The following is a 288358-nucleotide window of genomic DNA, read 5'->3' on the forward strand; positions in this document are numbered from 1 at the left end:
ACAGTTTCGGTAAAATTAAGTTAAAATACAAAATAAAATAAATTTAAAAGTTAAACATAAATCCAAAAAAACAAAAAAGTATCCTGGAAAATGCTCGAATTCAATTTTTTGTTAAATATAAATTTCAAATATAAAAATATATGAACACCATTCGTAAAATTTAAATTGGATCATCCAGAAAGAATATCTTAATAGAATGAAGATTATTATTTTCCTTCTCCCTGGAATCCCTATTCATTAAGTTTGAAATTAATGTAAAGCAAAATGAATTCAAAATGCTTGTTAAAATATTTTTTAATTAATATTTGAAAATTCGATGCTTTAAATTTGTTTGTAATTTTTTCATACTCAATTTATTTGGATCAAATAATAGACTGATATAAAACATGTATCTCAAGCATTGAATAACTGCATCGAATGGCTCGACTATCGATAGTTTGCCAGCTCTAGTACTTATAAAATTGTGAGTCAATGCCTACTTAATAAATAAATGTAAAAAATCAATGTCAGGAGCAGGATAGATTTTAGTCTCATTTCAGTAGAAATTCAGGCCAATACGGATAGTTTTGTGATTTCCGAAATTTTTTGAAGTTTTCGGAATATCATTATTTTTCATTAAATATCATTATTTTTCCTCTCATTTGTTATAATGGCAGATTTTTTAGTGGATTTATCTTCACTGATACGAGTTCGCTTATAATACGGATCGTTATTAAAATGGAAATTTTTGTAGATAAAACAAAGGTGCTGCAGTTCCTCAGGGAAAAGGTCGAGCCGCAAAATGTTGCAAAAAAAAAAAAAACAAGTTGACTAGTTCGTTTTCAAAAGTATAACCCAAAAACACTTTTAAAAATTATTTTTTGAAAGATACGGAAAACAATAAAGTAGCAAAGCACAAGAGCAAGTAATAACATCAATCAGTTTCGGTAAAATTGAGTCAAAAAAAGCCTTTGCCGAGTGCTGGACACTATTGTTATCAAAAAAATGATACTTAGATCCCGCAGTATTCAAAACCAGAATGCGAATTTAGTGGTAAAATTAGAATCAGAAGAGGTTCATGATGCAGGTTTGTGCATTGAACAAACTTAAAACAAGAACAAATCAAATGATCACTTTGAAGAACAGTTCCCCGTTTCCAAATGCCATCTTGACAACATTTTATTTTGTAGTTAAAGAAATTTTTTCAGAATACGTAAATCTGAAATGTATATAGAAAGGCTTGATGCAGTTTATGGAAGCGAATGAGCCACATAAAACACTTCAAAGTTGTTTCTTTAAGTGAAGATTTAAAAAGAAAAAAAATTTAATTTAATTGAAGTAATATCAAGATTCCATTAGACGGTTAAAGCCACCACGGATATAACCACAACAATACAGGACAAATTACAAAATAAGAAGTTATCCCGGCGAAGGCAAGCAAGTAATGAAGCACTTTAAAGTCTTGATGTAGTATTTATTCGAGCTGGCGAGACTATTGATGGCACAATCGATATATCGAATATTTACCTTCCAGCGATAGTCTATCGACTATCGATAGCGTAGAGCATTTTTGGTAAATATTTACTTAAGTTACTCGGGCCCAAAACCCGTTTAAACTACATAAATTTGGTACCAAAAATTCCACAACCACGACCTCAGGTGCGCCTTGGCGATTTGTTATGTAGTTTTTGTGTAATTAACAAAAGAAAAATTATGTTTTTAGCGGGACTATAGCTAAAAGTAGCTAATTCCGGCTAAAAGAAGCTGTCAAATTTTGGGATAGTGTTGCCAGATGCCAAATTTCGGATACTCGAACACGCGGGCTTTTTGAAACTTTTGATCGCACTATTCTCTTCTTTAAAATAAAACTCAAGAATAATATTTATTTTTGATTTTTATTTTTTCCCTCAACCCATAACTGTTATTATTGAAAAAAAAAAATCATTTGTGATTTATATAAAAAAAAAAAATTATAAAAATATAAATTTAATAATTTTTATTTTTAAGTAAAAATCATTGCTGACTCAATTTGAATTATTAATAGGATTATTATCAAACAATTGAAGTTGGAATTAGAAATTTTAAAAATTTTTTCAGATTGAATGTGTATTTTTGCAAAAAAAAAAAACTATTAATAACACAGGCCGACATTTTCGAGGTCACGAAAAAGTGTTGTAAGTTCAATGGGTTTTTATAGTGATTTGGGGGTGCCAATCACGGCCCTGTACTTATGTTTTGCCCATCACGTCAGGATTTCGAAAAAAATGCGATGGACTTATACATAATGGACTTATTTTCAATATTTTCTAGTATAATATAAACAAGTTATTATACTCAAAACGTTATTATTTCAACCTATTAATATATGTATTAGGTATGATTTAAACGCAATTTACACAAAATCAAAATCATACACTTTGAATATGGTTCGAAAATTAGTAAAATTCGAACCAAAAAGTTTGCTATAGGGATTTAAAGAATTTGCAACTTGTTAATTTTAAAGAATTATTGCAATTTTATGCATCTAACAAATTGTTTATAAGTAATGTTGGCAAACAACAGCTATTTTTCTTAAACGAGAAATTCTACAATTCGTTAAAAATGTAGAAAAACAATTTTAAACTTTATATAGTATACTCTTGGGTGCCTATTTTCCAACCCCAGATCCCTTAATTTCACAAAATTTGGACGTGATGAACAAAAACTGAGTATGCAGCCAGAATCAGCGTATCCGAATTTGTTAAAAACTCCTCTCAGGTTAACGTCACCAAAAATCATGTCGGCCTGTGTAATTCAAATTGAGTCAGCAATAATTTTTATTTTTTAAAAAAAGAAAAATAAAAATCATTAAATGATTTTTATAATTTTTTTTTTTTATGTAAATTACAAATGATTTTTATTTTATTTTTTTTTCAAAATAACAGTTATGGGTTATTTTCGAGTTGACAATTGGTATGTTGAGATTGCAGGATGACTCGGCAGATTTGAGATGTTGCCTTTGCAGAAGCATTGTTGCTAGATATATGTTGATAAGCCTGGCAGCGTGACAACATTAGAAATGTTGTCGAGTGAGGTTTGGTGTTAAGTCATTGGAGTCGGCATAAGCAGTCGAAAAATCAGACGTGCCGGAATAACACCTAAACTCGCTGCGCTAACAGTTTATTAATACAAAATTAGAGTGAACAGTAGAAAGTATTCAAAGTAAAGAAAATGGAAAATACTAAGAACAATAATGGATATTCGACATACATATGAACCTAGACTATATGAGCTGAAGGCTCAAATAAGAAATATAAGAAAAAGAAGCTAGCTTATAATTTTAATTGTAAATTAGCTCTTAATAAATAAATAAATGTAAAAAGTCAATGTCAGGAGCAGGATAGATTTTTAGTCTCATTTCAGTCGAAATTCAGGCCAATACGAATCATTTTCTGATTTCCGAAATTTTTTGAAGTTTTCGGAATATTATTATTTTTCTTCTCATTTGTTATAATGGCAGAGATTTCAGTGGATTTGTCTTCACTTTCAAATGCAGACCACGGATCCCATGAAGCGTGAAACGGTAGCACAGCAGCTGCTTGAAGTCTTGAAGACCTCCACCCAGTCTGGTGTTAAAATAATGAAGAAGAAGTATGAATATTACTGCGCCAGCACTTATGTGGAGGATGTCCAAAGGATCCTGATGGATGAAAGTAAATGGTTCACTCCCACTACCCAAGACGATGATTAGAAATTGGCTATCTACATTGTAAAGAATGCAGATCTGTTTTAAATACAGTTCAACTAAGACATCAAAAACAAAAAAGAAAAAGTTAAACATAAATCCCAAAAACAAAATTAAAAATATCCTGGAAAATGCTCGAACTCAATTTTTATATAAACGTCTCAGCTAATTTAAAAATTCAAATTGGACCATCCGGATACAATATTTTTATCGTTTGCATCTTGCTGACATCGACGACATATTTTTTCTTTTTGAAGAATCGAAAAATACAAAAATACTTTTAAAAATAGTTTTTGTTAGCTGAACTAAATTGTATCTAACCGATTCGAGTCCGATGCCAATTTGAGTTCGCCTACAATACGTATCGTTATCAAAATGGAAATTTTCTTAGATAAAACAAAAGTGCTGCAGTTCCTCAGGGAAAAGGCCGCAAAATGTAAACAAAAAAAAAAACAAGTTGACTAGTTTGTTTTAAAAAGTATAACCCAAAGACACTTTTCAAAATTATTTTTTGAAAGATACGGAAAACAATAAAGTAGCAAAGCACAAGAGCAAGTAATAACATCAATCAGTTTCGGTAAAATTGAGTCAAAAAAAGCCTTTGCCGAGTGCTGGCACACTATTGTTATCAAAAAAATGATACTTAGATCCCGCGGTATTCAAAACCAGAATGCGAATTTAGTGGTAAAATTAGAATCAGAAGAGGTTCATGATGCAGGTTTGTGCATTGAACAAACTTAAAACAAGAACAAATCAAATGATCACTTTGAAGAACAGTTCCCCGTTTCCAAATGCCATCTTGACAACATTTTATTTTGTAGTTAAAGAAATTTTTTCAGAATACGTAAATCTGAAATGTATATAGAAAGGCTTGATGCAGTTTATGGAAGCGAATGAGCCACATAAAACACTTCAAAGTTGTTTCTTTAAGTGAAGATTTAAAAAGAAAAAAATTTAATTTAATTGAAGTTATATCAAGAATCCATTAGACGTATATAACCACCACGGATATAACCACAACAATAAAGGACAATTTACAAAATAGGTAGTTATCCCGGCGGAGGCAAGCAAGTAATGAAGCACTTTAAAGTCTTGATGTAGTATTTATTCGAGCTGGCGAGACTATTGATGGCACAATCGATATATCGAATATTTACCTTCCAGCGATAGTCTATCGACTACCGATATCGTAGAGCATTTTTGGTAAATATTTACTTAAGTTACTCGGGCCCAAAACCCGTTTAAACTACATAAATTTGGTACCAAAAATTCCACAACCACGACCTCAGGTGCGCCTTGGCGATTTGTTATGTAGTTTTTGTGTAATTAACAAAAGAAAAATTATGTTTTTAGCGGGACTATAGCTAAAAGTAGCTAATTCCGGCTAAAAGAAGCTGTCAAATTTTGGGATAGTGTTGCCAGATGCCAAATTTCGGATACTCGAACACGCGGGCTTTTTGAAACTTTTGATCGCACTATTGTCTTCTTTAAAATAAAACTCAAGAATAATATTTATTTTTGATTTTTATTTTTTCCCTCAACCCATAACTGTTATTATTGAAAAAAAAAATCATTTGTGATTTATATAAAAAAAAAAATTATAAAAATATAAATTTAATAATTTTTATTTTTAAGTAAAAATCAATGCTGACTCAATTTGAATTATTAATAGGATTATTATCAAACAATTGAAGTTGGAATTAGAAATTTTAAAAATTTTTTCAGATTGAATGTGTATTTTTGCAAAAAAAAAAAACTATTAATAACACAGGCCGACATTTTCGAGGTCACGAAAAAGTGTTGTAAGTTCAATAGGTTTTTTATAGTGATTTGGGGGTGCCAATCACGGCCCTGTACTTATGTTTTGCCCATCACGTCAGGATTTCGAAAAAAATGCGATGGACTTATACAGTGGCGGTCACGTATTTAAAACGTTTTTTTTTTTTTTTTTTTTTTTTAGTTCCAATTTTCTCGGCTCCTAAATAACTTAATCGAATAATTTTTTCTGTAATTTGTTGGTTATTGTGTTCAGATTATGAACCGTAAAAATGGTCTTCATAGTTTAATCCGTTTTTTTCACAGGTGCATTTGAACAAAGAGAAGTCCTTTTTTCGGGGGGCATTTATTTAAGACGTTTTTTCCAAAATCTTAAATATTGAAGATAGACGTTTGAAATCTTCGAAGAAGTTGAAGATCTAGCAAAACTAAGATAAACTGCATACCACTAATTTTGGATTTAGCCCCAACTTTCAATTTGGGGCCAATTGAAAATCTGAATTTTGTATGAAAATTTTTGGTCCTTTGGGCGAGTCCATTTTACGACACTAATTCATACTAAAGTACTTTTTTTCTTGAACTACGAAAGAAAGTAAATTGAGACATTTTATGCAAAACTGCCCTTCTATTCTCCGTCTCTTTCTTTTTATGGGTATAGAAGGGTGGGAATAGAAGGGCAGTTTTGCATAAAATGTCTCATATTGATAGGCAAAAAAATCTATCTAATTTTTATTAGATTTTAATGAAAAATATGTCATTCGACGGGAAATTCAATTTACTTTCTTTCGTAGTTCAAGAAAAAAAGTACTTTAGTATGAATTAGTGTCGTAAAATGGACTCGCCCAAAGGACCAAAAATTTTCATACAAAATTCAGATTTTCAATTGGCCCCAAATTGAAAGTTGGGGCTAAATCCAAAATTAGTGGTATGCAGTTTATCTTAGTTTTGCTAGATCTTCAACTTCTTCGAAGATTTCAAACGTCTATCTTCAATATTTAAGATTTTGGAAAAAACGTCTTAAATAAATGCCCCCCAAAAAAAGGACTTCTCTTTGTTCAAATGCACCTGTGAAAAAAACGGATTAAACTATGAAGACCATTTTTACGGTTCATAATCTGAACACAATAACCAACAAATTACAGAAAAAATTATTCGAATAAGTTATTTAGGAGCCGAGAAAATTGGAACTAAAAAAAAAAAAAAAAAACGTTTTAAATACGTGACCGCCACTGTACATAATGGCCTTATTTTCAATATTTTCTAGTATAATATAAACAAGTTATTATACTCAAAACGTTATTATTTCAACCTATTAATATATGTATTAGGTATGATTTAAACGCAATTTACACAAAATCAAAATCATACACTTTGAATATGGTTCGAAAATTAGTAAAATTCGAACCAAAAAGTTTGCTATAGGGATTTAAAGAATTTGCAACTTGTTAATTTTAAAGAATTATTGCAATTTTATGCATCTAACAAATTGTTTATAAGTAATGTTGGCAAACAACAGCTATTTTTCTTAAACGAGAAAGTCTACAATTCGTTAAAAATGTAGAAAAACAATTTTAAACTTTATATAGTATACTCTTGGGTGCCTATTTTCCAACCCCAGATCCCTTCATTAAATGATTTTTATAATTTTTTTTTTTTTATGTAAATTACAAATGATTTTTATTTTATTTTTTTTTTCAAAATAACAGTTATGGGTTATTTTCGAGTTGACAATTGGTATGTTGAGATTGCAGGATGACTCGGCAGATTTGAGATGTTGCCTTTGCAGAAGCATTGTTGCTAGATATATGTTGATAAGCCTGGCAGCGTAACAACATTAGAAATGTTGTCGAGTGAGGTTTGGTGTTAAGTCATTGGAGTCGGCATAAGCAGTCGAAAAATCAGACGTGCCGGAATAACACCTAAACTCGCTGCGCTAACAGTTTATTAATACAAAATTAGAGTGAACAGTAGAAAGTATTCAAAGTAAAGAAAATGGAAAATACTAAGAACAATAATGGATATTCGACATACATATGAACCTAGACTATATGAGCTGAAGGCTCAAATAAGAAATATAAGATATATAAGAAAAAAAAGCTAGCTTATAATTTTAATTGTAAATTAGCTCTTAATAAATAAATAAATGTAAAAAGTCAATGTCAGGAGCAGGATAGATTTTTAGTCTCATTTCAGTCGAAATTCAGGCCAATACGAATCATTTTCTGATTTCCGAAATTTTTTGAAGTTTTCGGAATATTATTATTTTTCTTCTCATTTGTTATAATGGCAGAGATTTCAGTAGATTTGTCTTCACTTTCAAATGCAGACCACGGATCCCATGAAGCGTGAAACGGTAGCACAGCAGCTGCTTGAAGTCTTGAAGACCTCCACCCAGTCTGGTGTTCAAATAATGAAGAAGAAGTATGAATATTACTGCGCCAGCACTTATGTGGAGCATGTCCAAAGGATCCTGATGGATGAAAGTAAATGGTTCACTCCCACTATCCAAGACGATGATTAGAAATTGGCTATCTACATTGTAAAGAATGCAGATCTGTTTTAAATACAGTTCAACTAAAAGATCAAAAACAAAAAAAGTTAAACATAAATCCCAAAAACAAAATTAAAAATATCCTGGAAAATGCTCGAACTCAATTTTTATATAAACGTCTCAGCTAATTTAAAAATTCAAATTGGACCATCCGGATACAATATTTTTATCGTTTGCATCTTGCTGACATCGACGACATATTTTTTCTTTTTGAAGAATCGAAAAATACAAAAATACTTTTAAAAATAGTTTTTGTTAGCTGAACTAAATTGTATCTAACCGATTCGAGTCCGATGGCAATTTGAGTTCGCCTACAATACGTATCGTTATCAAAATGGAAATTTTCTTAGATAAAACAAAAGTGCTGCAGTTCCTCAGGGAAAAGGCCGCAAAATGTAAACAAAAAAAAAAACAAGTTGACTAGTTTGTTTTAAAAAGTATAACCCAAAGACACTTTTCAAAATTATTTTTTTAAAGATACGGAAAACAATAAAGTAGCAAAGCACAAGAGCAAGTAATAACATCAATCAGTTTCGGTAAAATTGAGTCAAAAAAAGCCTTTGCCGAGTGCTGGCACACTATTGTTATCAAAAAAATGATACTTAGATCCCGCGGTATTCAAAACCAGAATGCGAATTTAGTGGTAAAATTAGAATCAGAAGAGGTTCATGATGCAGGTTTGTGCATTGAACAAACTTAAAACAAGAACAAATCAAATGATCACTTTGAAGAACAGTTCCCCGTTTCCAAATGCCATCTTGACAACATTTTATTTTGTAGTTAAAGAAATTTTTTCAGAATAAGTAAATCTGAAATGTATGTAGAAAGGCTTGATGCAGTTTATGGAAGCGAATGAGCCACATAAAACACTTCAAAGTTGTTTCTTTAAGTGAAGATTTAAAAAGAAAAAAATTTAATTTAATTGAAGTTATATCAAGAATCCATTAGACGTATATAACCACCACGGATATAACCACAACAATAAAGGACAATTTACAAAATAGGTAGTTATCCCGGCGGAGGCAAGCAAGTAATGAAGCACTTTAAAGTCTTGATGTAGTATTTATTCGAGCTGGCGAGACTATTGATGGCACAATCGATATATCGAATATTTACCTTCCAGCGATAGTCTATCGACTATCGATAGCGTAGAGCATTTTTGGTAAATATTTACTTAAGTTACTCGGGCCCAAAACCCGTTTAAACTACATAAATTTGGTACGAAAAATTCCACAACCACGACCTCAGGTGCGCCTTGGCGATTTGTTATGTAGTTTTTGTGTAATTAACAAAAGAAAAATTATGTTTTTAGCGGGACTATAGCTAAAAGTAGCTAATTCCGGCTAAAAGAAGCTGTCAAATTTTGGGATAGTGTTGCCAGATGCCAAATTTCGGATACTCGAACACGCGGGCTTTTTGAAACTTTTGATCGCACTATTGTCTTCTTTAAAATAAAACTCAAGAATAATATTTATTTTTGATTTTTATTTTTTCCCTCAACCCATAACTGTTATTATTGAAAAAAAAAAATCATTTGTGATTTATATAAAAAAAAAAAATTATAAAAATATAAATTTAATAATTTTTATTTTTAAGTAAAAATCAATGCTGACTCAATTTGAATTATTAATAGGATTATTATCAAACAATTGAAGTTGGAATTAGAAATTTTAAAAATTTTTTCAGATTGAATGTGTATTTTTGCAAAAAAAAAAACTATTAATAACACAGGCCGACATTTTCGAGGTCACGAAAAAGTGTTGTAAGTTCAATAGGTTTTTTATAGTGATTTGGGGGTGCCAATCACGGCCCTGTACTTATGTTTTGCCCATCACGTCAGGATTTCGAAAAAAATGCGATGGACTTATACATAATGGCCTTATTTTCAATATTTTCTAGTATAATATAAACAAGTTATTATACTCAAAACGTTATTATTTCAACCTATTAATATATGTATTAGGTATGATTTAAACGCAATTTACACAAAATCAAAATCATACACTTTGAATATGGTTCGAAAATTAGTAAAATTCGAACCAAAAAGTTTGCTATAGGGATTTAAAGAATTTGCAACTTGTTAATTTTAAAGAATTATTGCAATTTTATGCATCTAACAAATTGTTTATAAGTAATGTTGGCAAACAACAGCTATTTTTCTTAAACGAGAAATTCTACAATTCGTTAAAAATGTAGAAAAACAATTTTAAACTTTATATAGTATACTCTTGGGTGCCTATTTTCCAACCCCAGATCCCTTAATTTCACAAAATTTGGACGTGATGAACAAAAACTGAGTATGCAGCCAGAATCAGCGTATCCGAATTTGTTAAAAACTCCTCTCAGGTTAACGTCACCAAAAATCATGTCGGCCTGTGTAATTCAAATTGAGTCAGCAATAATTTTTATTTTTTAAAAAAAGAAAAATAAAAATCATTAAATGATTTTTATAATTTTTTTTTTTTTTATGTAAATTACAAATGATTTTTATTTTATTTTTTTTTCAAAATAACAGTTATGGGTTATTTTCGAGTTGACAATTGGTATGTTGAGATTGCAGGATGACTCGGCAGATTTGAGATGTTGCCTTTGCAGAAGCATTGTTGCTAGATATATGTTGATAAGCCTGGCAGCGTGACAACATTAGAAATGTTGTCGAGTGAGGTTTGGTGTTAAGTCATTGGAGTCGGCATAAGCAGTCGAAAAATCAGACGTGCCGGAATAACACCTAAACTCGCTGCGCTAACAGTTTATTAATACAAAATTAGAGTGAACAGTAGAAAGTATTCAAAGTAAAGAAAATGGAAAATACTAAGAACAATAATGGATATTCGACATACATATGAACCTAGACTATATGAACTGAAGGCTCAAATAAGAAATATAAGATATATAAGAAAAAAAAGCTAGCTTATAATTTTAATTGTAAATTAGCTCTTAATAAATAAATAAATGTAAAAAGTCAATGTCAGGAGCAGGATAGATTTTTAGTCTCATTTCAGTCGAAATTCAGGCCAATACGAATCATTTTCTGATTTCCGAAATTTTTTGATAGTTTTCGGAATATTATTATTTTTCTTCTCATTTGTTATAATGGCAGAGATTTCAGTGGATTTGTCTTCACTTTCAAATGCAGACCACGGATCCCATGAAGCGTGAAACGGTAGCACAGCAGCTGCTTGAAGTCTTGAAGACCTCCACCCAGTCTGGTGTTAAAATAATGAAGAAGAAGTATGAATATTACTGCGCCAGCACTTATGTGGAGGATGTCCAAAGGATCCTGATGGATGAAAGTAAATTATTCACTCCCACTACCCAAGACGATGATTAGAAATTGGCTATCTACATTGTAAAGAATGCAGATCTGTTTTAAATACAGTTCAACTAATACATCAAAAACAAAAAAGAAAAAGTTAAACATAAATCCCAAAAACAAAATTAAAAATATCCTGGAAAATGCTCGAACTCAATTTTTATATAAACGTCTCAGCTAATTTAAAAATTCAAATTGGACCATCCGGATACAATATTTTTATCGTTTGCATCTTGCTGACATCGACGACATATTTTTTCTTTTTGAAGAATCGAAAAATACAAAAATACTTTTAAAAATAGTTTTTGTTAGCTGAACTAAATTGTATCTAACCGATTCGAGTCCGATGCCAATTTGAGTTCGCCTACAATACGTATCGTTATCAAAATGGAAATTTTCTTAGATAAAACAAAGGTGCTGCAGTTCCTCAAAGAGAAGGTCGAGCCGCAAAATGTTACAAAAAAAAAACAAGTTGACTAGTTTGTTTGATAAAGTATAACCCAAAGACACTTTTCAAAATTATTTTTTGAAAGATACGGATAACAATAAAGTAGCAAAGCACAAGAGCAAGTAATAACATCAATCAGTTTCGGTAAAATTGAGTCAAAAAAAGCCTTTGCCGAGTGCTGGCACACTATTGTTATCAAAAAAATGATACTTAGATCCCGCGGTATTCAAAACCAGAATGCGAATTTAGTGGTAAAATTAGAATCAGAAGAGGTTCATGATGCAGGTTTGTGCATTGAACAAACTTAAAACAAGAACAAATCAAATGATCACTTTGAAGAACAGTTCCCCGTTTCCAAATGCCATCTTGACAACATTTTATTTTGTAGTTAAAGAAATTTTTTCAGAATAAGTAAATCTGAAATGTATGTAGAAAGGCTTGATGCAGTTTATGGAAGCGAATGAGCCACATAAAACACTTCAAAGTTGTTTCTTTAAGTGAAGATTTAAAAAGAAAAAAATTTAATTTAATTGAAGTTATATCAAGAATCCATTAGACGTATATAACCACCACGGATATAACCACAACAATAAAGGACAATTTACAAAATAGGTAGTTATCCCGGCGGAGGCAAGCAAGTAATGAAGCACTTTAAAGTCTTGATGTAGTATTTATTCGAGCTGGCGAGACTATTGATGGCACAATCGATATATCGAATATTTACCTTCCAGCGATAGTCTATCGACTATCGATAGCGTAGAGCATTTTTGGTAAATATTTACTTAAGTAAATATTTGGGCCCGAGTGCCCAAAACCCGTTTAAACTACATAAATTTGGTACCAAAAATTCCACAACCACGACCTCAGGTGCGCCTTGGCGATTTGTTATGTAGTTTTTGTGTAATTAACAAAAGAAAAATTATGTTTTTAGCGGGACTATAGCTAAAAGTAGCTAATTCCGGCTAAAAGAAGCTGTCAAATTTTGGGATAGTGTTGCCAGATGCCAAATTTCGGATACTCGAACACGCGGGCTTTTTGAAACTTTTGTTCGCACTATTCTCTTCTTTAAAATAAAACTCAAGAATAATATTTATTTTTGATTTTTATTTTTTCCCTCAACCCATAACTGTTATTATTGAAAAAAAAAAAATCATTTGTGATTTATATAAAAAAAAAAAATTATAAAAATATAAATTTAATAATTTTTATTTTTAAGTAAAAATCATTGCTGACTCAATTTGAATTATTAATAGGATTATTATCAAACAATTGAAGTTGGAATTAGAAATTTTAAAAATTTTTTCAGATTGAATGTGTATTTTTGCAAAAAAGAAAAACTATTAATAACACAGGCCGACATTTTCGAGGTCACGAAAAAGTGTTGTAAGTTCAATGGGTTTTTATAGTGATTTGGGGGTGCCAATCACGGCCCTGTACTTATGTTTTGCCCATCACGTCAGGATTTCGAAAAAAATGCGATGGACTTATACATAATGGCCTTATTTTCAATATTTTCTAGTATAATATAAACAAGTTATTATACTCAAAACGTTATTATTTTAACCTATTAATATATGTATTAGGTATGATTTAAACGCAATTTACACAAAATCAAAATCATACACTTTGAATATGGTTCGAAAATTAGTAAAATTCGAACCAAAAAGTTTGCTATAGGGATTTAAAGAATTTGCAACTTGTTAATTTTAAAGAATTATTGCAATTTTATGCATCTAACAAATTGTTTATAAGTAATGTTGGCAAACAACAGCTATTTTTCTTAAACGAGAAATTCTACAATTCGTTAAAAATGTAGAAAAACAATTTTAAACTTTATATAGTATACTCTTGGGTGCCTATTTTCCAACCCCAGATCCCTTAATTTCACAAAATTTGGACGTGATGAACAAAAACTGAGTATGCAGCCAGAATCAGCGTATCCGAATTTGTTAAAAACTCCTCTCAGGTTAACGTCACCAAAAATCATGTCGGCCTGTGTAATTCAAATTGAGTCAGCAATAATTTTTATTTTTTAAAAAAAGAAAAATAAAAATCATTAAATGATTTTTATAATTTTTTTTTTTTTATGTAAATTACAAATGATTTTTATTTTATTTTTTTTTCAAAATAACAGTTATGGGTTATTTTCGAGTTGACAATTGGTATGTTGAGATTGCAGGATGACTCGGCAGATTTGAGATGTTGCCTTTGCAGAAGCATTGTTGCTAGATATATGTTGATAAGCCTGGCAGCGTGACAACATTAGAAATGTTGTCGAGTGAGGTTTGGTGTTAAGTCATTGGAGTCGGCATAAGCAGTCGAAAAATCAGACGTGCCGGAATAACACCTAAACTCGCTGCGCTAACAGTTTATTAATACAAAATGAGAGTGAACAGTAGAAAGTATTCAAAGTAAAGAAAATGGAAAATACTAAGAACAATAATGGATATTCGACATACATATGAACCTAGACTATATGAGCTGAAGGCTCATATAAGAAATATAAGATATATAAGAAAAAAATGCTAGCTTATAATTTTAATTGTAAATTAGCTCTTAATAAATAAATAAATGTAAAAAGTCAATGTCAGGAGCAGGATAGATTTTTAGTCTCATTTCAGTCGAAATTCAGGCCAATACGAATCATTTTCTGATTTCCGAAATTTTTTGAAGTTTTCGGAATATCATTATTTTTCTTCTCATTTGTTATAATGACAGAGATTTCAGTGGATTTGTCTGCACTTTCAAATGCAGACCACGGATCCCAAGAAGCGTGAAACGGTAGCACAGCAGCTGCTTGAAGTCTTAAAGACATCCACCCAGTCTGGTGTCATAAGAATGAAGAAGAAGAATGAATATTACTGCGCCAGCACTTATGTGGAGGATGTCCAAAGGATCTTGATGGATGATAGTAAATGGTTCACTCCCACTACCCAAGACGATGATTAAAAATTGGCTATGCAAATTGTAAAGAAAGAAGATCTGTTAATAAATATAGTTCAACTGTATGAAGTATTGAAAACCTCCACCCAGTCTGGTGTCATACAGAAGAAGAATGAATATTACTGCGCCAGCACCCATGTGGAAAATGTCCAAAGGATCCTGATGGATGAAAGTAAATGGTTCACTCCCACTACCCAAGACGATGATTAAAAATTGGCTATGCAAATTGTAATGAAAGAAGATCTGTTAATAAATATAGTTCAACTGTATGAAGTATTGAAAACCTCCACCCAGTCTGGTGTCATACAGAAGAAGAATGAATATTACGGCGCCAGCACCCATGTGGAAGATGTCCAAAGGATCCTGATGGATGAAAGTAAATGGTTCACTCCCACTACCCAAGACGATGATTAAAAATTGGCTATGCAAATTGTAATGAAAGAAGATCTGTTAATAAATATAGTTCAACTGTATGAAGTATTGAAAACCTCCACCCAGTCTGGTGTCATACAGAAGAAGAATGAATATTACGGCGCCAGCACCCATGTGGAAGATGTCCAAAGGATCCTGATGGATGAAAGTAAATGGTTCACTCCCACTATCCAAGACGATGATTAGAAATTGGCTATCTACATTGTAAAGAATGCAGATCTGTTTTAAATACAGTTCAACTAAAAGATCAAAAACAAAAAAAGTTAAACATAAATCCCAAAAACAAAATTAAAAATATCCTGGAAAATGCTCGAACTCAATTTTTATATAAACGTCTCAGCTAATTTAAAAATTCAAATTGGACCATCCGGATACAATATTTTTATCGTTTGCATCTTGCTGACATCGACGACATATTTTTTCTTTTTGAAGAATCGAAAAATACAAAAATACTTTTAAAAATAGTTTTTGTTAGCTGAACTAAATTGTATCTAACCGATTCGAGTCCGATGGCAATTTGAGTTCGCCTACAATACGTATCGTTATCAAAATGGAAATTTTCTTAGATAAAACAAAAGTGCTGCAGTTCCTCAGGGAAAAGGCCGCAAAATGTAAACAAAAAAAAAAACAAGTTGACTAGTTTGTTTGATAAAGTATAACCCAAAGACACTTTTCAAAATTATTTTTTGAAAGATACGGAAAACAATAAAGTAGCAAAGCACAAGAGCAAGTAATAACATCAATCAGTTTCGGTAAAATTGAGTCAAAAAAAGCCTTTGCCGAGTGCTGGCACACTATTGTTATCAAAAAAATGATACTTAGATCCCGCGGTATTCAAAACCAGAATGCGAATTTAGTGGTAAAATTAGAATCAGAAGAGGTTCATGATGCAGGTTTGTGCATTGAACAAACTTAAAACAAGAACAAATCAAATGATCACTTTGAAGAACAGTTCCCCGTTTCCAAATGCCATCTTGACAACATTTTATTTTGTAGTTAAAGAAATTTTTTCAGAATAAGTAAATCTGAAATGTATGTAGAAAGGCTTGATGCAGTTTATGGAAGCGAATGAGCCACATAAAACAGTTTAAAGATGTTTCTTTAAGTGGCGATTTAAAAAGAAAAAAGTTTAATTTAATTGAAGTTATATCAAGAATCCATTAGACGGATAAAGCCACCACGGATATAACCACAACAATAAAGGACAAATTACAAAATAAGAAGTTATCCCGGCGGAGGCAAGCAAGTAATGAAGCACTTTAAAGTCTTGATGTAGTATTTATTCGAGCTGGCGAGACTATTGATGGCACAATCGATATATCGAATATTTACCTTCCAGCGATAGTCTATCGACTATCGATAGCGTAGAGCATTTTTGGTAAATATTTACTTAAGTTACTCGGGCCCAAAACCCGTTTAAACTACATAAATTTGGTACCAAAAATTCCACAACCACGACCTCAGGTGCGCCTTGGCGATTTGTTATGTAGTTTTTGTGTAATTAACAAAAGAAAAATTATGTTTTTAGCGGGACTATAGCTAAAAGTAGCTAATTCCGGCTAAAAGAAGCTGTCAAATTTTGGGATAGTGTTGCCAGATGCCAAATTTCGGATACTCGAACACGCGGGCTTTTTGAAACTTTTGTTCGCACTATTCTCGACAAACGAAAATATTGTTGAGTTTACATTATTTCTTGATTTTAGAGAACAAATATAGTTCAGAATACAATATTCGGCAGCCAGAGCAGTCGAATATTCCATAATTGAATAAATCAGAGTAAAATATTTGGCTGCCACACAACGCGCCAAATTAAAAAATTGCATTAGCCAACACTGAAATCTAGCTTAAGCCGATTTTTTCACTTTTCAATACTGAAATCTCGAGTAGCTTAAGTAAATATTTACCATCGATAGTCCCAATCGGTGGATTTGCAACCCTACAAACCAGTGCCCTTATAAGGCCATCAGTTAAGTTTTTCCTTTTCGTCTCGTACATTAATTGCTCGATGGGAGCTGAAGACGACAAGTTTGAAGAAGGAAAACCATTAAATATCTGGGGCATTCTTTAGATGCGTATAGTTATTTGAGACTTTAAATACCTCCAATATTAATAGACGCTTCCATCCTTTTCGGGGCAGTAATACGCATTGTACCCAAGAGTATCACCTTGATGCTTCGGCAAGAAATTAAATTTGGGAGCAATTTTAATGACGTCCTTGAAGCGGACGAGTGCTTCTCTGACTTCTCGCAATAGCAAAACAAGAGTTCCCCTTTTGGCTGAATTGTCTTCCATTTTACTTTTAATGTGATCAGCGCAAATAAATCCGTAGAACATCGTTTTTTCTTTTTGGTCGTATTTTTCACCATTTTCGTTAGGTTGTTTCCATCCGAAAAGGCGACAAAAGATGGACGGTCACCTATTGACAAGGACGAAAATGTGTCATTTCCTTTTTGGTCCACTTCTCCACTGCTTGGTCATAAGCAGTCTGATGCTTTTCTCTTCAAAATTACTTTGATTGAACCTCGAATTTTTTTTTTTAATTTTGGCAATTGGCCATTTGTATCTTTTTGATGCCACATGTTATGTTTTCTTACTGTGCTCGAAAAATTGTTGTTCTAAAAATTCTGAAAAAGACTTTGTCTTGATCAAAAAGTGCTTTGCAATGGGACAAATTACACTTCACGTGTTCAAACCAGTCTAAAGAAATTAGCTGCATTTTGTAAAGTTACCTTTTTGAGAATATTTAAGCCACAACAAATTTTTCCTTTGAAAAAACTGTTGCCAATTGGTTTTTCATTTACTATAGTCGAATGCCCGACCGGAATTGAAGGTGTTATGGTACTTTTACATCGTTTTTTTTCCCCGAGGCATCAAAAACGACATTCACATTTTGAACTTTTTCGTCGTAGTATTCATCATGGTTGATACTGGAATCCTTCTGGTGGGTCTCGTTTATGATGATGAGGAGAATATTTGTTCAACAGAAGTAACAATTAGTCATTTCATCAATCAGGTCAACTTTTGCACCCGTAAAACTTCTACCTTGGTCAGCCAAAAGGCGCAGTCGAAGGGGGATCGAACTTTTTGTTTTTGTGGCTTTCAAATATTTCTGCTGAGCTCTTCTTAGAAAGAAATGAGCTTGAAATGATCGTAGCGGATCATATTTTACCATACAAATTGGGTAAAGTTGAAAGTGGTCCCGGTAAAGCTACGTATGTAATTGCCTATCTTTCGAGGGAATGTCGTGGAAGAAGATATTACCAATTAATTTTTGTCCAATTTAAACTAAATTGATTCCTGCGGCGGTTCGGATGAAATGCTACAGTGCTAAAATAAATACGAATCCCATATTGCCATTTCGTGAGACGATGCGAACGCTGCATATACATATATCAATAAAACCAAATTCATTTGAGGTTGAGTGATTGTGAATACAATTGAACTTCATCTTAATCCGTAATGTGAATAGCGAAAAATTTCATCTAAGAAACGAAGATAATTTTTTTGTTGGTTTTGTTCTTTTTTTCATTGTGTTTATTTTCCGCTATGTTTTTTATTGAATAAACTTAATCCGTGCGAAGAAGTCTTTGAACTTTAATAAATCAAAAAGAAAGTAAAGCCGTATGTTGTGTAAAAAGAAGAGTTAAGACATTATCTAAACTGAAAAACTAGTCGAAAAGTGAAAGCTAATACTATCCTTGCAAAATTATATATTAATATTGGTCAGATGTGTGCTACGCATAGAATATAAAATATATTCTTGATCAGCACCACGAGACGAGTTTATATAGCCTTGTTCGTCCGTCAGTCCGTCTGGTCCTAGACCGTAAGACCTACAGAGTCGAAAATTTGCATGTCCATATGTGTGCTTGTATATACTGCACAGGTCAGGTTTAGCCAGATCGAACCACTATATCAAATAATGACTTTTCTCAATAACTTCGTTATATTTTGTATATAAATATATATATTTGTTTAAACCCTTGCAGAGGGTATTATAAAATTGGTCAGATGTTTGTAACGCACAGAAGGAGACGTTTCCGACCCCATAAAGTATATATATTTTTGATCAGCATGAGAAGCTGAGTCGATATAGCCATGTCCGTCTGTCCGTCCGTCTGTGCGTATGCGTTTTACTCAGCCGTCTTAAGAGCTATCGGTCTGAAATTTTGTTTCGAGTTTTTTTATTACCCGGGAAAAATAAAGTATGAAATTCATAAGGATCGGACCACTATATCATATAGCTCTAGAAGAACTAGAAGAAACATTTTCATAAAAATCGGAGTATGCTATGAAATTTACATATGTGATATAAAACCCCAGATCCCAAAATTTGAATGTGATCGGATAAATATAACACAAGTTACAGTCAATATAATAATCGGCTCTGCTCCCAGCTCTGCCGGCAGCGCTGCTTCCTGTCTACTACGTCTTTCGTCATCAACAGAGTACATGCATACACACACAGACGCAACGCTACATAAAGTGTATGTGTATGGGTGCGTTGCTTTGCTTTGGGAATAAGGGAAGAAGAAGAACAAATTGTAAAATAGAGAGTAAAATTGTTGTTGTTATTGTTACTAAAGTGTAGGATATAGTTGTAAACTATCAACCTAACTATATTTTACAAGCACTGGCAACTAAGGCCTTCGGCTTAGACGAAAACTACACCCATGCACTAGCCTGGGATTCGAACCCGGATCCTCGTTGTTCAGTTGACTAAATGACTGGGCCACTTAGACAAACTCATCTACCAAGGACTGCTGAGAGAGTAAAATTGTTTTGTTTGTATATTGATGAATTGAGTTGCCAAAAACAAACATGTAAAATTATTATTACCTAGGACTGCAAGGGTATATAAACTTCGGCATAGCCGATGTTAGCTTCTTCGATATTTTTTTTGTTGTTTTCATATATATTATTGGCTGTGCCAAATTTGATCAAAATCGGATGACTATATCATATAGCTCGCATAGGAACGATCGGTCGAAAACAGAGACTTTTATCAATAATTTCGTCACTTTTGACACGATTTTCAAAAAAATTATTATTTGTCAGCTTAATGTACAAATTAGTGCCGAATTTTATCCAAGTCGGATAACATAATTATACAAGCTGTCATACAAGCAAACGATAAAATGTCACGCTCATGCGCCGGATTTTGACAGCGTAAGGAAGGCTGTTCTTTTGCGAACATTCGAATTTTTAAATAAAACTTACCTAAGTAAGTAAGCAATACCTAAGCTGTTTGATAAAATTATTACGTCTTCCCTTCAACCCCTATCGAGTCCACTATTTCTCCTCGTCAGCACGGCTTCATAAAAGGTCGTTCGTCGCTTACCAACCTTTTAGAATTGACTACCCTTGTACACCATGGCTTCCGTAAGAAGTGTCAAACGGATGTTATTTGTACTGACTTTAGTAAGGCTTTCGATACTGTAATCTTCCTTAACTTTACAACCGTAGACTTGTATTTGGCATTATTTTTCTCCATAGAATAGTCAACTGTGGTCATTTTTATACCCTTGCAAAAAGGGTATATTAATTTTGGTCAGAAGTGTGCAACGCATAGAAGGAAGCATCTCCGACCATACAAAGTATATATATTCTTGATCAGCATGACGAGACGAGTTCATATAGCCATGTCCGTCCGTCCGTCCGTCTGTCCGTCCGTCTGGATCAACGCAAACTCCTCCTAGACCGTTAGAGCTACAGAGTTCAAATTTTGCATGTAGGCTTGTATATACTGCAGGGGTTGTATATCTCGGATTCAGCCGGATCGGACCACTATATCATATAGCTCCCATACAAACGCCAAAGTCACGAACAGTGACTTTTCTCAATAACTTCGTTATTTTCTGAGCTATTGTCGTGAAATTTAATATTGATGAGTTTATTATACATATAAACGACTATGCCAAATTTGATCAAGATCGGGTGACTATATCATATAGCTCCCATAGGAACAATCGGTCGAAAACATTGACTTTTTTCAATAACTTCGTTATTTTTGACGCGATTGCTTTCAAATTAAACATTTGTTAGTTAAATATATCTGTTAATGACTGTGCCGAATTTGATAAAGATCGGGTAACTATATCATATAGCTCCCATATGAAAGATCGGTGGAAAACAGTGACTTTGATCAATATCGTCGTTATTTGCTATGCTAAGATTGTAGGCCGTTGTTTCGGAAACAGCTTTTTTAGATAAAACGTTTTTCCACCTTATAGGTAAGGAAAGTGTTACCAGAAAAGTTGCAAGGGTATACAAACTTTGACGCGGTCCAAGTTAGCCCCGGCCCTCTGGTTTCTAATTTACTATATTTTTGTGTTCCCTCACGTCGGAGCAGAAACTTTTTCCTATTCACCTTAGTAGATGTCTGACTAACTACTCTCTTCACGAACCTTTTCGTGTTTTTTGCCAATCTTTTAACAAGCTTTCTCACCTTATCTATCCTCATGTTTCTGTCACTTCTCTTCGCGCTATACTTTTCAATCATCTACAACGAAACCGCTGAATATGTTTTAAACCTGGATTGCTTGCAACTCATCCCTGACCACATTGGCTGTGAATCGGGGCATAGCTGGCACCTTGTGCAAATAAAATACTTCCACCGGGTTGGGGGTGTTTGGTTGTGTATAAAGCTAAGTAACTTGCTTGGTTAGTTGACGTAAATAAGTCAAGAACTATTTGACTTAGACTCGGTCACACAAAAATCACCCACAAATCAAATTTCGACCGCACCCCCAGTGTATGCCCTTACTCGTCACCCGCACCTTCTTGAAAACACAAAGACACACAATATTCCAAAATACTAACCCACTGCAATGCCTCTCAAACCCCATACCGCCTAACATACTGAAAATTCTAGAATATTTAAAAAACACAAACCTGTACATTCATATTTAAGACAATGGCAAAATACACACATTATATAAATATGTACATATGAACCTAGACTATATGAGCTGAAGGCCTACGTTGCCATTGCCAAAAAAAAAGAAAAAAAAGCTAGCTTATAATTTAAATTGTAAATTAGCTCTTAATAAATAAATAAATGTGAAAAGTCAATGTCAGGAGCAGGATAGATCATTTCAGTCGAAATTGATTGAAGTTTTCGGAATATCATTAGTTTTTTTCTCATTTGTTATAATGACAGAGATTTCAGTGGATTTGTCTTCACTTTCAAATGCAGACCACGGATCCCATGAAGCGTGAAACGGTAGCACAGCAGCTGCTTGAAGTCTTAAAGACATCCACCCAGTCTGGTGTCATAAGAATGAAGAAGAAGAATGAATATTACTGCGCCAGCACTTATGTGGAGGATGTCCAAAGGATCTTGATGGATGATAGTAAATGGTTCACTCCCACTACCCAAGACGATGATTAGAAATTGGCTATCTACATTGTAAAGAATGCAGATCTGTTTTAAATACAGTTCAACTAATACATCAAAAACAAAAAAGAAAAAGTTAAACATAAATTCCAAAAACAAAATTAAAAATATCCTGGAAAATGCTCGAACTCAATTTTTATATAAACGTCTCAGCTAATTTAAAAATTCAAATTGGACCATCCGGATACAATATTTTTATCGTTTGCATCTTGCTGACATCGACGACATATTTTTTCTTTTTGAAGAATCGAAAAATACAAAAATACTTTTAAAAATAGTTTTTGTTAGCTGAACTAAATTGTATCTAACCGATTCGAGTTCGATGCCAATTTGAGTTCGCCTACAATACGTATCGTTATCAAAATGGAAATTTTCTTAGATAAAACAAAGGTGCTGCGGTTCCTCAGAGAGAAGGTCGAGCCGCAAAATGTTATCAAAAAAAAACAATGTTGACTAATGTAAGCCCAAAGCAGCTAAACGGCCTTTCACTTGGAAAAGTATAACTCAAAAATACTTTTTATTAATAGTTTTTGGTCAGGTGAATCCAATTGTATCTAACCGATACGAGTTCGCTTATAATACTGATTGTTATTAAAATGCAAATTTTTGTAGATAAAACAAAAGTGCTGCAGTTCCTCAAGGAAAAAGCCGCAAAATGTAAACCAAAAAAAAACAAGTTGACTAGTTTGTTTTAAAAAGTATAACCCAAAGACACTTTTCAAAATTATTTTTTGAAAGATACGGAAAACAATAAAGTTGCAAAGCACAAGAGCAAGTAATAACATCAATCAGTTTCGGTAAAATTGAGTAAAAAAAAGCCTTTGCCGAATGCTGGCAAACTATTGTTATCAAAAAAATGATACTTAGACCTCGCGGTACTCAAAACCCGAATGCGAATTTAGTGGTAGAATTAGAGTCGGAAGAGGCTCATGATGCAGGTTTGTGCATTGAACAAACTTAGAACAAGAACAAATCAAATGATCATTTTGAAGAACGGTTCCCCGTTTCCAAAAGCCATCTTGACATTTGATTTTGTAGTTAAAGAAATTTTTTCAGAATAAGTAAATCTGAAATATGTGTAGAAAGGCTTGATGAAATTTATGGAAACGAATGAGCCACATAAAACAGTTTAAAGATGTTTCTTTAAGTGCCGATTTAAAAAGAAAAAGATTGAATTTAATTGAAGTTTGAAAGCAAGATTCCATTAGACGGATATAACCACAATATATTATACGAACAATAAAGGACAAATTACAAAATAAGAAGTTATTCCGGCGGAGGCAAGCAAGTTTAATTCATTCAAATTTAATTCATTGTACCATATTGCCCGCTGCTATCACTTTTTCGGAGCACATGTTGAGTGTTGTCATTCGGCCAAATCAGTCGAATATTTGTGCAAGTACGTCACAAAAGGCAGCGACATGGCTGTGTTTGGTATTGCGTCGGAAAATGCGAATGACGAAATCAGCAACTTCCAAATGGGCAGATACGTCAGTACTAATGAAGCAATGTGGCGATTATTCTCATTTAAAATTCATGAAAGATATCCCACAATTGTACATTTAGCAGTGCATTTGGAAAATGGACAAAGAGTTTACTTTACTGAGGATAATGCGTCACAACGAGCTGAGAGACCACCATCGACAACATTGACTATGTAGCTTCTTTGCAGTGTGTGAAGCAGATCCATTCGCAGCGACGCGTCGCGACGCTGATGTACGTTGAAATGCCCAAGTATTACACTTGGAATCAATCAACAAAGAAATTCCAACGTCGCAAACAAGGTTGGTAAATGTACGTGGACCAAAATCATTTGCGCATTTGAAAACTGTGAATGGCCACCAATGCCAAACATATCGAGAAGCATGCCAAATGCTGGAAAACAATCCATATGGAGACCTAACACTTGCGGATTCAGTTGTTTTATCAAAAGCGCACCAAATACGAACCCTGTTCGCAATTATCATCACCACATGTTTCCCTTCACAACCAATTCAGTTATGGAATAAATACATACAAACACGACATATGTAAAGATACATATCTTGCATCACTGGCGTATTCGAACAAATAATCCCGACATGCAAATAACCGATGAAATCTACAATGAAGGATTGATTGTGATTGAGGATCAATGCTTGAATTCCGACTGATCTTCCGTTTGACTTCAAACGTTTGCAATTTCCGGTTCCCCCTGGGTTCGCAATGACAATTAACAAGTCGCAAGGCCAATCGCTTAGTGTTTGCGGGATAAATTTAGAAAATCATTGTTTTTCATATGGGCAGCTATACGTTGCGTGTTCATGAGTTGGGAAACCATCCGCTTTGTTTGTGTTAACGTCAGATCAAAAAACAAAAAATGTGGTTTACCAAAGAGCACTTCAATGTAGTATTCAGTATTTACTTTGGATTCACTTTCATTTTTTAATTAGAGAAGTTCAACTAAATTACATTTTTGTAATCGAAATGAATTCATTACTGTTGTGAAATGAAATAAAATTTTTCCTTTTCAAATATCAAACAAAAATATAATTTGTCTTCATCTTTTAATCCCCAAACGAAATGTTACAAGAAACGAATCCATCTGGTGGCAAAACGGAGTTCGCCGGGTTTGCTAGTTAATTATATTTGTTCATTTTCTTCAACAGTTCTTACTTATCCAGCTCTCTATGAATGGATAAGTTATATCCTTTTGCCATTAGTTTTTATTTGCAGCAAAAGTATAAAATTTTACCATCGGTTTCCTTATTGACACAGTTCTAATAACTTATGTATAATATTACCTCTATTCATTTATTAAAATCATTCGTGTTTAAAATGTTTAAATGTTTATCCTCTTAATCATGCCTATTATTTTTTCGCCTCAGTTTTTAGCCCTCTCGCTTTTTGCTTTTTCGCGGTAGCTTTTTGCCGTAAATTTTCACCTCATTTTCTTGTAACTTCCCACTAAAAACAGCTTTTTTTGCTCAACAAAAGTCGTCAACTGACGAAACCAATTTCCCAATTACACTCAAATACAGTTATTTGGGATGTGATGAAATATCATATGCCAAAATTTCAATAAGATCAGATAAATAGAACAGTTATAGTTCATATAAATCGACTCCACTAAAACCCTGCCCGGCTTAACTTCTCATGTTGATCAAGAATAAATAAAAAATCTTCTTCTATGCGTTACAAACATCTGACACATCTTATAAAACTCTCTGCAAAAGTATAAAAATTGGGCTACAGACTACAAGGGTCTTCATGTTTATCTTCCAATTTTTGTTTTTTTTTTTGTAATTTTTTTTACTTTTACATCTCGCTGCCCACGAATCCTCACCACGCCTGATTTCCGAACTTTTAAAAATTCGGCAAATACCGCTTGTCTAATTCAATTCCTTTTCAAATGCCCGGGTTAATTAAAAAAATCCCGCTATTATTTTTCTCTTACCCAACACTGCTATCGTATTCTACCTAACCCCATTTGCCCCTATTTAGGTAAATATGGCGTTGCCAGACGCCATACTTTGGCGCCTAGTTTGAACTGTATTTATTTCGACGCGTAAATTTTGAATGCTGTTTAGTTTAATCTGGATTGGCATATATTTGCCAGTTTATTATTTACACCGTTACTAAAACAATAACTCCTGTTTATTCTATGACTTCTTTAAGTTTTATCTATGTAAACTATGAAATTGTGTAGAACTAACCGTGTAAAATTGGAATAAATCTCAGGACTAAATCAAGTACTGCAAAGGTATATAAACTCCACCATAGCCGAAGTTAGTTCTTTCATATTTTATTAGTCAAAAACCTGTATTTATGGTAATATAGCAAGTTAAAAACTTTGAAAGATGGGCAGCTCATTGGTACGGCTCTGTTAACCCAATGTTAATATCTCTGTTAACGTGTTCCGTTATAATAAACAAAAAAAAATATCGGAACAAGTGAAAAATTAAATATGGAGGTAACGAACACAAGATATAATTACCTAGTAGGTCTTCTCAAGGATGCGGGCATCTATGAAGATGGCATGAAGTTGGATGAGATGCGCCAACTAGCCAAGGCAATGAAAATGTCGGTGGACTCCCTTCGCGAATCTGAAGACACCGATCTTCAACATGCTCTCAAGGTGGTTTAACTTGCACTTCTAATTGGAATTCTTGATCAAGGTATCCTTTAATTTTTTCCCCCCATGTTTTAGGAAAGCGAAGTGGACTTTTTGGTAGCCGCCCATCCAAATGATCTCCTCTCCTCGACCATGATAGGAGCTCCAGCCTTAGCTATGGACTCAAGGTCATTGTCAGTAGAAGAACGGGGCAGTTTTGAGTGGAGCTGTGACAGTCCACCCTCTGGTCCCATTGTAATAAGAGTTCAGGCGACGGTGCACCACCCGCATAATTGGAGTCCCGATTCGGAGGGACGATCCATACGCAAGCGTATAGCCAACGATTCAGATCATCATATTTCCAACGAATTCTTGGCCAAGCGACCGCTTGCTGAGCAGCAGCCGAATGCGGAGCTTAATGCCTCTCCTATACCACTCACCCATGGTGACTCTGGCTTCACTGGCGAAGAATTTAGCTCACTATCCAGCATAAGCGACTCCAGCTCAGTGCCTTCCATTGGCGAAATGCCCAGTCGTTTGTTGATCAGCACCAGCAGCGCCGCTGTTTCGGACTTTTCAAGCAGCCAAATAATAGAAATGGATTAACAAAGTATACATCAACATAATTAAAATTTGTAATAAAATCATACAGAATTTAAATAATTATTTGTGTAGGGATACAATATATAAAAATTAATTTGATCTTTTGCACCACATTCTTCTGGCTTATGATTCTTGAAGCCGTGTTACAGCATCAAATATTATGATAAACTATTTTCCTCTTCCACAAATCCGGAGTCATCCTGTTCCAGTTTATCACGGTAATGCTTTGGCTTAGATTCCTTATCAGTTAGCAACTCATCACGGTTATTAGGTGAAGGACTCCAATCGAGAGGATGGTGGACCACAGCCTTCACGATCATTTTAATGGGTTTCGTGGGAGGACTGTTGCAAAACGAAATGCTTGAATCATCTTCACTATCTTCATCTGATGCAGAATGTTCAAGAGTAGATTTCAAGGTGGCATTCGTCCTGTTGCCACTTTCGCCCTGGTGAAACATAATCACAATTAAAGGATCCAATTAAAAATTAACTAGAACATTTTACTTCAAGTGCAGATTCAACAATTTGTAGCAATTCCACCGATGATTCCTTGTCTTCGTCAATGCCAAAGATTAAAAGGTTCTGCTGCTCCATTGTTTGCTTTTAAACAGAAACAAACTCAAAAATTTAAAGTTATTTTTTTAAAAGCATTCAACAGAAGTGCAAATTAGTTAACAGGCGCAAAATATGAGTTAACATTTTGGCAAACAGGGCTGCATAATATGAAAACTTTGACAGTTTGTTTGCCGCATCACATGTTGGAACTAAACAATTTGTGGGTGGATTAATTTTTAAGAGTAATATCTAAAAAGAAATCATATTGTTATTGAATTTATATATTGTATTTTGGATTTTAGGGAATACCCTTATTTTCTTTGTAGAACAGAAAATTAACAGATCTGCAAGCTGAGTTAAAAGAATAGCTGCAGTTAGTTTTCAAAATTTCATGATTTGTTTATATAAGTAAAGAAATAAATTCAATTATTTTATTAATATCCTTCATTCTATATTAAGGCAATACATTTTAGTTCATGGCCTGTTCAACCAAACTGTCAATGTTATTACGAAGTCCGAGAAAAGCCATCAGCTTTACACGAGATTTGACTAATTTAGCCGATAACTCTTGAAAGTACATTGTTACATCCAGAGGCTTGGCTAACATATTCTCCAATTCGCTCTTCAGGGGCGGATTTAAGATAGTGCCACGTCGACCTCTTTTGGCCACTCGGCCAGCAATGGTGGGTGGGGTTGAGTAATCGGCCGCAGAGAGGACACGCGTGCGTGGCAGTAGCAGTTTACCAATGGCTATAGGCGAGGACGTCGATGATGTTGGTAATTTCTTCTTTTCTAATTCAGCATTTTCTCCAATGGTTGCATCAGAATCAGAATTACTTGAAGATATTTGCAAATCCGAGTCCAAAGTGCCTTTCTGATCCTGCTGATCACTATTATCAGAGAAATCACCGGTACTTTGTTCCATATCAATGTCTGGCGGTGTACCAGGGTCCATGTTCTTAGGCGAATCAACCATTAAAGAAGTCTTTTCCGTCACTTGATTATTTAATGCCGAAGTTGTGTCAGATTCCGAATCACTGCTTTCATTGTTTGCATTGTTCCTAGCATCTTCGACTTCCATGTCTGTATCATTAGAATTTGCTTCAATATCTGGTGATTCGACTAACCGATGGCGTTCACTAGTTAATATTATAGAATAAGTATGGTGTTTAAATAAATGACACAGCAGGACTTACGGTGTACGAGCAATATGGGTAACGTCCATTGACCAATCATTCGAGCTGCTATCACTTTCGTCCACTCTAGAGGCAATGAAAACAACTATTATTTACTCAATGATTTCTATATAACTTAATTCTGCAAATATGTGTTGTTTATAAGAGACAAAGTTTTACTAAACATTATCATATCATTTTAGTCAGAAAATTGGGAATAAATTATATACTAAAGAATATTTTCTCACTCGTCATCCGTCTCGTCCTCTCCACTCGTTTCAGATGAATCAGATTCAGATCGCTGGTTAGCAATTGGATTTTGCGCAATGTTGCCCTCAGTTATTCTGTTAAACAAAAAAAAAACGGTTTCCATTAATTCTTACAATTATACACCACAATTGCAATTTACACTGGCAACACTTCCGAATTTTCTTCATCTGCTTCGTCACTTTCATCGCCAACGATATGCGGAACTTTTGGTGCAAACGGCCTGCAAAACAGTTCTTTTATTTTTTACACTGATTTAAATATATATACTCACATTTTAAAACTTTTAAGATTTTTAAAATCGTTAAGGATTAAGCTTTTTTTTATACACAGCGCGAATATAAAATGCTCTAACGATATGTTTCAATGTTGTCTGGCGCAATGCGACTAAATGGTGTTACTCAACACTTTCAAACATAGGGATGGGAGGCAAAACACCAAAATCATCGCAGCGAAATTAAATGTGAACTTTTTCCCTCTGTTTCTTAATATTGATGAATATTAAATACTTAAAGGACATCGGCCATACTAATTATAAAACCTCAGCTCTTAAAAATAAAAACATACGAATTGTGAACCCACTTAGCAAGGTGTTTTCGTTTTATTTAATATTTATTTAAATAGTCAAATAAATTTTCATCTAAAATTCATGCATTAAGAGGGGAAAAAAGAAACAAATTAAATTGTTAAAATATTACTAGCAAAAACAACAAAGAAATAAATAAAAAATATATAACGCATCATTAACTTAGGGTTCATAATGTTGACAAGAATCCTCAAGGCTTTGCTCGCAATTGCAATAATTAATATCCGGTGCCATATCAGAAGCGAGATCTTCCTCTCCAATGGTAATGCATCGAACATTGCATGGATATTTCTAATAATATATTAAATTTAGAAGTGTTCGAAGGAGAAATTTCCGTTACATTTGAAACATACCACAATGACGAGTGGACGACCATCGTTATCGGTGAGTCCGCCATTATCGCAACCATCGCCCACATTTTGCCGTTGGATTATGTACTTGGTGAAGCAGCAGAGTAGGATCTAAACGAAATAAAATTTATTTTTAATAAACACTTAAAACTATCGTTTACTCACTAGAAACTTCAGTGAAAGAGCAGCTAGGGCCAGAAGTATGTAAAGGAACCTCCACAAGGCAGATGAGAAAATAGGCAGGCAGCCGTTTGTATTGATTGAATCCACGGTGAGCGTGGGAAACGGTTGTCGGCTATGCCCCCCCTCCGAACTATCAACCGAACCCGGTCCTGGTATCTGACTTGCAAAACAATTCTCACAGCTGCGTTTGCAGCAGGCAAAAGGCGCTAGCACCGCTTGGCTTTGACTGTAGTTGTTTTCCGGTCTGGGCATCCACTCAGCACACATCCAATCCTTATAGCTATGCACCCCACAACACTCTTTATGGAGCTGCAGGCTGTCCCACGCCAATTTCCACTCCGGACACGTATAGTACATATCAATGCCCCGCGTGAGAGATGTTTCTGCGGCATTCTCAAGGACACCGACGCTCCTGTAAAGATTCCACATGGTGGCGAAACCAGATGTTATTATAACGCAGGAGTAAAATAGCCAGATGGTTAGTAGTAAACGTATATTTGGCGTACAACGCCTCATCCAGAGTCGATTCCACATGCAGATACTACAGAGGAATGTCACCATCAATTGGACACCAAAAATATAAATGCTGAAAAGATAACCGTAGAGCAGGCGACTTTCAATATCCGTCAAATATGCCGCCAATATCGTATGGTAAATTGCAGTGACAACCACAATAAGCAAACCAATTAGAGCTTCCACAATCAACAGAAGGGCAATGTACACGGAGGCTTTGCGAAAAGGCTGTCGCATTTGGTCATTTTCGTCTGCATCGGATCTTAAGAAATCTTAAGAGTTGACTTAGTTTTGTAAATTCAAATATCTGAACTCAAATTTCATTTCTAATGACTTTAAAAACAATGCTAGTGCTATATTTCTCCAATAAATTTCTCCTTTCTCCAATAAATTTCTTTTCATAAAAATCTCAATAAATTTTCAAACATTGCGCCAAACGCCGATAAGTCAACTCATTGCCATCTCTATAGTGAGTGTGACCATAGTTTATAATTGATACCCATTAAAAATTTGAGTATGTGTATGCATGGACACATTAGTTTTATTTGCCGAAATTTATACTACTATTCACTAATAAAATGCACAAGAATCTTATACAGAAATATATTTATAGTATATTTATATTGATATCGGTTAAAAAATGCTACAACAAAGAAAAAGAATTAAGATTTAGCTACTAGAACAATCCAATTTTGTCTTTTATATAAACTAGGGTATTTAAGAGTCTGTATTTGAATGGCTTTTCTAAGCCCGGCTTTGGTGATAAGACAAAGGCAAAACAAAGGCAAAAAAAAAATTGTATATTTAATCACTGGTAAAAAATAACGCCCCTTAATAACCAGCGATATGTTGGCCATCTCGGGCGTCTGTGGACTTGGAATCCTAATCCTTCTCAGCTTAAACAGCAATGGATTCGTTACAGCATCAGATAATCAGCCGTTTAAGTACGAAATAAAGGAGTTTCAAGTGCCGTTGGATCATTTTAGTTTCCTGAAAAATGCATCATTCAATATACGTTATCTGTACAACAATTCATTTGCGGACAAGGGGAACAAGCGATCGCCAATTTTCTTCTACACTGGCAACGAAGGTGACATTGAGTGGTTTGCGCAGAATACGGGATTCCTGTGGGAACTGGCCGAGAAACAGGGTGCCGTGGTGGTCTTTGCCGAACATCGCTATTATGGCAAGTCATTGCCGTTTGGTCCAAATACATTCAATAAGACAATGCCGGAGAATTTGGCATATTTTACGGTGGAGCAAACTCTGGAGGATTTCGCCTTGCTGATAACGTATCTAAAGAATGGCGCAGATTTGCCCGTTGTGGCCTTTGGCGGATCTTATGGTGGCATGTTGGCCGCCTGGTTTCGCATGAAGTATCCGCATATTGTTATCGGTTCACTGGCAGCTTCGGCGCCGATCTTACAGTTTCCTGGCATAACACCGTGTGACATATTCAACAAGATCACAACCTCAGTCTTTCACACGGCCTATAACGGCAACTGTACTGTCAATATTGGCAAATCGTGGAAAGCTATTGAAAACGTGGCCAGCACTGACGCAGGTAAAAAGCAAATTTCGGATGCCTTCCATCTATGCAATCCGTTGAAGGGACCGGATGATCTGACAAAGCTTCTCGACTATATTGAACTTGTGTACGGTAATCTGGCAATGGCCAATTATCCGTATAACAACAGTTTTCTGGCACCTCTTCCCGCGTATCCAGTGCGTCAGATGTGCTTCTATCTAAAGGAGTTGCATAAAACGGATGCCGACTTGCTTCAAGCCATGGCCAATGCATTGGCTGTCTATACTAACTATACGGGCACAGTGAAATGTCTGGACATATCCTCCAACTCGAATGCTGATGACTCCGGCTGGAACATTCAGAGCTGCAATCAGATGGTAATGCCTTTCTGCTCGAACAGCAGTGACACCATGTACCGGACAAGCACGTGGGATTTCAAAGAAGTGTCCGAGAATTGTGTCCGCGATTATCATCTTACTCCCAAACCGAATGACATAATCTTACGTTATGGCGGCAGAGATCTGTCCTCCATTAGTAACATAATCTTTAGCAATGGCCTACTCGATCCTTGGAGTGGGGGTGGTGTTCTGCAGGCTCCCAACGATCGGGTGCATGTCATTATAATACCAGAGGGTGCTCATCACCTGGACTTGAGGAAGAGTGAGCCGGCCGATCCTCCATCGGTGATAGATGCCCGACAAAAAGAGGCCACTATTATTGCCTCGTGGATTGAGGAATTTTATATCTGGTCGAAAAAGTAAACCAACTTTTCGCCTTGAAAATTTTACACATACATATGTATATGATAATAAAATTAAAATACTAAATCAAATTATATAATACTCTAATAATTCCAATAAATACTTACACTTGCACACACATTAAAAAGTTGAAATAAATATAAATGTATTTCTTTAACCTTAAAATGCTTCAAGTCTTGGAAACCTTTATTATATCGACATAGTAGAATAGCAAAAACAAACCATTTAAATTTGATCTGTTAATAATTATTCAACAATATTATTTAGTTGAAGGTAAAATGAGCCTAAAGTGTATGCATTAAGCATTTTTTTAATGACAAAATATAAAATTATAAATTCCTAGTCGTGATAAATTTATAAAGCATTGTTAGCAACTGGGACCATAAACATTGTATAAATTGATGGGTTTGAAGTTTTTACCATTTTACAACCTTTTATATTAATACACCGGAGTCATAACTAAAAAATATACTATATGTTTTTAAAATGATGCAGAACTATTCATTACGCCAATCTTTATAATATGGGAGTCACCGTCTATCCGATTGCCTGTTTCTTTACTATCTTAACTATCACTGAAGCATTAATGGATTTATAAAATATTTTCGGAGAAGGTCCAATCCGCTCAGTAATTCCAGCGGTTTTTAATCAAATCGTGTTTCCAGTATGAAGATTTGTCGAAATTTTACGAGCACTTTGTAGACTCACTAGTTAAGAGTATAAAGAATCAAAAAAGTACAAAATCATGCACATGACAGACTTCCCAGACACCACGTGCTACTCCAAGGTGTCCAGACCCCATATCTGGTCTACAAAAACCAAATTTCCAAAACAATTGCCACCTGTAGAAAATTTGCAATTTTTTAAAGTAATTCTGTAGCGTTTTTAGAAAAAGCTTCTCCGAAGGGCAACTCAGTTTTTCATAAACGTTAAAAACGAGATGCGGCTTTCGGTAATGCTCCAGGCTGAAAGGGCATGACAACGAAGTGGCCCTTAATCTGCTTGATAACACGTACACATCTAATAAGATGAAAACCCAGGTAACCACTCTGCAGACCAGAGATGGACTGGTGATGTCTACCTCTGGCCAACATGTTTGAATTTTTTTAAGCCTTGATTTACTGATCTAGAAGTAAACTTTTATTGAGATGGAAAGATAGATGAAGTCATCTCATCGTGCAGATCAAGAATATACTCACTGTCTATGGTCTTTCTATAAATAAAACTGAAATATTTCTTTGGCAATGTTTTGTATTTCTTTGTTATAATTTTAATTGTCTCCCTTGTATCTAGTGAAAGATCCTTCTTAAAACAGGGCACAGCAGGAATCGCTAAGTTTTATAATAAAAATTTTGTAGATCTGGAAACTAGCCTCTATAGTCTTTGACGTGTTGGTACTAAACTTCGTAAAATAATTACAAATCAACCAAAAATCATGAGTTTTTTTTCACTTTATCAATAGAGGACCAAGTTTTAGACCTTTGGGCAGATCAGATAACTAGAATATAAAAAGAAATGATTTCTTTTTCAATATTACAAAAGTTTTACACAAATCCTTCTACAAGTTTCATTTGTAATTATAGGTATTCAATTAAAAAGAAAAACTTCTTGAATGTATTTTTTTTAAAATTTTTCTTTAATAAGTATAATGCATTATAAAGGTACAGTTGTTCACAAGAAAGGAAATCTTAAGAAGCTACATAAATTATATAAATTTGATAACTGTTCAAACTGTTAACCATAATAATAATAGGTAATAATGATAATAATAAAAATAGTATTTTGTATGTATATAGAAGCAGCAAAATACACAATTTTAACATGTTTAAATCAACTTAAGTAAATACATAATAAATTGCATATAAACCTAATTAAATAAATGTATTAATTGTATTTTTCTTTTTAATAATTGCTCAAACAATAGGTAAATTGTTAAAAAGAAAAGAAAAGAACAATTTGAATCAGTGTAAAAGTGAATTATATAGAATTAAGTTTATCAAAAAATATTAACAAAAATGATTTTTTTTTTTTTAGTTTCTTTTTCATTTTACTGGTTGGACTTTTGCCATTTTCTATATGCAATTTTTTACGATTTTTTTTTGTTTTGTTTTGTTTTTAGTTTTCTTATTATTTTGTATACGCATTTTTCATGATTTTCTTTTTTTTGATTTTTGTTTATATAGAAAATTTGTTGTAGTTATGGTTTAGCACCGGCATAGGACACTTTTTGCTTCGTTTAATTTTGTTCAATATGCTCTCGGAAGGGCGTGATTACTCCCACAACTTTTCTGATCAACAGCTATATTTCGTCTATGGTAAAACCTAGTTTTTGTCTTGATTTTGTTATGGAAATGAGTATCAGGAATGCTTTAAGGTATGAAAGCTAACACAAGTTGTTGTTAATTGAGGATAGCTACTGTTTAATCTACACTACACGTTTATAAAGGATCTGTGGCGGATCTATGAAACGGTGAAGCATTGCACTAAACCCTTTTGTCGTGGGAGAGAGCTTGACTAAGGGTTTTGAGCAAATTGTTGTTATCCTCGGACTATGATAGCTAACGAAACGTGCAAGTTTCGAAAGAGAAACCAACGCCTATTGCTCCTGCTATATTATCATTTGATTTGGGAGATAAGATATATAGTTGGCAAGAGGCTTTGATTTTTGTTTCGTAACCCGCATTGTTTTTGGTCTATGTGGGTCATGATTTGTCTTGAGATTGTTTTTATTTTTATAACTGTTGATCTAGTTGAAAAATTTAAGCTTGATTTTGTCGATTCATGAAAAAATGTTCCACAAAATTCTCATAAATTTTAAAAAATCAAGCTTTTATTTCTTTAAAGGAGAATTCACGCCGCTTCCTCAATGAGTAGAATTTTCGTGTGCGTATTTTTTGTTAATGTTTGATTTCGTTTTTATATACAAAATATTGGGAGAGCATATATAATATATATGTTGTTGTATATATTAGTGTATATATATATATATCGTTTATATGGGATTTTACAAAATTGTTTTTCGTTAGTTTGTCGTTAAGTTTTTTTAAGGTTTTTTCCCTTTTTCTTTTTTGTTTTTCAATAGTTTTTTTTATCTTTTGTGTTTCATTTGTTTTTTCATATGCTCGTCGAGTTTATTTACATAGTTTTTGTTTCAATTCTAGTTATGTGTTTTATTATATGCCTCTAGCTATCAAAACCAATATTTAATTGTTGAAAATTACAAAAACATTTACAAATTTACAGGCTGCTTTTTTGATTGCCCTTATATATCCTTCGTACAAGAATTTTTGATTATAAAATATGTTTTTTTCATGATGATAATTATCATCTTGTTCTTAGTTGATTCATTCTTTTGATATTTTTCTTTTACTAAAAGGCATTTTCAGGTAAAACTTTTTCCTAATTTGTTAGACGTTTTTGTTTTTGTTCTGCACTAATCCAAATATAACTTATAATTTTTTCCGACAACATCTTTAGCTTTTCCAGCAACTTTCAACTAATTTGACAGGTTTGAGATTGGTTCGATTTATTACGTTGGTGGTGGTCCATGCGGGTACGACAACATTGGCTCCAGACTCCGAGCAAAGGTGTTGGAGAACATGCATGTGTAATCCTCACCGTGGGGCACCAGAGTTGCCACACCTAAAAGCAGCAACATTAGCGCCTGTATGGGCAGGGAAGCACGTGCAACGCGCCCTAGGAATCGAGCACCTCGCGCCAGAACCGTGGTATTGATGACATCGCCATCGGCAGCATCGCCTTCGTTGCTGTTTTTGGGAAAAAAGGCCATAAATTAGTATTAGTATATATTCAATGGATCGGATGATCAATAAAGAACAACAACATGCATTACTACTAAACACTACAGCGATAAATGAATGAAAGAAGAGTTGCCCTTGTTAGAAGAATTTCATCCGAGTGCTTTAGGACAGATAGTTGGATGAATTTCAACTAACAACAAATTAGCAAGAATATATATGAATTCCAGTTGAGTGTGCTTAAGTTGCATGAACTAACTAAAAATTGAAACCAAAAACTAAATTCAACAAATTGTTCTATCAATATTTACTTTGCATTTTCTGTGTTTGGTGCGGCGGCCTGCATAGAAGAGGTTGATAATGTAGTATTATCCAAAAGCTATAAGATTGAAAGAATAAAAAACAATAAATAAAACAAACAATAAAAATCAAATATTACACAAAAATTAAAAAATAAATTAAATAAATGATACATTAATATATTTTGTATTTATACAAAAATTTTGTAGTTATCTTTTTTTTTTCATAATTTTAATGCCAATTTTCACTTACTTTTTGCTTTTTTTTTGGTGCTTTTTAAATTAAAAATATTTCAACAAAAATTACAATTGTTTTTTTTTTTAAGGACAAAATTCTTTTGAAAGAATTTCATGGATTTTCTTTGAACGGTAACAACTTGGCTAAAATGAATGAGTTTGGTTGACATGACTTACCTCATTGGAGAGTATTAGCAATGGGACACCCAGATTATCGCACTCATAGCCCAGCACAGCGCCAAGCTTGACAATATAGATGCCGGAGAGGCGACGTAGCGATTGCAGACGGAGTCGCAGATCGGTTAATCTGGAAAGTGTTCTAGAGTATTTGAAAACATTTGCTTACAGCTCTTTGGATTATAAGTTTGGATGAAGGGTTAGAATGGGCGGACGAAAGAATTTTGTGTACCAAACAAACGAAAACAAAAAAAAAAGAATATTTAATACGCAACATAAAAAAAAACATACAAAATTACAGCGAAAAACAAAAATTGATTTATAAACTAACTAATTACAATGGTGTAACATAAATTGTCAGATATTTTTTGAGGAAAAATTATCCCAAAATGAGTGAAGGTCAAAGTAAACAAGACTTTTTGAAAATCGAAAAAAAAGTCGAGGAATTGTCTGTGCCAACTTGATGGGATAGATGTTGGATCACCCCCATAACAAGTTTAAAGAAAATTTTTTAGAAGGAAATTTGACTCTTGTTTACTTTGTCAACCAACTTTTGGGATAAGGTATTTAAAATGTGTGCCAAAATTATAGATGCTTCTCTCGAGAACAGAGAACATTTTTTAGTAAAATTTTGAATGTGATTTTTTGTTTTTGGAATGTAAAAAAGGTGAAGGAAAATAATTGAAAGTATTAAAGAATAGAAGCAAAATAAAGCAATATATATATACAGGCCAATTATATAGATGTCTTTTCGAATTGATTTTAGTGATCACATTATAGAAGAAAAAGGATAGTAGACTACAAGTAATAATAGGATACTGACTACTACTAAAAAGTGCGACTAATTATTTATATTTATTTCAATAAATAAATACCTAATGGAAGATCAAACTACAAATACTAAAATCCAAATATTTTCTAAATAATAAAGAAATAAATGATATTGCCGCCCACGGCTAACAGAATTAGTTTCTAGCAGTTGAATTCCTATCATACACATTACACATTATATCATCTAGACTCTCACGAATTTTTTCGTTCCGCCCTCTGGCACTGGCCCCGCGATTAACTTACCTTTCGTAGGTATGCTGAGATTGTTCCTCTGAGCCCTCAACAGATCGTAGTAGTTGATCGGCGGCATCTTGTAGGCTAACCACACGCGGCTCACAACGTTCCAATTCGGCACGCAGATCCTTGAATTTCTTTAACTTGGCCTCAAGCACTGAACGCTCTTCGGTTAGATCCACTGGTTCGGATGCCTTGATATTCTGTTCGGTAGACTGCAACCAATCGACCAATTCACCGATGGTCTGATGGAACTCACTGTTACCCATAAGGGCCGTTTGTAGGAGACCCTGCCATTTGGTGGCATTGATGCAAACATTGTTCCAGCGCTCATTGTCCGCTTCGAGACGAGAGCGCAATTGACGCGCCTTATCCGTGTCCAGGGTGTGCGTAGCCAAATGATCACCGACCACATTGAGGGATGAGATAATTGATTTGTGACTCTCCAAGTCCAAAAGGAATTCGCGATGATCCTGGGTCACATCTTCCAGCAGTTCAATATTCGAGGGCGGAGTGCCTTGGGCTTTCTGTGTACTCTCGGCAAATTGTAGCCATTGCTCCAGACGCCACAGATCGTTGTCGATCTGTTGCCAATTACGTTGCGTGCAGAGCGGACAGGTTAGGCGGCCGACCTCGCTGCAAAATTATAAATAAAAAGATAAATTTTAATTAAATTAGGAATTTACAAATATTATAGATTATTTTCGTTGTTAGCATTCGCAGCCGTGAGACAAACATCATACAGTTGAATATCAATCTTCCGGTAGCTTTGTATCATTTGCTGTGCTCCACCCTGGAGTCTGTTGGATCAAAACAAATAGGATTCCAACAGCTTTTGTCTAGTGGACGAGCCACACAGAACATTTATGGATCACAGGGGGAAATACAGCAAGGATGCGAATTAGTAAGGACATGCAAGGGCAGGTACAATGTAGCAGGTAATAATGCTTAAAACTTACTGTGTACAGTTGTTTTTGTAGGAAGCAGGTAAATGACACCTGTCCAAGCGGCATCATGAACAAACAGGTTCAAGTTGAAGCATTATGGGTTAAGAAATGTTTGTTTGTGTGAAGGTGAGTGTATAAATCGTAATGGAAAGCAATAAAAAACACAATTTGTTAGCCCAAAAACACAACAGAGAACCCAAAACACCAATAGGATTACAATTAAAAAACTTGCAAGAAACCAAATCAAAAGAGAGAAACCATGGCCCAAAATGGCCTAAACAATATTTCTAGAATATTTTGGAAGGTTCTGCCAGAGCTTTTCAATAACTTATAGATTTGTTTATATATACTGCACACGAACACAAGTCATCTGTTATAAAATTAATAATTTATGCAGGATGCCGTTCGTCTTGAAAGTTTTCTTTTGGAGTATTTGAGACACAAATGAGGAAAATACAACTTAAATATGCCACTTTAACTCCCAACGACTCAAAATGTGATCTGGTTTCTCAAGTTTTGTTTTAAAATAAGAAGAACAGGACTCGATGGGTTTTCGTGGTCTTACCTTGCATTTTGATCGTGCTGCTGTCGCGCTTTCCACTGCGATTGCAGTGTATCAAAGCGCAACGCCAGCTCTGCCACTGCGTCAACTTGTGCGGCCTGGTTGTCGGCGTTGCATTCCGTTATTAGCAGATGACTCAAGTGTTTGACCAATTCGGTGGATGACTGAGCATTGCCCAAGAGTTTGGCTATCTTCTGGGGTCCCGGTTTGCGCGTTTTATCGATTATGGTGCGCTGCAATTCATCCAAATTGTTTTGGCATTCGGTAATCGCTGTCTGCAGCTCCATGCCGTAGGCATCCTTGGCCGTGATGGAGGTTTCGCGTTGCATTTGCTGTGCCTGACGCAGTTTGCGCTGCGACAATGTATTCACCTGGACAGCAGCATTGGCAGCTTCGGTAACGGGTATCGCTGAAGCAGCAGCGGCGCCGGCGGCAGCTGCCTTGGCTAACCAATTGGTCTTCAATGTGACGATACGGGTCTGTACAGTCTGCCAGAGTGTTGTATAATCGGCAATCAATTGTAGAAGTTGCTTCAATTGGGGTTGTTGTTTAGTACGTGCTTTGGCCTCTTGGGATAGGGCGTCCGCCTGTTGGACATGCTGTTGGGCTTCTTGGAGCTTACGCTCCAGGCTATCTAGACGCTGGAGTACAGCCTTTGGATCAGACTTTGAATTCTTTTGATCTTCAACAGTGGGCAGTTGTTCGAGGGCTTTTTGTATGGCATTTAACGATTGAGTTGCCTCCGCTTGGGCGGTTTGGAACTCTCGCAAGATTTTGGCATCCTTATCAATGGCATCGAGCAGGGCATGGCAACGTGGAGTCAATTGACGCCATTTACTAATCATAACTTTGGTGGGCAGGGTGAGTTTCTGTATGTTCTCGGGTTCAACGCCAGCACTCATGGTTAATTTGGCATATGTATGCTCCAGCTGACGCAGATTCACCGCCTGACTGTCCAATTCCTCTAGCTTGGCCTTGAGTTCCTTTTGGCGCTCCTCTATTTTTTGCTTGTTTGAGGATTTCTGATCTCTCTCAAATCCAGCCAATTGCGTTTCTTGTGTGCCCAGCCAATTCTTGTGCTCGGCTGTTAATTTAATCAGCTGCTGGAGAAGATTCCATATGGTTAAAATGCGTTGCTTACGCTCCGCAGATTGACTGCAAACATTCTTCCAACGTTGCTCCAGATTTTGGGCTGAGCTAGCCAGACCAGAGGTGTTCACCTGGGTACGCCAACTGTCTGCATCGTTGAGCAGCATCTCAACAAGATTTAAGACTTCACCCACATTGCTGCTATGATGTTCAATCGAACGCTGGATTTGTTCATGCTCCCGCAGTTTGGCCTCTATCACATTGGGTGTGTAGCTATCGAAGCTCAGCGGCTTGTCCAATTGTGATTCCACCTCAAATAGCCAAGCCCTGATCAGGGCTATGCGTTCCTCCAGACGCAACAAAGTCATCTTCAGTTCTGCTATTTTGGTTGAACGCTGTTTGCACAAATATTTCAGACGTTGCCAGCGATCAATGAGTGAATCACTTTGCTGCTGGACTTGACCACGTATTTCCGGCTCTGCATACAGTTGCAATAGCTCACGGCTGGTGGAGAGCAACCATTCACGTTCCTTATCACGCAATTGCAGTTCGGAGTTGATTTGCTGCTCTAACTGTTTGGCCGCTTGTTCGGGATTTGTCATGGCCGAGGCATCAGCATTGCTCTCCACACGCTGCTCCAGGCGTTGCAGCCACTGGGAGATGCGTCCATAGCGAGTTTGATAATTGGACAGCAGTGAGAGGCGCTCTTCGATGGCATTGATCAGAGCCGCCAGTTGGTAATCCAAATCTGCATGCTGTTGCCAAAGCAACCAGCTACGCTGACGAATCGCCTTCATATCATGGGGACTAATGCACTCCTTAAGCTCTTCTTGGGTCACAGTAAGACTCTCTAGACCCTGTGTTTGGAGACCCAATTGGACACGTTGAGCTCGCAATTTACCCAGCAGTTGTTCTATGGCCGCGGGTTGAGTTGGCAAGTGTTCACTATTGGCATCCAATAGTTGTTGCGCCGAAGAGAACTCCTTTTGCAACTGACTGACTCGGTGTTCGTAGTCTTTTGCCAATTGGGTGATCCTTTGCAGGAAACCTTGCCAAGTCTCCAATGCAGCTCGTAGATTACTTATCCTCTGGGTAATGCTTGCTTGTTCCATACGCATGGATGTGGCCAATGCGTCATCACAATGGCGGGACAACTCTTGTTGGCGTGCCAGCAGAGATTTACTTTGTTGTTCGCCTTGGCCAAGCTGTTGGAGCAAGCCCTCCAAGCGTGCCTTTAGATGGGGAACACGCTTAAGATGGATATATCGTAATTGCAGGGCATTCCTTTCGGCCTCTCGTTGCCTGAGCCAATCGAGAAGAGCGTTAAGCTGCTGACGATACAAATTCCAGTCGCAAACGCGGCGCTCCAGTTCACCATTCCGTTGCATAATCCTCGACAAAGTTTCATTATGCAGATTGGTCAGGGCCTTGTATTGCTCGGACAATTCCGATTCCAGTGGCGTTTCAGCCAACACACTCTGCTGAGATACAAGGAGATTCTGGTGAATGGCACAAAGTTGCTGCTGTTCGCGCAAGCTGCTATAATCCTCGGGAATGGCACATGAGAGGAAGGACTGAACATGCTGCAGGTACTGACGCCACAAACGCAAGGCCTCCGAGCTATTCTGACTGCGGGCCAGGCGTGTGGACAGACGATGATATTCCTGGAATGTGTCCTGGAATATCTTTTGCCATAATGCTAGTACCTCCAAAATGCCATCATCTGTCGGAGCAATCAAATGGTCATTGTCTTGCTGGCGTTGACTTAGCTGCCGCAATTGCTCTTCGGTACGAGCCAAAGTCTGCAAATGAGATCTCAGAGCAGCCAATTGTTCTTCACTTTCTTTGGGTGTCTGCGGTGGCTCTCGGGAAATTTCCTGTATGAAAAGAAAATGCAATTTATTAATAATTATGCACTGTCTAACAATAAGTGGTATGACCCTAATACGTTAAGTATGTCGTCTTCCTTATTGTGTTATTGGGCGTCCATTGGAGGGCTTCTTTCTAACTTTAACTTAACTAACGTTTTGCAACTGGCAATGACCTCATGCAAACAACACACGCGTGCTGCTACCTGCTCCAACTTCAAACTGTCTGATCGGGCCCGCGGTCTGAGGTCTGAGGGAAGGCGTCAGACAGAAAACTAGTTGGACAGCTAGTGGCATGTGCCTTTTCAAATGACTGCACTGTGTGGCAAACGCTACATATTAACAATAAACACCAGTTTAACAAACTTTCAATTGGATAATGTCGACCAAGATTGAAAATATAGAACATGCTATATACTTTTTGTCAGTTATATCGTCTAATCTGAAATGCACTAAAGATCTCTAATCTAAAATTCATAATTAATAACTACTCACTCCTAACCCCGGGGTGTCGTCTGCCGTTTTAGAAATTTAAACTTTGCCCTGCTGCCTTTCGCCTCATCGATATCTCTTCACGCCCTTTTTATTAATCAATAAACAATGAACCATAATAACAAAGTAACAAAACCACTATAATATGGATTTGGCTTTGGTACACACACCAAAAAGAAAAGCTGGCAACTTTTTTTTCCCCCCAACTTTTAACCCACTTAAAATAGCATGTCCTTCGTATTGGGTTAACAACAACAACAACAATAGAAACCACGGATTATTGTTGGGCGGCGTGGGGTTAAGAGAGTGTCGTTTTGTGGTGCTGCCGGCACTTGGTGTTTGGTATTGCTATTGTCATAGTTAGTTATTGCTTAACCCCCCCACCACAAACAACCTCCTCCACCTAGCCAAGCACCACAATAATACAGCCTGCTTGTTTCTCTTCATTTTTGTTAGTGTGGGAATTTCCACACGCCAATTCTAACATATGCAAATAATTATTTGTCAGTTTTGCCTGGTCGGTCGTCGGTGGGTCGCCCTGTCTCGCTTATAATCGATATATGTATTTATTTGCCTGCTTACCTGCTGCACATTGTTGAAGTAAGTCTTTGCCTGTGTCACCTCTTTGTCCAGCTCTTTGCGTTCCTTATCTTGGGCTTCTGCCACATTGGCCAATGTGGTAATGGCTTCTTTGCACTCCGATAATCGTTGACCCAATGCATCCAATTCGCCTTGCATTAAAGCGGATGCATCTAAACCAACATCGGCGGCAATTTTTGCCACAATGTCACGTAGTTCCAACAGGCGATCATTTTGTGTGCTTAAATTATCTTGACAGACCTGCGGGAGATAGAAATAAATAAGAGAATAATTAGAAAGTAATCTTTATCTTCCCTCCTTCTCTTCGCCTCATCCCTTAACAAAAAATATATATCTCAATATACCCATTATTTAAGTAGATTATTTCGGGAATGGGTAGCCGCAAAATGTCATTTGTATTTTTAGCTCAATACTGAAAAGTATTTAGCTCAAGCCGGCCGGGTCAGAGAGTTGTTTTCTCTCTCTCTCTCGCTCTCTACTGCTGCTTATCAATTGTTGTTTCATTACACTTGAATGCATTTCTTATTTTAATTTTCACTGAGCAAGTGTCGGACACTTTCATTTTCAGTTTCATATATGAAAACAGGTCAGAGCTGCCTCGTTTTCCCCTCCCCGTCATCCATTCATCATCATCAGGCAAAATGGGTTAAACACATTTAGTAATTTAAAGAGCAGGCCCTTCTTATAGAGTCATACAGTTGGACTGCCAGTCGGTCGGTCGTTTGTTTGTGGTGTGTGCCCTATGATATCATCTGTAAATTACAGTGAAACCTCGATATAACGAATCTGAGGGGGATCGCAAAATTATTCGTTATATCTATTGATTCGCTATAGGTACTGAAATGTAAAACCTTAGTCCTTTCAAGGGACTTAACAAAAAATTCGTTATATTGGGTTTTTCGTTATAACGAAGTTCGTTATATCGAGGTTTCACTGTATTTCTATGCTTTATCAAATAAGCAAACAAGCTCTCTGGCATTGAAATTCATCAACTAAGCATTAGGCAATGTTTTATATATTTGCTTTGCTTTAATCTTTAACTCAGAATGAGAGCTCAAGGCATTCTTTTTCTGCTAGGCATATTATGTTTTTGTATCGCATATGTATATATTTTTGATAAAGCCGGACGACGGGTTGATAAACTTTACCCATGTGAAAAATGCCAACTGGTTAGGAGCCCAAAAATGGTAAATATATACAAAATAATTATATATAATGACCCTAATGATCAATAAACACAGAAATAACTTCGTCTTTCAACGACGACGTTGACTCTGACTCCGACTCTATGCGTTAATTTTTAAAACAAATAAACAAAACAAAAAAAAACCTGAAAATCATTGATCGTCTTTTCGTTGAGCGACAAACTTTCGTGTCTCTAGCATAATAATTTATGACCACAAACATCATAAAATGTTGCCACACACACACACACGCACACACACACACTCACGATATGTGTAAGTAGTAGTATGTGTTTTTTTTTTTTACCGCCAAAATCGAAGCTATTTTTTTAACTTACCTTGGCATGTTGTATGGCATCCAAGGGTTGCTCCAAGGACTTGACACTATCCATTTGCTGTTCAATAGAACTCTTCACTGCCGCCGAAGCGTTACGGTATTTGTCCCAAAGTTCCACAGCTCGCTGATAACGTGTATACAATTGTTGCAGGTTCTCGGTGGTATCATTCCAGGCGACTACCGCATCTTGGACGGCCGATTCGATTTGTTCGACAATTTGTACGTCACAGGATTCGATCAAGGGATTGGCGGCACCCTTTAGCTCATTAAGCAATTGTTCACGATTATGTAGATCACCGGCAAGCCCCTATATAGAGATAATTAATACATGGAGTGGAATTTAATTTAATTTTCGATTTTAATTTCCATGCAACGTGCGCGCGCGTTTCGAAGCTAATGTCAACTGTGGCCAAGGCATTTACTAAAATTTGAACGAAGCTACCAGTAGGCAGCATAAAGTTAAAGCTTTTTCGAAAGTGTTCACAACACAAAAAGCTTTTTAATACGTCATACTACTACACGGTAGAGCAAGAAAACACTAGGGAAACGTTGTTGAATTTTTGAATTCACGCGATAAACTGAGAACTCAAAGAGGCAAACATGCGAATTTTGTAGAGATTTCGTTTAAAATGAAAGACGATGCTGATAATCAGCAAACCGCGGAAACTTCTCTCGAGCAGGTAAACAGATAGAATCAGACGACGACCGCCGCCGCCTTTGTCTGGTCCTATCTGTTAGTGTAAACAAGGTCATAAGTGGTAATTTCTCTCCGCCTTCATCACACTAGTGAAAATATGATTTTTTTTTTTAAACTCACCTCCAATCTCTCGGTGGCCTTTCGCAGACGCTCATAGTCAACCTGGCCATGAACTCGTATTAGTTCCATCATAAAGTCCGTTTCCTGGACAGATCCATGCACCAGTTCCAATTGCCGTTCGTAACGTAGCCAGAGAGCTAAGCGATTTCTAAGTATAGCCATAATATTGGTACACTTGCTCTCTAAGAAGGCATGATCATCTTGCAATTGAGAGATGTCGCGTTCTAGTTTTAGCGGCGATACAGACATCTTTAGACGCATTGGTAGTGTGTGCAGCATTTGACGTATACGCATGATTTCCTGCCAACTGGCCACAAGCTCTTCACCTACACCTTGGCAATCTTGGACTGCTTTTTCAAGAACATCGGCGCCTTGTCGTTCGGCAGCTTCACATTCATCGAGAATAACGGATATTTTGGCTTGGTGCTTACGCTGGTTACTAATGCCCTCTTGAATGGCTTGCAGTTGATCTCTTAATACGGAAGCACCTTCCAATTCCTCGGCAATTTGTGTGCTTATCTTGTGAGATAGAGCGAAGAGTTCGCCTACCTTTTCAGGTTCGATAGCTGGCTCCTGGAGACCAATGCGTCCCAACTCGTTGCCAATGAAACCAACACGAGTGCGAAGAACTTGAATGCGTTCAATGTAGAGACAAAGTTCCTCTTCGTTCTTGATTATGCCCTTCATGCTAGTCATGGTCAGATAGATCTCTTGCAGTTCACGCTCGACTAGTTTTAGTTTCTCATCGGCTGCGATATCCTCGGACGACAGACACTGGACAATGTTGTGTTGAATTTGTTCAATGGCCTGAGAGACGGCCTGCCAGCGGTCCTCCAATTGAGCATGGAATTGACGCTGCAGCATTTCGTCGGCCAATGGTATTACCTGCAGAGACTTCTCAAAACTGTGACTGGCTTCGCTGCGTATGTTATTGTGTAAACCAAAACGGGCCTTGATCTCCCAGAACTGACGCATATGCTCAATAGGTTGTTGGGTGGGTTGTTGAGTTGGAATTTGAATCTGTCTCAACTCTTGCTCAGCTTCGCGTACAAATGCTTCCATTTTATCTGTTTGCTGTTCGTACTGCACCCAGATCTCCTTGAAGACCAGCAGGCGATGCAAATAGAGAGCCACCTCTTCGCGTAACTTTAGCAATACTATCAATGCCTCATTTGTTTGTTCCACTAGATTTGGCGCTTGGACTAGTTGCTGAAGTTTATTTGCTATACCGGAAAGTTGAGTCATCTTTACATAATGATGGGAAATATCATTGCTCAGGGATTGATAAAGCGTTGTGTACTGATCGTAATCGGCCGATGTAACGGCTGAAAGATCGGGTACACGCTGTTGGGCCACTTGTAGCCACTGCAGTTCATCCCGCATTCCCTTCTCCAAAACAGTCCAACGGGAAGCGGCTTGCACCAACTTGGAGGAACGTTCAGAGGCTTTGTCTAGCAGTTGGGTAGCTCGATTATAAAGTTCCTTATGCAGCTCCGAGTGCTTTTCACGTGTTTCGCTGTCAATGTTCTCTTCCAGTGACTCGAGCATGGCTCGGCAGTGACTCAAGTTGACAAAGAACTTGCGCTGCTTCTGAACTTCATTGTTCAATTGTTCCAACGAACTAGACACAATTGGACTCTCAACAAGCTTATCGGCCAGAACGGTAATATTAGTAAACTCTTTCAGGGTTTGCTCGTATTCCTCTGCCAGTGATTGTAGCTGGAGTACACGTTCGCGTTCCGTTTGGATGTTATTACCAATGTTCTTGTTTAACTCAAAAGCATTGTGCATATCGTGAGGCATCTTTTTACCAGGATAATCACGTTGGAAAGATCTGGCATTTTGCATAAGTTGAGCCAATTGTTGTTGGGCTGCCTCATGCTGTGCTTCCAAGTCATCTAATTGCTGCAACTTTGCCGAGAGAGGATAATCCTGATTGATAGTCAACTCAAAGCGTTGCTGCAGCTGTTCAAGAATCAAGGAGACATCCTGCAATTGCAATTCAAAGCTGTGCCATTTATCGTAGTCCTTGGTGTCTTGGTCCTGATTCTGTTGGGTGACCTGTTCGACAGCTTCAACATGTTCTTTCAGAGTGTCGACGCATTGCAATAGCTCGGGTTCCACAGGTTTTGTTGCATGGGTCAGCTGATTTTCCAGATGACCAACATTCTCCTTAATAGTGTGCAATTCCTCATTCAATTGATTATAGTTATCCAATTTCTCCTCGGAAGGACCATCGTTAGAGTTTTGACGTATGAGATATACACGATACTCTATTGTCTCTAGCCAAGTGGAGACCTTTTCAATAACTGTAATCACGGTGGTTTGAATGATTGTCCGATCGCCGTTTCGCAGAGCAGAATCCAAATCCTGAAGACCCTGATTCACTTCCTGCAACCGCTGTTCTGTTGGCACTTGTTTAATTTGTTCGGACAAAGTAGCCAAATGAAGAACATTGCTTAAAGGAGTGGTCGTTGATGCCTGCTGAGGTGTTGTGGCCGTCACCTGTTTTAATTGCTTAATGCGGCCGCCAATGGCTTCTTTCGTCTCGGCCCAAATTGCTGGAGCTTGCTGCTGCTGCTGCTTAACTTGTGAGCCAGGGAAGTGCTGCATGCTCTCACTCAATAGCAATGCTTGGGTTAACTCCACTGGTGTCTTGTCCACACTGGTTGTAGCACTAAACCAAATGTTTGGCTCATTCAAATTGTCGGGACCCGGTGTGATAGGCACCATAATCTCTTCTGTGGGTGAAGCTACCTCTTCAATGGTCACTGACGACGTTGGTCCAGCTGCAGTGCGTCCAGCCTTATTACTTTGCGATTGCTGTTGCGAGGCAATGCTGACTTTGTTCTGCTCTGTTATATGCACTGGCAACTCAGGGTACTCATCATAGACGGTTGTCTTGGTGATTTGTAACTGAACTCGTTGTGGTTTCTGTTCATCTGGTTCATTTGAAATCACTTCGACATCAGCATCCGGTATAACATATGGAACTTCCTCTATAACTTCCTGATTGGTTGACACCACAATGCCTGATTCTGTAAGCAACTCAGGTGCAATTTCAACGGTCACACTTATTTGTGGTTCCTCAGGCTGTGATTCCGGCTGATGCTTTTGCTTCTTTTTGTCCTTCTTAGACTTCTTTTCCTTCTTTGGCAATTCCAAGGTCTGCGTGTACTCATAGACTGTTGGCTCTACCACGGAACAATCTGAGTCGGCTGGTATGGCTACAGTAGTCTTCACCTCCAGTTCATATGGTTCGGATATTGATGTGCTCGCTGTTATCGAAGCCTCATCATCAAGTGAGAGAGGTTGTTGCTCTTCACGTGGTGTTGTCTGCGTATCGCCATCGATAACCTTTATCAGTTCCTCCGTAGTGGTTTCTTCATTGATTGTCTCCGGCTTGACCACAAGACTGTCTCCTACCACCTCGGTTGGCTCAGGGGTTAGAGTCTGAACATGAGTTTCAATAGTGGTAGTCGTCTCTGTGACCGTGGATTGTTCCGTTGTGGGTACTGGCAAGTCGATAGTCATTTCCTTAACCAAGTCCTGAACCAGAGCTGGCACAATATCGCCGCTTCCTGGTTCGGCTTCGCGCGGTGAATCTTTTGGTGTTGTTTGCAGCTCTTTTTCAATGCTCGTTATGATAGTGGTTTGACTGGAGATTTCAGTGGTTTCTGCTGGCTGGCCACTTACATCCGTTTGCATTTCAGTAGTCGAAACCTCGACTGGTTCAATCTTTTCGGGTGCTTCCTCTCTTGGAGTGGTCTGAGCCTCAGTCTCAGTTATTTCAACAATCAATGTTTGGGATTCATTTTCTTGATTATCGGGCTGAATATCTAGACTTGTCTGCACTGAAATTTCGTCGAGTTTCGGTTGATGCTGTGGCGAAGTTTGAACAGATTTTATGTCTTGCTCCACCTCAACAATGGCTGGCGATGGTACGCGTGGTGTCGTCTGCTGCTCCTCATCTTCGACAAGAGCTAGCTCCACAACCTCTGTAGGTATTACCAGTTCTGTAATGGGTGCACGCGGAGACTCGGAGGGAGAAGATACCACTGCATCTTCCACAATTTTGACACTTGTGTCAATGCTATTATCAATGCTCGACAAATCGCTATCTGCACTAATCTCTACAACAGATTCATGCCGCACTTTAACTGGGTCATCACGTGGTGAACTGACAGATGAGGAAACGGGCTCGTCTTCCTTTTCTGCAGCCACAACTACTGGTTTAGGTTCAGTCTTATCCTCCAATTGCTCATCGGATTTAGTATCTCTTCTCTTCTTTTTCTTTCGACTTCGTTTACTGCTAGCATCAACGGCTGGCGTCGTTGTGGCCGTCTCAATGATGGTCATGCTAACCTTAGGTTTGGTGTGCACGTCGGATTCCTCTTTCTTTTCCTGTTCCGTACTCATTACGACCTTTAGAACGCCTGAGCCATTGTCCACAATGGATGGAGCTGTAACCTGATATGATTTACGTGGTGGCTCTGTAGTAGCTGCTTCACCACTAATGAATAGTTGTGTGGCCATGCGTACATCAATTTGATCGGGCTCGGAATCCTGCTTGCCAAGACTATCCGAAGGCGAGTCATCAATCGATTGTTTGTCTGCTGCTACAGGTTCTTTCTCTTGCGTTTGAATTCTATCTGACTTTGTAACTTCTGTGACTTCACATGGCTTATCAAGGCTTTCTTCTGGCTTAATCTCTTCAGACGTTTGTTCCACACTCTCGACCACATCAATGGTGATTGCTTCAGTAGGTTGTTTTTGTATTTCTTCCACCTGATGTGGTTTCAAAGCATGTGCCTTTTCGGCTTCCAAGAAACTTTGAATTTCAGTCTTCTCATTGGGTACAACTTCTGTAGGAACTTCTAATTCCGGTTGCTCCTTCATATTAGAGGTGAATGTGGTGCTGGTTGTGGTTATTGTAATACTACCAGTGGCCAGTTTTTTCTCGATCTCAGGTTTAGTCTCAGTTGAAGATGCAGTTTCAGTCTCATTGGGTTGTGCTTGCCTAACTTTTTCTGGTATTGATTGTGGTTCAAATTCATAAGTTTCCAGTGACAACGAATTTCCAGTTTCTGGGCTTGTTGGCCAAATGGTTTCGATCTCAGTGGTTGTTACTGCCGCTGGTGGTGCTATCTCCTCCTCATGCTGGGAGAATTCAATATTTGTTGGCTTCAAATGATGTTCCAGGGGCCAAATTTCATTGATATCTTCCACGCCTACTGGTTGTTGTTCTTCTTGAGGAGTGACTAATGTTGTTGCTGTTGTGGTGGTTACATCCTCGGCTATAACATTAACGGGACTGATAGTAGCAACTTCTACAGATTCTTCAACATCTACTTGAGGTGCTGGCAACTCTACAAGTGCTTCTTTGGTCGTTTCTGTTGTTATTGTTGTTGTAGCTGTTGGTTGTTGTGGTGTTTGTTGTTCTTGTTCATGTTGTGGTGTGGTTGTTGTTGTTGTTTTGGTGGTGGTTGTGGTGGTGTTGACGTGGGTAGACTCAATATCAAATACCTGTTGCTGCGGTTCATCTGTCATTGGCTTTGACAGATCCGTTGCAACTTCTTCGATGACCACTCCTGGCTCCTGCATCAAACGCTGGAACTCTTCTTCGGAAACCACTTTGCCATTAACCGTTCGCAAAATGTTCACATTGATGTGTGGAGCAGTCTCCTCTTCGGTTACTTCAATTTCTTCAGGCTCTTCGATTACCTCTTCGGTGATATGTTCCTTTCCATCGATGATAACGACACGTTTGATAATTTTACGAGTTTTGCGAATTACCTTGCGCGTCACCTGTTGGACCACTGCCCGAATGCTACTTTGCGTCTCCACACCGGTTGGCAATTGAGATAGTGTTACTTCAGTTTCACCAGGGCTGCCAATTAGCTGCTCCTCATATTGCTCAATTATAGGCTCGGTTTCAAATTCCTGCACGGTCACTGTCTCCGGTTGCGAACCGTCGATCAGAGTTCCCCGGGTTTGTTGGGTCACAACTGTGCGATAACTGCCCTCCTTAGGATCGGCACTGGTATCCTTAGTTTCTACATTCTCAAGATTCATTTGGCCGGTCGATTGTACTTGAATATTGCCATCTGCGTCGCTGATTGTTTCAATGGAGCTAATTTGCTGTTGCTGCACAATCTGCTGACGTGTGCGGGTGACCTTCTTTAAAACGATATGCTTGGTACCATCAGGTCCAACAACTACTTCGGTGGTTTGTTCATCGGGTTCCACAAATGTAGTTTCAAATGCTTGTGGCACGTTCTTAAGTATTAGCTCGGTTGCACGATCAATGTCACCCTGTGGTTTTTGATGGTAACGGGCCTCAATTTCCACATCTTTGGGCAGATCAGGAACATCCTTGTTGAAACTCGTATCGATTTGAATGGTTTCTTGACCATGTTGAACTGTTTGAGTTACCATAATATTTTCAGTTGGCTGACGTTCCTTTTGAGTTTGCAAAGCAACCTCAGCTGTTTCTATAGCAGGCTCCTTAAAACTGGTCTGTGCCTCCACAGTGTTTGTTTCTACTTGTTGAAGCGCTGGTTGCTGTAGGCTAAACGATGTCTGAGTTTCCACATAAACGCCTGTTGGTTTGATTTCTTCTTCGGGCATCGATGTGGAATCAATGGTATTCTCGTTGGACTCAATCGATTCATGCGCTGCATCTGGCCTATCAATCGGTGGCTGGATTTGTGCATCGGCCAAAATTCTTTGCCGCTGAATTTCATCGTTCTTAGCCTTACGTAGATCAACAATTCGTTTCTCAATGGTAAAGATACGAGTGGTGGCCACAGTTATTTGCTCCCTTATAATGGTTATTATGCTTTGCAGTTGTTCCATCAATGTATTGGCAAGTGGAGCTACATCGGGTTGGGTCTGAAGCTGGCGCGTTTGCTCCATCAAATCATCCATAGACTGTTGACGATCTTTTAGGGTACGCAACAATTGCTGGCTACGTTCCACCTGTGATTTCAACACCTGTTCATCCGTACTACTATCAGGTGTGGGCTCAAACGATGCCAACTCGGCCGATACTTCTGTGATCCATCGTTCCAATTCTAGCAAATGCTCTTGGTATTGGTCGATCTCCTCTTGACGCTTTTTCTGGCCATGCATAGCGTTCTATTGGGATAAAGTTTAATCAATAACTAATTATATTCAACTGCGACTTAAATGACTTACGGCTATCATGGTAATTCCTTGTTGAGTACGTCTTAGGAGCAAGTCAATGCGATCAGTTGTCTCGTTCAGCAAGCGTTCAGTGGCAGGATCTGTAGGCAAATGCCTGGCTTGTTCCTTTAGGTTATGTGCGTCCCTTTCGTGTACTTCCAGATTGGTTTGGATTAGCTATGTAGAAACATTAAATTTTAAATATTTATGCAAAACAAAAATATCTTCGATTTCCATATAGAAAATGAATAGGAATAACTCATCTAGGAAAACAAAACTGAACAACACTAACATATTCTCCGATTAAGAAAAACCTGACTAGACAATAAAATTTTCGATTGTTTATGGAATGAATGCGATTGTGTTATACTATATTTAGGACACATACGCCATTATCCATTAATCGTTAGAAAAAAATAATACAATCTATGTACAAATTATCTACAAATTGTGTTATAGAAAAGATTTGTCAATTCTAACATGCTTAGTGAAGCCATTCAAAGAAAATGAAGTGTTATTCGTAAATGTAACATAAACATTACCTTCAATCCTTGCAGCATGCCTTCCAGGCTACTCTGATTCATGTTCGCGATGCCATCCTCGACGCTTGAAAGCGATTGTAGCAGTTCGTCGAGTTCTTGCGCAATGAGTTCCTATATGGTTTTTTTTGTTGTTTGTTTTATATAAATGTGTCGCATGTGTGCGAAATGTTGTTTGAATTTGATTGTTGGTGTTGTGGTGGAGGGGAAATGGTGTATAAAAATTTGTTAATATTAATTGCACAAGTAAAATTTTCAGAGTAAAAAACGGAAAAAAGAATAATAACGAAATGACCAGAAATTGAGATTCGTAAATATTTTGTTGTCGTCCGTTATAAACATGCAACAGAATACTTACAAACACACAAAAAAATATATTAAACAATTGATAATGGATGCAAGAAATGCTCAGGAAATGGGGGATATTTTTGCATTTTTAATATAAGAAAAATATATGTAACTCTTAGGATATAACTGCAGTTTTAGGGTAAGATACATAAAAGACATGCTCATAGAATATAAAAAATATATATGTATAAGTATATATCTTAGATATTGTAAATGCTGAACTATTTTATGAGATATGCGGCTTATGGACAGCGTATAGACATAAAGCTTTCAAATGCATCAGAGTTGCTAAAACTGATTAAAATACCTATACCTAATACCTATATATGTATGTATGTATGGCTAAATTTTGGATATGGCACCCCTTTGTATAAATATATAGTTCAGGGCATGCTATTTAATTGTATATAAAGTGAACTTACGATGTTTTAAAAAAATCACTATATTTAACTAATAATAACTTTTCTGAAAATAACACACACACAGTAGTAGTAGTTCTGAAAACTGAAAAATTTCTTACGCACACTTTGTATTTTTTAAAATTTTATTCGTTTGTCTGCACATTGCACACTTTGAGTACACGGTCTAGACTAAAATGTGTAAAATAAAACGGGAAGATACCCGACTGAAGTGCACTATTTTTGCAACAATATGCAGCCGGTGCATGGATCTTTGTATCTAAATATCTGCCAGGCCAAATGGATATTTATAGCCAGATTTTGGGCGAGGGCAGGAGGACGGCAAACAAGGCAATGAACTCATATATATAGAGACAGAGACGATACATATAAAATTGGCATATTCTGCTTTTGAAAACTCTTGAGTGCATTTGGATGTGTGTGAGTGTGTGTGCGGGTAAACTTTTGTGCAGCACTGTGAATGGGTGTGCGTTTGTGTGTGTGTGTGTTTAGAAGAGAGTGTAAGTGTGTACTAGGTTCACATGATTGGATACATATTTTTCAAAAATAACAAAAGATTCAATTCAATTATTAAAAACGTGCAAATTGGTTAATTGTTTATTTTTATTTTTCACTACTAGAGTTAATAGTTTTTTTTTCAATATTTTACTGCTACAACGTTAAGTTAAACTTTTACAAAGGTTAATATCAAAATCATTAGTAAGGAACATTGAGAAAATTCTACATAAATTGTATTGCTAAGATAAAGTGTAGCATAAACGGAACAAAAAAAAAAAAAAACAATACATAAAACGTAAATATATACTATATCAAAAAGAAATTAAAAGAAAATTAATATTTTTTAATATTAAAGTTAAGGTTAGTTGAATTATTGGTAAATTGCGTTTAATTGCCATTGTGGACAAGCTTTTTTTTTGTTTGTATATCAAACAGCAACACACAGCAGAAACAATGAATTCCTCCCATGGGGGACTTTACTGTGGGTCATTGTTGGGAAGGGAATCAGTTGCTGCTGCTGATGCTGTTGTTGCTATTGGACAGCAGCATGTATTATTGGCCTGACCACAAAAACAACAGCAAGTTCTATTGCCAGATAAAAGCCATGAACAAATACCAAAACCACACAGAAAAGCTGCAAACATTAGAACTAGATATAACTGAAGGCTCAATGTGATTTTCACCTTCTGGCGTTGTTGTTGCAGATCGGCGCTTGATGTTGTCGATGTTGTTGTTGTTGACGTCGAGGCGCCAGCTGGCGTCTCAATGGTTGTTGTTGTTGTCGTAACTGTTGTGGTAGTGGTGCGCTTTAGGACATTGGAATTGTCAACTGGCGTCACTACCACTACATTATCGTCATCAATATTGGTGTTGGTTGTTGTTGTCGTTTCGGGTATTGTTGCTGGTGTTTTTGGTGTCGCCGTTGTGGTTGTTGCATCAGTAGATGTTGCTGATGTAAACTCTTCTGTTACCTTCGATACCTCTGGTGCCTCCACTGGTGATGTTAATGTTGTCGTGGCCGTAGTCAACTTATCGATAACTACTGCGGCAACTGGTAAAAGCGCGCTGGTTGCAGCCAGTGTTGTCGTTTGGGCTGCTGCAGTTGCAGCATTTGCTGCAGCAGACAGCGTATGAGTTGTGGCGCTCGCCAATTGGATTAGTGCATTTGCCACGTTAGTTGAAGTTGTAGCAGTGTAAGGAGAATCGGGACTTGCTTCAGGGGTTATGAGTGAACTTGGAATTTCTGATTGGGTTAGTACTACTGTTGATTTCCCGCCCTCTTCTATTGGTGTTTGTTCTACTTGAGTTTCGGCTTCTAATGCCAAGTAAGTACTCTGATCACGCCAATGACCTACACCCCCTGGTAAATCTGTTGCCATATACTCTGATGAGCAGCTACGGTTTTGTGCATTCTGACTGGCATCATGTTCGGGAGTTGGTGTTACATTACCACTACTACCACTACCGGGATCTCTATCGTTTGATTTATCATCATCGTCGTTCGGTTTGCGTATTTCTGGCACAGTCAATTTGTCCCTATCATCATCGTCGTCGTCGTCATCGTCATCATCGTCATCGTTATCGTCCTTTTGATCAGCAACATCGTCGCGTTTGCTGTCTTTGTCAAAGTCCGCATCATTACCAGTAGCATCAGCAGATTTTAACCGTTCGATACTGTCTTCGTCTAAACCTGACAGAGAAACTGCTGGTTGCCAGTCATCTAGGTACAGATTTAGACGCAATTGATCGAGATCGCCAACTGCATGCAGTGCCACTGGCTCTTCAACGGTAGGAATGTTTTCAAATGACGATGTCTCTGTTTCAGTCTTATCTTCTACAATTTGATCAGATGTCAATTTACTTGACTCTGTAATCGTAGTCGTTGTCACTACAGTTTCTGTAATGATGTCAGTCTTATGCTTATCGTCTTGTGATTCCTGAGCTTTCTTTGTAATTGTATCTGTTTTTAAGTCCGTGGTAATCTTTGCGAATTTTGCGTATGTATCGTCAGCAGATTGTTTGTAATGTTTAATTAAGTTTCCAAAATTGTCCTGACTTAGATGCCATATCAAATCACTTGCCTTAGCCGTAGATTCTGGTATTAAATCCTCGTGTATGGGAGTTTCGACTAAAGTCTTAATTTCATGAACCTGTAATGGGGCTTCTACCAAAGGTTTATGCAAGTCCTGGACTTCGACTATATCTACTTGCTTTTCTACTACTATTGGTTCTACCTGAACTTCGGATACTTGTTTAATCGATTCTTTAGATTTCACTAAATGCAACTGACTATCAGAATCACATGGTAAAGAGCGCAATAGGTTTAACTGATCAAGATATAAATTGAAAGCTAATATTTCAGTATTTAGCTGGGTTACTGAGTCGGGTTCAATTATAACATAATCATCTATACTCGTTATATCTTCGACGTCTTCGAAAGTACCAATGTCACTTGGTATTTCTGGTTTGTCTGTAATATTATTTGCTTCCAGTAATTGATATTGTGTTTCCAGTAAATCATATCGCGGATGCAACTTAGTTGCTTCGGCGTGTAAATTTTTGGAAAGTATTTCAATGTTGCTTGGACTTGCAGCAGGTTCCAAATGATCGGACTGCGAGTGTGTTGTGACAATAGTAGATACATATAATGGTGGCGGTGATGTCGGTACATCCGTGTGTGTCGTTACAGTTGTTGTTACATATGTTGTTGTTTCCGTATTTTTTATGTCAATATCAAATTGAGGCTTTGGCTCTTGGAAGTCCGTATTTTTGCTCACAATTACTGTAGACCACGCCGGCAATTTAGCCTTATCTTCCTCCTGGGATACTGGTGTCGGGAAGACTGTAGTCTCAGTCTGAACTATAGCTGACCATGTAGTTGGTTGGTCTGTGGGAGATTCTACTGATACTTCTTCAATCAACTCGCTAACGGGAATTGCAAGAGAAATTCGTTGATCCTTTTCATTGCCCGAGTTAACTACTTCCAAAGTTTCTTCGGAAATTGTTGTTTTCTGTGCAGGTTTCAACGTAGCAGACCAATATGAAGTTTCGCATACAAATGGATCAAGCTCAGATGGCACAGACGACGACTCAGAAGTCGAATCAGAACTTGAAATAATTGTGGCTTTCTCAGTCAAAGCGGTCTCGCAAATTATAGGCGTTATCTCTGTAGATTGAGAATTTATTGACGACGACGACAGAGGCTGAGATGCGGATGTCTCAGTTGCGGGTATCGGTTTGTCTGGTTCCGATTGTGGTATGACTTCTGTAACATCTGACCATGGTGCTAAAGGTGTTTCTTTGGCAACTGGAACAGGCTCTTCTTTTTCTGTCACAATTTCTTCGACAACAGTGGTCACTTCCTTAACAGGTTCTGGAAGGGGTTCAGCTTTGGGTTTCTTCTCCTTCTTTGACTTTTGTTTGTTACGTTTCTCAAGTGGTTCCTGAGTTTCCGAAACTTGTGTAGTATCCACTTCAGTGACAATGGTCTCCTGAATTGATGGCGTCACCTCTGTTGTTTGTGAAACTATTGAAGACCACGACAGAGGCTGGGATGGAGATGTCTCAGCTAAGGATATCGGTTGTTCTGGTTCCGATTGTGATATGACTTCTGTAACATCTGACCATGGTGCTAAAGGTGTTTCATCGGCAACTGGAACAGGCTCTTCTTTTTCTGTCACAATTTCTTCGACAACAGTGGTCACTTCCTTAACAGGTTCTGGAAGGGATTCATCTTTGGGTTTCTTCTCCTTCTTTGACTTTTGTTTTTTAGGCTTCTCAAGAGGTTCCTGAGTTTCCGAAACCTGGGTAGTAACCATTTCAGTGACAATGGTCTCCTGAATTGATGGCACCACCTCTGTTGTATGTGAAACTATTGAAGACCATGACAGAGGCTGGGATGGAGATGTCTCATCTAAGTATATCTGTTGTTCTGGTTCCGATTGTGGTATTACTTCTGTAGCATCTGACCATGGTGTTAAAGGTGTTTCATCGGCAACTGGAACAGGCTCTTCCTTCTCCGTAACAATTTCTTCGACAACAGTGGTCACTTCCTTAACAGGTTCTGGAAGGGGTTCAGCTTTGGGTTTCTGCTCCTTCTTTGACTTTTGTTTTTTAGGCTTCTCAAGTGGTTCCTGAGTTTCCGAAACTTGTGTAGTAACCACTTCAGTGACAATGGTCTCCTGAATTGATGGCGTCACCTCTGTTGTTTGTGAAACTATTGAAGACCACGACAGAGGCTGGGATGGAGATGCCTCAGTTGCGGGTATCGGTTGTTCTGGTTCCGATTGTGATATGACTTCTGTAACATCTGACCATGGTGCTAAAGGTGTTTCATCGGCAACTGGAACAGGCTCTTCTTTTTCTGTCACAATTTCTTCGACAACAGTGGTCACTTCCTTAACAGGTTCTGGAAGGGGTTCAGCTTTGGGTTTCTTCTCCTTCTTTGGCTTTTGTTTTTTAGGCTTCTCAAGAGGTTCCTGAGTTTCCGAAACTTGTGTAGTAACCACTTCAGTAACAATGGACTCCTGAATTGATGGCGTCACCTCTGTTGTTTGTGAAACTATTGAAGACCACGACAGAGGCTGGGATGGAGATGCCTCAGTTGCGGGTATCGGTTGTTCTGGTTCCGATTGTGATATGACTTCTGTAACATCTGACCATGGTGCTAAAGGTGTTTCATCGGCAACTGGAACAGGCTCTTCTTTTTCTGTCACAATTTCTTCGACAACAGTGGTCACTTCCTTAACAGGTTCTGGAAGGGGTTCAGCTTTGGGTTTCTTCTCCTTCTTTGGCTTTTGTTTTTTAGGCTTCTCTAGTGGTTCCTGAGTTTCCACAAATTGTGTAACCACCTCAGTAACAATGGTCTCCTGAATTGATGGCGTCACCTTTGTTGTTTGTGAAACTATTGAAGACCACGACTGAGCATGGGATGGAGATGTCTCAGTTGCGGGTAACAGTTGTTCTGGTTCTGGTTGTGGTTCTGTAACATCTGACCATGGTGCTAAAGATGTTTCTTGAACAACAACAATCTCAGGCTCTAATTCATCCTTTGAAGTTTTTTGTGGCTTGTCCTTAGGTATTTGATGTAATTTTCTTTCCGCGTTTATGAAGTCAACTGTATCATGCTGTGTTTTTCGTTTAGACTTTTGATTGTGTTTTTTAGCTTCTGTTGTTTCCAATCTGAATGGTATGCCAAGTTTATGATCTTTTGTGGGTTCCCCTAACCCGTCTTTTACAATCTCTTTAGTCGCGATCAATAGAGGACGTATTTGTTGCGTTGGCACAGGAACGTTATGTGCAGTTATTGCTGCCCAAGACATGCCAGAGGTATAAGGCAAAGGACTCGGTTCGCTTACAGCGCTTGCTATGTCGGTAACAGCTTCCTTTTCCATTTGCGGTTCCTTCAGTGTCTGAGAAGGCGGGGTCTGTTTTCTCTCTTTGGGTTTTTTGGATTTTTTCTTCTGTGGCTTGTCTTCTATTTGTGAAATTTGTGATTGTTGCGAACGAGAACGGGACCGAAGTCTCTTCTTTGAAACGATTTCCAGAAAACCTTGTTCATCATTAGGCCTGACTTCCGGACTAGTAACATTATCTTCAGTTAATGAAATTGCTGGCTTATCGGCAATACGTGATCGTCGTTCATATTTGGGATCTTCATCCTGAGGTTTTTGTGGCCATGATGAACTAGTAGGCTCTACCTCATCATCTATAATTTCCTTCCAAGAGAGCGAAGAGTTTTCAAAATTAGAGTCCAATTCAATTGGCGATATAATGGGATCTGGGAATTCAGAAACTGTAACAGACGGAACAGATTTGATATCCTCTTCTTGATACCGAATGTTGGTAGTATTTGTGTATCCAGACTTTTTAACGACTTCAGCATATGTTTCGGATGATGACCATACTGATGATTTCGATGGTTTCGGCAACTGTACAATAAATTCAGGCTCAGGCTTGGTAGCTTTGTGTTCTTGATTAACATCAGGCATTATGTCTAATACAGTTTCGGTAGTATCATTTTGAGGATGTTTTTCTTTCTTGGATCTTTGATTGTTGGGCTTTTTATAAGGATCGTGGGTGTCTACAACTGTATCATATATTTTCTCAGAAATAACGGGCTGAACAATTGCTTCATGTTCAGCGTTATCTTGAGAAACAATCGACGACCACGAAAAGGAGTCCGTTATGTTGGGTTGCACTATCGAATCGTGCTCCTCAACAATGTTCGACCATTGTTTGTCCACAACATTAGACCATGGTGTAAAATGTCTCTCTACGGCAACTGGAACTGGCTCTTCCTTGTCCGTCACAATATCTTCGACAACAGTAACCATTTCCTTAACAGGTTCTGGAAGAGGTTTGGCTTTGGGTTTCTTCTCCTTCTTAGACTTTTGTTTTTTAGGCTTCTCTAGTGGTTCCTGAATTTCGACAACTTGTGTAGTAAGCAGTTCAGCGACAATGGTCTCCTGAATTGATGGTGTCACCTCTGTTGTTTGTGAAACTATTGTAGACCAAGACAGAGGCTGGGATGGAGATGCCTCAGTTGAGGGTGTCGGTTGTTCTGGTTCCGATTGTGGTATGACTTCTGTAACATCTGACCATGGTGCTAAAGGTGTTTCTTTGGCAACTGGAACAGGCTCTTCATTTTCCGTTACAATATCTTTGACAACAGTGGTCACTTCCTTAACAGGTTCTGGAAGGGGTTCATCTTTGGGTTTTTTCTCCTTCTTTGACTTTTGTTTTTTAGGTTTCTCAAGTGGTTCTTGAGTTTCCGAAACTTGAGTAGTAACCACTTCAGTGACAATGGTGTCCTGACTTGATGGCGTCACCTCTGTTGCATGTGAAACTATTGAAGACCATGAGAGAGGCTGGGATGGAGATGCCTCAGCTGAGGATATCGGTTGTTCTGGTTCCGATTGTGGTATGACTTCTGTAACATCTGACCATGGTGCTAAAGGCGTTTCTTTGGCAACTGGAACAGGCTCTTCTTTTTCTGTCACAATTTCTTTGGCAACAGTGGTCACTTCCTTAACAGGTTCTTGAAGGGGTTCAGCGTTGGGTTTCTTCTCCTTCTTTGACTTTTGTTTTTTAGGCTTCTCTAGTGGTTCCTGAGTTTCCGAAACTTGTGTAGTAACCACTTCAGTAACAATGCTCTCCTGAATTGATGGCGTCACCTCTGTTGTTTGTGAAACTATTGTAGACCACGACAGAGGCTGGGATGGATTTGTCTCAGTTGAGGGTATCGGTTGTTCTGGTTCCGATTGTGGTAATACTTCTGTAGCATCTGACAATGGTGCTAAAGGTGTTTCATCGGCAACTGGAACAGGCTCTTCCTTCTCCGTAACAATTTCTTCGACAACAGTGGTCACTTCCTTAACAGGTTCTGGAAGGGGTTCAGCTTTGGGTTTCTTCTCCTTCTGTGACTTTTGTTTTTTAGGCTTCTCTAGTGGTTCCTGAGTTTCCACAAATTGTGTAGTAACCACCTCAGTAACAATGGTCTCTTGAATTAAAGGCGTCACCTCTGTTGTTTGTGAAACTATTGAAGACCACGACAGAGGCTGGGATGGAGATCCCTCAGTTGCGGGTATCGGTTGTTCTGGTTCCGATTGTGATATGACTTCTGTAACATCTGACCATGGTGCTAAAGGTGTTTCATCGGCAACTGGAACAGGCTCTTCTTTTTCTGTCACAATTTCTTCGACAACAGTGGGCACCTCCTTAACAGGTTCTGGAAGGGGTTCAGCTTTGGGTTTCTTCTCCTTCTTTGACTTTTGTTTTTTAGGCTTCTCTAGCGGTTCCTGAGTTTCCACAAATTGTGTAGTAACCACCTCAGTAACAATGGTCTCCTGAATTGATGGTGTCACCTCTGTTGTTTGTGAAACTATTGTAGACCACGACAGAGGCTGGGATGGAGATGTCTCAGTTGAGGGTATCGGTTGTTCTGGTTCCGATTGTGATATGACTTCTGTAACATCTGACCATGATGCTAAAGGTGATTCATCGGCAACTGGAACAGGCTCTTCTTTTTCTGTCACAATTTCTTCGACAACAGTGGTCACTTTCTTAACAGGTTCTGGAAGGGGTTCAGCTTTGGGTTTCTTCTCCTTCTTTGACTTTTGTTTTTTAGGCTTCTCTAGTGGTTCCTGATTTTCCACAAATTGTGTAGTAACCACCTCAGTAACAATGGTTTCCTGAATTGATGGTGTCACCTCTGTTGTTTGTGAAACTATTGTAGACCACGACAGAGGCTGGGATGGAGATGTCTCAGTTGAGGGTATCGGTTGTTCTGGTTCCGATTGTGATATGACTTCTGTAACATCTGACCATGGTGCTAAAGGTGTTTCATCGGCTACTGGAACAGGCTCTTCTTTTTCTGTCACAATTTCTTCGACAACAGTGGTCACTTCCTTAACAGGTTCTGGAAGGGGTTCAGCTTTGGGTTTCTTCTCCTTCTTTGACTTTTGTTTATTAGGCTTCTTTAGTGGTTCCTGAGTTTCCACAAATTGTGTAGTAACCACCTCAGTAACAATGGTCTCTTGAATTGAAGGCGTCACCTCTGTTGTTTGTGAAACTATTGAAGACCACGACAGAGGCTGGGATGGAGAATCCTCAGTTGCGGGTATCATCGGTTCTTCTGGTTCCGATTGTGATATGACTTCTGTAACATCTGACCATGGTGCTAAAGGTGTTTCATCGGCAACTGGAACAGGCTCTTCTTTTTCTGTCACAATTTCTTCGACAACAGTGGTCACTTCCTTAACAGGTTCTGGAAGGGGTTCAGCTTTGGGTTTCTTCTCCTTCTTTGACTTTTGTTTATTAGGCTTCTCTAGTGGTTCCTGAGTTTCCACAAATTGTGTAGTAACCACCTCAGTAACAATGGTCTCCTGAATTGATGGTGTCACCTCTGTTGTTTGTGAAACTATTGTAGACCACGACAGAGGCTGGGATGGAGATGTCTCAGTTGAGGGTATCGGTTGTTGTGGTTCCGATTGTGATATGACTTCTGTAACATCTGACCATGATGCTAAAGGTGTTTCATCGGCAACTGGAACAGGCTCTTCTTTTTCTGTCACAATTTCTTCGACAACAGTGGTCACTTTCTTAACAGGTTCTGAAAGGGTTTCAGCTTTGGGTTTCTTCTCCTTCTTTGACTTTTGTTTCTTAGGTTTCTCCAGTGGTTCCTGAGTTTCCGAAACTTGTGTAGTAAGCACTTCAGTGACAACGGTCTCCTGAATTGATGGAGTCACCTCTGTTGTTTGTGAAACTATAGAAGACCACGATAGAGGCTGGGATGGAGATGCCTCAGTTGCGGGTATCGTATGTTCTAGTTCCGATTGGGGCATGACTTCTGCAACATCTGACCATGGTGCTAAAGGTGTTTCTTCGGCAACTGGAACAGGCTCTTCTTTTTCTATCACAATTTCTTCGACAACAGTGGTCACTTCTTTAACAGGTTCTTGAAGGGGTTCAGCTTTGGGTTTCTTCTCCTTCTTTGGCTTTTGTTTCTTAGGTTTCTCAAGGGGTTCCTGAGTTTCCGAAACTTGTGTAGTAACCACTTCAGTAACTATGGTCTCCTGAATTGATGGAGTCACCTCTGTTGTTTGTGAAACTATTGAAGACCACGACAGAGGCTGGGATGGAGATGCCTCAGTTGCGGGTATCGGTTGTTCTGGTTCCGATTGTGATATGACTTCTGTAACATCTGACCATGGTGCTAAAGGTGTTTCATCGGCAACTGGAACAGGCTCTTCTTTTTCTGTCACAATTTCTTCGACAACAGTGGTCACTTCCTTAACAGGTTCTGGAAGGGGTTCAGCTTTGGGTTTCTTCTCCTTCTTTGACTTTTGTTTCTTAGGTTTCTCAAGGGGTTCCTGAGTTTCCGAAACTTGTGTAGTAACCACTTCAGTAACTATGGTCTCCTGAATTGATGGAGTCACCTCTGTTGTTTGTGAAACTATAGAAGACCACGACAGAGGCTGGGATGGAGATGCCTTAGTTGCGGGTATCGGATGTTCTAGTTCCGATTGTGGTATTACTTCTATAGCATCTGACCATGGTGTTAAAGGTGTTTCATCGGCAACTGGAACAGGCTCTTCTTTTTCTGTCACAATTTCTTCGACAACAGTGGTAAGTTCCTTAACAGGTTCTGGAAGGGGTTCAGCTCTGGGTTTCTTCTCCTTCTTTGACTTTTGTTTTTTATGTTTCTCAAGTGGTTCTTGAGTTTCCGAAACTTGAGTAGTAACCACTTCAGTGACAATGGTGTCCTGAATTGATGGTGTCACCTCTGTTGTTTGTGAAACTATTGTAGACCATGACAGAGGCTGGGATGGAGATGTCTCAGTTGAGGGTATCGGTTGTTCTGGCTCCGATTGTGGTATGACTTCTGTAACATCTGACCATGGTGCTAAAGGTGTTTCTTTGGCAACTGGAACAGGCTCTTCTTTTTCTGTCACAATTTTTTCGACAACAGTGGTCACTTCCTTAACAGGTTCTGGAAGGGGTTCAGCTCTGGGTTTCTTCTCCTTCTTTGACTTTTGTTTTTTAGGTTTCTCAAGTGGTTCTTGAGATTCCGAAACTTGAGTAGTAACCACTTCAGTGACAATGGTGTCCTGAATTGATGTCGTCACCTCTGTTGTTTGTGAAACTATTGTAGACCACGACAGAGGCTGGAATGGAGATGTCTCAGTTGAGGGTATCGGTTGTTCTGGCTCCGAATGTGGTATGACCTCTGCAACATCTGACCATGGTGCTAAAGGTGTTTCTTTGGCAACTGGAACAGGCTCTTCCTTCTCCGTCTCATTTTTTTCGACAACAGTGATTACTTCCTTAACAGGTTCTGGAAGGGGTTCAGCTTTGGGTTTCTTCTCCTTCTTTGACTTTTGTTTTTTAGGCTTCTCAAGAGGTTCCTGAGTTTCTGAAACTTGTGTAGTAACCACTTCAGTGACAACGGTCTCCTGAATTGATGGCGTCACCTCTGTTGTTTGTGAAACTATTGAAGACCACGACAAATGCTGAGTTGATGATAATTCTGATGTGGGTTGATCGGAAACGGCTGGCGTTTTCTTCGTATGTATTTGGTCCTTTTTGCCTTTTTGATTTTTGTGTTTTTTGTTTACAAGTGTGGAGAATTGTTGCTCCTGAGAGATAAAGTCCTGAGTCTTTTGATTTTGGGAAGTCTCAGCACCTGACAATCCTAATTCCTTTAATGAATTTACATCGACGCATTCGTCTTTTTGAATGACTTTCATTAATGGTTCTTCCACACCTTGTCGTACTACAGATGACCACGAGAAGTTAATACTAGAAGTGCGTTGGGATCGATCTTCCACTCCATTGTCAATCACCTCTAGTACAGAATGTTTATTTAATTTATTGGTATTTTCTTCTAGTTGAGTCTTTATTATTTCACTATCACTGAGAATGACATCAGCTTTTGGCTGATTTCGAGGATTTTTCTGTTTATTATTCTTGGCTTTATCCTTTTTATGGAGCTTTTGATGTTTCTCAGCGTCTTCAAACGATTGTTTTGTCAATTGATCATCTCTTGGGGTTTCAACATTATTTTTCTCGATGGCAATAAAATCAAGTGTGTGTTTAAGGACATCAGCATATGACGAATGTCGCTCCCACACATTTGACACGTCTGGATTAGATTTCTCAATGGTCGAAACAGGATTTGCAGAAATTTTTTCCGTCAGTGTAGTTGTCGTTGTGACTGTTGTAGTTGTCTTGGATTCTTCTACTGCTGGAATTTCGATGATTTCTTTAGGTTTATCCTCTACGACAATGGGTTCAACAGGAACGGGAGTATCTATTGTCTGTACTGCAGGTTCCTCTTCCTCATCGGAGAAAGTCATCGGCTCATCCAGAACGTCCATCCATGAGTTTGTTGAATCATCGACAGGCAATCCTGCATACGCTGGTTTCTTTGGCTCCTCTGGTTTCTTATCAGACTTGATTGATTTCGAGTCCTCAATGACGGGAACAGGAGTTTCACTGACTGTCTCTGTCACTGTAGTTGTCGTTGTGACTGTTGTGGTTGTCTTGGATTCTTCTACCACAGAAGCTTCGATTACTTCTTTGGGTTGATCCTCAGAAACAGTTACTTGTGTAACCTCCACAACAACAGGTGCAAGAGGTTCTTCCTCCACAGGTTCTTCCTCGTCGGAGAAAGTCATCGGCTCATCCAGAACATCCATCCATGAGTTTGTGGAATCATCGACAGGCAATCCTGCATACGCTGGTTTCTTTGGCTCTTCAGGTTTCTTTTCAGCCTCGATTGGTTTCGAGTCCTCAATGACGGGAACAGGAGTTTCACTGACTGTCTCTGTCACTGTAGTTGTCGTTGTGACTGTTGTGGTTGTCTTGGATTCTTCTACCACAGAAGCTTCGATTACTTCTTTGGGTTGATCCTCAGAAACAGTTACTTGTGTAACCTCCACAACAACAGGTGCAAGAGGTTCTTCCTCCACAGGTTCTTCCTCGTCGGAGAAAGTCATCGGCTCATCCAGAACATCCATCCATGAGTTTGTTGAATCATCGACAGGCAATCCTGCATACGCTGGTTTCTTTGGCTCCTCTGGTTTCTTTTCAGACTCGGGAGGCTTAGATTCCTCAATGACTGGAACAGCAGTTTCACTAACTGTCTCTGTCACTGTAGTTGTCGTTGTGACTGTTGTGGTTGTCTTGGATTCTTCTACTGCTGGAATTTCGGTGATTTCTTTAGGTTTATCCTCTACGACAATGGGTTCAACAGGAACGGGAGTTTGTATTGTCTGTACTGCAGGTTCCTCTTCCTCGTCGGAGAAACTCATCGGCTCATCCAGCACATCCATCCATGAGTTTGTTGATTCATCGACAGGCAATCCTGCATACGCTGGTTTCTTTGGCTCCTCTGGTTTCTTTTCAGACTCGGCAGGTTTAGATTCCTCAATGACTGGAACTGGAGTTTCACTAACTGTCTCTGTCACTGTAGTTGTCGTTGTGACTGTTGTGGTTGTCTTGGATTCTTCTACTGCTGGAATTTCGGTGATTTCTTTAGGTTTATCCTCTACGACAATGGGTTCAACAGGAACGGGAGTTTGTATTGTCTGTACTGCAGGTTCCTCTTCCTCGTCGGAGAAACTCATCGGCTCATCCAGAACATCCATCCATGAGTTTGTTGAATCATCGACAGGCAATCCTGCATACGCTGGTTTGTTTGGCTCCTCTGGTTTCTTTTCAGACTCGGCAGGTTTAGATTCCTCAATGACTGGACCAGGAGTTTCACTCACTGTCTCTGTCACTGTAGTTGTCGTTGTGACTGTTGTGGTTGTCTTGGATTCTTCTACTGCTGGAATTTCGGTGATTTCTTTAGGTTTATCCTCTACGACAATGGGTTCAACAGGAACGGGAGTTTGTATTGTCTGTACTGCAGGTTCCTCTTCCTCGTCGGAGAAACTCATCGGCTCATCCAGAACATCCATCCATGAGTTTGTTGAATCATCGACAGGCAATCCTGCATACGCTGGTTTCTTTGGCTCCTCTGGTTTCTTTTCAGACTCGGCAGGTTTAGATTCCTCAATGACTGGAACAGGAGTTTCACTAACTGTCTCTGTCACTGTAGTTGTCGTTGTGACTGTTGTGGTTGTCTTGGATTCTTCTACTGCTGGAATTTCGGTGATTTCTTTAGGTTTATCCTCTACGACAATGGGTTCAACAGGAACGGGAGCTTCTATTGTCTGTACTGCAGGTTCCTCTTCCTCGTCGGAGAAACTCATCGGCTCATCGAGAACATCCATCCAAGAGTTTGTTGAATCATCGACAGGCAATCCTGCATACGCTGGTTTCTTTTCAGACTCGGACGGTTTAGATTCCGCAATGACTGGAACGGGAGTTTCACTGACTGTCTCTGTCACTGTAGTTGTCGTTGTGACTGTTGTGGTTGTCTTGGATTCTTCTATCACAGGAGCTTCGATTACTTCTTTGGGTTGATCCTCAGAAACATTTACTTGTGTTACCTCCGCAACAATAGGTGCAACAGGTTCCTCACTGACTGCGTCTGTCACTGTAGTTGTCGTTTTGACTGTTGTGGTTGTCTTGGATTCTTCTACTACTGGAGTTTTATTGACTTCTTTTGTATACGATTCTTCTTTATGTGGTTCTATATTTTCAATTGTTCTCATTTCTTGGATGGTTTGTATGATTTTGCTAATATTAGCTTCATCGCCGTTTTCAGTTAACAGAGGAATTTCCACTTCATCTTCAATTAACTCCTTCCATGGCTTCGATTCAAGGGTTACTTCATCTTGTCCATCATCAATCATCTCAGCCCAAGATCTGTGTGGTTGCACTTCGGAATGTTCGTCAATAATACCAGAGAATTTAGGACTATGGACAGTCGCCGACTCCTGCGGTTCAGTTAATATCAATGATTGTACCGTTAGCTTTTGCTTTTTCTTGACGTCAGAAGATGATTGAGAATTTTTCGGTTTTTCTGCTTCAATAAAATCTATGGTTTGTTGATTTACTACAGCAGCCCATGAGTGAGGCGATTTAAGTTTAAATTCAGGATTTGATTCCGATGATTTTGACTTTATCTTCTTCTCAGGATGATCTAAGTTTACCTTAGTTTTTATATTTTCCTTTTGTTTAATATGGTTTGTTTTAACCGGCAGCTCTTCCATTTTATCGATTTGACTAGCAATCTTCGCCCAAGTAATTACATTCTCTTTTTGGTTAGGTGGTGCATCACTATCATCAGAAGGAACAATTTCGGGTACGGGTTGGGGTTCGGGTCGCACCTTTTTAATATTTTCGTTTGTAGCCTCCTTCTTAGATTTCTTGTCGGCTTTCAAAATTTTACGTTCTTTTTGAACAGGCAATTCTACTGTTGTCTCCTCTTTTAGAGCAGCTGGGTTTTTGCGTGTAGCTATGTCATCCACCCATTCACCAGGCGTTTTCACTAAAGAAGCCCAGGAGAACGAGCTACCTGAATTTTCCACTGGCTTTTGAACAGGTTCGTGAACCTCTGCAATTTCAGTTTCAATGGCCGAAAACTCTTTAACAGGGTCAGGTATTATTTGAGTCTTAATTTCTTTTTCAGTTTGGATGTGCTGATGCTTGTTTTGCTCTCGTTTTTTCTTTGACTTTAATTTTTTCGGTTTTTCTTGATCTTCCTTGTCACTGGATTCCTTTTTCTCTGTCGAAGTAGAAACAGCTGTTTTTATTTGATTTACAGTAGTGTCGATCCATTCGCCTGGCCTTTTAACAAGTGACGCCCAGGAGAAACCTGTCTGTTCGCCGACTTCCGGATGTTTCTCATCCTGATATATTGTAACTGCAGACTCGCCTGAAGCCTCTGTGGATTTGCTTGGTACAGCTTGAACTAACACAACAGGAATTGGTTCGAGATGCTCATCTTCTGAAGTGGTAGAAACTGGTTCCACGAAGACCTTTTTGGGTTTCTTAGCTTTTTTCGATTTTGTAGTTTTTGTAGGTTCGTTTTCTTTTTTAGAAGGCTGTTCTTTAATTTTTATATCTGTTTTAGCAGTGGTAACTGTGGTATCGGACCACTCACCAGGTCTGCGAACCAAAGCGGACCATGATATTGTAGACGAAACAGGAAGCTCCTTTTCATCTGATGATGGCTCTTTCGAACTTTCTGTTGTGGGCTTGGACTCATCGCTTTCAGTTGTTGGTATAGAAAGCTCAGTTTCGGATGTTGATTTTTGTTCCTCAGTCTCTACGTTAGCTTTTGAAATTTTAAACGTTGATTCCGCCGGCTTACGTTTTTCAGACTTTGGCTTGGACTTCTGTGGTCGAACTTTATCGACGGCCTCTTTTTGCTTTTCGATTACTGTAGATTCTCCAAAGCCCGGCACGCTAATTAATCCTGAATTAAACAAAACATCTGCATATGACTTTCCATCATGGTTCTTTGCCCAAACATTATCTTCCACTGATACAACAATTGGTTCATTCACAAATTCAGGTTGCTCTTGGGGAATATTTTGAACCTCTTCATGAACATCAGCCGGTTTCTTATGTCGTTTTGGGGGTTTAACCTTCTTTGGCTTTTGACGTTGTTCGATATGTTCCGATTTGTTTCGGGGAATGAATTCGTTGTACACTCTTTCGTTTGCCAAGAACGTGTGAGTTTGGTCAGCGTAGACATGTTTTAAGTAGGACGGAGTAAATTCTGGAGCATCGGCTGACAAAGTTGAGCTAAAAGCGATATTCCCAGAATTGGGTGTGGTATCTTCTAATACGCTGGACCAAGTATCGATAGGCTCCAATGGCTTAACGTCAGCATCGATTTTTATTTTGGAATCTTCAGATATGGATTTATTTTCATCCTTCATCACTGTTGTTGTAGTGACTTGGACGTCTCTATTAGATGAAGTTTCAACAAAATGATTTTTATTCTCGACAATTATTACATCATCTTGAATGACTGGAACATGAGCTTCACTGACTGATACTGTAGTTTTCGTTGTTCTGTTTATCTTGGATTGTTCTTCTTCGGATGCGACAGGTTTCGATTCCTCAACGACTGCAACTGGGGTTTCACTGACTGTCTCTGTCACTGTAGTTGTCGTTGTGACTGTTGTGGTTGTCTTGGATTCTTCTACTGCTGGAATTTCGGTGATTTCTTTAGATTTATCCTTTACGACAATAGGTGCAACAGAAACGGGAGCTTCTATTGTCTGTACTGCAGGTTCCTCTTCCTCGTCGGAGAAACTCATCGGCTCATCCAGAACATCCATCCATGAGTTTGTTGAATCATCGACAGGCAATCCTGCATACGCAGGTTTCTTTGGCTCCTCTGGTTTCTTTTCAGACTCGGCAGGCTTAGATTCCTCAATGACGGGAACAGGAGTTTCACTGACTGTCTCTGTCACTGTAGTTGTCGTTGTGACTGTTGTGGTTGTCTTGGATTCTTCTACCGCCGGAGTTTCGATGATTTCTTTAGATTTATCCTTTACGACAATAGGTGCAACAGAAACGGGAGCTTCTATTGTCTGTACTACAGGTTCCTCTTCCTCGTCGGAGAAACTCATCGGCTCATCCAGAACATCCATCCATGAGTTTGTTGAATCATCGACAGGCAATCCTGCATACGCTGGTTTCTTTGGCTCCTCTGGTTTCTTTTCAGACTCGGCAGGCTTAGATTCCTCAATGACGGGAACAGGAGTTTCACTGACTGTCTCTGTCACTGTAGTTGTCGTTGTGACTGTTGTGGTTGTCTTGGATTCTTCTACCGCTGGAGTTTCGATGATTTCTTTAGATTTATCCTCTACGACAATAGGTGCAACAGAAACGGGAGCTTCTATTTTTGTCTTCTCCACAGGTTCCTCTTCCTCGTCGGAGAAAGTCATCGGTTCATCCAGAACATCCATCCATGAGTTTGTTGAATCATCGACTGGCAGTCCTGCATACGCTGGTTTCTTTGGCTCCTCTGGTTTCTTATCAGACTCGATTGGATTCGAGTCCTCAATGTCTGCAAGAGGAGTTTCACTGACTGTCTCTGTCACTGTATTTGTCGTTGTGACTGTTGTGGTTTTCTTGGATTCTTCTACCGCAGGTGGTTCGATAACTTGTATGAGTTTATCCTCAGAAACAGTTACTTGTGTTACTTCCACAACAATAGGTGCAACTGGAACAGGAGCTTCTATTTTTGTCTTCTCCCCAGGTTCCTCACTGACTGTCTCTGTCACTGTAGTTGATGCTGTGACTGTTGTGGTTGTTTTGGATTCTTCTACCACGGGAGTTTCGATGATTTCTTTAGATTTATCCTCTACGACAATAGGTGCAACAGAAACGGGAGCTTCTATTTTTGTCTTCTCCACAGGTTCCTCTTCCTCGTCGGAGAAAGTCATCGGTTCATCCAGAACATCCATCCATGAGTTTGTTGAATCATCGACTGGCAGTCCTGCATACGCTGGTTTCTTTGGCTCCTCTGGTTTCTTATCAGACTCGATTGGTTTCGAGTCCTCAATGACGGGAACATGAGTTTCACTGACTGTCTCTGTCACTGTAGTTGTCGTTGTGACTGTTGTGGTTGTCTTGGATTCTTCTACCATAGGAGCTTCGATAACTTCTTTTGGTTTATCCTCAGAAACAGTTACTTGTGCTACCTCCACAACAAAAGGTGCAACAGGAACAGGAGCTTCTATTTTTGTCTTCTCCTCAGGTTCCTCACTGACTGTCTCTGTCACTGTAGTTGTCGTTGTGACTGTTGTGGTTGTTTTGGATTCTTCTACCATAGGAGCTTTGAGAACTTCTTTAGGTTTATCCTCTACGACAATGGGTTCAACAGGAACGGAAGCTTCTATTGTCTGTACTGCAGGTTCCTCTTCCTCGTCGGAGAAACTCATCGGCTCATCCAGAACATCCATCCATGAGTTTGTTGAATCATCGACAGGCAGTCCTGCATACGCTGGTTTCTTTGGCTCCTCTGGTTTATTTTCAGACTCGGCAGGTTTAGATTCCTCAATGACTGGAACAGGAGTTTCGCTGACTGTCTCTGTCACTGTAGTTGTTGTTGTGACTGTTGTGCTTGTTTCAGATTCTTCTACCACTGGAGCTTCTTTAACGTGTACAGTATCTTCTTGTTGCTGTATAAATTGTTCTTCTTTGTTTTTAGCGACATTTTTGATGATATTGTACAGAGTTTCTGCGTTACTTTGTGCACTTGTGTTATATTTTGGAATTTCATAGTTAAAAATAATGGGTAAATTTTGTTTAGTTTCATGGTCGATTTGAAGCGAATTTGCTGGCAGGTTTATGTTACCTGGATTACCGATTTTAAGATCAGTAAGAGATAACTTACTGTCTGCTAAAGATTCCACTGACGAAATTGTTTCATCCCTTGCCTTTTGGGCTTCAGAAGTTTGTTGTAAAACTTCTGCTTTAGTCATGGAAATTACATCAAATTTGGGAACCTCAAAATTATAAATTTTTGGTACTGTTTCGGTTTCTTGCGGAAGCTCTACAACACGCGGTGTAGTAGAATTTTCCACTGCTGTTGAAATCGTGTCGATGTCGGAAAATTTAATGGTTGTTTTTGTTGTATCTACTGCAGTTTTATCAGTTGGTAAAGTAACTAGAACAGGGAAAGTATTTTCCTCCTCCTCTGGTTTAGGAGAAACTACTTCTTGAGCCTTAGAATTGATTATGTGATAAAAACCCTCAGCAATAACAAATTTAGATATATCATATTTTGGAATATCAAAGATCTTATCAACGGAAGTAATAACGTTTGCAATATTAGTGATTGTATTTAATGTGCTTACCGTGTTAGCTACAGATGCTTCAGCAATTAATACACTTGGTTTGGCAGGAAGAATTTGATTAGCATTATTAGTAAGGGCAGGGCTTATTTGAACTTCACATGGAATATCTAATTGCGCTTCTTCTTGACATGGGATAGAAACTTGCATAGTCTCATGGTAAAGGGTATCTGCTTTGACATGGTCAATAATGTTTACTTTTGAAACCAATGCTACGTCTTTATAAATATTCGGGAATAATTCTTCAGATTCATCTATGATTACATCAGTTCGGGATTTCTCTTCAACTACAGAGGTCACATTACCAATATCCTTATGCTTGCTTTCTTGTACGGAAGCAATTTCTTGCTGGATAAACTCTTCGGGAATTGCAGGTCGTTTCTTTTTATCTTTCTTCGAGAGTTTCTTCTGAATATCCTCAAACAATTGTTGTTCTTCTGGACTAAGCTCAGCTGGGGACAATGGTTGGCTATCTCTTGAAACTAAAATATCCTCAATAGCCTCAATTTGCTCTCCGACAAGCTCCTTAACTGCCTTTTCAGTTACGCTCTCTACCAATTTGTTCTCTGATGCATCGGATGTAGACACATCGATTACCTCAATCACAGAATTCTCACTAGCTTCGGCTGTTTTTTGAAGGGACTCTACATTTTCGGTAACAGTCTCAGTCACGCGAAGACTAACCTCTGGAAAATCAAGATGCATTTTCACAATCGGTGTCTTCAGCTTTTCTTCATGAGTAATAAGAGAAATTTTTTGGACTGTGCCTGGTGGATAGACACCGTCAATGCCTTCTCCCACGAAAAGAACATTTGTGCCATCTTCAGTTTCGAAACTACGCTGTCTTGTCGTTGTGAGTATCGTATTTTTGGTAGTTGTAGTAGTAGTGGTAATACTATCTGCCTCACTAATAGCCCCGTTAGTCGTACTCTTAGACGATGAATGGTATTGCTCATCAGTCAGAGGCTGCGGTTGCATGGTATTTGTCTCAATTCCCACAACCTTAACACAAGTTCGGCTATCCCCAAGACCTAAATGAACATTGTCACTAACAATATTTGCTATTTTGAATTCGCTGCTTGGCGTAACAACAGGAGATGTTGATTTGGAAATTGTATGCGAGGATACAACAGGACTAGTTGGCCTTTGATCGGGCATTTCAATGCTCGACGTTACAATAACATCGTCCGGTGAATCACTTTCCGTGAGAACAATACGTCCGTCATTTGCTATGCGTTTAGTTATACGCATTGTGCGTACAGTAGTTGTCTTGATTATAGCTCCATCAAATTGGCTGGATGTCGTCGAAGTCTCACTTGGAATTTCCGAAGCCGTTGGCGAAGCTTCACGCACCGTAATGGGTTCACTTGCGGTGCTACTTTCCTCGGTTGTGGTCTCACCTTCATCGTTTAATTTCTTTACAATTTTCGTTGTACGCACGGTTGTTGTTTTGGTAACACCACCACCATTGGAATTTTCTGGAATTGATTCATCAACAGGTACGGAAAGATCCTCATCCAGTTTGGGAACAACAGCAACTTCGGTAACACTTTCGTTTTCAACGTTCTGTGATACTTTCTTTACAATCTTGGTTGTTCGGACAATCGTTGTTTTTACAACATCACCAGCAATATTGATTGAATCAGGTTCAGGTTTGGTAAATTCGATAACTGGAAGAACGGCTAAACTAGAGTCGCCTTCAACTGGAATTTCTATTATTGGTTCAGCATCAGGAATAACAGCCTGAGACACTAGAGCCTCGGATTGCTTAGGCGTAACTGTAACGGATGTTTCGGACCTCCTTTTTGGTTTCTGAGGAACTGGTTCTGTGCCTTGTTTTTCGGCATCTATAAAGTCCAGTGTAGTAGACTTTATCTTGCTACCATTTGGCACATCAGTTACAGTAATATTTAAATCCTCAACAATCTTTTGATCTAGGGAATCAGCAACGAAGACCGCAATTGGAGCGTCATCAACAACTACACTTTCGGTTAAAATAGTTTTGTTCACAGCCTTGGTTGTACGTGTAGTTGTAGTCTTAGTGATACCCTCACTATTAGATTCGGTGGTAATCGATTCAGCTACGATTGGAGCATTCTGGATAATAGTCTCTACAGCAGGAAGAGAAGATGTTGCTGTTGAATCAGCTTCGCTACTCGTCTCGCTCAAATTTTCAGTATCCTGGGAAATTTTCTTGATAATTTTTGTTGTGCGCACTACAGTTGTCTTAAGCACGTTGTTATCAGTACTTTGCTCAGAAAAATCAATTTGTTCAGCTATAGGCGCTGACTGGGGTAAAGAATCCTTTTGAGTAATGGCAGGTTCCACAATTGGCTCTTCAATTTTGGGACTTTTAATTTTACGTATCGTTTTTGTCTTGGTTGTTTTAACCACACCATCATCACTTATTTCACGGCTATTGGTTTCCGATTTCTCCAACTTGCTTTCTTTCTCCGAAGCCTCTTCGGCCAATTCAAATGAATCCAATGATGGAACATCTGAGTGCACCGATGTCGACATTATTTCTTGACTATCCTGTTGTTGACTAATTTTTTTGACAATTTTCGTGGTACGTATGACTGTTGTCTTTATAAGGCCTCCGTCGTCATTAATAACAGATCCTTCAGATGATTGAGTTTGTGTTTCATCTGTAATAATTGCACTTGTTGAGTTCAGGGGCTCTGTGGTTTCTAGTTGGGGTTGTGGTTCGATAATTTCGGCCACCTTTTGCACAATGCTTTCTTCCTTTGCAGGCTCTTCGCTTTCTGACTTCTTTTTCTTATCCTTGCGGCTGGGTCTCGTGGGTTTGACCTGTTGAATTTCTGATGGAATAGTTGTAACTATTTCTGTTTTAACTGCAATCTCTGGTTGTTCCTGAACAGCACTATCGCTTTGTTTTTCATCTACAACAACGGCAATAGAAGCAAGTAAATCTTTTTGTTCTTTCTTAGCTTCTTGCTTGTTCTTTTTCTTATCTTTGCGAGCTGGTTTTTGCGGCTCAGGCAAGGTGTTTTGTTCCACTTGTTTAACAATTTCCTCAACTACAGTTTCTGCGGCGTTTTGAATTTCTTGTGGGGCTTTATCCTCTTCGGCCACAATATGCTTTGATGTTACTACTGTTGTTGGTAACAAAGTTACATCGCGCTCTACTTCAGGCTCATCTTCGAACACTTCTTCAATAACTTCCTCGCCTTCGTCGGTGACTCGTTTAAGAATACGCTTAGTTTTAGTAATTATTGTCTTTGTTATGGATCCACCTTGAACAACTGTAGTGTTATCTTGGTTTGAAGAAGAAAGGCCTGTGATATCAAAAGGAATGGCGCTAGTTGTTGTCGTTTCAACTATTGGTATATCAAATTGCTCGATGGAAACATTTTCTTCAGGTAAATCATCGATAACATCTTCCTCAACAATCTCTTCCCGTCCATCAATTATGCGCTTTACAATCCGCTTAGTAATATGCTTTGTTATTGTTCTGGTTGTGATTGTTGTAGTCCCAGTTTCTGTAGATATCGTGTTAGTTTGTGTGCTCACTACAGGTTCCCCTTCGATTAGAGTCTCAGTGGTTTCCACCGATGTGTCAGTCGGCAATTCTTGGCCAGGTTCCTGAATCACGGCATTACCATTAACTTTTTCTACTACTGATGAAGTATCAACAAGATGCGGTTCGCTAACTGATTGTATAACATATACAATTTCGGAATGTTCCTCCTCATTTGGCTCCACCACAATCTTGGTTGGAGTGTCAGTAGCTTCTGGAATTGGCGCTGCAGCAGCAATTTCAGGAACCGATTTGGTTGTAGTTTTTAGCTCAGACACTGAAATGGTCTCATTAACATTTGGAACTATCTCTGGGATCTTGTCAACTTGTGTTACAGATTCAGCAATTACTGTAGTTGTAATATTTTCTTGATCGGGCGGTGTCGGTGTTATAGTCCTCTTCTTTGAGCGTTTCGTTTCTTTCTTAGAGGGCTCAGTAACTACGTTGACTTGTACGTTGTCAGACGGTTCCACTTTCTTTTCAGAATGCTTTCTTTCCTTTTTCAAAGGTGCAACAGGCTTAGAAACTTTTTCGACGACCTTAACTTCTACAGCAGGCTCAACTGTTTTCTGCGTGGTTATAGCTGTTTCCACTTGGGTTTGTTTCCTTTCCTTTTTCTGTGGTCCTGATATAGTAGCAGTCTCTTCTTTGGGTGTTTCTACAATATCCGTAGTGCTTGTTATTGTTGTTTCCACAATAGTTTTCTTTTTGATTGGACCAGAAGGAATGGCAACAGCAGCTGGTTCTGTAATGACAACATCCTCAGGTTGATCGAGTGGCTTTTTAGATTTCTTTGATTTTCTAGGCTTTGGTTCTGGTTGCTGGGCAGTTGGTTTATCTTCCACAACAAGAACTTTTTGGCTAGGTGCAGATACCACTTCTGTAACTTTATGGCTCTCTCCATTAGACGTAGTTTCGGGAGACTTGTGTTTTCTATTTGATTTTGGCTCTTTCCTGGTACTTATTTTAATTGGCAATGGTTCTGGATGTTGTTCATGTCTCAATCGTTTTGACTTTGATTGGTTTCTGGCGTCTGGATTGTCATCCCGGCGTTCCCAAACTGGAGATCTATCAGCTCGTCTGGTGTGCTGTCGATTTGTTATTGTTGTTGTAACATGATGTTCAGCTTTACGATGTTCTGGAGGTGATGACGTTAAACGTACTGGTTTCTGACTGGATGGCTGGAAAACTGGATGTTCTTTATGTTGCAAACCGAATAGCACTTCGGCATATGTACTACCAGAACTAATATCTTGGGGTTGTTGTTGCTGTTCATATTCACGGGGAAGTTGCTGTTTGGGACGCACTGTAACAGGTTGTGCTGTTGAAGGAGGGGATGCTGTTGGGGCTTGTGGAACAATTTCCTGAGGTTGTAGCGTTTCTATCACAGTTGGCTGTTGTTCCTCTTGCAGGACAATAGTCTCTTGCGCATAAGTTGGTTGAGGTTGGACTGGCTGTTCAACTGGTATTGTTGCAATGGCATCCGTATCAAACTGGCCAAAAGTTATATCGGGTCGGGGTTCATTGAGTTCAAACTCTTGCGGCTCCACAGGTCTCAGCATCTGAACATTTTCTTCAATGTAGATTTGGTGGTGTGGCGGAGTAGCTGTTGGAATTTCGATTTCTGCAACATTCGGTTGTATTTGCTGCGTACTGGTGGTCAAAGGTTCGGTACTTTGCTGCACTATCGATGCCAATGTGGTGACAACACGATCCAAAACACTGCTGCCTGTTGTTGAGTTGACTGGGGGTAGAGTACTTTCCACGCTGTAGGGCTCTAACACATAGGTTTGCTCCACACTTACATTTTCGGGTTGATATGCAGTATTGGGATCCTGTTGCTGCTGTTGGTACTGCTGGGTATATTCTGACGTCTGCTGGGTATAATATATTTGCGATGGCTCTGTGGTATACACAGTGGGATAGGCATCGGACTGGGCCACTGGCTGGTAATAACCAGTTAACAGTTGATATTGATTGGGTGCTTGTTGCACGGCTACAGGCTGATACTGTATGGGATATTGCATTTGCATTATTTGATCATAGTAATTTTGCTGTTGCTGTTGTTGTTGTTGTTGCTGCTGTTCTTGATGTTGCTGCTGTGCCTGGGGTTGGTTGGCTTGTGTCACATAGTCCCACTGGCCACTGTCAGCCACATTTTCGTACATACTCTGATACAAAAGCGGATCCGGCTGAAGGTAAGTATCAGCAATTTCCTCTGCTGTCATAGGAACCTCATAGCTAGTTAATGTATTTTGTATTGTCTGTTGTTGTTGCAGCTGAGGCTGAGCATATGTTAGATTAGTGCTGGATTCAGTAATATATTGGGCAGGCGGCTGCTGTTGCTGTTCCTGAGGTTCAGGTTCAGGCACATATATTTGTGCGGCAGCAGCACTGGCATCTACCACATCTTGTATGGTTAAGTCCATGTGGGCCTGCGATTGCGATGCAGCAACCTTTCCAGCCAGCTCTTCTGCCCTTACGCGCTCCAATTCGATGCCTCGTAAGACTTCTGCATATGAAGTTGAACCTGGAACCCATAGAGGACTACGCGAACGTGTGCGATCTTCGTGAGGTAAATAAAGTTGATGTTGTAGGTTTTGCTGATGCTCCTGCTGGTGATATTGTTGCTGGTGATAATGGTGTCCAGTTAATGGGTCACCTTGAATCTCTATGTCTGGTTTGGGCTCACGACGCCGTCTGGGTGAACGACCACGTCGCTCCGGCCTTGGCGGTTGTAGTTTCTTACCCTTCGAATTTACCTGATAATGTTGCTCCTGCTGCTGTTCGGTTTCAATAAATTGAGTGTTCTGATTGGGAGTTGTTTGTATCTGTTGAATTGTGTTAGGAACTTGCTGTTGTGATGTGATAATAGTTGTGGTGGTGGTGGTCGTGCTGGTAGATTCAACATCATGAGATGAACCGGTGAATTGGCCATCGCTGTGTGTTGGATTTTGTTGATGTTGTTCGAGTCGCTCATAGATTTCAGTGGAAGATGGTGGTATTACACTGCTCGCATGGACATCATACTGCTGCAAATCCAAGGAATCTTTCTCGTGCGTTGGTATTGAACTTGAGGAAATAGTGGTTGTCGTTATCGTGGTTGTTGTCTGTTGCCGGGTCGTTGGTGTCGTGTCTTGTTCTCGTTTTGGTATTTCTTGTCTGGATGTTGTGGTTGTAGTCGTTGTTGTCGTTTCATTACCGCTTACCGGACTCGCATGACCTGATAACACTTCAGCATAGGTTAGACCTACTGCCGTTGGCTTCATAAGCAACGAGACAGTTGATGAAGTGGTTACCACTGAATGGGGATCCAGAGCATAGGATTTAGCAGCGGTGGCATCGTAGGTTTGCTGCATGCCATCGATTGATTGTCGCAATGCCTGATCGATTCACATAATGCGGAATAGAAGAGAGATAGGGGGAAGATTTGCCAAAAAACGTTAGCTTTGATTTGTTGTTGTTTTTCAATGGTAGGGTGGGTCAAAGGGATTTGATATAAAGAGATGGGTCAACCACTAATCTACCTCAGACGAACCCTACACATACAAAAGGGTAAATTTTTTCTCAAATATAATATAATAATTTATTTTTTCAGATATGCTTATAATCATGGGTCATGTATAGTGTATTGGATTATATATATATGTATAAATAGTTGGCAGTTCTGTTACTTTAGCACCCTAGGCCACATTATTCTGTTCTATTTATGAATAGGGGGAGAAGACTGCTTTGTGGCCTTCGGGTAGCAGGTGGCTGCTCTTTGTTTTGTTTCTTTGGTGATCTCTCTAGTCCTATTTGGTATTTAGTTACTTAATTAAGTACAATTACAATTTATATAGATTATATTGCGGCTTCTTTCTAAATCTCTAGCTTGGCATCGTCCGGCGTGCCGCGATGTATTAACAATTTGATGCGCTCGTTACGTGCGGTTATTTTCGAATGCAAGTTTTTGACATGTTCACGACATGCCTATACATATGGAGTAATATTTATATGGTGCCATGTATTTTATTTGGTTTTGATTTGGATATAGTTTCGGTGTGAGAGCAGTATATATATAGTAAAGAAGAGATATAAGAGAAGGGGTCAGCATATGTATATATTTATATATATATATAGATTGAGTCATTTTGAATGGAGACAGCGAACGAGCACAATAACATTGCATATAGCAAATAGAAGCAAACCGTATACCATATTTTATTATATAGAAGAAGTACGCAATACCCATGTTAAGATGTGAGTGTGATATATATGATGTTTTATTGCATTTGTAAAGGATAGCATTGGAAGGCATTGTAATAATTTTTAGATGGGTGTTAGTCACAAAGGATTTTATTTGTTTTTGAGTTTAAGTTTAAGTTTATATATATTATATATATATATATAGCAAAACAGGCAAGCGTAAAGATTGCAAGGTACATGTTAGGTATTTTAGCAATTAGTTTATGTAGGGTTAAAAGTTTGGAGTATTTTATTTGATTTTTCAGCGCAACGACACCAGGTTTGTTCAAAAATATAAAAAGGACGTAGAGAAAGGATGAGAAAAGAAATAAAAGTTTGTCAAAATAAAATTCTAAAACCGTAACCATAAAATATATAACTGAGAGCATTTTGTTTCTTTTTATTATTACTTTTTGTGGTAAATAGAAGAGATAGTAGAAAGTGTTGCTTGTTTCAAACGGCTTGAAAGCTGACTAGTTTCCATAAAAAAAAATATATAAATTAAAAAGTAAAATCATAATTATATCTAAGCCAAAGCATATAGCGTGTTTTGAGGGTGCCTTTTTATGTGTGATGACTGTACTTTTTTTTGCTTAATGTTTGATACTTAGTGCAAATGACTGTATTTTACGTGAACTTTACGATAAGAAATAAATAAGTTCTCATAGCAAGAGTTTTGCCCTCAAAGTCAAATTGAAATTTTGAAAAAAATCAAATTGTTTTGTTTTTTTATTTTTGCCACTTACCGCCAAACATTGCAATTCGCAATGTTAACTTAAGATTTATAAACTATAAACTAAATTAAATGTTTTTTTTTCGAAAGGAACAAATTTGGCAAGTCTAAGGTATATATAGGACGGGTTTTTTTAGGCTAACCCTGACAAGAACTTATTTTTTCTATTTTTTTTCCGATCGAAGCACGTGATGATAATAAAGCATATGAGAGACAGACAGACAACGAGAAAGAGCCAATGAGAGAGATGAATATATTTATGTCGAAGATGAGAGAGCATGAGAGCGAGTTGCACGGTTTTTTGTTCTTTTGTATGACATGAATTTCGAAAAAGAAAGCATAAATGTGAATAAGGAACCACATAAAACATGAATAATGAATAATGTTGTATATGTATGTATGTATGTATGAGTGTGGAGGTTGTGTGTTTGTGTGCAAAAATTCGAAAATAAAAACGTTTTCTAAAAAAAAATTCTTTGCCGCAAAAATAAACGAAAAAAAAACGTTATACTATAATTTAAATTGCGCGTTTGTTGAATAAAAATGAAAAACTAAAAAATAAGAAATTAAAATTTGAAAAAATTATACAAAAAAAAAAAAATAATAAATGCGCAGCCACCGTGCAACTTTTGTTGTTGTTGGTTTCTCGAAAACCTACCCGCAATTTTTGAATAATTATTTTTTATTTAATATGGTAAGAAAAAAATTCATAGATAAAAGTGTTAATAACTTTTGATACTTGGCTAACAAAAACTGGGTTGTTCTGTCAACTGTTTTTCAAGCAATGACAAATATGAATTGAAGGATATAAAAGGAACAAGGGTACGGGGTTACAGGGAGTATATACTTTCAGTTTATATAGAAATATCTGCTCTTAAATATTGTTATGTACTATAAAAGGTAAGAGATCATATTCCTACGCTCTGAAAAAGGGGGGCGGGACAACATGTATATAAGATATATCATCCTGATCTAGCATTTGGACTAACTTCATCTTTTCAAGAGAACTAACTAGTCAAAGTCTGGACTGTACGTACCTGTTGATCGGCTAATGCGCGCTCACGATCGTGTGGCAAGTACGTGGGGGCCATAACCAGACGTAACTGCTGCTCTTCCTGTATAATCCGTTGGCGCAGCGTTTGCATTTGCTGCTGATAGACATCGATTTGGGCCAGCGTTTGCTCGAGGCTCTGCGATTTGGTTTTCACCACACCACCCAAGCCATCGAGCACGCGCACCAAATCATCAACATTCTCGCTAAGGCGTGGATCACCGCCCATGCCATTGCGGAAATGAACCTACAGAATCGGGGGCAAAACAGAGAGGTCAAGAGAATTCCCCGTTTAAGCCGTCCCCATACCTACCTCAAGTTTTTCAATAGACAGTCTCAGTTTAGTTTTTTGCACATTAATATCGGCCAGGGTCTTCTCACAGTATCCCAATTGATCACGCAGGGGTTTCTTATGTTGGGGCGAAGAGTCGAGGGTTTGCTTGGTTTTCTCATGCCAAGCGCGTATATCCTTAATCTTACGTTCACATTGGTCCCATTCTTCGCAGGCCTCTTGCAGCAGGGAATTCTATTGAAAGAAAGAGATGGAAAGAAAAATCTTAAAAAAATCTCGCCCCAGACTCCAATGTGTGGCTTGGTTAAGAACTCCAAATTCGAAATTAGCTACATTAAGCAATACAAAGTGGAATTTTTGTTTACCCTCTCCAGCAGCACCGCTTCCACGGATATCTTCGCATCCTCGGCCTCCTGCAACTTATCCTTGAGATCGCCCACCGTAGTAACTTGTCCAATATGCTCCAATTCCTTATCCATTTCGCTCAAATGCTTCACAATCGGTTTAATACTCTTCACAGCCGTTGCATAGTCGTTCAGTTTGTTCCTGGCTTCTGGCAAAGTGCGCAGCTCAATGGTTTGATCCAAGAACGTACGCTTCTCAGCCACCCAGGACATAACAATTTGATACAGATTCATAAACCTCGTCCAAGCATCCAGACTATCACCCACAGCTTGCTTCTTCTCATCTAACCAGCCACGGACCTGAGCCAATGAGGCAGCCAATTGATCGATTGTCGTCTGCACCAGTGTCTTCTCCTCACTGTTGCGACAATTCTCAATAATTAGCTGTCCATTTGTTTTGACCAGGGTAAAACGTTCATAGATGCCGGTTATCTCATGATTGATACGCTGCAATAGTTCCTTCATTTGTGTGGGAGCCAAAGTGCGATCCTGCACTTGTACTTCAGCCTGTAGAAGCCAACGCTGAATCTCGTCCACACCAGCAACATATTCGGTGCGCACAGTTTTGGCACGTTTGAAATCTTTCTCTTTGGTCTCCATGGCCACTTGGACACGCTCGGCGAGCAACTCAAGGGCTGTAAATTCTTGGGCTATGTCGGTGGGCAATAGATTCTGCTTGGTTTGATAAGCTGCTTGGGTTTGTGCTATCAACGAACGTGACTCTTCCGATGCTTGTTGCACCTGGCTATTGAGCTGTATTAAAGCTTGTTCCGTTTGAGCGATATGCTCGTCGTAGACGTGAATTGATTGCAATTGTTCGTTCAACGAATTCAATTTATCCTGCAACTGTGAGATGCGACGGAAGACTTGCTCGATCTCGTCGAGATCCTTGCTAACTTGCTGCTCCTTCTCGCGTAGAGTGTCGTTCAATCTATAAAAATAAAAAAAGAAAAAACAATTGATATAATTATATTCCGAATGAGAAATTTCAGGGGCAATGGTCCTATAATAGATGGGAATTTTCAAAACCACGCGGTCGCTTTTGTCGAGAATAGAACTATTTGCTGCTACACGCGTTGCCTACAAAAATACTTATATATATATATACACAGGTTATATATGTTTATATATATAAGTATAAATATTTGTATATATAAAACGAAAGAACAGAAATTATTTGAAGTTTTCAATAGATTCTGTGCTGCGCTGATGATGATGATCTGTGTCTCTGTGTGTATCCACTGGGTGGTTTCTTTTAGTTGGCCTCGTTGGGCTGCGAAGATTTCCGTGAAAATGAATGCTGCCGTTTGGCTACAGGAGAGTTTTCTAAATGAATTCAAAATTTTGCTTCTGTTGGGCTGCTGTTTTCTACACTCGTTTCGATATCGAAATTCGAAGTAAAACATTCGGTGAATGGATATTGCTCATAATTCTCAAGAGCCGACGGGCCCCACAAAATGCCTTGAGCTCATTCAAATTGAATGAGAGAACAAAAAAAGTGACGAATAATATATGTTGTTAAGCAGCAACAATTTTAATTTAAACATTCAAAATAATTTTCAGGCACGCACAAGATATTTTGTGGTCAATCTTCCTACTATTTTCCGAAATTTATACATTTCGTTTCATTATTTTTGCCTGCACATTTCGCAATCATCCAAAACAAGACCCGGCAGACAAGCTGACGTCATTTTTCTCTGGGCGTTGCAGTGCAAGATGAATGAATATGTGTGTGTGTGTATAGACAAATCTACATCATATTTGAGTCGATGAGATGGCATATGACGCACATTAAGCATACGCCATGTGGACCACAACAAGTGTTTTAGTTTTTTTTCCTGCTTCCTTTCAAATTGCATTTACTAAGAATTGGATTTCTATTTCATTATTTGTCTTCGTTAATGGAGCGTGGAAATATTGAAGGCCGACTGTCTGGACGTTTAATGCCCTTTTTATCTTACATACATTAGGAAAATGCCCTCAAAAAAAAAAAGAAAACGAAAAGATGAGGAGGCCAAATCAACACACAACACACATTTTGGCCATCAGCCAAGGCCCAAAGAAAACGATAAAAAAAAAAACACACAAAATTAATTGTAGACAAAAACGAGGAGAACAAAATCGAGCAACGGAAATATATATATACACACACACACGGAGACGATAAAGTTGAAATTTTAACGTCATTTTTCGCAGTCAATAATGTGAGCTAAAATTCGAAATACAGTAAACTATGTCAAAAGTAAAGGCAAATCGAAATCAATAAAAGTTAATACCGTTCGAAAGCTCGTACATCGATTGTTGATTTCAGTTTGTACGGAAAAACATTTCAATAGACAAATGCAAATTGGATTTAAATGGAACAGTTCAGTAAATTATTTATTTACTGTAGCGAATTTTCCTCAAAGTTGTTAAAGCTATTTTCGTCTTTTGCCATTTTGTGGCTACAAATTGAAAGGTTTAAATTTAGTTAAATGCCAAAATATTTCAAATATGCACGAATAAGTTTTACTTTCACCGGTTTCAAAATAGATTTGCAAGTGTATGGCATAGTTTGATCAATTATTTTGGGTCAAATGCACCAAAAACAAAAAACAAATATTATTTATATGTATGTAGCTATACATAATCAAAGCAAGGGACGGCGGACGTGTAGACTAAATGACTGAGAGACGATAAGAATTCCGCGTTTTCAAGCTATTTCTGTCACAATGACGACGTCATCGACATTTCGAGTAGAAACCGCCGTGTGCCCCTCTCTCTCTCCCGCTCTCAATAAAAACAAACACCTGACGACCTCACCGGGTCTGTTGCGGTGCGTTTTGTGCGAGTTGTATTTTTTGTTGTGTTTTTTTTTCTGTTTTTGCTATTTTGCATATTGCCTTTTGCGATGACTTAATCAGGGCCTTAACATTACACAAAAAAAAAAGTTTTAAGTCTTACAATCACCTCTTGCTTTAGACGACACGGTCACTTATGAGTCTGGAGTTCCTTTTAGCAATTTAACTGTCTCCTCTGTCGTTTTCAAAGCCACAACAATCCCACCTCCTACAGGAGGCAGATGTGTGCTTACACAAAACAAAAAAAAAAAACCCTGACTTTTCTTTTGGTTTACTATAAAAATTTCTCAAATGCAATAGAAATTTTGGCAAACTTTTTGAATATCAAGTATACGCCTGGTAATCCACAAATCGGCGTTTCTCTTTTTTCTCTCTCTCTGTTTCACCTGGCTTGAGAATAAAAATTTAAAAAAGAAATACAAATATTATTTAAATTAGTTCGGCAAATTTTTACGGGTTTTTTTTCTGGTATACTTCTCTAGTTGTCTCGCTTTTCTTGGTCTCTTGTGTATTGTATTTTTGCTGCTTCTCTATAGTTTAACTAATTTTCTTTGCTTAATTAATTTGATTTTAAATATATATATATATGTAGCCTATATGTATATTTCTTTTGCGGTCGCTTGCGGTCGTTCGTTATATATTTTGTTCTCTCTCTTGATTGTTTCCAGCCATCCAGTTTATCAAGAAACACGTCCGCTTCCAACTAACTCTAAATAAAAACTGAATACTGAAAAGATATTCCGGCCGCAAAAAGTTGCCAAAAAAAAAAGTTCGTCGTGTCGATCGTTAACAGCGCCGCACGCGAGCGAGCGAAAAAACTACCGAACGAACGGATAGGTAAGCAGGCATGAGACGGAAATAAAAGAACATGTACATTAATTCACCACAGAGGCAAACAGGCAGACAGATACGATAGCTAGATAGAAAGAAACAAACAAATACCAGAGAGAGAGAGAGCTACAACATGCAAATATTTTGTAGTTTCCATCATACCCTTGCAATGATCGTTGACCTAATGCAATGGACCCTTTTTTTATAATTGCTTTTTATTTGACACTTTTAAAACCGAAGATTTTGTCGATATAAGGAAAGTGATTCAAATTTCAGTATCTTAAGCAAAAAAAGTTTAATAATCTGAACTTGATTAACGAATAAGAAAACAGATTGACGGAATTTTATAAGTGTATATTGTTTTCTCTCAATATTTTCTTTAATAAAGACAAAATATAATATACCCCTCTCTCTATACTTATTTTGGTTGCCAGGGTACACAATGAAAAGGCGAGAAATACAAAAAATATTATTATATTTACATATAGACACATTTGGCATTGAAAATCTGTGCCGAAATTTGCTTTGCTTATTAACAGCAATGGCAACTACTACATATGTACATACATATGAACATACAGAAAAATGACTTCATCTGAGAGAAATGCAAGTCTGAAAATCCCCTATTTCAATTAAAAATGCATATACTATATAAACCGTATGACCGATTTCCACTTGATATTGATAAAACTTACAAACCATTTCGCCGGTTTCGATAAGAAATACGAGTATAATGCAAAAAGCCGGCTATAAATTTGCTAATGAGAGCAAATGAAACAGAATGAAACAAGAGAGTGCGATAAAGAAATACATACTTATAAAAAGAGAGACGAGAGAGATAGACAGAGAGAAAGTATGTGTTGTGTGGGGGGCAGAGACTAACAGTGAGTTAACAGTGGCGAAGCGCTGTTGTTGTTAAATGGAACCCTCTGTTGACGGTAGCAAAATAAATTTATAATTACGCGATTACCTCATTTGGGCAACAATTTCTCGTTTATATTTGTACACACTATTGTTATTATTATTATTGCTTTCGATGCTGTCTTTTTGTTTAAACAATACGAGAAAGAGTGACAACAAGATGACAAATGGGCAATGCAAATGTTAAAACACATGTCTCACAGAGAATGGGCAGACAAAAATTTGGTTTCAATTTGTGGTTTATTAGCTGATAAGATTCTTGGCACTTGAGATACTTTTCGATTTGGTAGAACGTTTTTTTTCCATTTTTCTTTTCCTGTTTCTCACACACTCGTGATGAAGTCAGTCTAATTTTACTTTTCGTTTTTGTTTTGTTTACAAAATTATTATTATTTTGTTATTTTTTCGCTAATAAAGTTAATTGTTATCTTTCCTCAATATTTATAAATAAATTATTAAATCCCGACACGACTGAAAAGGCTTACGCAACTTTTAATGTCGGTTTTTGGGGTTTCTTGATTAGATTTTTGCATGTGTCCGAAAAATAAATCTCAAGTGTACAACGAAATGAAATTGCATAGATATTATAAGTCGATATATGTATATATACTTTTTGCGTCGCAGTTAAAGAAGATATCTATATATACGAAATTTCGGTTTGTTGTATAATTAACGATGACAAATGCATAACAGAATATATTAGATCATTCCTTGCCACTGATGATGATGATGATGATGGCATAGTTTCCAACAGTGTTCAATGGGATCAAGGCAATAAAAGGAAACCATGTTCATTTAATGCAGATCAGCATTGGGTGTGTGATCAACGAATTTTGATTGATACAGTCTATAGAAAAGCATTCAATAATGTCACAGACTATTAATGCTGTAATTAATTTTGAGGGAACATTGATGACAGAGTGAAAAATTTACATATTGTAGACAATTTTTTGTCGGAGCTATAGCAATCAAGACTTTTTGTGGTAAAAATGTTCTTCACATGATTTTTCATAAGTATATTTAACAAAACAAAGGCTTCAGTTACAAAAAGTCGACGATTGATGTCAATTTCGATAAAATTTCCTTAAATGACCCTATGTTCCATTTCATTGTTTTGGTTAAGAATGTCATTTTGTTATAATATTCAAACCAAACAAAGCCAAACATTAGTTGATGAAAAAGTTTTTAACCCATCTAAGTTTTTTAACTTAGTTTTGACTTCTAAAGATTTCAATGACGTCAAATTTATTAAAAACTTAATTTGTCATTTATTTTGTGAAACTAGTTTCATTGAGAAAAACTAAGTATTCGATTTTAAAATCAAATAAATTTATCTACTGGTTTAAAATTTTACATTTTTGTAGATTTCTTATAAAATACCAAAATATCCATTTTGTTAACTTTTAGTAAGCTGATGCATACATCAAACTGATTTTTTAGAATATTTGATACGAAATGGAACTATTTTTTAAAAACTAACATTTTAAACTTTAAAAGGAAAATTTAAGTAAAATTTACATAAAAACTGATTTTTTAGAATATTTAATACAAAATCGAACCAAAAATTTGAAACTGTATAAATTTCATGATAAATTTCAATAAAATTGCAAACAGAGTATAAATTGAAATAAATTTTATTAATTTAAATCATCTTTGAAGTAAGTTTTCACTCTTTACTAGCCACTTTCACCAATTAGCCACTTCGACGTCACTTGGTCAATAGTGAAAAGATCTTTGTTTTTGACGTATGTTTGCGACCTTTTTTGAAAGATCTCCAAAAAGGGAATTAAACAGCTGTTGCTCTCATTTCATCCTCTACAACAACATGCCGGAAAACCAGACCATTAACAACAACAAATAACACGCCAGGTCGTTGTCGGCGGCATGTCAAAAAAAAACAACAAAAAAACAGTAGCCAAAGAAAACAAAATATATATATATACACCTACATATACATATACATATATTCTATATATTTGTATACATATGCAGAAGAGTCGTATATAAAAATAAAAGAAAATAAATTAACAATGCTTTAAAGAAAATATTTATAACACACACATGCGTCTCTTCATTGGGGATATGAAGACAAGAAGGGAAAACTGTGTCAGTGCTGCAGCACTAAGAAAATATTTTCAGCATTTCCCCCCTCTCAACCCAAGACGAAAATGTGTTTACGTGATCTTTGTCGACCACACACACACAGATAGACTCTTCGTGGTCGTGGTGAGTTTTTCAATAGCTTGTCAACATGTTGACGAGGCCAGCAACATTTTCTTAATTATTTTTATTTCAAATTAATAGAAGGAACACAAAAGAAGGAGACAAAGAGGAGGGCCCACAATTGGCATATTGGCACGCTTCAAGCTTGTTGTTCTTCTTCTTTGTTGACAAGCGCCGGCAGCCGCTAAGGAATGTGACTTTGATTTCTTATCACATAAGAAAAATAATATAGCAACTCAATAGGAAATTTCAAATTGTCACATGTAGTAAAGGTAGAGTAGATATGTGGGGGGTTGGCTGACTACAGCAATCGGGCCAAAATGATAAGGCCCTAAAGAAAAAAGCTTTGGCACAGTTAAATAAAGAAATGGGGCTTGCCCTGTCGCTCAGATTCAGGTAGCTAGCTAACTAACTTTATTTATAAATAAAAGAACTTTACTTCTTTCTGACCATAAGCCACAATATACACATACATTCTCTGTATGTGTGTGTGTGTGTGTGTAATATAATACAAAGTGCGTTTTCTTTAGGTTTAATGTTCTATTCTTGGAAACGTATATTCAACTCTTAATGTCTTAATGCCCAACAAAGTGCGTGAGGGGAGTGGGAGTGTGGGCTAAGACAACTCGCCAAAATGTATAAGGTTGAGGCTTACGTAAGAACAACAATAACAACAACACACAACACAACAAAGCGTAACAGTTGGTCTGACGTCACTTAATAAGTATTTTCATTTCAAGAGTTACGAGATGTGATTCTTCCAGAGAGAGGCTCAACTTTACTCAGCTCAACAAGATAAGTAGTGGAAACAAAACTTAAATAGTTATGGGACAGGTGATGTCAACTTTAAAATAGAGTGTGTGACTTTTATTCTTAAAAGACCTCTCCCCTACTCTAGAGAAAACGGTTCATTTAACTCTGAGACTTTCAAAATAAATAGGGTCAACTTTTTTTTAGAGCAGAAAATGAGTTGCAAGTAACAAAGTAATATAGAATTTTAAATTCAAGGCTTAAACATACAAAACTCAGCACATTTAGTTCGTATCTTTATATCCATTTACTAAAATGGGATTTCACATTCCTAGACCACTTCTTATAAGCTGTAATTTTTGCAAAACTTTAAAGATTTTAGAACTTAACGAAAGTTTTTATTTGTTGATAGTTTGGCTCATTTTTTTGGTGGCAAAACGAGTTTCATTCAAATCAGAAACCACATTCGATTCAAATCACATTAATTTTCATTAAATAAACACAACCAGTGATAATGTATGCAATTTTAAGAGAGTTGAATTCAATTTCCGGCGTAAAATGTTTTGACAAATCAACCAAAAAAAAAAAACAAAAGAAAAAAATCGAAAGTTTTGTTTTTGCTATCATGTCACGCATAGTTAAACATGGAAACAATTGTAGAATTTTTTGAGTAAATAGTAGTAATTAGATAATTGGTTTGCTTTACTCACTTTGCTTGCTGTTCAACTAACTTATCCACTTTGGCCTGTATGGCCTCCGCCGAGGGTTTGTGTACTTCCCCAAGGAATGTGAGGATGGATTTTGAGAGCGCCTCGATTTCTTTATGTGATGATTTAAGTTGATTTGATTCTTCACGCAGTTCCTAAAGTATACACAAAAGAAGTTTAAATATAATTAGTTTAAACGAGTTTATCAAAAAAAGAGTATAACTTAAAACTATACTATGTGAACATACAATAAATCGTACACATCGACGACCGTTTTCTTAATTTCAATTCCAGTTTTCTGTTTGAAGCCACAAAACAAAAGCTTTGAAGGTCGACACCAAAAATATTTGTTAAATAAATTTGTTGGTGTCATTTGAAAAAACAAACGAAATGTAAACCTCTTTTTTTTTGCTATTCTTTTTTTTCAGTTTGTTTGGGGCCACTTTTTGGTATGGTACACTCTTTATATGGTCGCACTTACATAGATGTATCTATATTGTATGACAACATCGTTAATAGATATAGATTGAAGCTTTTTATGGCTGCAAAATTGCTTCAATTAAAAGTAACTAGTGTTAAGAAATGGCCAAAAAAAATAGTGTGGTTGCATATTTTATATTTGTATGAGACCTTAAATTTGAAAAACAAGTTAGCTGTTTTGTTTTGTTATTCAATAAATCAAAAGTGATTGTTTATAATATAAAGACAACGTGCTGATGTCGTCACTCCGTGTTGATAAAAATTTCAACAAAAACTAACAATTTAAGATGAACTGTAGTTTTATTATTAAGTATAAACAAATAGCTGTTGGCAACCTAATAGTCGAGTAGTTTAACATATTCAAACTACTATAATTAATAAAAGCTTGAATATAAGCATTGAAATTTCATTAAAAATTGAAGGCTTTAAACGGTTTAGTAATGAATATGCCTAGAATAGTTATTTATAGCTTCATATGTATGAATATGAGAAAAACTAGAAACTGTAAGATTTACAAGTACATTTAGTCATTACAACACTACAAATTGTGTAATTATACTTGAAGCTAAATGTTTTATTTCCGTCTTTTTGATTGAGCTACATTTTTCACACGTTTTAAGTTACTAAAACTATGATGATAAATAAATGACGAGATTTTGGCTTAAATATTTATACTCTTAAGGTCTTCTTTTAAAAATTTTAAGTAGTAGTTTTAGTGGTTAACTATCCTACATATCTATAGAAATCGAAAGCCAACAAATTGGTTTTAACTTTTAATTTTGTCTATTCTGTTGTTTTATGGCACTTCGTGCTGAACATCACAATCACATCATTAACCAAATTCAGTAGGTTAAGCTGGAATACCGACAATTTAATGCCCTTTAAGAAGTGAGAGTGTTATGTGATATCTCTAAAATTAGTTAATACATATATGCTCTTTCTACAAAAACTAAAGATTTTAAGATAGATCTCACTCTGACAGTTAATATAGTCTAAAAAGTCGTGATATATAGACGGATTCAACTATTAATAGATTATTTAGATACATATACATACATAACTACCTCCTACCTGTTACGTACTGAGAACTTGCTCATACCCCATCTTTGGGAGAGTATAAAAACAATTTGAGAATTCGGCAACAGTATCTGCCGCCTGTTAGCTAACAATTTTTTTTTCTCTGCCTTTGCCTCTCACTCATTCATTCAGTTGATACGTTAGAAAGAGAGAGTGAGTCCAAGAGAGCGCAAGCTCAGTTTGGATATGAATGTGACCATGAACTTGATGAAGGCATGTGCTTAAGTCTACATACAAATATAAAATATCTGCCGAATATACATATATAGAGATGTATATATATACATCTAGAGACGTCTATGTAAGTCTGTCAAAAATATTAAACTACAACTACAACTGACACAAGCAAAATAAATGAATGAACTTAAATTTCAATCGGCTAGAAATTTTAATTAAGCCTATATAAATTATGATCTCATATGATGACAATTTCAGTGTAACTCACCTGAATGGCATTCTTTGTATCTTCCAAATGACGTCGGGATCTTACAATTGGGTCGACATTGCGGAATTTATCTTCCAATCGACCTAATGATTTCTCCCAGGCGTGTAAGCTATTCTCGAAGCTGTCCCAATGTTCGGCCAACTGTTGGAGATTATCACGACGCTGTTCCAAGCCACGTATCAATTCCTGCCACAATCGATTCAAATTGGCGTTATCCTGTTCAATCAATTGACGGTTTCGCGAATCCGCTTGACGTATCAACGACTGGGCCTGCTGATTGACAAGTGTAAGCTCGCTGCTCTGACTCTGTAAAATGACAACAGACCAAAAATCGTAAAACAAACCAAAAAAAAAAAAAAACAAATAGTAACACAATGATATTTAAAATTCACTTGCACCGGACTTTGCAAATTTGCAATTGCTTTTGTTGAGGTCTTTTTACGCTGGTTGTTCTTGCTAATTCGTGACGTAACACGCTGTTGTTTAGGTAAAAATATATAGGTAGTAGATACGGTAATAAAAATATATTTTGCGGTATATACAACTATTTTTTTACCACTCTATAATGATTTAACTGTGTGTGCGTGTGTTATTTATATTAAAAACAATATATCTATGTGTATATTTTTCAACGATAAAGCTGAAACTGTTGTGTGATTATCCTATTTGAACTTTGACATATGGCAACATTTTAAAGGTCGGGCAGGGCCAGCTTGTTGATTGAAAATGTATCTGTAAGATACATTTAACACTCACGTTATGTGGCACTTGGTAATTGTTGTAACGTTTTGAAATACAATGTCTCTTTCGAGTATTTCTTTTTTTGCTCTCTCTGGGTTGTTTTTTTGGTTTTATAGATGTTTCTTTATCTGATGACGTTATTCGATTGCTTGTCTATAAATGTAAACGTTTATTTATTTGCTTTTCATTCAATTTACGCGTTTCATTAAGCACATGGCAAAAATTTGTTTCTATCTTCTTTATTGAAATCGAGCGAACGAAACGGGTAATTCAAATTCAACAAAAAAAAATATATACACAAAACACAATTTTTTCACTCTCTATATAGTATGTATATATATATATAATGTATATATATGCGAAAATCGACAATATATATAAAATAAACACGCTGGCAACCGCTCAGATAAAGCTCTCAACTAGAAGTGAATTTCGTAAAAACTGAACCGACCAAAGCACGAGTTAGAATACAATGTAAGAGAGCGGTAGGCACCAAGACACCGAGAGTAAAACCAAAAACAAAAAAAGAAGAGACCATACAAAGAGACTTCAGAGACTTTGAGAGCGCCAAAAAGCCGGTCAATATATGAAGCAGAAACACGTTTTTCTAGCCACTTGTATGTATGCATGTATATGCTTTTGGGTGGATGTCGTAGGCAGTACGAAGGGTTATGACTCTCTTGAGAGAATTCAGTACTCTTACTAAGAACAACAACAACAACAACGACGTGAATAAATTCTTAGTCAATAGACTTTGAAACAAATTCCTTTACCGGCACATGCCCTACAAAAACAGCTGTGATTAGCAAAGAGAATCTTAACCAGAGAGCTAGTTAAAGAGAGAGAAACATGGAGCATGTGTTTGCTAACTAGGGCTGTATAAAATTAAATATTTTTGTATGATTTATTAAGACCTTCGAAAAAGTTAGTTTAAAATATATACATTGAGGAACAACTTAGTTACTTTAGTCAAGTAGTTTGCATCCCTAATGGAAACTGGTTGCTCTCCCAATACGACAACAAACATAATATATGTCTGCTGATGATGATGTCATTCGTGAGCAGCTGGTTTATGATTTGGAACCGAGCCGAAGCGACCGAACCGACCATGTCATGCCTACTGACGCCTCATCCCTCCCCCTACCGCACTACCTCTTTCGTTGTGAGTTGTGCTTGGAATTATAAAAACTAAATTCGTATAAAATGTTTGATTGCCGCCCGAGACACGGACTATAGCGAATGACAAATACTGATAAGTTCAGGTTAAAAGTTGAGCGCACAGAAATTGTTAATGAGGTTTCAAGGTAATCGCTGCTTACGAAAGTAAACAAATGGGCCATGAACGAGAACAACAGAGAGTATTAAACCAAAAACAAAAAGAGAGGAGAAACTGATAAAAACAAGAGAGCAGCCGCCGATGACACTGGGTAAATGCAGGTATGAGTATATGCCGGCCGGCAATTGAAACATCTCATCAGCTGTGGGTATGGGGTAAGTGGGCAGGAAAGGTATCTGTGCCTTTCCTCTCTTTCTCTCTTTTAAGGCTTGTTGTGTCGCAAAGTAAGGAAAACAGGTCTTTTGGGGAAACACATTAACTAAATTTTGCAAGTTGCCAGCTGGATTATGCATGAAATCAACTAAATTATCTATATTTATGGAATACACAAATATCGAACAAAAAGAATTTTAAGAGGCCTAATTTTGCAATCGAAAACAAGTACGGATTTCTGATCGATCAATATATGTACATAAAGATGTAGAGAGATACATATAACAATAGATATGGATTTACACATTTAGATGATCTTTATAAAGAAGAAATTCTTCTTTCTTTTCTCTAGAAATAATTTAAGTGTAAGAGTCTGATGATTATGCTAATTGAATTTAATTAAACTAACTATAAGCCGACTATAGTATATAGATATGGCTTAATTAATAAATATACTTGGAGTCTAAGCAAATCATTTACTAAGTTCGTAAAGGTTTTATTATCCATTCAAAGGTAGAAACATTCTCATATTCGTATATGCTAGGTGAAATTTGAATTCATTAAGAAGTTCCATCAAGAGGTGGTCATGGGCCGAAATTTTGTACCCAGCCCATGGGCCGAAGAACAAAATTTTACCTAAAGTTAGTTAGTTTTTAGCTTACTAAAGCTAAAAAAATGTTGCAACAAAAACCAACCTGCCCGCCCAAAAAACAAATTTCGAAAAATTTTAATAAAAAATACATTAACTAACATTTTGCAAGGCAACGAAGTCTATGTATTTTTATCCGATTTTGACGAAAAATATCTCATTCGAGGGAATATTTAATTCATACTAACTACACTTGAACTACAAAAGATAGTAATTTATACTAACTACACTTGAACTATAAAAGATAGTAATTCATACTAACTACACTTGAACTACAAAAGATAATGAATCTCTCTTTTTTTTGCCAGAAGCACATTTGGGGCTATTTATACTCCAACGAAATTTACGGTACATCATCTCAATAGAATGACGAACTCAACGTTATATATTAGCACATCAAAACTTTTCACTAACATTATATAAAAATCACATAAAATCAGAATTTAAGTTCAAAAAATTTATGTCTCCTATTTTTTGCCGTCACTTTATATTTACTAAGTAATAGTGGAATGAAAAATGGAAAAATTATTCTTTTTTCAAAGCAGCACTAAAATTACGTATTTTTACACAAAAAATGCAACTTATCGAGATTCGCGCTTGATAATCTTGTGAGCCTTTCGTTTAATATTTGGCCCGATGACGAAAAAACTCTCCCGCTTGTTCCCACAGGGATAGGTACATAAAATATGTTTGGCCACCACTTGTAACAATTTCAAGTTAATTGCCAGCTACCAGAAACCTAACTTCCTATATTTAAACAAGTAGTACTTATTGGCATAATATTTTTCTATCTCTAAATCGATTTTTCAAGTTTCGTATTTGGCGAAGAGTTTTCAATTTTCGAGTCGTCAGCTGTGTCACTTGCGATTTTATAAATTTCAAGCATAATGCTTTTGAAGGTTTCCAAAACATGATTTTTTTTCATCAAACAAAAAATATCTCTTAACCATTGAGTTCTAAGTTTTAGAAAGTATATTTTAGAAACTGTTTAAAAATGTCAGATTAATTACTTCTGTCGTTTAGAAGAAACTTTAATAACAGACTTTGAAAACATAGGTTTAAGAACAACAAGGTTAAAGTTTCGAAAGCAATTCGCACAGGCTATTATTTTAACTTTAAAAATATCCGTCGGATTATATTAAAATTCAAATTTTCTGTTTGTGAACTCTAACTAAATGCGTCTAAACTAAAAAAAAATGACTTTCAGATGCCTTCAATCAGCATAGTTCTCTTAGCGCCTGTATTAACCTCTTTTTGACCTTTTTTTTGACCGCATTATCCCTTAGATGTTTATTATCTACTTCCAACTCACCTGAACGTTACCAATAGCATGGGATAGTTTCTGTATGTTAAAGTGCAAGCCAGCTAGATTTTGCACAGGCTCATCGCTGAATTTCGTCCTTTCAATGGTGGCCTTGACACGTTCAATTGATTGTTGGAACTCACGCCAGCGTTCAGCTTCCTTTTCCAGTTCACTCTGCTGAGTTTTGGCATTGGCCAAGGTATTGGCCAACTTATTTTGGAACTGAGCCAATTCGCCAGATAGCTCCGTCTGTTCGTAATTGTTGAGGGAAGACCATATTTTATCAGCTGCCTCTTGGATTTGCTTGTGTACCAGATTTCGGATTGGAGCCTCATTGCCAAAGAAGATTTTGTGCTCATCCAGATCGTTGACAAGATGCTCATAGTCAATGCCATGCTGACTATTCTGCAGACGAAGTTCGGCCTCATGGACCCAATCATTAAATTTGGCCACCAACTGCATATATTCGAGACGTGAGTCGCGATTATTTTTCAAATATTTCTCACGATCCTCAAGTTCATGTGGTAGCGAGGACACAAGCGAACGACCTTCCGATAACATTTCGAGGAGAGAGCTAGGCAATCCAACTTCTGTTTTAATGCCATCATTGATTTTGTTGAACTTCTCCAAATATGAATTGATATCCTGGCTAAGACTTTGATGCTTCTGCAGCTCACGTTCCACAGACTCAGGATCACGGTCGAGCAATGGACGTGACTTGGCTTGGCCTTCATGCTGATGCAACCAATCGAGAATTTCACTCAATTCAGCAGCCATTTTTTTGTGCGATTCCAATTGGAGTTGATGCTTCTGACGCTGCGACTCAACGGCTTTACGTAGGTTCTGCAATTGATTCTTCAAGGACTGCAACTGTTCGGTGATGCTATTCTTATCGGCGGCATTGCCCTCAGATGCAATCTTCTGGCCCTTGTCATTGGCCGAAGCCAAGAGACCTTCGCATTCCTGGATCTTGACAATGACACCATCGTATTTGTTGATCTTATCCTCCAAACTATCGGGAGAGTTCTCAATGTCAATAATCACATCGGTGTATTTCATGATGAAGGCAATAATTTCATTAATCAGGGCTATAAATTGCTCACGAAGCAGAAGAAGCTGTCGCAAATGAGCCAATTGATCTTCAATCATTTTGATCATGTCGTCTTGTTGAGTTAGAATACTTTGGAGTTCGGGTAAGTCATCCATTTGCATATCACCCATTTTGGATTTGCTGTCCTTTAGTTCCTTGAGAATGCCCTCATACGAACCCAACAGATCCTGAACATCTTCTATTCTCGATCCAATTGGTCGATTAAGTTCACGTAGACGCTGCTGTATGGTGCCCAGGAATTGGCTGCAATCATTTAGCCTGCTCTTGGCATCTTTGTATTTCTTAATATGATCGCCCAAAGTGTTGTAGCGATCCTCAATTGTATTCTTAATGCGTCCATAGCGATCTTTAAGGTTCTTGATGTCATCGTTGAGCTTCAGTTTGTCGGCATTACTCAATGTAGGAAGAATGCTCTTGCCTTGTTCGGATAAATCGTTAATCAGACCATTTTGGGTCTCCGCCTTATCCAGTAGATTCTTATAACGGGCCAATTGCTCCTCCAGAACAGGCAGACTAGTGGTTCTCAAATCACCCTCAGTGGCTGTCTCCATTTCGTTCAACCAATCTGACATATTCTTCATGGAATCTTCAAACGCCTGGCGGCCCTTGAGAAGATCATCCAAAGACTTGCCTCTCTTACCGCTTTCATCCTTTAAAGTCTGATAGTCGGCAGCAATTTCATCTAGAATTTTCTGCAGATTAGCCTTGGCTTCATCATCGCAATCTTTTAGAATATTTGCAGCTTGACGCTGGACATCACTGAGAAGGCCATCATTGAACTGTTTGGCTTCATCGTCGTATTTTCTATTCTCCTGGATTTTCTTTTCAATTTCCGTTGAAGTTAGAGGATGATAGACTGGCAATTTACGGACTTCAGAGATTTTCGTTTTCAACCATTGACGAGCCTTATCCAAATCGTTTTCCAGAGCCTTGCGAACTTTGCTGGCCTCCAGAGCGCGATCCAGTTCGGCCTTAAGGACGCCGGATAAGTTACGATTCTCTGTATTCAAATTACGCAATGCCGACTCCAATTGGGCATATTCGGCAGGCTCCAATTCTGGCTGCATATTGGCAATACGCTTTTCAAGAACATCAGCAAGCGATTGCTTGGCCTCGGCATCTTTCATCAAACTCTTGATCTTTTGTTGTCTGGCCTCAGCGTCCTTGGGTGTATAGCCCAATGCAGCTGGCGACTGTAGTTCCTCAATTTGTTGTTTGACCCAATTCTGCAATTGATCAATCTCACCCTTGGCACCATCGACACCCTTGTTAGTCACATCCAGCAATTGAGCCTTGCGTTCAATACGCTTACCAAGATCGGCAAAACGACGATCAAGAGATTTCATTTGTTCTTCAACCTGTTGGCCATCTAAATTGCTTATTACCTCAGCCACCTGCGAAGCTTTGCCCTTGAGATCTTGTATCTTGGGATGTCCCTGCAGGTCATATTCATTTTTGATTTCATTAATCGAGGCCATCTTCTGGGCACAATTCAATCCGGAACCGCGATCCAAGACATCCATACGCTTGATGAGTGTATCGAACCAATTTTGTACATCTTGCATTCCCTGGCGATAGCCATCAATGACATTTTGGCCAGCCTGCTTCTTGGCAATGGCATCCATTAGTTCAGATTCCAGTTTGTCAATATTCTCATCCAAATCTGTATCTTCATCGCCCACTAAAAGGAAAAAAAGTTTACGATTTCGTAAATTTCACTAAATTTTTCTACTTACATGATCCAGTCATCTCGAGCATCAATTGCGAACGCTTGTCGCCAATGGAGTTTAATAAATCATTCATTGAAACCAATTCCTGTTGGGCAGCTTCTGGCCTTAGTTTACATGGACGCATAAGCCAATCCGAGACGGAGCTTTGTTGCTTCTTAACCCAATCTTGCAGTTCGGCGCGCTGTTTCTGCTGTTGCTCCAATTCGCTAACGGATGCAGTCAAGCCACCTAAGTGGGATTGCACCTACGAAAATGATTTAAATATCATATTAGTAAAACTATTTCACAATAAGCTAGTAAACATACAATACAAATACAAAGAAAAGCCATGCTCTATAAATAGAAATTGAACCACCACCAAGCTTACTTTCAGGCTAACTTACCTTAGCCACAAGGGCATTAAGCTTGCTCACATGTCCGCTATTTAATCGTACTATACGACGATAGTTGCTAATACGTTCGTGAGCAATGGGATCCTGTAATGCCTCATTTACATCGCTGAGCTCAACCTCAATCTGATCATCATCATCATCATCATCGTTGGTTGAGCTCTGAGTTTTTCTTGGCGGTTGCTTTTTTGTTTTAGGCCAAAGCGTAAAGAGCACAGCAAAGCCATAGCGGTTCATGTGATTGGTAGTGCATTTTACAACAACAAATACAGGGTGTGTAGTGAGTGGGGTGGAGTAAGGCGGGGGGAGTGTTAAAGGTAAAATCAACAGTCATTACGAGCAATGGTGTGGATATTGGTGTGGATTACGGTTGAGTGTTAGGGGAGAGGATTTTAATTAAAAGAAAAATATCATTGGTTAGCAAATTAGGAATCTAATAAAAAAAATCAAACAATTTGGCAGGAATCGATGAAAAAACAATTCATTTATGACGAAATTCTATGAAAAGATTGTCCTTTTTGCATTATTGTTCCATCTATTCATTTAATATTGTCACTTAACTTTAATAATTTCGACTACAAATGCAACGTGCTTTATTATTTTCTTTTGATTGTGTTGATATTCTTACCTGATCCAGCAGATCTTCCAATTTGGCGCGCACAATCAATTCACGTTCGGGAATCGCCTGCATGGCAGTCTCTAGAGGAGAACTTGGGCGACTAATCGATGCTGTGGCCGCTTCACAAGCCTGTACGGCAGCAGCCAAACGTGATTTCTCATTGTTCAATTTGTTTTGCATATCCTGGGCACATTTCAGTTGGCTTTGGGCCAATTCCAGACTGGTGGCCGGTGCATCCAATTCGGTTTGTATAATCGGTTCATATGTTTCCAAGTTACGCATTATGCTATTGAGGGTATCCTCGTATTCTTGGAACTTGGCCAAAGACTCAAGCAAACGATTCTTGATTTGCACTGATGTCTGGAGTAGGGAATTATAACTATCCTGTATGTTCTTCAATTGTGTTTCAACGGTTGGACGTATTGCTGGAGTAGATGATTCATATCGTTTAATTTGCGCTTGACCCTTTGAATTTAGATCATCCAGATTGCTTTGATATTTCTGTATCTCAGCCAAAAGGGCTTCGTGTTGCTTGATTTGCTCTTGAGTCTGTTCGCGATTCGAAATGAAGAGTGAATTGTGGGCCATGAGCTGGAAGGAGATTTGCAACAGCCATTTCTCAACATCCTGTAAACTTTGATGATAGGCATTATAGTCAAACATCTCCTGTTCCAGGGCCTTGATATGATTGGCACAATCGTTCTTGAGTTTATCGCAACGTGATTGCAAACGATTGACGGCATCCACTTCGGTTCCCAATTCTCGGGCCTCCGATTGCAATTGCTCCAATTCGCTACCCTTCTGTTTCAAGTCGTTGCCCAGAGTCTTGTAGCGCTCCAACAGAGTTTTCATTTCACTTAATTCACCCTTTGTCTCGGGAGCAACCTTCAGCGTATTCTCTGCATCGTTTAGCCATTTTTCAAACTTATCCTTATTGGCGGCGAAATCGTTCCAACGATTTTGGGCTTGCTTCAAGTCAGATAACTTCTGTTTCACAGCCAGACCAAGAGAATCCCAATCTTCACGTACTTTAGTCATTAGTTCACGCAATTTTTCCTGCTTGTCCTCTGGCGTAATGTTCGAGGCCTTTGAGTAGGCGTCCTGAACCAAAACCAAAAGATGCTGACCCTCAGGCAAACGAGATGCCAATGACTACATGGGGAAAAAATATATATAGAAATATTGAATTATATCTATTAAATGATTTTTGAAACTCACATTGACAGTGTCCAATTTCTGGGCTATAATCTTGGCATCACCATCCAGGCTACAGTCATTAAGTATTTCTGAAGCCTTCTCTATCCAGGCATCCATTTCCTTCTTGTAGTTAAGGAACTCTGTATGATCGGACAGATTCTTTTCAATTTTGGCCACCAATCCTTGGGCAGAAGTCAACAGTTTGGTGTAATTGGCTTGCGTCTCAATTGTCTGATCACGTATACGTGTGCAGGCACTTTGCTCCATTAGAAGTTCACAATTATCATTGAGATCTTCAACATTATCCTTTTCTGCCAACACCTCGTCGAGCAGTTTCTAAATGGGGTGAAATCGTTTTATTAGTTTATACTGCGAAAATTTTTGTATATTTTTAAGCACAAAAAGCAGAAGTTGCAGTTAGACAAATAGTGTTTCGTGTATAAATGATTAATGCTTGTAATTTACTTATAGTGATTAGGCTGAAATTTTTAGCAATTGTGATTAGTGAATTAGTTGTTACATATTTTATTTTTTTTTGGTGAACTACATATTGGGGGTAAGAGATCAGATCTGCTTTGATTTTAGTACAATTTCGTGGTTAGCAGTGCGTGCGTAGACAGTTGTTGTTGACGTAGTTGGACTTGGCTTACCTTGGCATTGACCAAATCTTCGGTGGTTTTGTTTTCACCCTCTTGAGATTTGGGAACGCGCTTGCTCATCGTATCAATCCATAGATTGATTTTGTTAAACTTCTGCAGGAACGTTTGCCAGGCGGCTAGGCACGTTTCCAGACCACTTCGGGCATCACGCGACAAAGCCTGAAGCGTTTCCCATTCACCAGTCAAGTGTTTAATCTCCTGGGCCACATTATCTTGACCCTCGTTACCGCTGGTGGCGATGACAGCTTGGCTGAGTTCTTCGCAGGCTTCGAGCAGGGATTTGCCCTCCAGGGATGTGGACTGAATGTCTCCCAAACGGTTAAGACGATCTTCAACTTGATCCTTTTCACCATGGCAATCGGCACATTGCTCCACTTCGATGCGTGTGCGACGTAACCAATCTTGTAGCTCGTTGTAGGCTTGCTTGTATTTCTCATGGCTGTTGACTTGATTCTCCAATGATTCAATAATCTTGTTTACTTGACTTTGAAGTTCTTCGAACTTGCTCAATCCGGGTTGGAAGTCATTCTTATTCAGACTGTCGTCTTCGGCAATACGAGCATTGATCTTCTCGACAATATCGTTGTGACCACTGATATCGCGATGAATAACACGATATTTCTCAAGTGCCGCTCGCTTTTCACTCAAATCATTGAGATACTCTTCGCTAGACTTAATACTGGGTTCAACGTCTTCCAGCCACTCTAGTAAAATCTTGTATAGCTTAAAGATCTCCTCAAGCTGAGCCAGACGATTGGCCAACTTTTGGCGCACATCATTAAGATCGACCAAGAGTTTGTCAAAGTCCTGCTTAAGCGATTCCGTATCCTCTTGAATTTTCGCAGCGCCATTTTGTTCGGTGTTCATTATGACCTTCTCCTTAAGCTCCAATAGATAGCGCAGCTTATTTTGTCCCGTCTCAAAGCCTTGACGCAAATTCTTAACGGTGTTCAATTTGATTTGAACCTCATTAAGAGTGCCAGGAATCTGTTCACATTCCGTCAATTTCTCACGGGTCTTCTCCATCCATGATTGACACTCCTCGTAGAGTGTGTGATGCTGTTGGTGCTCTTGATAGTGCATCTCTAGACGGCGCATAACCTCCTTTGCCAGAGTGATTAAAGCATTGTACTTGGTAGTCAGCTGCATAATAGAATTGCTAATGCGTGTATCTGAGCATGTTTCCAACAGAACCTGAGCCTTCATATTCAAATGATCGAGTGTCTTTTGCCAGTCAAAGAGAGTTTGAAGATGGCCTTGGAATTCTTCTAGAACAACCTTCTTTTGGGTAAGACTGTCCTGTAATTTGTTGTACGATTGCACCAGGGCTTCTGTCTTTGTAAGCCATTCTAGGGCTTCGGTGTACTGATCCTGATAGTCGGACCACTTGACAATTCCCACTTCCAGGTAATCCTTGGCCTTGTTCAAAGCCTCAACATAGGCATCGAATTCTTCTTGCAGCAGAGCCACTTCCTGTTCAATGATTTCACTATCTTCTGGTTCTGCACTACGACAGGCAATCTCACCCTGAGCCAAAGCATTTTGTAGCTTTTGTTCGCCCTCCGGTACTTCACCTTGTAAGATCTTCAGCTGATGTGTTTTCTCAGCCAACGCCTGTTTATCGCCAGTGGGCTCGGAGCACTTGCTTAGTCGCTCCTTGGCATTACGCAACCAGGTGGCAAATTCATTGCCTGCATCAATAAAGGATTGATAACTTTCAATTGTGTTCTTTTGCTTCTCATACAGATCCTTGGCTTGCTTGGTAAGATTCTCATATTTATCAGAGATTTCAGTGGCCGGAGCTCCTTGTTGTAGATCAGAAGCTTTAGACTGGACCGACTGAATCATTGGCTCAAACGAAACAATATCTTGCACAATGTTATTGGTCTGGCGCAGATTAGCCTTACGTTCGCTGAGACCACTGCTAAGACCTGGCTGGCCGCGTTTAGATTTGACAATCTTTTGTTCACAGGCCTGCTGGAGCTTCGCTTCTCTGTCGGTGATCCATTGCTGCAGTTGAGAATAACTCGAACTGTAGTCGGCCCATTGCAGAAGATTTGTCTCCAACTGAACCTTAGCGGTGGACATTTTCTTTACAAGACGATCCCATTCGGTTTGCAGATCCTTCATCTCTTGATTGATTGCATCCCGGCCATCAGAGCGAGTGTTGCGAATGATCTTCTCGCCATTGTTAATAGCAGTGTGAACGAGATTTTGGCCAAATTCACGGTTACGGATCAAGTCCTGTATCTGCTCCAGACGACGTTGAAGAGCCTCCTTTGAACCAGCACCATCGCCAGCTGACTGAATGGTAGCCTTGGCATTGGCTATCCAATCTTTTGCGGATTTCATATTGGAATCGTATTCCTTGTGTTGATCGCGATTTGTTTCGACTTTCTTGAGAACGTCTTTGCCTAGGTTAACTTGGACTTGATACATGGAACTAAGATGTCTTAGTTGATTATTGACGTAACTGTTCAAATGAGATTTAAGTAAACCTGCGGCTGAAGCATTAAACTTATCGATGTCTTGTTTGCCTTTCTCCAATTTGGACATTACATCGCGCATGTCGGCCACCTGCTTTTCCTTCTCCGGCAAATTGGGACACAAGTTGAGCTTGTGGTTCTTGACAAGTATATCAATCTGCTGAAGCCATTCCATGAGACGTTCATATTCCTCTTTATAAGCACGCCACTGTACCATTGTACTGGCCAGATTTTCTTTCTGCTGATTGATTTCACGGAACAAACTCTCGAAGCTGTCACGTAAGGCGCGGATATCATTTCGTATGATCTCTTGACCTTGACTCGATGTACTTGCCAAAACCACTTCACCAGTGTGTACCAAATGCTCGACAAGTAATTCGCCTTGAGCCTGTTTGTTTAACAAAGCCTCTGTGGCCTGAACAGCATTTTCAATGGCCAATTTGTCACTGAGACTGCTCTGCTTGAGAGCTGGGAACTTCTCGCGAGCACGGCTTATCCAACTGACCAAATCATCATAAGCTTCCTTGAACAAACGATGATCTCTGTACTGATCCTGTCGATCGGACAGCAGTTTCTGGGTCTTTGCAAACTGTTGATCAAAGTTATCCAAGACCTTTTGTGCCTGGAATGCAGCCTGGCTTTGTTGACCACTGGCTATCATTTCCTTGGCTTGAATTTTTAATGCATCCACATCGATCTTCTCAACACGCACCTTCTCTTCAGTGGCCTTTACACGATCCAGCTGGGCCCTTTTCTCTGTCATGCTGGTCTGATGTTCACCCAATTCCTTAAGCAAACCCTCTAACCATTCGTTAAACTTGCGCACGGTTTGTACTTGGTCCAAGAAGCCCGACCATTGTGTAATTGAGTCATCTAGGTTAGACTTTACATCCATTATGCGGAGCGCTATACTAGACCAAAGATCTTGCAAATCTGTCAATTCCTTGTTAATGGCCTCGTGACCAGCTGGCGCAGTATTCGCCAAGACATGCTGAGCCTGTTCCAAAATCTTAAGAACACGAGCAGATCCTTCATCCTTCAGTAGGATAACATCTTGGATCGTAGCCAGCTTTTTATCCAGCTCTTTCTGACTCATTGAGGACATATCAGAGCAGTAGTCCAGTTTCTCCTTTATATCATTAATCCACGATGAGCAGTCTGATAGAGAATTATCAAAATCTTCGTGTGAAGTGACATATTGTTGCCAACGATTGTTTAGATCTTTAACCTTGTGGAAGATTTGTTGATATTTGGTTACCAATTCAGGTCCAGAGGCACGATGGCTTGAAGGACCTTTAAGCAGAGTCTGAGCCTTCTCTGTGACATTGTCGACTTCCAATTCCTTGGCGCGAACATCACCTTGTAGAGCCTTGAGGGCATCCAACTGGGCGCGCTTCTTGGGCAAATCTTCTTTCAAGTCAATGGCATGGAGATTATTGTCGGTGTCTCTGATCCAAGCCAGACACTGGTCACGCAGCTGTTCATACTCCGCCCAGTGTTGCAAGCGAGCTTCAATGCCTTCAATGGTCGAATCAATGGCCGCCAAAAGACCTTCCCATTCTTGTTGTGTCGTATCAATTTGCGATTTTATATTCATTTGTCCAACATCAACGGTTCCGGGAATGACCTTCTCACCTAGAGCACGCACCTGATCGACTCTTGGGAACTCATCAGCCAAGCTGGCCTTCAGGTTCTTCAGTCTATCAAGATTGGTGTGCAGAGAAATTTGTTCCAAGTCAAGGTCACCCCAGTAATGGACCGTGTTTAGAGTGGAATCAATGAATTCCTGAGCATCCATCACTGCCTTAGAGTACTGTTGATGGGCGCTGACAATGCCTTCGTAACGTTCCACATAACCTTGGGCACGCTTTTGCAATTTGCCGAAACGCTCATCGATGTCCTTAAGGATTTGATCGACATGCTCAGTCTTCTCTGGTAAGTTGGCGGCTATCTCATGAAGATTACCAATCTCCACTTGGTGGTTGTTAATGTCTTGAAGAACATCGCGATAAGACTGCAGCTTCGTACGCTTCTCATCCAAAGTGGTCTTTAATTCGATTTCTGCAGGCAAGGCATTCTCAGTCTCGTCTAGCCAACTCTTCAACTTGTCAGCGATTTCATCGAATCCAGACCACTTTGAAATCTTATCCTGAATCTTTCTCGCAGTGCTGGCTATGTTATCGAACAATTGATCGAATGTCAAGTCCTCCAGTTGACTGCGTATAGCCTCGCGACCCTCAGTTGCGGTTGAACCATAACACTTTTCACCCAATTCCACAGTACTATTAAGCAGTTGTGTGGCTGTAGGCTGTTGGGCCAACAATTCTTGGATTACCAATTGTTTCTTGAGTAAATCATCACGTGATCCCACAGAGCACAAATCACTGCAATCCTCATATCGCGCTTGAGCATTGGCCAACCAATCAGCACATTGCTTGTACTTATCATTGAAGTGACCATGATCCTGGACGGCTTGTTCACATTTCTTTAATATTTCCTTTGCAGTTGCTTGAATGGACTGGAAACGCGACGAAACCTGTTGCACGTTGACAGCGATACGGGTCTCACCGGAGCTCTGAACCAATTCGGAAGTATCATCCTTCATCTTATCAAAATCGGATTCGTTTTGACGCAGATTCTGGGCTAAGGACTGGAACCGATTTAATTGTTCCTCCTTTTCTTCGAACGATGACTTTAGGTTGTAGTTCTTCAGGGCATTTTCAGCTTCACCCAGCCAGTTAATGAGACGATCCAAATTGACTTCGTAATCATTCCATTGCTGTAAACGGTTTTCCAGGCCACTCTTAACATCACTTAGAGATGCTCCGAATTTTTCGAAATCAACATGTAGATTGGATAAATCACGAGTCATAGCTTCCTTCGAACGGGGTGGAATATTGCTAGCATGTTGTTCAATATGGTCTTCTAATGACTTCAATTTGGCCACTCCCTCAGGTAAAGCATCTTGGATTTCGTTGATCTTTTGCAGACGTGCCTGTAAAGCTGCCTTGTTGCCTGAATAGTCCGAATAGCCGGTAAGACGATCCCAGAGATTCTTTTGATAGTCCTGTTGTGCCTTTTGGAGCTCACTAAACTGTTGATATACATCGAATGCTTGATCCAAATCGTTAACCAATTTGGCACAATCTTGTCCTACTTTCTCATACCGCTTATTTATTTCCGTAACTGCCTTGGCAATATCATCATTCGAGGGACCAGCTGTGCCCAGAAGAGCTGCAGCTTTCTCATTGACTGCCTCAACAATTCGTTTGTGCGAATTAATATCCTGATTGGTGGCCTTGTATTTGTACAGTTTAGAACGGATTTCTTGAGCACTTGTCCAAGTAGAAGGATTCTCATTGCTTAGCAACTTCTCTACTTGATCTAGCCAGTTGACAGTTTGATTTAAAATATCCTGATAGCTAGAAAGCTGCACTGTTTGAGCTTCTTGACGTTTTTCCAGATTACGTATTCCCTCATCCAGTTTATCCCAACGATCACGAATGTCTCGGAGATCCTTTCTGATTTTCTCACGCCCTTGGGTGGATGTCTCTGGCAAAGCTTTTTCGCCAGCTGCATTCAGAGCAGCAAAAAGACTTTCGGCTTGTTCTTTTTCCGACAAAAGTACTTGTAGTATATTCGAGCTTTGTGTTGGTTCATCTTTTAGAGCCTTTTCCAACTGCGTTTCAATGGGCTGCAACCATAAGTCAACCTCATTGTATTTATCTTGGTAATACTGATGGTCATCCACCAGATTAGACCAACGATTGACCACCTCTTTGCTAAGAACTTGTAGTAGCTGATAACGATTGGTAATTTGAGTGGTTAGTGTCTTCAGGCGATCGGCTCCACAATTGTTAAGCAGCGCATGGGCAGCATCTCCGAATGCATCGATTTCCTTTTCTTTTTGCTGAATAAGCTCACGTTGTATTTTATACTTTTCAAGCTGCTCTACCTTTTCGTGCAGGGTAGATTTCAATTGTTGTTCACGGAATACGGCCTCAGCTGTGCGACACCATTTGGTCAGATCTTCCAAAGCCTTTTCGAATTTCTCCCACTGAACAAGAACATCTTTTTGTTTGCCCTCAATGCCTTCAATGTCATCGAAGTGGCTCTTCAATGTCGTTTCCAATTCATCGATTTCCTTTTCCAATACTTCATTTCCCTTTTCCGAAGTGGTGGGCTTTACTTTTTCAAATTGCTCACGAATATCACTGATCAATTTCATGGCTTGAGGCTTATTCTGGGCCAACTGACCCAGAGTTTCAATTTTGCGTTTAATATCAGCCTTCTCACCGTAGGCATCGTCGCACTCGAGCAACTTTGCCTTTTCATTTGAAATCCATGTCTTGGCCGAGCTTAAAGCATTATTCAGTTCATTATGCTTCTCGACACAATCTTCCAGATTTTTAAGTATTTCATCTGATTTCTGACAAATACTTTGGAAAAGTTGCTTTATCGATTGCAAATAGACATTTAAAGAGTTGTCCTTAATTTGATCAACTAATATTTGAGCCTTATCACAAACGTTGTCCACGAGAACATTGTGTGTAGTGATCTCTTGATGAAGCAGCTTATGATTTTGCAATTGTGCTCGTTTCTCTTGCAAGGTGGTTTTTGGTTCGGTATGACTCTGCATTGCCTTGTCGACATCCTTTAGCCATTTGGTTAACTGATCCTGAGCAATGCTAAACTCATTGAACTGCAATAGACATTGATCGATCTTTTGTGTGGCCGCATTCAAGTCATCGGTGTAATTGTCCCACATGGTACGCAAGGATCGCAATTGTTGGCGTATGATCTCACGTCCCTCGGGACTGGTGTGACCATACAATTTCTCACCACGATCAATGAGTCCTTCAAAGAGTGTGGAATCAGAGATCCGCTTATCAGACATCTCACGTAATTTATTCTGCTGATCTTGTAGGGCACTTTGATCACCAACAATATCATTAAGTTTTTCCAGCTCATTAACTGATTCTTGCAAGCTCTGCTTGAAGTTTTCAAAGTCATTGTCGAAACTTTCATGATCCTTTGCATAGTTCACATACTTGGCGATCGACTCCTTGCACAGATTCTTCAATGTCTGATAGCGTGTATTCAAACGCGACAGCTTTAGATTCAAATCGGTTTCGCCTTCAATTTCACGTCCTTGATCCATTAGCTGATTGATGGCATTACCTCGGCGTTCTATATCCTTGGCAATATCCTGCAGTTGTTTCAGATAAGCGCTCTTGGCCTCAGCGGTGCTCTTTAAGCTCTGATTCTTCACCACTGCCTCAACGTTCTTCATCCAGTTGTCAAGCTCTTCAATAATGGTATCAAATTCATCCCATTTTGAACAAAGCTGCTTTAGTTTAACCAACGAATCCTGACATAATGTCATGAAATCTTCCCATGCCTGTTTGGGCTCGTCGAAACCTTTAAGCAATGCTGGATGACCATTGGGATGGGTTTGAGTCAAAACTGTCTCCAAGAGCTTGTGGCAAGTGTCAAAGATGGAATCTCCTTCCGGTTTGTGCTCCAGGAGATTCTCCACCACAACAAGTTTTTCTTCCGCACCTTCCTTCTCAAAGGTAGTCTCATTCAGAATGTCGATGGCCTCTGATTTGATGGTGTTTAACCAATCTTGAGCCTTCTCCAATACTTGATCATAGGCCTCATGTTTAACTACCTGGTTGCCCACAGTATTAATGCGATCTGTCAGTTTTTTAGAGAGCGCATTATACTCTTGAATGGAATCATCTGTCTTACGCTCAGATTCATCATCGCAAAGGGTAACTGCCTTGTCGTGCAATTGCTTCAGTGCATTCTTATGCAATGTAATTTCCTGCAATTGAGTCTTGTAGTTTTGCAAGGCGGCCTTTTTGGTGGCCAATGTGGGATAGAGTTCATCACCAGCGGTGACTTTAGCTTTTGATTCATTGAGATAATGGGATACCTGTGTGTAGCTTTCCTCGATTGAAGTCTTTTGTATAAGAACTCCCTCAACTTGTTGCATCAAGGCATTGGCTTCATCCCTTAGGTAATCATACTTCTCTCTCATCTGACGAAGATCAGCGCGAATGCGTTCTCGGTTTTCAGGCGATACAACCGGATAGAGAGCCTCACCAATATCTACAGCATTGTTTAGCAACAACTGTCCATTATCAAAGGTCTTAAGATAATTCTTGATGGTCTGCAATTGCTGTGCTGTTGCAGAAGATGATCCGGGAGAGCCCATTCTTGCAAGCTCCTGGAACTCAATCTTGGCATCACCAAACCATTCATTAAAGTCCTTCGACGCCTTAGCAAAGTTCGTATTCGACAATTGGGCATTACGGATTTTGTCAATGTGATTAGCCAGACCCTTGGATACTGTCTGATAGCGCTGTACCAAATGTGTAACAAATTGACCAATGCGGGCCTCGGGATTCTTTTCAATCAGTTGCTGAGAGGTTTGCTCCAGGTTATTAATGATTGGCTCATGAGCCAGGACATCCTGCTGGAGAATGGCTAATTCTTGAAGTTTTTGCGGTACTTCCGGTAAGTTTACCTGACTGCTGGTTTCAGCCTTAATGCGTCCCTCGACATCGCGCAGCCAATTGGAAATTTGCTCATTGGATTGCTCATATTGTGACCACAAATCAACATTCTCATCGAGAATACCTCTGATTTTATTAAAGCTATCTTGTAGAGCTTGCATGTCCTTGTTAAGTAGATCGGCATCGCTGGAAAGTTCTGCCAAATTCTGTGGAGACTCTACAGCTTTTAGCATTTCCAGAGACTTGAGAGTTTCCGCATGTCTGGCCTTGCAGTCATCGATGCTCTTGCCAACTTCTTGTAGAGACGACTTCTTCACATCCAAATTGTATTTATCACTCGAGGATTCCGGTTGACACCAGGCTACCTTCTCTCGCTGTGTGGCAATGATGCGCTTAAGCATACCCACCTTATCGGCATGGAATTTCTTAAGGAACTGCAGCAATGAACCTTCAATCTTTTTGGCATACAAATCGACATTCTCATATCGTTTCTGCACATTATTCAATTCCTTAGGAATAATCGACTCGTTGAAGGTGGGGTAGAGATTACGTAGTTCATCGACTTTCTGTTTGATATTATCGATCTCATTGCCACTTTGATCAAGTTCTGCACGAATTGCACGACATTGTAGCAAACGTTCCATAATCTTATTATTATCACCTGACATGTCGTCACATTTAATGAGTTGCTCTCGCAGCTTGCTGACCTGCTCGCCGGCGTTCTTGGAGCGTTTGCGAAGCTCTTGTTCCTGGTCATTGAAGGAGGTAGTGACGGCACTCAAACGTTCCGCATTATTGTTAACTTCTGCGAATTGTTCACCAAGTAATTGGTTAAGAGCTGTAAGAGCTGGTATCTCCACTCCATTGTTGATCTTCACAAGGTCATTGGTCTTCTCAGCAATGGTGTCTTTTAGAGCTTGATACGATGGTAGTTCAGTGCGGTATTTGCTCAAACGCATGGGGCCAAATTCAATTTCAATGGAATTATCGGCTGCATCGCAAAGACCTTGATTGGTTTCCGACAACCAGGGTAACAGATCCTTTTTGGCATCTTCAATTTGTGACCAGATGACAGCCTCTGTCTCATAGACATGAGCATTCTTGGCTGTCTTGTCGTGCAGATCTTGCCACTGTTGTTTAGCAGCAGCCACTTCCTGGGGTATATCCTGCGGAGATGCTTCGCCAATAGAGTTGAATAATTTGGCCACATGATTGCCACGACGTTCAAGTTCGTCCACATTAAGTTTTGATTTACGTAACTGTTCCATGGTCTTGCGGGTTTTTTCAGAAGCTTGTTGAAGTTCCGTTTCATCACGCGGCTGCTTAGGAATTCCATTGAACAAATCTTCGGCTTTCTTGAGTTCTTTCGATAGCTTATCCTTAGATTCGGCATACTCGCGTAGGGCTTGACTGATCAAATTGTATTTCTGGATGCGATCGGCAATCTCATTTTGCAGCGAATCGTAATTCTTGTCCAGATGCAAAAGACTTTCTTGGATAGCCGGCATACTTGCAATATCCTCACGCATGAGCAATGAGCCCTCATCATGTATGCGATTCTTAAGATCAGCTTGATATTTGAGGGCATCATTAAGAGCCACAAGATCGGCTATAATCTGATCAATATTGCTTAGTGTAGGATGCTGCTTGAGAATTTGGTCCAACTTATCACGATTCTCTTGCAAGGCCTGGCCAAAGTTATGCTCTAGGGCATGGAACTTATCCTTGCGCACGGTCATCTGTTGAAGTTGTTGCTGTTGATTTTGGGAGCGCAGTTTCAAGTTCTCTAATTTATTTTCCACATCATTGACAATTTGAGTGGCTATTAGGGGACGTCGCGACAGAGCATCTCTCAGTTGAATAGCTGGATTTTCATCAATTTCCTTAGCCTGGCCCTTCCAGTAAGACAAACCTTGGCCAAGATTATCAATTTCTTCGATAACCTTGTTAAGCTCTTCACCAGATGGTGCCTCGGGTTTGTCCAACTGATGTTTCAAGTAATTCAAATGGGATTCCGTATCATTTTTCCAGCCCAAAAGTTCTGTCCATTTTTCCAGAGCAGTCTTCTTTTGAAGCATATTGGTCTCCAGATTCTGATAGTTGACCACCAGCGCAGTGTAAGCATCATTTAGGGCATTCGACTCTTCAGGAGTGGCTCCCAAAGCCAACTGTTTAACTTCATCATAGATGGCATTAAAACTTGGTTTTTTGTCAGCATGTTCTTGGAGTAGAGCGTGAATGACATGTAGACTGGTCTCCACGCGTTCCGGATTAATTTCCTCCACTTGTGTGATTTGATTTCGTAACTGTTCCATCCAGTTGGAGAAATTAACCAGCTTGGCGTTAAAGTCTTGACGCGATATAATGGCATCAGAGACTTCGTTGATATTGCCTCGTGTAGCCTCGGAAAGTTTTTGCAGCTTACCCTTAAGTTGATTCACACGATCCTTCAATGCAACAGCTCCCTCTGGAGCCAAGTGCAAACTAATTTGATCTGCATTCTGACCTAAGGTCACCAGTTTAGCCTGCTGCTGAGAAATCTCATTGTTGAAGGATTTTAGTTTAACCAATTCCTTTTCAAGCTTATCGATATGAGGGGTGTTGAGTACGGCAGGACGCTTACCCATGACCTGCTCACCCTGGTTAACCCAATCTTCGAGTTTAGCTGCTTCCGCGTCGAATGATTTCCAATTGGCTACCAATTTTTCTAGCTTATTGGTGGCCTGTTTGGCATTTTCATGCACCGCCGACCAACGGGAGTGCATGGCATCTAATTCATCAGGGGCATTGGTTTTGCATAACATTTTATGACTGATATTGGAAATGCCATGGAGCTTGTCCAATTGCTCCTGGCATTGTGTTTCAAATTGTTGGGCATTCTGTTGCATGGCAACGGCTTCTTCAAGGGTGATGGGTTTAGAAACTACATTATTTACCTTGACTTCGCTTTGCTCCACAGCGGGCTTGATTTGTTGGAGGCCAGCTTGGAATTGCTGCCAGTTGACCAGATCCTCCTGTACAGCCTGAGCCTGATGGTCCACATTACGATTGATGGCACTGAGTACTTCCTGCAGTTTGCTAATCTCGCCCTTGAGTCGTTTGGCTTCAGCAATGTTGCCTTCCTTCGGAGCCAGTTCGGAAGCGTCGGCAGCCAGTAGATCCAGTTGTTTCATACGATCGGCCAACACACGCTTAAAGGATTGCACTTTAACTACCCGCTCTTCGGGCGTCAGATCCTCGGACTGCAAGGCTTCTATATTTTTGGGTGCCACCTTGTTGGCCCATTCCTGTAGCTCGGCCAGGCGTGTCTTGTAGTTGTTCCATTTGGCACTGTAATCTTCTAGATAGCCGACGCGATCTTTGACATGTTCCATGGTATTGAAGAACATTTTCTCGACCTCGGTGACTTCCTTCTCCAGAATGGGACGCTTGTCAGCTGCAGCTAGCGGTGCCAGTTCGGATTTCAAAGCATGCAATTTGGGCAACAATTGGTGAGATGCCTGTTGCAGTTGGACATTCAAATCCCTCTTTGATTTCAAATCTTGGCTAACATTCTTGGGATCAGTTTGCAGTGGGGTTAAGGCTCTCAGTTCAGTTTCTGCTGTCTGTAGCATGGAGAAAATGTCATTCTTTTGATCAACAAATTCTGTCCACACTGCTTGAGTACCCTTCAGGGCTTGCAGTTTATCAGAGCTTTCAGTGTAAGCATGATTCCAGCCAGTTTCTAGATTCTTAACTTCGGCATTGACAAATGCTGGAGCATGCACATCCTTGCTAAGATCACGTCCACGTTGCAACATGGACATTATGTGAGGACGCTGGTGATCCAGCTGATTAATGGCATATTGTTGCTCTTCAATTAATCGATTGACACGCTCCAGACTGTCTGGTGCTGGTATATTGGCTGTCTGATCCTTAACCTTTGTTAGCAGGCACACAACCTCATGGACTTCACGACGATAAGTGTAGCATTTGGAGAACACTTCCGTCTTGACCATGGTAATCTCAATGGTGGGAATAAGATTCTTATAGCGTGCAATTAAATCTTCCAATTTCTTTTGCTCCAAATTGGCTTCATCTTCCGTGGCATAGCTGAGCAGAGAGTCGAGAGTTTTGACCAACCATTTCATGTCCTCTCGTTTGTTATCGGCATCTTGACAGATTTTCTGTGAGAAAATAAATTAAGCATAAGTTACTTATTTTGTTTGTTATAGATCAGAAGCTTTAAAATTAAATGTAAAAGCGTTTTCAATTACCACTAGCTCCCTTAGCTGCATGCAGTAGACAAATGACAAAAGATGTTTCAATGAATAGATGATTTTTAATATATATTTTTTTAATTTTACGCAAGACTTACCTGGAAAACAACCTTCTCCTTCTCAAATTCCTCCATGGTGTTGACCTCATTCACTATATTCTTGAGGCTCTGATCCACGGTGTTCATCCAATCAATCATCTCGTTGAATTTCTGATGATAGCCCTGCCATTGGGCTGGAATCTGCTGCAAAGTCTGACGCATATCACCCAGTTTATTGGACATTAGTTGCCATTGTGCCTTGGCTTGATCGTAGGCCTGATCAAGACTAATATCTCCAGGTTGCTGCTGTCTATGAGCTTGGGCCAAACGTTGCATATTCTGAAGACACCTTTCCAAACGGGGAACAGCATCTTGTTGCAAAAGGAACTGTTGATTCCGTTGCAGAATAGAGTCCACGTCCTCATTACGGTTAAGGGCCTGTTGTTCAAGTTGAAGTTCTTTTTCAACGTCCTTCAACGACTGATAGAAAGCATTCTCGTCCAGACGGAACTCAAGCTTCAACAGATGCAATGGGGCTTGTGAAAGGACATTCTTCCATCGATTTTGCAATTGTTCAACGCTATGAACAACACTTGGCTGCTCTGGTGGAGGCAGGGTGGTGAGCAATTCCTGGGCTGAATGCACCAAATCATTCATCCAACGATCATTGACTTGTTCAAAGAAATACTTTTGAGTTTCAATTGTCGTCTTGGACTCGATATGTTTTTCAATCAGCATGGACTCTGCTTGGGTTAGCCATTCGCTGACCACTCGTTCATTGTCCTTGAAAGTACTCCAATTACCAGCGGCATTACCCAGACGGTGTTCCCAATCTTGGGCATTTTGTATGACATAATTGAAGCGTTCATTCAACTGATGCATTTGTTGGGCAGCTGGAGCTGTATCAATCTTATCATCGACAGTCACAGCCTTCAATAGATTCTGGAAAACCTTGTTCTTGCTCTCCAACATGGATCGGTAGTAGACAGTGCGAGAGAAGTAAGTCTTGTGCTTGTTCAGTTGTTCGTTTATCGAATCCCGTCCACCAGTTAGGTTATGGGTATTCAGAAGCTGTTCTGCTTCGCTCAACCATTGATGGATTTCCTTCTGTCCGGCCTCTAGGGATTCTTGCTGAATTTGCAGTTGATGATAGAGATGCAGTTTGGCTGGCAATTGAGCGCGAATGCGCACCAATGATTCCTTCTCCTGTTTGAGTAGTTTCATCATTTTGTCAACCTCTTCGCGCTTCAGATCCTGTATCAGAGATTGGAAATTGCGACTAATGGTCTTGAACAGCTCCTCATTGTCGTCAATTTCACTAGCCAATTGTTGCAATTGTTGACCATATTGTTGTATTTGCTGGCTATTGCCCAGAACTTGACGCTGATCCAAAATACCCTCCGCTTTGCGTACCCATTTCGAAAGCTGCTCAATACCGGACTTGTATTCCTGGCGAGAGCGTATAATGTCTCCAGCATGCATATATTGCTTGGTATTGGCAAAAAGACGATCAAAGCGTTCAGCCAGCGATCCGTGTAATTGTCGGAGCTGCTGAGCAATGGGCTCTTCACAGGAGGCTATTAAATAGTTTCCAGCATTGGCCAAAGCATCGAATTTATCCTTCCACACTGGGATATCCTGGAAGAATTCCAAACGCTCATCTTCACTCTGATTGAGTTTCTGTTCGGCCAGATTCAGCCATTCCTCGCAATTAGGCGCCAATTGATTCCAATTGCGCCAACAGTTGACGACTTCTTCCAGTGAATTTTGGCAACATTTCAATTCCATGGACACACGCTTCCAGCGCTCTTCAGTTTCATACATAAAGCGATCAATTTCAGTCACATCCTTGCCCACGACATTGCCTTCCCGTTTGTATTCCTCGACCACTTGTTGCATGTCGACGAAAGCCTTTTGGAACTCTTGGAAAATCTTATTGCGTGACACAAAGTTCTTGTATTGCTCCAATTGTTGGGCCACCTTCTCTTCGTGACCATATTTGCCCGTCCAGCCTCTCATCTTATTCTCGACCAAATTCAAGAAGGCAATCAAGCAGCATTTGTGCTCCAAGAACTTCAAACGTATCCTACGTTCAGCCGCCTTGGGACCAACCTCTTGCAGACGTCTTTCCAAATTTCTTAATTGTTCAAGAGGCACTTTTTGGGCCAAAGGCGAACGTTTGGCATTATCGAACATGGCCAAAATACGAGGTAAATCGGCAAAGAATAGCTTGTGCTCTTCTAGTTTTCGACTAATCACAGCAGCTGTCTCTTCATTCATGGCATTGGGTATCTCATTGTCCATTAACAGTTTTTCGGCTTCGGCCAACCATTTGCCGACTGTGCCAAATTCACCAGGCAACTCAGAATCCAATAACCAGAGCCAGTACATCATCTGGTATTGTAGACGTTGCCACAATTCGTTTATCTCATTCCACGATTGGTGAGAGATTTGCAGAAAACCACTCTGGCTCTCGATCAATTGTTTCAAACGATTGTAGGCCGCCAAATGGGCATCGACCTCAGAACGGGCCAAAAGATATTCACCAAAATCACGTGGAAATGAATTCATTCTAACCATGGGTTCATATTCGTTGGTCTTTTCAATCAAAAAGCGACGCAATTCATCAACCTCTTGCTGAACATGTGATTGATCGCGTGATGCACCCTGCGAGAAATGAAAAGTAAAATAAATTCCAGTGTATAGAGTTTTATATTTTGCGTGAAAATTACCTTTGGTTCAGGGTACTTGTGCAAAAATTGCGCCACATATGTCATTATACTCTTCTCATCCGGTTTCGGTACATCCACATCCTCGGCATCTAAAAGTTTGGCAATACCTAATTTACTTTCGGCCACATCGAAAGCAGTTTCCAAACGTTGACGATTGCTGGCCTTCTTTAGCTCAGCTAAATTAACCAAATTCGCTTTAATGGCATCGATAAGTGCTAGGAAAGCGACACCATCTCTCCAGCTGGCGCCGAAATCCTTCACCTCTACACCAATGTCTCTGTAAGAACAAATAGATATAATTAGCATATGGATAAGGATTCCATTCAGTACTTGTTACTTACTTTGGCAAGGCATTTGTCACCCAGTTAAGTAATGTTTTACGGGCACCTTGCTTCCATTTCTCAGCCTTAAGATCGCCATGCTTCTGATTGCCAACACTGTCGAGCGAGCTAACCGAACCGCCAATACCATGACCCAAATATTCTAGGTTGCGGCTATTCTCCTCGATCTGTATCAAATGAAATGGATAATAGTTAATAAACATATATAAAAATATCAATCTATCAAAGAGAGGTATGGAAATGTTTAACTAAAGATATGGGAGGTGCCTTAAAATAACTACCAAAATCAATAAGTTTTCTACTAAGAATGAGAAATAAAGAACATACATTTAACAGAAAACTACAATAGACATATTTTTGGATAAAGACGGCATACGAAAACAAAGTCGTACTTCGTATGCCCTCCTCCCCTCCTTCAACATCGACAAATGAAAACAACAACAAATTACACACATTGAAGTTTTTTAACCTACCTGCGGCGCATAATTTATAACTACAACTAAGTTTTTCCGCCTCTTTTTACGAAGCTTGGGTTATTATTTGTTTAATCAAGTATAAAGTAAATAAAGTATAGAAAAGAAGGTATAGAATAGTTAATTACGTTCAAAAAGTTAGCGTTTGCCTGTAAGTTATATATATTTATATATTGTTTATCTTTAGTTATTCTTCTTTTTCTTGCTGCTGGTGAATGGGTGAGTGAAACCAGAAGGATAAAACTAAGAAACATGTGTACAAAAATTTGTATATAGCTAGCAACCAATTCGATTTTGCATATTTGTGAGCCAAATTGTGCTTTGCATTATTAAATCAAAACAAAAATTGGTGGGAATATTTGATTTTGTTTTTTTTTTTTTCTTAAATTGTTTCATTTCTTACCTGGAAGTACAATATAATTGTCCATATCAGACCCAACACAACTGGTGGTCTCCCATCCACCAGATCTGCCGGGTTAATATTGACCAATTTGATGCGTTTGCTGGCTAAAAATTGTAAGGCTGTATTGGCATTGCTAAGGAAATGTGGACGTCTCAGTACACGGCCCTTCTCCACGGGCAATCGTTCACCGGATAGTACTTCGAGCAATGCGATTAGCTTTGTGCCATCGCGTAAATCATTGATTAAGTCATCAATACGAAGCGGTGGAACACGCTGCAAATAAATTGAATAGAATATGCAATTAGGATTTATTTTCAAAGTAATAACAATATGAGACTAAAGTAACAATTGAAAAAATATATATATAATTACATTGATTGTAAATTACAATTTCTAATTTCGATGAAGTTGAAATTGAAACTCTATAGAAAATTATAATAATTTCGTTTATAAAAATCCTCAGCTACGTTTTAATCATAAAAGAATATAGACATTTTATATGCTTTCTTATTAGTCATAAGTTTTCTGCTTTAAAAACTACCATAACGCATTATTTTATAAAAACAATATACGGAAATTATAATTTAGTTATTCTTAAGTACATATATAATAAAGTGTTATGTCATCAAAGAGAAAGTCGAATTTTCATTTGAACCCTTTTTTAAATGCTGAAGAGTTTTTCTAATAAATAATTAAATTATACTATGACAAGAAAAATCACTAAATAACATCGAAAAGAATATTCAAAAGAAGGGAAATTTATGTCATAGACAAAAAGAAATAAGTAGTTCGTAAAACTGAGTAAAAACGAATTGAATTGATCTAGTCAAGTCAGTCTCTCCACCAGTTTGGAGAGAGTCCTATTTAAAGTAAATGTTTCGCTTAATGCAGGGTATACAAAAGTCATCGCATCGACTTACTTTCTTTATTAGCCTTGTTATGAAATCCTTTCACTGTTTTCTATCGATGACCTACTACGAAAGACCTTTCAAGCTCATGTGAAGCTACGTTCAGTTGGGTTAGGTCACTTCATATCCATTATTTAATGAGCCATAAAAAGTCCAGCAAGTAATGGCAATTACTTTGAAGTGCCGTAATGTATATGCTGTTGCAGTTTTTTAATGACATTTTTATGGTCGCATATAATACACATACACTTATACATTTGCGAATGTATAAAATACACACAGCACTCTCCGCACTTAATTAACAAACTTAATCGACTGAAGTTTACAAGTAATAGTTGCCTCTTTGATAAAGTTCGCCTAATCAATCAAAAACGAAAAACAGAAGCTAAGAGAAAACTTTTAAGAATATTTATTAAATCAATTAAAACAGTTAAGGGATTCTCTTCCGGTTTGGCAATTTGTATTTTACCTCAAAGACAAATTGCCAAATGACACGAGCAGGCATTTAAGTTGGTATTCACCGCAGATTACGATTATGCATAGCCGGAAGTGGCACGAACTAGACCAAAAGAACTTGGCCAATTGTAATTGTAATTGAGTGTAGCATTTAATTGTTGAACCAAGGGTAAACTTTTCAGACTAACTGTTGCGGACATGCAAAATGACGTTAAAGTTTTGTTGTTCCAGAAAACTTTTGTCTTTCTTTGGAAAACACAAAAAGTTTTTCCTTTTACTGCTTCATATAAACACCATATAATGCCATGCCAAGACAGACAATGTGAAATCAATTTCCTTATGTTTCCGTTTCCGGTTCTGTTACTGTTTTTCTTAAGAGCCGCAGAATTTATAGTGTCAAAAAAGTAACAAAGTTTTCTCGGTCCCTCTGTGTCTTTTGTTATTCCCCTTGTTTATTTTTAGGTTGCTTGGGTAACTCTAGTTCAACCTTCTTAATACATAATATCAAAATGGGTCTTAAGTATTTACTTTATTTAGATACATATGCTATGGACAATTGAGAAGTTAAGTACTTTACGTTTAAGCCAAACTAATGCCATTAACATTTACAAAATTGATTCAATTTTAAGTCTACTAATGACGACATGTTTTCCAATACAAAAAAAGTGATTGGGATGACCGCACTTGTAGGTGATTTTCTTTCTCTAGCCCACTTTCTCGGCACATCCTTTCCAATTTAAACACTGGCACCTCTCCAATGCATTTATCCTTTCACTTTAACTTAATTGCAATATAATTCTCAAATGTTGATGCAGTCATTCGTGCACATTGGATAGCCTCATGTAGCTCGTGTCGAGGCGTCACCATCAATTATGTCACAAAAAGTGAACAATAAATAAATAAAAATAAAAAAAAGAGAGCTTTACACACCCACCCGTAGATAGATAGTAACTACAAAACAAAATACAGAGCGTCATGCTTGGTTTTCACTCTGAATATATACAATGGAGCTGTCAGCCAAGGGGCACATCTAAATAATCAAAAAAAAAATCCAAAAACAACCAGAAAATTTTTGGGGCTGAGCATGGCATGACGTTCACATTGTGATGCTGCTGGCTTCCCATAATGTTGAGTGAATGAATTAGTTAATAAATTTTAATCAAAGTGTACAAATGATTGAGGCAACTTGTTCACCTTGAACTGGAACTGTGTTAATATATATGTACATTTAGGTACATTTAGACTAGATGAAGAAACGAAAAGAAAAGTCTTCAGTCACGTAGACGTACATCGTTAAAAAGTAAAGTGCAAATTGTTGCTAACGAAATTCCCATATAAATTTCAATAAATTTGTTTTCATTTAGCACATTTATTATCTTTGAATACATTTTGCAATTGCTATCATCAATATTGGGCATATAATTTGATTTTTGTTTCGAATGATTCATCTACATATTGCATAATCGAACAAATGAGTCTCCTCTTTCCCTTTTGCAATTTTTTGGTTGAAATATGACTTCAATCAACAAAATCTACCCACGCCAGGCTTTTGGCTCCTTATTGAAGCCTTATTGAGGTGCAGCCCGACAGACCGACCAGCAGCTGGAATAACTGGTTTTCGGGTTCAAAAGACTGGCAGGCAACAGTCCGCCGGCCGGCTTAAATAGTATGTATACATGAAATTTGCCGGCTTATGTCTGGGCCAGATTGGCAATGCATTAAAAGATAACACTTTAGACATGTACTAACATACAAGCTACATACATACATACATACATTTGAAGAGTGCAATTTCAAATTCAACTGTTTGGAGGGAGGATAAAAAGTAAGTCAGTAGGCGGCGGCGGCGGCTGGTTGCTTTCTGTGTGGGTTAAGTTTGCCAGTTGCCAGTTGACTTAAAACACGAACAGAAGAACAGCTCGAATAGACCAACAGGCCACACATGAAACGGAACTTGGTGTAGAGGCTGATGGCTTTCCTTAGGCCTAGTGTCAGACAACTTTTCACAAAGCAGCAACTACTTATATACTTATTGCCTGAATAATCCCCTCCCACCGCTACCGCCACCCAGCCCATACCCGCACCCACTCCTCAGATAGAGAGTGGAATTTCTAGCATTGGCAAATTCCAACGGACACGACACGTCGTCTTTGGGTGCGTGAGCTGTTGTCTGTCTTTGGGCTTGGAGTTGTTTGTGAAGTTATTCTGGGAAACATGTAAAAGAGTTCAATGAAAAGTGACTCCCCATATGGTTAAACATGACAAATGGTTCGCTGTGCATGTTGTTGAAAAGCCACATGCTAATGAAAGAATTTCACAGATTTAGCTTCAAGCCATTTCCAGAAAATCTAAAATATAATTAACTCTGAAGTTGTTTATCTGAGCTTAGTTTCAGAGCGAAATTCAAAAAAGGCACAACCAAAATTTTTCCTTTATTTGTATCCCCTAAAACTTGTTCTATTTAGATCTCCAAATTTCAAAAAAATAATAAAGAAATGGATCATGGCATTTCATCTGGTAATTCAAATTGATTTGAGAATCTAGAAAAACTTTTAGAATTCTTTCTTTCTTTCTTTTTATAAGAAACAATGTCTAAAATATGGACGATATACATAAGTGAGCATATTTCATTTAGATGAATTCTAATCTGAATCGTATAATTCGAATTAAAAAAATGGGCGACATTCAGTTCAATTTCAGGCTTAGGCGACATTCAGTTCCATTTCACAAATTCCAAAATGTTTTAAAGTTTTTTTCTCTCTTTCGATATTATTATGATCACCATAACTTTAATTTGGTAGTAATATTCCAACATTATCAAACGATCATGATCAACAAATTGTAAGCGATTTGAAACACAATTATTCACATTTTACGCCAATTACATATTTTCACGGTCAAATCACAATGGCAATTAAATATTTTTGTACTCCCAAAAAACAAAAAAACCTTCTCTTTGCCATTAGTTATGGATAAAAATCCAGCACGTTTTCCGTAATGCAAATCAATATGCAAATTTCAATGTCACCAAAAACACAAAAAAAGAAAACAAACAGTTTGAAATTTCTCAAATCGATACACACAATAAATACCCGTATAAACTCACCTTCAATAGGTATGAATTAATCCAATTAGTGAATGTCTTCTTTTGCACACGTTCTTGCTCCTCTGCAAAGAAAAGAAAATGTAAAAGTGTTTTAGATCATTTGCAATTAATTTCCCCAAGACAACGTCAAAGACATCGACAAAGACGGAGACTTCAAATAAGAGATATCAGATTAAACACAACTGCGAAACGATAAGATACAATACTTTGAATTGCCTTTTGAGTGTATTTCTGCAAGGTTTTTGTATACCAGTTTTTATTAGATGTTTACTTTAATTCAATTATCAGCAAAGTCGTTGTAGGAATATAATATATATAAAATGACATCACTGCCGAAATACGTGGCGAGCGAGTTGTGAAAATCTCGAGATATTATCGCAAGTTTATGGCAATCGTAAGGCTGTATACAACCGACATTTCTTTAGAATTTCACTAGGAGAATTTCTAGAGTATACGTAGTAGACTTTCAATCTCATATTTGCATATGTATATCCTAACCTAACTAGTTTTAGCTTAATTACTTTATAGTGTTTAATTAAAATCAAATTTAGTTTACTTTATAAAGCATTTTTGGCTACAAACTGGTTTTAAACCAAATTCGGCTAATGAATTCGAACAATTTTTTTTCTTACCCTTGTATAGAGGTCATTCATTTTGGTCATAAGATTGCAAAGAAAGCACATCCGACTTATAAGTATATATCTTTGAAATTAACCTCTCTATCTACAAACAATTCTATGGATATAGTGATTTATCATTAATATTGATAGTCATTTATTTCGGTTGAAATATGAGCATCTCCCACTTAAACTATCAAAAGTCTATCTTGTCTTGATTGTGAAATTCCTGGCAATACCAGCATATTTATTTATTTAAACAGATTGTAGAACCATTTTTTAACAAAACATTTCAATGTTTTAAGAATAGTTTACATATTTTCCTATTCAAATGATTCATTGCCCTCTTTTTTTTTGTGTTTTCGGGAAAGACGTCAAAAACCATCCACAAAATTTGTAAACATTTCGTTTGCCTATATTTACTCATTTTTTAACAGCCATTTGGATTTTTATTATTTTAAATTTTGTTTTGCTTTTGGCTTAATTACCTCAATTTAAATTTTGAACAAAAATATTGAAATAATAAACAAAGTGTAATCTGTAAACAATTTACAAAGCACATATAATATTTAACACAAAAGCCAAATCGGTTTAAGACGCCTCATTATGGAAAAGTGCAGCAGCTGTCTGACCATTTTCATTTCCATTTCCATTCCAATCCCATGGATTGAAGACCACGCAAGAAATGGTGCGTGGTCTGGTCGCTTGACTAGTTGGTTTATGTCTCTTCATTGGCAATTGGCAATTGGCCAAACGTATGCCAAGAATATGAAAAACGAAAATAGATTTCCCGTAATAAATAACAAATTTATACAAAATGCTAAATGGAAAATTCCGTATGACACAATAAGATAGACGACTTTGAAATACCCTAAAGAAACGAATATGCATTACTCTGTCACTAGCATAGATATTAACAGTTTCACTCTAAGAAATATATTTTCGTGTCGTATACGAAATAAATTAATCAAATTAATTAAATTCTCGAACATGTTCTTCTCATTTCTATATTTTTGTTAAGTTTAGTATACCCTTTAACTCATTATTTACAGTGTATGAAAATATTACATAAAATAAATAATCTTCCAACAATATGTCAAAAAATGTTTAAAATAATTACCAAGATTATTTACACAACAATCAAAGACGCAGCAAAATGTGTAAAATTTAATTATACAACAAATTATTTGTTGCTAAAATTTAGTTTTCATTCATTTAAAAAAACTAAACGAGTGACGTAATTTTTAATTCTTCTTTTTGTATTTATTTTTTTTTGTGTTGCTTTCTTTGAGAATGTTGACAAAAGATTATATTTAAATAGAAATTAGTTCAAGGTTGCGCAATTTGCAAAAGTCTGAAAGTCATAAAATAAAATTATACAAAAATTTCTTTTCTTTTCATTCTGTTTTGACATCTCTCAAAAGTCTATGCGAAAAATCACCGAAAATTTCGCAATTAACCGAAAATGAACTTGGTACAAGGTAAAATGTCAATTTATACAATGTTCTTGGCTGACAATTTAAAAGTTCTCTTAATGGCTTGTAAGAATTTTTATTGACCAAAGACCCTCTAATAAACATAAATAGTTTTTAATGTTTCTTCTAGGTTAATAAATGGGGGAAGAGTTTGGGAAGATTATAAAATGTTTGCCAGCTAAATGTTTTGAAATTATTATAGAAATTAATTTTTATTCAAGCACATTTTTATTTTATTTGCATTAGACTTTCAGTAGGTATATGGAAATTCGACTAGTTATAGAAAAGAAATGTTGATGATAGAACCAGGTGATTCCTGAAATGACTATACGGACGACCTGCTCACCTTTTTGTACTGAATCTAAAATCATTTTTTTCAAAAAAGACCTTGATAACGTTTCCTTGCAGTAAAGGAATTCATTTATTTAACTACCTCATTTTTTCTAGATTCTTAGTCAGATTTATGATTGAGAAACAATACAGACTAGGTATGATATACCAATTTTTATAAGCAAAATTCTACTATTAGATTCAATGTTTTTGGCTTATAAATAAATGTACAAAAATCGATCTATTATTACATATATTTATATAGTTTTGATTTATCAAACCAAAAACGATTGCAAAATAATCCCAAAACATTTCTAGTAATCGATTTTTAGTCAAATTCTTTGGTTCCTGCAAATATTTGTCACCTAACTTGGTTTAAGTCAAATTGTGCGAAATGTTTGCTCGTTAGCAAAAATGCATTATGAGGCAAAAGAACCTATTAATTTATGTTTTTTTTATTTTCAGAACAATCTCTTAAATGAACATACACACATTGTCTGTCTTCAAGAGATTGGTGATGATTATGTATATCTTATTTTGCTGGCGAATATTTCAAATAATTCATGTGGCAAAATTAGCAATACGTTTTGTATAATGTTTGATATTCTTTTACATATTTGTAAATTTGTTTTGATTTGGGTATTTTGGGGCTGACCAACTAAAATAACTAACAAAATGATCGAAATATGCATTTTTTTGTGGATAATTCTTATTTTACTACTTAAAAGTATTACGAATTTTTTAGAACTACGATTTTTGCAGAACTTGTATCTTTTTATTTATCAAGATCTTTAGGCTTAGAAGTATAAAGTCGTCGCAAAGTCGCTTCATATAATACTTTAATTTCTATTTCTAAGCGAATTTTCTGTAGTTCCCAAAATCGTGAAAAGTGAATATTTCTTTTTTTCAACATACGAAAGCTATTGCCAAGTTTTTTACTGTTTATTTTCTTCTTTCTTACAGTTATGACACCTAACAAAAAATTTTATTTTATTTATTTAGCTTTTATTAGTTTTTGTTTTGTTTGTCAAGCCCAAATAATAAAGTTGTTTTGGCCAAAACTCTAGCCTCTGTTTTTATTTAATATAGAAACTAGAATTTAAAGAATCAAAATCATTGACGCCTCTGGCATAAATTAAACAATACAAAACGTCGACTGCCGAATTTAGTACGAACTGGTTGGAAAAGTAAACTTTGCCAAAAATCCATTTATATGGCGCTGCGACGCTATTGATTGTTGAATAGTTAACGTTTTTTCTATTTCGTTGTATTTTAGCCATAAATCATTTGTAATTTTAATTTGCGGTTACCATATTTAGTGAGTGAGTGAATGACTGAGTGTATGAGTGGGCCAACAATATTTTCTAATCAGCAAATATTTTTGCCAATTATTGGCAACGATAAGAATGAGAGAAATTTACTCAATCTACTATCACGAGAGTGATAAAACAAAAATGCCAATCAAAAAATAAGCAAAAAAGATTTAACAGTCAACCCACATGTAGTCCAGACGAAACATTAAAAAATTGCAATGAAAACTTTGAATAATAATAACCAAAACGTGCCCTAAACGCAAGAATTAAGTTACTTAAAGTAGAAGATTTTTTTACTTTCTATAAATAACACTGGTCAACAAAAGTCTAAGTCTAATTTTTTTTATCAAATTATTGAACCCATTTGATAGAATTTTTGATCACAAACCAATCTTATTCCCTTGAATTAGCATGATCTCGAATCATAAATGACTTCTTTATCGGGAAAAATGGTGCCCTAGGCACGACACCTCTTGATGCGTTGTTCTTAACCCCTTCTTTTAAACAGTTTGAAGTCCTATCTTTTTTAAAATTTAAGAATATGTATCTTTTTCAGAATTTATGAGAATTTATCGGCTTTAACAGTAATCGGATTGAATCTGTGTCTGGATCTGAGTCATGAAAGTTTGTCGGACTTTGTAGTATGCAACTATAATTTATAAATGCCAACAGTGAATCACCATGCTACCGATTAAGATCAATCACTATATATAGTATATAAGTAAATAGACCGACTAAGATCAGTCTCCATATACTTATATATGAGTTTCATCCCATTGCCGATTTAGAAATGTTTTTTTTTTCCAATAGAAATAAATATTAAACCAGTCATTAATCTCGACAGCTGTTTTCTTTAGTATACTTTCGTTAATCACCATGAACAGACTTACGTCAGAAAAGGGTTTACAAATAATGGATGTTTGCTTCTAAAATTCGCTGTGTGCTTGAAAAGGTCTTAGTGTATGTACATCCGTATAAAATCCAACTATTGGATGAATTTAAGGTATTGGATTATCGAACGCGGTGGTTCTGCCCAGTATGGGTACCCTAATATGGCCGAAGAGGTCAAAAAGTTTGACAAACAGGATGCAAACTTCGAAAGTAAGTTTGTACTTCTTAAAAACCTTTATTTTTCGGTTAAGTTTTAAGACTTAAGAAATATGAGAAATTCCTATAAAGATCCTTTAAAAAAAAGTGCATCGAATTAAATAGAAAAGTATTATATGCAAGTTAGAAAGTTACTTAAGCTTAATCCAAAAAATCTTTGCAAATAATATTACTTATAAAGAACGTACATTTTTTTCAATATATATATATTTTTTTTTTTATATATATAGATATAACCTTTTCGTAAGGCTATGTAAAATGCCTTTCATTATAATTCTATGAAAAACATTTAATTACCAACTTCTCTTCTTGTTAGTTGTGCCATTAAATTTTTGGCGGCTTGTTGCCGATTTTCTTTAGCAGTGCAAAAGAAAATCAGGAAAACAATTAAAAATAATTTTACTTCTAACTAAAGAAGAAAAATACATACACTTCACTTTAAATGGGTCAAAAGTGCTAAATATACAAAGCAGCAATTAAAGCGAAAAGCTAATTATAACTATTAACTTTTAAGCTCATAAATGTTAAAACTAAAAAGTAAAAGCTTACAGAAAATTACATACTTATATCTCACAGATCTAGACACAAACCTACAGCAGAACCTACAATTGGGTCACATGATAATGGTTCAAGTTGAATGACTTTGATAAATTTTCATTTCAGTTTCAATAAATAGATTTAAAAGCGACGCAAACATTTTGACAATGAAACACAAAATCAATGGAAAAGTTTAAAAAACGTAGCTCATTTTTATGCCCTATGAACAATTTATTCCAAATGTTTTGCTGTGAATTCGCAAATATAAAATGGATACTCTTTATCAGAGTTTGATGCCTGTTCACATTGATTAATGGAATCTATTGATGGAGATTATTTGAAGGGTATTCAAACTGCGGCATCCAGTTTTTTTTTGTATACTGGCTCAGTCAGTCAGTAAGTTAATGATGATAATTTTAATGATGCTGTCCGGACGAACAGACTGGCGGGACTGTTTGGTTATTATATTTATGTTTAAGCCTCTCTTTCTTTCTGCGTTACCACTTAATGAGCGTTTATAACCGAAAAATACAATAATATGCTTATAATTCTTTGGAAATGGAAAAATGTTAAACAATTTTTATGAATGAAATTGGTCTTTCGGTGTTTAATTTTTATATTGAGCGTGAAGAAATGAAAAAAAAAACGCTTCTTGTTCAAATAAAAGTGAAAAATAGTTTAACAATTGTAAAAGTTAGCAGTCAGTTAAATGATAATGAGAGCGCGCCTTTAACCCCCCTCTGCATTTGTTGTTCATCCTCTCGGTCTCCCCTCTGTCTGAGGGTCCGCTGTCTGAGTGTGTGTGTTGGCCTAGTTACACAACAAAAATAGAGAGGGGAAAACAAAATGTGTGCAGTAAAAATAGTTTATTTACTTTCATGCATATCTAATTGTTTGGGTTTCCCCCAAAGAAACAGAAATAAGGGAAACAACACAGAAATTGAAGCAAAAGGCAAAGAAAGAAATGTTCCTAAAGAACTGCGTCTATATGTATTTGAACATTTGCATAAACAACAACCAAGAAAGAGAGCAAACCATTGAAATCGAATATATTGTTCGGTTTGGTTTTTTGGGCAATGCACTCAGTGGAAATGAATGTACAATGTACATACAGATGCGAGTCTTCTTCACGATATTAAACATATGTTTTTGGGTGGCTAACCACAAAAACGGAAATACGTGGGCGATTTCCCTACACATACATACATATATAAGTAAGCTCAATGTTTATTTGCTTAAGTTCATTGTTTATTTGCTTAAACACGAACTGTGTAATAATGCTTTAAAACGATCGCCATTAAATACCTGTACAATGAACAGTGTACATTATTGTAAATTTAATTAAAAGATGAATGATTTTGTTATCTGGAAACTGTATTAAGTAATAGTCGAATATTTTTTGGAGTTCTTTAAAACGAAATGCATTAAACCTGAGGGTTCATACTTGGGTCTCTGGGCAGACTTTTTTGGACTTTGGCTATGAATTTACCATATTTCTATTAAAGCTATCGATTTGAGTTTTGTCTAACACTAAATTCTATTTATACTTTTGATTAAACCTGTTTAAAAACACCAAAAATGAAAGGATTTATAAAATTACGCCTTAGCTTGTTAAGTTCTGGTCTATTTTCGCCCCATTTATAAGGGTAAAAACAACTTTTAGCCACTTCTATGGAGACCTAGTATAAAATTTAAGTGTAGGAACACAATGTAAAACTGTACTCCAGAAAACGCAAAAACCCTTAAAACATCCATTGAATATGAATATATGTTCCTCAATAATGCATTCCAAACAGATTGGGTTGAAAGCACAATATTTGTTTTATCTATTAATGAATCATATTTTTTTTAAATGTATACATATATCCATGACATTTCATAAGAACAGACTAAATATCATATAGAATTTCTTATTTATTGGATATTCAACTTAAACAACATGTTATAACACTCGCAATTTCGAAACGAACTATTACCTTTGTACAACAAAAGAAAGTAAATGTAATTTACGTTCGAATTTACATCGAATAATATAATCTATTAGAATTATTTAAAATTACACTGCACTGTTGAGAATAGGATACTATATGGATATACAATAATATTTCCACCATCTCGTTCACTTCCCTACTTTTTCCGTAAGCAAATTTTCTCCTACTCCTTAGATGATTTTGTAAATAGATCAACGTATTTCAAAACAAATTGGAATGCTTAAAAATAATTATACTATTCCCATAAAAGTATATAGAAAACGTGTGGATCTCACAAAACTTAAGCTATGCAAAATAAAAACTTAAAAAAAGGTTTAGGCAAGAGAGAGCTAAGCTGAGCATAATAAATAATAAATTGATTTATTAAATTATTCAAGATTTTTTAAAATACAAGTATTGAATTTAGGTATTGTAATTTAATGTTGATTTTAAAAAAAAATAATGAGTAAATTAAGCAACATTGTACTAAAGTGTGACTCAATTTTTGAGCTATTCAGAAGTCCCTGTCAACACATTAAAAAAAATATTGAATACTCTCTTGAATAGTCTCTTAAGAATCAATATTGTTAAGTCAATAACAAAATAAGAACCAAAATTTTAAAAAGTGTTACCAAATAAACAGTGCTATAAAATGTAGTAAAATTCTATATATTTTCATTTTATATTTTCTCTTAAAAAACTTGAAAACTATTTTTCAACAAATGCCCACTTCGACTCCCTAGCCAAATGCACAAACGGTTTTAAAAAATTAAATCACTTCCATTAGAAGTTTAAACAACCGTTCTTCAAGACATTCCCAAATCGTTTGCTTTTAATAGTTTCCTTTATCGTTAGTCACATAAAGTGACAATTAGTCAAGTTTGCGTGCAATTTGGTTTTTTTTTTTTTGGTTCTTTCAATATTTTTTGGTTGATATGTCAACGTCAATGTCGGTTTCTGATGCTTGCGTGTTTAACAACAACCTTTTCTGCACTTTAATAAATTTCCTAAGCAAAGAACGAAAGCAAAAAACAAAAAAAAAGAACAAAACTATGCCAACAAAGTGGCTCAGTGATTGAGTGTTATGGCTAAGACATGAAGGCCTTTCTTTATAAATTTATGATAAACTATTGAAACGCCATGTCAGGGCAAAACGTTGACTTAATTGATTTCTTACATACTATATGCGGCGTAAACTATATGTAAGTCGTTTAGTATACTTATTGATTCGTTAAAGTCAGAGCTTAGCCACTTTCCAAACTATTAAAAACTAATGACTTTTTAATTGGCTTTTTTGTAACTAATATTGGGATACGGTTAATTTTCAGTAAAGAAAATCATTGACAGACCACAATTCAAAGCCAAAAACGAAAACGAGAACATTTCGTCATTTGAATATTATGATCATGATAAATTGACAGACTGACGGTCAAACTGATGTGAGAGACAAATTCAATGCAAAAACACAAAAACCTTATCTCGTTAGATCATAACAAACCCATAGAACAATCAGCAGCCGTACAACTGTTTTATCTGTCTTTATATGAGATCATCCATTGAATTATTTATTTTCGCTTGTTTTGTGTGATTATCTTTCACGTTGTTGTTGTTTCTGTCAGTGTCAATAAATGTGTAGTATTTAGTATGCGAAATCATTTTTAATCGTTGTCTAAAATGTGGTTAAGAGACATTTGCCGCCTCCATTATGTATGCTCATGTGAGCATAAGAGGGTGTTATTGAAATTTTCGAAACACTATTCGATTTCCAGGTAAATTAAGAAGTCACATCAAGTTCATTAGTTTCTTGTTTACATCTACTTAACCCATTTAAGAATAAAGTACACGGTTATATGGAGAGTCTGCTACTTCAAACGTCACCCACATTAAAGAATTCTCAAATCCGGCAGCTGTTGAACAGATGTGGCACATCCAAATCTTCAAAATATCTTTTATGCAAAAAGAGAAACCAAACTTTTAGAGATGAAAGCGTGAGGCAAATGCAAAAATATCAAACAAATTACTATAATTTAATGTATTTCATTTTATAAGTCTAACTAAAACCAATTCAAATTATAGATAGATAATCATAGACTAGTTTAATGCCATGAGTAAGAATCAATTCTTGTGTGGAGAAAGGAATTTTAAAATACTTAGTTCAGCTTTCATTATATGAGTTTGATAAGCCCCTCCCTTGTAATCTATCCTGACAACGAATCATTTCATCTAAATTTGTTCAACATATTTGAGCATTTAACTAAAGCAAAGACACTTTGAATGATTAACCAATATTAATATCTATAGTCACATTGACCACGTTTCGCCTTTCAAACACTAAACATATGTATGTACATACATAAAAGTCATCAATTGGCCATAACGAATGTTAACGATTTCTAAATGATAACCGTTGAAAATAATTGCTTTTTGCCATGCAGATGAATGGTTTTGATTGCATAACGGTTGCATTCACTCAAGAAATTCAAAAGAATAACAACAAAATTTTCTAAAAAACAAAACTTGCAAATCATTTAGTTTTATGATCTCTAATATGTATATATCTCTATATATGCTGCTTCCACTCAACTTGGCCCCGTGGGCACAATCTTCTTTTGAAGTCTTTTTATGGTAGCTTTGCGGTTTTTGTATTTTTGTCGATAGAAATTTGTTTAAGTACATTTTGTTGGTATTTTTTTTTTTCGTTTGGGTGCTCAATCAATTATTTACTTTGCGCTATCGCTATCTTTGGGGTTTTAGTGAATGATATTAATAACAAAAATAAACAAAAATAGGTACATGTATTTACTTATTTTATGACCATTACGTAAGAGCCTACACTTGACTCTATATATATGTTTTCACATTTTCATACATATCTCTAGCGACAAACAATGTATTTTTCAAGTAGCTGTGTGATATATATCATTTCTGACATTTCACCACCAAAGGGGGCGGCAGGGGATTGGAACCTGTTGAAGGCAGTGAAGCATTAAGCCAAGAGACTCTTCAACAGCAAATTTATGCATTATTTTGCCTATTTGTATATCAACTTATTATCGCCGCAGGTGACAACAATAATAAGCATTAAGATCGCCCATGAGACACACCTCAATGCGTTTCGCCACACACACGAGTGGAAATCAAAAAAAAAAAAAAAAATTGAATTTTTAACGAAATTTAAACAGTTGAGAAAACACTAACTGTCTCTCTCCCCCTTTTGCATAAATTGGCAAACAAAAAGACTTTATTAATAGACTTGTATTGAATGTCATGAAGCATGTCAAGTGCACCAAAAAACTATTGCCAACATAAATACACTTGAAGAAACCTAACTCGTTTAGTTTACAACACAAAATAACGACGCAGAAGAACCTGAAGAAGGGGAAGAGTTTAGTAACACAGCTTGCTAATTGAAACTCCACCATCAACACCATCGTCATCATTGAAGTTAGTTGCAGTAACAAGATTTCATTTAACGCTTCACCAAAAGGCACACGTCTCTCGCTAAATGCCTGTAAAGTAATCGCAGACACTCTACGTCTTTTGTTTTAACGACTAAGAACTGAAAAGTTTTATGTGCCTTTGAAGACTTCCAGGAAATCGTAAAGTTACTTTCAAGGAGATCGTTTGGCTAACTTCACACCAACTACAGTAATTATTATATTTATATCCCACTTTTAAATATACGAAAAACACATTGGCCAACAAACTTCATGGAATGGATCAATATTTCAATTTAAAAACCTCAATTGCGCAAATAAATAAATCTTTAAATCTTCATTTTGTTCGACTCTACATTTGAATTCTGTCCCTATTTTCTAGTTCTAGCAATTGGTTACATTCGGTAACTACTCAAAGTCTGAATATTCAATTCACTGTTCATTAGGCTCGTTGCTAATTTCAATTTTAAGATGCCACTCAAAGTATCAAAGAGATCATCTTGATCTCTATATATTTACGATAAAACCGCGAAAGCTTTTTACTTAACAATAAAAAAGGATAATTTGTTGAATCATGCCAGTAAAAGTTAAGCCGAATAGGACCTTATAAAATTTGTGAATATATCTTAATCCAAAAAGAATAATTTAAAAAAATGTGTACCCAATTGGATACATGGACCAGTGGAGAAATCTATTTTCAAGTCTTCAAGTCTAAGTTTTCGTCAAAAAATTATTAACATAGGATCTGTTTACGTGAGTGGCCAAAACCCTACAAAAGGTAGGAATTCTAGCTGAACTTTAGCAAATTCTTTAACCTCCTTTCTTTTTTGGGTCCACATTGTTTTAGCTTAAAAAAAACTTTGGATTACATGTAAGCTTCTTTTACATTTTTTTAATAATTGTCCATCCAAAGTCATAAAATGACAACATTTTCCATAGGTTAATTCTTTTTCAATTGTAATTTATAAAATTTAATTTTAAAATGGGTTAAAATTGGCACAATTAGATCACATTATAAAAAAAAACCCTTGAAATTTTAATAAAATTGATTTCAACTTTAAAGTAGTAGCTAAGTAGGCTATAAATTTGTGTTATTGTAAATTAGTATTTTTTTGAGTGTAGTCAGTCAGACAGCTAGACACTTAATTGGTTGTTGTGTCTAACATAATAACTGAGCCTACGAGGAGGTCACATAATAAATAGTCATATTGGAGGGTGGGGCGGAAGGAAAGGCAAATCCTGTCAAGCTTTTGCTTCATTTCATTTTGGCTGCCAATAAATTTGTTGTTCAAAAAAGAGGTAACAAAACAAAAAAAAAACAACGACCCAGCGCTGCTTGCCAACCCAAAACGCACTGGCCCACTGTTTCTATCTCGCTCTATCACTCTTAATGGGTATATAAATAATATAGCATAAAAGTTGAGGGCACAGGGGCGACGAGCCCAACGACTAACCGACCGACCGACTTATATATGTACTTATATCTAGACAGCAACCGCAAAACGGGCTTGTGCTAAACAAGTTAAAGTTGAAGGCGCAGCAGCAACAACAATAAATGATGTCATTTCGGCTGGTTTTTTATTTTTTTTTCTTTTTTTGTCAAGTATCGATTGTAGTTGTATGTTATTTTTTTTGTCATAATTAATTTAGTAAATAAATTTCTGCCGCTGCTATTGACTGACCAACTACTGTCATTTGACCTTGACATTCTATAGGCCAGCTGGAAAGTAGACAATAGAAATTGCCCATACATATATAAAATTCCGACTAGCTGAAGATTTACAGATAACACGGAAGAGATCTATGTAAAACCTACAACACGATCTGCTTAAAAGTCTATTTAAACATTTAGCTATTGCTAAATATAGTATCTAGCTTTTAAACATAAATATTTGTAGAGCAAATAAAATTTGTATGTACCTACAAAATTTAATTGATAGTCAATAATAATAAATTAGTATTATCAGAAAGCAATTCCAAAGCTTGATTCTATCGTTGGAACTATAATTGGCTCATATATTACTTTTCATTTAAGCAATACAGGAACACAGTCTTTTAACCCTTTTCTTCTTGAATATGCTCCCAAAAGTATGCAATAGGCTGGAAAAGTATCAATTATTTTAAACAAATTTATAACGTGCGCCCTATAACCTTGTGTACAGCCAAAGTTTGCTTTGAGAAAACCTATTTTTATGTTTCTATAATCGAATTCTTAAAGTGCTTATTGGATACTTTTGGGAGCAAATTTCTGTGAGTTAGATAAAGATTTTTGTAATCTGACTATTTCAAATCACAGAGGGGCATGTTGAATGAAATTCTAGGCAAGTATTGGAGAAGCTCGGGTTAATTGGCAGCTCAATTCATAATCGATTTAATAGACTTTACTGGCCCAATCGATGCATCCAAACCAATTTTTAACTTGCTTTAAATGTTCCCCCTCACTCCTGCCTTTCTTCGTTTTTTCCCCTAAAAATCAAAGAATTCTAATTAAATATTAATGACTGCAAATTACAACGTGAGGGGTTTTTTTTTTACAAAAGTTCTTAGCTAGAGAACAGTTTTTCCATGACTCAACCAAAAAGTGTCTGGCCAAGAGTTGTAAATTATATGAATATTTTTGCTTCACTGCCATTTTTGACCAATATCTATGGCTATGTTTCTTTATTTTTATTTGCAAATAACTTTTGGAATCGAACTAAACCCTAAGTCAGATGATTAGTAATCAATAGTAATTGCACTTGAAATTACAATTGAATCTTTGCCTAATCCATTATTGATTTAATTAATTTCACTTGTATATTAAGTAAGTTTTGTATATTATCAACGAGTTTTGCTAGAATATTCCCCTTTTTGTCAATAATTATTGTTTCACTTTTTGTTGTTTAGACATTTACCTCGTTTCTCCTTGATATGGCTATCATATTGGGAATTACTGCGTGCAAAATTGATTGACGCCATGGTGGATTGGAATTCCTGATATTCGTTTTCGTTGCTGCTGCGGCTACTTTGCTGTACTTGAGTCTGATAATCCTGACGCAGACTCTTGCTGAAAGTGCCAACGCCGCTGAGGGCGTGTGCCGTGTGCGGAGTAAGAGGAGTGTGCGGAGTAGTGGGCGTTATTGATGCAGACGAAGGCGTGGCAGAGCGAGACGGTGAGGGTACAATCACTAGACTGCTGGCTAAAACACCTTCCGTATCGGAATCGTTATCAATTAAATCGGCATTATCAACGGGGGACTCAACTTGACCGACACGGATTTGCGAGGAGGTAAACGATATATTGCCGGCTGGAGACACCGAACCGGCAATTGATTTACGCGACGTTGACGTGGACGAGGACGAAGATGTGGTGTGAGTCGTTTTGATCGTTTTGTGGCTTACAATTTTCCGGGATTCTTCCGTTGAAGAACCGCGCAATTGGCACGTTGCTGGTGAACTGGCAATTGTTGTTTGCGGTTGCTCCTTCGTGCCAATTGGTGTGGATGTCTGAGTTAGCATTGTCTTCGTTACCAATTCCCGGGGACGTTCTCGCTGTTGTTGGTGTTGGTGTTGCAGTTGCTGTTGTTGTGGCGTCTCGTTGCCACCACCAACTAGAGTTGCTGGCAATGTTGTTTGCTGGTACAAACGCCGGCGAGGGTTGTTGCTACTGCCCACGGTAATGTCAATGTTGCCGGTTGCCATGACTTCGTCTTGGCCACCAAATTGTCTAATGCGTGACCGCACCGAGCTATCAGTCTCGTCGTGCAGTTCTTCCTTAAAGGAAGTGGTCGAATGTTGTTGGTGGTGCTCCTCCAGTAGTTCGTGTTCATCTTCCAGTTTAATCAGTATGCGTCTACCACCGGCTGTCATGTCAACACTTTTTGGTGGAGTGACACTAGATCTCTCACTGGAGTAACTGGAACGCGACCAAGAGGGCGAATCTCGTGGTGATACATAACCCTCGCCGTGACGATAAATTTTCTCATCGGCATAGCCTCCATCACTGGTCATGGATGATGTGATTATGGTACGTACTCCGTCAGCAGCGGGAACTTCTCGCACTGTTCGTCGTTCACCATCCAAAAACTGTTCCAATTCCATTTGACGGGACAGATCCTTCTTGACCGTTTTACGGCGAGTGGTACGTAGGGTAACGTTAAATGGCGACAACTGTTCCTCCACATTGCCGGAATCGGCTCCGGGACTCATGCGGCTCGTCGTTTTCAAGGTCACATTGAAGGGACTAGAGATATGTTCACTGGTCACTTCTACGCGACGCGGCGACGGTGTGGCATGACGCAAGTGGACCTGCTGGAAGGCTAATTTGGCTGCCTCTGCTTCCGCCAAGCCACGCTGTCGCTCCTCCCTCAAACGACGTTCAATCTCATGGACATCAATATCAAAGGGATTCTCCGCATCATAGTCGTCATCATAACGGGCATCCTGCCGAAGTTCATCAGCTGTTTGCTCAGCCGCTCGCTTCTGTCCGGCAGCCCCACCATCCGACCATACCTTCTCATATTGGGCAACCTTTTGACGCAAACGTTGCTGCGGTGAATCCAGCACCACTTGTTCTACATTGGTTGTACTGCTGGAGGTGGTGCTTAGAGATGTCGTTATGGTTTTCATATAAGTACGCGTCACCGTCGATGTCTCCAGCTGTTTGGCCTCTCCCTCTTGCTCCTGCTTCTGCTCCTGATGTTCCTCAACATTTTCTTCACTTTGCGTTTTTCGCTCATGCGCACGTCGACGACGAACAGCTGGTATTGGAGGTGGACTACTCACACCTCCTACTGCCTCCTCTGCTACTCCTCCTCCTCCGGCAACGCGGCCGCCGCCGGCATCATCTATGGTTGGATCCTTATGTTTGCCTGGATCATCTGTGCTATCAGCCATGATAGCATTGAATTTCTTATTTGATTCGTTTTAGAACAAAATGTCATTTGGTTTGAGTTTCTTGTTTCGTCGTTCCTTTCTTCCTTTTTCACTTTTATGGGCCAAGCCTTCAGGACGAAAAATTGATTTTTCTCACGCAAATACACCAACAAAAAATTAATTTACCAAAAATTTTTGTTTCACTTCTCAACCAACCCTTAGATGGCCTTCAATATTTAGCTTTAAGCTCACACAAAACACTGTTTCTTTTATCACATTCGAATCGAATTAATTCAAGATTCCACTTTAGCTCCAGTCACAGTAGTTTTTGCCTTTGTCGTCGGTCAGGCAAAAAAAACAAAACGAATTCATATTATAAGTAGCCGCCGCTGCGATTCTTTCTACGCAGTTTCATTCCAATCCGTTGTGGTAGAAAGCCGGTTCGATACTGAATCGCGTTTGTATAGTAATCATAGTAAAACTACACAATTTCGAGAGTCTGTGTCTGTGCTGGCATGCGAGAAACGGAGAGAGTGATTGAGAGCAGCTTTTGTTCGGAGAGAGAGAGAATAAAATAAGCTTTGCAAGAGCGAAACAAGGAGAGCCAGCCACGAGGGAGAAAAAGAAGGTTATCTACGCACATTTTTGATGAATGTTGTTGCTCCACACATACACACACTCACACTCGCACTGTATATATGGGGGCTCTCCATCCACACCTTTGAACTGTAGTGTCGGCACGTTGGAAACCAGAGACGCAGTAACCGGCTTTTACGGAAGGGTTTTTCTACATGTATTAGATGATTCCAAAAGACCTTCGTCGGAGCGTTTAAATAACACGAGGAAATAAAAAGCCCGCCAATATTATTTTAAGTGCTGCTGTAAAATCTAACCAACCTGAGTAAAATTAATATTTTTACAAAGATCAAAAAACCGCAGAAACAAATACGTGTGAGAATAAATATGAACTTCCTTTGGCAACATCAGTTTTATCAATGCCTGCAAATGACACGAAGGAAAGAACTTCGACATTCAGTTTTGTGTGAGGAACTCTTAAGATTTTCAATTACCTTAAGTGACCCCTCTTATTTTACGACTGTTCAATGTTTAAAAGCTCACTTTTTAGTAATGAGGGTGGTAAAGTTTTTTGAATGAGATAAACAAAACTACCGCAAACTCTCATTCATACGCAGTTTACTCATCTTTTAAAACTCTCTTGCTCTCTCTGTGCCTCTTGTTTCTTTTACACTTTCATTCTGCATGAATGGGTGGAATTTATGTAAAGATTTCTATATTCTTTCTTCCTATTGTAATTCTGCCCTTTTGACCATGTCTTGCACGTTGCTTTACCTATTACACCCCTTTTAAGAATGTATGTTTCAGTGTGTTTACCTATGACATCATAAGCGTGAGAAAATACCTTCAATTGGGGTGGTTGTAAACCGCTTGAAATCGGTTAGTTTTACTGTTCCAATGCTTACATCGATGGATGGTCATGTATGTAGGTCAGTGCAATGGGTAAAAGCTCAGCTTACATAGTCAACAATTATTTGAAAATCATTCATGAAAGCGAAACGTAGGTTCCAAATGAAGTTTATTTTTTCTGTAAGCTTACATAATCACTAGAAAACTAGTTTGGATACCCTACATACCTATGGGGTACTTCTAAATATCTTCAAGTCAAGTGTGTTAAAGGAAAATTGTATAGTGAGATTCCCCCTGGGCACGATATTTTCTGAATAAGAATGTCCATGAAATAATAATGATTAAAGTAATTGTAACATGTCACTTTGTATAATTTTTAGCAAGTTCTTGAAACTTGTGCTATCTATTCTGTGTAAGTTCTGATTTGGTATGAAATTCAGTCGTTGAGAATTGGGTAAGGTCTAGTTTTGGATACCATACAAACTACGTTTTACTTTCATTCTCCAATTTTAACGATGTCGGTAGCGTTTGGGCAAAGCCAATTTATAATAATGACTATAACTTGCGTTATATTTATCCGATATCATTCACAGAAAAAACTCATTAGTTAATTTCATAAAGATACTCCAACACCTTCAACGAGTTTTCGTAAAGCACTAAATAAAATCGACTATGGGTTCGGAAATCTTTCCTTTTCTGCGTTACAAACAACTGACCAGTTTAATAACACCCTCTACAAGAGTGTAATAATGGCAAAGGTCAAAATTGATCATATAATTCAATCAAATATATATTTATGTATATGAAAGAAAGAACTCCACTTGATATAGGGTATTTTGAAATCGGTGATCTCAAACTTATCAAAAAGAGACAAATTTTCGTTGAGCTATTTCTGAGCTAGACATAATGACGTCATGCTAGGGTGATTTCGTTTTGTTTGTTTTATAAGAAGTTGACCTTAAAATCTAGAGTTGCAAAGCATTCTGTTTTATTCTAATTCTAATGTGCATAGAGGTCAGGCAAATAAAAATATGAAAGTTACAAAATCCGGTTTGATATCACCAACAATTAGCTGAAACAAATTGGCTGCATCTGTATAGACAACTAATAAAGATGACAGCCCAAAACTGTTGTCACTCACATTAACAGCAGATCCACTTAGGCTTTCAAAAAGTGATTTATGTATATTATAAATTTATAAACAAACAAATGAATATCGTATGTATGTGTGTCCGCCCACTTTCAAACACTTTCAAACCTCTCTATGCCCCATGTAAAATATCCATCAAAATGAACACTAAAATATCTAAAAACAAAAGCTAGATGCTTTAATCACAAAATAAACAGCAGCTGGCCCCACTCATACACTTGAAAATCTTCATATGTTTAAATTTTATAGCATAATTATGGTTTTGTTTTTCTCCACCTATTCGCCTCTTCTTTTTGTTTTGCTTTACGAGCTGGCTAAATGGGTAACCACTGTAAAGGATTGTAAAATGGTTAAGTGGTGGCAAAAACCACTTGAACCACTAAAAAGAGCAGGCCTCCAAGTATGATGAGTAAGTACACATATCGGGAAATAAGTTGAATGCGTAGAATATAATTATATTTCTCTAAATCTTTTTTAAACTTCAACAATTTCTGTATACATTATGTGTAAGTGTGGCGGATCTTTTTCGAGGGCTTAAATTTGTATTATCATCAGAAAAATTAGTAGTCAATAAAATAAAATAATTAGAGACTTAAGAACTGATTTTGAATCGCAAAATTTTTGACTTCGTGGATCGGCCACTGGAGTACATATAATATTCATTACATAACCAAGATAAAATGCATGTTAATTGGAGGCAAACTCAACTGAACTGAGTAAATATTTACTCAATATATTTTGTTTGCAGAGATACCCAAGACAATAAGTTCGACGCGGAGAAACGTTTGCCTCCAAATCAAAATCTAATCAAAATTTCGAGTGATCATTTAAAAAAGATAATGTCTAGAGGTTTTGGTTTTTGGTTTTGAACAAAATCAAAAATGATAGTTTAGCAAAGTTGAAGTGTTCTGTTCATACATGATTAACACACTTGACTCTCGTTAACCTGCGATATTTCGAACCTTTCATTAATTCAAAGCTATCAGTTATCCCTTACAAAAACCCTTTATATTTCGTATTTTGTCTATATATTTTTATGTATTCGGTAACTCGAACTAAGTTATATGGTCAATCAGTAGTCAATTCAAATTTGATTAAGACAATTATGAAGAACATCAGCGGAGTGAGTTTTTATACCCTTGCAAAAAGGGTATATTAATTTTGGTCAAAAGTGTGCAACGCATAGAAGGAAGCATCTCTGACCATATAAAGTATATATATTCTTGATCAGCACGACGAGACGAGTTCAAATCGCCATGTCCGTCCGTCCGTCTGTCCGTCCGTCTGGATCAACGCAAACTCCTCCTAGACCGTAAGAGCTACAGAGCTGAAATTTTGCATGTAGGCTTGTATATACTGCAGGCGTTGTATATCTCGGATTCAGCCGGATCGGATCACTATATCATATAGCTCCCATACAAATGGCAAAGTCACGAACAGTGACTTTTCTTAATAACTTCGTTATTTTCTGAGCTATGATCATGAAATTTAATATTGTTGAGTTAATTACACATATAAACGACTATGCCAAATTTGATCAAGATCGGGTGACTATATCATATAGCTCCCATAGGAACGATCTTTCGAAAACAGTGACTTTTGTCAATAACTTCGTTAGTTTTGACGCGATTGCTTTCAAACTAAACGTTTGTTAGTTTAATATATCTGTTAATGACTGTGCTAAATTTGATAAAGATCGGGTAGCTATATCATGTAGCTCCCATAGGAACGATCGGTGGAAAACAGTGACTTTGATCAATATCTTCGTTATTTCCTATGCTAAGATTGTAGGCCGTTCTTTCGGACACATTAGCCCTTTTAGCTTAAACGTTTTTCCACTTTGATGGCTATAAAGGTAAGGAAAGAGTTACCAAAAAATTGCAAGGGTATACAAACTTTGACGCGGTCGAAGTTAGCCCCGGCCCTCTGGTTCTGACTATTTTTAAGAGGATGAAGTTGTTACTGTCTGAGCATCACTAAGCGTTGGCGAAATTTTATCTGCGACGATGAAGATGTAGACGACATATTAGAACCTTTGGAAGATGTGTCACTTAACGATCTTAATTGATAACGTACAACGGCTTTGTCTACAATACGAAACAGATGAGACAGCATATAATTTTATCCCTAAAAAATTACTGAAAAGTCTGAGCAGCAATGTGCTTCGAAATTAACGAGACGATTTAAGTTCTAAATATCTCCATATTGTAAAATAGTTTCGACTGTAAAAAGTGTTTAAATGTGCTGAGAAGAATTACATCAAGCTGTAAGTAAGTTGGGGACGAAATTTTCAAACACGTTTTTCTCGAAAACTTTTATTTCTAACTGGTCAACTTGATATCTCGAAAAAGATTTGTCCGATTTTGTTTGAGTTCAGCTGAATTTTTTTATGCAATAAAGCAGGACCCAAAATACTTTACTTTAGATTTCTAATCAGTCTATCAGCCAGAATTGTGTTGACCAAAGAAGTGCCTTTTCTGCAGTAGAACCTTTCCCGCACTCTATTATGAAGAGGAGAGATAAGTTTTGTAAATGTAAAAAGGGGTATCCACTTATTTTCCCTTTGCGAAATGACGAAAGTATTTCCGGAACGCAAAGAATTTTTATAAAATAAATTTTCTTCGCATATTAAAACCGAAATGTGTGACAGCTTTTTCGCTTTTTGAAATAAGAATTGATAAATTTTGTACTGATAGTTTATTAGTTTGATAAATATGTTGCAGACTCAATGTAAAGTTAACCCACATCGTTTATGTGGCTATTGTAGCCCTGCAAAATGATATGATCAGTTGCAATTGCATTCCAAGATCCATAACTAATTATAGTTCATCTATATTTAGCTCGATTCTTCAGCACTCAATATAAGATCATTCGAATATATACAATACACATATGCATAGATATTCTTTTAACATAAACAAATATTTCCGTTTCATTTTTCGATTTGGTCTTTTTTTAAGCACTTTCAATATACATACATATATCCTCTTGTTTGCTAGGGGAAAATGATTTTTTTCCATTATTCTATTTATTTCACACCTAGCCATAAAGTTGCTCACATTAATGGCAATTTTTTTTTTCATCCTCTTGGTTCTTTGCAGTTTCTGCAAATATTGACTTTAGTGCTAAAAGCAGTTCCATATAAACAGACATCCATCTAAATTTCAAAGCCAAACACAAGTACTCTTATATACAAATACATATGTATGTATGTATATATATAAGTATATGGCACATACATCAATTAAAAACACTTCACGTAGTCAATTAAAGAAATATATAGCCAACAAAATAGTTTGCAATTCCTTTTAAAAACAAAGAAACCAACAACAAAATGTTTGCACAAAAATTAAGCTATGTAAACCAAATCAATTGTCTATAGACAGACTTATATATATATATATATATATATATATTCCTAATACATCTGTCCAAAAGATCTATAAGCAAAATGGCAATTAAAAATCATTTTGAACACTGTCAACATTTTGATTTGTTTGCATTTGCGGTATTCGCATTTGTCTAGAATCGAGAATCTTTAGATATCATCATCGTCATCAGCAGCCATGTCCATGCTCAATATCTACGTGCAAAAAATGTTAAAATTAGACAAATTTAAAAAAAAATTCGTTAGCTTATTTATAGCCTACATATATCTCATATGTTAGACATTTTCTCTAAGATGAGGAGGCGTGAAAAGTGATGAAATTCAAATTATTTCAAAAAGAAAATATTTTTTAGGTTAGCTACAAAGCAGAGAAAACTCAACAGAAATCCTTTACCAGAAAAAGTACTTTCTTTTTTTCACAAAACAACTATTAAACAATCATTCCGATATGCTTTATATTATCTGAAACAACCCAAAAACAAAGAATAAAATATATTACCAAATTTATAAGAGCTCAGATCTATTAAACTAATCCCATTAAGAATTTATTTATATACTTATTGTTGGTATATTGAACATTTATTTAGAAATAACTCATTCGATGACAAAATTTAATTTACTTTTTATTATTCTAATAAAAAAGACGTCTCAAAACTACAAATGTTTAGAAAAAAATGATAAACATTTTGCACATACTCTCAGTTTTAATTTCACTTAAATAAGCAATACATCAGAAGAATATATAAATGCTTACAGTCATCAAGAAAAGTATTGGCCCTTTGACTCATCCTCGATTAATGTCGTCATAACTTTTTTATACAATTGGTTGCCAAAAAAGTGTACATCAATATTGTACAAGAAAATTCAAAAAAGAAAAATTCATAGTAAAAAACTATGAACCCTTTATCAAACCTAAGCACTAAGCCTTCAATATATGAGGTCGTCTGACCTAAAAAAATCCACACCTTCTTCCACAATCTACTCAATCTCCGGTTTGAGCATCCATGGGATGATTCAAAGGCAATCAATATCGACCAAATCTAAAAGTAGCTGGATCACAAGGTCAGTAAAAATGCCAACGAAATAATAGTTACAAAATACTAAATATTATTGAATATTACAAAAATATATCTAACTGTATCCTGGATCCTCGATGTTCAGTTGCCTCAACAAATATTTTCATTTAAAGAAAGCACAAACATAAAAATTGAATCAATATGGCTTTTAAGATGGCTGAATAAAACGCAAACGCACTGATGGGCATGGTTTTATCGACTCAGCTTCTTATGCTGATCAAGAATATACAGTATACCTCGTTAAAACGAACCTTGTTATAACGACAAACTCAACAAAACGAATTTTTCTTAAGTCCCTTGTAAAAACTAATACTAATAATACATAAGTACCTATAACGATTAAATAGATGTAACGAACAATTTTCATCCCTTCAGATTCGTTATATCGAGGATTCACGGTTTTTACTTTATGGAGTCGGAAATTCTTTGTCTATGACTGTATATATATCAACTATTTCACAAATTGGCAAAAGAAAGAAGTATCTTTTGTGGACCACGTCATTACAAAACAAAGGCAAAAACTTCAAAATTTTCCTTACTTTCTACAGAAATTTGAATTTGGACAATGATTTTAAACTGTTGAATGTAATTACATCAGGACCAAATACTGGGGCATATCTAGAATACTCTACAAGAAACATTCAATTTTAAAACACTGCTTAATTTAAAAGCATACATAAATATTGTTCCCTAAAAAACTAAAAGCTTGTTTCCCTCGTTTTCAAAATAAATATAACAAAAATTAAGGAAAATCCCAGAAAAACCAGAAACAAATCGAAGAAGCAAAACTCTATTTTTAATCACCTTTCAGATGCTCTTTGTGACAAGACAAGTTCGAAATGGACCAACTTAAGATTTTTGGCTAAATATAAAAAGCAGGGCGAGAAAAGGTAAACCAAAAATAACATGGCCCAACTATCCCATTTCTTGGCTAGAACAAAAAAATGTAAGACCAAAAATAAACGCAATACGCAAAAGTGAATCAAGGAATTAAAGGGAGGGGGAATTTAACAAGATCCAAACACAATGAAGCAATCGACAAAAACAAGGCAAATGCAATTTATAAATAAAACAAAATGAAGCCATTTCCACTGTGACATCAGCTTTTTCTACCTACGAGCATGAAAAGGCATTTTCTATTAGATAGACGTATACTAAGTATATACAGAACTGTTTATTCAAATAGAAACAAATGATCTCATTGCACAGATACCTTGACGATCAGATGACACCAAAGTTTAACTAATTAATTCAACAATTGACTTAAAAAAACCATAGGAAATTGTTTGCCTTTAAAATGGATTTAAAACAATTGCGAGAAGATAAATATGATCAGTGATCAGAGTTAGATTATAACTCAATGGTTTTTAGTTGACTATTATGATCATTGATCCTTGGTGATCAGAGTTAAAGTGATCGCTGTTTAAACACAATTTAGTTAGTGCCATTAGCGATTAATCAAGTGTATCTGGGTAATACCTTTTTTATTGCTATTTCACTTAATATTCATCAATACAAAATTGGCATTGGTTGGTCTCGTTGTTTTTGGCAATTGCAATTGCTGCCAAGAAAGAGAAAATATATTCAGTTTCCATTTTAACCATACCACGCAAAAACAAAACATTATGTCATTCTCTGGGCATAGGATTCATTATAAAAATAGTGAATAGGGATTCCCGGAGAGAAGGAAAATAACCCAATCTTCATTCGTTGAATTCAAAATATGAACTGATTTTATTTACTAAAGTACGGAGTTTATATAGGAAATCTTAGGCTCTAGTAGGTAACAATTGTTCTTAAGTAGATCTTATTCTAGTACGACTCACCCCACGCATTCGGGGGTTGAAAAATTATTTTTGGGCACGGCGTCGGCCACTTGACATCCTGCCGTTGTGATCGTTTGGGTTAGTTTACAATTACAAGTGTTTGTTCCCACAACATGTGTGGCTGATTGTATTTCTAGTCATATGCTAGGTTAGTTGTTTTGTGACAAAGTACAGTTGTATTATATTTTCTTTAGTGCATCTGATTTGGTGAAGCCGCTTCAGATGAACCCGATGTTTATTCTTAAACAAATAGTCAGCAAACAAAAACAACAAACAGAAGAAGAAGAAACAAAAAATGATAGGAAAAAGTTGAAAGAAAGAGACCACATAGAAAAATCAAGGCATAGTTCTACTTTCAGAAGGTGATGCAAGATCATGATGCTGATGATAGACATGGGCGCGATTGTCGTCTGGGTCAAGTTCAGATGACATTTTACAAAATTCTAGATATATTCTCATTTGTATTTCTCGTAGAATCGAAGAAAGTTCAATGTTTTGCCAAGTATGTTACATTTACGAAAGAAAAACTTGACTGTCAGTTGTCTAAAATGTTCTAGGAATGAGATTTTTCTTGTTCTCAACTGGGCTGAGTCATCGGGTATGCATCATTTCTACACTGCAAAAGTTTTTGCAAACTTAAAACTGTGGATAGGAGCGTTATTTATTTCTTTTTGATATCTTACCTTGCAACTGTAATATCGTCATTTGATATTCGGCAAGCTTCTCATCGATATAATCCTGCGACTGATTCGCAATAATTTCGGCTGTCGATGGTCCGAATTCCTCTTCATCATCATAAATCACATAGGATTTAGGTTGCGGAGGCTCCAACGGCACGCCCACGAAATCAATCTGATCCTGTCCGTGTTGTCTCGGTTGTGGTGGTGGTGGTGGCTGTTGTAGATACACCGGCGGTGGTGCCGGCTGTGGATATTGATGGGACAATGGTGTCTGACGATTGCTGTACATGAAATCCGAACTGGGTGTCTGGCACACAATGGGCGACGGTGTGGGCGATAGCTGAAAGGAGCTAGTTGGTTGTGCCCCATATGAGTTCTGATGTTGCAATGGAGCCGGTCGGTAGGGACGCGGCGATGGTCCTGCTCCTGCTCCTCCATAATAGGGTCCAGCTGGTAGTGTTGGCGGCTGATATAGTCCTGGTGATTGGTTGCCGCCTCCAGTTGGCCACTGTGGCCGTGGATGTGGCATTTGGGTGCCACCGCGTTGACCACGCACCTGCTGCTGGGCCAGCGGTGATGGTGACATGGCATGTCCAAACGGGCGTGGCCCAGATATTATTGGTGGTGGACTTGGCGCAGTTGTCCATGGCGACGGTGGACGATATAGGAAAGATGAGGGCGACGGTGAGGCAGGATTATGCGCACGTGGATTCCAACCACGCGGCCCATTGCCATATGGCGGTTGGCCAGACATCTCTCAACACTTGGCTTTGTTTCAAGACGATTCGAATTTTTTTTCTTTTATGGATTTCAGATGGGGTTCAATATTTCTTTTTTAAACACTATCACAAGGCTTGGGATTTAATTTAACATATATAACACTACGAGAAAGAATATTTCATTTAATTTTTAGTTTATAAGTTAAATTTATCATGCGAAGAGTTTGAAATCAATGAAAAAGTTGGAAAATGTTGGAAAACTGTTGACTAAAATTTAAATAGCTCTTCTATTACAACCTATTTTTCTTTATTTCAATTGTATAATCAATCTTATTTGTATGGAATTCAATTAATCATGTCATTTGTTCAGCAGACGCCTCAAAAATCACCTGAACACTAACCCAATTATGTCAAATTGGTCAGGAAAACTGAAATAAATCATGACCTATTCTTCTCTCTAAAATGTTCATGTGGCCAAAAATGTTAACCAAGCGTATAAATTCTAAGCTATTTTCAAACGGAAGTGCTCTCTGAATATTCAAAAGCCTTTAAAAATGGCGCTGACGCCATTCAAAAACCATAGAGTCAAAGAGAAAATAAATAAATTTATACATATTTTAAACATTTACTTGTTGTTTTTTAGTTAGGTGTCACAAATGTTTAAAAAATATATTTTAGTGGCAGATAATTTACAATGCATAAGAAGAAATTAACATTGAGAGAAAAAAGCAAGCTGAGCGATGCTCAAGATTAGCTAATGTCAAACATTATGAAGGTCTTTCAAAAATGATGATAGGGATACATTTGGATGTACCTACATATATATATATGTACATATATGTATATATGTATATCTATCTCTATGACAGCATATTGGAAGTCAATGATAGCAATTTATCAAAAAGCACTGCGAAAAAATCGTTCTTTGAAGATAATAGAAAATTGTCAATAAAGAACGAGATTTAGAAAGTGAATGAATAAAAGAACTTGATATAAACTTTTTAAGTGTGATATAAAGCCAAAAACTATTGATATTGTGATTTCAAGAAGTACATATTGAAATGTATTGAAAATAGTATTCTACTTATACATAAAGTACCTACATAAATATGTAGGTACAGTGGCGCCAAAAAATTTGAGACATCAATTTATTGATCGTAAATTCTGATTTCTTATGATTTTTTCGGTCACTCTATTGAGATGATGTACCGTAAATTTTGTGCGCTCATCTTTAACGGTTTGTTTTAAGAAGATTTTGAAAAGAAGCCCCCAAATTCGGACACGGCTATAAGAAACAAACACATTTTGAAATTATTTCGATGGATATACGTGTAATAATCTGAAGTTTTTGTTTCTAAAATATCTATTACTATTCATATTTTTTGATTTGATGTACTAAGATCTATTTGCTGCCTTGAAAAATCTATTAATTAATTAGTGGGTCGAATTTAATTACCCGAATATTGTGTTTTGTGTAAGGGTAATGAGATTATACCGATATAGCACAAAAATGTATACAATTTCAATTATCCTAATATTGTCTGTTTCCAAAAGATTATGTTTTTGAAAATTCTACTGATATAGCACAGATTTCTATACAAATTTTAGAAATTAAATTAAAATTTATTAAATCGACCATTTGTCATTTTATAAGAGTTCTTAGGTAAATACTATGATTATATATAAACTAACAAAGTCAATTTTCTCATTTAGTGGCTTATAGTTATAAATTTATCAAACTGACTGTGCCTTTATCTGAATCCTGTTCAGAATTTAGTGGTTTATAGGTTTAAAAAAGATTCAACTCTATCAAAAAAAGTAACTGACTGTGAATTCTGTTTTAACTTAATTAGTTTTTGCCTTAAAAAGTCCCTTTTTTGTGTTTTTAGAAACTTTAGTCAACATAAACATTGTCAAACAATCACAAATGTTTCATTTTAGTCAAAGACTACTGTTTAAATTATTAAAAGAAATTGTTTTTTTAAGGCACATGGTTCCATAAAGTTTTCCACTTGTGTCATTAGTTTGCATTTTTATGGATTTTCCAGTGGGGAAACGAAAATAAAATTTGCACAGTGTAGGCGTTATAGATCGGTCCGATCGTCCCACCACTTCACTACAAAGAAAAGCACACGTCCCCTAGCAGCAGCAGCAACAACACCAACGCCAGCAACATCATCATTTGCGTCCACATTCACATCATCCCATGCAGACTTTTCACTATTGTGGCGGTGGCGGAGACGGTGGTGGTGGTGGTGGTGATGGTGGTGCTACTCTGGGCGCTTTTCTCGTATTATTCAAAAATAGAAATGAACTCAGTTCGTTAAACTTTTGGTTGAAACGAAAAGATGATGCAGCAGCCGTCGATCTGCCACACAGCATGCTTCATTTTGCTTTTCTTATTTTCTTTTTGGATTTAAGATTTTAATGGTTTTCCATTTGCTTCATTATGATATTGATTGGAGTTTTAGAATTGAATTTGATGGCACATGTTTCGAATGACTTTTCCCTCACGCTTGCGTGTGGGAAATGTGGTTTTCACGTGTTTTCGTCGTTTCATTTCATTTCTTTTTATTTCGAAAATCACAGACACGCTTGCCGCATTCACCGATGATTACATAATCCATGAAAATTTTTCGCAAATTATTTTTCATTTGCCGTATTTTGAATTGAGAACTAACCATATTACAATAAGGAACAAACCGACAAACGGATTTTTTTTATCTTTGTAGTATTAACTGAACAATTCCAATTTTAATATATTAAACTATATATAAATATATATGTATGTATGTATATATATATAGATATATCTATGGCAGAAGACTTTGAAAAAACTTTGAATATTGTAGAGGAAAAACCGAGAACAACACTCGACGAGCACGAAACACTAACTGAATCGTTGCCAGGAGGAGACAGACAAAATTTAGCTGCGTCTACCACCGCCGATCTTGGATGCTGTGGAGGGGAAAAGACCACATCAAGTGCGCACGACGCACTTAACGAACTTTCCTTTATCCTCTCTCCCTCTCGGCAATTTCACTTGCCGGCAAAATTTTCTTTTAACAGCGCATGCTCCAAGGGAAAACACTACGCTTCTCGGCGCTTTTGTTTATATTCTACCCATTCTAAATAGAACAATGTGGAAAACAAACTCGTCGATCGGCATGACATGGAACAGTGCCAAGAAAAACACCGTTCACAACACATAGATGGTGGGTTTTGGGCTTTTTTAGGGGGCTGGACATTACCTCTTCAGTAGTTTATACATTCCAGTTCCCACGGTTTAATCTACGGCCACTATTCCTGGGTGTGATGAATTCGTACGAATACGTACATACATATATGAATTTATATGTGTGTGTTATACATCATACACAGCGTCTTGTAAAACTTCGAAAGACCCTAAAAACCACACAAAAATTACTTTTTTCGGCATATTGGCACAATTTCTGTTAATGCATGAACTTTTAACTCACCTTAATTGCAAATTTTGAAGATAAAATCACTAAATTTTATTTGTATTTTGGCGAAATAAAACTTTCTTCTTCTTGCAGCGGAAATCGATTATTGTCCTGCTCGGTATTCGATAAGTGCGGATCGTGAGTTTCGATAGTCAGCCCTGGATTTATTCAGGGTCACCAAAAAAATCGAAAAAGGTCAAACATATTGTGGAAATTTTCTTACCAAAAAAGCAAGCGTCAAAATTTTGGGTCGCAGAAAAAATATCCCCCGAAAAGAGAAGAACTTTATACACATTTTGGACAACATTAACAAGAAGTAATTTTTGAGGATTTTTAATTTTTGGACTGCTTACAACTTTGAAGCTAGAAGACAATTTTGAAAATGGCGCCAAAAATACCGAGGCAGTATTTTTAAGGTTGCACAAGGGCGACACCTAGGTTCTTACTGGAGACATCAATTTGTTGGAATTCATAGCACTGACAAATGTCAATTTGAAATATTTTTTAACACTCCACTTTCGGTAGTCAACACTAAATTTACTATTTTGGTTAAAGAAAATGGCAAGCAAACAATTGATAAACAAGTTAACCAAAGTTGGACGTTGTGGACAGCAATGGCTGAAACCCATGACGACCGTGCGCCAATCCAGCACACGAGGTGACATTGAGAAGGTCACACACACTGGTCAGGTGAGTCTGCAGCCCCTTGTTAGTGGCCATCGTCTCCTCCTTGCGGTTACGCAAACATTTCATCTCATTCAAACTTGGTTTAGGTCTTCGACAAGGATGACTACCGCAACGTACGCTTCACCAATGCCAAACGTTATGTGAATGAGAACTGGGGCATCAAACTGATTGATGAAACGGCTCCAATTGAAACCACTGAGCGTGTTGTTTACTGTGATGGTGGCGACGGACCACTGGGTCATCCTAAGGTGTACATCAATCTGGTAAGACTTTAATTTTGTTCATGACAAATGCATATTAAATTAATGAGTTTGTGTGTTCCATTTTAAGGACAAACCCGGCAATCACATCTGCGGCTATTGCGGTCTCCGCTTTGTCAAAAAGGATGGACATCATCATTAAGACCTAGTCCCAAATATGATCATTGTTGTTGCTTTACTTAGTTTAAATCTGCCAGCTAAATAAAATCCTAAAATGAGGAAAACTATCGAAAACTGCAAAAGAGCATTGGACTAATTAAGGACTTATTTGAGTGTGAATAGAAGTTGGCATGTTTTAGGATGAACTTATCCTACATTCTGTACTATAATATCGCAGATCATTAGTCTATATATTTAGTCTCTATATTTCGTCCTTCCAGATATGTTGATTGTCTAAACGATGAGCTATCTGGTGGAGGACTTCTTTGCTCGACTTATTCAGCAAATAGAATTGGAACCCTAAAATATTTGCTCCTAGAGAACATTTTGACTTACTAGCTGCCCTCTATGAGGAGTACTCACTGTTCTTTTGCAACTCCAATTAGGATTGCGATTTATTGAAATATCCGTTTTCGCAAGTTTCCAAATGAAAAGTACAATTTCATTATAAATATTTTCATTTATTTAAACTAGATCGTTGTATATACTAAGGTTGTTCAAAGAAATCATAACCTTCTTCGAGATCTTTATAGAGATTAGCCTAAACGTAAGGATTAAGTCAATGTATTGGAGACGTTTCTATATATAAAATAAGTGAGTTGGTGGGTTGAATACGTTTATATGATTAAGAAATACTGATATTCTCCTTATCGCCATCGACATTCTGTAGACTTAGTCTTTTGCCTTTTTGGATTTTCATCATTTTGTTCTCGTCGGCACATTTGGTAGTTATGGCATTGCGCACCTCCTTCTCACTTGCACTACATTTGTGAGTTACGGCGAATATGATGTCGGCTATTTTCAGTGGATCTAACATTTGCTTTAGCGGCTTATGCTGATCCTTAAAAGCAGGTGATGGTTTACCTGTCATGGAATGTGTTGCCAGGGTCTCACGATCGAATATGGTAACTAATAGTTTGCGGGTAGCCAGCGAGGAGGCAGACCAATTGATGTTCTCGAATATGCTCGCAGGAACTAGTGTGTTATTGGGACCAATTGAGACCATTACATTATCTTTCGATTGGGAGGACACATTGAGACTGTTTGTGTCATTTAGTTCTTGAAGTTTGCGCCGCTTTATGAATTGCAGGGGAGAGGATTCATTTTTGACAATGGAATCTCGATCCCGCTTAACATTTAAGATTTGTGGTTGAACTGGTTGAATTTGGTGCTGCTGCTGTGGCTCATGTGGTTTTTGTTGCTGCTGCTGCGGCTGCTGGTGATGATGATGTTGCTGCTGCTCCTCACCCAAACAGATTTCCAGGCGATCTGAATCGGCTGAACTACTGAGGCTATTCAAGGATTCAGCCGCCAAACGTATCTCAATGGCATCAGTATCATCTTCCGCTGTAATGATCTTATAGTCCACCACCTGGGTATGCCGCGGCTGCAGAGGCTGAATGGGTGCGCATATCACAGAGTTTGGTGGCGTCAAGATCTGATGCTGCTGCTGTGCAGGTGGCGTCGGCGGATCCCTTGTCATTGTTGTGGCCTGAATTCGTGCCGAAGTGGCATGAATTTGAGTGAGCAAGTCGGAATGCTGCTGCAATTTGGCTTCCAGGTAACGTACTTTCTCAAGCAATGCACGGTTCTCCGCTTCGATGCTGGCATCTTCATTTAAGCATTTCAACATTTTAAAATCATCCATATCTGTTTGAGTCCAGGCATTCAGGAGCATGGGCCGTCCATGATTTTGTTCGGTGCTAACAAAATTTGATCCATTGGCGGTAATGACGCGCTCTATTTTATACGACTATATAATAATAATACAAGAAATCTGTTAGATTTCAACTTCAAATTGTTGACGCGACTTTCGCCTGCAACACTTACTTGCTTGTCCATGGTTTTCAGCGTTCGAGCGTTCGTTTCGGGCGATGAGCGTCAACTGTCTGGCGAAAAATTGTGGTAAGTTTTTGGCGGCAAACTAGACTCAAACTGCAAAATGCGATCACATTAGGGGTAGGTTTTTCCATTTTGTAACAGGAACAATGCATTCCAACTACCTACCTACACACATGCAGGCAAACACATGTATATACATCCCTCTGTCGGAGTGTTCTATTGCTGCTTTGAGTCCTTGATCAGGTAAGCGTATCCTGTTTGTAGTGGACTATTTTCTATCTCCCAACTGGTCCAAGCTATCGATCGATCTCTCTCTCCCGCTCTCTCTCTCTCTCTCTCTAGTTTGTTCTCCTAAATGTATATCTATAACTATATGAATTATGTGCCTAAAGTGTATAAAATGAAGTAAATACATATATATGTACATTTATATTTTAATGCATTTTTTGAAACTGTATTTTAAAAATGTTAAATTTAACATAAAATGTAAACTCCTCACTAGTTAGCGACGGCAGAGTGAAGTAGTTTTTATCAATGTCAGTCACGAGTTGTCTATGACATTAATTATTAGATTTATGTATGCAGTTATAAAATATTACTAGTAATTGTTATAAAATTATTAAATTCAAACAGATGTTAAAGTAAAATGTTTGTAAATTTCAAAATAACATTTCTTATTTTGAGGTGAAACCACTTAAAATGAAAGATCCCTCTAGAACATCAACATGGACATACAAACACTTTGGTTCTCTGATCGGAAAAACCATCCCTCAAACTAAAATGGTTCGGCCTGACAAACCTATTGTATTAGCAACATGGGACAATTGATTTTTTATGCTTGGCTCAGGTAGTCAAACAGGAATTTCTTTCTAATGCCATTTTCCAAAGAAAATTCGCAGAAAATCTTTTGTTTTCCAGCTATTAATGAAAACCTACTCTGAATTCTTAAAAAAAATGTGTGAACATACATGATACATGATCATGATTTTGATTACTAAACTCTCATTCAATAAACACTAATAGTTTTGCGAGAGTTTAAAAGAAAAAAATTTAGTATTTCAGATACATTTGTTTAGAATTTCAACTCGATAAAATGTATAATATATTTCCACAACTAATCCAAAAAACGCATCATGTTTATCAAAGTAATATTTTCAAACAGTTTAAAGTACTTTCCAGTCACGAAAAGAGGGTTATTACTGTATACTTAAGTTTTTCCTTAAAGTGCAGAGAGGCCCCCAAACTTTATTGCCCAGCAACTCTGCAAAGTGACAGGTAGCACAGCTGGCAACCTTGCGTTTAAGCCGAAATAATAAAAATCGCGCGTAAAATCCGCATATTTGCCATAAAAGACATTTGCAAAACCTTTGCAGCTGCCACGGATTTGGAGAAAAACGCACATTCTCGTTTGCTACCTGTTACGCATTACAATGGCTGCGAATTATCCATACTTGAGCGAAAATGAACCCAGACCTACAAATAGCGTGGTCAACGGAATTTGCACATCAGTTTTACCACAACCTTCGTACGGAGTTCCTCATCTGCCACCGTATCCAGTTTACACGAATCACTATCTTAGCCAATTGGCCCCGCAGTTCGTGCCATATTATTACAAATTGCTGACTCGTCCCATTATGACAAACGAAGAAATGGACATTGAGAATTATATCAATTGCGAAGTGGCCACACAACGAGCAAACATGATGAGGAAACAAATTGCTCGGCCCCCATTGGGGCAGTTGCAATTGGCCAAAGTTTTGGAAACGCCACCTCAACCGTTGCCGCTTAAAACGCCCGAACCACCGAAACTACTGCCAATAGCGATCAAGGAGGAACCGATTCCAAATGCTGCAACTCCACCGCGGCGTATTTATAATGCAACACTAGTGACGCTGGGACCACGAATTAGATCATCAAGTCCTAAGCGCACCATTGATCCTTTGCCGCCTATCGATCCAAAACTGAAAGAGCAGGTGCTTAAGATACAGAAAAGCCAAGATAACTATTCCGAACTATTTGGACGATTGACGTCAATGCTTAGAACCCTCGATGAGCGCTATGATGCCCCAATGCGTCCCGCCAAGCGAATACGTAGAAACTTGTCAACGAGTTCCAGCGAATCACAGCCAGAAGTTACCAATAGTGTGGACTATCCACGTCGCGTTCAGCTAGCTGATGGCAGTTTTGCCTATGTTCTGGGACCAAATGGAACAAAGATTACCGCCCATCAATATGGTGAAGTGTTCTGGACGAATGCTCCAGTGGCCACAAGGTGTCTTCTAACCGCGGTCTTCACCAACGACGAGTTGGCCACTCACACGTTAACGGGAAAACCATCGCCTGCTTTCTATGGTCGCGAACGACCTGCAAAACTCCAATTGGATCAAGCAAAAGTGGATGATATTATTGTTTGCGTTCGCAATCGAACAGAAGGCAAGGAGCGTAGCATAAGAGCGGCTATTACTACGAAATGCGCCGATGTCGACAAGAAGTATAAACGCAGAGCCCTGAAAGGCGGCAATGAAAACAAGCCAAAAAACTAACGGTTAAATTATTAAGTTAAGCGATCCGCAAAGCTAGATATAATTTAGCTATAAAGTTGTAATTCCCCTTATTAGCAATATTTTTATGACTAATTTTATTCTGTTTATATTTTGACATGTAAGCTAGTTACATACTTAAATTGCAAGACCTTTCAGATTCCGACATGTTTTTTATTCAATCTGAGTAACCTTTGTATAAAAAAACACAGAAAAAGTTTAAATAAATATATAAACTCATTTGGCCCAAAATTGAATTGTATATACGAATATGCCCTATTGTTAAAAATTTAAGTGAGTACTCCGATATTTCTGCACGTCGCTAGTAATTTCCTCTCGTCTTCTGGCAGCACTGTTATTTTTTCAGCGTTGCCAGAAACTTTGTTAATCCATTTCGGCTTCTGTACATAATAGTCAGCTGTTCGGTTAAACAAATTTCTAATTAGTATCTGGCAACACTACACTGGTTGCAAAAAAATAAGCAAACCAAATCAAAATAGATAACAATTATTTCTCGGCGGAAAAAAACAACCCAAAGAAAAACATACACTAATTTGAGTGGTTTTAGTTCTTTTAGTTTTCCTTTCAACAAGTTTTGCGTTACCCAAATCTATAAAAAAGGATTTTTCCTGTTAACCGTGTCATGGATATATTGAAGAAAATGTTTAAATTGCAGGAGGCGGAGGCCGGAAAGCAGGAGCAAGAGTAAGTAAACAAGTCGATACATGCTTTCTTTTGATTATGCAAGTCTTAACATCAGCCCCATTGTCAAGTTATCAAAGAAAAATTAAAGATTAACCTAAAGTCGGCTTTTTCAATGGATCGATAAACCAGGCACCAGGCACCTGCTCTATGGTAGATACATTTTTAACCAGGATATACACACATATACACACACAGACAAGGGAAGTGTTGTGTTTGTGTGTGTGTGTGAGATATTGCGGAGGCTGCGTATTGGGGTGCTAAGCGGGTTTTCTTCCTTTCTACTGGGGGTGGGAGATTTAGGCAGGGGGGCTGGAAATCAGTTATCCGATTTGACTAAATTGAATTGAATTCTTATGCTGAAAATTTGAATCTTACTCTCTCTGCCGTTCTCTCTCCTTTCACAGCTCATCTATTTGCACTTCCAACAAGGATGAATTCCGCAAACCACAATGGTTCGAGGAGGCCGAAACGGATGATGAACTTTTTGATGATGATCGGAAATTTGCTTTCCAAGTGTTTACCAGTCCATTGGAGATTCAAAAGCACTTTGAAAGTCAATTGCAACGCCTATTGGAATCCTTGAATGACAATGACGGTGAGATATGAATGTCAGAAAAATTTAATAAATAAAAATTTATAGATAAAATTTATAAAAATTTATAGATAAAATTTATAAAAATTTATAAGTTTTATTGCTTTACGTAATGAGATACTCAAGTTCAGACTGGTTACAAATTGTTAATTAATGGAAAATCGTTTTGACATTCTATTGTTTTATAATTTATTATTGTTATGCGATCACACTGATTTAAGTTCACTATTTTTAAACTATATGATAATGAATTTTTAATCATTCTTACATAACTTTAACTTTAAGTATTTCATCCTTAATATTTAACTTCTTTAGGCAGGTTTAATATTCATTTAATTGGATTTTTCTAAAATATTCTTATTCGAATTTTGAAACTTAATTGCATTAATAAGGTTCCATTCCATTCTTAATTTTATATTGAAGTTTGAGTAATTTGAATTTTACTATTATTTACTATTATTTTACAATAGAAACTCGAAATGCCATATAAGAGTTTATAGTTAATGTTTTTCACAATATTGATAAGGAAAAAATTGTCTTATTGGAATGAAAGAAACAAACAGTTAGATGTCCCATTGAAAAAATTTGAGTGAGGGGTTCGATTTTAAAAGATAAATTTTATTAAAACAAATAACTGCTAGAAACAAGACTAAAATTAATTTGTATATTATGAGTTATATCAGCACAAGATTAAAAAACATTATGCCCAATGTTGATTAAATTTTCTCATTCCCTATTTCTGCAGATGGTTTTGAGCGTGACCTTAAAGAGGATTTCTTGAAGCCTGGTTTTGAAAACAAGATCCTGAAGGAATTTGAAAAGCAAAAGGATTTCTCTCTTGATACCGATTTGGATGGCGAGTAAGTTCATGAAAAACTGAAGACTTGAAGGTCTTAAATTATATTCAAAAATCTGTTTAATTAGAATCTATGCGGACCAATTAAACTCTCTAATACAACGTCTAAATCCTGGGGAGAAGTTTGTGAATGATGAGGCCACAGTCGGCAACATTTTGCCTTCTAATAGACGTGGCATGGGAAAATCGTTGCCTCAGCTAAAGCTAAGCGAAGAGGAGACTATAATGGGACGTTTACACGGCACCTTAACGGATGAGGGCCAATTGAAGGGCGGTGCTGCACGACGTCCGCCAATGATAGGCAAACCAGACATTATGCCACCCATGACTCCAATGCTGCCGCGTAGTGGCATGACGCCATTTGGTGGTGTATTTGAAGGCAGCTATCAGGTAAGTGGAAATCATGACTATCCTAAGGCGACTATAATTTAATTTTTTGTATTTTTCTTGTTAGGGTCCCAAAATGTTTAGTCAGAGCGTTATGAGCAAAACTGTGCGTAAGCCAGATGGCAGCTATGAGACAACCAAAGTGACTCAGGACTCATCTGGTAATAAGACAACCACTGTGACTCGCATGAAAGACGGACGTCAAGAGACCACGGTGACCCATCATGATGAAGGGGGAAAGGCTAGAGAGCCACCTCTGGGCAAATTACCCTTAAATCGTTCCATGTCCGTGTGGGATCAACGTCAGGTGTTTGCCAGTCGCAACATAGTTGTGACAAAAGAAGGCTACGCCATGCCCCGTAACCTCTGGTGACCAGTGGTGAACCCATCTAGCCCCAAACAAGATAAACGATCCCCACAACTAAAACTACAACAACAACAAAAGCAGCAGCAGCAGTATGAAGAACAGCGGTTCGTCGGCATTATAATAGTCCCATATACAACACATCCACACCACATCCAAATTAGAACTTACTACATTTTAGTTTACATTCTCCCAAGTGTTTGGTGTTTTAGATGAAACGCAATTGAGACAAACAGATGACGACGATATTTATTGACCATGATTATTTGAAGCCACAATTATTTGACTCGCTAAGAGTTGAGCGATTGTGTGTCTATTGTGTGAGGACGTCCATGTCCACGTCCTCCACTTTCAGTTCCCAGAGATAGAGAGAAAGCGAGAGTGTGAGCGAGCATGCAAGTGATTCCGTTCCGTTTTCTGCACTGGCCCTCGGCCCAATTAAGGCCAAATACTTGGTAAGTCGGTAAAACGGCAGCGGCAGTGGCAGAAGCAGCAGCATCAGCAATCAGCGATAGCAGCATACTCATCGATGTGAACATAATTGATTTGTTTCTCATTTCGGTTTTGCCTTTGACACTCCTTCTGCTTCTCCACCTTCTAGAGGATTCGACTTGAGGAACTCGAGGCTAATGCCAGGAAAAAGAAAAACAAAAATGTTGGCGGAAATTTTCAGTTTTTTTTATATAAAACAAATTTTTTATATACTACATATATATAAAAACTTATTCTTCGTGGTACTATCTGTGTCTCAATGTAGAGAAAGAGCGATCGAGCGTCAGCATCTAAAGTGCCCGTAGTAATCTAGCATACTCGAAAACAACAACAACAACAACAAAATCAAGACAAAAATGATCATTAAAATATGTTTTAAACTAAGGTTTATATATGCATCTGCATTATCCATTTATCAGTTGCATAATCCTTGCAATACTTTATCATTTATTTTATTTAATATATATGCTTATTAATTATTATCTATATGCAATATATATTTTAACACACATATGTCTTATCCACCCAGCCATGTATATAATCTTATGCATATATATATGGTGAATTTTTCACACTAAATTCTAACCTTAAGTTCAGGTTATCGATTCGACATATTATTATTCTTATTATTGTAATTTTTACTAATTTGTAATAATTTAAAATTAACTTCAATTCATTTAAAAATGATTCTTTTAACATAGAAACACAATGCAAAAGTTGCAAAACACAAAAAAGTAAAGCAAAAACTAAGAAAAAACAAACAATACATGTATTAGAATTATCATTCATACGAAAAAGGAAGAATTCAAGCAAATTAAAGTGTTGTGCAATATAAAATTGACGTTTTACTAATTTTATGCTGGAAATTTAAAAGGTTTGGAAAACCAACCACTTGACTAGATGTCGTTAAGAAAAAGGAATTTTGAAGTATTTATAAACCATTTTGGGGATGTTAAAATCACACACACCATTATCATCTGAAAATATTGATTAAATATTAAATATCTATTTGGTTTCTTCGTAGTTAATCGATTTTCTTTACAATTATTGAATATTTTCATTTTAAGGAATATTTTGAGAAATTTTTAATGACTTAAGCGGATTTCTTCTACATGTACTTGATTCATACCATTCCAATTCACTGTAGATGTTGAAGAAAAAACTTATTTCTTCAGTAACGTGTTCAATATTTAATTTTGAGCACAAATGTTTCGAAAACTGGAGTTTCTTCTATGTCAAATTTCTATGTTTAATGAAAACAAAAATCTACCTTAAATGAATGAATGAACTCAAGGAACAGAGTCTTCCTTCTTCCGCACAACATTCAAACGAAACTGTAACGAATTGAATGAATTTTAATATTAAACAATGAGTTGCTATGTTCAAAATGAATTTCAAAGTTTTGACACTAAATTTATTGCCTTTTATTTAACCGAGATGTTACATAACATTACAGTCACACTTATTCATTTCATTGTATACTTATCACTTATTCATTTGAATTCAATTCGAATGGATTCAATTGAGTTCAGTCATGCAGCTCTCTAGTAGATACATTCCACAAGTACTCAGTAATTTTATATCATTCACTATATTTTTATTCATACTGAAAATTCGTTTTGGACATTTATTCAGAGTTCCAGTTTATATGGATGTGTTATATCATCAACATTAAATTTATTATTTTTTATCAAACAACCGAACACCGAGAAGTAAAATGAATATTTGAATCTTGACTCTTCGCCATCCTCTTCAAATTGTACTATAATTCCTTGTTAATAATAGATTTTAAGTGATTGATTTGCATTCCTTTTTAACAGAATGAGTATTTACCTCTAAAAGTCCAAAGTCGAAACTCAGAGTTAACTTAAGCGTTTTGAACTCCAGAAAAACTCATAAAATATTGACTTCCTCGTTTTGTTCAAGGCCAGTTTCAAATATATACCATTTCCTAAGGGATTAAACCAATTAAAAATATTTTAAATTTTCTTACCAATACATTAAGTATTATTAATTCAATTTAGCCAGACCAGTAGAAAATAATAATTACTTTCCAAATACACTGGTTACTCGATTAACATGGAACTGGATTAACAGGGACTCGACTTTACATTTAAATATATTTTTATTGCTTTTTCCCAATATATTTCAGACTCCGTCGTAGACCGTATTCAGGGAGTTCAAAGTAAAAACTGAGTCGTTTTTATTTTGGACCTAGAGCCGGCAAAACCCAAGGTTTGATATACACATTTCCTTTTTTTAAAGTCTTTCAATACTTTTAATTGAAAACGTTGTAATAATTTACTGTCATATTACATGCACCCTATGTCTTAATACTTTGAGAAAGAACTTTTTAAACGAAAATGTGGGGAGAGAAGTCTCAGCTTATTTTGTTCGTAAGAAAACCATTTTCCAGCTGGAGATCTCAGTTTAGATTGCGGTATCAAATTACAAGAAGTTAACCTTAAATTATATTAATTTGGAGAAGTCTATAAAGAATTGAGTTCAATGACTTAAAGGGCGATTTGTAAAACACGGGTTTTCCATACACAATTTTTTTGATCGCTTTACACGATTTTGTCCTATCGTATAATTGAAATAACTAACATGAAATGATAAATTTTCGTAGTAAGATCTCCCAAAGTCGCTCAGTCGAATCATAAAATTATAACTTTTCTCAGTAACTGCTCACAAGGTCGTTAACAAAATGTTTTTATTAACATAGTTCCGTTTTCACTTTAATTTGTTTAAACTATTAAAATTGTATGCTAGATAAGTTGCTTATTTCTTCGCCTTGGGATCCCAGGCCTCTACTTTTGGAGGTGTGGTCGAGTATGGCATATAAGCCTCTGAAAAAGATAAAGTATCAATTATATGTGTATGTTCCAATTCAAACTCGAAAAGTTGTCAAGAGATTACCCTTAGTGCCGGATAAATTTTCACTGTGATCGGCCAGCCATTTGTATTTGGGGCGGCTTCCGTCACGGATTGGTGGCAGATCCGTCTGCAGGTATTAAGATGATGGTATTAAACTTTATAATCGTTGGAAATGTTAGATACTCACCTTGTAGTGCATCCAACCATACCAATCGGCAGGGATCTGGGAGCCATCGTAGTCCATGTTAACATGGGGAGCAAACTCAATCCAACGATTGCGTCCGTAGAAGTAATAGGGATTCTCGAAGTATTTATTGCCATACTTGTCGATGCCCACCAGCGTGCCGATCTTTAGATCGTCATTTCTGCAGGAATAGAAAGATTTAGTTTACGTTTGCCAAATTATATAAGAACTTACCTATAGAGCTTCAAGTAAGTCTGTTTTAGTCCACCAGACTCGCGGATTATTTGAAACAGCTTTGCCAGCCGGTTAATGCCCAGGAACTTCGCCATGCTGGATGACAAAGAAGATTACTATGAGATTTTAATGGAAAATTCTAAAAATTTTAAACACCAAAAACTTACTTTGCAACAAAAACAAAGTTAGAGGTGACAGTTTGCGAATAGTCTTTCTAGCGATGACACAATTGATAGAGGTACAACTCAAAAATATCGAATGGGTTTCATCGTCTCTCTAATAATAATTGTTGTCTATCTAGCTTACAAAACTAAGTTTAGACTTCATTAGGTCTTAGGAAAATATTCTAATCTCTCAATATTCTTTTGCCCTGTTTTATTTTATTTTTATTCATTGGGAATTGCATTTATTTTCACATTTTCTAACCATCTATTCAACGTTAAAGGACAATGTACTGGAAATCCTTTTTTATATGGATGGTTGTGCGCCGACATGACTTGACAGAATTAAAGTTGCATCTTTTTCCACCACTTTTCAATATTTTTATTTCGGATTCCGTAAAAATTATTGTTAGGCTTTATTCTAAGTGACAAGAATCCTTAACTTGTTACTTTAAGCGGTCTATTTCACTCTGGATAGCACTAATATTTTACTTTAGACCCCCGATTTTCATTGAGATGTTAATTTGTCTTTAAAAAAACTTACATTTCAAAACTAATTTCTATATTACATATGGAAATATATTTACTTAATCTGTTTGCGTGCACAAATTAGCTTAACCTTCTTTAACATTATTCGTGTCTCGGTACCCTACAAGCATTTGGAAGACTGTTTTAACAGAAATCGTCTTGATGAGTCTTTTTTGAGTCCCCTTGACGATTAAAAGACGACTAATCTCCTTGGCGATCGAAAGAAGACTCATAAATGACCCTTCCAAATGCCCAAAGTATGATTGGTTTCAAATACAAATTTGTTTTAAAACGAAATGCAAAGCAATCGCCAAATGAGCATGCAGGTGATTAAAATATGATCATTGCTTGGTTTTGCTTTCTTACTATGCACTCATATTCTGCTTGCTTAGCTGATCCAAAAGCGATTCTTTTCTAAGCTTAGATCTAAGTTAAACGGCACTTTTTCTTCAGCACATGCCGAAATGTGAAAAATTTGTCATTCGATCGTGAAAGTGCAGTTGAAGTGGAAGTACAAAGTGCAAACAATATATCAATTATAACAAATAAAAAGGTGATTATGTCAGTGAAACAATTGCGTCGCGTGGCCAAAAGAGAGGCTTATAAACTATTATTTCCTGAAAAGAAAATTATAGAGAAAAATAAATTAAATGATCTTTTGGCAAACGAAAGTTTTGATTATAATCATAAGAGTGCTGAAAGTTCAAGCGACAGTGACAGTGGGTCTTGCGACAGTGACAGTCGGTCTTTTGCCAGTAGTAAGAAAAGTGAAGTTGATCTTTGTGAGGGACTAGCTAAATGGGCCACTGAGTTCAACATAAGTTTCATTGCAGTCAATGCGCTGTTGTCATTATTGCGAAACTGGGATATTTCAGTTCCGAAAGATGCGAGAACTGTTTTGCAGACGCCTTCCTCTGTGGTGGAAAGAAAAGTTGGAGACGGCACCTATGTCCATTATGGACTTAAAAGATGTTTGTCGGACTTCTTAACCGCTAATGATTGGAAGTTGCCAAATTTGATTTTAGACTTTGGCATTGATGGACTTCCATTATTTAAAAGCAGCAACACGCAAGTTTGGCCAATTTTGAAAAGTGTAAGTTGCACAACTTATGTTGGGCTTGTTGGCGTTTATGAAGGGAACTCAAAGCCACATTGCGCCGTTAACTTTCTTGAAGAGTTCATCGCTGAACTTCAAATTCTTCTACGCGAAGGTTTTCTTTTTGGCAACAGGTGCTTTCAAATCATTATTCGCTGTATTGCTATGGATACGCCTGCGAAGTCATTTGTGTTGGGCACTAAGGGACATAGTGGCTACTTTTCTTGTGGGCGGTGCACTCAGAAGGGACAAATGGTCAAACATCGCCTAGTTTTTCCACCAGGTAGTGATACTACAGAGTTGAGAAGCAATGAATCCTTTAGAAATCGTGCGCAGCCGGAACACCATGTCAAGCAATCTTCACCAATAGAAATGCTGAACATTGATATAGTGTCCCAGTGCTGCCTAGATTACATGCACGTTGTTTGTTTTTTATTTTTTTTTTTGAATATCTATGTTTTGTTTTGAATATCTATTTACTTTTTTTGTTGTTATTTTTTAAGATAACATATGTTAAGTAAATAAAAATTATATTAAACAGAAAATTATTTTTGTTGCAAATTATTGAAAATTTTATTCGAATATGAGTCAGAAATGATTAAATTATGACTCGTGGAAGACTCTTTTATGATTAAAAGATGACTCGTGGAAGACTCTTTTATGATTAAAAGATGACTCGTGGAAGACTCTTTTATGATTAAAAGATGACTCGTGGAAGACTCTTTTATGATTAAATGAAGAGTCATAAGCGACTCATCAAGATGAGTCGCGGCTAGGGTACCATTTTCTCCCGACGAATGGGTCATTTATGATCAGAAAATGAGCGCATATATGACTATTTTCAATCGTCGCGCGACTCATAAAAGACTCAATTATGCTCTGTTAACTTCAAAAATGCTGAGTGGGTATGGACCTGAGCCAATATTCAATTGCTGCATTTTTAACAGACGTCCATTAGAATCTTCAGACTTTCTTCAGAATCTTTAAAATCTTTTTCGCATATTTCTGTGTAGTCAAAAAGGCTGGACTGGAGGCCCTATTCCCACAACTTTTTCTTTTTTTCAATTTAAAGTTGACAACCTTATATGGACGTCAAAAGTCTAATAAGAATTGAAAAAAGACCTAGTCGTGAGCGGCGAATCTATCGCTTAGTTTATTACTTCATGATCTAAAAAATGAATAAATAACAATAAACTTCGTTTAACTACATACTAATTAGTTAGATGGTTGAAGATGAAACTGTTTTGGCTTTTCAAATTCAGAATTGAAGCAAAAATCAATTATTGTCAAAGCATTAGAACGTAGAAAAATTTTTCATTTTAGATCTCATCAAGCCGGTCAATTACGAATTTATCTATATTTAGTTATTGATAATCTGACTAGCACATTAAGAAATTAATGCTAGGATGGCATAGATAAAAACATAATTAAAACCGATATTGAACATCAAATCAATCATATGTTATCATATGCAGAGGAACCAGTTCGAGTGGAACCAATTGCACTGGAAGCAGTTTTTTATGCATATGGATCCCTGGTTCTCGCCGCACTCGAAATTATTACTTTTGTGATTCATATTTATATTTTTGTTAAAAGAGCCAGTTAATTTAAAAGGAAAATGGCTAAAAACACTTCAAGCAGCGCGTTCCGTAAAATAGATGTCGATCAATACAATGAAGACAATTTCCGGGAGGATGATGGCGTCGACAGCGCTGCAGCCGGACCTGATGAAAATGAGATTACGGGGCTACTGACCCAAGGCAAGGCAGTGGAAGCACTGCTCAGTGCCCTCCAAAATGCCCCACTGCGTTGCAAGAATCAACATGTAAAGGTATCATTATTCCAGCCCTTTGTTTGCTACAGATATTTTATGTTTTTGTTTATTCTCCCATCAGGACCACGCCCTCAATATCACACTTCGAGTTCTCTTATCAATCAAGTCCACTCAGATGGATCAGGCCATTGATTCGATTGATCAGAACGATCTGATTGATGTGCTTATGAAATACATTTACCGTGGCTTCGAAATACCATCAGAGGGCTCCAGTGGCCATCTATTGCAATGGCACGAGAAGGCATACGCCAAAGGAGGTGTCGGCTGCATTGTGCGAGTCTTATCGGACACAAATCGGGCATAAACAATAAAAATGGTTCTCTCAATGGCAATCAGACTGAGGCATTCTGCAATGAACAATATTTATCAAAGCATTTAGTCAAATCACTCGGGAATGCCATTGCGCAAGAGAATACCTTAACAACAGCTGAAAGCCCTGGGGATCCGAAACAAATGACAAGTTTTCCAAATTAGATTTTAACACGTATTCAAGTATTAAAGTTTTTATTACAAAAATACATAAAGTTGTCAGTGTTTAACCTTTAAACTGTTATCAAAAAAGAAAGAAATACCTGTTATTGATGGAGCCAGAGTACATGTTCAATTTAAGGAAAGGATATTATACACAGCAAGGGACCAGTTTGTTTTGATTTGAATGGAGGCACTTGGGTCTTTACAATGTCCTCCTAAAGCGATTTCAAAATGTAACTTGCAGTTGATGCTTTAGAGTTATAGTGTAAACAAAATATTTTATTGTAACCTTTTTTGTATATCCTTGCAAAAAGGGTACATCAATTTTGGTCATAAGTGTGCAACGCCTAGAAGGAAGTATCTGCGACCATATATGGTATATACAGTGGTGGCCAGTGGTTTAGCGCGTCTATGTTTTTTTTAATTTGATTTTCTCGGCTCCCAAGAAATTTAATGAAGAAATTTTACTGTTAGTTGGTAGTTATCGTATGATAACTGTCATGTCAGCTTTCGACGTTTTTTTACAGGTGCGTTTGATCAAAAAGCCCTCCCCTCAAAATCTGGTCAATAGTTTAGCGCAGCCTTTCTAAAATCTTTAATTTTTATCCTGATCAACATATGAAAATAAATTGAATTTTCCGTCAAATGATCCGACAAAAATTAGATAGTTTTCAACGCCCATCATTTTTAAAACTAGGTAAACCAAATTCCCATTTTAAATTTCCCATACATACAACACAAAATTTTGATTTGCCCCAAAACAAATATTGGGACTAAATTGAAAATTTTGGACCGATTAAGCTGAAGGGCTTAACCAATTTTTGACCAATGTTCGACATTTTGAAGAGTAAGTTTTGAATGTTTTTAAAAATTTGGTCTTTCATTTAATTATATTTAAATTCAAGGTAAGTATACAGTTAGTTTATTGATTTGTTAGGTTTTTATAGAAAAGTTTATTTTTTCTCCCATTTATTTCATTTGCGGTCTATGTAGGTCTTAAAAAATATTTTAATTTGAGACCAAATTTATTCGAAATAGTTCAAAATTAATCTGAAATCTGAAAAAACAACTTCGAAATCAAAACAGTCGGTTTATTGATTTGTTAGGTTTTTATAGAAAAGTTTATTTTTTCTCTCATTTATTTCATTTGCGGTCTATGTAGGTCTTAAAAAATATTTTAATTTGAGACCAAATTTATTGGAAATAGTTCAAAATTAATCTGAAATCTGAAAAAACAACTTCGAAATCAAAACAGTCGGTTCTGCCCAAACTAAAGTAGAAAAAATTTTTCAACAAATTTGGATTCCTTTAATGCTAGTTACAATAAAAAAGGCACTTTGCATCTTAAAGTCAACAATTTTTGCAGTCCCGACGAAAATGACCAAACTTGGTTTGTAAGATGACAACATCTAGATGTATAGAAATATCTCAATGCGCCGGATCGGACTATTTTTATTCGATTGCCGTATAATTTGGTAATTAGCATAAGCTGTAATTTTGTCAAATTTGATCTAGATTGGGATGACTATATCATACAGCTGCTCTACTAGCATATGGTACAACCAATGTTACATGGACTGCTTTAGTCCGGCTTTATCTTACAGGCCGTTCTTTGGCTGCTTTAAACAAGACGTTCCTTACTTTGACATCCAAAAAAGGGATTGTGATTGTCACCTATGTAGTTTGTTTATTAAGTTAAACTGTGTTTTTGTCAAATTAGCGGATGAGTACAACATATATATGGCTGTCATTAACCTGGATTAACTCTGTACGTCGTTCTTTGGCGCAAACGAAAAACTGAGCGATTATCTTATCTTTTAGAAACAATTAAATAAGTTGCGTTTTTTATTTAATTAAGGGAACTTTCTCTTTAATTTCATAACATTCCTGTTAAAGAAGGAAAGACATTTTAAAGGCAAATACGAAAGAAAGCGGTTGATTTTACGCTGTAAATCACTTTTTAACAATAAATTAGGGTACACATTTCTTGCACTTGTAATCTAAAAAGAATACGATAGTAAAGCTATCGAATTAATCAGATGAAACACGAAAACGCTTTAAATATTAAGATTTCGTCGGTTCAATATTGTATTTCTAGATTCAAATTAACAATCCTAATAGATTCCTAGTACATATACTAAAACAATTCAAAACGTTTATTACTGATATCAAACCTTTTGTTTATTACTGAAATGTTGCATATTCGGTTATGTATTTCTCGTATATATTCAACATTTTTTAGTAGGCAGCAGATTTTAAATATCAGAGACTCTTTGGTAATCCGTTTTCTTGTATATAGTTTTATTCAACTTGTTCTTTTCATTGGTATTTGACTATTCTGGAAAAATGTATCATAATAAGTGCAGTTTTTTTTCGCAAACAAGTCCAAACAAATTGCTATAATTGAAACAAATGTGAAACAGGATATGGTTGAATGATAATGAGTTTTGAAAAAATGCTAATTTCAGGTTCACACCGACTTAAAATTAAGACAAACGACAAAAGTATATTTTGTTTCATTCATTAAATACATATATGTAATGCGTATGATAGGCGGGACACAGAGGGTGCATGCAATTTGGTGATACTTTTGTGTTTTCATTTTGTTAGAAACATTTAACAAATGGGACTAAGTTTTGAGTGTGGTTTGATTTTTCTTTTAATAAATATGCATGTATTTTGCTTGTATGTTATGCTGTGGAGATAATTAAGTCGAAGTGGGCTCCATATAACATCCAATCTATCACTTGCTATCCAAGTACTCTACCACATATGAGTCTCGCGTATTTCGCTAATAATGTGATTTGCATTGGTCAGAGCCTGAGAAAAGAGAAAAAAGATTTCCATTATTGAAATGTTGATGCAACTGAGGACAAAACTCACCTTTAACATATCGGCAGCTTCTTTCCTTCTAACCGCAATATGATCGGACTCATTTAATAGGGTTTCGGCTCTATCAGATTTATACAGATGCGTTACCAATTCACTTTGCAAATTATCCTTAACATAATTAACCAAAAAATGCATTATGGCCTTTGGTACAGAGTCTTGTATAGATTTGCGCACTATATAGAAATACGATTTGATCAGACGCTCTGCAAGAGTGGAAAGAAATTTTATTGCAAGTGAAACAGAGCGAAAAACTATGTTAACTTACCAATGACATCACAATCTTTTTGTTCCTTATCAGTCAGCCGTCTCGGATTATGATTTGCTGGCACATCGGGCAGGAAATTAACCGGTTTCACCGGACTAACAATATTATTGTGAATTGGCGTATTGCTAGCTGAATTCTCAATGCTATCGGGACGTGTGGGTGCCGGCGGCAAGATATTTGACAACCAAGTAGAAGTCGCGCTATCACCATTGTGATTCTATAGAAAAGAAAAGACAATTAAAATTTATTAATAAAACTGTTTGTATAAACTTTTGTTCTTTAAAGGTAAAGATAAGATTTGTTTAGATCTTATGAAATGTAGTGGAAGTGTAGTATATTTTGTTCATAATTCAAAGATCCTTCGGGATTTATCTTGTGTATATATAACATTACAAGAAAACAGTAAGAACAATTTCAGGAAGACTGTACAAACGGGTCGAAAATAGATAATCTTAAGGCTTTAATTCAGGATGAAACCTACGCATTAAACCGCTTTGAAGCAAAGCTGAACTATTTAAAATTGAACTACGCAGATTATGTATATAAATCCCTTTCGAAAGGGTTTTCTTAAACACATTGGCTCTTAATGATATACAAATATAGTCAGAAACAACTATTCAAACTATTTTGCAGACCTCGAAAAAACTCATTTTTTCAGAAGGGTGAAGAAAGTTGGACCATCGCTGAATCAAGTTTATTAACCTTAAAGGAGACTATGATGAGAAATAAATCGACACTTCTCAAAAATTTACATTTTTCTCTTGTAGGCTAAGCACTTATCGGACCACCCTCGTAATCTTTACGTTTAAATCAGAGTAGGACAATTGTGTTAATCCCTTTTGAAGCAAAAATGACCAACTAATAAATGAGTTAAATCTTAAAAATCCTTTATCAAGGCTTTTAAAGAAATTGGCTCCTTAATTACAATAATTTTTAAATAAATTTCAAACTAACCTGATCATGTCCGTCATTTTGTTGCGCTTGCTGTTGCTGCTGTTGTTGTTGTTGCTGCTGCTGCATCTGGGCAGCTGATGTATTTTGGGATACCTGAGGTGACATATGGTTGCGAGGTGTATTGGGATTGCCCCGACGTTGACCCATATTCATTTGGGAATAGGGATCATTATCTGTTTTCAATAGACTGGGCACCAAAGCAGCATCTTTATGAAAATCTGGATGTTTGGTATTTATATAGGCCAACTCAATGGCCACAATATTCTCGACCATAACATTTGTGGCTGGCAAACGACGACGCAGCAATTGAGTAACCACATCCACAATCTTCTCATGCAATTTAGGGAAACTAAAATGGACATTAAATATTATTCATGATACAAAATTTAAGGATGTGAGTGTAGTCCGTACCGTAACATCTCCTGCTGAACTTCATTGCCACAATGCTGGACAATGCGTTGCATTTCCTCATGGATCAGTTCCACACAACGCAACGAAGGCTCCTCGAGACGACGAATTTGTCTTTTAACGAGCAATTCAAAAGAAACTTCCGGCACAAAGAGTGCTGGCCTGGGGCCAGTGGCATTTCTTATGGCAGTTAGTATATCCATTTTACTTAAACCCGCCAGCGGGTGTATAGAGTCCAATGTGCGTCCAAATGTCTCATGGAATATATAACAGATTCGAGCACCGCCGCATAATTCCGTAGTCTCAATATTTCTGGCTGTGCCCTCAATGGTAGAGCAATAAGCACTTGCGAATTTCGTGATTATTTGCAAAAGTGTTTGACTCTTATCCGAAACATCTTCGCCATAGGAATTGAGTAGGGATTGGAATTGTGTGGCCATTATGTTAACGCGGGTCTGTTCAAAAAGGGGAAAAATAGGAATGAGTAACAGGATATACAGTTTAGCATTAAAAGTCTCATCTTACCTTTAAATCAGGCAGGCAATCTCTAATGTGATGCATTAGCAAACGGTTTAGGGTCTTGGCCAAATATGGTGTACCATTGCGAGTGGCTAAAGTTGGATATTTGCGTTGTAAAAATACCGCCTCATCCTTCATTTGGTCATCGATATTCTTCTTATCAATAATATCCTGTTGGGAGCGATTCATAACACCGATTATGCCCAATTTGACGGGGATGACACGACCACAGAGAATATCAATGGCATCGGTGCCAGCATCCATTAGATCCAATTTGGTTACCACAGCCAATGTCCGCCTGCCATCGGGATCGACATCTTTGGCCAATTTAAGGGCCTCGCTAGTGGCCATATCCGTATTCGCCGCAGTCACAGCCAATATAATTGAATTGGGATTCTCAATGTATTTGACAACCAATTCTTTGATTTGCGACTCAATATCTTCAGGTTGATCACCAACTGGCACTTTTGTTATGCCAGGTAAATCCACCAGCGTCAAATTGACCACACGAGTGGAGAATATCTTTAAGTTAATGGGCTCCGGGCAAATGCCTTTATTATTTCCAGCAGCACGTTCCGTTTCATTGTCAATCTCGTTACGGATTTCATTGAAATCTGTGTAGCATTTCTTTGAGTGCAGAAAGCGTCCCCATTCCTCAGCATTGGATGTGCCTGATAATAAAGAAAGTAAAGATTAAGTAAATCAGCAGCCCTAATCAGTTTTATTGCTTTTCCTGCTTACCATTCTCAGCCGAACGATGCTCCCGATCCTCTAGTGGACAGTAGATCAATTGCAGAATAAGTGGACGTCGCGTTACTATGCCCGTTCCACGTGGTAGAAATGAACGTCCAACAACACTCTCGATAACGGAACTCTTTCCCGAACTCTGAATGAAATGAAATGATATTGCATTTAGTATGGTTACAGTTATTACTCGATATATGAAAAAAAGTTGTATGTTAAAATTCCAGGTAACATACAAAAGTTCGATTAATGAGAATTGAATTGAATTGAATTGAGAATCGAATTGAATTTTTAAACTATATAGCAAAGAAATATATAAAATCTCGATGTTCAAACTATAACATTTTCCAATCTGTTTAAATGTTTAAGAATTTTAACATATGGTTTTTAGTAAAATGGGGAAATTAATTATATTATTTTCTAAAGGCATTTTGTCTGTACGATAATGTATCAAAATTTTAAGAATACTTCGACAATTTACTACATGGGAGTGAAGAAAAAGTCAACAATTATTTAAAATACCGATATTACGGGAGGTGCGATACCCCTCCAGACTTCTCCCTAATCCAATTAATTAATTATGACTGTAATGGATATAAATTAACGATCATGCTTTGGTTCAATTTCCCTTTCTAGAATTTGAATGCGAATTGCTAGTAAATTAAAATCCATTGCACACTGTTTGATTTAGCGAATCTTGACTGTAAGTGGCTTGCGTGCAACAAAAACGTAGCCAAGTTAACGCCCGCGATTAACAAATTAACTGAGTGTGTATGCATGTGTTAGTCTTTGTGTGCATATGTACTATATAAAATATATTGTTATCTGCAATCTAATAGAATTCAATGGGTCGGCAACTCTTAAAAACTGATTAATCAAGTGGGAGTAAAATGCTGAAAACTGTTTCGTCAGCAATGAAATCTAAGCCATCATTTTGGTTGCCTCAAAGTACAGCAGAAGCGTCAAATGCAGCCGCTGCTATAACTAAATAAACATTTACTCCATTTACTATACATTTACTATGAATTGTTTATTTTACAGTGGCTCGGAGAGCATTTCGCACGGTAGTAAATTAGTTTAATTATCATATTGGGGTTTGGACTTTGGCACGAGCATGTCTAGATGTTACAATGAAGTTTAAATCAATTTGGGAGTAAAGTTTTGGCACAAAGTGTTTGCAATTTGGAATGGATAAGCAGTTTTGTTTATTTCTAATGGACTCATAGATGATTTAGTTTGTTTATTGTCGAGACAAAATAGTTTTGACATAAGTAGGTGGAAAATATTAACTTGAATTTAAGTACAGAAATTATATAAATAAATTAACTACGAATAATTTATATCATATTAGTGGTTGGATGCCAATTAAATTATTCACCGAACGAAATGCATTGTGAGTCACTGTGGAATGTGTCACAAGTAGAAGCAGCGGGCAGCTGCTGTGCCTTGTTTTTGTTATGTATAAAAATTCTTTGCGAAATATTGATTTTTTCCATTACCTGGACGCAAATTATCAATATGTTATATAAACAAAGGGAAAATATTCTTAGTTTTTAATTAATATGCAGTCAAAGAGGAAAACAGCATTATTTTACCGGCAACATGAACTAATTCCCGTTATATAATTTTGCATACATTGATATTTTTTTCATATTTCACTCGATAGACAGGAATTTGGGACATGCTCGAGGGGTTAAATGTGTCATTTGGCAGCCTTTTATGGTTTAAACATTTTTGTAAATTTATTCTATAAGCTGCTCGTTTTTTGAGGTTGGCCCCGCGCGCTTCCCCTACCCACCTACCGACGCGACCGTCTATTGCTTACCTGACTGCCGAGTACAACAATTTGCGGCAATTGTATTGAGTCAGAGCCCACGGTATTGAAGACATCTTGCAATTTGTTTATAACTGGAATTAAGGCTTCCATTATGTGAGAGATCTGCTTTTATATGTTATGCTTCGCCTGCAATTTGTTATCAGATTTTGTTTATCCACACATTAAAACTCTCCTATATTATTTGATTGACGTGACGACTGAATATTTTTGCAAAAACTACCAGTGCTGCCAGAAAACAACTAAATTATGTCTATTGGGGCTGCTCTGGATGTGGCCACCTGGTTTTGCAATTAAAAAGAATGGCAACTCTATCCAAATCGGTTACTGTTTTCAAATATTTGTATTAAATGAGATTTTAAATACATAAAGGCTGTCGTGTGATTTTATGCTATGTTTGTTTCACATGTGCCACATGAAATATCGTAATGACGAATGTTGGTGTTATTTTTTATGTGCTATCTCCCTCTCTTTATGTGTGCGCTTTTTTGAGTTGCCCACAATAAGCGATAGGTGGCGTTTGCTACCAACCGTTGTTAAAATTTGAAATTAAATAAGAAGCTTTCGTTGCAACTTCTTGTTGAAATTTAGTGTTCAAAAAGAGATAGCAATAAAAAGAAAAACATTTTTTTTTTTTCAAATATCGCATAGATGTGTCTTTTGATTTAAATTACTCTTAACTTATAAGAAAACCTTACCTTAACGTTTTTATAATGAAAGCTTTGGTTTGAAGATGGTTTAATAGATATTTTCAGGTTGCAATCTCATATTTTTTGTGCCAATTTTGTATACATATGTATTTATATATATAAATACAAACATAAAACAAGACTTAAAATATATATTTGCATATTATAGCTTACTAAATAGACTAAAAACTAATTTTTTGTTGAATTTAACAGAAACCTATATGCATAAATTAATATTTCTGTTAGTTTCGTGGAATTCTTATAGTTATCTGACTTGGTTTTCTTTGTAAGTTGTCAATTAATATAATAAAGTCGGATATTTTTGTAGATCTTTTATAAACCACTGCCTCTTAACAAAAATAATTTCACTTAGTTTTTACATTTTCTTAAATATTGGCTTTTGCTGACAGAGAAAATTTCATTTCACTATTGGAGAATTCAATTTAGCCAAGCCACAAGCATACGGGAAATACGGCGTAACCTCAACCTCCGCCACATTTTTGCAGTACGATTGAAAAATTTTCAACAAAGTGGCAGCAGGGTCCAAATAGAGCACAACACAATAGATTGCTCCATTTCACCATATATACTTATCCTTGTATGGTTTTTATTTTCTTTCTGCTTTCTTTTCTGTTGGCTTTTCATTGTGCAAACTTAATGATATGGGCTGAAGCTACTCTCGGTCATCTCTCAATATATTCCACTCATGGTTTTTTAGATAACAAAAAAGAAAAGGGAGAAGAAAAGAGAAAAAATCTCTGCAACTAGAGATGGTCAGACATGGGGGACAATTGAGAGTCCGGCCTCAAGTGCCTGAGATTTGCATGTGGTCCCATTTTTGTTTGCTACCAGAACTGGACCTGTCCACTCTGCCTCCTTCCCCCATCTCAACCCCACAACCCAAGAAGGACCCCACTCACTTCATGATTGCATTGTGTACGGACTCATCTGTCGTTTTTATCGTTTTCTATATGTCCAATGCTTGCTTCTCAAGGATACACTTGATAATGGTCGAAATGGACTAGAATATTCGTTGTTATATGGCTTATTTGATAACAATTCGAATTGTTACTTTTTGACACACACAACACACAACGCACACAGTTGGTAATTGAATAGAAAATGGGATTATTTAAGCATTTGACAGATTTTCCATGTTCAATTGTCAAATTTCAACAATGGCACAACTAATAAAATGCAATAGAAATTCAGGACATCCTTCAAATTGCTGGAAAAAGAGAAAGAGAGAGTGGAGGAGAGAAGGAAGAAACAGATGAGAAGAAAATAGAATGAGTGTAACAAGCTGAGATTTTAAAAATTTATAAGAAATTATGTAAGGGAACAAACTGTTTGGCTTTATAAGTGGGTAAAATACATAGTACAGGTCAGAACATAGACAATAAAATATAATTTTGCCATGCCCCAGGCTATGCTAGCTTGGCTATTCAAGAATTACGTAAACAAAAATTTGTCTTTTGCGACTTCTTTAAACAATTTAAAACTAAACTGTCAACTTTTGGTTTAAATTTCCACACTATTTCTAACCCTCTCTGTTCCAGGTTAATATACAATTAAAAAACAAAAATAGGGTGGATTTCTTTTTTAAATTGAAATAAAATTAGCAACGTCACAGGATCGCTTCCTTCCTTCATATCAAATTATTTGCAACACTTTTCCGTGGTGGATCTACAGGTCCAAAATATAACTAAATAATTTTTGAAAACTTTGTCTAACTGTTTAGACAAGTTGTTTTAAAGTATTTTTAAGTATTTGTACTTTAAACGATTCGAAACGTTAACTATTCATAAATGATTTGCAAAATAATCTTTTGCAGATTTGTAGGTACTTGTCCTGTAGTCTCAGAATTTAATGGAAAATCAATATATTTCAATAGGAATAAGAAATTATGAAATAGGCTTGAGAAATGTTTAACATTGTCTCCCAAAGACAGCAATTAGCAATTCAAAAACTGACTTTTTTAAACATAGAAAGAAATTTTGAAATGTCATGTGGGACACAAAAAAAACCCAAAACAAATAAATTTATGATATTTACACAAAATATCTTTCAATAGGCAAAAAAGTTAACTTTCTTATTTAACACATTTAATAAATGTCACCAGTATAATTTAGTGCAGTAAAATGGCATCGAAGGCATCGAGTTTAACAAAAATCTATGGTTCCAAGTTCCTTTGACTGGAGTTTTGTAAGCGAAAAATGGTTAATGGTTTTTTGATGGGGATCCCCTATCACTTTCTTTATGCAGCTTGAAAAAATAATAAAAATCAAAAAAGCGATTTTTAAGATGTCCATTTATACATATGTACATACATATAGCGATTTCTGAAAAATGGTTTTGCCTTCTAAAAGGAGATTTGTATCGATTTCGACATGAAACTTTTCTTTGTTTGACTTCCTAGTTCAAGTTCTTCCTAGTTCCAAATTAAAACAGTTTGGCACATTGTAAAATGTTGTTTTTATGCTTTTACTACACCTTGTGCTTAACCAAAAACTTTAGTTATTTCATTTATTGAATTTGTATTTATTATAAATAAGTAGGCCCTTTCACATGAACAAAGTTTGAAGTCCAAAGATACAGCGATGCCCATCCGAAGTAGGCTAGAATTGGTATGTGATAATAATTTTGTAGTTTATAGTTTGATTAGACGCTAGGTAAGCTAAAAAGTCTTTATTGACTATTGCAGGTCAGCTGAATAGGCCTTTCCTGCTAACTACTGACCCTAACGATATCTTTGAGATGGCTCCTTTTTATATTCTTCTTAATCGTTAAATAAATATCAGTTGTTTTAATGTAAGAAATAACAAAGTTTCATTGAAAAAGGTTTGTAAAACTTTTAAAACATTGGCACATTGCATTCTTCGAATATTAACTACAATGAAACCTTAATATAAGTAACCTCTTTAGAAACAAAAACTCGATATAACAAATTCCTTATAAGTTCCTTTGAAAGAACTAAAAATTGCGAATCAACATCGAGCATATAACGAGATATAACGAAGAAATCTGCGGGTCCACTCATTTTTTTTTGTTTCGAGGTTTCACTGTGATTCAGATTTTTAGTATATCAATGAGGTACACAAATCAACGAATTTCCACAATCTGTAATTGAAATTTGTTTACGAATAAGTAATTAAAATTGAATTGATTAAACATTTACTAAGAGTGGCTTTTTTGATTAATATCAAACTAAAAGAATAAGGAGCTGCTAATCAGCTAACCATCTGCAAGTGAGGAGACACTTATATAGCCAATTGTTATATTCCCCATTAATTAAGCCAACTTATTTCTTTGGAAATACTTTTGAAATTAAATTCTAGCTTAGTACTAATTCACATTTAGGATTTTTATGACTAAACTTTTGGGTACCCAATTAGATATTTTTGCTGTGCACACCTTTCTATCAGCCGGCCCCAGGCACCATCTCCATTCATGGCCTTCCACATTTTATCACTATCTCTGCATATTTAAATGTCTCTCATCAAATTGGCATTGTGATGGACCGAAAGACCGACAAAGTTTTCTGTATTTGCCTTGACAACTTGCCGAAATGTTGGCACTGACAAAACTTCTTGACAGTTTATTGCCCACGACAGGGACAAAATGTCTGTCCGCCCCCCAGTTATCCCCCACTTCACCTACTCTCTCTCTCGGTCCTACCCTCATTCTTCATTATTTCGATTCGTTGAAATACTCTAGGGCGGAATATTAATTTGATAATTTTACGGTTGAATGCAAATTTCGGTGTCGAGTCCTTTGCTCTCTAATTGACTGACGAATATTTAAAATATGAATTTCAAATGAAGTTCAGCAACTGTCTCATCTGCTTCTTTGCTCTAATTTTTGGTTGATTTTTTTTTTTTTTTTTTGGTAGGTGGTAATGGATTAATTATGGAATTACAATATAAGTAGAGGGAAGCAATGGCAAGTGGGGGAGGCTTTCTTTCAGTTGGTCGCTACGGTTGCCCATGGCGAGGTAACAATGTGGAAGGAGAAAGTTGTAGTAAGCAAAGCATTAATCATGTGAAAGTAATTTTGCGCATTTGCATGCGTTGCAGAAAACGATAATTTTCATCCATCATTTTCAAGTGTTTCCGCAGGATTATAATGCTGCCAGGACTCAGGACTGCCTCACTGCCTGCCTGCTTGCCTTTTGCCTGGCTGTTGCTGATGCTGGTCCTGCTGATGCTGTTGCATTGCATCTGCTGGAGAATGTGAACAGTTTCTGGATTAGAGATGAACAAGTTATCACAGTTATTTTCGAAATCACACAAAAAATATGAAAAACATTCTTCCATCGAAAATTACGTATACGCATAGTGTGACACATTATGTTCAGAACCGCTAAAATTTTTGATGATATATAGTCCAAAGTGCAGGCGTATGGTTAAAAAAAAGATAAAAACGCACTATATTTAAGTATTTTCTCCCTTTTGATAAATTATTTTAAGCAGATGTTAATTTATTGTTGTCCTTTAGAAAGTTAAGTGGCACTTTCCATATCTCGTCAAGGGAAATGAATTATTATGCTCCTAGTGAGTGAAGTCTTGTGGACTTAGTTAGTTAACATTAAGCATATATTTGGTAAGTAATGTACCATCTTACCTTTTTATTTTGTGTTTAAGGAACAAATTGTGTTAATTGTATCAAAGTATCTAGTTTATGATGATATATAATCAGAGGCAAATTCAATAGGCGACAAAACCATTTGAAATACAAATTTCGATTCTGCTTAGGGGACAGTTTTTTGATTAAGTCAGAACTGCACTTTAGTTTTGAATAAATTAAAACACAGTTTATATCCTTAAAATTTATTAGACTTTTCAGATTTTTATTAAGAAATGGATTTTATGCTATTTGTTTACTTTCTCTTTATAAGTATAATCCCATTCCTTATATATTTAATGCGAATGTGATTTCAATTTCTTTAGAATTGAATTGAAGTAAAACATTATGTGAAAATTTTCTACTTTCTTATGAAAATAACACCATTTGGTTTATGTAATTTTCGCAAACATGTGAGTAACGATTTTTACTTTATATTGTTGGCATCACTTGTCCAAGTTGATAATGCCGTTGCCTTGTTTCTGTGCTGGAGAAAGGGTTTCCCTCATTATCCATAGTAGTCGTCAATTATTCTTGTACTACAGCACTACACTTGCTGAGCATCATTGAAGGAACTTTGCATTTAGTTGATGAGTCTCCTCCTCCTTTACATTCGGCTCTCCTCCTCGTTCTTCAGCCATTCTGATTCATGTGTTGGGTATGTGTTGTTCATCATGACTATGGCTCATTTTCTTGGTCTTTTGTGCCTCAGCGAGCACACACACTCACTCACACACACACATGCACACACGCTACCAAGTTGATCAATGAGTTCTGTTTCATGCAATTACGAATTTATATAGCCTTGCGAGCACAAGTGCACGGTGAGGGGGTATGTTAAGGCAGTGAAGGATTGAAGTGAATGGATTCAGTTTGATTCTACTTACCACAAACAGCAGTCTATAGTTAGTAATAATGAACTGTGAATCTCCCCCTTTGTAGGCTCATCCCCACAAATAATATTCATATGTGCTTTTGGTTAAATACACTTTAAAGAGTATAGCTAATGAATAGTAAGTATCTCTAACAGTACAATTTTAATTCAAGTTCATAAACTGTTGATTTAAAGTTGTGAAAGAAAAAACCAATTTAAACTTGACTGATTTGTGGTGGGGATATGAGGTATTAGTGTTGTTCCATTATGTATTAGGTACTAGTAGCTGGTACCTAGTGCCTAGCTAACGTAAAAGATTTATTTATCTACAAAAAAATAATAATATAATAAAATAATAAAAGTATTATAGGGCTTAGTACAAATTGTTAAAAACTATCTTTTGAATCCACTCAAGTCAAAGCAAGCAGAAACTACGCAGAAACTGATCTGAAATTCTAAAAGCTTATCTTGCTTAGGGAAAACTATACAGAATTTTGTTGGCCTAAATAATAATGACAAAACAAACTATTATTATTGCTATTATTTCCATTAAATTCACACTAAAATATAAGTCTCATCACAATTATTTATAAAGTTATTTGTCGGCTTCTGGCAAACTTGAATTTTTCGGTTTCCAAATGTAACGACTTGGAATCGATCGAAATAAGTATGTTAAACATAATTCTTAGAAATTAATGGTTGCACCGAATTTATCCACTGGAATTTATCCATTGGACTCAAACTACAAAAAGCAAACAACATAATTTAGAAATTGTTTTTACGACTAAATAGACAGAGACGCAATCTCTACTCTAAAGCAACCTATCTTCATTTTTGTTTCCAAATTAAAAAGTCAATAGTAGTCGGCTATGGATGATCTTGTTCTTTGGGAAATTTCATTGTTGTATTTCATAGTAGCTGAAAAGAGACAAAGACAACAACAGACAACACTAACGTTTTCTTAAACTAATGAGAATGAAGAAGAATGAAAACTGGGAAACGACAAGGGAATGTTTTTTAAACGGATCCTGCAAAGTAGATGCTTGAACCAATCAAAAAAAAATGCTCGAAACAATAAAAATAACGAATTATCTGATCAACATCTTAGAACAAGAAAGACAGATGATGCATCAAGGAGATTGTGTGGGAAGTTTTGTGTTCATGTGGAAATGGAGTAGCAACTTATCTACTCATCCACAATAATTTTTCGCTTTCAATAAATATTCAAATATTCGAAGTTGCTACACTTATCTCAAAAATAACACAAAACGTCTCTTTATTTATTTATTTATTTATTTATTTACGTCAACTTACACAGCAGTCGACGAAAAGGCTTAAGCTAAAGACAGATAGTAATTAAATGAAGAAGGTACCTTAGCTATAAAGCTAAGTATAACACAACTAAACATCCCCGACCCGTTTTATTTGCTCAAGGTGCCAGCTATGCCCCGATTCACAGCCAATGTGGTCAGGGATGAGTTGCAGCCAATCCAAGTTCAGAATATTTTCATTGGTTTCGCTGCATTTAATTTAATTGTTAAGCCCATTCTTTCCGCTACAAATATAAATCAAAGAATTATATCTCAGAGAGTAAAAACGTGAGTTTCAGCTTCAGTCTTTTGACCACTTTTGAATTTTTTAACTGCCTATTTAATATTCCAGGTATGAGAAAGTGCTTTTGCTCAACACATGTCACATATGTTGGTTATGTTTAATTGGATTTATGAAGAAGATGACAAAGTGGAAAGAGAAAATACATTTTTCATCTAAATTACTAGAGGAGAAAGATGAGCAAGCAGGCAGGCAACAGTCAAGTGTAAATTTCACTTGAACTGATAATTTCACTCAATTTGTGTGCGCTGATGAGCAAAGTTTTCCCATTTGCATGAAGACTACGCGTGCCCTGGTTCTGGCCCCGGCAAGTTTTACATCTTCTCGTTGATTTCTCGTTTCATTTTTTTCCCTGTGCCTTTGCCTTTGCCATTTTCCCTCATCGTCGCCATCATCTCACTGACTTGAAGGTGCCAATTAGGGATTTCCGCCTCAATTACTTTCGTGGAGCGCACACGAAAACCAAGTTTTGTATGATTTTCGCATGACAAACTTAGGACTTACCCCCATACTGAGTGGCTGCTTTCTATTTTCTTTTTTTTTTCGGTGGTCTCAAAGTATTTACTTCCTTTAAAATGTAATTGGAGCAGCAGCGCCAAAAAAGGAAAAAAAAATACGAAGAAAAAATGAAAACCACTCGTGTGCGTGTTAAAAAATTCGTTTGCATTTTACATATTTCCATCAAATGGAGAGGAAAGCAAAAAAATACAAAAAATTACATATATAGTAGTTCATGTGACTTGCCAAAGCAGTAGGCGGGGCACAGCCCACCCACTGATGAAGAAATTGAATTTCCTTGCCACTGAATACGCTAAATGAATGTGGAAAAAAATATCTTGGAAAAAAGGTTAGTACGTACTTTCGAAGGATTATTCGACGTCAAGGTTCTTACATTAACCGACCTACAAAAAGTGAAATTTTGAAAATAAATTTTAATAAATAAAAGATTTAAATAAAATATATTTTAAAAGTTTAGAGTGGGGTATCGTAAGTGTGCTCCATTTTCTATAGTATTAATATGTACGCATTTCGTATTCAAAATATTCAAAAAACGAGTGGGTTTCCCCCGGGCCCGCAGTTTTCAGAAGGGCCCGCGTTTTTCCGAAAAACCTTCACTTGATATAGTATATAGTTGTACTGTAATATATAATAAAATATGTAATAATAAAATAAACTTTAGTACATTTAAATCCATGAATTAAAAAATGTACATCACAATCGAAAATAGTGGATTTATTTGAAGGAAAGTAGAGGCCCGAACATGGTTACCCCCGGGCCCTGATTTTCTCTATGCGGCCCTGGATATATTGATTATGATTCTGAAATATACCGAAGAGCAAAGTATTTGTTAAGTCCTACGAGTTTACTGACATTAATGATGTGAATGAGATATATTTGATTAAGATAGAACCAAATCTTTCTCAAAGTATCTAATTGTAAGTCAAAACTATATTATCGTCATCTCCGTGCTTTTAAACACGACGAATGAATGCTTTTTTTACTAGAATATTTATGTACATGTATAATGCCCACATATTTTAGACTTAAAAAAAAGATTCATTTGATTTATTGATATCCTATAATAAGTATTTTAACTTTATTGCAATTACTTTTGTTGATCCAATCATAAGGTTGTGGTCAAGCTAAGTTTCTCCAGTCGTCACATAAGGCATGATCAGCATTTTTATATAAAACTAAGGAAATCACCTTTTTATTAGCCAATTCATACGAGTATCTCTTGTGGTATTCGAATTGAAGACGCAACCAAATACCACGACACATCCGCAATAAGCGTCGATCGGTTTCCCGACAGGTCTTGGCAAACTTATATTGGCGACGTATTAGATGCTTGGCATGACGCAATTTTCCGCGCTGGATAAGGGAAATGCTGTAAAAGAGTTTGCAACGCGCTTGAAGAAAAGGATTGCCAAGATGGAGGCCGATCTTGAGCTGCGTTTGCGATATTTTGCCAGCATTTTCAGCACATCTTTCGAACTGTTCACCCAAAGCTGAATAACCACCGCCTAATGTGGAAAGCCAGGACATCATTTGCTCCACCTGAATGTGTTGCCAAATAGTCTGAGCCAGCATATTGGCCCACTTATAATCAATGGACATCTTTGCTGGTGGATGCAATTCTAACCAAATCACTTCGATGCCATTATCCACTATTAGTTTTTGAAACAAAACCCTCTGCTGTTGCAACTCCTTAAGCCAATAGTTTCCCGAGATGGCATCCACTTTAAGCTTGAGTCGTCGTTTGTAGTTTCCAGAAGGCTTCGAATCACTTTTTCCACTTCTTATTGGAGTCCAGCCAGGTTCAGGCAATGGAAGATCGTGAAAGTGACAGCGTTTGAAATAGTCACAGATACACAGGGTCATTATGTACTTTAAGGAGATAGGATTTCGTCTCTGGTACGAGAAGCGCCTTGAATCGTTTATCGCAACAATCTAGGACAATGGTTTGATAATGAAAAATAATATTAACTTATATGACAATTTAGGCAAATGGAAACGCCTGAAAAAGACTTTAGAATCGCAAACTATGTTGTTAAATATTACATAAAATTGTTACAGAGTTAAATTATTTTAAAATGGTCTTTTCAATCGTAAGATTAGGTATATCTGGGTATATCTGGGGAAATAAAATTGTGACTCCTTAAAGATAAATTATAGAATAACTTCTTGATAAATTACAAAATTTAGGTAAATATTATTTCTTTTAAAATTTTTATGATTAATATGCAATGATAATAGCCTCCGATTCCCTCAAATAGAAGCAACCAATTGTAAATCTGTATACAAATATAAATTTCTAGTCCAGTTTTCATTCATAATTTCAGTTGTGCTTCGATTTGTCAAACTCTTCTAAGATGGTTTTGCTGGGTATTAGCTTTGTCATTGTCTGAACTGAACAGTGACGAGAACATTTCAACAGTGGAGAATCAAGTAAATGAAATCTTATCAATGTAATGTCCTTACCCTGATCCTTGCGTCTACCTTTCTGGTCCTTTTGTGGCAAGTCATTCGAGAGCCACGACGAGCACTTAGCATTATTGGAATTGCAACAGAAATCGAAAGAAAAATCATGTGGCTTTAGCCTTTGGCAAAAACCAAATGCTTAAGTGTAATTAAATTTGTCCTGCCCACAGATTCCAACCCTCGGCATGTCGCTGACAATTCTAAGATTCATCAAATGGATTGATTTATGATGATGCCGTTTTGATGCTCGACCCATCTCCACCTTCCACGCCCCCCTCCGCCAATTCATGACATAATAAATCCTGGGTGGAGCGAGCCCCTTTTCACTCACATATGGCAAGTTTTGGTGCAGTGCAGATTTTGGAAAATTAATTTCGACAAAACTTTTCCGCATTTATTTATATTTATTATTTAATTTCTTTCATTTCTTTTGTTATGTACTTTTCGCTTTTGGACGCTTTTCGACGTCTTTTTCCGCTTGGTTTAGCGCTTGACTTGGCTCACTCACTCTCTTTCTGTTTGTGTGTGTGTGTGTTGACGGCAAAGTTTAATTTTTTATTGTTGTTTGACTTTGTTAAATGATTTTTATTGCCTTTTTTTTTGCTGTACTTGGTCTTGGAAGCAGCATAGAAGCCTTTGTAAGAATTTAATAAAACTGTTGGGACCAGAATCCCTGGGATCCATCCATAATATTGCCAAGCAAACAGAATGCACAATGCCAACCAATTTTATTCAATCTCTCTGTGTTTCTTTCCTCTTTTTTTCTATTCTCCACCTCGAACCCCCTTCCTGAGCTCCTTTTCTATTTGGCTTTTACTTACTCGTTGTATTCTTCTATTCGCTTTGCGTTTCATAAGATATGAGAGCCAATTTGATTGTACTTAAAGGAAAGGCGCAAAAAAAAGGGACCGAGAAAGATTTTCCTTGACAAATTGTAAAATATTTTTCGGTTAAATGTCAATTGCACAACAGAGAAGAAAGAAAAAGAAAGTGCAGAGCAGAAAAAGAATAAACGAGAAACCACAACAAAGTCATTTCTTCTATTTACTCAAACAACAACAACAAGTACAAGTTACCACAATAAAGGCCAAGTTTTTTGCTTCAGCCAAAAGAGGTGAACATTCAATTTAATTAGAGAGATGCCAAAGTTACTCCTACAACACCTTACCACATACACACACACACACACCATCACACATATTATGTTTTACTTGAAAACTTTCATCATTTTAAGGATAGACGCACTGCCGCGCACACAGAAGACTTCAAAGATGAAATTAATTTCACAGTTGAATATCATAAACTTAATGTGCCAAAATGCCTCTCTAACCAGAACAGTGTCTATAATTTTTAATTTTCATATACAGTCAGTTTCTTTAAAGTCTTTGGGTATTCTTTCAGACAAATACAATTTACTCTTATGTAAAAGATTCATCAACTATATAAAGAGGAATTTGGCTGATCGAACTAATTGATCCAATCAATTTTAATTGTTTTAAAAATATTGGTTCTTAAGTGTTAAATTAGGCCAGTTCGGGACCTGTAGCCGTTAAAAAATCAAAACTTAATATTTGATGGATCTTTTGAAAATTAGAAGTACAATTTTCAATGTGAAGGCTTAAACATATATTAAAATTGGTAAAAAAGAATCGATTATCTTGGATTAAAGATAATAATACCATACTTTTTGCCTTTTATTTTAATGTTTTTTCGGATTTCAAAAAGTTGTATTTCGATTTTGCATATTTTAAAATTGTCTACTAACAAATTTTGGCAACAAAATTTGGTGTCCTAGACTTTAATGCAGAAAGACAGAAATTTTTTGCTTAAAAATTAATGAATGAATTTATGAAATTCTTATTAATACTTAATTAGAGACTTATAAATTGGATTTTTGGAATACATTTCTGTTATTTAGAATTTTTGTGTCGCTTGAAAAGATAACTTAATAATTCGCTTAGCATATTTAATATTTAAAATCATAAAAAAGAGAGATATAATTTTCGAAAATCGATGAAAACTCGACAAGTTACATGTTCTATTATATTATTATGGGGCCGGAAATGTTTCGTTGTCTGTGTTCTCTGTCGGAGTACGCCGCTGTCGAGCAGACCATAACTGATGTTCTATTTTTCCGATCTTATTGAAATTCGGGTATATGATATCTTTCAATAAAAACTATAATTATCAAAAATTTCCACTATTTTTCGCTTAGCACTAAATCATATGGTGGTTCCATATGGACATATCGACATATCGGCTATATTGAGTCAGCTTTTCAAACTGATCAAGAATATGTATACTTTATTTGAAAACAACTCCGTCTCGGTTTTACAAACATCTGACCAATTTAAGAATACCCTCTGCAAGGATATGAGAAGAAAAAAGGCTAACTTTGGCTTACTTACCAGTAAGGGTATGACATTTTAAAATTGTTAGTTCCTTTAATAAATTACCTTATATAAGTCTCGTTTTCCAATATTTATACCCTTGCAAAAAGGGTATATTAATTTTGGTCAGAAGGAACGATAGGAACGATCGGTGGAAAACAGTGACTTTGATCAATATCTTGGTTTTTTCCTATGCTAAGATTGTTGGCCGTTCTTTCGCAAACATTAGCCTTTTTAGCTTAAACATTTTTCCACTTTGATGGCTATAGGTAAGGAAAGAGTTACCATAAAAGTTGCAAGGGTATACAAACTTTGACGCGGTCGAAGTTAGCCCCGGCTCTCTGGTTTTGAATTTGATTAGTTTTGTTCTATTATAATAAATTTCCCACGAAAGCCTACTTTAAAAAGACTTTGTTATATATCTAGAGGGATATGTCTCAATAAAGTACGTTTTTCGATAGCTTCATTTTATGCAGCTATATGTTAAAGTGGAACAATGAAACAAATTGTCAAACTTGTTTTGAATTTGGAAACAAAAATCTTACGAAGATTTATGTATTCTAGTAATTTCCTTTTAATCGAGGGCGCGAAACAAACACGTATTCTTCTCTGTGCTAAAAACATCTCAACAATTTTATAATACATTCTACAAGGATATAATAAAAAAATTATGAGATACATGTTGCTTTATATTTACAAAAGGTTTTGCCCAATCTGGTAAACAAATCAAAAGACAAATATTTATGTAAGCCTAAGAAATTGCCAGGTTGAATATGGGTGTGTCGGTATTAAGTTTAGTCAGAGATTTTAATACACTTACACCACTAGTTTTAAAACCAATTAAAAATGTATACTAAGAAATGGCGATTTAGGCAGACTTTGAAAGTCCTTATAGGACATTAGAGAGTCAAATAAGTAATTTTAATTATATCGATTAACATTAATGATTCAGGACTTCGTAAACTTTGTCAACAGACTTTTCTCTTTGTTGTCTCAAATATATTCTTTGCCATTCGCCGTTTTCTATATTGAATTTAAAAATAAAATAATGAAATTGTATAGTTTCATGTTGGCATTGATTAGCATTTCAAGATGGATTGTTTTTATATTCAAAGGGCAGTCGCAAATAGTTATTATAAAACAATTTATGGCAAAGCTTTTTGTCTAGTTTATCAAATAAAATATTACATTTCCACTGTCAATTACAGAGTAAGCGCACTCATTGTCATGCGTCCAACAATACAATATGGAAACAAATTGAATTCACTTTGTTGAATTTGTGTCAACTATTTTTTCCCTGTCGTTTTTTTTGTTTTTGGTTATTTTGTTTTGTTTTATGGCATAGATAACACACATACATACATACATATATACATAAATCTTTTTCAGAATGCATGGCAATGCATTTGCTGAAGGAGACACTATTGTGTCCAGGACTAAGGACAATGTGTGCGCATTGCGTCATTATGAAGCAGATACGCCCCATTGTTTCAAAATGAAACAAAGCCAAATAGCAAGTACTGCGACAGTGTTGCCTCTTTGGTCATAGTTTTAATCTCACTAATGGCAGGCGATGTTTGTAAAGAATGCCAGGCAAGGTAACAAGACTAGAGTGAGCCATGACATAAAGCCGAAAAACGAATAGACACAAACAAATATGCATGGATGACTTAAAAGACTTAACTGGAACTTAAAGTTAACAATAAAGGGAGTCAAAGCTAACCTTATGTCAAGATAAGGTTGGCAACTATTCATTCAATTCAATTTTTTGTAAGTTGTTTCGGGCGTTTGCTTTAACGTTTTTTTGCCGAGATATTTCTGGTAGACACTGGTGTTGGGTCGCCTGTGAGTGAGTCAACTACCTTTTATTTTTTCCCTAGTGACTCACTTGTTCACTGACTCATTTTTTCAATATTTTCACACTGAAAACAAAATTTTTAAAATAGTCAAAGAATTATGAAAACATTTTTTCTGCATTTTTCTGAAAAGATTATAAGAACTGGTCAGGGACCTCAGAAAACAATAACGTTAGTACAGACTGAACAAATGAGTCTGTGAGTCTACTGCACGAGTGAATCAACAGAACAAGTGTATAAAGATGTTTTCATAAGAGAGGCTTTAGGTTATATTTTCTGCAAAACCATTTTTATACCATTGCAAAGGGTATTATAAAATTGGTCAGATGTTTGTAACGCACAGAAGGAGATGTTTCCGACCCGATTAAGTATATATATTCTTGATCAGCATGAGAAGCTGAGTCGATATAGCCATGTCCGTCTGTCCGTCCGTCCGTCCGTCCGTCCGTCCGTCGGTGCGTATGCGTTTTACTCAGCCATCTTAAGAGCTACCGGAATAAAATTTTTTTTTTGGGGCTTTCTATTACCCGGGTAAGATAAAGTATGAAATTTGTCAGGATCGGACCACTATATCATTTCCATAAAAATTGGAATATCCCCATGAAATTTTCCAACATGATACTATTAGGTATAAAATCTCAGATCACAAAATTTTACAGTAGATATAAATCGGTTCAAACGCTGCCGGCAGCGCTGCTTGCTGCCTACTACGTCATCATCAAATCAACAGAGCACATGCATACACACACAAACGCAACGCTACTGAACTTCAGTCAAGGTAAAAAGAACACTCTTTTGTTTTGGATGAGCCTTCTGAGAAAGATTATATTAATCTCCTTAATAATACACTTTAGTAATCATAGGCATTGCTTATAATGTATAATGTATTTAACAAAACATTCTGATTTTGTTTAGCTTAAAACATTCTGGTATACCGATTTAAACTAGAAATTTTGTTCTAGATAAAAAGAAAAAACCCAGAGTTTCCGCTTAAGTAAATTTATGTTTTACATTGTATTTATATTAATAGAATACCAAGATTCTAGCAAACCTCTGAAAACTTTAACGAAAGATCTGTTTATACTATAATGTTTATATTACATTTTCTACACTGTAATAATAAAAAATTCTCATTTGCGATTCTTAAAAAAAGGAATAACAACTTTTTCATGAAAGAAAATATTTTTGATAATATTGAGACCCGGCTTTTATTTTCTTAACGATTTATTTATTATATCAGGTGCAGTATAATGCAGGGTCTTTTTTAATAAAATCATTGGTGAACGTTTTAAACTCATTGTGGTGTAGAAGGTAGACGAATTAGTCACCATGGCGTTTCCGAAATTGTCTTTCATCTCTTAAAATGGTTGAATGGATCTTGGAGTTCTGCATTTCGTGGTGTTGAGGTTTTGAATCTTAAGTTGATTTCATTTATCTACTAGACTAGTTACAATGAAATTAAATATTTCATTTTTAAAATGTAACTCCTAACTTTAACTTTAATTATTTCTAATCGAACATTCCCTAGTTATGATAAGCAAGGTAATAATCAAACTATTAACATGAAATATGCAAATAGGACCCCTTTGGTCCCAAGCTGGTTGAAGGGGAGGAGAGATGTATGGCCAAATGCTGATCGAATCTAGTGTCTAACAAAATTGAAAACAATTTAGATGGGGCATAAATAAAACGGCATCGTTTTACTTTGGGTGCACCATCAGGTGGAAGGATGGAACTAAATGCAATTAAGTTTTGTGCAACGTCAAAACGCATTTGCCCTGCATGTAAAGGCCACAGGAACACCAGAAAGGGAGTCATAGTTGTTTATTGATGTTGTTGTTATTGTTGCTGTTGTTTTTGTTTTCGTATTAACTAGGCTTGTTGTGTGGCCTGCCGTAGCTCCAGTTTCAGTTCCAACTCCACCATACAGGTAGAAGGAAACGGGCAAAGCGCAGCTTTACAATTTACACATTAATTATGAGCAGACATGTGTTGTAGGCATCGTCGTCGTCGTCGTCGTTGTTGCTGTTCCTGTTGTTGGGTCCAACATACTGGGTAACAGGTGCTACGACCAATGCCAGGGAGTTCTGGCCAGGCCGAGAACGGGATGTATGCAAATGCAAGCAAAGCAAAAATATGCCCTCGGCCTGCTTTATGGCAGCGAATTAATGAACGCAACACAACGCAACGCAACGACGATGCAGTTGAGGAAGGGTCATTATTTTCCCTGTAGTCTTGCCTCCCTTTCACACTCCTTTTGCTGTGGTCAGTCTCCAGGCAAGACTATGTGTGTGTGTGTGTGTGTGAGTGGAATAATAGCAATAATTTATCACCCCGATACCAAAATTATGCATGAACTCAATTGTGCATGAAATTAAATTTTAAGCGCAAACAAGACGATGACTTGTCGACTCTCCTGTGCATCCTGTTTACTCCAATAATTTGGCTAATTTCACTTTGCTTAACACACTCACACTCACACACACACGCATTGAACCAATCCTCGCACACGCCCACATTTGATAATTGGAAATACTTCAAATTGCTTATCTATCTACATACATATAAAACCATTCACTTGTATATATGTATGTATGCACAAGAAGCCACTATTTTCATATATTATAGATGACAATTAATATGAATTTTGTGGCTTGCCTGGCATTTCATCATTGTCTTCTCATTCTACCCATCTTTATCTCTATCTCTATGGCTACGTACATACCATATGGCGCTCTCGTTAGTTGTCAACATTAATTGAAAGTGTCTTTGAACAAAAGGACATGCCAAAAAGTTTGCTGCAAAATGCATTTTGACTTTGGGCCACATTTGAAATTAATTTGTCAATGAATAATTCCTTTTGATTTGCCGTAACTGAAGCAGATCTACTCAAGTGGGGGAATAAATTAAATTTGATTTGCTTTTTGGGGAATTTTCAAATTAAATGAAATCTAGTTTGGAAATTCGATTTAAATTGCATATTTGACTTAAGTACTCAAAACTTTATCTGTTCTTGTTTGCATATAATTTGAAATTATAGTTTGCTGGAAAAAAGCTCTTGAAAAAGTGGCTGCAATATGAAACAAAAATTTTAACCATACAAAAACTAATTGTAAGAAAATCTTACTTTAATTAATGTAAAAAAAATGCGAATTATATAATATCCTTTATACATCCTTTATATCCTTTTCATTTATGGCAAACAAGAAAGAAATAAGTAATGGTATGAATAGTAAAGTTTGTTTACAATGGCAGTATATTTTGATGCATTAATTAACCGAATTAAATGATGTTTTCGAGCCAACATCATGAGATTTTGAAAAGCTTATGAAAAGTGTGGCTGCAGTTTTTTACTAAAAAATACTAAAACTTGTAGTTTCTGAAAATTATTATGTTGGTTACCTTACATTATGTTAAAAACATTAACGTTAAACTGCTGCCACAACTTGAAACTTGTTTTTTTTTCACAGTTTACATGGAAAGAAGCGTGCCTACTTTTTATACCCTTGCAAAAAGGGTATATTAATTTTGGTCAGAAGTGTGCAACGCATAGAAGGAAGCATTTCCGACCATACAAAGTATATATATTCTTGATCAGCACGACGAGACGAGTTCAAATAGCCATGTCCGTCCGTCCGTCCGTCCGTCTGGATCAACGCAAACTGCTCTTAGACCGTTGGAGCTACAGAGCTGAAATTTTGCATGTAGGCTTGTATATACTGCTGGTTGTATAACTCGGATTCAGCCGGATCGGATGACTATATCATATAGCTCCCATACAAACGGCAAAGTCACGAACTGTGACTTTTCTTAATAACTTCGTTATTTTCTGAGCTATTGTCATGAAATTTAATATTGGTTAGTTAATTACACATTTAAACGACTGTGCCAAATTTGATCAAGATCGGGTGCCTATATCATATAGCTCCCATAGGAACGATCTTTCGAAAACAGTGACTTTTGTCAATAACTTCGTTACTTTTGACGCGATTGCTTTCAAATTAAATATTTGTTAGTTTAATATATCTGTTAATGACTGTGCCAAATTTGATAAAGATCGGGTTACTATATCATATAGCTCCCATAGGAACGATCGGTGGAAAACAGTGACTTTGATCAATATCTTAGTTTTTTCCTATGCTAACATTGTGGGCCGTTCTTTCGCAAACATTAGCCTTTTTAGCTTGAACGTTTTTTCACTTTGATGGCTATAGGTAAGGAAAGAGTTACCATAAAAATTGCAAGGGTATACAAACTGTGACGCGGTCGAAGTTAGCCTCGGCCCTCTGGTTACTTTTACAAGGACAACTTATATCGAAGCAGTGTAGTAATGAATTACGCTCCTTGGTTAGTTACTGCTTTCTCCATTGGAATGATAATATTGGACTGTAGGTTTTTTGTGTATGCACTTACTGACTCACTCACTTACTGAGTCACTCATTCAACCTCCATGCAAATGTCTATAAAATTCTCAAGAGACATAAAATTCGGCAAACAAAAAAAGAGAGGAAATAAAAAACTTTGTCGCAGAACCGTAGCATTGATTGCTTTAAAAATAATTTATTGAGTCAATTGACTTTTGCAGTGGGAAAGTCATTGCAAATAAACGCACTGCAATCGAACTTACAATCGCCAGAGAGTCACACACACACACATTCATATGTGTATAAGCACACACTCGTATACACTGAGATTTGATTTTGTTGACTCTATAAGAGGAAGAGAAATCAACTTAAGTGCAGTGGGAGAAAAGTAAGAGGACAGAGCGAATGCAAGCAGCGGTACGGTGTAGATATGTCTCCTCTTAGTTTTCGTTTCAATTGGAAATTTATTGCGGCCAGAGTTCGTTCACATGGCAAGTTAAAGCTACGGTTACATGATTCATTCACATGGACACACACAAGTGTAACCACATCCCCACTGCTTCACTTCAATCTGGTGTTCCTCCTTTCTATCTCTATCTTAAAATTTGCTCATTTTGGCATCAGGCAGGCAGGCAAGCAGGACATAGCCTGACATGACTTTGCCTTTGCAAAATGCAAACTGAGTCACACACACACACATAAACATACTCACACACAGACGCACACACATGTCAATCCAATTCGATGAGGCCTAGTCATGGAATAGAAGATGAAGTTAAAGCTGGTTAGATTGAGCCAGAGCTCTCTGTATGTGTATCCACTGGAGAGTTGGGCAAATAAAAATGTCTCGCTTTATTCATATTGATTGACAGTTGTTGTCTCTGTGTGAGTAGGTGTATGTGTGTGTGTGTGTGTGTGTGAGTGTCAATCATTTATATTGTGGTAAATATACCACAGATTTTGATTAGATTTGAAGTTGTTTGGCTAGAGGAATTTGCAACAGAAAATTCATCATGTATGCAAAGGAAATTGTTGCCTACTTTTTGGGGCAGCTAAGCAAATTTTTGCAGATTTCAATTAAAACTTTCTACTTTCTCCATTAGGCAATATGCGATTGGATAGATTATAATTGTTTATTTTGATTTATATCTATATATATTTATTTCGTTAGAAAGTGAAACTGATCTGAAAAAGATGCAATTTTGACTTCAACATATATGAGTAATAATTTCTTATTTCGGACCTGACAAACTGTTGCCATTTTCATGTAACAGTCTTCCTTTTAACATTCAGCAGTGTTAACATGGCAATTTGAACTCACCACAGTGCACTCTTAACAGAGCCACGCAAAGCTACAAACTTTGTCGCCGTGTGGATGATAAAAGTGGGCGAAGCTGGACAGGGGGTTGCTCTGTTCGTATAAGACTTCGATCTCAACGTATTAGAGTTTAAGGATACTCTAATTGCTACATATACCACAAAAAAACAATATCTATTTATTATAAGTCGATTGTTGGCTGGAGTGCGGAAAGCATAACTTACAATAAGATGAGAAATATGCAATCAATTGAATTGGCAAAGAGTTCCTACCACATGGGGTACTGCATGTATGGGAGGGGGTATGCGGTAGACAACAAGTGTAAATATTTTATATTTGGTAGTGTTGCCGATTTTGTTTGTGGGCTCATAAATCTAAATTGTATGGGGACGAAAATATAATAAATAAAATGCACTACATATGTATCCATAAATAAGGTAAATTGAAAATTGCAATTTGGCAGCTTTTCGTACACAAATATATATATCATAAATTTTGTGAATTTCTTTGCCGAGATTTCTCTTATATTTTTGTTGTTAATTTATTCAATTCAAATTGTAGACTCGTTTGATAAGTGTTTTACTGCAATAAATTCAGAGAAACCAGTTCTTATATATAGAGATACATATGAAAAAAAACATATGTAGGTATATTTATTTACATTCTTTTAATAATTAATCCCCGACTAAGATTTTAGTATTACTATTAAAGAAAGAAGGAAGTTAAAAACATTTTATAATTTACTTAGTTTCAAAAATGAAAAGAAGACCCTTTTAAACATATGATATACACAATAATTGATTGAGGACACTTTGGAATACTCAAAAAATAATAATTCTGAATACCAGACCTCGTAAATAACACTTGAGTGCTTTGCTTCGTCCTAAAATAAGTCTACTGAGTATTGTTTCAATACTTACATCGGAAACCTTTATGTAGTAAACTAATGTCAGCTGAACTTGTAGGTCAATCACATAACTGGAAGTTCCTTAATACCTAGGAATGTTAAAAACTTCTTTAATGATTTGTATCGTGTTCCGAGTAAGCCTTGTTTAAAAAACATAGGTTCTGACCCGATCTCAAACTTCTAAAGCATTCAAGCCCACTCCTGTATGTACATAAGTACTTGTCCCTCTTTTTGAACCTCGATATTAACTTCGCATCAGAATTATAGTCTGATAATGATTGAAATTTATTTTTGTTTAGAACTTATTTCTTTCTAAACTCAGTTTTGAAATTAGTAAATTAATATTAGATTTTATTGAAGTCATTAGTTCATTGAGTGAAAATTTTAGTTGATCTTTTTTGGACAGTTATATGTTACTCGTTGATATCGAACAAAATGTTTGGTGATGGTTTTTACACTGAAGTCCTAAATCACGTTTACTTTAAAGATTGTAGTAATTTTTCAAATTTTAAAGGCCATTTAATGGCGGATGCCTGAAAGGACTATTGACTTTAAGGTATTCATTTTTATAATTTACTTTTCAAGGAAATGAAATTCATAATTAAAGTTAAAAAAAAAACATGCAGAAAAAACTAAATCGAATAATAAGTTGCAAGTCGGAGTCAGTAAAAGTGTCGACTCAAAAGCTGTGAATGAATTAACGGTTCATATACAAATTATATAAAAACTAATAACAATCAAAGTATAAAAAAATATTAGCAGAGCAAAAAAATAAGTAACCCAATCTTTTTTCTCTTTGTAGACATTTGCTCGTTTGGTCAACATTCAACAACAAAAGGTTAAAATGCCAACCATTTTGACACTGTGGGGTCTCGAATGGACAAAGGTTCGTTTTGTGCATTTAATTTGCAGTTGAATGGCGAAAATTGTAAAATAAACTGCACAATTATTGGCAAAACAATTTCAATTTGTTGTGTCAGTTGCTGGTTCCCACTTGCTGGCCCATTCGGTCATCTGTCGAGCGCCCATTTGGGCCGTCTGCTGTTGCTTAATTAATTTATTTAATTACGCATACATTTTGCATTCATTTTTAATCAGTTAGTAATGTTGCCTCTTCACAATTAACCACATTGAAAGATGATGGCATGGGGGAATAATACGTGACTGTTTATTATCCTTTTTTATTTATTTTTTTTTGTGTGTGTGTTTATTTTTATTTTTTTGCCAATGAATTGAAAAGAAATGAAAATGCAATCACAAAAGGAATTGAATATATGTATAGGTAGGATGTATGCTTGTATGTATGTAAGTACATATGTATATGAAAATGTCAGTAAATTATTTATATGCATTTTGTTGTTATTTGCAGCCAGTTGAATGACACTCGCTTGGATTGACATGGGAAAATCAATTACGTTGATTCAATTGTGTGGAAATAATCATAAATTGAGTTTTCAAATTAATCACAACATTGAATGTGAAAAAGCTTAACTTGAAACTGTTTTTCGTTTTGAAAAATAAACCGAATTAAATATCCAAATCCGCCGCAGATTGCTCTAAAGTCTTTGTCAACAAAACCAACCAGAATAAAAAAAAATGAAAAAGTAAGTCGTCTCGCCGACTTTGGTATACCATACACCAGTAAAGCAAATATTTCAACTTTATTAAATTAATGCATTTTCACATGCATTTTACAAGCATATCTTACTATCTCGCTCACTCAATCATACGAGCACCCTAGCGCCCCCACCAGCCAACGGCCAACTCCGGCCTTATGGAAAAATGTTCATATGCATAACTCGACTGTTTTTTCTCCGATTTTGATCAAATTTGGTATTAGTATCAAATTTAGGTGTGCCAAATTTGATTGCATAAGGTAAAAAAATACGGGAGATAATCAAGTTTTTCAAATTACGGGGGCGGAAAAGGGCGTGGCAAAATTTTTAAGCATACAAAATGTGCGTGTTTACTAAACAAATATACATACCAAATATGGTGTCTCTAGCTGGAATAGTTTATGAGATAAACGTTTTTTTTAAATTGCGGGGGCGGAAAGGGGCGTGGCAAAAATTTAAAATAAACTTTATCACTCTACATACTACACGAGTCTACATACCAAGTTTGGTGGCTCTAGCTCTTACAGTCTCCGAGATCTAGGTGTTCATACGGACAGACGGACGGACGGACAGACGGACAGACAGACGGACAAGGCTTGATCGACTCGGCTGTTGATCCTGATCAAGAATATATATACTTTATGGGGTCGGAGAAGCTTCCTTCTGCCTGTTACATACATTTTGGCGACTTTAATATACCATTTCACCCTATGGGTGTATGGTATAATTAACAGGAATCAAGAAAGCTAACAACAGTGAACCGAAGTTTTGTATACGCTTTCTTAGTTTTTGATTTCTTTTTGTTTTATTACTTTGTCTACCCTTTCATTATATGACCATACCCCTTATTTTTTTAAACGACCGATTTTATAGTTTATAGAAAATAGTTATTCGAAATTTCCAAAAAAGCTTTAATAGCAATCTTAGGTAAAGTTAACAAGATACAAGAAACTTAGAAATATTCATCGTTGCCGTTGACTCAAAAGATTCGATTTTTATTACATAGATGAACACAATATTTCAAATGTAAAGGTTAAAAATTGTTGACCTGATTTAATGGTGTTTGGACTACTTTTTTAATCTCTTTTGGGCAACGTCCTTAAGTTATTTCTTTATTTAACGGAAGCAATTTTCTTCTACAACAATTCTTTTATGTCATCTAAACAGTAATTGGTGATAAAAATATAAAGAAAGGGAAGATAGTTGATAATTTTGCAATATTCTTAAAAGATGTAACAGATCAATGCAGGAACAAAATGCAAATCCAAAATCTGATTCATTTCATTATATCAAATAGTGTATTATGAAAGACGGGCATAAATTTCTGTGCAAGAGTTCCTACTTTTATATATTTAATTATAATAATTATGCCGCTCCATTAACAAAATATGTATAAAAAAAAAAAACAGAAACAAAAGGCTTTCAACAAAATACTTAAAGAGCATTTATTTTATTGTATCACATTACCTGGGCATGGCGTATGGAGAAGTGAGAGGTGGGAGGAATGCAAGGTTCAAATGGGAAAGAATATTTTGTCCGCTTTTCTCTGTGTTGTCCATTAAATTATTAAATTTTTTAATTGGCTTCATTTTAATTAAAAATTCTATTTTTGTAGCTTAGTTTTTAGTGGCTCTGCTGGGTTTTAAGCCAATTAGTTTAATTTAAAATGTAATTATTTATTCTGTACATGCAAAGAGCCAAATATTAGTGGCCAATGAGAAATATTTCGACCAATGTGCCTGACAAAAAGCATCTATTACAATATTTTGGTATTTATAAGGAATTAGAGCAACTTATGCGGACATATAAATATTTTACGAAAATTATTATAGGCTTTGCACAACAAGTCTTGGAATTTTGCCGATAACTTACGCTTGTGTTTAAATTTGAAAAAAAAAGTATCCAGTGAAAAAGTATCAAACAAGAAATAAATGTAATTTACTTTCAAAAATATTTGTTTGTAGATTTATAGACCTTTCTTAATAGTTTTAATTTTGTATACCTGAATTGCATTAATTGATTAATTTACAGAGTGCATTTTTGGTAGAAAGTCAACTGTAAAATTCTCTTAGGCAACAGCAGGCTTCCTTTAAGGTACAACAAAAAAAAGCGTTTCACGTAAGGATTTTGCAATATGTTTGATTTTTGTTTCTATTTCCTTAGCAGAGTTTGTAAGCCATTCCAATTTAAGTTAAGCGGTTAAGATTGGTTAGAATTCAAATTTAATCCCGACTTTGAGCTTAATATGTTAGCTAGATGTACGCCTTAACATAGATTATTTTTATGGATTTTGGAGACCAGATACAATTTTATCTTTTCTCATGTATCTATATGTATGTATATATATATAAATATTCAAAATGATTTTGGCATGCGGCGCACATTTTTGAATACATTTGACAATTTTTCGTAAGAGAAATGAGAAATATTTGCATTTACTTGAGTAGCAGCAGCAACGACGACAACGACAACGAGGACGACGATGACGACGGAGGCGGAATGCAAAAATGTAATTTCCATGAAAGCAGCCACAGTCAAACCATCCAGTCAGCCATACAGCTATATAGCTCTAGCCAGTCAGCCAGCCAGCCAGCCAGCCAGCCAGCCAGACGCATACTTCCCCCGACCCACTTCGACCATAGTAAGAGTCATCCAAAAATGAAAATCAAAGAAGAGTTGTAACTTCTAAACTATCGAATCTCGTACACCCTTGCAGTTTATATTTATAGTAATCAAGGTTTATCGGAAACTAACTACTATCAAGATTGATTGATCGCTATTTTGTTTGGACTATAACGGATTCTAAAGGACTTAAAATTTGGATTAGAATGCTCTTGCTCAAATCAAGGCCTTTGTCTGATAGAGAAAGGCTGGTCGATGAATCCATAAGGACCAATTTAGAGACCAAATCTGTTTCACTAAGAATGGCCCATATATATAATAATGAAAGAAAAATCTGTGGAAAACATTATTGCTTCAAAAGTAAAATCCTTGGGCAAGCTGGGCAATATAATGCATATACCCATTCTAAAAAGGGCGAGCACCAAAAAAAAGTGGCTGAGCCTGATCTCCTTGTGGCCCTCTCGTAGGCGGCGCGAAAGTTTTGCCCTGCTGCTGCAACATTTGCATGCTGACAGCAGCTGCCTGCTGTTATACTCCCCAGATCCTGTCCGGTCTTTGTCCTTGGCATGAAATATTTGACTTTTGATTAAAGCGCCAACTCAAGTGTCTGCTGGCAGTGCCTTTGCCTGTGCCAGTGCCTCTGCCCACTACCTCGTCCTTTCAGATGCCACTGCTGCCACTGTGGCACTTGACAAGATTCACTTGTCTTTCAAATGCATTTCATATTGTGTTGCATAATTTTGTGGCGCTTCCTCTAATGTGGAAATGTGAGCGCGGAAAATTCACACAAGAACTAAATAAGAGAAATAAATTGGAAGAAAAACTTTTCTAAGAACTTACTGTCAAGTTTCCTTCCATGCTTGTTGTTGGTGTTGCTACTGTGGCATTGTTTGTTGTGGTGCAAATAACTGTGCTCCGGCAATTCAAAATTTTCTTTCTTCTCGTTTCCCCATTTTTCAGTTCTTTCATTCTTTTCTTTTTTTTTTTTTTTTGGGCATAGGAAGTGTTGCTCAAGCTGCTACTGCTGTTGCTGCTACTTCTAATGTTTCTGGTGGGTGCGGGCAGGAATCGAAGTTAGTGTCCTTGTTGAGCATACCAAACAGAGCGCGAGAAGTTTTATGCCTTTTAATGTGCAGAACTCCAAATCTGCCATAAAGTTAAAGCTAAGGGATTTCAAAATGGGCTTGATACGATTTATTTAAGTAAAAGCGACAATGGAGAAATTCAATGAGCCACGTAAAGCCTCCTACTATGTAATAGTGGTAAAAGTAAGAGAAAACTAATACTCAAATAAGATGAGATATAACACATTTGCTTAATAACATATTTTAAAAGTTTATTGAATTTGAATTCAATATATAAACATTTTCAGGTCAATCATTAGAATAAGATGACAATTTCCTGGTCCGAACAAAAGGTAAGCAGTTAGGTCAATATAATATTTATAAGTGCTATGGGATCTTGAAATGTGCTAGACAAAATTTATTTTCAAGAAAAACCGACTACTGTCGGTTGTGCACTAGAATTTTAATAAATTATTATTAGTAGTTTGAGGAATCAGTCGAAAATCAGTCTAAAATCAGTCTAAAATCAGTCTAAAATCAGTCTAAAATCAGTCAATGGTGACGATCTTTGATTGTCAGAAATTGAAAAACTATTGTGGCAAATATATTTAACATGCAGTTAAAAGTTTGTTTAATAATCACCTTAAAAATGTTACATGAATTTGAATTTAATATGTGTAAACAATTTGAAGTCAATCATTAGAATAGGATGACAATATGCTAGCCCTACCAAAAGATAAGCGGTTAGTCTGTATAAATAAAGAGACAAAATGGAGGCCAAATGAAATTAGCTTAAATATAAATTTACACTTTACTTTAAGGAGAACTTACTCTTGAAACATATTTTAATGCATGAATCTGCCAAGTTTATAAGAAAACATCAGGTGTTTTGCTGCCATTGAAAATATGAGATTTGAAAAAAAATATGAGATCTAAAAAAAAGATGTAAATAAATAAGAACATTAAGTACTCTTATTAGAATAAAATTCGCATTTCGTTTTGTTTACTTCTAAATATTTATATTTAATAATTTTTTATAACGATTTTCATCAAAAAATTCTTTGTGGGATTTCGGATTTTGACGTAAACTATAAGTAAAAGGTAACTGCATAACATGCACGGGGATACAAATTGTGGCATGGGTAGAAAGATGTACGTATTATTCTAACCGTACAATGAAACAGTAGTACATTGAGAGTTTCTAGTTCTATACTTTTGTCGCACATATAAGACCCCAGGATAAGGTTTCTTTACGCTTCTTATAAACTGATTAACCAAGTTCCAATGAAAATTAACATTAATGTGAACAAGTAAACTACAAACAATGTTTGTCAGTCGGTTAATTGATTCAACAAACTTCAAACATGCAACATTTTAAAATTGCATTGTTAAATGAATCTGCCAAGGCTAAATTGACAAACTGCTTTCATGCAGGCAACGTTTTTTAATTACGTTGACATTCAATTGAAAAATACAACACAATATATAGAAGGAACACACACATACATATAAACATTTAAAGCCCAGATCAGCGAAAGGTTACCCAAGCCTTGTACAAGGCAAGGGGCAAGGGTAGCGAAAAATTAATCATACGCTCTGATTGGCAGCACATTCAAGGGGAGCAGCACACACCAACACAACGAATGGTGGGAAAACTGGAAAATATTATTGCGGCACAAAAAGCAAATTAATTTTTCATAAAAGGCAAACCGCGAAGCGAATCGAGGAGAAGCCAGGTGAGGCGAGGTGAGGCTTGTCGCGTCAACTGCCCTGAGACCTGAGGTGAATGCCGTGGTGTGAAGGGTTGGGCTTCACCTCTCTTTGCAGCTTGCTGTCGCAGTTCACGCACGTTCCCTACTACCAATGGTACACACGAATATGAGATATACAGAGTGCAGAAAGTGGGAGGGAGGACGCAATTAATTTTCAATGCAGCTCCTTTTTGTAAAAGGTGCCTCTGCGGCATGTATGTCGGTGAGGTGCCCTTAGGACCAGCAGCATTTGCCGTTGGAGAATGCAACGGGGCGTATTAATTGCCTCAGACCAGGAAAAAGGGAAAAAATAAAAGGAGAAATTTATTAATGTAAAGCAAAAGAAAAGAAGGCATTTAATGCATTCAACTCTTTGCTCTTTAGAACGTTTCTTGATCGCATCGCAGCGTTGGTTAATTGCCCTCGTTAGCCAAAAGTTTGCTAATTACTTAATAAGCCAGCAAAATGAGTAAACCCTCTTGCACTGCCATAAGTTTACAATAGTTCTGCACAGGCTTACCCAAATAAATTGATTAAATTTCAAGCACTTAGTGCACTTTTAACGTTTTAGTTGTTTAGGCTTAAGATTGTCATCTATTTTTCACGACATGTCTTTTCTGAGTAAACTTCTGTAGATTTGGAACTCATTGCCTTGCTTTATTGTTAATTCGTTGGGTCAAAGTTTGCTTAAGGTTGCCTCAAGGTCGCCTTAATATCGGCTTAACCTGGCCTTAGGTCACCTTCCAGGTCACTTTTTCAAGAATCATTATTTTATACGGTAAGCAGGTTGTTCTTAACAGCCATTTGAGTTTTGCAGCATAAAATGTTTATTTCTTTTTTATATTTTTAGTTTGTTAATAATTTATAATTTTTTTTTTCACATATTTAACTTGTTTAATCTACTACAAAAAGTGATTTTAGGGAATATTTCGATTAGTTTAGAAAGAAGAGGCATTTTAATGAAGAAGAGTATCTACGTAACAATTTGGATGAAATAACGATTTGTAAATGTGTGAGATTAAAAATATTTTAATGTTTGAATCTAACGGGACATATAATTCGTAGTATTGTTGCTTGATTGCTCGATTCCTCAATACCATTATCGTCATAGATTCATTAGTACAGAAAATTGTGGAAAAATTTAGATTACATGCGCAAAATTTGTTTTCTTTTCTGATTGTACACGAAGACGAGAGACGAGACTACGATCAAAGAGAGAACGTGAGCGTGTGAGAAAAGACGATCAAAGAGGGATGACGAACGAATGAGAAATGACGACGAGAGAGTTGGTTTTTGGGCGTCCAACAAGACGGACGTGTTTTAAGGCCTTGCGTCATAGTCGGATGCAAGGTCAAGTCGAGTACCATAGACGGGTGCTATAAGTCGTGTGTCAATGTCGAACACTAAAAGTCGAGCGCCAAAGTCGGGAGCGAAAAGTCGAAGCGTCATAGACGGGCGCCAAAGTCGAGGCGAGCCAAACGTCGATTGTCATTTAACATAGTGTAATTTCTATTTAGTCGTATTTTCATATAAGCCCCCTAGACTATAATTATATCGTAAATAAAACCCCACATATATGAATCATATTCTGCTTCATTAAGTACTGAATGAATATCAAATAACCCTATTATAATATTAATATTAATAAATTTCTAATTTATCTAGATTTCGACATTTTTGAAGTTAATCAAAACTGGGTTTTTGCCGTCTTGAGGTCAATAAATCATACTAATTTATAAGATTTTTAATCATAGGCAGCACAAAACGTGAGCAGGTTGTCTGTATAGCTATTTTACCAGCAATTTCTATGATCAGCAAACTTCGCTAAAAAGTCCAAAGTTGCAATGGCCATACCATATCTTCAACGCTAAAAGTAGTTGGGAATTCAAACTATATGAAGCGAAAAAAAGAAAAGGCAATTCTTGCAACTGCAGATTCCATCTTTTTTATGTCCATAATCAGACAATCAAATATTGTTGAACATCTTTTATTGTTCTACAGTATTTGTAGCTACAGATGACAGGGTGTTTCTGTCAGATGACAGGGTGTTTCTGTCAGATGACAGGGTGTTTCTGTCATCTGTAGCTGAGTATTTCAGGCTGAGATTAAATTTGATGAACAAATTAGTTGTAGGTCCACTTAATTTATTTTCTTTTGTTTAACTTTTGAGTTAGATTATCTTATTGTTAGCTTTAATGCTATAAGGAAACACCAATAGACACTTCATCTATACTCAATCTCTACAAAAGACTGTCAGTTTAAAACTCCTTTTCGATAATTACCTTACCATCTAAATGAACGACAAACGACAACAAAACTCACCTAAAGAGTGCACAAAATTTAGTGCACTTTGTGAGCATCTAAAAGATTACTTTCAATGCAACATTTGTGTCATATAATTTTCTAAAATAAATATCATGATATCTGATGCATTTCTTATTGCCACTGGAATGAAGAACAAGCTCTATTCCAAATCCTCAATCCATTTTTCTGTTTTGTCATATTCCATTTTATTGCCATGCACATTCCCTATGTGTGCGTGCGTGTGTGTGTGTATGTGTGTGAAAGAGAATTTGGAAATAGAAATTTAAAACCTTATTACTTGGAAAAAGGGAAAAATATAAATATTTTATGACAAAAATATGGCAAAAGAAAAGTAAAAAGGGATGACACAATGTATTTTATATAGACGCACGAGGCGAGCATGGTGACCCATGCCCAGTTTTGGACTTGAACTAAATCTAAGCGCCAAGCAGAATAACCACTTCAACCAGACACCGAGCGCATCTTTTTTCTATCTTTCTTTCTTTTTCGGTCATTTTTTTCTTCTTTTTTTTAAATTGTGTAACAAATTGTTCCCCGGGGACGAATTTGGATTAAGTAAAAAAAAGGGTTTATTTACGATGCCATACATAACGGCCATTCCCATTCCCATTCCCATTCCCATACCCGTTCCTGTTCCCATGCCCAGCCATTCTCATTCGTACTGGCCCGAGGGCCATTCTTGCCTTCGCCTTTGCCTTAGCCCTTTTTTTCTTCTTTTTATTACGTGCCCAATACTCAATTTGGCCATATTTAAATTCATCGTCTATTCACGCCAAAAGGCTTGGTCCCGAACTTGGATGTGGCATTTCGTATGCACATGGAAATGTGGCAAAGTTTCTCGTGGGGCAAGAAAAGTTGCTTTAGATCTATTGAGTGGTTATTTGAATTGAACTTTGAGGTTGAATTCGCTTCATTTTTATGTTATTTATTATGCCCAAAGGCAAATGAATTTGCTTGCTTGTATCTTTTTGGGCCACACATACAACAAAAAAAAAAAAAAGGAAAAAGAAAAAGAAAAGTAAACGAACTGAAGAATGAAGGAAAGTGTTGAAGTAATATTCTGGGCCAAACATAAATTTTGCAGGCATAGGTGAAACTTGTTTACACCACCAAACCAAAATAATTTTTTTTCCTTTTCTTTGGCTCCTTGTCGCCGTTCCGTCTAAAGTGCTTGGGGCAGAAAAAGAATAACAAAATAACCAAATTTTAGCAGCGCGACAAGCTGGCATCTTGATAATATTTCGATTTATACTTGCTGGATTTTGTATCTTTGTCTTGGCTTGAAGATACACTCGAAAGTATATATTTATATGTATACAATACAATATACTATAAATTTACATCATGCCATTGTTTGTTCTTGCAAAAACGTTTAGAACAACCAACAAACTGTCACATTGCATAAACTTGAAACTGTAACGAGTCGGAACTGATGGCCAACTAAAGTTTACCTTTGGTCCAAGGATTTTTCGCTCAATTTGACAAAAGCAACCAGAAGGACATCATTGTGGGTGAACAATCTTTTGATAATTTCAAGATTATGGAATCATCGATGCATCAAGAACTCCATGGTCAAATCTGAAGATAATTTTGTTCAATGTCAGCTAAGGACAATTTAACATGGATTTAATATATGGAATAGTAGTGTATTGAAAGTTGGTTTAATTAAAAATTGTTTATAGGTGCTTAAAAAATATTTATGAAATATGTGAGATAAATTAAAACAGGCTCGAGGTCAATATTTAAGTTGTTTTTAGAAAAACAATAACATTTGGAGTTTCTAGAAAGTTATCTAATTAATAACTTTAAAATTGACCTCGAACCTGCTTTAATTCATTTCACTATTTTAAAAGTCCACTCAACAAAACATTTTTTCAATTTATGCGTGTGAAAATATAACATGACTTTCAATTTATTTTGAAAATATACTTTTGCTTAACTCTCTAGGTCCTGTACTATTTTTAAGTAGTCTTTAGTCTCCCGCGAATAACTGGGCGTTCACTAAGATTTATCGAATGAGAATTGTAAGTTCAGCTCCGTTCCTCGCTCCTTTTAGCACTAACATACATAAGTAGTTTGTAAATCTTATTACTAAAATCTAAATAAAAGGTCTGTGACTACTAGGAGGAAGATAATATGCAAAAAAAGGATTTCATTAACTCGATCAACATAAATAAGCTCAATTCAACTATTAATTTGGTTAGTTTATACATAGTAGCAAAGAAGTAACATAACGATTAATTTGACTATCAAAGATGACGTCCACGGACAGGGGAACCCCAGTAGAGACGCAAACCTCGATGGGTGTGGATCTACTTCTAGCGTTGCAAATTATCCCGGAGCTTGGAGCATAATTTGGAAGATGTCAGCTGAGTCAATTACCATCGATGTTCGTATTCATGATACGAAGAATTTGTTGAAACTTGTGAGAGATGGCGAGAGATGTTGAATAAAAAATTTATTTTATTGTATTGGAAATGCAAACCTATTCATTCTATTTTATATGTATAAAGGCATTTCTAATCTGGCCTTATTGACCCCATATGTATACATTTAGTGGACACTATAAAGAATGTCGTCTTCTAATCAAATTTTCGAATATAACTAAAAGTGTGCGGTGAAATTATGAATTTCTAGTATTCTGCTGCCTTTTCGTCCCTGAGTATTTACCTAATTTACCTTGCTCCTACTGTAAATCCAGAACGGTTTCTATTAAACATTTCAATTTTACGGAAATATTTGTGCGCTCTTTATTATAATTACCCAACCCATTTAATAAGATACTTAAAAGGAAAATAATAAACAGCAGCTAGTTGTAATATAGATTGGATTACAGCCTTCTGATCAGACTCTGATTGGCGCAATTGATTGCAATCAATAGGCCGACAAAAAGAAAAAAGTTAAGGCAAACTTGATAATGCGATTGTATTAAAACAAAGGGAAGAGTTCAATCAGAACCTTTGTGGTGCAATTCAACCTCTTGCTCTTTCACACTATGTATTTGTAGTTGGAACTGAAATGAAACAAAATGAGGCTGTAGCAGGCCGGTAATCAACTTGGGTAATGCCAGTCCCTTTGATGATTGTTCATCAGCAACAGCAACAGAAGCTAAGATCCGACCAAAAACAAAACGCAGCCAACCAACGATGATGGCGACTTTCAAAAATTACCGGAAACGGAAGCCAATCAGCGTATTGTGCGGCGCAGTGTACTTCAATTTCGTGGTTTCGATTATGATAAGGCGGGAAGCGGGGGGACTGAGCAAGAGAGACGGGGAGACGGAGAGGAGGAACATTGCGGTCAGCGCCGAAAATAATGGCCAAGAGCCAAATTACGTTTCCGCCACTTTTGGGCTTCGGCGCTGACCGGAAATTGTGAAAAATCAACTCGGCCAAAAAGGGCCATCATCAAACATATACATAAACATTCATACATACATACATATTCGATAGTATATAGACAGTCTACTCCCTTAGTTCTTCCCTTCATTCTTGGCTGCTTTTCATGTGCGGCAAATTGACTTTCGTAAGGAGAATTACCCGCTTAACGAGCAAAAATTTTCAATATAAACTTAAGGCAAATATTCGAAATTGAACGAAAATAATTTGAAATTGAAAAGCTTTTAAGTGCTCGGAAAGTGTGAGGGGGGGGCCGATTGAGAGGGAAGAAAGGGAAGCAGGCTAAAAAGAGTTTTGACGGAAATGGCAACCGAACATTTTTTGCATGTCTGCGAATTTTATAATGAAATTCCACAGCGTTTAATTATGCTTGAGGCATTTATTTCAGTCATCAGAGATAGATGGAAATATAGCAAGAGAATTTTGCATTTATCCAACGACAATGGAATTTGAACTTATAGTAGGAAAGAAAATAATTTGCAATTAAATTAAGCATAAAATTTGCTTAAATACAATTATAAAATACCGTAAATGAGCACCAAAACTCAATTATGGATGAAAATGAAATTGTCCTCAAGGAAGTCAACAGTTTAAGTTTTCATTTTGCTTAAGTTTTTTGCTCAACCAAATAAATTCCCATGTAAACATGATGTTAGCCTTAAATGCTCTTCTCTCCACTTGCTTTCAGTCGACTTGGTATCTGCCCAGATATACATCCCAGAAGTAGTATGTATGTAGTTCCTTGGCCGCCTTCCCACACCCCCTTGATTCCCTTCCTCTACTTGTACTTATCTACCTTTTACGTGAGCTCACGTATGCGCATTCGTTAGCCTTAACTAAGGCTGCGTGCAAATCCCCTTTCTAACCATAAATTATACAAGAAAAAATTTTCGAAAAAATATAAAAAAAAAATTGTCCAAAACGCCCGCAAAGCCCCAGAGGTAAAGAAAGCGAGAGGTAGAGAGGCTGAAGGAAATGGGAGGGGTCATTTGAAGGGTTTTGGACGTGAGAAGTTTGCAAGCAAATGTCCTTGTGGTTGTCCAAATCAACTGTTGCTTTGGGTTGCATTTCAATAATTAAATTTTATCTACTAAATTGTTGACAATTTTCGAATTTAAATAAACACACGAATTCTATTCATACCTTTTTCTCAAATTAACTAATGAAACGAGAAGAAAACGTGATATTTTCAAGGCTGACATTTAGAACTATGTACCTTCTTCTACTCAGTTTAATTTTTTATCGACAATTCATGTCAGGGGATATAATCGTAAATAAAGTATTGTATCTTTCTATCTTTAAGTAACTTTGAGTTGTAGATTGTTCATATCTAAACATATTTCCCATTCTGGTGTATAAAAGTTCGAAAGACACTAATGATTAGAATTCTGCTGAGTTCTAGTTACTAGTTAGAATATTTTATTATACCCAGCCAGTTCTTTGTTAGCGAAGTGTAGTTTACTGTGACGACAGTACATTGGTACTTGATTGCAAGCCTAATGCATTTTCGATTAAAAGACAGGATCCAATGGAGAAGTGACTTAAGTCAGAAAAATGACCTTAACCTTGAACACTCCTTCTGGAAGATATGATGTCGTATCTTTCTAGGTTGTTCAGATGTTTTATTTTTTATGACCCACTTTTTAACGTCGTCTTGGTTTTTACAATAAGACAAGAATTAGATTTATTGCACGCACCTTAGTAGTACTTATTACATAGGTTTCTCGCTTCCCGAATTTCGGCTTATTGAAGACTTTTCAGGTAGAGCCGTGGATTTTAAACGATATTTTATTACTTGAACTACATAAATTTCGATATTTCAGAATGCCGAGACTCGCTTCCTTACGGTAGAAGCTTTTTTCACCAATAGTGTAAGTTTTGAACGATTGCGCAGTCACCTCAGTTTCATAGGGATTTTCGGCTATTCGGTAGATTTACGTACCTTTTAGATCAAATTTGTACTCTATTCTATAACAATTGGCAAACTTACTACTGCTTTCAATGTCTATAGATCCAAATAATTTCATAAAATTCCAAATATAATTATTGTATATTCTAGGCACTTAAAGAGTCTCTGACTTATTGACATTTAGTGAAGAGTATTCCCAAGTTAGAGCAAAGACTTACTTAAGTGTATATTTGCCTACTTTAATCTAAATAACAAAAGTATTGACCTTGTATACTTGTACAATGGGCATTAAATATAATACAAAATATTTAACAACATAGGATTTAGTATACTATATTTTCGTACATATGTAATGTGTTACCTCTATTACTTTCGACTCACGACAATATACTTGGCATTATGCCGTCATCTCCTTCCTTTCATTTGCAGCCAGGACCTTATCAAAAGCTTTCGCAAGCAAAGTTGAGGTGGCGGCAACGCGGTCGAAGCTCTGTGAAATTAAATAAGTTAGGGCAAACCGCTAACGAGAAAGGTGTCTGGCACTAGGAATTAATGCGGCGGTTATGTGAAGCCTCCGGCACTACGAGACGAAGTGTTGGAACTGTTGGGCTGGTTGGATGGTTGGGCTCCGGATGCGGAAGCCTTCGTGGCGGAGGTGCAGAGCCAACAGAGCTAGCGATGTCGGCGGCAACGCGTAAAATTGCAGCGCACATGTGTTCAGAGTTTAATCTGTTTAGGCAACACCAGAGCGAACTTGGAAAACTTCTGGTGGCAAACAAGGTAACACTAACTTCTGTTGGCAGGCACCACCATTACCACCATCACCACTGCCATATCCCTGGCCCCAGGTTGGATGCAGATGGCAAGAGAGTGGCACCAGGAAGCATCTTGTACAATATAATGCACTAAATGCAACAAAAATGAAATACAAGCCCAAGTTGCCCAAAACCAAAAAAACCTCCAAACAGAGTCGTTAAATATGTTGAAAACTTCTTCCCAATTTTTGTTTTTGCTGGTAGCACAAAATTTATTTTCGATGAAATTTAATTTCAATTGTTCTGCGTAAGAAAATAGAAATAGCAAAATAAATTGATAAAATTTACAAAATTGCCAACCTAACCGCAAACTGTATAAGTGAATGTGTCTATTCCAACACTTTCATTTGCGGTTAGAAATAGTTAATTAACAAATATTTTTAGAATACTTACAATTTAAAAAGAAGTTCCCTCAAACTATATTCATTTAATACAATTGAAAAATAAATTTCCGGGTGATTATTTTGGGAAAAATACAAAGAAAAAATTTATCTATGGAATATAATTGTAAGCTTAAATCGAGAATTTGGCTTCACACAGGCAGTTGGAAAACTAAATTCTCTTTAGGAAAATTGGTTTTTGTTCCAAACACTTTAAGTATCAACTGTCGAAGTCGAAGTTTTAATACCATACTGAATGATTCGAAATCAAATCATTTCAAAAGTCAAATTGTATATACAAGCTTATGCTGAAGAATTCGTCACAAATATAGTGGCGGATCTAGTTGAAGACCTTTTTTTGATAAAATAATTATTGGGCTTAGGAATAATAATGTCGTTCTGAAATGAAGTTATTTCCATCATTTATGCCCAGGACTAGTTATATAGTTATAGCTTGACTGTAAAAAGTTATTAATATAATAGTATTAAAATATATATTTTCATATGAAAGCTAAACATTTTATGCATAATCTGAGATTTTCACAAACCAATATATTTTTTAAGTCTAAAGATCCCAAGAAGGAATTTTTTAAAGAAAAGAGTATTCACTGTTACTTTGTTGTAAGAAAGTGGATTCCTAGTAGAGGTGGAGAAATATCGATAATCGGCGCCATCGAAAGTGGACGATAGTTTTTTCAGAACCATCGATAGTGGTCGATAGTGTGCCTCCGATAGTTTTCGATAGTCGTCAATAATTCGTCTATAATTCTTTTGGAAACTCGGCGATGAATTACGACGATTACCTTTTAGTTACACATAAAAGAAGCTCACTCTGTTTGCTTTACAAATACTTATAGTGCTTACCACATTGAAATAAGCATTTCATTATTGTTAACAAGTTAACACAATTTTAACCCCAAAGAAAACAATTTTACGCAAACTTTAACGCAATTTTCAACCAATTTTTGCAAAAGTGAACACAAATCAAACTTTAGCAAATGTGACAAAAACGAGCGAATAATTTATTTCAGAGATGTGAAAACCAAAATATCACAGGCACGAGCGACTGCGCCATCGATTGTATGACAACTATATAGTGTCATAGTGTCGATAGTGTTATCGATAGTTATCCACCCCTAATCACTAATACTTTGTGAATCCCTAGAACAAGTAACTCGTGTATTTATTTTCCTTCAAATTTAAAAGTGATTCTAACTGTAGAGTTAGATTGTTAGGAAAAAAATAAAAAAAAAATATAATCTTTATTATCCAAAACTAAATTTTATTTTTTAAGCTTGTCGGAAAAGTCATAAAGGTATGAAAATTTGTGGATCGGATTATAAAGTAATGCATTTCCTAACAACTATTACGTCAAGACCGGGGTGCTCTACCTTGGCCAAATATAAATTGAAAAAGAAAAGATGAAACATCTTGTTATACTTAATGTATCTTGCTTAAATGTCTCCACTCGACATACGAGAAATTTAACGCCTCTAGCTTCTACTTAGCCTCTACTTATGTCCGATGTTTGGACAGCGCATTTATTTATCGTAGCTAAAAAGTTTTATTTGTACTTTTTAGATTACCAAGCTTACATTAGTTATAATAGACTAAAATTGTAATTATACTCCCAACTGTAAGTCCGCCTCTGTCTATCGCAAGCACCTAAGGGTAATTGGAGAGAAAGATTCGGTTGATCTTATGAAGATTGCTGCTATTTTCATTTCTTTAGTTTAATTACTGTTTTCTTTTAGTTATAATATTAAGAGGGCTGTTGCATAGGTTTTGGGAGCCCTTGTGTTGACACCATGGGGACAATTTATATAATAGCTATACAACCAGAATTGCCTTTCTTTTCTATTATTTTCATAATTGTTATTCTGCCTGACATTGTTGTTAATTAAAGTCGGTTTCCGTAAAAATAATATTTTTAATTCCATAAAAACAAATACGAGTAATAGTAAAAAAGGGAGAAAGGGAATGAGGCGTCTACAGCAGACAACATTGCCGAGCCAAAAACCCAGCCCAAACCATCATCATCATCAGAAGTCAGTTGTGTTTGCGCAGTCGTGAGTAAAAAATTCAAAAACATAAACGGAAATTACCACAAAATAGAAACCGCAGAGCTCGTATAGCTACCCCATCTGCCCTCTGCTCTCTTCACATCTACCCCAATCTTCCATTCCCAACCTCTCCAGATACACACATACATATACGTTTTGTTGTTCCTGCTCCAGATGCCGATGCTGTTGTTGCTGTTGGTTGCAATCTAGCAGGACAATCTTTTGATTAACATTCTTTTGGCTTTTTTTTTTAGGGGGAAATTAGTTTTTATGTTTATTACCTGAACCATTTACCCAAGCAGAAGCAAAAGTGAACGCAAAAGCGGGACAGGGGGAAAACGCCGCGCTGACAGTGCTCCTCCTGAGGGCACAGACACCACCAAAATGAACTTGTTGAGAGCAAAATATTTGTTTTTGTTTTTGGTGGTCAGAAGGCATCTCATAGAAAATGAAAAAGAAATGATCCTAATCAATACATTCTGGCTTCTGGCATATCCAAAAACATTTCCCTGGACTTAATTAATGCAAATGGCAGCCAAAGTAACGGCCATTCGTTGATTTTAATTTAGATTAGAGACTTAAGTATCATGTAAATGGAAATGAGAAAATTTTTGTAAGCAAATGCAAAATGATTTCCATAGAGATGTAAAAATGAAGATGATATACGGCAAATGTCACAAAACTGATTAAAATTATATCCCACAGTAAATAACAAAATCAAGAATACATTCGAAAGCAATTTGTCTGAAGCTACGATTAAATATTCATTTGAATCATTCACTTCTGTTCTAAAAATATTTTGAGGTAATAAATCTTACGAATTTATAAGATTTTTTAATCCTTGGCAGCACAAAAGATAAGCAGGTTGTCTGTATTGCTATTTCAAGAACCACCAAGTTCTATCATCAGAATTTTCATAGTTTGTTGTTGCTTACAAATTCCGTGACTAAATTTAAAAAGTCATCTGTAACACAAATTTTTCAAATACACAGAAAGCAGATTATCCTGCATAAAAATTTGATTTTATAGATTTTATGACTTAAATGTCTTTGTATACCTAGATAATTACATCTTGTTGAAGAATGTTATAATGGATCCGAAATTGAATTAGTAGTACCTAGTCTTCCCAAATGTCAGTATTTCAAATAATTTTTGACTTTTTTTGGATCTTTATATTCCCAAATAGTGAGGCTTTGATGTGGTCGAGCAGTTCGGATAAATCCTCGTACTGACATAATGGTTTTATTCAAAACTGAGCCCAATAATAATCCTAATGTTTGCAACTTTGGCGCCTTCAATGCAAGGCGCAATTCTCTTTTTGGTCCTTTCCTGTTCAAAACAAGATTAGATTAGATTTAATTTATGTACAATATGAGTGTCTAGAATAAATGATTTCAATAATACTTTTCCTATTAACCCATCTCTAGAACCTATAAAATCACGAATGCATCTCAATGTCAAAATTATCTTTGGGCCTTGGGTTCAATTAAGCAATTAAATTCTGTGTCAGCAAATGAAATCCATGGACAAAGTTATCGCATAAGGGAGTTTGTGAGTGTGTTGTAGTTGTTACCTGTCATTATCACATGTTATTCGAAATTAATAAATGTCAAATGCATTCATTGAACACTCAGACACGAGCGAGAAAGCCGAGAACTTTGAGTTCATTTCGAATGCAAGCTGACATTTTAATTAACTAATCGGAGAGCACAAAATGCATGCAATCGTCCTTCATAAATTGAATTTTGTATATTTTTGGTAATCGCATTTGGCTTGCAGTTTGGCAAAGATAGGGTTAGGGCAATGTAGGGGACAGGACTGGGCGAGGCCTTTGCTAGAGGCATTTGGTTAGCTTTTTTAAGAGGGGGTTGAAATTGGATGCCCTGGTTGTAGACCGTAAATCAGTTGGCATTATTTGTCACACACACATACACATACAGACACCTACACATTGGGAAAAGATAACGAATATTAATTTTGCACCTGGTCCAGAAAGGTAAGCAAGAATACCAAATGAAAAGTGCCATGAGCAAAGTTATGACAAGCCATGAAGTAGGGTAAATGAAGGGAGGGGTCGGTTAGGGTCCGTGTGAAAGTTAGTTGCTTGGACATACTTAGTCCTTTTGCAGTGATAAATTTAAAATGAAAGCTTGCAAGCTTAAATTGGATTTGAATAGGTGGTAATTTAATGAATTTAATTGATTGCAAAATGCCTACATATATATTTGAAATTTCAAATTTAGCAGAAAAGTCAATCATTATAAAAATTTGACTTTTTAACTTGAAACTTTTAAGTTATATTTATTTTTAAAAATACATATTGTAAATGCAATTTGATTTACCTTTGTTTCACTAACCAAATGTTTTGGGATTTATTTTTTTTTGCTATCTTTTCAGTTGTTTTAGCTATTGTGTTTATTTTTAAAATAAAAAGGAACAAAGAAACAAACTAAATTTATCATTACGAATTTGGAGCGGGTTTATTTTGAACCAGTATGTACATGTATAAAAACAAACAAAGAAAAATTATATATGCTATACAGACCAGAATAAAATAATTTTTGTTTTCGTATACTTCTATTGAAGAAGCTATCAGATGTGTTTTGAAAAAGATTAATTTCGCCTCACACAATTCGATTAAATCTACACAGATTTTTTAAAGCCTACTTATCGGGGTACTTACATCTATAGGGAAGGTTGGGACCCGGGTTTTGAAAAACCTCTAAATTTTTGCTCAGTTCCGGGAAATGAAAAATAAGAAGTTTAACATTTAGACATTAACCAAACGCAACTTTTTTCCAAAGAAAGTATATGTATTTGAGTTACTCGAACATGATTTACAGGGCGCAAACTGTCATTCAATACCGCATTTCAAAAAATTTTGAGAATGTCACAACTGGGCCCTCTCCCCTATATTTTTTAAGGTTAAAAAAAACTTTGGAGATGACAAAGTTTGTATTGAATGGTTAGTTTTTGTGTTACAAATGCTTCAACGAATAAGTCATAGTTATGCCATCGGAAGTCTAACAAATTTCACTCCATTTAGGAAGCAACATTTTGTTAAATGTAGATAAAAAAAAGAGTCAAAGATGCTTCCAAAATTAATATACTCTTTTGGCAAGAGTATAAGGGGGAAAAAAATTGTGAAAATGGTTTTTGCGCATGATATAAATGGAAGACATGTTTTTTCTTTGACTGTAATAAAAATCTGGTTATTTCAATTCGTTTAAAACAAGTGCCAAATTTATTTTTTATATATTTTGCGTGATTTTTATTTTTTTATTTGCAATGCTTAAATAAAGATATTGTATTAAAAAAAAAACATTGCCAATGTTAAAAGCATTTTTTGATGATAAGCACCACATTTCGGGCACCTGCCAGATCTGCAAAATAACTTTTGTATATAAATGTAGATATATAAAAAACCAACTTGTATTAAAAGTATTACCCATTTGTTGACGTTGGGTTTTTTTATTTGTTTTGTTTATATTTTCGTAGTTATTTCTTATTCTTTTTTTTTATATTGCAATAATAATAAAAGGAAGAAGCCGAACAAAGCGGGAAATGCTTTCAACTGTAATGATAAATGAACGCAAACTCTGAACATAAATCAACACGTGGAATAAGGGGTGAGTACTGGGTGGAATACTGCACCTCTGATGTGCTCTCGCTGATGGGTTAAGCCCAACTTCAGTGGCAAACTAACTACAAACGGTAACATCATCTCCTGACTCCTTTAGCCCCGCAGTGCCACGCCCATGGCCACCACGCCACCACCATCACTGGTTGGATGATTTAAACGCTGCTGCCACCCCGAGACTCCAAAGTGTGTTGTGGGAAATATGCATAAAAGCATAAAGAGAAAGAGAGATGAGACAGATAGTGAGACAAAATGAAAGAAAGAAAGAGAGGGAGAGAGAAGAGAAAAAAATATATTGCACGCACACAATATTTTTAATTTTTCACATTTTTTTTTTAAGCCCGCACAATAAATAAATGAAAAATAAGGAAACAAACAAAAAAGGTGCCCAAGCCTCTGCTCCATTCTGTTTCCACAATGCATACCTATGGAGCGCGAAGACCACCCAGAGGCAGCGGCACCCATGTGAGCATCACCGCCACATATACACCTACGCACACACATACCCACATACACGTTTATACATACCTATATCCATATGCATTCACATTTAGAGTCGCATCCGATGTTGCCGTTTGCCAGTTGAAACAATTTCTTGTTTTTTTTTTTTTGCTTTCTGTTCTACACTATTTACTCAAGGGAGACCAAATCGCTGGGGTATAATGGAACTCGAGTGACTTTCGGCTTTAAATTTACATTATTTTTGATTAATCATGTACCTTTGTCTTAGATAGATCCTAGGAACGATTGTAGTTCATATTTTTATGCTAGTTGTAATAACTATTTGCAATGTTTTTTTTGTGATATTATTTATAAGTAAAGTTTTTACTTTTATAGTAAAATAGTTTTTACTATTTGCATAAAACTAAACAAAATTCAGATGCAGTTTATTGAATTAATCTCTAATGATCGGCTAGAAATGTTTATCTAAAACTTATTTGTATTATTATGTAACCTAAGAATATTTGTCGTAATAGTTATATCGATATTTATCAAAGTAAAACGATTTTAGAAGGTATCAAATTTTACTTTCGTCTTCAGACATTGACAATAAAGTGGAGTTAACAAAATATAAAAAATATAACTTCTACTTAAACAGACACGTGGTTTCCTTTTTAAAAATAATTTAAAATAATTTAAAAAAAAATATTCCAATATTTAGTTTGCAAATCTAATTTAAAGTATCCAAGATATTTGATTCACTTTTCTTTTTAGAGTTACCCTAAATAATTTAGTTAACAACTCTCAGCAGATCCCTATTCAAATAGTATTTTTACTAAGACTTTAATTTAAGTATTACATTAAGAGGTATTAACTTGGTCGTATCTTTCGTTTAAGCTATCAAAATTTCTGTTGTTTCTGAAATTGCATTGTGAATAATGTAGTGTTAATTCTCGAGAGTGCCATGTTCCCTGTTTTATGGGTTTAATGCTTTTGTTTATTGGTCTGCTGTTGCGTTCAGGCCAAGACATGTGGGGATCAACCCTGGATATAGATATATGTATGTATATTGGAGCGTAGGCACAGCAGGGGTTGACCTACAGACAGCAAGGGTCATAAGAAGAAAAGACAAACAATTAAATCACTAAAACTATACTAAATATATTTAGATGCCTTCAACTTAGACTTAAATTGCAAGATAAATAGCCTAAAGACTGACGCCACTGGCTTGCCATAAGGGTGTGTAATGTAAAGGATGTCTATGGTGATAAAGAGGAAAAAGGAAAAGTAAAGGGCGAACTACTGCTGCTGTTGACATGCGATAAGAAAACTGCGCACCGTTTTGACCCCAGACAGTTGACACGGTTAACAAATTAAATTTCGTATTCTCTTGTCCAGTTCGCCAAACATTTCAGTGACCGAGAGCTAATACATATGCATACACACATTGTATATTATTAATTGTTCAATAAGGAAAGCAAAGCAAATGCCATAAATATCCTCTTAATATGACAGACTAATGTCCAATCGTCACGAGAATTGGAAATATTTTTAGAGAATTTATGTCGGTTGACAAAACATTTCAATAATCGATTCTTTATCGCCTTTCAACACGATAGACAGAAATATAAATAAATTAAAAAAAAAGAAAGACAAAACGAAAAAAAAACCCAGATAGCATAATTATTAATCAATAACTATAATGATGATTGACAATATGAATTGCAGACGCATACACGAATACGGACGAGGTGTATTTAATAAATATTTGTCTCTGAATTAATGACGTTGTAGGCAAGGTAAGTGTACAAAATAATATATGAATATCATAATATTTTGGGTTTTAATTTGTGTTGTTAATCTCTTAATGAAAATCAGTTTATTCAGAAATGAAAGACTATTTAAGCACACAGATGGAGAATTTAAGAACAAATAGAAGAGAGATTGAGGAAAAAAGAATTCAAATTAGTTTCTTTTAGTCCGTGTTTTCTGTTTATAATTCATAAATCAGGTGAGACTTTTGTGCATTAGATTTGGACAAGGCAAGAAATGGACACCAAAGATTTTCTACTTCTTAAATGCCCCTCGCTTACTGAATTCATTTAATATTGCTTAATGCAAGACAAAAAAAAAAGCATATTAAATCAATTTCTAATTTGCTTTTGATAGTCAAAAAGTTAAATTGGTCAATTGTTCAATTTAATTCAATTGACAAAAACTTTTCGAATGAATACTAGTAACTTAATTAAAGATTTTTGATCGATGTGTGTATGTCCAAATTATAGCTATATAAATAAATAAGCTTGTGAACAATTTTCCAAACTTTATTATTTAATTTTAAAGTTTGTTTTTATGCTATAATAAAGCCAGAAAGGGTGAAATTTTTGAAGTCACACATGCACGTATACACACACACACACACACATGCACACACAACATGTGAGCCCGATTCAACAATTTTAATAATTTCGTTTTATGAAAATTGCGTTTGGGTTAAATGATTCGAGAAGAATGTGTAAGGGTAAAAACTCATAGCATTTAATGTTTGAACCTGGCGTAGCTCACTCACCTCCCTTCTTTTCTTCTCCTCATACACAATTTAAAGGCCAACGAACACACACACACACTCCTACATATATAGACGCAAATACACATTGAGTAGGAAAATTTGTAGCAAGGGAAAATTCACTAGGCGATGGCCTCTGAACTTTTCAATCATTTTGAAAGGATTCGTAACAGAAAATCTAATCAGCAAAAGTCTCAGCTGCAAATCTCTCTTAAATGAGCCACTAATTGCAAAACTGTAAGATAATACCAGTAGTCGACCCTCTCTCCCCTTGCCCTTATTTATCCAACAACTAATCAGCAGGCATTCTTGAGGGGGCGGTGAATGCGATAAGAGTGAAAGAGAGTGGCAAAAACAAAAAAAAAACCCTCTCTAGCAATTATCGCAAAGATAGGAGAAAAAAAGGAAAGAGTTTTCCTTTTTGTTGTTCAAGTTTTTGGTCTAACTTTTGCTTTCTGTTTTCTCTGTTTGTGAAGCACGTTTATCTGGTTGTGATTCTGATTCTGCTTCTGTCTTAGTCGATTTATACTTACTTACTTTCGTCTATGTTAACTTTTTTTGCCTCTCAACTAATGTCTATCAGAGATACTTATCAAGGCGAAAAGTTTTATTTTGTAAGCAATGTTGTTAATCTAAGGGCAGGGGGGCTTTTAAAAAGTTACTCAGCTATAGAGTTGGGATTTAGGGAGAGAATCATATTTACATAGTTCTAATCAAGAGGAGTTTTCAAAGAAAACTTTCTGTTGGGATGTGTATTTATAATGCTGATAACTTCAAGTCAAGTGGATTTCATGTACACACATTCTTCTGGATGAGGCCAACCACACATTCCGCTTAATCAGCAAGTGTAAAGATGTTTATGGAGGAGTTGGGAATTAATTATCATCATCATAATCATAATTTGGTGAGAAAACACAAAAAAATATGTATCCCCAGTCGGTATATGTTTCTGAAGTGTTTTAGTTATTTATATAGAGTGTTAAGATAATGCCATCTTTATTGTTAATTTTGAATGCGGATTCAGGATTATGTAAAATTTAGCTTAGTTGGCAGTTCATTGTCGTATACTTTCTTTTCAAAAAGTCTTTAGCCTATTATACGAAACTATTAATCTATGATATGAAGGCCCTTCCATTGCTTGCGTTTCCTTTTTCCGCCTTTATTCACCCAATTTTCGACCACTGTTTGACTTTTCGAAAATCTAGTTTTATTTATTTTAATAAATGTCCAGTATTTTATTTGTATTTAGATTAAAGCGAAATACACAGTTTGTTAGTTTGATTCACTGAACTTTAATATAAAATACTGTTTTTCATCACTTTTAATTGTTAGGGTCTATGTGGGGCTTTCAAGATATCTTAATATAAATGTTAAAATATATTATACAATATTAACACAATTTTTCTTTATTTATTGAACAAATCTTAAAAAAGATTACATCAAATTAACTTCAAAATCCACTTTTTCAACTGTCGGTTTAACAGATAGAATTTTTTTTCATTTCGGATAGATTGCAAATAAAAATAAATTAAAGAAAAAGGAATTTTTATTAACACAATTCGATCTCTTGAATCCTAATCCTAATTATCGTTAAAACGTCATTCTGCATCTTAAGGCGAAAAATTTTTATAGCACGGTCGAAAATGAGCTGTTTAATAACAATATTTTAATATATCATTCTTGTATCCTGTTTTCAGTCGATTTACTCCTTTTCTTTTTCCAATATCTTAAATACTAATTTAAAAGCAGCAAAAAAGCGATCAAATATATACGAAGTATTCATTTCTTACTAAATGTAAGTAAGTAAATGCGAAAGGAATTTATATTATGTTAATCAATATCTACATTTAAAATGAATGAATTTTACGATTTTCATTCTAGCTAATCTTATGGATTACGATGATTAGTAATTCAACAATCTTGTCTACTGAAAAACTAAAACCAGAGGGCCGGGGCTAACTTCGACCGCGTCAAAGTTTGTATACCCTTGCAATTTTTTTGGTAACTCTTTCCTTACCTAACGGCCATCAAAGTGAAAAAACGTTTAAGCTAAAAAGGCTAATGTTTGCGAAAGAACGGCCTACATAGGAAATAACGGAGATATTGATCAAAGTCACTGTTTTCCACCGATCGTTCCTATGGGAGCTATATGATATAGTTACCCGATCCTTATCAAATTTGGCACAGTCATTAAGAGATATATTAAACTAACAAATGTATAATTTGAAAGCAATCGCTTCAAAAGTAACGAAGTTATTCACCAAAGTCACTGTTTTCGAAAGATCGTTCCTATGGGAGCTATATGATATAGGCACCCGATTTTGATCAAATTTGGCATAGTTGTTTATATGTGTAATTAACTCACCAATATTAAATTTCATGACAATAGCTCAGAAAATAACGAAGTTATTGAGAAAAGTCACTGTTCGTGACTTTGCCATTTGTATGGGAGCTATGTGATATAGTGATCCGATCCGGCTGAATCCGAGATATACAACGCCTGCAGTATATACAAGCCTACATCGACGGACGGACGGACGGACGGACGGACGGACGGACGGACATGGCTATATGAACTCGTCTCGTCATGCTGATCAAGAATATATATACTTTATATGGTCGGAGATGCTTCCTTCTATGCGTTGCACACTTCTGACCAAAATTAATATACCCTTTTTGCAAGGGTATAAAAAATGACCTTTCCATTTGCTTTTCAGATGTTTTTTTGTTGTCTGTTGCAACTAAACTAGCTTATTTTACTTCCTTTCGATCAAACTACAATGATTATATCATATGATGAAATTAGATACTCCAGCTGGCATGGTTGATGTTTATTTGGTCCTTTGCCTTGTTACTATACTCTATAACGCTATTCATTTTGCTTCTTTAAACAAATGACGTTGATCCTGCTTATCAAGAGTTTGATGAAAAAATTGCATGGTGAATTTGTCAACAATTGGCTAATCTATAGACAACATTTCAAAGTTTTGCTTATAAAAGAGGAGTCCACATGCCAAATATTTGTCGAATGTTATAGATAGACAGTTGAAAGTTAAAATTAAAATAAAATAATTCAAATCACTCCATATCGCTTGAAATCTTGATGAATAAGCCACACGAATTGCAGATAAAATGTAATTAAAGTGAAATTAGTTTTTCATTTCAAAATACTTTGCACATGTCAGTGAATTGATGATTGATTTTCACCTTTAAACTTTGCAAAGGAATTTGTAATATATACAAATTTCAAACGCTGTAGCCCTATCGATAAACAAAGGCAATGCAATTCATCATTCACACAGACACACATCCACATACCCGCACACACACACACACATATACTTTGAAACCCACTCCCACACTTTTATTGAAGGAACTCTGTTTGTGAGGTGAGAATCCGCCAAACGTTCTATTAACAGAAATTCAATGCACAAAAAGTCAGGTTGGCTTGGGTTGTGAGTTGTGGGCTATGGGATGTGGGTGTATGGACATTGGTCATCATTCCTCGCGGCAACTAACAAGACTGAAAGTCAAAAAGCGAATGTCAACACTATCAATCATAGCTTTGACAGTTTGAGTGCTTGTTTTAGTATTTGTGCTTTTGATTATGTGATGTACACATACATATACACCCCCTCAGCCCCATCCACAAAAGTCACCCATTCTCTTGTCACACACATACATACATACATACATATGCAGAAATGGAGGACGCATCAATTGATACACTTACAACAAATTGTTTGCTCTGGCTACGTGGGTGTCCTTGCGTGTGTTTGTGTGGGAGTTGGGTTTATCCCCATTTGATTGATGAAGTCTTCTTTTACATTCCCCTCCTCAGTTAAGCCATTTTAAATGAACAAATTGAATATAGGGACACAAAAAGATACAGATTAAAGCATTTCAATTCAATTACTGCCAACATTAGATTTAATAAAATTATAACTCAAATTCAGTTAAAATAAGAACCAAAAAATAACGATATGTTTAGGTATGTGTTACTTTTGTTGGAAACCAAATGGATTGCGATTGGCCTTGAAATTCGTCAACTGACGTAGCTTCTGCTTGAGTTGTGATTCACGATTCTCGCGCTCCTCTTCCATGCGACGACTTTTATTCTCCAGAATTTTCATGTTCTGCTCATTGAACAGTTTTCGTTGGAGTCCACGTTCCTCGGACTTTAAGTTAAATGGTTTCATATCAATCAAAGTCTGTCGATTAGATGGTTTGAAATGCTCCATTTTATATAGAGGCATAGGGTGAGCTTTAAAATTCGGCTTTAGTGTTTTCAGTAGATTCTCCTCCTTAAGTTTAATTTGTGCTTGAATTTGTTGTTCACGCTTCTGCTCAGCTTGCATAGAATTCTTGAGAACATTTGGTGTTATCGGCACGGTTATACGATGCATTAACTTAATATTATTTGTTAGCTGATGAGCCAAACCAAAATTTGGCATTGGATTTGCACGAAATTCTCGTAGTTTGCGCTCATTTTCTTGTTGTTGATTAAGCAGCATTTTCTTCCTCTCATCGTATATTTGCATAAACTTGTATGCCTTTGGTGTGGGAAGTTTCTGTTTCTGCGATTCCATATTCTCCTTGGTTGTCTTTGAAGTTAACATATCAGCGTTACACGAATCAACCAGGATGGACCCTTGGCAAGAAAGCGCTGTTGTGAAAAGGCAATCCATACTATCATCCACAATCAATAGAATTTTAGTATTATTATATTCCATTTTTTATTTTTTTACAACGCTCTGAATAGAATTTATGTATCGAATGAGAAAAAATTCACGTATATAGTTGTTACATTTCATTTCTAGCCTACTTTGGTAGCTAGTCAATGTTTGAGCTTGTCTACACAAATCAGGCAAAGGTGTCTCCCACCTGCAATATAAGTTTTCATGTCCAACTGTCTGGTTCTGTTCCTGTTACTAGCTGCCACTCCATGCCAATTTACAGACGGTAGATGACAGTATGTCATGTCTATGTGGTGTCAATTTGATTGCAAAGGTAATTCAAATAATCTCATCATACACAATCTAGCTATCCATCAGCTTCAGCACAAGCTCTTGGTCCTTCCGACAGGTCCTGACAGTGAGCCACTTCGGCTGGCATGCAACTTCAAAGTGAAATCTAATTTAGCATTTTGCTCTAGTCCTAAACTTAATTTACATATGTACATATATATTCATTTATAGAGATTTTTCTCGATTTGATTTCAATTGATAGATTAATTGCGAAATGTGCAAATGGCAAATAAATTGATTTTGTAAATTTACAATAATTGTCTCTTAAATGTTATTCATTACAAAGTCGAACAAAATGACTTAATCAAGGTATCTACTAGTTTGCTAAGTACGAGGCAACATTATTTTATAAAAATACATTGAGTTGGGTTAGTAAAATATTAATTTAAAGTTAAACTGTTATGAAACAACATTCAAAAACATTAAATTTATGCTTGCTACAATAAGGTGAAAAACAAGAGATTCCCTTTGAAAATCTGTTATTTAAATTCACATATATATCTAATAAGTTATTTTCTTTCGATTTTTAAAGTGTCGCTCTGTTGTATGTTGGTATTGTTGTGGATCCTATTATTGTGGGTATTTAAGCAAAGCTTCAGTACAAAATGGGAGACTATAAACTATTTATACAGCGAAGATGAGTAGACCAAATAGTTAAAGTGAGACATTATGGTTATGATTTAAATGCTATTATCGATTTGAAAATTATCCTTTTGGTGGATCTAGATTAGGATGCCAAGGAGAACTTACAGTTTTTGTTACTGATTGTTAATAAGAAAATAATTTTTTTTTTTTTGGTTTAACAATTTTTATAACTTGGAAAAACTACCGGCAATTAATTCGGATTCTACATTTTATAAATAAATCTTGCTTTGAATCCAAAGAAATGGGTGATAGTTTGAGTAAGCAAAGTTTGACATTTGAAGTGATAAGTGCGATAAGTGATGAATTTTAACAATGTTTTTTCAAAAAAAATGTTTCAATCGTGGTGCACTTTGAAAATTCAAAAATTTTAAATATCTTTTATGTTTTACTTTTGAGAGCTTATATGTAGAATTCTTGAAGCGCCTTTTTGCATGTTCAATTTGATCATCCACAGAGACCTTAACATCCTGTCAGTTAAGTGCGAGATTCGAAGGTAAGGCATTCGCTATCTCTCCAGGCTAGAAACTTATAATAATGCAGACGTCTGAAAAGGTTTCAACCACTTGACCAGCCATTTAGACCAGATACTGACTGTTGATTCCACCTCCACGTCTTATTTACCTTTGATTATAAATACATTGAAAAATAAATGAAAAAAAAAAACATTTTTAGCCTATAACCTTTTCTAACACTTAGCCGATGCTGATGATCTTATGCTTGAATTACTCAGTTAATTACATATATTGTCTCTTCAGTACCAAGTACGGCTAAAGGTGAGGGAAGGAGAGCAACAAAAAAATCTTGCAAGGGATAAGAACTTCAGCGCCGCCGAAGTTAGCCCCGGCCCTCTGGTTATATTTTCATTAAATTAAGGGTTATGTGCAAATATTGTCTAGATGTGATTATTTGCTATTTTGTACAAAGAAATTTGCCTGAATAGCATTTTCATGTCAATTTCATATATCCTTAGCACCTGTTGTCCTTTCCATAGTGTGTCACCTGGGATGGTTTTGGATCAGAGCCTTTTATCAATATTTTTATTGTCTTCCTTGATATATGAACATTCTAGAATTAACAGCCAATGTACGTAACAGTGTTTAAAGGACAACCCCTGCCCAACTAACAGTACAGAAAACTGTGCTAACGGTTAACATTTCGTTAAGAAAGGGGCAGGATAAGCTGTTAACTATACATAACAGAGAATGTTAGATTGATTTGACAGTGGCGAAAGGACTTTGAGTTTCCAAGGAGAAGGGCAACGAATTTTAAGCCTTAAATTAGCTACTTAAGTCCAAGTGAGTCCAAGTGAACCCAAGATGAGTTAAAATTTTAATGGCAATTTAATATGGATAAGCCTTTTGCTTAGGCCAAAGGGCAAAAAAAGGTAGCAAACACTTTAGTAATAAAAAAGTTTTTGGGCTTTTCATTGAGTTATTACTACTGGATTTCCCATCATTATAGGAAAAAGCTAGATGTAATCTAAGTTTATTATCTAGAGAGCCATGGGTGAAAGGCAAAATCTGTGATTTGCATTGAAGAATTTTTTAATGGCTTGCGATGGGTGGGCTTAAGTGGGCGTGGTATGTATAAAAATGTTTTTGACTTTTATGAGAAAAGAAGCTTGCGGTTAAATGAGACGCATTTTCCACAAGGCGGATGTGGTGTGGATGCTGCTGCGGATGCCGTTGCGGATGCTCGTGTGTGCGTGCGGGTGTGCGTGTGTGTGTGTGTGTGTATGTGTATGTGTATGTGAGTTGAGGAACAGACCGTGGAATTTAATAACGCGCTGATGCATGCAAAATAAACGCATAAAAAATCATAAAAACTGCACACGAAAAAAAGGAAAGAGAAACTCAGTAAACAAAACAACATCAACAAAAATTAAAGCAACAAAACGAAATAACAGCATAGACAAAGAGAGAGAGAGAGAGAGAGAAAAAACAGGCGAAATTGCGGAGAAAACATAAGAGTAAAACGAGTTGCGAAATATTGAAGAATGCATAAAGAGGAAGTTCGGGTAGTTTGCCTGGTTTTTGGGTGCGTCAGTAAAACAATTTTCGCAGTCAATTTTCTTTTATGAGCGAAAAATATTTCACTGTGAAAATATTATATGAATATTGGCAGCCGTCGCGTCACAGTATCCCCCTCGTACCCATCCTTTGATCCCAACGGCCACGGCTTGTCTGGCCCCAAAAAGCGGCTGCGGCCTCGAATGTATGCAGTTTGTGGAATATTCAGTTTCTTTTTTAACCTAATAAAAAAAAAACATGCTTTCAAAAAGTGAGCAATATATAGGAGCTTTACGATTTTACCATGCTGCAAAATGTTGCATTTAAAGTTAATAGTTTTAGGCATAGGGGAGAATGTTGACGGTTTTTTTTTACTACATTGAAGGTTGGCACAACAGAAGGAAAAAACATCGAAATAAACAAACCTACAAAAAAGAGTTTTAACCAACTAATAACGTGAATTTATTCTCTGGCTGTTTTGTTTTCTGATGTCGCTCGAGGATAAGCTTGTGCGATATTTTTTTCCATCGAATTCAGTTGCGATTCGCAACTAGTTTTAGTGTGGAAATATATATGTACTTATGTATAATTATATTCTTAAATCGTGGCTTAGAAAATACTTTCATACATATATATTGTGCTGCTTATGAAATAATCTTTGTAATATTGGCCTTGAAATGTTTTATGTTTTTTTCAGGTTTTTATCTAGTCAGTTTGCCTTGTCTTATGGCACTGAAGGATTGGAGCAATTGGTGGTGTTTACGAAGGATAATATTCCATCCTTAATCAGGTTAAACCTAGACAGTAATGGTATGGGTATTTCTTATACCCATATATAAAATATCTAAATACCTAAAATATAACTAAAATAAGTTTAATACCTACTTGAATATATTTTTTGATTGTTCTTGTCATCAAATCTATAAGAATCTATCAGGTGCGTCACAGAAATCTCTCTCACAGAAGTCTTTAGAGATTTTGAAGCAGATTGTTTTTGAAATCTACCAAATGAAATGTCGGTGTCACAGATATCACGGCGAAGCATTTTTGGTCCACCTTTTCAATTCACTGTTACTGCTAGAAATATCAGCTGTCACGATAACCTTTATTTCGATTGTTGATGTGTCAAGTAGGGTTGTGTATGTGTTTTATTGAAACTTCATTAAAAATAAATAAATCCGTTGAAAACCAATAAAAATGAACTTGTTTCTAAGAGCTCCAAAAGTTATGATTAAAATCAAAAATTTTAAAATAATTACCGCGCGCAATATCATTGCAGTGTTGACAATCCTATTACGTCAACTGAAAATTGTAACTGTCAACTTAGCTAAAAACTGTGACTTTTTTCATTTTTAGCAGGCTGGCAGGTTTAATTATGGTTGTTTTGAGCAAAAGCCCCCTGTGTTTAATTTTTTCAATGGGGTTTTCGTAAAATAATAAATTAAATATGAAAAAAAAAACATTTTTAGCGATCGCTTAAATGCAAAAATGATCAAATTTATTTCAGCAATGTTTGCTTTTATATCAATGTCTTAAGAACTGCAATATTATCCAAATGTTGGAGGAAAAGCTGAGAGATTTTAAAACTGACAAACGACATTTCTGTGACACCCACATTTGCTTTTGGGTTGGTTTTAGGTTGTTATCGATTTCTGTGACAAACCTGATAAGTTCTAAGTTCTAAGAAAAATTTCAAATCTAAATCGATTCATATAATACTTTGCTCATTTTTTCAGAGTTTATTTTGAAAATTCGACAAATTGCTTTAGGCAACATTAATTTTAAACAAATTTTCCACTAAATTTTCCACAAACATTTTTTTTTTGTTTTTTGGCTTTGCAACTTAAAGCATTTTGCGAGCTTCCAATCAATTTGGAAGCCATTTATTACAAATTTTTAAGATGCGCCCACTCCTAAAGTTAATAAAAATTAAATCCTATAAAAATAACAATAGAAGGAGAAAGAAAAAACACAAATCTTCTTATCGGTTACTGCCATGCACACTCACACACATCGAAAAGGGAAAGAGAGTTACAGGACGCGCTCCGTTGAGCCTTGAGAGTATAAAACCGCCAATCACGCAGCTCCAGTTCCAGTTTCGTTTTCAGTTTCAGTTTCACTTCGGAAATGGCACAGATACGGGATGGAGTGGGAAACGGTAATGTTCTTTAATATTTCAACGTCACTGGCATCGTCATCATTTTTCTGCGGCCAAGAAACAGAAAACGCAATGGCGATGACATCAACAGTTCTGCATAAATTTGCACCCGATAAAAATTTCAAATGTTTTCATCAAATCATTTTCGGTGAGCAGCAGCAGAAGGAGCAGCACCAGTTTCACTCGAGTCCTCATCCATCATTAATGGAGCGCATGAGAGGTGGAGCTGAAGGAGTTGAAATGCCAACTAAGCGCCACAGGCTACTAAAGGGCGATGTTATAGGGTGGAGATAGGATCAAGCTGGAAGTGGTGGAGGTGGAGGTGGAGGTGGTTGGGTTCGTTGACGATGACATTACTTTTTAATGACTTTGACTTTCTGCAGCAATTGCTGAGCGTCGTCTGGATGCCTCTCTCCACCTTTTGCCATCCCTTTGGCCAGGCCTTGGTCTTTGTTTCGTTTTATGAGCCTCATTTGAAGTACGTTGGGCATTCGTTCCGGATTTTATTATATAGGAACATAGTCGTATATCACCATACGCGTTTTACTGACAGCATTCGAGCGACATTTTTTGCAGATATATGCAACAACTTTTATTGAGATTGTTAGCCTTAAAAGTGCCAATACCATACCTCCGAAATACCTAGAATTGATAGGCAAAAATTTAGACGAGTCGAAAAGGAAACAAGCCCCTTAATATTGCTTTTGTTTAAGGCTGGAATGAAAGTGTTCTAGTTTCAATCGGGACTTCTTCTAGCTTCTTTGAAACCTTTTAAGTCGCCTGTGATTCCTATGGTTATGATAAATTCTGCCATTGAATTACCTCTTTCTTCGAAGTTTAATCACTTTGAAAAGGTTTTGTGTGCCATCTGAATGACTGCTGTTCTGATTTTGCTCCAATTTGGTTCTAGAGATAGTGCTTACAAATACGAATCTCTGAGGATTCTAATCTGCCAGATGAGAAGCAATGTCTTTTGCATTAGAGAGCATCTAAGGACATAAATAACATGACGTTTCATTAGCCCTCGGGGTGAATAGAAATGAAAAGCTATGATCACCAAGGCAGCTGCCAGAGACAATCACAGGCACCTCCAACACCAAACTCCTGCCCGAACTCTAACTGCTAATGTTGCCAGCAGCATCTGTCGGCGCAGGTGTTTTAATCACACGGACGCGGCGGCAGCTATGGGCGTTGTGGCCGCCCCAAACGTATAAATTTTCATTTCCATTTTCATGGCTCAACGCACAAAACGCAGTAAAGGACAATGGACGAGAACGTCGACGCTGACACCGGACCCGGACTAGAGGACTGAGAAATGGTGACTGGTGGGGGATGAGCACAACGGTTTGCCATTTTGCCTTTTGTCGCTCTTTTTATTGCCTGCACTTCATTTGTTGCGCAAATTCGTACTCATAAACCGACTGCGGTGACTTCGGCCTCCTTTTTGGCCGTTTTTGGGTTAGCTAAAACCACAAAAAGTTAATTAGAATTAATGCGTTTCATTTGTGGCTGTTGCCATGGCACGGAAAACGCATTTGCGTTGCCCCTGTGCAGCATCTGTAGTTATTTCTCTATATACCATATACCCACTTTATATGTTTATACAAATATTTAAATGGTGATGGCTTTTTGTAAAGAAAGAGACAAACATACATACACATATAAATGAAAGAGGGCGACACCATTTTAGTCCCCATAATGGCTAGCAATAATCATTTCTATATGCGAAAAACAGGCTCACGTAGTTGTCGTTTACTGTGACGCTTTAGAGAAACAAAATAAAGGCAAAAACATACGAAAAAATAATGCTCAGAAATATCAAAATGTAACATCACACCATCCACACACACACACACACAAACATGTATGTATACGTACACGTACACACACTCATACATGGAAAGTCACGAAATGACAGCAGCCGCAACAACAACAGCCACAACACAGCACCAAACAAACAAATAGACAAAGTAATGAAAAAAATACTCGAACACAACACACAGAAATATCATAAAAAACCTTTTGTTTAAGCTGAAACAACTCATGGAATACCCTGTAAGTATTATAGATTTTATATGTATATATTTTGGTGGCCCAAAAAAGTATGCTATATATTTTATGAAATTCGCTTTACCATTTCAAACTGACTTTGCTGCACTTCTAAACAAATTATTTATATACTTAATGTGTGTCTCCTACGTACATACATATATATATTAATTTTATAATTGTTGTAAAACGCAACTATTTGAAACTTTTGTTATCTTTTATTTAAATGAAGAATCTAATCCAAATGCTTATACTTTTTGAAATGCTTTCTATTTAGCCTAGCCTTATATACTCTTTGTTTTACTGCTCACAAAATTACCCTAGGTATATCAAAAAGCAAACACAAACAGAAAGTTTTACTTTTTGCAGGATGAGCAGCAGCAGGAGTAGCAGCAACAGAAATAACAAAAACAACAAGAATAAAAAAAAAAAAAAAGAAAACAGAAAAAAACTCATCAACCAAAATGGAGGTCGCCACGGGTGCAGTAAACGTGGCTAATGAATGCTTTTGGCCCAGCGCTGATGGCAGCTCTGTGTTTAATTTAATAACACGCACACAACCAACGGGACACCTACACACACACACACACACACACACAAACATACAGAGCGAGATAGACAGACAAATATACATATGTATCTACATGCCCAACCATACACATGTATGCGTTTGTATATTGAACAAATAAATTTGAAATGTTGACAACATTTTGCTGTTTGTTCATAAACGAGGCCATCGTCACCTGTGGGAGTGCACGTGCCCCCACAAACTCCCATACTCCAATACTTCCAACCCCCCGGATCCTGTCAGCCACCACACCCTTGGGCAATAAAAACTTGAAGCCACACAGATGTACATATGTGCAACAAAGATGTGATGCCCCCCTCGAGGGCACCAGACACATAAAAATAAAGAGAAAAAAACACAACCAGAAAAACTTTCATAAATAAGTATACCATGTTAGAGTGTATGTACTGTACTTACTCGCATACCTCCAACATTTCCCGTTTCAATGCCATAAAAAGTCATGTAAAATCCCAGAAACTTTCATTTGCAATTTGCTTAAAGTTTATAAAATAGATAAAGAATAAAGAGTATAAAAATAAAAGATATCCCTAGGTGAACAGGTCACTATATGAGTCCTCTCTAGGACTACCTGTATTTTACACAGTCTAAAGTACTTTACAATAAATTTCATGAATTCATACATGTTAGATGGGATTAAGAGTCTGCGGATGACTTAATTGCAATTAAGATAAGGAAACTGTGATAAAGACAATATCATAAATATATTTATTCAAATTTACATTAATGAACAGTTTGTCATTCTACATGGAAATACAAACAATATGAAGTCGTAAATATTGAACAATAGTCATTGTGAAGTCCGTTGATATACGTTAGCATACAATATTAAAACAATTGTAGTTGGACGCCGATTATCCGGGACCGTCGGGACCAGAGCCATCACAAAAAATCGAAAATCACGGTAAATAGAGAGCAAAATTTCCAAGTATTTCGTACTTCAAATTTTATAAGTACATACATACAAGTTACGACTCTTAAGTACAAGCCTGGTCCATGGATGCGTGTCTGGTCCCTACTCGGGAACCAGTACGAGTCTATCATACGTATCTGTCAGGCTGTGGCATTACCATAATCCTTCGAATACACATGGGAGGTGATACACAAGACTCTTTCTTTAACCACTAGTTTACCATGAAACTAATTACACAGAAGCTTCGATTTAAAGTTAAAATTAATTTGAATGTACTTGAATGTACTTCTGGTTCCGAGGCCAGACTAAGGCTACCCCAGAGATCGGGGCCTTAAATATACCTCAAGAGGGCTGATCAACGTCTATTGATAGTACTGCGGCCGATGTTAAGAGTATGTCACTCTTCCGGTGAAGTCAGCAGAAATGGGTTGGTTACAAAGGTGAATAGAAAAGTGCTATGTGATAGGAAGTTAATATTGGGTCAAGCGTTAAAGTGCTTACTCTAGGTATAGGAAGCCATTATTGGAACAAGTGGATAGTGTGGATTAATATGGGTCACAATGTACTTCCTAGGGTTATTGGATGTGTGTGTTGTCAACGTGACTTGGTTCTACTTGTTCTATAGGAGTCGGCGTATCGTGGAGAAACTCGTGTGCTAACTTACATATTTTTAAATCACGCACTCTTACTTTTTTTTGGAAAGAATTTTCGTTTGAAATAATGGATAATAGAGGTAATCACGGTTAACAGTGACAACAGAACAAACTCAACTTCATCCCGGATACTAGGGGTGTCCCGGAAAATTGTGGTCCAACTGTAATTTTATTGTCCGTTATAATTGTAAATAAGCAAGAAATTGAGAAACAAATGAAATTTACCTATTAACTCAACGAAAATTATTTCTTTTTTTATTTCATTGAAAATTTCTACAATGCAGCCAAAGAGTGAAATGGTCATACAAATGTATGTAAACGTTCGATCCCATAAAACATTTACATTTTTGATCAGTATTAGCAGCCAAATAGATCAACTACATGTTGGTCTATTTGTCCATCTGATTTTCTCGCAGACTATAAAAGATAAAGTCTGCAAAATTTAGTGTGTAAGGTCGAATACACATTTGGTATTATAAATTTAATTTATTTATATTTGGCGTACCGATAATGGCGAAACGATGCCAGTACTTTATCATTGCAAGTTCAAATTTATTTAGCCAATGGTCAGGCTGATAATAATTTATTTATTAATAAGTTTGTGCCTTTATATAGGCCAAGGTTATGCTTACATTGCCATCTTAGCTTGTGCAGTGGGGCCGTGTGTAGGCCAACATAACTGGCTGTCTTGCAATGAATATGTTAATTAAACAATAAAATGATTAAATAATTGTCGAATAAATGTCGTGAGAAAAAATCCGATTTCCTTGTATATGGTAAAAAGTTATACTACATGAAGGACGTTCCTGAGAACGTACATTCATGAAAATTGAATTCTTAAATAACATTGAAACAAGAAGATAATAATTTGTGAACTTACGCTAATGAGATAATTATAAACACTTGGAGATTATTCAAGTATTCAAAACAGAACAGCATTTTTAGTTTGGGTTAGCTAAATGTGCTGTAGATTTCGATTTTCCATTGAGTTGTTTTTTCATTCGTTCTTGTCACACTTCTATGTTATGTATTATGCTTTGTGTTATATATTTTTTTTTTATATAAATGTAGAGGTATGTACATTTTATATAGACACCAGAGGGATTTCACTTGGCCCTAATTGAGCTGCCAGACAAATGTGGCTTGAGTTGACAGCGCAAAAACGCAGCATTTGACATGACATGGCCAACGCGAGATGGAACATCAGAGCAGTAGCATGAAACGAAACGAATGCACTAGAAGTTGTCTCTCCAAAGCAATCACACACCCAAAGAACCAACCAATAAACCAACTAACCAAGCAACGAACCACCCAACCCACTCAGTTTAGTATTGCCGGCACAATTGTCAATTCCATCAATCACTAGTGTTTGACATTGGGGAGAGAACATGGCATAAAAATGAATTTTATCCTCGATACTGTAATTGATGTTGAATGCTTCAGTAATCCTTCACATCCTTTTACTCCTGCTGTACCTATTCCTCCTAGCCTGCCATCTTTGGCATTGCACAAGAGAGAAAAATTAGTAACATAACCGGATTTGGATTTTCCAAATTTTTCCAAATGCAAAGTATTTTCATAGCACAACGAACTGAAAAAGCCTGCTCACTTCCGTGGAATCATCAACAAAAGGCATTCGACAAAAGGCGAAAAGCCAAAAGAAAGAAAGAACTGACAAAGGAAAAAGGAAAACAAAAAAAAAAATATAAGAGAACAAAAAATGGGAAGCAAGTAAAACCGTATGGCCAAAATGGATAAGCTTCAAATGGGAGAATAAAAAGCGGCCCATAGAAAATGGCATTACTTTTTGCTCTTGTCCCCTCTACATCCTGTCATCCCACATCCGATACAGATAAAGGAGGAGTAAGTTGGATGTGAAAAAGTTTCATCTGGCCAGCGAGGCGCATCCTTCTCTGGGTTTCTGGCTGGGAGTCTGTCTGGGGGGAGCTGACTTAAATAAAATTTGTTGATTTTATTGAAAAGTGATGATGTGTCAAATTTTTTATCGCATTACCAAAAGCGACTGGCTCTTATTTTGCTTTTAACCTTGCCATTTGCATAAAACTCGCATTGAATAGACACATTAGCATTCTTAATGGCATGACCACCACCAAGCTGGAAGTCATTCCATTTCCGTTGCCCCCCAATTTTGCTCATCCTTCTACATTTTCCACCTTCTTCTTCACATCCGTTTGGCTATGTAGTCTTCACGCCCTTAAATTTATCAATGCCGGACACGTTTTGGGTCCCTGTCCCTCCAAAAATAAAAATGAAGAAAACCCATCCAATGAACTGACAATTGAGCAATATGTCTGAACCGCATTTTATAGTAGGCTTTCGCTTCTCTCTTCAATTTGCCTATCTGGAGCTCTGATTTTGTAAACAAATTGATACAGCTGGTCGAATTGTTCAGTTTTTGCATAATATATTTGAATAATGGTATTACAAATGAGTCAGATAAATAACTTAACTAATTGTTTGTGGAATTTTTTTTGCAAGTCTCAAAGAGTTTCTTTGCAGTCGATTTAAGGTTTATCGAATTCAAAATTTATTTGTGAATCTTAACCCAAAAATCTATTTACTAGTTCACATTTAAAATGTCACTAAGCTTAGCTTATTAAGTCAAGTATAATTTTGAAACTTACTCCCAGGCATTCTTGCAGTTTTCATCCTAAGTTTCTAGTTATATCTTGAAGGGAAATTCGCTTTCATTATGATACAGTCTTAGAAAGGTAAAAGCGAAGTAAATAATGTACTTCATTTACAAAAAAAGCAAACATTCTTCCTCTCACATCCACTTATAAATATCAATAGAGTACATACAAATTATCTGAAAGGCTTTTAATGAACACGTTATAGACCAACTTTTTTGGTTATAGAGAAATGAATGCAAATTTCATTGACAGAAATGTAAATGTAAATTCGATGCTTGAACAGTTTTTCATTCTTGAAAAGTCAAACATGTTTTATCCAACTTTTTTAAAAAAAGAGGAGGTAAGAGAAAAAGAGTAAAGTTTTTTCTGTACCATGTACTTATAAATAGAGATTCAATTCTTAACAATCGAAACATAGTTTTCATGGTAAAGTTTAGCTGGAGAGGGATTGTAGAGTTTTATGATAGCACTAAACAAAATATGCCCTCAATTAACATGGTTCGTAAGATGATGTATGTATAAAATATGATACATATACATATTTGATTCACTCATAAAAGCTGATGCATTTGAAAACCAGATAACAAAGAAATTTTTCAAAAGCATCTGGCTTTGTCCTGGGCACCCTATAGAATAAGGCACACTATAAATTAAGACTGTTTTTGTATTTTAAGCAGATGCTTAACTTTAAACTTACCTTAAATATTTACAACTTAAAATGAATATTTTGAAAAGTTTTTATCTTTGCCTAATGTAGGGCATATGCTAAGCGACTTTATCTTTTCAAAAGAAATTCATTTGATATTCAAACCGTGGCATTTGAAATTCTACTGGGTATCTATGGCCGCATGAAAATTAATTCTAATTTGTACTACTAGCATAGTTTACCCTAAAGTAAACTACCCACAACTGAACGTGAAGCTCATCAAGTCTTGTCGACGACGTCATCGTCATCGCCATTGCCATTGCCATCGCCATCGCCAACGCCATCTCAGCCGCCAGAGACTTTTGCCCACTTTGCAGCTAATTATTCAGATGAAAAGACCCGGAGGAGCAACAAAACCAAACGAAACAAAATGAAAACGCAGAGGAGAATGGTTAAAAAAGAGAAGCAAAGAAGAAAAACCACTGAAAGAAGGAAAATTTTACTGCGAAAAATCAAACAGCGAAATTGCTACTTGCGATTTCTTGTCACGTGCAAAACTTAATTAGTACATCAGGCCATCAGGCTGCAGGCCGAGACTAAAACTGAGCCTGATGTGGTAGGAGAAGGCTGTCATAAGGACGTCATGTTTCTTAATTAGTTCTTTGTTATCATAACTTTTGGCCATTGCCAAGCAAAGCATTGAACCACCCACTCACCAGACCTCAATGGTCACACAAAGTCTGAGGCTTCATTAGGAAAGTCATTAGGAGCCATAAAAAATATATCGGTTGGTATGTATGTATGCATCGCGAATTGATCTATATTATTTTTTTAAGATTTGGAAAACCCAAGTTAAGATGATAAGCCTTACATCCTTTACACCATTTTTCCCTCTTTCAGACGAATTTTCCCATATCATTTTCAACTTGTCTTGGATTTGCTTTTTCTTTCTTTTTTTTTTAGGCGGATTTTGTCATGCCGCACACGTAGAAGATTTCCGCACGAATTCGCAAAGCAACTCTTGATCCCTTTGACTTCGGCGACATGTTTTCTCCCTCTGCCTTTTGGCCTCTCTTTCTCTCTCTCTGTATCTCCATCTCTCTGTCTTTCCCACGGCCATTTTCTCTTTGATGTTTACAAATTACAAAACCCAACAAATACGGGAAAAGGAGGAAGAAGTGGTGGGGGAATAACCAGAAAAGTTGGCAAACAAATTTTCTTATTCACTTTTGTGTTGAGTGCACACACAATAAACATTTCGGACAAACGATGAGAAATGTTTGTCAATGTGCCAGGACGAACAAATTTGTGTGTAAATACATTTACACAACCTGCATTCTTGAGAGAAATCGATTGCTCACAGAATAGAACTACCAATTTCTTTCTTAAATCCAATTCCCATGTCTTGTATACAATATAAGTATATAATATATATATACGCTCATATATAAATTTCTTGTATATAAAGGAACTAGAAACAACAAACTTTATTCGTAGTTTTTTTGGTGCATTTGTTCGCAAATTTCTCCAATTATATTTTTACGCTGTAAAAAGTTTTGTACTCAAACCGAGTTCTACTCGTATGCTGATCTGTACAGGACCCCCAAAACATATATAAACTTTCGCCCCTTCACCCCGTTCCGCCCAACGACCCTTTTCTTTTCTCTTTGTGTGTTTGCAGGTTTCATTTGTGCAAACAACAACGATAAAAACATCTTGAAGTCTAAAGGATGAGCAAACTTTTGCCTCCCTTTTTGTTTTTTTTTTTTATGTTTTGTTCACTCATTCATAAGTTTTTAATTAAATTGCCGTCACATATTTTTGAGCACAAACAGAGATAGATAGTGAAAGAGATAGCGAGAACCATTTTCTTTTTTAATTGATAGGGTGATCCATTTTCTGAGATATAAATCAAAGGGTTTTTGTTTGTCCCACATGACATGTGGGACCTTCATGGTTCTCTTTGATATAACTTTAAACTAGTTTTACCGGAGTTTTCATAGTTAGATATCCTATTTTCAACAATGAGTTGGTGAAATGAGCGAAATCTTAAACTTATAAATGTTTTTGACCTTTTATATTATATACAAAAAGATTGAATGTTTCCAAACTGATAGTTTGGATCCATCATACAATACTTATTCCATTTGGCATATATAAAAACTTCGATAAATTATTAAGTCAGTTAATATATAATTGTTAATAGGGACAGAAATATATTAAGGATGACAGAACTTGATAGTTTGAGTTTTGAATACTTTACAATAAGCTTATTTTTTGTGTGACTTAAGAAAATAATTTTAAAAAAATATTAGAGCAGAATTATATGAAGGGTGTTTACAAAATTGGCACACAAACTTCTTTAATACATTTACATTTGCCTTAGAATTTATGTTAAACTTAAGATTGATTTTAAGTTATAATGATTATTTTAAAATATGTAAAAATAACACAGATTAATGCTTATCGGCTCCAGAGGTGGTCTTTTAATAGTCCTTTAATGGTACCGAAAGTGACAATTTCCTTGGACAATTTCTGAATGGTTCCAAAAAAAAATTAAATTTCGATTCAAATTTACTTATGTCCAATTTGGAAGTCCAAGTCATCAAACAGGTTTTATTACATCAGGTGTTTTTTATTTTTCACGCAGGAAATAAGTAATAAGTAAGTTTTTAAGTTTAAAATAATCGTTTTTGATACCAAAAGTCGAATTTAGCTTATGTTTAAATGGATTTGCATATGTTTGAACATTGAGTTAAAATCCTTAGCATACTTTTTGGGGGCCAAGGGTTTATTTGTGCTTATGTGTCACTCGCATGGCTGACATGTCACGAAATCCTTCATATGCTCTTCAACAAAGTTACCCAAATTGTATACCATGACGTATACTAACAACTTGTGTACTTAAAAACCTTTTTCCACTCCCTTGCTGAATGCTCCCCTTACTCTTGTCAGACAATCTTAATTGTTTTTGTTTTTTTTTTTTGTTAATGTTTTGATAAGCGTTTCGTTTTGTTCAATTGAATGGGAAATGTTTTTTTCGGGAAGGAGAAAAATGAGTTTAACTATAAACTAGTAAATATAATTGCACGCGATGTTTACACGAAGTGTAACAGGGAGTTGGGCTAAAAGGGAAAACAAATTTTCAATTGGCCAACAAACAGTCAAGGATGACGGATGATGAGGACACGAACAGGAAAACAAAAACATTTTAACAGGCGTTAATTGTATTTGCACAGCAATTATGATTAGCATTCGATTAGAAAATTACCAGTACAATACAACAAATATATTTATTTTTCTGTATCGGTTTAAATTTTATACAAATATATTTAAAATGAAAGAAATTTTCAACATTTATTCTAATTTCTTTTAATATGTTTTTTATTCGTTTGGCTTTGTTATTATTGCTTTAGACTACAAAAGGTCAAAAAACTTTGCCAATGCCGCCTTCTCTGTACCCTTCCTGACGTTGTCGAAGAGATGTTTTATCCTCAGTGGTTAAGGGGTTTTAGACATTGATTTGGTTGTGCATTGTGCGATGGAAATAATGCATAAATTGTTGGTTGTTACGAGTAATTGCATTGAAGTGAAATACTTTTTGGAAAAGAGTATAAGAAAATCATTTGCTGAATGCTTATAAGGATTGTTTTCTCTCTTTCTCTTTCGCTTCTTGTTGAGGTTTCATTTTAAAAATGTAATTACCACAAGAAGAAGTCGGTCGGTTCCTTCTGCCTCATCATTTCCACTTTTGCCACAATTCCCTCTTTCACTGCCACTTTTATTATGCATTTTCACGTTTTCCATTGCTTTGTCTCTGCTAGCTGTTTTTGTAATTGGGAAAACTCTTGGTGAAAAAGAAAGAGGCTGTGCGCGAGAGAACGAGGTGAAGAGCATGCGAAAAAAGGGGAGAATAAAAATTACCGTTGCGGGGATTAAGAAGTTTCCCTATTATCATTCAAATTATAATTACTTGCAATTGTTTTTATAATGTTCATTAACATTTAGCGCCTTTAGAAATTGCAGCGAAATGAGATGCGAGAATCGCTCTATGTCTCCCAGTTTCTCTATCTCTCTTTATGTTGCCAGCTAGCGAAATATGTATTTCCATGTCAGACATTTTCGTAATTATTTTTTAAATTGTAATTTTGCTTTGCCTTGAGGAAAGGATTAGCCCAGAAATATGGCAGCATGTGTTAATTAGATTTTTTGGCGTACTCATAAAAACATACAAAAAGTTGTAGAATAAGGGCGTGCGAAACAGTTTCCATTTCCTTTTTATCCTTGGAGGCATGACCGAAACGATTTAACGGCAGGGCCAACAAAAATCGATTAATCGAGAAAAAATACGAATTGTCGATAAATAAAACGTGAAAAGTTGCGCTTCTTCGTATTTTAAGAACTATTTTTGGGGTTTTTCCGCCGTTTGGGTTAGTTTGGTAGAGTTTAGTGGAGGGCACATATGTAAGTTAAGTGCAACTTTTCCAGCAGGGGAAAAATCTTTACGATTTCTGTGTTTTCCATTGTATTTGATAATTTAGCTATTTCTATTAGAATGTCCTTTATAACTGAACATAATTTAATAACTTCGTGTAATATTTATATATATTTTTTAAAGCTCGGATCTAAAAATTATACATACCATGAGACGATAATTTTGGCGCTTAAATAATCGACGAAAGATGGAATTCATTGTAAGCCATTTTTCATAACCTTAATAAAAATACTCATGTGCATAAAAAAATATCGAACACTTTTTTAATTTAATATAATGACCGATTCAATATGTTGCTATAATGTTGCTAGTATGTTGCTGGTGAAATATTAAGACAGAAATTTTTGGATACAAAATATTTTCCAAAATTTAAGTTTATAACCTTCTTTTCTTTTGCATTACGAATAGTAATTATATTAATCTAAGAAAAATTACACATTATAACAATCGCTTGGATAATAATAAAGTGATTGAACTAAACTAGTTTTTGGACCAATCGTCTTATACATAGAGATGTCGCTACATTCCAGTTTATTTTGCGGACTATGAAAACTTTTCACTCTTTAATGATCCATGTACACTTACAGGAAACCGAATTAAAACTGATCATACATATATTTATATGAAAATGTTGTTTTCAAAGTTTTAGTTGTAATCATATTCAACGAATCTAATAAATCGTATAATCGGTAACAAAATTGTCTTTTATTACGTAGTTATGCATTAGTACTTAATTAAAAAAGTTAACATTTGATAGATATAAGTAAGTCAATTGTTATTCCACTCAACAACAACTTAAAAAAGACAACAGACTTTTCGGTAAGTACTACTTTACAATATTACTGCTTTCTGATTCTGTTTTGATTAATGTAATAAGAATATGTACTTAATTGCAGTTAAGTGAGTTAGATGAATAAGTTTATTCAATAAACTTTGGGACACAGCTTCAGAATACTTTGTTAAATTTTAATTCTAAAAAATGGAAAAAGATTTTATTCTGCATTCCTAAACTAAATATTTCCGAAAAAATTTTTGAAAAGTATGAAAAGCTTACAACGGCTAATTTCAAAAAAATTAAAAAAAAAACAATTTCAAAAATTTTTCCGGTTGTAAAAGACGTATAAGTCAAACGTAAAAAGAAATAAAAACTACCTTGACTTTAATCTTTCGAATGAGCAGGCTGAGGTCGTTTTCGGGGAAAACAAAAAATGACTTGACTTTATTGACATTTTTATATAAAAATGGAACAAATCTCTGTATCTTCCACGTCCCGGATTTATTTTCACCTAATTTATTCTCAGACTCAAATTTCTTTTCAGATCTATTCTCAATTATTTGATGACTTATGCGATTAAACATAAATCATGAATGTATTTGCTCCTTGCCATTCGAAAAGTATAAGCATATACCTATGTATATACACTATAAATATATTAAGTGTATCTTTATCCTGCCCTCTTCTTCATTAAGATTTAACCTTTTAATTTCATTCTCATATCCTATTCCAATTTCCCTTCGCTGGTTTAACTTTCCATGTGACTTCTTTCGTGGTAGGTGTTAAATTTGCTACGTTTTCTTTGTTTTACGACAACAAATTGCACGCAAACACGCGAATGTCTATTGTTCGTTGTTCAGTGTTCATTGTGGGTTGAATGGTTGGTTGACTGTTGGCTTAGTGTTCGTGCTTGGATCCCCATGTGACTTTTTGCAAGTAAATGTTGACTGGGCAAGTGAAATAAATTCTTCATGGACACGATACATTTGCTTTTCTCCTTTTTTTTCGGTCAGTTAGGCAGTCTGTCAGTTAGTCATTTTGCTGTCCACTCGAAAAATAGGATAACAGCAGCATATTCATGTTGTAAGGTATATCCTCAATAATTAAAGGTCAATGTAACTGCTTAGCATTCAAATTGATAATTAAATGGATTACCATGAACGAAGCACAAATTGTAAATATTTTTTATGTTTATTTGCAATCTACCCTAAATAGACAATAAGCAAATATTATCAAGGAAAACATGATATGGAGGTGGAGTTACGAGCCCGTCTCTGGTCTAAATGGCAGGTCAAGTGAGTGACTTCTTTTCAGACGTCTGGTCTGCATTCTGTTGTCGAGCAGTTTGAGGGAGCATCTCACACTTAGCTGACTTGATAATAAGGTCTCTGAGAATGACTGAGTGTAGCACATAGAGGAGCGCTTTAACAATTCTACGTAGAAGCTATTCAAATTTAAAGTTCGATACTTTCTATTATGTTATCTATAAAATAAAAGATATCAAAGAAGCTAACATCGGCTATGCCGAAGTTTATATACCCTTGCAGTCCTTGGTAATAATAATTTTACATGTTCAAAATTTGTTTTCTGCAACTCAATTCATCAATATACAAACAAAACAATTTTACTTTCTATTTTACAATTTGTTCTTCTCTTCCCTCATTCCCAAATCATTCCCAAATATCAACTCAGCTTCTCATGATGATCTAGAAAATATATACTTTATGGGGTCGGAAACGTCTTCTTCTGTGCGTTACAAACATTTGACCAATTTTATAATACCCTCTGCAAGGGTATAAAAATGTGGGTTATAATTAGTTTGCCATTATGACTTAAGCTTCTGAGGTCTTTTGTTTAAATTTCCTCTATTGTCAAGATTTTGCTATAATACTTGCTTTAAGCTATAACAAACTATTTCTGAGACTAATTTTCTTATCTCTTCATTGCAGTGTCAGTATATAATTATATACATATACATATGTACAATTTTGTTACATATACCTATTTATAGGAACTAGTATAAAGTCTTTATTTCGGATATAATCCTTATTGTCTTAGTCTAGCTCACAATAGGTAGGTAAAAGCTTTAATTCACTTATAGTTTACCGTAAGAACAAGAAATGTTAGCAATCAGTCAAGGTATATGTCCCTCACATATGGGAATTTGAATTCCAAGATATAATAAACACAAATAAGGATTAACTTGAGGTTACGGCTAAAAGTAGACAATACATTAAGCAACTCACGCATACACATACAGTTCATGTAGCGTTGCGTCTGTGTGTGTATGCGTGTACTCTTTTGATGACGAAAGACGTAGTAGACAGCAAGCAGCGCTGCCGGCAGAGCTGGGAGCAGAGCCGATTATTATATTGACTGTAACTTGTGTTATATTTATCCAATCACATTCAAGTTTTGGGATCTGGAGTTTTATATCCAATATTATCACATATGTAAATTTCATAGCATACTCCAATTTTTATGAAAATGTTTCTTCTAGTTCTTCTAGAGCTATATGATGTAATGGTCCGATCCTGATGGTTAAGAAACCCCGAAAAAAATTTCAGCCCGATAGCTCTTAAGACGGCTGAGTAAAACGCATACGCACAGACGGACGGACGGACAGACGGACATGGCGATATCAACTCAGCTTCTCATGCTGATCAAGAATACTTTATGGGATCGGGAACGTCTCCTTCTGTGCGTTACAAACATCTGACCAATTTTATAATACCCTCTGCAAGGGTATAATAAAGCATTGCTTTGTCTATGGCGAATTGGCTTTTTGGCTTTTGTTTCCACTTCAAATGGCAAATACGAAATTAAATTTTAAGGTTAGCTTGTCTCCCTGTTATTATATTGGTCCATTTTAAGCAGCTAATATTAACTTTTAGTTATGCGACCACAATATTATGTGGGTGGGGCTTGCTTCACGTTACTGCCCCCAATAGTCATCTCCTTTATGTGCTGATGATAGTTTAATTAAATAATTTTCGCTTATTGTCGTGTTACAGTAAAAGAATTCAATATGACAATATGCATAAATTTGAATTTGTTCGGTGGAATTTTTATATGGTTTTTCTTTATGGATTTCTCTCGGTTTTTTTTTTTGCAGTTCAACGCCCACAATTAGTTCCACTTAAATAAATCAAAAAGAAATTTTTGTAAATATTTTCATTCGTAATATGCGCACACACACCCACACCCACACACACACACGCACAACTCGCACATACAACACTTGTAGGTGTATATGTAATTTATATGGCTGATGATTTTTGCATAAACCACAATGGTTTTCGTTATATGCATTTTCAACATTGAATTTATTGCAAATTTAAGGCTTTAGTTGCAGATTTTGGCTATAGATTAGATGCATGTTTATATGTAAGTATATGTGTTATAGTATTTACTCTGTGATGCCAAATATATAGTTAAATTTTGGCTTTTGATGCAGCTTTGAAGCAGCCGTAAGCAAACATGACATTTCCAATGTAATTAAATGTCCAAGTTTAAATAGAAACTGAAATTCTCTTAGGGGGCCAGGGGACATCATCCATTTGCCCCTTTACGACCAGAATATAGTATGTATGTTTTAATTACATCAAGGGTTCGCTTGGTCGGAGGCCAACTTTCGCCCCAAATGGCAGTGCAGAGGGCGAATTGTCATTAATTTCAGTTTACAAAAGCCTATTTGTGATTTGTCAAAATTGAATTTGCTCCTTATCAAGATTTGATTGATAGACGTGCTCTTGCTACTAATTGTGTCCATCTAAAGCTACTCCCAAACCAGTCCTCAAGCACTCCTACTCCTACTGCCAGTTTGCACATGGCCAACAAGGCAAACTCAACTTTTCCCAGCAGTCCCATCACACAGTATCCAGCACTTTGTTCCCGACATTTTGATTGAGAGCTCTGCGAAATGCAAATGCAATGCGGATGTCATTCCAGTACCAAAAACCACCCAGTCATCCAGATCGATTCAAATGCCTTGTATGCCCTTCCAACTAAAATTGAGATTCACATCAGAGTCTACCTACATCAGATTGTGTTCGAAAGAGGCTCTGAGTGCGGACGCATCTACATCTGCAGCTCATTCATTCCGTTCATCTATTTAGGCCAAAATTACTGCGCTTTAAAATGGCCAACTGCCTGAAATTTGAAATTTCTTCATGGTTTTTGTGTAACTAAAAGTATCTGCAACCATTTCGAAATAATATCTGAACTACTATTTTTCGACTAACAAGTCATGTAATGCAGTCATCCGAAGTTGATCAAATTATAATAATTATTTCTTATTACGGGCTTTTCTTAAAAGTGAGCAAAAATCTATTAGAAAACATTGTTGTAATTTTATAAATTTTCTGCTTTTTACTTAAATTTTTAGAAAGAGGAAACAAAGTACAGAAATTCTAGTTCTATTTAAATTTTATAACTATTTACTTTTGAATATATGTATGTGGGATGTGCATTTGCGAAGTGTATCAATCCCACTGTACACGAGAGACGAGACGACGATCAAGAGAGAACGTGAGCGTGTGAGAAAAGACGATCAAGAGGGATGACAAAGGAATGAGAGATGACGAAGAGAGAGTTGGTTTTTGCGCGTCAAACAAGACGGACGTGTTTTGAGGTCTTGCGTCATAGTCGGATGCAAGGTCAAGTCGAGTACCATAGACGGGTGCTAAAAGTCGTGTGTCAAAGTCGGACACTTAAAGTCGAGCGCCAAAGTCGGGCGCGAAAAGTCGAAGCGTCGTAGACGGACGCCAAAGTTGAGCCGAGCCAAACGTCGATTGTCATTTCACATAGTGTAATCTCTATAAAGTCGTATTTTCATGTAAACCCCCTAGACTATAATTATATCGTTAAATAAAACCCCACATATTTTGGGTGCTCGACCGGGATAGATTCGAGTAGGAGTGACGCTCATCCGGTTACGAAGAGTTTTCCCCACATATTTTGTCGTGATAGAAAGAGTGCGGGATACAAGAGAACACCCCACATACATTTTTTGTGCGTTCGTGCGGGAGAAGAGTGAAAAAAAAAAGTGATTTTTTTTTCTTTTAACAATCGTGTCGTATTAAGTCGGTCCTGCTCTGCTAATGGTGAAATTAAAACATTAACTATGTCGTGTCTAAATGATTTAATAAGTGGTACTCTGAAAACGGGTAAAGTAGACAATATCAGAGCATTGCATAAATTTATCTATGAGAGCGAGGGAGATAGAAATAACCGCAAAAGAATTCGAGAATTTTCTGGTTTCGATTACGATGAAGCGAACGCAAAATACAAAGCAAAAGCGGAATATGTACGACGAAATTTGACGAACGGTGATCTTGTTTCGATTTGCAATGTATTGGGAATCAAGTACAGTGTCGACGACCTTGCATTGCATATTTTCACGAATTTGAAGATGAACAATTTGTTGGCATCACAAGACGAAGACGAATTAGACGACGAAGTAGATGATGAAATAGACGACGAGACAGATCATGAGTCGGTAGCTACAGAGAGGAACGTAGCAACAGAGAATAATTTGAGGAACATACCGCACGAGAGAGCAAGCGAGAACAACAACGATGAGTACAGAAGAATAAACGAAGAGAGAGATAGAATGATGACACCGCGTTTTGCCATTAGTTTTCGCGACGTGGAAGAGAACATTCGTATTTTTGACGGCACTAACACTATTGCAGTAGAAGTTTGGATTAACGAATTCAATGAGCAAGCAACGTTGATGTGTTGGAACGATTTCCAGAAGTTTCTGTTCGCGAAGAAGGCGTTAAAAGGTATCGCGAAACTGTTTGTCTTGAGTGAGAGAGGAATAAATTCATGGAACTCTCTCGAAAAAGCACTTTTGAGTGAATTCAAATCGTGCGTGAGTAGTAAAGACATACATGAGCAACTGATGAAAATGAAGCGTAAAAACAATGAGTGCGTTTATGAGTATTTTTACAGAATGAAAGATGTAGCTTCACGTGGACAAATTAAAGACGATTCATTAATAGAATATTTAATTGACGGCATTGATGAAAAAAGTGAGAATAAGTCGATTTTATATGGTGCGAAAAATTTGATTGAGTTTAAAGAGAAATTAAAGCAGTATAAAGTAATGAGTGAAAAAGAAAGTAAGAAAGGCAATGGTAAATACAAAAACGATGAGAACAGTGCAAGAGTGAAAAACAAAATTATGAAAACTAATAATAAAGACGATATTGTGTGTTACAACTGTGGCGATAAAGGACATTACTCAAAAGATTGTGATGATAAAGGGAAAGGTAGAAAGTGCTACAAATGTAATGAATTTGGTCATATAGCTAAAAATTGTAATAAACGAGAAATGAACGGTAAATTTGAACCAAACACAAGAAGTTTAACGTCGAAAGAAGAAATAACCTGTAAAGTTATTAAAATTGACAATATTGAGTGTAAAGCATTGTTCGACACCGGAAGTAAATTTTGTATCACAAATTGTATAAACGTTTGAAACAACCCGAGTTGAGTAGCTTTGACGGGTTTCTAATTGGATTCGGTGGCGGAGAATCAAATAAGATAAAACCAATTGGACACTTCGTGAATTCCATTTTGATTGACGACCAATCGTTCGTGTTAGATTTTCATGTAGTTCCGATTAGATTGTTAGATGTCGAAATGATCATAGGCGAGGAATTATGTTTGCAAGCTGACATTATTTTTAGCCGAAATGGTGTAAGAGTAGAAAAGTTCGAAAAAGAAAGTGATGAAATAAAAATTCTAAAAATTTATGTCGCGAATAATAAAGATGAACTTAATATAGACGAATGTGCAAGCACAAGTGCTAAAAAAGAGGTATTCGATTTGATATCTAATTATCAACCGGTAGCAACAAAGACAACAAATGTAGAAATGCGAATAATTTTAAACGATGACAGTCCGATATTTGCGCGACCCCGTAGACTTGCATTTAAAGAGGCAGAGTTCGTGAACGAGAAAGTCGAAGAATGGTTGGCTGAAGGCATAATTGAAGAGTCAACGTCCGAATACACAAGTCCTGTGGTACTTGTGAAGAAGCATGACGATTCCTACCGGCTATGTGTCGATTTCCGTAAAATAAACAAGGTATGTGTGCGTGACCATTATCCATTGCCGCTCATCGAGGATCAGTTGGACCGTTTGCAAGACGCTACGATTTTTAGTACCATTGATTTGAAGAACGGATTCTTTCATGTGGCAGTTGCAGAATCTAGTCGAAAGTATACGTCGTTTGTGACCCACTGTGGTCAGTACCAATTCAAGAGGGTTCCGTTTGGATTTACTAATTCACCTGGAGTATTCCAAAGACATGTAAATGCAATATTTCGGCATTTATCCAAGAGAGGCATTGCGCTGCCTTACGTTGACGATGTTATCATCTTGGCCAGAGATGAAGAGGAAGCTGTTAAGAATCTAAAAGAGGTAATCGTAACCTGCGAAGAGTATGGATTAGAGTTAAACCTGAAGAAGTGTCATTTTTTAAAGAAAAGAATACAATTTTTGGGGCACATTGTCGAGAATAAGAAGATATATCCATCTACAGATAAAATTGAGGCTGTTGCAAAGTTTAAAATGCCTCAAACCGTAAAGCAAGTTCAAAGTTTCTTAGGTTTGACAGGTTATTTTAGAAAGTTTATTCCAAACTATGCGTGTATAGCGAAGCCTCTGACCGAATTGACCAAGAATGCACAAAAATTTGTCTGTGGCCCTGAAGAAGAAAATGCAGTTCAGATCTTGAAGAAGTTACTAACTGAAAATCCAGTCTTAAGTATCTACAACCAGTCGTACCAATCTGAAGTCCATACTGATGCATCCATTGAAGGTTTTGGAGCAGTTTTACTACAAAGATGTCCAGACGACGGTGAACTCCATCCCGTATACTACATGAGTCGAAAAACCACAGACGCACAGCGAAAGTATAGCAGCTACGAATTAGAGATTCTCGCAGTCATAACAGCGTTAGAAAAGTTTAGAGTTTATCTTTTGGGCATGCATTTTAAGCTAATCACGGATTGCGACGCATTTACAAAGACGCTGGAGAAGAAGAGCCTTTGTACCAGGGTAGCTCGTTGGGTACTTTTTCTTCAAGAATACGATTTTGACGTTTTACACCGTTCAGGTACCCGTATGAGACATGTCGACGCCCTCAGCAGATATCCAATTATGCAAATTAACGACTATGGAATCAGCGTTGGCATAAAGAAGGCACAGTCACAAGATGAGAAAATAAGAGCCATTATAGAAGTTCTGAAAGACAATTCGAAAACTTATGATGATTATTTTCTGAAAGCCGATATCCTGTACAAATTAGTCAATGACGTTGATTTAATTGTTGTCCCAAACGCGATGCAGAAGCAGATTATTGGTCAGGCACATAACAGAGGACATTTCGGGGCAAAGAAGACGAAAGACTTGATTTGCAGAGAATACTTTATACCGCATCTCGAGGAAAAAATCCAAAAATATATCGAATGCTGTATTCCTTGTATTATCAGTAGCCGTAAAGTTGGCAAGCAAGAAGGCTTGTTGCATCCGCTTCAGAAAGATGATATTCCACTTTTAACTTACCATATTGATTTTCTAGGTCCTCTCGAGTCTACTCACAAAGACTATAAGCATATTCTGGCAGTCATAGATGCATTTACGAAGTTCTGCTGGTTATACCCAACCAAATCGACGACTAGCAATGAAGTTATTACGAAGCTGACGATTCAAAGCACGATTTTTGGCAACCCTGCGTTTATTATCTCGGATCGGGGTTCCGCCTTTACATCCCAAGATTTTCTGAAGTACTGCGACAACGAGGGTATCAAACACGTTAAGACGACTACAGCACTTCCGAGAGTAAACGGCCAAGTGGAACGTTTAAATGCGATCATCATTCCTGTTCTGTCGAAGTTGAGCGTTGATGATCCGACGAAGTGGTATCGACATGTTAGCAAAGTTCAGCAGGCTATCAATTCGACGTACACTAGAAGTATTGGCACTTCTCCATTTGAGTTACTAACTGGTGTAAAGATGAGGACCAACGATGACCATAAACTGAGAGATCTTATCGACCAAGAGACGAAGGCAATATTTACAGACGAAAGAAGCGAGCTCCGTGCCAAGGCGAAGGCACACATCTCCAAGATCCAAGACGAAAACAAGAAGTACTACAACCTACGTCGTAAGCAAGCTCGATCTTATAGTGTTGGCGACCTGGTTGCAATTAAGAGGACGCAATTTGGCAGTGGTCTCAAACTAAAACCGAAATACTTTAGACCCTACCAAGTTAAGAAGGTGAAGCACAACAACGCATACGATGTCGAAAAGGTAGGCAAGTGCGAAGGGCCTAAAGTGACGTCCACATGTGCAGAGTACATGAAGCCCTGGAGCCCAAACCGAGACGATGAAGAAGATGACCCAGCATTCGGGTCGAATGCGTAATCAGAATGGCCGAATGTGGGATGTGCATTTGCGAAGTGTATCAATCCCACTGTACACGAGAGACGAGACGACGATCAAGAGAGAACGTGAGCGTGTGAGAAAAGACGATCAAGAGGGATGACAAAGGAATGAGAGATGACGAAGAGAGAGTTGGTTTTTGCGCGTCAAACAAGACGGACGTGTTTTGAGGTCTTGCGTCATAGTCGTATGCAAGGTCATGTCGAGTACCATAGACGGGTGCTAAAAGTCGTGTGTCAAAGTCGGACACTTAAAGTCGAGCGCCAAAGTCGGGCGCGAAAAGTCGAAGCGTCGTAGACGGACGCCAAAGTTGAGCCGAGCCAAACGTCGATTGTCATTTCACATAGTGTAATCTCTATAAAGTCGTATTTTCATGTAAACCCCCTAGACTATAATTATATCGTTAAATAAAACCCCACATGTATGTACATTTTAGGTACACCAAATAAAATTGATGCAGCAGTAATACGAAGTGCGACAATTAATTTGGAACACACTGTTCACAAGCAAATTAATTACTTTCACTAATGTCAATTCGCATTTGGCTAATTTATTAAAATTAAGGTTCTCCACAGCGTATACACAATATTTTATCTAATCGACACATATCGACATGTCGTTCGTTAGTCTAGACCTTAAAAATTGCAGACAAAAGTTCCTTAGGCTATTTATTCAGTTGATGTCAAAAATCGTGTACCATTTTTGTTGTCTTTTATATTTGGGATCCTTTCGGTTCAACAGAGAACTTGGAGTTCTACGTGATCACACATCCTGGCTATGGGAATTTTGTGCAGCCATTATTAAACTATTCTTTTTCGTACTGGACTGTCAACAGGTCCTTTCTTGGGTTCTTTTTGTAGTGATCAAGTTGCTGTTAACTGATCGCAATAAAAAAGTATCTGGAAATCAAGCTTACTACATGTTTTGTTCGCATAGCTACCTATGGATTTCCTTCATGGTCACACTACGACTACTCCAATTGTCACACAGTCGATCATACAATTCACTGTGCATTTCGAGTGTGAACGGACTACTACGGATCCAACGTCGAATGAGGAGAATACTTGGCTCTAAGCATATCACATATGACATGGATTTAGTCATAATTTTCGTTTTTAAATTAGTGTTCACTTTGTTTTATATTTGGGCTCGGTATACCCCCGCAAAAATGCTAATATTAGTTGTCAAATTTCCAACCATGAATATTGTGTTCTTTGAGATGATTTTCATTTCGTACTTTCTATATCAGTTACACGCCTTAAGTTGGCAACGCTCTTTGCTCATATTTCTGGAGTCCTATAGAGAACATGTTTCGCAAAGAGGAGCGCCAACCGTAAAGAAAGCTAGAAAATTGGCATCATGCTTTGATATCTACAAAGAAATTGGCCAGCTTCACGGGAAAGTGTCTAAAACATGGCTCAAGAGTTCTGCCGTACTCTTTACCTACATGTATACATCTGCACACATGAGTGCCTATACAGCATACTGCTTATATAATCGCCCCGAACTGGGTGTAAAGCTTCGCTTCTTCTTTTTAGTGAGCCATAAATTGAGTGCCTGCCTAAATGGTTTTGTGGCCATGTTTCTGATTTCCATTTGTAATGATCGATTTAAACAGATTGAAATTGATATTCTTGATCAGTTCTTTCTGATTGAGGTGAAGCACATGTACCGAGAAGAAGTTATAATGCAAAGATTCGCTCGATTTATAAGCGGAAAGGCAAGTAGTAAATTATGATTCATTAAATTATTATACTTTTCCATTCATTTACAGTATGCTTCTTTTTTGCTGCAACAGAAGGCGCAGCCCATTCGAAATTATATTTGGAACACGAATATAATATGTGATCGCGATAAGTTTTTTACCTTTATTATTCTTTTGTTTATTGATGCCATTTCATACTCGTATTTACAATTTTTGGGTGGTTCTAATGGCACTCAGTGTTCAATAACATAAAAAAAAATAAAAATTTAATAATATTCGGTGTGATGCCATATGTTAAAACAAATTTAAAAATTTTTAAATTTATATACGCATATCTAGGTGATTGGGAATATACATGTATATGCACACTTTACGGGGTCGGAGAAGCTTCATTCTGTAAGTTACGTACATTTTGGAGACAGTATAAAAATTGATTAAATTTTTAGATGTACCCATTATATCGTAAAATGCTGTGTTTGACCAAATAAATTACTTTCATTAATACCACTTCGCAATTAACTAATTAGCTTATGGGATGGTTCACCACTGCGTATACACAACATTCATTCTAATCAGCGATTATCGACATGCTGTTCGTTCGTCTACATATAAAACATTGCAGACAAAAGTTTCTTAGAGTATTTATTCAGTTAATGTCCCAAATCGTATATCATTTTTGTTGTATTCTGTATTTGGGATCGTTTCGGTACAATAAATAGAGAACTTGGATTACTGTAAGATCATTACACATTCTGGCCATGTCAATTCGTTTCAACAATTATCAAGTTATAATTATTCGCACTGGACTGTCCTTATTTTTGGCTATTTTTTCCATGCTCAACTTATTTATAAACGATTTCGGTGCGATTGAATTTGGAGACAAAGCTTATTACATGTTTCATCTATATACCAAACTTTGGTTCTCTTTCGTCGTCACACTCCGACTACTCCAATTGGCAATTAGTCGTAATTTTCGTTTTTAAATTAGTCTTTACTTTGCTTTATATTTGGAGTCAGTATACCCCTAGAAAAATGAAAGTTATTTGTAAGATTTGAATGTTGTGTTATTTGAGATGATTTTTATCGCATACTTTCTATATCTGTTACATGTTTTGAGTTGGCAACGTTCTTTGCTAAAATTTCTACAGTCATATGTAAAATGCATTTCCCTAAAATGTGTACCAACCACTAAAAGAGCCAGAAAGTTGATAGCTTGCTTTGATATCTACAATCAAATTGGCCAGCTTCATGGCAAATTGTCTAAAGTATGGCTAAAGAGTTCTTCTGCCCTCTTCACCTACATGTATACTGCACATATTTGCGCCCATTTGGCATACTGCTTACTTTACCACTCGGAATTTAGTGTAGAATGGCGCTTCTGGTTCGTATTGAGCCAAGAATTGAGCTCCTGCCTGTATGGTTTTGTGGCCACATTACTTGTTTCCATTTGTAATGATCGATTTAAGCAAATCGAAGTTGATTTGTCTGATCAATACTTTCTTATCGAATTGAAACACCTATGACGCGACAAAGTAATAATAAAAGGATTCGTGCAATTTATAAGCGGAAAGGTAAGTTGTAATTTATGATTCATAAAATTATTACATTTTTCATTTACAGTATACCTGTTTCTTTTTGCAACAGAAGGGGGCAACCTATTCGAAATTATATTTGGAACATGAATATAATATTTGATCGCGATATGTTTTTTACCTTTCTCGTTCTTTTTCTGATTGATGCCATTACATATTTACAATATTTCTGTAGTTCTGATGACGCTCACTGTGATGACACATTTTAAAAAATATAAAAAATATATAAATGATATAAATGAATTGTTACACAAAGTTTGGTTGAATACGTACAAATTAATGAGTCAACTGAGAATTTGCTAATATTAATACCATTAAATAGTAGGAACTATTGTCTATAAGTACTCAATTTTTTTATTCTTTTCTAGTTATTTTATGGTTAATAAGTAGTCAGTCATCAGTCATTTCAGTGGAATACACTGAAATTTTCAACTTATTAAAATAAATTGCTAATATTTATTAGGATACCTAAATTATTGCGGAAGCAAATCTTTTTCTTTTCAATCTTTGTTTTCATACCCGTAGTATGAAAGGCGGCTCTATTCGTGTACCATACTCCGGGATCCAGTCGTGTCCAGTCGGATAGGACCATATCGACTTCAAAGTCGATGTTGTAGGCGATCAGAAACGCTTTCTTCTGCATGGTTCCTAAACTTTTCGAGTTTAATATATCATTTTACCTTAGAGGCTGGATGGTATAAAAGCACTTTGATTAAATGGTTAAATTAAAGATTATTTGAAAAAAAACGTTATCCCTTTAGTTGGCTAGTTTTCATTTTGTTGTTTACGTAAATCTTAAATGAAGTCACATTTACAATGGCGCTGCATGTGCAAAACTTCTGTCAACAAGAGAGCTACCAAACAAAAAAAGGCCAAGAAAAAAAACCAACAAACTAAAAATAAAAAAAAATAAAAATTGGGTAACCGGAAACTGGAGTGCTGCTGGGAATCCAAAAAATTTGTTGCCTGCCATTGTCATTTTTGTTTTCGCGGGGCATTCGTGCGTTTTATCCCCCCGATATTCAACCAAACCTGGTAAATTCAAAGCTAACCGAGCGAAATTGAACAACCGAGACTTGGAACGGCGACAACTATGTACACACAATGGTGGGGTACAGGCCAGCCTTTTTTGTAGCCATTGAAATTCGCCGGCTATTGTCAGTTTTTGGTGTTGCCTGTCATGCAAAAGTCCCTTGACATCAGGACGAAGAGAGAGCCCTGTCACAATTGCACTATATGTGTAGTCTAGCCCAATTTGAGACTTAAATTCGATTTAGGAAAACCAAAGAAAATTTAATCTACCAATCTGAAAACGGCTTTTCTTTTCGTTAACAATATTTCATATATGCACGTGATTGGAATCGTTTTCTAGATACTCTCTAATCATACTCAAAGCTGCTTTCTTCAGACACCTGCCTTATGTCTCTACCTTGAGACTAAACAATGAAATGAAGGATATTTCATAGAATCTTTAATGGAAATTTTATTGTATTGGCAGATTTTTTGGTAAAATCTTTTATACAAATATATTGTACATATTTTAATTCAGTGTATTTTTATTACTTTTTATGTCTACCCCGATCGAGGGTATAAAAATAACTATGTGAGGACACACAATGTACTCAAAAACTCTTGGCACAATGTTGTCCATTTAATGCCATTAATGGACTTTTAAGTGGCCCAAAGTTGGGCCAACAAAAGTGTCGAGTTCGAGTGTGTTTGACTTTAGTGTTAAACAAAAAAAAATAAAAATTGAAATGTTCTTTCGATTTTTGTTGAAATGAAACGTACTTTTGCATCCTCCCTAACCGAAAACTTTAACCCACCAGCCATAATCCTTTGCCTGAATGTTGCAACACGTGCGGCTGGTAAAAGTTTTTCCCATCATCTATATATTTTGGTTTAAAGTTAATATTTTTACTTATTAGTGACAAAACTGATTAAAGTTTCAGATAATTTGACTCCAACTTATATGTTTAAAATATAGTCAAAAGGGATAATCAGTTGCGAGTTTAGTTTTCCTGCTGCTTTTTCCCGATTAGGCACTTGCTTAAGGGAAAACAGTAAACGAAATGAATGAAGATTGAGGGACTAGTATGTGACCCTCACTCCAGTATTTCAATATGCTTAACATTTATAAACATCAAGTTCAAAAACCGCATAAAATATGTTCAAATGAGCTCTTATAAATTCATCTTTCCATCTTTCTCTGCTCCAACTCGCCCATAATTCGTTGTTGTTGGTGCTCCCGGGTTACGAGCTTATATGGTTGGGGAAGGAATGGTCATCATGTTCCAATTTGTTTGCTGCTTGGTTGCTTTTGCCTTTTTGGCCAGAAGATATTTAAAATCAAATTTGTTTAATTTACATGCATAAGCGCGTCAAATTTGTTTTAGAATTGTGCCAGGAAACCAACTGACTAGAAACGGATGAAGGTGGCCCCTGGATTCAGGATTCAGATCCAGGGATGAAGGTGAAGGGCAACAACTAAGTGAGGCACATGTGTGCTCAAAGGCAACAACTGTTTCCGTTAATATAAAATGCAAATTTTTGAACATTTTTAGAACAGCGTCCGAAATTGGTTGGAAGACCAAAAAACCCAGCCTGCTCCCGCCCCCGGGCTACTACATCTGTCCTGGCCTGCGGTCAGTTTGGTTATGCTCCAACAGCAACAACAACATCAAGAACACAAGATATGAGTTTGTAATAACCAAATCGGTTGACTGGACTGAGGGTGGCCTGCAGATGTTGGCTTGGGGTCGGGGTCGAGTGGGAGTTGCGGGGTAAAGAAGGTTGGTTGGCTTGTTTGGTCAAATGCAATGAGTAGTAAAATGTTGTTAGAAATTATGGTAGCCTCTCCATTCTCTTTTGTAACCCCCACAAAAAAGCGCCGGATGTTGTTCATATCCCTTCTGTAAACGTCAGGAAATATTTGTGTATATGGAAGTATTTGTGTATGTGTGCGTGTGTGTGTGTGTGTGTGTGGAAGTGTGTACACATCAGGTTTGCAGAAAAATGGAAATTTTTTCTACCAAAATGATGTTGGAAAAACAATTTCATGATGTTTTGATTTTCATTTGGGCAACATATGTGCGTAAACAAACAGAAAACCAGTTATTGAGAAGAGAAGAGGCTATTAACTGGCAATACCCAACGATGAAAACGTGAAGCAACTTGATTTACTTCAAACGTGCGAATTCGCGTGGATCTTTTAAACACAAATTGTACTTTCCATGATCTTTAGGCTTTTTGAAAGACTTGAACTTTGATCTTTGATCCATGATGAGTAGAGGTTGATAATTTCGACAGGTGCATTGCAGTGATGAAGCATCTACGAAGGTTTAGAATATTTTTAAATTTGCTTGCAAAATTTTAACTGTATAAACAGGTTTATATTTATTTAAATTAAACAAGTAGGGTGAATCATTTTTTCCTGTATAGGTATGTCAAATTTCCATCACAAAGAAATCATTAGTGGACGTTCAAAAGTTACATGAAATGTCCTTGGATGTTTTATGGTTACAGATCGTTCATATGCCCTAGTTTCAAATAAGTGAAGAATTTTTATCAGTATCTTTTACTATAGTTTCAAGGATTTGGTCATTTGTATCGACAAAATGAGGAATGACATTAACGAATGTTTATATGTTTTAAATATATATTTTCAAAACCACTTAACTTATTTTTGATGCCTTACAAGGACGGTACAGGAAAAACTTATCACGATTTTTCTTCACTTGTTACAAATGACCATTCATAATTTATCTGTCATAAAATTTGTCCTTGGATGTCTTATGTTTACAGATCCGTCATATGCCCTAAATTCAAATAAATGAAGAATTTATATGAGTATCTTATACTATAGTTTCAAGGATTCGGTCATTTGTATCGGTAAAATGAATAATGTCATTAACGAATGTTTATCAATGGTCGAGAAGGATTCAAACACATCGACAATATTTAAGCTCTGTTGTCACAATTGAGAAGCAAAGAATCGTTCGCTGAGAGTTTGGCCCAAGAGTCCCAAATATAACTATTTCTGTGCTGTTACAATCTATATGTGTATAATCGATATTTGAAATTTCAAACGATTTTTTCTGAGAACAGTGGTGAAGCCGGTGAAAAACTTCTGAAGAAATGTCTTAATCCGAAAAAGACGAGTTTTTACGGAATCTTCCAAAATATATACATACTTCAGGGTTGTATACTTCGGGGTTTGAAGAAAAAACAAACACTTCAAAAAAGTTATTTTTAACAGCTTGGAATTATTTTTAAAATTTCCTTTGGAGTGGCACCTTTCATGATAGATTCAAATTTTTGTTTACAAGAAATGGTTCATTCAGTCATTTTAGAACCCTTTAAAATGTGTTCATTCTGGCCTGTTTATTTTCATGAGTATCTCGTTTTTCTATTTTTAAATTCTTTTTTCAATAACTGGTGCACGTGACTCACGCTTTCATCTCTAGCTAACTGGTTTCGGCCGGAAACGCTGCTTGTAGCCTCTTCAAATACAATTCGATTGACAGTTGTAATTTAAAGCAGCCTGTGAGCGATTTACAGTTTTTGTCCGCTGTCATTTCATTTCCATACGAATCGGCGCCTTCGACCGATATCTCTGACCATATTTTCCCAGTCATTTATTTACATTTTCTCACCACAGAGGAGGGAGAGAGAAACCCCAAATGCCAGACAGCTTTTCTTTCTTCTCATCACATTTTGTTTTTTTTTTTTTTTTGGGTTTGCGGATTTATTTATTTAGTGCTTATCTTTGAGGCGCATAAATGAATATCAAATCGAGTCGCATCACATTGAATTTATTTTGTATTTAATGATGGAGCCTCCAAATACAAAAAGAGAATTATTGTAACTTATTTAGACATTTTATATTTTAATCAATATCAAAAGCTTAGGCAAGTTAGCCACATCTGTTTGTCCCTATGTTGACCACATCAACATCTAAATGTCGCGGAAAATACAAGATAGATAGTTTTACATTTAAGTCTTGTGATTTAAAAAAGCCAACAAATATCTGAAAATTGCCCGACAGGTGTGCTAAAGTGCTCGTATCCTGTATGTGGTTTCAGTCATAGTAGTGTCTTGCCCAATCATAATCATTTTAAGCATTGCTATATCATCCTTGTTAATCTATTCTGACTTTTATTTTCGCGTTCTATGCTATGTAGTTCTGCCATTAGGAAACCATTTGCACCATGACAAATAGTTACAATTCAAAAATTAAGCCTAAACAGATGGCATCAATTACGAGGACATAGTTTCAGGGCAAAAATAGACAGACAGAGAAAGAGAGAGAGAGACGAATAGACTTTTGCACAGATGGCAAAGTGTTTTCTCGCCAAACAAGTTCCAGATTGCATCTTTATCTTGGCCTGGCCTAACCAATGGGTGTGCACATACATATATATATGTATATATAAGTATATAGTATACATGGATTCCTTCAGGCAATAAAAGTTTCTGGGCAATAAATCTGCAAGTTTCTGGAGCGAGACTCGAGAAAATGTGGACTGAGGTGAGGAGGGCAAAAAACATCTGCAGTTTGGCGATGCACACAAATTGCCAAAGAGTTGAGTAAGAGGTTAGCGGGGGAGAGCGGTAAGGAGATGGAGAGTCGGGAGACAAAACAGGTGGCCCAGGAATGCCAGGCATAGAATGGGATAGATAAAGATTTTATGTCTTGCAGGTCACTGATTCACTTGGCCTCCATTTAAACGTTGGCTCGCTTATCAATAGACTTTCCTACCATTTTCCTTTCATTTTTCTTCTTCTTCTTTTTTTTTTTTACTGTGTGATAAAAAATCATTTCTGGGACAAAAGTGTTGACGCATACAAATTGTGCATTAGCAACGAGGGGGAAAAAAATAACAGAAACTTTGCAGCTTTCGGAGAATTACGTTGCAACGGCGGGGGCTTTTGGGGATAACTCAGGGCTATGGGAATAAGTGCGATGGCGGGAGGGTAGATGACAAGAGGAAGATGGAGGTGTAGAAGTGGGTCAAAACAAAACTCCTCGTGGCGAAAATCTGCAAAAGCATCCGCCTGGCATTTGCATAAATGCAATTTAAAATCTGAATTATTCATGAGGCCCCGCGCCATTTTGCCCATTTGTCTGAATGACCACTTGTGGCTTGCTTCGGCTTCAGCTGCCGATTCACCCACCAATCCACCAATTCAGCAAGCCAACCAACTGAACGGCAACCCACCCATTCAATGATGTGCCACTGACATGTCCATCTCTCTCCCGTTTTTCCACTAACAAATTCACACATACAGTATATAGCATAGACATACATACATACATATAGATATATATTTTTTTCCATGTCGCTTGCATGTGACAACTTAATGGTTTCCGTTATTTGAAAGCAAAAGCATCGAAAATTGCTGATGTCAAATTGTCGATAAGGATTAACTCTTCCGTTTGTGTACATTTAATATTAGGCAGCTGCACATTTGATTTTGGCTTTTTCCAGATGAGATGTGAGTAGATGTCGATGGCCATGGAATAGATGGAGTGATGTTTATTTTAGATTTAGAAATTACTATGTGCATATATGTTTATATACATACATACAAATATGTACATATATATCGCACATATGTATGTATACCTCTACTCGTTGCATGTGTATGTTCAATTTATTGAGCAAATAAAACTTGTATTTGTATTTGCCATGACCAGATTGAAGTTTTTGGGTTTTATTTGCCAACAACTTTGGTTAATGAGTCGCTTTGATGGGGTGCAATGCACTCAGCATTCTTCAATTATGTGTTGCTATTCTGTATCGCCATCAAATACTGATTTTGAAAAAGCGGATTTAGGGATACTTACTATATTGGCATCGTCGAGATTTCCATGATTTCCTTTTTTAATGACTTGCCTCTATTTGGGTGTGCATTTGGGGGAGTGATAATGTACTTAAATGGGAAACATTTTAAACAAGCTTTATCTGCCTGTATACTAACTGAATCTTTATACTAAAATTGATAGTTCTTGCCGTGGCAGTCTCCGACAAAGTCAGTGTTATTCGACTTGCTTGGGAAGTGGAAGGGCCTACTAAAAATTTAAAATAAACTCGATTTGCGTACTTTCGAGTAAACAAACAATATATAGTGTCTCTGGCTCCTACAATATTCAAAATCTTTGTGATGATACAGTTTGGTCACTTTAACATATAATTTTGTCCATAAGATAAATGTTATCAAAATCTGAATTAGGCACTGCTCTATGCGACCTTGTGGCCACATTACTAGTTGTCTTTAAATGGATTTCCCTTATCAATTAAATACAACTAAAACATTAAATTAACATAATTTTAAAACTTGTCTTGTCTAAAGGTAAATTCGATAGTTCAACTACTTGAAATAAATATATTGCACAATTTTTTGGGTTTTTATACCCTTGCAAAAAGGGTATATTAATTTTGGTCAGAAGTGTGCAACGCATAGAAGTAAGCATCTCCGACCATATGAAGTATATATATTCGTGATCAGCATGACGAGGCGAGTTCACATAACTTCGTTATTTCCTATGCTAAGATTGAAAGCTATTCTTTCGCCTTTTTAGATAAAACGTTTAGCCACTTTGATGAATTTGATTTGCTATAGGTAAGGAAAGAGTTACCAAAAAAGTAGCAAGGGTATACAAACTTTGACTTGGTCAAAGTTAGCCCCGACCCTCTGGTTTTTATACAATACACCCATAGGGTGAAATGGTATATTAAAGTCGCCAAAATGTATGTAACAGGCAGAACGAAGCATCTCCGACCCCACAAAGTATATATATTCTTGATCAGGATCAACAACCGAGTCGATCTAGCCATGTCCGTCTGTCCGTCCGTCCGTCCGTCCGTCCGTATGAACACCTAGATCTCGGAGACTATAAGAGCTAGAGCCACCAAATTTGGTATGCAGTCTCGTGTAGTATGTACAGTAATCGAGGTTGTTTCAAATATTTGCCACGCCCCCTTCCGCCCCCGGAATTTACAAAAAACTGATTTTCTTAAAAACTATGTAAGCTACCGTCATTAAATTTGGTATGAAAACTAACCAAATAGACGCGCAGATATTGACTATTTAAAAATTTTGCCACGCCCATTTCCGCCGCCACAAATTAAACAAAACTGATTTTCTCGAAAACTAACAAAGCTAAAGTCACCAAATTTAGTATGTATATTGGCTTAGTATGCGCGCAGAATACATATATTTTAATATGTTGCCACGCCCACTTCCGCCTCCATAATTTAGAAAAAACCGATTGCCTCTTGCAATTTTTTGACCATCGCGATCAAATTTGGCAGACTAATAAATCTTATCTATTTCTATCAAACTACCAAATTTGATTGAAATCGGACTAGAAACATACAAAATATACGTATGAACGTACTGGCCGTTGGCTAGTGGCGGCGCTAGAGTGCTCGTGTGTTTGTAGAGTGAGCGAGATAGCATATGGTATGAGGCATGTTAAAACAATTTAATGGACATACATTTGGTTTTCGAAATTTTAAATATTTGTTTCACCTGGTGTATGGTATACCCAAGTCTGCGAGACGACTTACTTACTTCCTTTTTGTTGTTATAGTCGAACATTCTGTTATCATAATAAATAATTGAGTTCTATACCGTGACATAATTGTCGTGGCATTAATTATGTAAAATATTCATTCAAGAGTTCCATTAGGTATTTATTTGCACTTAGTTTAATCGCACTTAATTATTGATACCAAAAAAAAACCCCCGAAAGTCAAAGGATTGCCATTGGTCACGTTATAGAAAGAATTTTACTAATAATTAATTTGTAAAGGGATAATTTTTATAATATAATACGTACATACATACATATATTCATTGATTCGACATTCCTTATTCGAAAGTTGGAATTACTTTACGTTTCAGTTCTTCTTGAAAATGTCGCACAATCGTCAAGGTAGTAAGCGTTATAAAATAAAGTTTTCAGAATTGTTTATGGAATTGATGTCTCATGTCGTATACAAATTCTGTGTCCTTCTGGATTTGGGTGGATTTCACTATGTTGAAGAACTTGGATTAATGAAAAGACATCACATATCCTGGCAAGGAGCACTTTGTTCAGCCATTTTCAAACTATTTTGGATTTTTTTGGAGTTGCCTTATTATTTTGCCTGCTGTGGGCTGGTGAAACTCTTCCTTGTTATCGGCGATGAATATTCGAATTTGCAAAATGATGTTTACAATATTATAAATAACCTAGTCAGTGTAGCTATGGCTGCTGTGGTCACACTACGCCTGCTCCAGCTATTACATAGTCGCTCATACAGTTTGCTTTGCATTTCAAGTGTGAACAGATTACTCCGAATCCAACGTCGCATGAGAAGAATATTTGGACCAAAGCATTTCACTTTTGACATGGATTTGGCTTTAATTCTTCTTATCAAAGTTTTTTTTTTTTTATACATGTTTCGACTCAGTATACACATATGATTAATACTGATATCTTAATCTACGTTCAATTTCCCACCATGAATATTGTACTCTTTGAATTGATATTCATATCATACTTTTTATATCAACTACATGTGTTGAGTTGGCAACGTTCTTTGCTGATATTTCTACAGTCGTATGCAGAACGTATTTCCCTAAAAGGTGTACCAACCAGCAAGAGAGCTAGCAAATTGGTAGCTAGTTTCAATCTCTACAATCAAATTGTCCAGCTTCATGGAAAAGTGTCTAAAGTATGGCTAAAGAGTTCGGCTGCCCTGTACTCCTACATGTATACAAATGCAATTGAAATCACCTATATAGCATACTGCTTATATCATTCAGAATTGAGTGTAAAATTTCGTTTTTGGTTTTTATTAAGATATAAATTGTACACCTGTCTATTTGGCTATGCGGCCACATTTCTCATTTCCATTTGGAATGATCGAGTTAAGCAGATTGAAACTGAATTGGTAGATCAATTTTTTCTAATTGAATTGAAGCACATGTTTCGAGACGAAGTTATAATGCAAAGATTCGCCCGATTTATAAGCGGAAAGGTAAGTAGTAATTTATGATTTGTTAAAATATTATATTTTTCCATTTATTTACAGTACGAATGTTTCTTGTTGCATAAGAAAGCGCTGCCCATTCGAAATTATATTTGAAATTCGAATATTATATGTGATCGCGATCAGTTTTTCACCTTTCTTATTCTTTTGCTGATCGATGCCATTACATATTTACAATACTTGTGTAGTTCCGATGATATTAAGTGTATATCTGTAAAATTAATGTAGATTATGTAGCATACATGAACACTTTAGTATTTCAAAAATGAGTAAAACTCTTTATTATTAACTCACGGAATAAAGTTTCACGTAAAATAACTATAACTATAAGTTATTGAGAAAAGTCACTGTTCGTGACTTTACCGTTTCTAAGGGAGCTATATGATATAGTAGTCCGATCTGGCTGAGTCCAAAATATACAACCTGTGCACTCATACAAGCCTATTTGCCTAATTTGAGCTCTGTAGTTTTTAAGGTCTAGGCGGAGTTTGCGCTAATCCAGACGGACGGACATGGTTTTTTGAACTCGTCTTGTCGTGCTGATCAATGGCCATATCGGCTCAGCTTCTCCTGTTGATCAAGAATATATGTACTTTATGGGGTCCGAAACGTATAAATTTGTATAAAAATGCAGAGTATTTAAGGCTACACTACATACAAAATGTCTGGCTAAACACAAGTAGAAGGGCTTTCAGCATTAACCATTATGTTTCAAAAATTATTTTGTTGTACATATTTCATTTTTTTTTTATGGTTAAAATAATAACACCCTATCAACAAGACCTGATGAATATTTCAGTTTTGTATTTACATTTACCTTTTTTTTTTATCGGTTTCCTTATTTGTAGCTAGCCGTTTATAAGTGCTTACTCACTTTACAAATGAAACTTTTACTTCTTTTTCACATTTTTGCTATTTCGCCGGATTTTGCATAACTAAAAACTTGAAAAAGAATTGCAAATTACATGTGTAGGTAATTATTTTTTGTGGCCACACAAGAACACATTTTGAACGTGACTCTCGAGAAATCTTCTTTTAGAGCTTTGCCATATTATAATGCCATTTACAATTCTCTTTCATTTTCTTTTCTAATTTTAACAAAATTAGCAAATAAAAAAAGTTTTTTCCGCAAAATTACACAAATGTAATTCAAATGCCAGGAGGCAGGAGCAAAGTCATTTCTCCACCATCTTTGCCATGCCCCAAACCGCTATCAAAATGCCAAAAGTCAAAAGCCCGAGTGGCCTCTCCGTAATGGCAGAGCGGGCGAGTGGTGAGGGGTGTGAGGCGGAATGTGGATGGGTAAGAGGGCAGCCGCGTTCATTTTCAGTGAAAAACTTTGGAAAATTGTATGATAATTTAAATATACAAACAAATTGTGTGGCATTTTCAATAAAACTTTTGCCATTTCTTTTGAAGTTTTTTTCCCCCCAAGTGTTTTTGTTGTTGTTGTGTGACTGGGGCATTTGAGTTATTAGCGTATTAAGTGTGAAAATTTCCTGTGCTGGTGTGTGTTTCTGAATTTATGGGTGTGTCATACTTGAAGAATTGCTGTTTCTTTTTCGCTTCAATTTTGATACTTTTCCAAAATGGCTGGACAATCCAAATCGATCATACGACAGATCATATGGTTACAAAACGTAATGAGACCGCTCATAAGGCACATTGCTCTCAAAATTGGCGACAAATCGCCCGTAAGTCTAATTAAAATGATCGATCGAAAAGCAATTTGTGCAAGAGTGCAGAAATTTTCTTCACATCATAAGTTAGACCTAAAAGAGAAACACTATGCTTCTCCTTCTCCTCGGTTTTTGTGATCTATTTCACGTTTAAGGGCCCATGCGTGTCTGTGCAGCAAGGCCTATGATTGATGGAACTGACAATGCAACTTCCCACAAATACACAAAAACCCCAATCCGAGCCGGGCCGAGCAAAGCGGAGCCAAGTCAAGCCAAACCCCATGTCAATGCCTCAATCTCAATGTGATGTTTGCAGCACAATTTTCGAGGGCTGTCAACTTCAAAAACAGAAACGCCACATTTGCATGACAGCTCAATTCGTGAAATATTTTCAGAATGGTAGTGTGTGCGCCATGTGTGTGGATGTGGGTGTGTGTGAGTGTGAGTGTATGGTAGTGAGTTAGCGGTGAACACAAACAAAAAAATAACAGTATCCCCACTTTTATATTGCAACTGTTTTTGGCTTCAAATAGCTCCTTGGGGTACATGTATTTTATGAGCAACCAAATGTGTATAAATTTATTTGGTAAATTAAAGTTGCAAATACAAAAAATCCAAGATGAAATTCATAGTATGGGACTATACTTTACGTCGGATCGTATTATGTGTCTTCAAATTTCTTTGTGAAAATTTGAAAATGCATTAGAGAAAAGCTTTGTGGACTTTTATTGCCCAGATTTGCGACAAGAAATGTCAACAAATTAGAATAGATTTAAAGTATTTGGTTTACTCTTTCGTACAAATACTTTTGGACTAAAAGTTTTAGTATTTTAATCTATGTACATTTTTATATCTAATAATAGGTAATGTCTTGCGTTTTATGACAAGGGAATTGATTTTAGGCTAGCCATAAAATGAGGATCTAACGTAATATTTTTAATTTTTATAGGGCATACTCGGCAAATAAGGCCCAACAAATTCAAATTCAAATTCTTAAGTTTTTTAATTCTATACGACTGGTCCAACTCTATTCAAGAGAAAAACATTGACATAAAAAGTATGTCATACGTGATTTCAAAAATAATACTCGTTTTGTTATTGTTAAAAAAGCCCATGAAAGAGATAAAGTTTTCAATTTTAATCCTATCCAAACTATCAGCATATGATCCTAGAGTATCCCCAGTAACGACTTTTGTCATATTTGGTTTTCTGGTTGATTTATTTAGCATTCTGCAGGTGCATTGGGCAAAAAATGTACAAATCGCCGCTGTCTGTTCTATCTGTCTCCGAATGGATATACATACATATACATTCACGATTGTAGGCTTGCAAATGTGTGTGTGCGTGAGTGTGTGTATACGCATTTGTAATAAATATTTGACGCAGAGTCTTTTTTCAGTTTTGTATGCGGCCCTCAATCTGCCAATGGAAATGATGCCAAGCCGCACTTAAAATGGCAATTTTCGCCAACCAAAACCACAATTAATACGCCAAAGAGTATGTTGTTTGGTGGCAGAAGAGGTGTTGGTGGGGCAAAGGGATGGTGCCTACCTTCACATGTCAGAACAACTGCATTGCAATTTCAGTTTCAACTTGCAACCAATGCAATCAAAAACGATTCGCATCCGCAATATCAGCGATGACCTCAAAATCAACATGGCAGGCAGGCAGGCAGGCAGGCAGGACATACAGGACACAGGACATTGCCAGGCCGGCGCTCGCCAACCAATTTATTTGTTGACCCGTGGGCAATGCAGTCAATTTTTCCTTTTGCCAACTGACTGAATGACTGCCTGACTGACTGAATGAATCTCTGGCTACTACACATTGCCGAAGTTCGGTTCTCACAATCTCTGTGTGCGCCAGATATAAACCTTTGAGGCGAGTTCGAGTTACGAGTTCAACTGCGGAAGACCACAAAATAATGACAGGAAATTATCTCACAGAATATGGTCTGCCTTCGTCTGGGTCTGGCTCGGTCTGTTTGTAGTTATGGTCAGGGGGAAATGCGATTGGCTGGCATCCAAAACAATTTCACTCTGTTGTGATTTCTCAACTTCTTGACTCGACTTACGATTTTGTCTTCTTTTCTGGCGACATCTGCAGTTATCTTCATTTTCTACTTTATTGGATTTTGTGTAATCCGTTTGTAGGCCTTGTGCCCTGATGTTCTTTAACTTTTGTATTTTTTTGGTTTTGCCAATCCGGAATTCATTGTAATAATTATTAAAAGAAAAATTCGGAGGGAAAAAGTTGGTGTTACAACTTTTTACACCTGAAAGGTGATGGCTCAAAGAAATTGTTAAAAACTTTTAATCATTTTGTTAACATCGAACAATAAAGTAAGAGAGAAATTGAAAGCAGTTTGTCGAAAAGTTCTTCATATTTTGGTTTTTTCTTATAGAAAGTTTTACACTTTTTCATTATTTTGTTGCCCTCTGCCTGTGCTTGCTTATTATTAACCAATTTAAAAAGTCCTCTACAAGTTTTCGACAAAGCCTAGTGAGTTCAAAAGGTAAGTTTTTATATTGCCATACATATATACCCTATACAAGAAACATTTTTAGTCCACTCTTTCCCCTCCCCCTCGCTCGACAGGTAAAAAGTTTCGAATTGTGTTGCCTACATTTCAGCGCTTTTAAAGACAAAACGACTGCGAAAAATAATGGGGGAAAAAACACTTATTGTTAGATCTCGGATTTCAGCAACGTTTTCCGTAATGAATGAGTGTGTGGATGAGTTTGGAGGTGTGCAATTTGTGCTTCTGACTCTCTGACATGATGTCGTGGTGTGGCTTTTATTCGCCTGGCATGGTCTGGCCTCGCCTGGCCTCATCTCGTCCCTGAAGGGTGTTAATTGAGTGGCTTCATTTGTTCAACGGAAATGCCCATCAATTAAGGTAATCACGCAACAAAGTCACAAACGTTCACCACGCCCAGCCAAAAAAAAAAAAAAGTTAAAGAGACTCGATGAGCGTTCTAAAAACGAAAAAAAAAAAAACAAGAGAAGAAAAAACTGCGTGACTGACACGCCACATCTATAGTCCATGTCCAAGACCACGACCATGTTCATGTCCATGTCCACCTGCTGCCTTCTAGTGCCGCCCGGTAGTGTCTGGGGCTTTGTACTTGGGCTTTGTATTTGGCCTGTGTATGCCACAAAAGGCAAAAAGCTTTCCTAATTGGGCGGCTAACTGAAAGTGGCTGCGGCTTTCCCTATTCACATGTCAATCAAAACGAGACACATACACACAGAAGGCAGGAGAGGTTTGAGGCAGCGATGTATGAAGGGAACGAGCATTGGATTGGGCCTAGCCATTAGGGGTATCAATTTCAAAAGGCAAAAGAGTGTGGCAAGTTTTGGATCGTAGGAGGAATATGCCCCCCTGCTGGCACAATCAATTTATTACACACCGCTGCCAACAACTTCACAGAAATGTCAATCCCAAACTAGAGATGTGAGTCACAAGAGTAGAAAACTGTTGACAAATTTCAAATAATAATCGATTTTAAGTTGTATCGACTGCAAGGACAAGTTATGGTGAAAATTGATCCTTAACAAGTTACTGAGTGAGTCCGACTTTGGAAGTAGGTACTATTAAATCATAATAAGTTCAATTAGTAATAGGTTGCGTCTAAAGCAAAGAAATTATAGAATTTAAAGACAATGGCATTCACTGATAACGTTGTCCCGCCAAGGATAATAAGTACAACGACATTAATTTCGACTGAAATAGATTTTGTCACCAAAATTAAGGAAATACAGTTATTAAAAAAATGAAAACGAAAATAAAATGCTTGCAGGATCAAATTAACAATAGTAATTTCAACAATTTTAATGAATTTTGAGAATGAACTTCTGCATGTTCCATCTCCAATAGAAAAATAGACAACTTTTACATCTGTCTGTGCTTTCACAAGCTATAACACACTCAGGAAGGCAAAGCTGTCTCTCACTGTCCTCTCACACACACAATGCAAATATGCGAAAGCATAAAACTGGCAGAACTGAAGGACTTTGAGGAACGTGCTGCAACATCAAATGATGAGATTACCATAAACTCCAAGCACCATAAAGCAGACAGCAGAGGCCTGTTCTGGCAGTAAAAACGCTTAATAGTCCATTAAAGGGATTAAGACACAACAGGGAGAGAGCGAGAGAGAAAAAAAATAAGAGAGAGAAAAAGAGAGATGGGATCCAAATAGAAGAACATCGAACAGGACATGGTCATGTCAATATACATACATGTATAGAGTGGTCCAAATGTCCAATGGCATTAAAAATCAAATAAGAAAATTGAAAACTTTCCCCATACACAAAACAAAAATTGTATCGAGAAATCGAATTTCTTTATGTTACTCTACACCCCCAATCTTTACTTCATCCTCCCCCACACATTTCTAGACCAATATTGAGCAAATTAAACTAAGCTACGGAAATCGCGTTTCAGTCACGTTCAGTTCACAAAAACACAGAACAAAAAAAAAAAATGGCTCCATTTCCAACATTTCTAGCATTCCAAAATAAACACCATGCACGGAACGATGCTGAAAATAATGCAATAAAAGCGGCATAAAAATGAATACATATAAGCGCGCACACACACACAAACATACATAGATATTTATATACATATACATAGATAGATATATGTATGTATGCATATGTATGCGATATACATATTATGGTATTGTATGCTCAGGCAAATCTTGGCAAGAAATCATAAATGTAATTGAGAATTTTATGGGGAACAAACCGTAGCCATCCCATCCCCAACCCACCGAAGCACCACCAACACCAATCTTCCACCATGCCCCACATAGGCAAATATAAAAGTTGAAATTGTCGTAGAAAATTCTAAGAATAAAACAAGGAATTTTCTCGGCTTTTTTTTTGTGTTGCTTTGTTTCTAACAGACGGAAAAGGGCGTTCCACCAATTTCCTTCAACTCATCCCCGTTTGACGCTTGCCATTTAAACTTTCTGCGACAGCTGCGGATTGCAAAAGGATATGAGGAGGACATGGAGATGGAAAAGTCATACGCATACACTCACTCACTGACACACACATACACACCCAACGCACTCGCATATTCGTCTGTATAGGCGCCCATTCGGTTTATTGCCGGCAATCAATTAAAACGGCAAAGTCATTTGTGACAAAAGCATTCACAGAAAATTTGACTTTTTGCCTGGGTTATTGTTGGAAGTAAAGCGCAGAAAAAAAATCGATACAATGTACACACATATGTATGTGTGTACTCTCACATACATACATGTATGTGTTATTGTAATATTTCAATGTCATATGGCATGTGCTGGAGGTGGAGGAGAAACGAAGGAGGGAAACACAGACGATTGAGTAAGTCCGTGCACTTGCCAAATTGAAATAGCAAACTTGAATAGAATGAAAATAATTGGATTTTGTGAAAAAGACTTTGGCAAAGCCAAATTGAATTTGATTAATCATTTTGTTATAGTAACATATTATAAATTGTAATCGAGAAAGAAAACCAGTCATCATTATTTGACATTTAAATGGCGACTTGCAAACACTCTAAAAAAAATTGCAATCTTATTAACTAAATTCGTTTTTTTTTTGCTTGAAGAAAGACTATATAATTTTTTATTTTCTTTATTTTGAAGCTATTATATGAAAATTTTTATTCTATTTTTACCCACATGGCCAAATTGGGCTAAAGCTTTAGCAATTTTTTTAGATGTTGACAATATTTGAAATGCTCTTTTAAAACATATATGTAAATAGTTAAAGGTTACTGAGACTAAGACAAGAAATTTCTCAATTAAACTTATAATAGTCTTTTGATTTGAATTGAAATTGCATTGTTATTGATTCTAAAATTAGAAATAAGTTTTTTTCCAACTAAAGTCTCTGGATTGAACTAAGTTTTTTGATCCACCAATATAAGTATGCTAACAGAAAACTCTTTAATGAGGCCTAATAATAAATCGCGCCCTATTTAAAATATCACTTTTAAATATGTTGCGAACAATTTTCTAATAAAACAAGTCAATTATAATTAATAAAATGACTCAAAAAGGTATCGAACTATTTGGAATTACGGTCAACTTATTAAGAGGAGTTGTGGCACTTACGTAGAAATTAGACATAATACCAAAAAACCGAATTATCTATAACTATTGCAATAAAAAAGAGGATTCCAAAGGGATTATGTAGTATTTGACCAAAAAATTTATAAAATATTGAGCGAGTAATAACCCTAAGGTATCTTAAGGGAAAATAGTGTTTGCTTATTTTGCGTATTTAATCAATTCGTTTTAGATATTTTCGAACCCCTAAAATATAGATATATTTACCGTCGACAAAGAAAAGATTTGAAACACAAACCAATATGCCTTAAAAAAAAACCATTCGGCAGCAGGAACAGATCTTATTTACAAACTAATGTTTGATAAACAGATTTCGAAACGAAAAAAACGAATCATTTTGTGTATATCATATATATCTTACTAGTAAGCTCATTTGTAACCAAATAAAATGCAACATTTTTAAGCTATTTTAGGGTAATGCATATCATATATAACTACATATATATGTATTTAAGACCTATTGATAATTAAATATGTATAAAATGTAATGTAAGAACATCCCTTCGATTGCTCTTACTTTAATAGTAATACGTATTAAATTGATCGATTGTTAAACAGTTGAAGTAATAGTTAACGTTTCTACTTGTGATGTATTTAATTATTATCAGAATGAAACGAACAAGTGAAGTTACCTGGCGAAAACAAAACCTTTCAAGCACTTATGTACATGGGCCATAAGCGGATTTATATATACAAATTTACTTAATTTACGATTTTTGCCTAAAAACAATTATGTATTAAATATATATATATTTGAATGTAGTGTTTATGTGTATCCATAGCTATGTATTTTGCCAATCATTATTTAAAGGCTTCGAAACAATAATAACTTGCTCTCTCTCTCTCTCTCTCTCTCTATGGCCATTTGTATTGGTGTGAGTATGAGTTTAATTGCAATTAACTAAATACCCCACACAGAAATACTGTTAGCGGCCCGGCCTAATGAATATGCATTCCATTAAATCAACATTAATTTATTTAATGTATTGTTTCAGTATTTTTTTTCTATCTCCCTCTCTCTGTTATTGTTGTTTGGTTTTTGCGTGTGTTTCTTTTAGGCATATAAATTCTAATGAACAAATGTACAGCAAACTAATACATGGAAATGACTCGTGGGTGACAAAGGGGAGGTGGGTGTGACGAAGGAGGAGGAGGGGTGCTCAAATAATTGATATTGATGGTTGTAATCTTACTTAATCCCTAATTACAAACAAATGAATACAATGCGAAATGCCTATACATACAATATGTGATGAGGAAAGAAGAGAGAAAACCGTTGAGGGAAATACACGATATTGATAGAGAGGGAGGTGAGGCGACACAAAATATATAAAATAAACATCATACATAAATTATTTACCACAGACAAGATTCCCATCGTATTATCTGCAATACATATACACGAACATGTACCTATACAGTTACATAGTTTTTCCTCCATTTTCACTTAAATTAAGGAAAAAATGCCAGTGGAGTGCGCAAATTTTCCCTTACTTTAGCTTCAATTGGTTACATTTCAATTTGGATTAGACATGATTTGCGTTTGTCTATGGAATGGTAACCAAAATCATTTACTAATTAGTTCTATATACCAAGTATATACAAATATGTATGTATTTACATATGGCAAGATTTACCACATTGCTCTCTCGATTCTCATTAATTAGCCAGATGAACCAGGCTTTGGTTTAATTGGACAAACATTTGCCGACTGAATAATAAATTAATGCCAAACAACAACAATAATAATAATAATAATCATAATAAATAATTTGCCTAATTAAATAACAATCTTGGTTTTGTTTGATTCTTTGACTACGATTGTGACAAAAATCAAAAATTTGCATATTGAATTGATTGAATAATTTCATCTATCAGAAACTATTTATCTTTTCATCCAAATATGGATTTCCTACCCCTGCCCTCAGTTGTCAAATCATAAAGACTGGGGCGATTATTCGCCAAGTCAATCCCATGACCATCAATAAAACAATCAATAGATGCTGACAGCTTCAAAATCCTTCACAATGAGAAAAAGAAGAAGAAGACGAAGAAGAAGTCCTGCACACAGACATACATTCATACATATATACATATGTATATATTGCTCCTCTCATCTCATTTCATTTGGGTCAAATGGACAAGCGGTCGCCATTCATAAATTGACACATTATCAAAATTTATTGTTCTCCATAAGGCGTGATATGAGTTACATCCAATGTGGCAGGAATAGAAGTGGCATGCAAGCAAATAACAGTACAACAAAATTAATGATGCGGCACATTTGAAAAACAAAAAACCCAGAATAAGAGACAAAAGTCCTTCGAGAGAGAGAGAGAGAGAGAGAGAGTGGAAGATACAGTGGCAAACAAGGCAACACAGAAGCAACAGTTGCAATTGGAAATGGTAGGGAAAACGAGACAACAGAGCAACAAAACTGAAAAGAACGAGAAAAACTTGGGGCAAGAAAAGCCAATATACAATATTCAAGGGGAGGATAGGAAGTGGCAAACGGAAGTCACCCCTGTGTTGCACAACGGCAATTGGCAATGGGCAAGGTGAAGGGCCAAGGGGAATGCGAGTGACGCAGTGTTGGCAAAACAAAAAAAAAACCTACATCCATTGCGTCCTGGCGCCAGGCGTTCCGGTCACGAGGGGAGGTAATCCAACCCCTGCCAACAACAGTCCATTCATTGTGACTGCAATTACAAGCGTAGAGATGGTAGATTGTCTTAGGAAAATTAAAGATAAAAAATTTATAGACCAGGGTTGAAAGCGCAGTTTTAAGTTAGAATGGGAAATTTCTCCAATTTTGTATGTGGTATATTTGAATGTACTCTATAAGAACTTAAACTGCCCCTAAATATGAAATATTTTTGACATAAGTTCATGTATTTGAAAATATTTAGTTTGTTTAATAACTTATAATTATGCAGGAGAGCAACCTGATCAAATGAAATGAGTTAAACCCACCTTGCATAAATTTGGTTAATGACTTTCACTAGCATTTCGTTTAAGAATTTTCCTCCCCAATCGCTGCCATCTCTAATCCCTGGGAGGTGGTTGGTCGGTCTGTGCGTCAAGTGTTGTGATTTCTTCTCTACAGGGGCCTGTCCTGTTCTGGCTGACGTTTTTATTAAATTCTGAAAATCCCCAGCAGCTGGGACTGGGCTTGGGCCTCCGTTTGGGCATTAAGTTCACAAATTTTTTAATAAACTGCCATCAAGTAATGAAACACAATGAAACTTCCCCAAAGTGAGGGGTTGGTTGTTCTTTTGCAATTACAATTACACGTTTTGCCCTTGCTTATGGTGAGAGATTGGGTTGGGTGGATGAGTGGGTTTGTGTATTACCTTGGTTTGGTGGTAGGTTGCTTGTGGCCACAGGCAGGTTGAGCAAATTCGATTTGGTGTATTAATTTTTGTTTGTGCAAAGTTTTTTGCACACAGTATGTAGATGTGTGTGTGTGTGTGTGTGTGTGTGCGATGTATAAATTTCACTTGGCTGCAAATAATTGTGACGTGAGCAAACTGCAAAAGTCACAAAGACAGATGACACTTCAATTGCCTGAGACCGGAGATGGAGACGGAATTGTCAGAGTTAGATCTGATGCTGGGGAGTAGTAGAGAGTCTACAAATGTTGTTCACCTTTTTTTACACGTTGTGAGTGGAGTAGAGTGGAGTGGAGCATCAACGTCAACAACTTTTTAACAAAGACGACATCCAATGCGCTCCTCTAGCACCAGACAATGGCTTACTACTTATTCATGCTGCAAAGTTGTGCACATCGCATCGAAGTGCCAGACATCGAGGACGAATGCGACAATGGGATCGGGATCGGAAACGGGAACGAGAACGAGAACGGGCAGAACAACTTGGCGGTGGAAAACTGGCTGGCAGAGGGTTTCCGCAGAAATCATCCTGAGACGATGTTGTTTGACATTTCGGCCTGAATTATTTATACGCTGCACTTCCTCGTCCTTTTTGCTAGCTATCTGAATATATATATACATTTTTTTCTGGACTTGTTTTCGTTTCCTTTTTTTATTTTGTTTTGTTGTGAGTTTTGCTCCATTCTTTTTTTTCGTTTTTCACTCTCTCCTGGGCATCGATGTGAAAATTGTTAACGGATTTTTTGCTTTTTTTTCCTTTGTTTAGTTTTTATTTCGAATTTCTCTCCCTCTAGTTCGCATTTTTCTTTTATTTAATCAACAGTAGACAGCGGTGATGTTTGCTCATGTGATACCTCATCCCAGCCTCCCCACACCCAAAATCCACAATGTATTCAGTGTTCCAGCAATTGTTGAGCACATAATCCCCATTGGCCGAAATGTAAAAGCTCCATAGCTTTCACATCCATATTATGCCATGGATTTGTTGCATTTACTCTATATATGCATTTGGTCATGACAATTTTTTTCGGGGTTTGAATCTGCGTTGGTGGAAAAAAGTGATTTGGGATTGTGTGAGCTGCTGGGTGAGCCATGACAGCCCGGGCCCAGTAAGTTGTCAGGTGGAAATACGTGTACTTAGTACCAAAGTGAAAATCAATTAAGTAAATTGCAAGAAAAACACTTAAATATATTTTGTAATTAACGACGCTGAATCTATTCCCGTTTTAAATGCTTACAATTTTACACGAACAAATGAATGCGATAGTGAGAATTAAGAAGAACGGATAAATTATTTTTTCTACATTTAAGATACTTATTATATCCAAACTAAATTGTCACTAAGACAATATACTTCTTGTTAGGTGTACAAAATACGGATGAATTTAATTTAATTAAAATTCAAAGCCGCTTGATTTTGGAAAAATTCTCAAGAAAAAAAAAAACACAAAAATCTCCTTTTATACAGCTGTGTTCACGAAAATAGCAGTGCAGTAGATGCTAACAAAGATTCAATTCAGATTTTCACATATTCCTTTTTATACATTCAGTTTTTTGACTTTGGTTTTGTAAAATGGTATATAGGCATAGGAAAACCGAAAAAAATCCGTTAATTTTACTAATTTTTGGGTTAAAATACAATATATTTGAGGTAGAACTTGACTGAATCATGAATCATATGTAATAAAATTGTTTTTTCTTCTTTATCCAACAAATATTTCAAGTTTCTAATTCTAACATAATTTGTTGAGATTTTCGATTATTAACAATTATATCTAAGGCTTTGCTCTTTTTAGATTTTATCTCAAAAGATAAAAAGGAAACTGCTTCTAATACTATACTACAAATAGTCATTCACGGTAGCATGTGATAAATTTTATTTTGTTTGATATATTTAACTAAAAATAAAGTAATAATTTTCTGCTTTTGAAAGTCGTATTATACGTATGTATATGGTACATATTTATCGTGATCTACGACCTACGATATCCTGAAGCAGTCCCACAATAATTGTTTCTGGACGAAATGCATTATTATTGTAAGCATATAAGAAATTTGAATTGTATTCCATATTTTTAGTGCAGTAAGATAATTATCGAATTGCAGTGTCATACAACCATGAAATTGTTATCGAGTTTGCTAGTATCGATATGTAATCGATATCGGGTAAAAGCTTAAGCAAAAGACAAATTGCAAATTTATTGAACAATAAATCAAATAGGCGTTATAATAATTAAGCATCACTTTGCAATCTCCTGGGTGTTAAAGATGTATAGATAATGAAATTGTGCTATCAAATTCGAAGCTTATTGCTGCTAAAATTAAAACAACTTAATATATATTGAATTATTTTTCAGGGAAAATATTAAAAAAAAAAACTAGAGACTTAATTATCTACATTAAACTTTTAGTGGTTTTTGTTCTTGTATTGCTAGCCGTATAGTCTAAAAATAGATAGCGATCTGAACTTGCGTTAAATGGGTGAGCCTTGGCACCAAAAAGTATTTGGACACGACACAAACAACATCCTCGATAGTATAGTGGTTAGTATCCCCGCCTGTCACGCGGGAGACCGGGGTTCAATTCCCCGTCGGGGAGAGAAGAGGTAGAAGATTTTTTTTTTTTTATTTTTTTAAAGGCAGCGGAAAAAGGTGAGCAGGTTGTCTATTTCAAAAACCATGAAGTTTTTTATATTATATACATATGTACATATGTATATCTTCAAGGCTTTACATGGTTGGGACTTGCAACAAATATTGTAAAGAATAGCATATGTAGAAGCAACAATAACGCTGGAAATTTTGTCGACATTTTGGTCCATTTGTCAGAAATACATATACCTACATTTGTGTTTTTTTTTTTGTTCCAATTTTTCTTAAACAATTAAGAAACAAAAATCAAGCAAAAATGGCCTGATCGCTACAGTGCAAGCTAAATGAATGTACACAAATATATAAGTACTTACATATGAAATTATTAATTAAGAACCCTGCTTTCGACGTTCCAATGGCCCAAATCTCATTGTGAGATATACAATGCCTGTAGTACGATATCTGCTCGGTTTTTGTGTAAATTTCTGTTCAACAACTCTTCAAAATTTCTCAATTCATAGGCTTTTATGATAAGTCTTCATTATAATGCATAGTGGGAATCATATAAATTAGAATAATTAACTTTTGAACTATGATATCTATTTTAAGTGTTTTCTTTCTTGAATATCGTTTAAACTAAAATCTAACGCATTACATTTACATAAATTCATTTACATGGCATGTGCCTGGTGGCCGCCTCCGGCGCGGTCATGGCGTTTATGCGAAAAGTTTAATCAACAAACTAAATCGCTTACAAACGCGAAATGTAACTAATTTACTTTTGCGGGAAAAAGTTTACACCATTTGCGCATCATAATGATAAAAGTTGAATGTCCCTCCAGCCATATGAAGGTGGCAAAGGTGGGAGGGGAAAAAAGGCTAGCAAAAGCGGGACAAATGGATGAACGAATGAATGAGGGGTGATGCGGGTGGGTCTCAATAAATAATTACAAACCACATTCTGCAATTGATTGTTTGCAGTAAAATTGATGAGCCAAAAATTGGCAGTACTAATTAAAATTGGTTGCTGGTTAAAATGTTCGTGGAGAAGAGCAACATGCAATATCCATTCACATAAAAGCACAAAAAGAAATATTTATAATATTCCACAAAAGAAAAATCCCAACGAAATATGTTCAAATGAGAGGGCACAGAAGGGGCCAGAGGAGACAGTGCAGTACTTGAAGGGAAACATTTCAATACGCATACGCTCGAGGAGTTTGCATGTTAATTAAATAGAAAGCTTTTGCTCTTAGTGATGATAAAAGAGGCCAAACTTATGCAGAACATGTTTAAATTAGATATAATCGATGACAGTATTAGATACCGTCGTTACCATTGAATAAACGTTTCTTCAACGCTACTTTTTAAGCATTTTCGAATACTTTTAGGTTTCAAAATTATTTTTTAAATATTTCTAAAAAAGTATTGCAAACTTCAATTGAAATATGTCTGCATAATACAAATAAAAGAAATCAAAAAAGTTGTACAAACAAAAAAATATATTTCAAGTAAATGAGAAATATATTAACTTTGTAGAGAAATTATATACATAGGACCTACAACGGTCCAGGATCATCATTAAAATAGTCTAATAAATGGCAGATATGTGTTTTTAAAAACTAACAGACTATGAATTATCCAAGTATTGTATATGAATCAAAAAAGAGGCCAAATCAAATAAAAGTTTATATACTTCCTATAAATTTATCTCACAAAATTGAACAAATTGGACTACTTATCAACGATATTGACTTTAAAAAATTAAAGTATGTATACACGAACGCATCACTAAGTGTAGCATCCTTTTCAGTTGCTGATGATGATGATGATGATGATGCATTTTCCACTCGAAACTTGAGTCAAGAAGTCGACTCGAGAGTTGAGTTGGGGGCCATTCATATCAATTTGTTTGGCCTACGCATTGAATTGCGGCTTGTGGATAAGGCTAAGCCATGGCCCATGGCTGTATGTGTATATGAATGCGAACGCATCGGTGAAGATAGCAAAAGCAATAGCAATCCATACACGTACGCTCTTTGGCCCTCCTTCAGCTAACTTCAAGTGCTACTCAAAATTTGCAGCATTCATTTATGCAAATGAAGTGCCTTTTATGGAATAAACAGAGACGAGAAAATGGCAATGAGAATGAGATAAAAGACCGCAACACAAGAGAGGCAGCAATATGTAGGATAAATACATGCAACAGAAAAAGAAAAAATTCCAAAACTCACTCACCAACTAAGACAAGTAATAAACGAAATTTGTGCAGATTATTCACTTCCTTTGGCAACAATTAAACAATTTACGTAAATTTTCAAAAGCTCCAACATTTTGCCAACTAATTACGAAAACTGACGACTGGGTGAAGGATTTAGATGGCTACGGAAAGGGGTTGGAAAAGCGGATGTGATGAGACTTTGCAGTTCATTTGCACTGATGAACCTGAATACTTTGTATTACCTTACAAAGACGAGCAACCAAATTGAGAGTTGAATCTCCTGGCTCGAATGGCGATAACCAAATAATTTAATTATCCCTCGAAATCGGATTATGTGGAGAGAAGACAAAAGCAAAAGCAGTTCGAGCAAGCTAAAACCGTACTTACTAAGGTAAGAGATGAACATTTTACAACTAGAAATTGACTTTATGTATTGTTAGATATGAATAATAGGAAAAAACTT

General features: G+C 36.4%; 17 protein-coding genes and 1 non-coding gene across 22 annotated transcripts; 7 read left to right on the top strand and 11 right to left on the bottom strand.

Moving 5' to 3' along the window:
* Positions 1-26463: 26463 nt before the first annotated feature.
* Positions 26464-27318, top strand: LOC6644312. The gene is made up of 2 exons (XM_002066521.3): positions 26464-26682; positions 26755-27318. Exons 1-2 carry the CDS (start codon positions 26512-26514, stop codon positions 27262-27264), a joined length of 681 nt encoding a protein of 226 aa, XP_002066557.1. The 5' UTR covers positions 26464-26511; the 3' UTR covers positions 27265-27318.
* On the bottom strand, positions 27314-27961 carry LOC111518829. The gene is made up of 2 exons (XM_023176731.2): positions 27766-27961; positions 27314-27707 (listed from the first exon to the last, which is right to left on the bottom strand). The coding sequence occupies exons 1-2, from the start codon at positions 27853-27855 to the stop codon at positions 27420-27422; spliced, it is 378 nt and encodes a 125-aa protein (XP_023032499.1). The 5' UTR covers positions 27856-27961; the 3' UTR covers positions 27314-27419.
* Positions 27962-28225: 264 nt separating this feature from the next.
* On the bottom strand, positions 28226-29645 carry LOC6644279 (dentin sialophosphoprotein). 2 transcript variants are annotated; one of them, XM_002066523.3, is made up of 5 exons: positions 29533-29645; positions 29401-29481; positions 29240-29335; positions 29013-29078; positions 28226-28955 (listed from the first exon to the last, which is right to left on the bottom strand). In XM_002066523.3, coding segments are annotated over exons 1-5 (915 nt in total). In that variant the 5' UTR covers positions 29535-29645; the 3' UTR covers positions 28226-28285. The 2 variants fall into 2 exon arrangements, with proteins under 2 accessions (XP_002066559.2, XP_046866756.1); XM_047010800.1 differs by lacking the exons at positions 29401-29481; positions 29533-29645 and having other exon boundaries at positions 29013-29097; positions 29240-29285.
* Positions 29646-29961: 316 nt separating this feature from the next.
* Positions 29962-31235, bottom strand: LOC6644280. Its single transcript, XM_002066524.3, has 3 exons — positions 30360-31235; positions 30198-30305; positions 29962-30135 (listed from the first exon to the last, which is right to left on the bottom strand). The coding sequence occupies exons 1-3, from the start codon at positions 31125-31127 to the stop codon at positions 30007-30009; spliced, it is 1005 nt and encodes a 334-aa protein (XP_002066560.1). The 5' UTR covers positions 31128-31235; the 3' UTR covers positions 29962-30006.
* A 417-nt stretch (positions 31236-31652) lies between these two features.
* Positions 31653-33344, top strand: LOC6644281 (lysosomal Pro-X carboxypeptidase). Its single transcript, XM_002066525.4, has one exon. It carries the CDS (start codon positions 31737-31739, stop codon positions 33177-33179), a length of 1443 nt encoding a protein of 480 aa, XP_002066561.1. The 5' UTR covers positions 31653-31736; the 3' UTR covers positions 33180-33344.
* Positions 33345-36340: 2996 nt separating this feature from the next.
* LOC6644286 (nesprin-1) lies at positions 36341-142717 on the bottom strand. Of its 3 annotated transcripts, XM_047010914.1 has the most exons (28): positions 140693-142688; positions 127013-127074; positions 122543-122815; positions 121667-121833; positions 121326-121602; positions 118654-121260; positions 105278-118462; positions 104649-104963; positions 103440-104582; positions 102806-102994; positions 102429-102666; positions 99591-102373; positions 95400-95705; positions 93401-93552; positions 85087-86056; positions 84743-84955; positions 84416-84676; positions 56287-81801; positions 54342-54452; positions 53812-53976; positions 46612-53751; positions 45796-46101; positions 44256-44513; positions 40228-43190; positions 38725-39351; positions 37651-37792; positions 37249-37316; positions 36341-36946 (listed from the first exon to the last, which is right to left on the bottom strand). In XM_047010914.1, exons 1-28 carry the CDS (start codon positions 142671-142673, stop codon positions 36709-36711), a joined length of 62655 nt encoding a protein of 20884 aa, XP_046866870.1. In that variant the 5' UTR covers positions 142674-142688; the 3' UTR covers positions 36341-36708. The 3 variants fall into 3 exon arrangements, with proteins under 3 accessions (XP_046866870.1, XP_023032568.1, XP_023032569.1); XM_023176800.2 differs by lacking the exons at positions 54342-54452; positions 56287-81801; XM_023176801.2 differs by lacking the exons at positions 36341-36946; positions 37249-37316; positions 37651-37792; ... (6 more) ...; positions 54342-54452; positions 56287-81801 and adding an exon at positions 81979-82390 and having other exon boundaries at positions 140693-142717.
* A 9303-nt stretch (positions 142718-152020) lies between these two features.
* On the bottom strand, positions 152021-152989 carry LOC111518849 (leucine-rich repeat extensin-like protein 5). Its single transcript, XM_023176803.2, has 2 exons — positions 152201-152989; positions 152021-152133 (listed from the first exon to the last, which is right to left on the bottom strand). The coding sequence occupies exons 1-2, from the start codon at positions 152949-152951 to the stop codon at positions 152129-152131; spliced, it is 756 nt and encodes a 251-aa protein (XP_023032571.1). The 5' UTR covers positions 152952-152989; the 3' UTR covers positions 152021-152128.
* A 3893-nt stretch (positions 152990-156882) lies between these two features.
* On the top strand, positions 156883-157569 carry LOC6644444 (NADH dehydrogenase [ubiquinone] iron-sulfur protein 6, mitochondrial). The gene is made up of 3 exons (XM_002066529.4): positions 156883-157070; positions 157154-157330; positions 157398-157569. Exons 1-3 carry the CDS (start codon positions 156939-156941, stop codon positions 157467-157469), a joined length of 381 nt encoding a protein of 126 aa, XP_002066565.1. The 5' UTR covers positions 156883-156938; the 3' UTR covers positions 157470-157569.
* Positions 157570-157926: 357 nt separating this feature from the next.
* Positions 157927-159803, bottom strand: LOC6644445 (protein insensitive). Its single transcript, XM_002066530.4, has 3 exons — positions 159494-159803; positions 159317-159421; positions 157927-159239 (listed from the first exon to the last, which is right to left on the bottom strand). Exons 2-3 carry the CDS (start codon positions 159326-159328, stop codon positions 158112-158114), a joined length of 1140 nt encoding a protein of 379 aa, XP_002066566.1. The 5' UTR covers positions 159329-159421; positions 159494-159803; the 3' UTR covers positions 157927-158111.
* Positions 159804-160591: 788 nt separating this feature from the next.
* On the top strand, positions 160592-162120 carry LOC6644446 (early boundary activity protein 2). The gene has a single exon (XM_002066531.3). It carries the CDS (start codon positions 160759-160761, stop codon positions 161869-161871), a length of 1113 nt encoding a protein of 370 aa, XP_002066567.1. The 5' UTR covers positions 160592-160758; the 3' UTR covers positions 161872-162120.
* A 183-nt stretch (positions 162121-162303) lies between these two features.
* On the top strand, positions 162304-166101 carry LOC6644447. The gene is made up of 5 exons (XM_002066532.4): positions 162304-162573; positions 162978-163168; positions 163911-164025; positions 164090-164411; positions 164476-166101. Exons 1-5 carry the CDS (start codon positions 162512-162514, stop codon positions 164779-164781), a joined length of 996 nt encoding a protein of 331 aa, XP_002066568.3. The 5' UTR covers positions 162304-162511; the 3' UTR covers positions 164782-166101.
* Positions 166102-167945: 1844 nt separating this feature from the next.
* Positions 167946-168787, bottom strand: LOC6644448 (probable NADH dehydrogenase [ubiquinone] 1 alpha subcomplex subunit 12). Of its 2 annotated transcripts, XM_047010502.1 has the most exons (5): positions 168727-168787; positions 168560-168655; positions 168329-168506; positions 168184-168268; positions 167946-168113 (listed from the first exon to the last, which is right to left on the bottom strand). In XM_047010502.1, exons 2-5 carry the CDS (start codon positions 168652-168654, stop codon positions 168046-168048), a joined length of 426 nt encoding a protein of 141 aa, XP_046866458.1. In that variant the 5' UTR covers position 168655; positions 168727-168787; the 3' UTR covers positions 167946-168045. The 2 variants fall into 2 exon arrangements, with proteins under 2 accessions (XP_046866458.1, XP_023032412.1); XM_023176644.2 differs by lacking the exon at positions 168727-168787 and having other exon boundaries at positions 168560-168684.
* A 3076-nt stretch (positions 168788-171863) lies between these two features.
* On the top strand, positions 171864-172696 carry LOC6644449 (actin-related protein 2/3 complex subunit 5). Its single transcript, XM_002066534.4, has 2 exons — positions 171864-172175; positions 172240-172696. Exons 1-2 carry the CDS (start codon positions 171963-171965, stop codon positions 172480-172482), a joined length of 456 nt encoding a protein of 151 aa, XP_002066570.1. The 5' UTR covers positions 171864-171962; the 3' UTR covers positions 172483-172696.
* Positions 172697-174929: 2233 nt separating this feature from the next.
* LOC6644113 (dynamin-1-like protein) lies at positions 174930-180508 on the bottom strand. Its single transcript, XM_002066535.4, has 8 exons — positions 180257-180508; positions 178429-178573; positions 177694-178358; positions 177172-177623; positions 176761-177109; positions 175807-176023; positions 175533-175744; positions 174930-175469 (listed from the first exon to the last, which is right to left on the bottom strand). The coding sequence occupies exons 1-8, from the start codon at positions 180356-180358 to the stop codon at positions 175413-175415; spliced, it is 2199 nt and encodes a 732-aa protein (XP_002066571.1). The 5' UTR covers positions 180359-180508; the 3' UTR covers positions 174930-175412.
* Positions 180509-189634: 9126 nt separating this feature from the next.
* LOC6644114 (uncharacterized protein F58A4.6) lies at positions 189635-190600 on the bottom strand. The gene has a single exon (XM_002066536.3). The coding sequence runs from the start codon at positions 190442-190444 to the stop codon at positions 189701-189703; it is 744 nt and encodes a 247-aa protein (XP_002066572.1). The 5' UTR covers positions 190445-190600; the 3' UTR covers positions 189635-189700.
* Positions 190601-230376: 39776 nt separating this feature from the next.
* Positions 230377-231259, bottom strand: LOC6644115. The gene has a single exon (XM_002066537.4). It carries the CDS (start codon positions 231200-231202, stop codon positions 230468-230470), a length of 735 nt encoding a protein of 244 aa, XP_002066573.4. The 5' UTR covers positions 231203-231259; the 3' UTR covers positions 230377-230467.
* A 13523-nt stretch (positions 231260-244782) lies between these two features.
* On the bottom strand, positions 244783-244929 carry LOC124460340. The gene has a single exon (XM_047010926.1). The coding sequence runs from the start codon at positions 244927-244929 to the stop codon at positions 244783-244785; it is 147 nt and encodes a 48-aa protein (XP_046866882.1).
* A 40680-nt stretch (positions 244930-285609) lies between these two features.
* On the top strand, positions 285610-285681 carry Trnad-guc. The gene has a single exon. It is a non-coding gene; the product is annotated as a tRNA-Asp (tRNA).
* The last annotated feature ends 2677 nt before the right edge of the window (positions 285682-288358 follow it).

The sequence above is a fragment of the Drosophila willistoni genome, assembly GCF_018902025.1.
Source record: "Drosophila willistoni isolate 14030-0811.24 chromosome 2R unlocalized genomic scaffold, UCI_dwil_1.1 Seg167, whole genome shotgun sequence".
NCBI lineage: Eukaryota > Metazoa > Arthropoda > Insecta > Diptera > Drosophilidae > Drosophila > Drosophila willistoni.

Coding starts and splice junctions, on each gene's coding strand:
- LOC6644312 (XM_002066521.3), top strand. CDS start 26,512: ATGGAGGTAACGAACACAAGATATAATTACCTAGTAGGTCTTCTCAAG. Junction 26,683..26,754: donor ATCTTCAACATGCTCTCAAG/GTGGTTTAACTT, acceptor CCCATGTTTTAG/GAAAGCGAAGTGGACTTTTT.
- LOC111518829 (XM_023176731.2), bottom strand. CDS start 27,855: ATGGAGCAGCAGAACCTTTTAATCTTTGGCATTGACGAAGACAAGGAA. Junction 27,708..27,765: donor TTGTTGAATCTGCACTTGAA/GTAAAATGTTCT, acceptor ATGTTTCACCAG/GGCGAAAGTGGCAACAGGAC.
- LOC6644279 (XM_002066523.3), bottom strand. Junction 29,336..29,400: donor AATTCGGAAGTGTTGCCAGT/GTAAATTGCAAT, acceptor TTTGTTTAACAG/AATAACTGAGGGCAACATTG. Junction 28,956..29,012: donor ACCCATATTGCTCGTACACC/GTAAGTCCTGCT, acceptor AATATTAACTAG/TGAACGCCATCGGTTAGTCG.
- LOC6644280 (XM_002066524.3), bottom strand. CDS start 31,127: ATGCGACAGCCTTTTCGCAAAGCCTCCGTGTACATTGCCCTTCTGTTG. Junction 30,306..30,359: donor CTCTTTCACTGAAGTTTCTA/GTGAGTAAACGA, acceptor TATTTCGTTTAG/ATCCTACTCTGCTGCTTCAC. Junction 30,136..30,197: donor GTCGTCCACTCGTCATTGTG/GTATGTTTCAAA, acceptor ATATATTATTAG/AAATATCCATGCAATGTTCG.
- LOC6644281 (XM_002066525.4), top strand. CDS start 31,737: ATGTTGGCCATCTCGGGCGTCTGTGGACTTGGAATCCTAATCCTTCTC.
- LOC6644286 (XM_047010914.1), bottom strand. CDS start 142,673: ATGGCTGATAGCACAGATGATCCAGGCAAACATAAGGATCCAACCATA. Junction 95,706..99,590: donor ATGCTATTGGTAACGTTCAG/GTGAGTTGGAAG, acceptor GTCATTTTACAG/AGTCAGAGCAGCGAGCTTAC. Junction 53,977..54,341: donor GCATGCTGCAAGGATTGAAG/GTAATGTTTATG, acceptor GTTTCTACATAG/CTAATCCAAACCAATCTGGA.
- LOC111518849 (XM_023176803.2), bottom strand. CDS start 152,951: ATGTCTGGCCAACCGCCATATGGCAATGGGCCGCGTGGTTGGAATCCA.
- LOC6644444 (XM_002066529.4), top strand. CDS start 156,939: ATGGCAAGCAAACAATTGATAAACAAGTTAACCAAAGTTGGACGTTGT. Junction 157,071..157,153: donor AGGTCACACACACTGGTCAG/GTGAGTCTGCAG, acceptor AACTTGGTTTAG/GTCTTCGACAAGGATGACTA. Junction 157,331..157,397: donor CTAAGGTGTACATCAATCTG/GTAAGACTTTAA, acceptor TTCCATTTTAAG/GACAAACCCGGCAATCACAT.
- LOC6644446 (XM_002066531.3), top strand. CDS start 160,759: ATGGCTGCGAATTATCCATACTTGAGCGAAAATGAACCCAGACCTACA.
- LOC6644447 (XM_002066532.4), top strand. CDS start 162,512: ATGGATATATTGAAGAAAATGTTTAAATTGCAGGAGGCGGAGGCCGGA. Junction 162,574..162,977: donor GCCGGAAAGCAGGAGCAAGA/GTAAGTAAACAA, acceptor CTCCTTTCACAG/CTCATCTATTTGCACTTCCA. Junction 163,169..163,910: donor ATCCTTGAATGACAATGACG/GTGAGATATGAA, acceptor CTATTTCTGCAG/ATGGTTTTGAGCGTGACCTT.
- LOC6644448 (XM_047010502.1), bottom strand. CDS start 168,654: ATGGCGAAGTTCCTGGGCATTAACCGGCTGGCAAAGCTGTTTCAAATA. Junction 168,507..168,559: donor ACTTACTTGAAGCTCTATAG/GTAAGTTCTTAT, acceptor CTATTCCTGCAG/AAATGACGATCTAAAGATCG. Junction 168,114..168,183: donor AAATTTATCCGGCACTAAGG/GTAATCTCTTGA, acceptor TATCTTTTTCAG/AGGCTTATATGCCATACTCG.
- LOC6644449 (XM_002066534.4), top strand. CDS start 171,963: ATGGCTAAAAACACTTCAAGCAGCGCGTTCCGTAAAATAGATGTCGAT. Junction 172,176..172,239: donor GCAAGAATCAACATGTAAAG/GTATCATTATTC, acceptor TTCTCCCATCAG/GACCACGCCCTCAATATCAC.
- LOC6644113 (XM_002066535.4), bottom strand. CDS start 180,358: ATGGAAGCCTTAATTCCAGTTATAAACAAATTGCAAGATGTCTTCAAT. Junction 178,359..178,428: donor GCATCGTTCGGCTGAGAATG/GTAAGCAGGAAA, acceptor CTTTATTATCAG/GCACATCCAATGCTGAGGAA. Junction 177,624..177,693: donor ATTGCCTGCCTGATTTAAAG/GTAAGATGAGAC, acceptor CTTTTTGAACAG/ACCCGCGTTAACATAATGGC.
- LOC6644114 (XM_002066536.3), bottom strand. CDS start 190,444: ATGACCCTGTGTATCTGTGACTATTTCAAACGCTGTCACTTTCACGAT.
- LOC6644115 (XM_002066537.4), bottom strand. CDS start 231,202: ATGGAATATAATAATACTAAAATTCTATTGATTGTGGATGATAGTATG.
- LOC124460340 (XM_047010926.1), bottom strand. CDS start 244,929: ATGGCCGTGGGAAAGACAGAGAGATGGAGATACAGAGAGAGAGAAAGA.